Source organism: Arvicanthis niloticus, chromosome 4 (genome assembly GCF_011762505.2).
Source record: "Arvicanthis niloticus isolate mArvNil1 chromosome 4, mArvNil1.pat.X, whole genome shotgun sequence".
In the NCBI taxonomy this organism is placed as follows: domain Eukaryota; kingdom Metazoa; phylum Chordata; class Mammalia; order Rodentia; family Muridae; genus Arvicanthis; species Arvicanthis niloticus.
Window position 1 is genome coordinate 114,726,268 of NC_047661.1, and position 288,358 is coordinate 115,014,625.

At 42.2% G+C, this 288,358-nt stretch overlaps 5 protein-coding genes, 2 long non-coding RNA genes and 2 pseudogenes across 17 annotated transcripts; 4 read left to right on the forward strand and 5 right to left on the reverse strand.

Annotated features, from left to right (window-relative positions):
- Window positions 1–5,008: 5,008 nt before the first annotated feature.
- On the forward strand, window positions 5,009–26,277 carry LOC117707512 (alcohol dehydrogenase 6). Of its 2 annotated transcripts, XM_034500905.2 has the most exons (9): window positions 5,010–5,165; window positions 13,461–13,562; window positions 14,714–14,855; window positions 17,604–17,691; window positions 17,784–18,000; window positions 19,838–20,098; window positions 21,288–21,426; window positions 24,782–24,920; window positions 25,691–26,277. In XM_034500905.2, exons 1-9 carry the CDS (start codon window positions 5,148–5,150, stop codon window positions 25,713–25,715), a joined length of 1,131 nt encoding a protein of 376 aa, XP_034356796.2. In that variant the 5' UTR covers window positions 5,010–5,147; the 3' UTR covers window positions 25,716–26,277. The 2 variants fall into 2 exon arrangements, with proteins under 2 accessions (XP_076789410.1, XP_034356796.2); XM_076933295.1 differs by lacking the exon at window positions 25,691–26,277 and having other exon boundaries at window positions 5,009–5,165; window positions 23,323–24,821.
- On the reverse strand, window positions 18,117–19,121 carry LOC143442142 (uncharacterized). Its single transcript, XR_013110150.1, has 2 exons — window positions 18,690–19,121; window positions 18,117–18,284 (listed from the first exon to the last, which is right to left on the reverse strand). It is a non-coding gene; the product is annotated as an uncharacterized LOC143442142 (long non-coding RNA).
- A 21,833-nt stretch (window positions 26,278–48,110) lies between the features above and the next one.
- LOC117707173 (all-trans-retinol dehydrogenase [NAD(+)] ADH4) lies at window positions 48,111–64,777 on the forward strand. Of its 4 annotated transcripts, none has more exons than XM_034500580.2 (9): window positions 48,111–48,579; window positions 49,842–49,943; window positions 50,845–50,983; window positions 52,337–52,424; window positions 54,062–54,293; window positions 55,605–55,865; window positions 60,310–60,439; window positions 61,365–61,503; window positions 62,854–64,777. In XM_034500580.2, the coding sequence occupies exons 1-9, from the start codon at window positions 48,562–48,564 to the stop codon at window positions 62,876–62,878; spliced, it is 1,134 nt and encodes a 377-aa protein (XP_034356471.1). In that variant the 5' UTR covers window positions 48,111–48,561; the 3' UTR covers window positions 62,879–64,777. The 4 variants fall into 4 exon arrangements, 3 of the variants coding, with proteins under 3 accessions (XP_034356471.1, XP_076789411.1, XP_076789412.1); XM_076933296.1 differs by lacking the exon at window positions 48,111–48,579 and adding an exon at window positions 48,661–48,917 and having other exon boundaries at window positions 49,811–49,943; XM_076933297.1 differs by lacking the exon at window positions 48,111–48,579 and adding an exon at window positions 48,666–48,943 and having other exon boundaries at window positions 49,811–49,943.
- LOC143442143 (uncharacterized) lies at window positions 55,872–70,648 on the reverse strand. Of its 4 annotated transcripts, none has more exons than XR_013110155.1 (3): window positions 70,509–70,648; window positions 59,257–59,790; window positions 55,872–57,965 (listed from the first exon to the last, which is right to left on the reverse strand). It is a non-coding gene; the product is annotated as an uncharacterized LOC143442143 (long non-coding RNA). The 4 variants fall into 4 exon arrangements; XR_013110154.1 differs by having other exon boundaries at window positions 55,872–57,968; XR_013110153.1 differs by lacking the exon at window positions 55,872–57,965 and having other exon boundaries at window positions 59,133–59,366; window positions 59,624–59,790.
- LOC117707293 (alcohol dehydrogenase class-3) lies at window positions 70,437–82,494 on the forward strand. 2 transcript variants are annotated; one of them, XM_034500738.2, is made up of 9 exons: window positions 70,437–70,573; window positions 72,602–72,703; window positions 74,378–74,519; window positions 75,158–75,245; window positions 78,441–78,660; window positions 78,788–79,048; window positions 81,156–81,291; window positions 81,823–81,961; window positions 82,243–82,494. In XM_034500738.2, the coding sequence occupies exons 1-9, from the start codon at window positions 70,562–70,564 to the stop codon at window positions 82,265–82,267; spliced, it is 1,125 nt and encodes a 374-aa protein (XP_034356629.1). In that variant the 5' UTR covers window positions 70,437–70,561; the 3' UTR covers window positions 82,268–82,494. The 2 variants fall into 2 exon arrangements, with proteins under 2 accessions (XP_034356629.1, XP_076789415.1); XM_076933300.1 differs by lacking the exons at window positions 70,437–70,573; window positions 72,602–72,703; window positions 74,378–74,519; window positions 75,158–75,245 and adding an exon at window positions 78,170–78,328.
- Window positions 82,495–86,250: 3,756 nt separating this feature from the next.
- Metap1 (methionyl aminopeptidase 1) lies at window positions 86,251–120,660 on the reverse strand. Of its 2 annotated transcripts, XM_034500527.2 has the most exons (11): window positions 120,378–120,660; window positions 113,676–113,727; window positions 111,183–111,295; window positions 109,251–109,311; window positions 104,025–104,116; window positions 102,855–102,938; window positions 99,813–99,951; window positions 96,767–96,898; window positions 94,450–94,593; window positions 89,848–89,913; window positions 86,251–87,850 (listed from the first exon to the last, which is right to left on the reverse strand). In XM_034500527.2, the coding sequence occupies exons 1-11, from the start codon at window positions 120,489–120,491 to the stop codon at window positions 87,687–87,689; spliced, it is 1,161 nt and encodes a 386-aa protein (XP_034356418.1). In that variant the 5' UTR covers window positions 120,492–120,660; the 3' UTR covers window positions 86,251–87,686. The 2 variants fall into 2 exon arrangements, with proteins under 2 accessions (XP_034356418.1, XP_076789414.1); XM_076933299.1 differs by lacking the exons at window positions 86,251–87,850; window positions 89,848–89,913 and adding an exon at window positions 93,120–93,275 and having other exon boundaries at window positions 120,378–120,590.
- A 5,396-nt stretch (window positions 120,661–126,056) lies between these two features.
- On the reverse strand, window positions 126,057–131,261 carry LOC117707446 (acyl-CoA-binding protein-like; annotated as a pseudogene).
- Window positions 131,262–164,046: 32,785 nt separating this feature from the next.
- Eif4e (eukaryotic translation initiation factor 4E) lies at window positions 164,047–196,395 on the forward strand. 2 transcript variants are annotated; one of them, XM_076933301.1, is made up of 8 exons: window positions 164,047–164,667; window positions 164,936–164,982; window positions 185,503–185,609; window positions 187,156–187,251; window positions 189,767–189,830; window positions 190,394–190,507; window positions 193,299–193,438; window positions 195,321–196,395. In XM_076933301.1, the coding sequence occupies exons 2-8, from the start codon at window positions 164,965–164,967 to the stop codon at window positions 195,433–195,435; spliced, it is 654 nt and encodes a 217-aa protein (XP_076789416.1). In that variant the 5' UTR covers window positions 164,047–164,667; window positions 164,936–164,964; the 3' UTR covers window positions 195,436–196,395. The 2 variants fall into 2 exon arrangements, with proteins under 2 accessions (XP_076789416.1, XP_034356128.1); XM_034500237.2 differs by lacking the exon at window positions 164,047–164,667 and having other exon boundaries at window positions 164,775–164,982.
- Window positions 196,396–247,994: 51,599 nt separating this feature from the next.
- On the reverse strand, window positions 247,995–248,793 carry LOC117707483 (peptidyl-prolyl cis-trans isomerase A-like; annotated as a pseudogene).
- Between the last annotated feature and the right edge of the window lie 39,565 nt (window positions 248,794–288,358).

The following is a 288,358-nucleotide window of genomic DNA, read 5'->3' on the forward strand; positions in this document are numbered from 1 at the left end:
ATGGGGGTTTTGAGCTCCCCAGACAAGGTCAGAGAACGAGAACCACTGTTGACAAAGGGAGTCTGCCATTTTGCCCCAAGCTCAGGGCTTTCTGGTAATGTCAGACTTCAACCTCTGCAGCAGGGTTTCCTGACACTACCTCCTGTGTTGTCTCTTATTCCCTGCCCTCTGTCCTTCAGGGGCAAATAAGTCTCCTTTGTGCAAGAACTTGGTCATGGGGGCCCTAAACTGATACTTTTCCTTTCAAATATTAATCTAGTGTTTTGAAACAGGGACTGCAGACAGCTGTGCCAACAGAAGACTCAGTATCAAGATTACTACAACAATGCAAACAAATATCGAGAAGCCTATCCGCAGATTAGTAGCAGTGGAAAGAAGGAAATTAAAGGGGGTGCCCAGAGCTTGTCAGTGCTGTAGAGAGTACGGCCAAGGGAGCTGTAGAACCCTGAGGAGGGAGAAACAGGCAAGTGCTAATGCAGAAGAGAGCCATTTTCAAGTTTGAAAAAGGGAGACAGGGGTTACTTTGTAAACATTGTCTCCTAAAATAGAGATGTTTACAAGTGATTGGGATGTTCAGTCTAAAGTAGGAAGGAAGTTAGGGAGGAAGGAGAGGAAGAAGTGAATGGGGAGAGGGGAAGAGAGGAAAGAGTTGAGAAATTGGAGGGAGGTAAGGGGAGAATGAGATGGAGGGAGGGAGGAAGGGAAGGAAGAAAGGAGGAAAGGAGGGAGGGAGGGAGAAGAGAAAAGAGAAATGAAAGATTGGATAGAGAGAAAGGAAGAGAGGGAAGGGGGAGGAATGGAGGTAAGAAGGAAGGATGGAAGGAAGGAAAAGGGGAGGAAGGAAAGAAGGAAGGAAGGGCAGAAAGGAGGGTGGGAGAGAAGAAAAGAAGGAAGGATGAAGGAAGAAAGAACTCTAGCATAATGAACATGAAAACAGATGATAAAGGCTAGAAAAGCTCACTGCTACAGAGACATTTTTCCAACGATAGCTGTTTGGAATATTTGGGTTGATTTTATAAGGAGACTACTAACCATGCAGAGAACACAGCTTACAGAAAGCACTAGACTACTGATCCTCAACCTTCTTGATGCTATGCCCTTTTAATAGAGTCCCTCATCTTGTGCAGCTTCCCAATAAACCTGCACTTAATATAATCTAATCTGGTTTGAGTTGGCTCATTTTACTGGTGGAGAGATAGCTTATCAGTGGTGACCCCCAACCATAAAACTACTTCATCGCTACTTCATGACTGTTTACAGAAGTGCTGTCTGCACTGAGAAACCAGAATTGTTAAAACAGGCAGGTTTTTTCTTCTTCAAGGGAAGGAAATAATACCTGTTCATCCGGAAAGCTGGAGTGGGTGTTGTCTAAGAATCTGGTGATCTCCCTTATTCTATGGAGCTAGCCTTCGCTTGTATCCCCCAAAATCCTGAGTATTGTCTAGGCCCTAACCCTGAGCTTTGTCACTCAGTGAATAGAACCCACCTGTAGAAAGAATATCTTGTGTAGTGTATGGATGCATCACCTGTTAATTAAAAAGTCTTTGGCCTATGACTTAGGCAGGAAGTAGAAGGTGGGGCATCCAGGAGGATAAAGAATTCTGGGATAGAGGAGGCATGAGAAATCTGGCCAGGAAGATGTGACAAGAGGGACAGATGTTGCCTGAGCACACATAACCAGACACATGGCAGGATGTTGCTTAGAATAAATGAGATATTTTAAGCTATAGCTAGTCAGAGAAGAGCCTAACTATATGACCAAGGTATTTGTAATTAAATTTTGAGTCTGAGTCTTATTTCTGGGAGCATGGGGCCAGGCGGAAGAACCAGGACCTAATTTCTACACCCATCCTTATGAAAGAGGTGCCGTGTGCTTTGCATCCTCCATCAATAGAACCTATCTTTATGCTTATTACAAACCATTCTTCCCTAGGCCCTTATCCTGAGCACTGTTTATTTTTTAATAGAATTTATTCTTATAATAACGGTTGTAGGTGCTTTGCTAAAGAGATGAACTTTGTAAGAGAGTTTCGATGCAGTCAAGCCTAAAGCTTTGTAGTGATCATTGTCTGGTGGAAACTTTTTTCTAAAGCTATACTGTGTTTAAATGTGAAAGAAGAAAAAAAAAAAAAAAAAAAAAAAAAAAAAAAAAAAAAAAAAAAAAAAAAAAAAAAAAAAACTTGACCAGAGTCCAGAAATTTTTGACTCTGCACTGGCTAACGTCATGCTGACCAGACTACGTCAGCATGACTTTAAGTTAGTATAACTTAAGATCACCTGGATTAGTTCCTGGCTGGTTTACTGAACACTCGTGATGCTTGTAGGGACCACGACAGAACTTTATTTTTAACTTTAAGTAGATAAAAACAAAACCTAGTGAACTACGAATTACAGGGTGGCTACCAAGAAAGTGGAAGAGAAAGCATGCATCATTCTTTAAAAGTTGATTAGATAACTTAATTTAATACTACTGAAGTCAAGAAGATCTAGTGAGCAATACTATGAGAAAGATGGGCACAGATGGACATAGCTGAAGAAAACAAGGAAAGGCAGCAAAAACACGTTAAACTTTTAAAACACAGAATAGAGAACTTTCACATGATCAATATATGAAATACTTAAACCAGGATCATAAGGTGGTTCAATAGGTAAAGGCAATTGCCTCCACGCCTAACCACTTCTGCTAAGCCAAACATACATATTCACACAAAATAAATGTAATAAACAACTTTAAATATGTAAAGCAAAAACATTAAGAGTACTATAAGAAATGAAAGTTACATGACGATGATCTTTACAGTGTCTCATTAATTAATTTATAAGCTGTGTGACCTGACTTCAGACACCAAAGTGCTCATCCTTAGTGATAATCAGGGAAACCGAGATCATAAAGAATTACACATCCTTACAAACCACCACAGCATCAAATTCAAGTCTAGTGACTCTAAGCATGAGTTTCTGTATCCAGTCACGCAGAGGTCCAGCCTTTCTATAAACATGAGTTGCTCTGACCACCACAGTTGCACATTCTGGAACTCCCAAAGTCGCAAAAGGAGCTGTCAACCAGGATAAAGTCAGAAGATGACAGCCAGACCACAGAGAGAAACAGGCAGCTGTGGGGCAGAACTTTAAAGCAGGATACAGCATGAGGAGCTTGGAAGACATCAAACTTCTCTATATACCATCTAGGATGATGGATACAGGATTTTTTAAATAACAAATAAAATTTATTTTAGAAGAATATTACAAAATATTAACTATATATGGCTCATTTTAGAAAATGGTCTGGAAAGTATAGCTAGTGATTTTTTGTATTAATTTATTTATTTACTTTACATCCCAGTTGAAACTTCCCCTCCCTCCTCTCCTCCCAGGTCCCCCCTCTCGCCTCACTCACTCCCCCTCCCCTCCCTTTCTCTCCAGAAAGAAGCCTCCCGTGGTTGTCAACCTGCTTGCTAAGGCATATCAAGTTGCAGTAAGACTAGGCTCATCTTCTCCTGATGAGGCTAGACATGCCAGCCCAGTTAGGGAAAAAGATCCAAAGGCAGGCAACAGAGTCAGGGACAGCCCCTACTCCACTTATTAAGGGTCCCACATGAAGACCAAGCTACATATCTGTTACATATGTGTAGGGAGCCTAGGTCTGTCCTATGCATGCTCTTTGGTTGGTGGTTCAGTCTCTGCGAGAGGATACATGACTTTTTACATTGGTCTAAGGTTGTAAACTTAAAAATAGAATATAATCTTTAAAATGTTGTGAGTTCAGCCAACCATCGGACTGAGCCTGGGGACCCCAATGGAGGAGTTAGGGGAAGTACTGACGGAGCTGAAGGGGATTGCAACTCCATAGGAAGAACAACAGTATCAACTAACCAGACCCCCCCCCCCGCAGTACTCCCAGGGACTAAACCACCAATCAAAGAGTATACATGGAAGGACCATTGGCTCCCACTACATATATAGCAGAGGATGACCTTGTCTGACATCAATAGGAGGAGAGCCCCTTGGTCTTGTGAAGGCTTGATGCCCCAGTGTAAGGGGAATGCTAGGGCAGTGAGGCAGGAATGGGTGGGTGAATGAGGGAGCACCCTCATAGAAGGAGGGGGAGGGAGGATGGGATAGGGGCTTTGCAGAGGGGAAACTCGGAAGGGGGACAACATTTGAAATGTAAATAAATAAAATAACCAACTATAAAAAAAAAATCTATGTGAGTTGTTAACTATTTGGAGACATTCCTTTTCTCAAACAGTCATTATGTGACTCTGGAGGGCTCTGGCCCAGAGCACTAGTGGTCAGAGCCCACATAGCTGAGGTAGGCACTGGGCACTGGTCCTCAAGGGCCAGCAGCACTTCAGTCCTTGGAGGACTCTGTGAGACTCGGAGCCACTGGGACTGTTTGTCAGCCATGTCCAAGGGACAGTGAGAGTTGCTCCCCAGCAGTGACTAAAGGGCTCCCCGACAGTAGCAGAGTTGAAAGCAATTCTGGCAGCTTCTGAGCCAGTGGCTTTTTAGCATCCTGAACAAAAGTGTTTCAATGTTCCAACAGTCAGCATTGACTTGCCAGCATGTGCTGTCTGTGTCCGTCCTGAATGTTCCCTAAGCAAACTGGAGCAGGTGTGCAGCAGGCTGCGTGAAGAGAATTTTTATGTAGCCGCTGACTCACCTTGATTAGAAAGAAAAAAATCAGATAGGAAGGGGGATCCATGAATTATGGTGGGTTCATACAGTAGAGTGTTCAACAGTAAGAAAACAAACTACAACTAAAAGCACTGTGAAGGATTAACAAGCAGAACTAAGGGGGGGCAGGGGGGCACACATGAAGTGTACACACTCTGAGTCTATTTACACAAACCCCCTAATAAACAAAATGTAACTGTTCAATAGAAAAGCACAAATGTGTAGCAAAATGACAAATGTGCAAGGAAATTATTAAACAGAAAAAGCTAATTTTTAAAAACTCTTGATGCCAGCTGGGGTTTACAGATGAACTATGACAGTACAAATGTCAGGTCAGGCAGGGCTGTGATTGGAGAGCCAGCCAGCAGGAGTACTATTTATCCAGAGTCCCCAGCACAGGACACATCACTCTGGGTAGAGGTGAAAGGCCAGAGTCAGCAAGACACTTCAAAGCAAGCTTCCCGAGGAAAATGAGCACCCAGGGAAAGGTCAGTGAGTAACCTCTGTCAGCATTTGGCTGCTGCTTCTGCTGTGTCTTTGCACATTTGCTGAAGATGCTTCCTTCCGGGTTACAGTAGAGGCACAGCGACTGAAGTCAACTAAGGGATAGGAAGGGTCCCTAAGCTAGAACTCTGCTCTAGGGAAGAACAACTCTGATTTGCCAAAGCATGTAGGGCACTAAAGGGGATGGGGGAGAAAATGATTTCCCTGTGCTCTAACAACCGTCCATGCAGAGAATGTATTTAAGGCACGTGAATGGATAGGATGTAGATTCTGAAATGCTGTGTATATGACTCCATGTAAGGACACACCAAGGCTTTTCAATGTAAGGAGAAAGCGATAAATGTATAGGTGGGGTCTTTTCTTCCATTTCAGAATCTCTTGTAATGAATATATACACCATTTGTGATATAAAAAAATACCAATTTAAACCATAATTCAATATTGCCTAAGAATAGTGGAGAACCAAGTGTTCAAATGGTCAAAAAAATTATAGCAACAGTACAAATAGTAATTAGAACAAAGAATTAAATAGACTTTCTTTCCATTTTATTTATATTTGAAATTAAAAATGTAATTTGAGACTGAAGAAATTAATGTAGAAATTAATTATAAAACCTTGGATTTTTAGTTTCTTTGCATGTACATCTCCTCAATTCTTTTACAAAAAGAACAATTTTATTTAATTTATATTTTACTGATAAATTGACTGAATAAGTCTTCCTTCCCAAATTTTTTACCATCTGGAGACCTTAACTTAATTCAATTTGGTGGATATAGGATCAAACTTTCTTTTCTAAAAGTTCCAGAGGGACAGGAATACCTGTTGATCCAACAGACACACTTTAATTTGGGGTTAAGCTTTACCATAACATTACAGATTAATTAAAAATAACAAATGGGTACAACTGACTTTCTGGGTGTTCCATAACCACACTTGGAAACCCACATTGATGTGGTCAGAGAAATTAAAGCTGAGGATATATTCCCCCTTGTCCTACAAGATCAGCTAAGTCCCAGGGAACTGTACAACATCTTTCAAAATGTCCTGTAACTGTGGGGACAGCTCTCTTGTTTGGGAGGCTTTGTCTACACCACTGAAGGGATTCTACCCAGCATCCAGTCTGCCAAGAGGTTGGTCAACACAGAGGAAAATTGCAATGGTCAAGTAAGTAAGGCTTTTGGCTTACCCTCATGTAGGTAGACTAAAGGACTAGAAAGACTAGATGATCCAGGGGTTTCTCCCAAGCCCAAGTCATACCTGAGAAACAGGTCTTTAACTGCCCTTGGGAGGAAATAAAAGAATTCGTTCTAACCACTTACATAGTCTTAAACACCCAGCAGAAAAAAATATAATGAGAATTAAAATAATCAATGTTCTTTAATAGCTCAATGAACTATAGTCCTCAGATACTGTATATAGCCATATGAGAGTTTATTTGGATAAAATTCTCACTAATGATTCTTTGTCTGGCAAATATATACACTGCCCAGATACAGGACAAGACCTTAACTTACTTCAATGCTGTGATGTCTCTCTCCGAAGGGGAAGTGAAACAGTCTTATATTCTTAAATATTGAGGCCAAATCTTTAAAATTTGTGTTTATCAACCACAGCACACTCTCTTTAGACATGTACTTCTGACAGCTGTTGTGTGTCTTTCTGCACTCAAAACTTTTGTGTTTACTGATAAAAAGGAGACTGCCAAAGGCCATGCTGTCAAACTCAGATTTGAAAAATTGTTCAGGACACACAAATGGTGTCCTTGGACATTGTAACACAATCCTATTAAAAATACACTTCTCTTTTAGATTACTAATCAGATGCTGCTGTCTGCTTGTGATGTTAACAGCTAGTATCTGGGTCTCTCTCGGGTTTGACCCATCCTGGCCACCTCCACTGGGCATTGTACCTGGTCCATGGGCTCAGGCATCTATTGCCAAAAATGCACTGACCATGGGACAGTTACCTTAACTGATTTCTTATATGTTTCCAAGCATCTACTACCTGTGCAGGAGTCTAATGTAACAAACAGATGATTGTATAGTTACACTTCGATCTAGCAAATATGAGTTATATCAATCAAGATGTTTAAAAGAGAGAGAATGTATCCTTCTACAGGGTTCTAGTATGAAGGTTATGATACAGTGTCCAGACAGCCACACAGCTAAGTTTCACAGTGCTAAGTAGGACTTGTGTTAATCATAATGTGAAAAAAATCTTCCTCACTGACTGTCTCTTCCTCATGAGGATACAGTAAAAGAAACTCAGTGACTGACTTCTGAACATAAATTGGCTGATGAAAAGGCTTCTTGAATGACTGAGACAGACAAGTGGCTTCTCCACGCTCTACATCTTATGGCGAACAATGGTGGCAGCAAAATCACCAGTCTTATTGAAACCTAGCAACGCCTGCTGAGGATTCTTTAAATGGCCTTCTCACCTGTTCTCTTCCTCCAATAAGAACAAAGCTGCCCCAACTGTTTTTCTTTGTTCTCAGTAGAATTACAGTACTGCTAACAATCTCGCTTGTTGTATTCAATTGCATGGCATGCTCCTAAAATACCTGCTACCACCAAATGGTTGTTATGTCCTGAATCTTTGCCACCACCTTGGCATTATCTTGGCCTCTGAGATTAACCCCTCTCTGAGGCGATCTGACTGCTGCCCCTTCTGCATCAACCCTATTGTTAGCGTTAGCTCAAAACAGTTAAGAGTGGTCTGTACCTCAAATCCTTACAATACTATACATCCAACTGCAGTTTTTCCTCCCTCCTCTCCTTCCAAACCTACCCCTCCTTCTCCCTTTCCCCCCTAATCCACTCCCTCGTCCTTTCTCTTCAGAAAAGTGGAAGCTTCTCATGGTTATCAACTAGCCTTGGCATTTCAAGTTGCAGTAAGACTAGGTGCATCTTCTACTGAGGCTAAAGTAGTCAGCCCACGAGGGGAAAGAGGTCCCAAAGTCAGGACACAGTCAGAGACAGCCCATGCTCTCACTGCTGGGAGTCCCACATAAAGACCAAGCTACACAACTGTTACATACGTGCAGAGGGCATGGGTCCGTGCCATGTATGCTCCCTGATTGGTAGATAGCTAATGCTTGTAACCACTGAACTATCTCCAGCCCAGGAATTTTCTTAACATATCACAGTGAATGAAACTGAAAATGTCCATTGACATTTGCGTGGCACAGCTAAATCCACACTGAATTGGGTCTCTACACAACTATGTCACCACATCAGAAAGTAAAGTTGCAAATCAGTAATTCCAGGCCCTACTTCATGGCCCAGAAATAGAAGAGTATAATAAGACCAAGCAAGGAGAAGGGAGGAAGCAGGAAAGGGAACAGCAGAGGCTAACACACTTAAAAACAACAAGCAATTGCGAACATGAGTAGAACAATGAACAGGTTCTTGAAAAGAATACACTTTAAAAAGCTCTGGCACAGCTGGGGGCAAGGCAGACACTAAAAGGAGCAGATCCTGGATAAGGGAGGGACACTGTACAACTTCACATCTTGTGCTCTCTCCCTGAGTAAACCTACCATATAGATTCATAGGAACCTCTTACAAGCAACAGAAAAGTATACATTTACAGGGATTTCAAAGAAACTGGTTAACAATTATCTGACTTGAATCATTTTAATAATAAGCAACAAGAAAGTATACATTCACAGAGATTCCAAAGAAACTGGTTTAATAGTTATCAGACTTGAATAATTTTAATAATTATTTGACAGAAAGTTTTGATTGCAGCCCTTTTTCTCATTAATTCATTCATTTATTCAATTCACATCCCAATTGCAGCCCCCTTCCTCCTGGCACACATCTCACATGGCCCTTTCCCAATGCCCCCTTCCCTTCATTCTGAGAAGGAGGAGGTCCACCCTGGGTACCAACTCACCCTGGCACCTCAAGCCACTGCTGGACTAGGCACATCCTACTCTTCACTCCCACTGAGGCTCTTCAGTTGATGGTTCAGTTTCTGGGATCCCCCAAGGGTCCATGTTAATTAACTCTGTTAGTCTTCTTGTGGAGTCCCTACCCACTCCAGGTCCCTCAATCCTTCCTCCAACTCTTCCACAAGGCTCCCCAGCTCCATCTAATGTTTGGTTGTCAGTCCCTGCATCTTTCCTCATCAGCTGCTGGGTGGAACCTCTCAGATGACAGTTAGGTTCCTGTCTGCAAGCAAAACAGAGTATCATTAATAGGAATTGATTCTTGCCAGTGGGATCTCAAGTTGGGCCAGCCATTGGTTGGTCTTCTCTCAGTCTCTGCTCCATCTTTGTCCCTGCTCTTCTTGTAGGCAGGACACATTTCAGATCAAAGTTTTTGTGGGTTGGTTGGTGTCCTTATCCCTCTACTGGGAGTCCAGCCTAGCTACAGGAGGTGGCCACTTCAGGCTCCATATCCCTCACTGCTAGGAGTCTCAGCTAGAGTCACCCTCATAGACTCCCTGGAGCTTCCCCTACCCCAGGTCTCAGATACATCCTAGTGATAACCTCACCCTCTACACCAATTTCCATTCACTCTTCCTCCTCTCTCTCTCTCCCTGGCTCTCCCCACACCTGATTCCCCCTACCCACCTCATTTCCCTCCACATCTTCTCCACCCACCTTCGATGACTATTTTATTTCCCCTTCTGAGTGAGGTTCAAGCATCTACTTTGGGCCTTCCTTGTTATTTAGCTTGAGTCTGTGGATTGAAGCATGGGTATCCTGTACTATATGGTTAATATCTACTTATAAGTGAGCGCATACCATGAATGTCCTTCTGGGTCTGGGTTATCTCACTTGGGATGATATTTTCTAGTTCTATCCATTTGCCTGGAAATTTCATGATGTCCTTGTTTTTAGTAGCTGTGTAGTTTTCCAATGTGTAAATGAACCACATTTTTAAAAATCTATTCTTTGGTTGAAGGGCATCTGGATTTTTTTCAGTATCTAGCTACTATGAATGAAACTGCTATGAACATAGTTGAGCAAGTGTCCTTGTGGTATGATGGAGCATCTCTTGGGTATATGCCCAGGAGTGGGCCTTGAGGTAGGGCTGTTTCCAATTTTCTGAGAAACTGCAAAATTGATTTCCAAAGTGGTTGTACACGTTTGCACTCCCACCAGCAATGGAGGAGTGTTCCGCTTGCTCCACATCCTTGCCAGCATGTGATGTCCATTGAGTTTATCTTAGGCATTCTGAAGGGTGTGAAGTGGAATCTTGGAGTCATTTTGATTTGTAATTCTCTGATGACTAAGGATATCGAATATTTCTTTAAGTGCTTCTCAGCCATTAGAGATTCCTTTGTTGAAAATTATCTCTTTAGCTCTGTATTCCATTTTTAAATGGGTTATTTGGTTTGTTGGTGTCTAATTTCTTGAGTTCTTTATATTGTTGATCTTAGTGCCTGAGCTGTTGGTGTCCTGCTCAGAAAGTTGTCTCCTGTGCCAATGTGTTCAAGGCTGTTCCTCCACTATCTCTTCTATTTGACTTAGTGTAAGTGGTTTTACATTGAGGTCTTTGATCCACTTGGACTTGAGTTTTATGTAGGTTGATAAATATAAATCTATTTGCATTCTTCTATGAAATGGAAGTTTCTGGTTGTGTCATGTGATACTTACTCACATGGTGTTTTGGTGAGACAAGACCCATGGAAGGACATGTGATATTTAGAGAAGGTATAAGTAGGACTCAATAGAGTGTGGCAAAGTGCTTACATAACTAGCTGTGCAACTCTTTGTTGGCATCTTCACTGATCTTCACTTTGTTGAGAGAGGCATGAAAGAGAACTCCTGATGTTCTGGCTGGTCCTGGTCACTCTGCTGACTCATGCCAATTTGGCAGAAGCTTAGCAGTTTCTGCTGGATTGTGCCATCATTGCTAATTTGTGTTTGGTGACACTTTTAAACTGGACTGTTGGTATCCTGGCATTACTGAACTGTACTGCTAGTATCCTGACAGACAGAGATTGGAATTGTCCCAAAGAACTATTAAATAGGTCCATATCCCCCTGTCCTATTTACCAACTTTTCTCCCCTACATTTGGACTGTGAGCTAGAAGGGACAGGGTGTCCAAGTGTTTGAGAACCCTTATTAAAGTAAGTTTTGAAAAATCTAAACCTATAGGTGGCACTCATCGTGGCCTCGGCATGAGTAATTCTACTTTGAATGTGGTAGAGGAAAGGTCAGGTTATGAGGGGTTAGCAAATTGTGTACTGTGTTCTCTAAAAGTACAGATGAGAGAAAAAATGGTTTGTTTATATATTAACATATTGACTTTGTAGAACATGGAAGGTATTCAAACAGCTTATAAATACTTGTCTAAATCTTTGGGAGAAAGAGTCCCATAAATACAGTGCAAGTTTGTGAACGTCATCTACATAAAAGTAGTGACTAAATGCATAAAAATACAAGATAATTTATAATACAGCGATGATGGACTGATATCAGAACCTGTAAGGCATACTTTGCCATCAGTTTTCTCTCTAACACCATTCTCCAATGATTAGCATTTATGATCATCAGACAGTGTTCACTCTTTACTCCGTAGCTCACTGCTTCACTCCAAGATCCCTCAGACCTTGGATCACAAATAACCCCGCACTGTACTATTACCGGGTCCAGCATGGCTACACAAAAGACAGTGGGACATGGTTCCTGCCCCTGTGGCAGAGCCAGCAGGACATGGGTCTCCTGATGGTTGCTGAGGTGCTCTTGAGTGCTGATGGTTGCTGTAAACATAAGGCCTGCTTGCATAATAATATACATATTTTACTTCATGTTCTTCCATCGGGGAATGTTCTCCCTGCCAAGGTTAATGACTCTTTGATAATCAGAAGCAGCATGATTCTGGGAAATGAGAATGTGTCTGGTAATCCTCAGCAATATAGTGTCTGTGGCCTTCAGGACAGCCCTTAAGGCTGTGGGAAAGAACTCTGAAAACATGAGTTCAAGAATATATAAATTAGTGTAAGATTATGCTGTTCTTTACAGGATTCCTCAACTATGCAAAATATAAGGCTCCAATATGAATAGTATGAGGGGCTCTACGAACCTGAAAGAACAGAGGCAGCTGCACTAGTGAATCAGCTTAGTCAGAAAGATATTAAAGACAGAGACATGATTTGGTCAATAGAGGAAAAAACCTGGTATCAAGAAAAAAAGATGATGGCCTAATGATATTCCTACTTTCTGGGATCACTTAATACTTTCAAATAGTAAGCCTTGGAGTTGCTGAGATAAAGAAGAAAAATCCAAAGAGTAAAAGAATATGTTGAGGTAACTAAGAATTTTAAATATGAGCTTCAATGCTGCTCATATCTGTACAAACAAGAGCTTGCTGACCTGCAAAAAAAATTAGAAAAAGTATTATACTTAAAGCTAATTTTCTCACATAAAAATAGCCTCTATGTCTAGACTTGGCAACCACTAGTGCTTTGCCCAGCGAACTGCATAGGACTTGTGATACTTTAAAAAAAGAAAAGAAAAGAAAAGAAAAGAAAAGAAAAGAAAAGAAAAGAAAAGAAAAGAAAAGAAAAGAAAACTGCTGTCTGGTTCATTTGCCTCAAACATGCTCTGAATTTTTAAGGGTCATGGGTCAAGGTCATAAAATGCTGATTCATGGAATGATCAAAAGGAAACCTGGGGTAAATGGTTAAATTGATATGCAATTTCTAAGGAAGTAGTTTATGCAAATAAAAGTCTGGACTTTGGTCTGCATGAGAGAGCTGTCTTGAGCAGATCACAGAACTGTCAGCTTGCATCTATCACTGACTCTGAGTCATTCTTCCATCACTCCCAAACACCCTTCCTCAGGACACTCTTGCAAGATGAGGCTGGCACATGGCATAATATTACCATAACTATGAAGTAACTAGTGGTCTATTTCATTGATAGTAATAGCAAATGCATGGCTTCCAGCCAGGACTGGTAGCATGTGCCTATAATGGCAGCCTAGGGATGTGGAGGCAGGAGGATCACAAGTTCAAGGGCAGACTGGCCTACATAGCAAGACTGTTTCAGAAGAGATAGCTATCCATCCTTTTATATGTGTGGTTTCCTATAAATATAAATGACATTTGTCAGACTGACTTGAATATAGAAGCTGAAAACATAACAAAAAATTATAGTGGGGTGGAAACATATATTCTGCATATATTTAACATATATGTAGACTTTTACATTTTTTTCCTACTGAGTGTAGATGAATTAAGTACATCCTAGTGATGACTAATATAAGAGTCTTCCTGAACTTCTTCAGTATTCCTTTCTCCATCGGCTCTACCCAGGTGATCAGGTGCAAAGCAGCTGTACTCTGGAAGCCTGGAGCCCCACTTGCCATTGAGGAGATAGAAGTGGCCCCACCAAAAGCAAAGGAAGTTCGAATAAAGGTAAGACAAATTCAACATTTCTATATCAAAAAAAAAAAAAAAAAGCTGTTCGCTGTATATCCTTTCCTATTCAAAATTAAAACTACATATTCTTTTGCCTAGAAAATGTTAGGGAGGATTAACATTTTAATATATAAGTATTAATATAATATAAGTATAAAAATATACTTTTACACTGCTGAGTTGAATAAGAAAACTAGTTCAATGTTTTGTTTTGTTTTGTTTTGTTTTTAAGTTTAGTTACATGCTTGGAATTACTAGGGAGCTTGGGAAATGCTAACTGCATCTCATCTCAAATTATTGGCTAGGTGTGTCACATATCCCCAGATGATTCTAACTGGCTAGCAAGCCAGGATGCAGTTCATCTGACTTGTGGTTCAAAGTCATTAGATTATTTTCATTTCAGTGGTAGAGAGATGTATTGTTTACTGGTAGACTACAGAGAGATAGCTATTTCTAAGTTCTCTTACCTACACAATCCATACCCTCTTCTCCTGCATCTTCTGTGGTATTTATTCTCTACTGAGTGAGGAATATGGCATTTAGCAATCCCCACAGAATACACCCCAAGGTCATGACTCTTATAAACTGTTTTAGACTCAGACACCCAGCCATTATATGACAAACTACACTCTGCCCCTCTTGTCTGTGCATTTGATCCAAAATACAGAGCAGGGTAGATTATGGTAACCGGTGGAGGGGCTGAAAGTGGGTGGTGCTGGTAGCCATAATTATTCAGGCGATTATGATAGATAAAGGTAGAAAACCTGTCTTCTATAGATAACAGGACAAAGCCAGCTGGGGCCACTGAATCAGAGAAGAAGAATAAACATAGACTAGATTTGTGGGTATATTTCTAGAACCATGAGGTTTCAGTGTATGCCCAATTGTCATGTCACAAACACAACACAGTTAGGACTTGCGATGAAGTGGGACAGTTAACAAAACTTTAAGTGTCTTTGCAAAAATGAACTAAAACCTTAGCTAGAATAGAGAGTTAAGAAAGAACACTGTGTTCCTTTACACAAATAACAATACATTTGTCAACGGTGAGAGCTCAGTAGAGGTGAACGCACTGGGGACCTTCAGAAAGCAGCAGGTCTGAAGCTTTCACAACAGACCAACCTCTGTTCTCTGTGCTTCCAACACAGATTGTGGCCACAGGAATCTGTGGTACCGATGTGAAGAGGATGGACATAGAATACTTTTCTCAGTTTTGCCCCATCATTATGGGCCATGAAGGCACTGGGATAGTCGAAAGTGTAGGAGAAGAAGTAAGCACAGTAAGAACAGGTAAGAAGCAAAGCCCGGCACTGAGAAACAGCGAGGCTTGGAACCCACAGCAGAAAACCGACTTAAGGCCATCCCTTAAACGTGTTGTGATGAAACAACCAAAATGAAAGGCAGAACACTGCCCACTTCTGAGAGGAGGAGTCGTAATTGTTTCTAAATTACACCACAATCATAGAGAGGTTTATTCTTCAGATTTATATTTTGAAGTAGAATGCACCAAATCTATACCTAATAAAGGTACACGTGAAGAGGAAAATTACAGAAAATGGGTAAACCGGCATGCACTACTGAACAATTGTTTAATTAGAGCAAGGGCAATGAATTATATTGATTGGATGAGTCTCTTGGATCCCCTTGACCAACAACTTGAAGGGAGGTGTTCCTTCGCTGGCACTGGGAGTTCAGATAACCTCTGGCTCTTGAAGGAAGTGCTGTCACCTTAGGTGAGGCAATTCAATTTAAACAGGGTGTGTGTGTGTGTGTGTGTGTGTGTGTGTGTGTGTGTTTAGATATATGTGTGTGTGTATATATATATGTGTGTAAATGTGTATATAGTATGAATATAAGTGTATATATATATATATATAGATGTGTGTAGATCTGTGTATGTAATATATGTATGTAGACATATGTGTGTATATGTATTTATTATATGGTTATTGTTACGTAAGCTTATTAAATAATCTTTCATCATGGCTTTTTCAAATATTTTTAGTCTTGTTTATCGTTCCTCGCTCTCCCTCTGTATTCCCTATTTGCCCCGCCCAGTTTGGTCCTCACCTAGTTTCTTCCATTTCCTCTTCTGTAGCATCCTGTCCTATGACCTTCTCTCTGGAACAACTTCTCTCTGCCTCTCCCGTGGTACCTTTTGATTTCCTGGCTCCTGGGTTAACTTCAGGTTTTAGACTCAAATTCATGGATTCAGAGCTAGGGTCCACAGACAGAAGGGAACATCTGGTGATTATCTTTCTGGGTTCCGTTCAGTGCTGAGTATATTTTCCAGCTCCATCTGTTCATCTGTAAGTTCCACAAATTCATGTTCTTTGGAAATGATACCACTGTGAATGAATTGTGTTTGTTATACTTTAGTCAGCTGAAAACCATCTGGGCAGCTTCCATTCTGTCTCTGTTTTCAGTAAGTCCAGTGAATACGGTGGGCAAGTACCTGTGTAGTCAAATATTGAGTCCTTTGTGCTTATGCTGAAGAACAGTTTAGCTGGGTTATACAATAGATAAACATTGTCAGTTATTGCCTTAACTATTGAGTGAATGCAGCTCTGTTCAGAAAGCCCTTTCCTACGCCGCCATCTTCTACAGCTCTCCCATTGACTTCTAGCAGCGTTAGGGCTCACACTGAAATCTTTGATACATTTGGAGTTTCTCTTTCCCTCCTCTTCCTCCTCCTCCTCTTCCTCCTCCTCTTCCTCCTCTTCCTCCTCCTCCTCCTCTTCCTCCTCCTTCTTCTCCTCTTCCTCCTTCTCTTTTTCCTCCTCCTCCTCCTTCTCTTTTAAGGAGGAAGAGAAGTGCTAGACATGGGTCTTATTTCACTCCTCTATATATGGACCTCCAGTTTTCTCACCACTATATGTGAAAGCAGTTGTCTCCCCCCACCCCCAGTGTAGATTTTTGCCAACTACCAGATGGCTATAATTATATGCACTTAAGGTTGGGTCTTTTATTCTTACCCACATGACCAAGAACATGTCTGGCTTTATGTCATCATTACAGTGCTGTCATGTAAACTTAAATATAATAGGATACATAATAATACATCATTGTTCTTTTTATTCAGAAGTGTGCAGGCTATCCTGGATCTTTCATATGAATTTTAGGAACTTTTTTTTGAGGGGGGGCATCTATTTCCATGATGGATGTCATGGGAAGTTTCATAAGGATTACATTGAATCTGTACATTTCTTTTGATATGATGGTCATTTTTCTCAATGATCAATCTCCCACCCATAAACACAAGAGTTTTTCCTTTTTCTAATGCCCTCAATTTCTTTCTTCTCACTTTTGACGTTTCCATTGTAGAGGTCTTTGACTTCCTAAAACTATAATAGAGGAGCCTAAATTCTAACAAAGCTTTTAAATTACAATTTATAACAGATTTCGCTGCTTGGCAGGAACAGGCAACAAGCAGTCAACAAGCTTATCCCAAGCAGACATTCTGATCTCCCCTCCTGATTTGGACTTAGAAATACAATGAATACAAATAAAAAAGAAGAAGAAGGAGGAGGAGGAGGAAGAGGAGGAGAAGGAGAAGGAGAAGAAGAAGGAAGGAAGGAAAGAAAGAAAGAAAGAAAGAAAGAAAGAAAGAGAGAGAGAGAGAAAGAAAATAGGAATATGCTTTCTTTCCACACTGTAGGAAGTACAACACGGAGAATTAGGGCAATCAAGCCCTAATTTTGACTTACTCTGTGAGCACTGCATCCACACTACTTTAACTCTGGTCCTACAGTGGAAGTCAGTGCAAAGAGCAGTAGATGCAATTTTTTAAAGGCACATAACTAAACTGCTCGCCATGGTATTCCAAACGTGCCTTATAAAGTGGGCAGATCTGGGGCCAGCTCCTAGAGACTCAGCCACGGCTGTATGGGGACCCTGAAAATATCCACATGTGATCAAGCACAGTTAAAGGTGGAAAAAACTCTCCATTACCTCATGTTCTCGGTGCTTTGCTGTTGACATCCTAACAGACAAGACTACTCTGCTATTTCATTCTAATAAATCACTTTGCCTTTCTAGGTGATAAAGTTATCATATTATGTATACCACAGTGTGGAGAATGTAATACTTGCCTGAATTCCAAGAACAATATTTGTACAGCAGTTAGGTAAGTCTTTTTAAAAGTCTAATTCAGTTCCACTTGAAGAGATTTAAACTTTTTAATAAAAAGTACAATTTGTTTTCTTTCATCTATCAAAGACTGTCAGAGAAACATCTGGCATCTGACGGCACCAGCAGAATTACCTGCAAGGGAAAGTTAGTGCATCAATTTATTGCTACAGGCACCTTTTCTGAATACACAGTCCTAAAGGAAATTTCAGTTGCCAAGATTGATGAAGGTGCTCCCCTGGAGAAGGTGTGCATAATTGGCTGTGGGTTTGCCACTGGGTATGGCGCTGCAATCAACTCTGCCAAGGTGAGGAGCATTTACATCCATGTTAAAACAGAATTAGTGGGAAAAGAAGGTGAAACACCTCTCACAGCAGAGAGCTGCCTAATCAGACCACCTGAAGAAACATATATAAACTGACCACTAGGCACTGTTAAGTTTATTGAATTATTGGATTGCCTGCACTGGCACCCTATGCCATTCAGGAGTACAGGTATACAGACTTTAAACATAACACAATTATAACTGCATTTTTCCATACTCCAGTTCATTTCATGCAATGATCAATGGTGATGTTTTTCACTGTTCATCTGAAAAAAAAAAAAAAACCTCATCAAGCTTACATACTAATTGAATAGTATATTAATTAATAGTGAAGCTAGGGGCGGTGCTGAAGGCGTACATCAAAGACAGAATACACGCCTGGTGTGTATAAGGCCCTGGATTCAATCTATGTGTATCAATGAATAAGAGAACTAGCAGAGCATCGATTGTGCCTGCCAGGGAATCTCATTCTGATTGAATGGGCTACAGTTAAGCTCCTTCTCCTCCCACTCCTCCTCCCCCCTCCTCCTGAAACATTACTCTAACCTCCCCAGCTCAATTCTCCCAGGGGCCATTGATATTTAAGCCTCTGCGATGTCCACTGTCCTTTAGACTCAATGCTACACACAGAGATGTGTCTTATTCAGCTATATGTCACTGTGAGAAGATACCTATGACAATCACACTTTGAGGAAGGAAGGTTTATCTTATTCACTACTTTGGACATGTGGTCCATGCTGGTTTGGCTCTGTGGTGTTAGGGTGTCGAGGGGCAGTAAGTTGCGGCAGGGAATCCAGAGTGAGACAAAGCTGATCATCTCAGGTATCCAGGAACCGGAAGAAATGCATAGGATACAAAAAGAAAGGAGAGGTGAGCCCAAGAATCCCCGTAGCTCATGCGCCTGAATGTTTCCTTTCCACTGGGCTCCTTCAGAAGGTTCTGCTACTTATAATGTCAAGGGCTGAGGAGTAAGCCTTTGCCACATGTGTCTTTAGGGCATGTTCAAAATGCAAACTAAAATAGGTTAGAAGGGTTAGATTCAAATTGGTGCCAAACCACATGCTGCTGGAAGGAAGGAAGGAAGGAAGGAAGGAAGGAAGGAAGGAAGGAAGGAAGGGAGGGAGGGAGGGAGGGAAGAAAGGAAGGAAGGGAGGGAGGGAGGGAAGAAAGGAAGAAAAAATGAAAGAAAGAGTGAAATATATATATGAAATATATATTCATATATATTTCATATATATACATATAGAGAGATCTCGAGAAGGAAAGAAAGAAAGAAAGAAAGAAAGAAAGAAAGAAAGAAAGAAAGAAAGAAAGAAAGAAAAAAGAATTGACTGCATCATAAGCATTGACTCTGACGTGCTTTCGGAGTTCCCAAATACCCAGAAGAAAAGAGAAAGAGAGTTTTCAAGAAGATAAAGGTATTTGAAAGAACTCAAAACTCTCTACAACTAAAGAAATAATCTGCCCCAATAAAAGATCCAGGAAGATTTCGTTGTATTACTTCCACTCGTGCTAATTCCTTCTTGAGTCTTGAAACCCTCTCCTTGTAGGTAGGTTTTTGTTACTGTGCTAAAAAATATCACACACCTAAAAATGGCCTTAAAACTAAAGTTCTCTTGATGTGTTTTATTTAAAAATGTCCTTTCCTTCTGTCTCATGAAAAGCTACTGTCGTGGCCTCTGTAAGTTGGTAAAGACACACAGGACTGGGAACAGCGCACTGGCAGACGCTTCCTTAGTGTGAGCCTCCGCTTCACTCTCTACCACCAGGGGGGAAGTTCATGTTCCTTTTGCTTTTGAGCTTCTGTCTTTGTGCCTAGGTGACTCCAGGCTCCACCTGCGCTGTGTTTGGCCTCGGAGGTGTCGGTCTGTCTGTCATCATTGGCTGTAAAGCAGCAGGAGCAGCCAGGATCATTGCTGTGGACATCAACAAAGACAAGTTTGCCAAGGCCAGGACAGTGGGTGCCACTTTCTGCGTAGATCCACGGGACTTAGAGAAACCCATTGAGGGATTCTTCCTTGATATGCTGAATGGTGGTGCAGACTTCTGCTTTGAGGTCACTGGAAACACAGAAACAGTGGTATGTGATCTTTGGGAGTGAAAATTAACGGTAGATTACACCAGTTGATGCTTAATATTTTAATGTAACGAGCATCCTACATTTCCTTCCACATTTCTCTAATTTATTTGTGGGCCACCACATGACCAGGACCAGGACACGCCCATCCGGTCAACGCCCATCCTGTCATGCCCACCAGAGCCCTGTCCACTCACTATCCCACTTAAAAGACAACTCTCCTTTTCAGATCATTTTTTCCCCTCTGTTCCCACATGCGTCTCCTTCAATTAACCATAAAGAATTCCCACTCAGAGACCGCATGACAAGAAGTAGCCTGAGATGATTATAATTTTCAAGGCAGATAACTTAGATGAGATCAGGCTCCACTAAATTGTCCTAGAAAACAATGAGCCCCTTAATTTCATTAAAATCTTTCATGTTAGATGTGAGCTTCTGAAACAAGAAAAGTGTATCCTTATCTTGATTTAATGGGTCATTTCCAAAAAAAAAAAAAAAAAAAAAAAAATGGATTAAAACAGTAGGGATTTTTCTGCCTGCACGTGGTTCAGACAAGGAGATAAAAGTGAAAGTCGGTCACGTCAGACTCCGAGGAGAGCTTTCCTTTGGTCTTTGATGCATTTTTGTTGCATGGAAGTTACATGGGAATTAAAGAGGAGTCCTTTCCAACCTTGGTCTTTTTTTCCCAGCGTTCAAAACTTCTTACAGTTCAACTGTACATAATCCTCTCACCTGAGGAAATACACAGCAAAGCCTTTATCCCAGTCTTGTTCTGAAAAATAGCCTTGAAAATCACTAATGGGAAGATGGCAGGTGGTCATTTTGTTAGCATGTCATCTCATACAGACATCCAAATGTCCCCTTTGATATGTAGAAGAAAAGCATCAACTCAAACCAACCACCCACATTATCAGTCCTTATAGAAACAATCCTAATTTTTATTACCACAACTATAACAGTCTTCATCTTTATTCCATTTGTTGAATCCTAAAATACCAAGCACTATTCTAGGCAGAAACAATATCTTAGCTATTTTATAAAACATCTCCATAGTATCGATACTATTTCAAAAATGAAATAGAAAATCAGAAAGGAACTCATAGGCCATTAAGCAGTCAAACTGGGTAAGATTCGGATCTGACTCTGACCTAGATAGTTTATCCCTTTTCTGTCTTGCATTGCTTTACAACAGGCGACAGCCCTGGGTTCCTGCCACAAGGACCATGGGGTCTGTGTGATTATTGGATCAGTGGGATCGTGGAACAGTACAATCAACATCAGCAGCCACTTGTTCTTCTCAGGACGCACTCTGAAAGCGTCTGTTTTGGGAGGTACGTATGGAAGAAAACAGCAAATGGTGGAGATGAGGAGACAGAAGGAAGAAACAGAAAAATGGGTCAGAATTCAATGATTAATTCTAGATTACAGCACTTGTTTCAATGTTTTAAAAACCCACATTAAGAGAGTGAATATTACCTATGTCCTCTGTCTGTCTCTCCATGCATTTTTATCTCATGCAAGGAGAGGAAAAATATTTTTAGTTGACTTGTAAAACAAACAACACAATACGGTTTAGTTCAACAGTATTGAACTAAGCCCCAACCTTCTTGATGCTTTAATACAGTCCTTTCTGCTGTAGTGTCCCCAACTATAAAACTATTTTTGTTGCTACTTCCTAACTGTAATTTTGCTACTGTTATGAATCATATGTAAATATTTTTAGAGATAGAGGTTTACCAAAAGGGTCATGATCCACAGGTTGAAAACCACTGGTAGGTGCTGGGAATGTAACTCAGTGACAGGCTGGCCTTGAACTCAAGAGATCCATGGCCTCTGCCTCCCATATTTAAAAAGTAGAAAATAAATGAAATTATATAAGTACTCCTGCCTAGGCTTCTCAGCTTATCTGCAAGCAACCTGATTTTTTTTTTTTAAGTTTTTAGTGCTTGTTTATTATAATGTATGTGGGTGTCTTGTCTACATGTCACCACTTGAGTGCCTAGTGCCCACAGAGGACAGGAAGGGACATCTGCTCCTCTGAACTGGGGTCACAGTTGTGAGCTATAGTGTGAGTGCTGGCAATCTGCCTCTGGAAGAGCAGCTGGTGCTCTTGGCTGCTGAGCCATCGCTCTGCATCACAGTCTGATTCTAAAGGAGACTCTCAATGATGTGAGTCCTTGAGCAAAAACATGAAATTTAGAAACTGCTGAACACTGGTCAAGCCATTGAAGCTGTGATGGCCAAGCTATTGCTGGCCATGGACTGTCAGACATTAGGAGACTTACCCACTTCATTTATACCATGAGCAAATGGCAAGGCCTGTAAGGGAGGTAAGTCCCTCACTTCACTTGAGCATTGTGGCTCCGGTTCCTCTATTTGGATCACTGGGTGTGCACCACAGTGATCTTTCCTTCTGCTGTGTCCTTCAACGGCATGTGTCTAACTAAGCTTTGTAAAAACAGGTCATGTTATCTTAACCCTCAGAAACAAACAAGTTCTTCAACCACTTAAATATTCAGTCAATGATCACAAATGAAGCTAATTCCTCCTACAGAGAAAGAGTACAGTCCTCTGGCTTTACAATTTCCAATCAAGGGTGTTATTTATGTTGGGCAGACAGATCTCCTAACTTCCTCCAGTGTGTACAGTGAAGAACTTCGCCTACTTAAAAATCCAACTAGTGTCCTCGCTGAGAAACTACATGGCCTTACTTTGTTTTTGAGAAACATTGCTTAATTTTGTCTATGTGCCTGGGACCTTCCTTCTTTATTCATTTTATTTTGTTTTAGTGTGTGGATGTGAAGGTGGGACAATGCATGTCTCAGTGCATATGTGGAGGTCAAAGGGCAATTTCATGGACTAAGTCCCACAAAATTCTCTTCCACTCCACTCAGAGATGGAAATCTCCCTTCCTCCTTTAAAGGCTTCCAGGAATCCAGTCAGTTCTCAGGCTTTCACAAGTACTTCCGCCCACTGGGCCATCTCCCCAGCCCAATGCCTTTCTTAATGTTCTTCCATTGAAATAAGAAATAACAACAAAAGTGTTTTTTGTTTACATACATACAAAACGCTTTGTTATATCACCAGTAAAGAGAAAAGAAAAGAAAAGAAGAAAAGCTGATGAGACTCACAGGCCGGAACAGATGCCACTACTTAGAATTTGTAGTTATGTATAGAAAAGTTAACTGTTGGAAGAGTTTGGGACCGTTTTGAGACTAGGTAGGAAGGCTGGAGAACCTGACATTAATTGGAACGGAGAAAAGCAAGCATGAGGCTTGCAAAGACGGCTCAGCAGTTACAAGCATGTGTGTTTTACAAAGGACCTGAGATCCTAAATCCCACATGATCAGAAGATCCAATGTCTCTGGCCTCCTAGGGCACCTGCACACACATACATGTGAACACATGTACTTGAACACACATGCATACATACAAACACATATACACACATATACACACATATACATAATTTAAAATATTAATAAAAATGAATCTTTTCTCTTTTACGGGATAATTGGACATTGATTGCATCTTTATTTTTAATTAATTATTTTTATATGTGTGGATGTTTTGCCTACACAATTGTCTGTACCACATATACACGTTGTGCCCATGGAGGCCCGAAAAGGGTGTCAAATCCCCTGGTAACAGAGTTATAGATAGTTGTATACTGTCATGTAGGTATAAGAAATGGTACCCAGGTCCTCTAGAAGAGCATCCAGTGTTCTAACTACTGAGCTACCTCCTACACTTTGCCTATTTTTCTCTTTAAAGAAAACAGGCAGCTGCCAAAATTCTCTCTCATTGGCCAAGGTGCTTGGCACAGTGTGAAATGCATACCTTTTTTGAGACTCAGAAGAGTAAATACACCATGAGGCTGTGTTGCTTTAGCTGGCCTCATCTTTACTCTCAGAGGACACATTTGAATAATTTCTACACATTCATTCTCTGCTTCTCCAGAATGACTGCCATCGTGTTCTTCTCTTCCCATGGATCATTTGCATTGTTCATGAAGCTGCATGTCAAAACCCAGAGACAGAGCTGTATGTGCACACAAATGCACACAAATGCACACACACACGCACACACATATGCACACACATGGACGCATACACATGCACACAGAGAGGCATTTCTATGTTTTTAGAGAGTGCAGTGCTGAGGACTGAACCTAGAGCCCTGTGCACATAGCCCCATGTTCTCCCAGCTGAACTACTTCCCCAGGCCCCGTGTCTACACTTTTAATTCATTCAGATCATGTATCCCAAGAATGTGGCCTTCATTATACAGTTGAATTAGATGATCTACAGAGATTAGATCCAAGATGGGAACACCACAGATGAGATTTAGTTTCTATTAGCTTTAGATTACTTCCTCTGTGTCAGAGACATCAGTGGTCCCCCAGAGGAGCAAACCCTGTGTGTTGGCTGTGTGGTGGGAACAGTGTCTGTCCTGACTGGGGCAAATGGATAAGGCAGAAAACATCTCTAGCAGTCTAACATGGTCTTTCTTTCCTCCCATCATCCTTCCTTTTTTTTTAAATCTCTTTTTTATCATTTGAGGATTTGATGCATGCATATATTGTATTATCAAATCCACACCCCATTCCTAACATGGCCTTTCTTTGATATTGAAACCTCATGAGTAGAACCCTTCATGAGTCTGTGCTATTTTGTGTATTTTTAGGCTGGAGAACTAAAGAGGAAATCCCCAAGCTGGTTTCTGACTATATGGCAAAGAAGTTTAACCTAGATCCCCTGATCAGCCACACCCTGGCTCTCAGTGAGGTCAATGAGGCAGTTCAGCTGATGAAAAGCGGGCAATGGTAATCACTCAAGTCACTTTTGTCTGTGTGTGGATGTGGGGACAGAGGGTTGTCACTGCTACAGTCTGCACAGACAAAGATCTCCCCTTGCCCTCTGAATTCTGCTTTACTGCTGACATATAAAATACGAGATCCTGGAAGTATTAAGGTAGTAGACAGTGACCACATTATTTCTTTATACAAGATGGAACTAAAGATGCTAACCCATGAAGTTAAAATCTGAATTTAGGAACACAATTTACAGAGCTGGAGAAAAGGCTCTGCAGGTAAAAACACTTCCTGCAATGAGGAACATCCTGGGTTTAATCCCCCAATCCCCATAGAGATGGTAGGAGAGACCCGACTGCACAAAGCTGTCCTCTGACTTCCTTATGCACACCTTGGCTCACATCCATCCTCCACTCCTCCCCACAGTAAGATAAAATATGGAAAGAAAGATTGAAGCCATTTTACAAGAGGACGTTGTTGTCATTTTCATGTTTTATTTCTGAGTGGGGATCGTCTATAAGATTCCTAGTGCTGACACCTCCTCCCAGTAGAGACTGACCATAAATGCATCAGCACTTCTCACAGTTAAAGCTTCCTACTTACTCTGTTGCCCTGAGAACTGCACATTGCTTTGTTCATTTTTCTCCCAACTTGTTAATCTGCCCCCCCACCCCGCCTATTTTTACCCAATATCAAAGGAAGCAACTCTAGTTTATAGGTCTAAAACACATGGTGCGTCAGAAATTCCTCAATGTTTTCTCTTTCTTCTTCTCTGTTTGTAGTATCCGCTGTGTCCTTCTACCATAATTAGAAGATCTACATATGTCATCGTGTATCATGATTTAAAAGAATCGGCCATACGGTGCTTTTCTGTTTTCTTGCCTTACATTCACTCAGCAACAATCTCGTATCAAGCTTCCCAACTGACCACACCATCAAAATTATTCTCACGTGACCCAGTGCCATGGAGTACCAGCTTCCCTTTACAGCTATGATAAGGTTGATTTGAATCGCCCAATAGCAGATTCTGCAGATGAAGGCACACCAAGATGCTCCATTGGCACAGCTGTCTCTACCTAGGGACGCACATTTCCACACTCACTGGATCTTTCCCACGATGTATGGATCCACACATAAAGCTCTGTGTATTGTCCACAAGGTACAGAATTCCCACCAGAGAAGTTAGTGGAACTGATAAACAATTGACATAAGGTTTAGGTCACAAAACGGCAATAACAAGTTATCTGATACGGAAATCAAGGAAGCAATATCACAACTGCTATGAGATTCATCTCACAAATAAATTAATAACATAAAAACAAATTTAGTCAAAAGTGAAATATCTCTAAAATAAAACGTATAAAACATTGCAGAGTATTGTGATACACTTCTTTAATCCAAGCATCTTGGTGGCCAAAGGGAGTAGACTATATGAGTTCAGGACTAGACTGGTCACATGTTTATGAATTTAAGAATTAGAAGAATCTATACTCTTAAATGCCCATGCTATCCAAAGATATCTACAGATTCAATGAAGTCTTAACAAAACACCAGCAAAATTCCTCACAGATTAAAAATAGCTTCCAAATCTGTATGAAACCTCAAAAATGCAAATAGACAAAGTAATCCTGACCTTAAAGTACAAAACAGGAGCCATTATACTCCAAAATATACTACTGAGTCATAGTGACCAAAGAACCATGGTTTGGCAGAAAACCAGAATCACAGACCAATGGAACTGAATAGAGAGCCCAGAAAACCTGAACACAAGCAATGACAGCGAAGAAGGTGCTGAGAAGATACATCAGAGGAAGTAGGGTCCTTTCAATTATTGGTTCTAGAAAAATTAGATATGGAAAATAAGACATTTTTTCCACATGTAAAAAATAAAGCTAGACTCCCCCTTTCTCTTGAGCCAGTCACAAAATGAACTCTAAGCGCACTGAGGTCTTCAATGGAGGACTGAAACCACTAAACTACTATAAGAAAACAGGGAACAATTCTGGACATTGAAAATGGGCAAGGAATTGTCAAACAACATCCCCTATGCATAGGAAACGAAAGGAAAATTAGACAAATGATTACAGCCAACCAAAAAGCTTCTGCCCAGCCAGAGAAGCAGCCACCTTAGTGAAAAGACAGCATGCAACTGCAGTGTAGTTCTGGTGTATTGGAAAATACAAAGTGATGGAATGCTTTTAACAGTTATAAAGTGAGGACAGATAACACACTGTGTGTTTCACATACCAAAAGAAAGGATTTCAAGTCCTGTTCCCATAAAGAAATTATTTTTCAGGAATAATACAACATACTAAAGTGTAGTCACATGCTGCTCCATAATTATGTATGACTTTATGCTTTTATTCATCAGTGAAAAATAAACTGAGGACAGTGAAGAGATGGCTCAGTGGTTAGGAGCACTGGCCTCTCTTTCAGATGGCCCAGGTTCAGGTCCAAACACATAGATGGCAGCTCACAATCACCTGCAACTCCACTTCCAGGAGATCCAGTGCCCTCTTCTGGCCTCCACAGACATCGCATGTACACAGCACACAGACATACATGCAGGCAAAACATGGATACACATAAAACAAAAATAAATCTATTCTTAAAAATATAGAGTCAGGTGGTGGTGGCACATGCCTTTAATCCCAGCACTTGGGAGGCAGAGGCAGGTGGATTTCTGAGTTTGAGGCCAGCCTGGTCTACAGAGTGAGTTCCAGGACAGCCAGGGCTACACAGAGAAACCCTGTCTCAGAAAAAAATAAATAAATAAATAAAAATTATATATATATATATATATATATATATATATATATATAGTACATTAATTTTTAAATGAAATAAAGCTCCCCATCTTAGTTACTCCTGTTTGATAAGAAACCTGACAGAAGAAAGTGTTTTATCTCTGCTTAAAGTTTCAGATTAAAGAAATACAATTACTGAAAATAAAACTGGGGCTGGAGAGCTTACTCAGTAGTAAGAGTACACACTGCTCTTGCAGAGGACCTGAGTTCAGTTCCTAGTATTCACAACAGGTAGCTCTGACCACCACCTGTAACCCTAGCTCCTGGAGATCCTATGACTTCTGCAGGCAGCAGAATTCACATGTACAAAACACACACACACACATACACACACACACACCAAAAAAACTACAAACAAAATAAGTCCTTTAAGAAATAAAACTTCCCCCTTCTGGTCTGGGCCAGAGCACTGAGCAGATCCTAGGTGACAGCTCTTCCCCCAATCTCACAGAACCCAGAGGAAGCAGGCCTCCCAGGAGCTCTAACCCAGGTAGTATCTTAGGTAAGGAGACAGCAACAGCTGCCCCAAACAGAGAGTAACTGGGACCCACTAGACCAGAAAAGAAATACCACCCATCACATAATAATCAAAACACCAAGTGCACAAAACAAAGAAAAAATTTTAAATGCAGTAAAGGAAAAAGGCCAAGTAACATATAAAGACAGACCTATCAGAATTACACCAGACTTCTCACCAGATACTATAAAAGCCAGAAGATCCTGGACAGATGTCATACAGACTCTAAGAGAACACAAATGCCAGCCCAGGCTACTATACCCAGCAAAACTCTCAATTACCATAGATGGAGAAATCAAGATATTCCATGACAAAACCAAACTTACACAATATCTTTCCACAAACCCAGCATTACAAAGAATAATAGCAGGAAAGCTCCAATACAAGGAGGGAAATTATACCCTAGAAAGCGCAAGAAAGTAATCCTCCTCCAACAAATCCAAAAGAAGATAACCACACAAAGATAATTTCACCTCTAATAACAAAAATAACAGGAAGCAACAATCACGGTTCCTTAATATCTCTTAACATCAATGGACTCAATTTCTCAATTAAAAGACATAGGCTAATGGACTGGATACATAAACAGGACCCAGCATTTTGCTGCATACAGGAAACCCACTTCAGTGACAAAGACAGACTCTACCTTAGAGTAAAAGGATGGAAAACAATTTTTCAAGCAAATGGCCCTAAGAAACAAGCTGGAGTACCATTCTAAATTATCCAGCCCAAGAACACAAAAAGAGGACTCATGGCTCCACCTGTATAGGTAGTTGAGGGTGGCCTTGGCAGGCATCAGTGGAAGTGGACCGCCTTGGTACCTAAAAGTTTGGATTCCCTAGTGTTGGGGAATTTCAAGAGCAGGGAGGTGGGAATAAAAGGATTGTGGGAGCACACCCTCATAGTAATTGGAGGAGTGGGGATGGGGTAAGGGGTAAGGCATCAGTGGAAGTGGAGGGCCTTGGTGCTTGAAAGTTTGGATTCCCTAGTGTTGGGGAACTTGAGAGCAGGGAGGCGAAAATAGGAGGATGGTGGGAGCACACCCTCATAGAAACTCCCAGAATTATATGGATTAGACATGACAGAGGCAGGCCGCCAGAAGACTAGATTCCACAATTCAAACAAACAATTATCTTGATACTAAAATTTGTCTTGAGGATTGTATATTGCAGAATACACAGCCTCGGTGTATCTACTCATCAAGTGAGTTGAGCAAACCTGCTCGAACCTCTGATGTCCTGGAATTGCAGCTGGATGCAGTGAAGACACAGACGTCAGAGGCTTATCAATTTACTCTTCCCCCTCCCCCTCTTCTAATATCTCAATGCCCATAATCAGCTTGAAGAAGTTAATGAAGAGTCAGCACCCCTATTCCCTGGGCTTGGGGACTGAGGTGGTTAATATTGGGTTGTCTTTCTAGAGAAAAGTAGTGGTTTTGGTTGAACAGGGAGGATTAGCTAGGATTTATTGCATAGCCATAACCTATTCGTAGAAATATATATAATTGTTATTAAGATGAAGTTATAATTTCTTAAATGGTACAAAATTTAGTTTGATTTCAAATTTAAGGTTTTCATTGGTGTGAGCTTCTTAATGATATAAAAGTAAGATTAATATTGTTACTCTCATAGGCACTGTGCCTATATAACACATTTAGGAATACAAGACTTAGACCCAGTCCTTCTTTAACTTTTTTAACTGATTTGAGATGGTTAGCCTGTGAGTTAAGGGCCTATAGAAAATTCATGGCTCTGAGTTTATTGTTAGAGTGTTTTCTATATTTTATTTAGAATTAGAAATAGCTGAGAGGAGCTAACAGACAACAGTCCAGATTGCCTTACATGGATAGTTGGTTTTCAAAACATCAGAAGTCCACAGGAATGACGTTACAAACATTTCCTTATTAATGTTCATTTTGATTAGAGACCTGTCTGCTCCTGACAGCTTCCTGTCTTGGATTCTAAGAAAAAAAAATGAGCATCTTTGGAGTTATTCCAGTTGTGGTGAGACAGCCACTAGGCAAGAATTGCCTCTTTTCATCTATAGACAAATCATTGACCAGAAAAGGACACACTTGCAGAATAGTCAACTGATTATATCTGCCAAGACAGAGTAATCAACCCTTAATAATTCTGCATCACTAGGTCTGTCAGATGATCCTGGGCCAGAAGGCTGAAGATCAGATGCTCCAATGTTTTGTAGTATAGGGACTGTCCAGGTGTTCAGCGGTATCTAATTTATTATTATTATTATTATTATTTAATTTAGGCTAAGTTTTAGAAACTATGTTTTGTGCTTTCCATAATTTCAGTTAACTCTGTCATTCTGGATTTCTGACAGGGTTGAAGACTTATAGTCTCATAGTCAATCCTTGCTATTTACTTTGAGAGAAAAGATTTGAGAGGATGGTTTTCAGCTGACATTCATTCTAAAGCCAAGAAAAAAGCCAGGTTCAGAACTAAGTGTTTTAGTTAGGAGTGATGACAGAGGTTCTGGTTAGTCAACAAAATGATGGCCTGAGTATTAGGTCTATCTTGTACCTCACTGGTATAGTTATGCTCTAATTGTATTTTGAGAGAAAAGTTTTATTTTAACAGGAAGGGTGATATGTAGGAGGAGCTAAGGTGGGAGGAGTAAGGAGAGAAGGAGGAGAAGGAGAGGAGGAGCTAGAAGACGAGAGAGATAGAGAGAGAGAGAGAGAGAGAGAGAGAGAGAAAGAGAGAGAGAAAGAAACATGGAGGCAGATGTTCGAGTGTCTCTACCAGTCAAAGATAGTTGATGTATCTAGGTTGGGTATTGGGTTACACTTCTGATTGATATTGAGCATTACCAAACTTATAAAGCCTTTGATTAATATTTTTTAAATTGTATAAAAGCAAAAAGGAGAAGGGAGCATGGGATAGGGATTTCCTAGGGAGGGGAAATAGGGAAAGGGGATGGCATCTGAAATGTAAATAAAATATCCAATAAAAGTAAATAAATAAATAAATAAAGCTTTATTAACCTAAAAGGAAAAAGAAATGGCTTTTAAAAAAGAAATAAAACATCCCACTAATGAATTTATCGAAGACTCAAGTTAACCTGAAACAGATTAGCTCAGCCTTAACCCATTGTTCCCACAATTACTCAGTGGCTCTCCTCTCTCCTGTATTGACAAAGAAATGTCAGCCTTCTTCAATTTTCCAGGAAAGGTAGCTTTTAGCAGCTCCAACTTCTTGGAATTCAGAAAAGGGATGGGAGTTGAGGGTAGTAAATAAAGTCTTGTCATTTATTGGGAGATACACCCTAAAGAGATGGTTACAGAAGTTTCCTATTTAACACTCCTCAGAAAGGGACAGTAAATGTTCAGCCTCTTATTAGTGTGTCCCATAGATGTTTTTCTTATGAGAAATAGCTAAGAGGACAAGACTCAGTAGTAGTTTTGACATCTTACCCTCTCTTGACCCTTTGACCCTGCACAAGCCCCTCTTATTCTCCTAGACCTAGGATTGACATTGACAGCTGTCTTAGGGTGGGACTTCCTTCTTTATTCTCTACATATAAAAACTCTCTTAGCAACCCCTGACCCCAATCCACAGAACAGGATTGCCCTTTCTACTAAAAGACTTCCTTAGCTTAGGTTCTGCCAGATTCAGGACTATTGGATCAGACAGTGCTGTTGACATTGGGAGAGCAAAATAGAACATCTTGTGCCTAAACCAAATAGCTTTGTCATTCAAGACTGGTCAGGAAATGAGAACATGCCCAGTCCTGCCTACCCATTGTGCTCATCTCTGGATGTCACAGAGTTGTCATAAAAGTGATCCCCAAGCTGAGAAGCACCATACGGTGAGCTTCTGGCCTCTCCTTTGAGATACTTGTTCCCTGCACAGAGGGAGAGAGGTACTATCAAGTCTATTCACTCTGGATGAGGGAGGCATCTTCTCGATCTTCCCAAGTCTGAGCTGGGAATCTATACTTGTTGGGAGCTGACTTTAGTAGAAAGCGGCTAGATCAACTTTGCAGCCATCTGGAACCATATACCCTGATGAAAGACTTGGTTGTCAAAAGCCTATAACAGCTGAAGCACACTCTGATAAATATATTGTTTATCCCACATAGCTTGTTTTGCTGTTTAGTGACCTCAGCTGTATGGTGCACGTGGTAAAATGTTTTCACCTGTGTTCTCCTACTTGTGTATATAAATACCTCAGAATTCCCTTCAATAAGGGAGACTTGAGAAAATAGAAGAGACTGAATCACACCCTGACTTGTCTCCATTCTTCGAGTCACTTGCCCCAAGAGCCCCACTCTCTCTCTTGACCAGAGCACTTAGCCCCAAAAGTGTTGAGGAAAAGTGTTGAGGCAGAGTGTGGGCCTCAACATTAGTGTCGCCTGAACAGGGACTCCAGTAAGTGGGATACAGTGGAAGACACCCTGCGCTGGAGAACCAGTCAACTGACAGAGCCTCAACGTTTGAACTCCAGTAAGTGGGATACAGTGGAAGACACCCTGCGCTGGAGAACCAGTCGACTGACGGAGCTGGCTGAATTCGGAAGTGAAACAAAGGTGATTGCATAGTAACAAAAACGGGGCAAGAAATAAGTAAATAGAAACAGATGAAAAAGGATTTAAAGATGCAAGGAGTAAATTGCAGGCTGCTCTGAGTCAAGAGAGCCAAACAGATAGATAAAGGTTATAGTAACAAAAACGGGGCAAGAAAAAAAATAAGCAGAAACAGATGAAAAAAAGTTTTAAAGATGCAAGGAGTAAATTGCAAGCTGCTCTGAGTCAAGAGAGCCAAACAGATAAATAAAGGTTATAGTAACGAAAATGGGGCAAGAAATAAGTGAGTAAAAACAGATGAAAAAGGCTTTAAAGACGCGAGGAATAAATAGAAGACTGCTCTAGACAGAGAGCTAAGCAGAATAATAATGTTAATAGATTTAACTTTCAAAATGGGTGTGATTCTGAGTTGTATAATATTTTTCTGGATAAAAACTCAATGTAAAGTTTTTTCTGGTTACTGGCTTAAGGAAAGGCTAATTTGGAAAAGGTTTTTCTATGAGTTTTCTGATGAGGTCATTAAGGTAGTAGTTATGTCTTCCAGAATTATATGGATCAGACATGACAGAGGTAGGCCTCCAGAACACTAGATTTCAGAGAATCAAAATAATTATCTTGATACTAAAATTTGTTTTGAGATTTGTATATTGCAGAATACACAGCTTTGGAGAATAAATCTTATCACCTGCATGTTCACTGATGCCCTGGACTTCCAGCTAGATGCAGTTAAGACAGACTTCAGATGCTTTCAATTTACCCTTCCCCTCATTCCTCTTCTAAAAGTCAACACCCATGTTCAGCTTGAAGAAGTTAATGAAGAGTCGGCGCCCCAATTCCCTGGACTTGGGGACTGAGGTGGTTAATATTAGGCTGTCTTTATCTTTATAATTGTTACTAAGCTGATGCAAAATTCAAGGATTTCATTGGTATAAATTTGTGGGTACAAGGCTTAGACCTTTCACTTCTCCAACAGGGGAAGTTGTGTGTTGCCTTAAAGAGTGTTGCTTTTATATCAACGGTTTAGATATTAAGTCTCTTGTCTCTCGGGTTCATGCTGTTCAAACTGATGGCTTTGGTACGGCAGCAGATAACAAATGAAACCCATACAGGTCCGATTACAGGCTGGAAGTAGGGGGCTCTGAAACCTCTGTCATCAAGATTGACGAGGATTAACCCCTAACTTATGCACTAAGCTGGATAGCCAATGACGGGTAAGAGAGCATATTGAGACCCTTGCCCCTAAAATAAGGGAGGTCTCACCATCTTAAGTGAGGCTGGGGTCCTTTGCTCCAACCTAGGATAGGCACGGTTTCTGTAAGTTTTCCCAGCCTTCCCTTTTGAAAAAAATTTAAAAAGGGGGACCTGTTGGGAGCCGACTTTAGTAGAAAGCGGCTAGATCAACTTTGCAGCCATCTGGAACCATATACCCTGATGAAAGACTTGGTTGTCAAAAGCCTATAACAGCTGAAGCACACTCTGATAAATATATTGTTTATCCCACATAGCTTGTTTTGCTGTTTAGTGACCTCAGCTGTATGGTGCACGTGGTAAAATGTTTTCACCTGTGTTCTCCTACTTGCATATATAAATACCTCAGAATTCCCTTCAATAAGGGAGACTTGAGAAAATAGAAGAGACTGAATCACACCCTGACTTGTCTCCATTCTTCGAGTCACTTGCCCCAAGAGCCACACTCTCTCTTGACCAGAGCACTTAGCCCCAAAAGTGTTGAGGAAAAGTGTTGAGGCAGAATGTGGGCCTCAACATATACTTACCCTACCCCTGCCTTCCATTTCAAACCATCTTCTTGCCTGCTCTGCTCCTAAACCAACTGTCATAACAATGTGAACTCAGTGGAACCTCGTCATGAGTCAAGGGTTTCCCAGACAGATGTTAACAGAACCCAATTCCTCAAGGTACTCTGTATATCTCTACAAGTATCTCCCCTTTGCAGGGGTAGATGTTCACTATGTAGCCCAGGCTGGCCTCAGCCTAAAATTCTGCCAGAATCTTCCATGTACTGAGGTTACAGTATGAGCTACCCTACCTCACTCTGCATCTTTACACCTCTGTATGCATCTGCTCATGCTGAAGCTCATTGAAAACTTCTAATTTAACACCAAAGCAGCTTCCCTTTCTTCTTCCAATTAATACCTGATCAAAAATATTATTCCAGCAATGACTCTCTGTGTCAGTACATAGCTATTCACCACTGTTGGTAGATGGACGCTAACTCTCGAGGTAAGGTCATATAAACCTGTGGCCTGCCTCTAAGCCCCACCACTTCAGCCATATTTAATGATGCTGTCCCAACCACCAAGCAAACCACGCCTTTGCAATTTCTAAGCACAGTGCTTCTGTGGGTAATGACTACACAGGGTGGTTTATGGGCTCTATCATGGCTTATCTAATCCCAGAACCACATTGTCAGCAGGTATGCAACCTCCAAATAAACTGTGCCTAAATCATCCAAAGTTTGAGTCTCTTCCACTTTTTATCTGAAAGAATGGTTATATCATTAGCTATCACTCAAATCATAACAAAGTATGTGTAAAACATAGAGGCCCTCTACTGAAATATAGTGAGCAGACAAATGCCCAGCTGTGGCACTGCATTCTTCCCTGATAACTTGGAAATGAGAACCATTGGCTCCTAGTCACAAGGAATCCTTTATATTCGTGTGTTAAAAGCTACTGAAAATGTTATTTTTCATTTGATCAAAATGACATTCTTTTCTCATAGGATATACCTGGTTATAGTTTCCCCTCCCTCTACTCTTCCCAGATCCTCCCATATCTTCTCTCCTCTGGATCAACTCCCTTTCTGTCTCTCATTTGAAAAAAAAAGAAAAAAAAAAAAAAAAAACAGCCTTCAAAGTGTTAATAACAAAAAGACAAAACAAAATACAATATGATGGAGGGAAAGACTATCATATTGAAGTTGGATGTGGCAATCCAAAAGGAGGAAAAAAAAAGCAGACACAGTAGTTAGGACCCACTTGCTCTCACAGTCAGGAGTCCATTAGAAACGCTTACCGAATAGCTCTGATATATACACTGAGGAGCTCGCGCAGACCCATGTAGTCCCTTTGCTTGCTGCTTCTGTCTCTGTGAGCTCATATGCACTCTGCTTAGCTGATTCAGGGGGTCTTGTTCTCCTGGTGTCCTCCATCCCCTCTGGCTCTTACAATCTTTTTTATTATTAATCATCTTATTCTTTTACATTTCAAATGATACTCACTTCCCTGTTATCCCTCCACAAACCCACCCACCATCCCATCCCCTCTCTCCCTCCCCCCTTTGCTTCTATGAGGGTGCTCCTCCTTGTACTCACCCACTCCCACCTCACCCCTCTAGCAACTCCCTATGCTGGGGCATCAAGCCTCCTTCCCCTCCCATTGATGTCAGATAAGGCCATCCTCTGCTACATATGTGGCTGGAGCCATGGGTCTCTCCATGTGTACTCCTCGGTTGGTCGTTTAGTCCCTTGGGAGCTCGAGGGGTAGGGGTGGGGGTGGGGGTCCTGGTTGGTTGATATTGTTGTTATTCCTATGGGGTTGCAATCCCCTTCAGCTCCTTCAGTTCTTCCCATGGCTCTTCCATTGGGGCTCCCAAGCTCAGTCCAATGGTTGGCAGTGAGCATCTGCATCTGTATTGGTCAGGTGCTGATAGAACCTCTCAGGAAACAGCCCTATCAGGCTCCTGTCAGCAAGCACTTCTTAGTATCAGCAATAGTGTGGGGGTTCAGTGTCTACAGATGAGATGGATCCCTAGGTGAGGAGGTCTCTAGATGGCCTTTCCTTCTCTGCTCCATTTTTTGTCTCTGTCTTTCCTTTGGACAGGAACCACCTTTCTACCTTCTCTTCCATGGGATTCCTTGAGCTCTGAGGGGAGTGTCTCTCTGTCTCTCTGTCTCTCTCTCTGTCTCTCTGTCTGTCTCTCTGTCTCTCTCTCTCTCTCTCTCTCTCTCTCTCTCTCTCTCTCTCTCTCTCTCTCTCCATGTCTGGATGTGGGTCTCTGCGTCTGTTCTGTTCTGATCTGCTGTTGAAGAAAGCCTCTCTGATGATGACTGAAGAAGGCTCTGATCTATGAATAAAGCAGGATATCATTTGGGATTATTTTCTTGTCTGTTTCTTCTTTTTTTTTTCTTTTTTTTTTTCTATCATGTTTGGTTTTACTCTACATTTCTGAGCTATTTAGCCTCTGGTTCTCGGTTACCTGCGCAGTGTCTGGTATGAGTTCCTTCTCATGGACAGGGCCTCAGGTCAAATCAGACATTGGCTGGTTACTCTCACAGTTCTGTGCCACCAGTGCCCTAGCATATTCTGTAGGCAGCACAGACTGTAGCTCAAAGGTTTTGTGGCTAGGCTGGTGGCCACATTTCTTTTTCAGTAGGCTGAAAAATCCTTTCTCACACCAAAGACATGAGAATGTAGGGCACCATTCCACTCCATTTAGGCACCAGCTCAACCTCTCCAGTGAGCTGGGTGGGCATTGTCCTCAACAAAATTGAGACCTTAGTAACACCTTTCTGGAAATTTCTTTCCATTATGTTGAGGTTCCCCCAAGTGTGTGATGCTTTAATATTTTAATGTTTAATATTTAATGTGATGCTTCACAGTCTCAATTTTCTATTAAATGTTGTAAGTTAGTGCTAGCATTCCCCCTGGTGGTGGCATTTGTCATTAACCTGCACTATAACTTCAAAATGCATTTACTGCTCCCAACTATCCCTCTCTAACTTGCTTCTAAGGCCAGATAATCACCACCAGAATGACTTCCACGATCCTAGAGCAGTCCACTAGCTTTTCTCTGTCTTTTCTGTGAGCTCTGATAGTCAGTTAGCTAATCATAACACTAATAATTTATTAGCCTATGTCCTGTGAGACTCAGATAACCCAACATCTAAGATAGGCAAATAATTAAAATTCAGCATAAAAAGCGTTATTAGAAGCAGGCAGCAAAACAGAGGGAGAAATTCTTCCTGCCTATGAGATGAGGAAAAACTCAGAGGGAGTAGTTGAGGCTCAGTGCCTGCAGTGGATTCTGCGAAGTAGGAGCATCAGTTTGCGTGCAGGGTAGTGACCCTGTCCTGTGGTGTATTTTGGGTAGCAGCCCTAGGGAGAGAACCTGTGAGGCTGAAGTTGACCTAGAGGCCTGTCAGTGACCCGAGAAGGAACTTAGAAGCCAATTCTTTCAGAGATGAGCCTTACAATGACAGCAGTTCTGGTCAGCACATGGGACGAGGACCTCCTGAGCTAAGCTTGTATGCTGTCAGATTCATGGTTTTCAACAAAAACTTTGATAACACATTTGTGTCTAATCTGTCAAGCAGCAAGTTGCTGATGCATAGGAGTTAATTCAGGGGCGGTAATCTCCCAGCATGCTCTGTGGCACAGTACGAACCCTGATGAAGATGACGTGGATTTGAACACTAAAATGAGACTATCTTGGGAACTTCAACGCCAGATCTTCCGGAACCTTTCTAGTTTCAGGGATCCCTAAGACCCTTGTTTATTGCTGCACTGTCTTAGTCACTGTCCTACTGCTGTGAAGACACATCAGGATTAAGGCAACTTCTATAAAAGAAGTCATTTCATTGGGGGCTTGCTGATAGTTTTAGGTTAGTCCATAATCAACATGGCAGGAAACAGACAGGCATGGCGCAGAAACATCAGCTTTTATCCTAATCTACAGGCAGCAGGCAAGGAGACAGACGCTGGGCTGGCATGGGCATCTGAAATTTAAACGCCTACAACGGCCACACCTCCTCCAACAAGGCCACACCTCCTAGTCCTTCTTAAACAGTTTCCACCAACTGGTAACTAAGCATTAAATATATGAGGCTATAGAGGCCATTATCATTCAAATCACCATATGCACAACCAAGCTATATATATATATATATATATATATATATATATATATATATATATATATATATATATCAATGGATGGATGAGTGAATGAAGTATATAAATCATCACACTAAGGAAAGTAAGCCTGGAACAGAAAGACAAGTGTCAAGTTTTCTCTCATAATGCTGCTGATTTTTCTAAAAATATTTTTCAAGCAAGACAGAGCTGGAGAGATGGCTCACCTCTTTCAGAGATCCAAGTTCAGATCCCAGCACCCACAAAAGGTGGCTAACAACGCCTAGAACTCCAGCTTCAGGGGATCAGCTGCCTCTGGCTTCCGTAACTTCCTGAACTCACATGCACACACCCACAGAGGTATACATAGATAGAACTTAAAATAACAAAAGTAACTCATTTAAAGGACATGAAAAAAAGACTCTTGGGGGGGGGGAGTCATCCTCGGGAGGCAGAGGGACAAGAGATAATGGTGAGGGGAGGGAAGTATGGTTAAAGGACTTGTATACATGCATGAGAACGTCACAGTAAAAAACATTATTTTGTGCAAACAAAATATGCCAATAAAAGATACAATGTTTCTCTCCCCTTATTATGGGGTTCTAGTCTCCCCTGGACTAGAGACCATGAGGAGCCTTTCTAAGGTAAACGACTCATAGGACATGCTTACTCTCTTTGGGAAATGCACCTACACCCCTTCATGGTTTCTAGGCCACTAAATAAGGCCAAAGGTCAAAAAGTCTCTCCTTGACTAAGAAAATGATTTGCAAAAGAAAATACAGACTTGGCTTGTAGATACCTATGAGGCCTAGAAAAGCAAATGAGATTGGTGAAGAGCACACGAGGCCAGGAGAGCAGAGCGTGAGGGAGAGGCTGAGCACCCATCTGAAACTGGGAACTTAATGCCGTAAGATCTAACATCACTTGCATTCTACTAAACCAGTGCCTTATAGTCTGAGATAAAAACACTAGCTCACAAGCAATGACAGAGCTGCTTTGACAGAACCAAGGAAGAAGTCAAGGGGCTCTGAACAGCAGGCAGTCTGTAAGAGGAACTAAAGCCTAGCATATGACTAAATTCCTTGGGTGACTTCAAGGAAGACAGCTCTTTCACTGAGGCAGTAAGAAATGTGTCATGATTTAGGGGCCACAAAGACAGGGGTGAGGGCACTGGCCTCAATGAGAAACTCAGATTTGTATCTGGAATAAGCCAGATACAAGTTGGGAAACTCCCTAGGCTCCTGGGATGACAGGGAGCAATACTCCACCATCAGAAGCAAGGTGGGTCTAGTCATCTAAGTAGACCGAGTGCCTGTCTAGGAAAGTGTCTTCCAAAAGGACATGTGTTAGAGCTTTGATCCCCAGCCCATGACACTATTGGAGGGTAGGAAACATTCAAGAGCTGAGACACAGTGAAAGGTCTCAGGTCAGTAAGAGCATGGCCTTGAACTGATGGGAGGATGCCTGGCTCTTCCTTTTGTTCTTTAAGTTGTTACCATAAAAGGTTTCTTTCACTATGTACAATCATCATAGGGTCAAAAGTAATGGGCCAACCGAGTTCCAAAATGAGCCTTTCCCCCAGCCCTCCACGAACCTAGGATATCACCATGTACCACAAGCGACCCTCAAATGTCCAGTCCTTCTTTCTCACCCTCCTGAGAACTTGAATTACTCACGTGTACTACCATGTCCACTAACCTTTCCTCGTTTTAAAAAATTATTATCTATTTATTATAGTAATGGAAAATGAACTCACGAAAGCAATAAAGGGTGGAAAGTAATCAGTACTGTGGACCTCAGAGCTCTCTGGTAATGAGAAATCTCCAGTCACGAAGACAGTTATTCAGAAGGCATCTGACAGGTGCAACATGTCTAGGAGCTTCCCCAGCAGGAAATACAATTGCCAAAACCACTGACTTCCTACAGGTCTACTTTACATACCACTAATGAAATTTCTCCTTTGCAGTGGGCCTCAAATCCAAGCAGAAAGCAGCTGGCTACTTCTGCCACTATGCACTATGCATGGGCAATAGTGTAACACTCAGGGTCTACAGCTGAGTAGGACTATTTGTGACCTTTCTTCCCCCAGAGGCATGTACAGCACTTCCAACGATTAAAGTAAGCCAGCACGGAGGAACGTCAAGCCCAGTTACAGCATGATTCCTCTAAGCTCTATATCCAAAGCGTACAGTGTCTTTAACAGTAAGGAAGAGACTTTCCAAACAATAGTCACATTCTTGCTTCAGAGGCCAAACCTGGCCTCTCACTGAAAATGGTTCATTGTGAAAATGTTGCTGAGCTCGCTCGTTCAACGTTCAGGAGACAGCTTGTATAACCACATCAGGCCAGGCCCTGTTGTTAGGCAGACATCGTGTGTGTGATCTTGACAAAGCAGACATGGTCCTTACCTTCATAAAGCTTTCAGTCTCACAAGAATAACATAATAAATACATGCACGCAGAGAGTGTTCATTGTTGGGAGCCAACTCCTAGCAGAAAGCAGCTATCATCCTTGCAGCCATCTCAGGCCATATACCCTGACAAGAGACTTGTTTTCAACAGCCTACAACAGCTGAGAACACTCTGATAAACATCTTGTTTATCCCACATAGCTTGTTTTGCTGTTTAGTGCCCCCAGCTGCAAGGCACACGTGGTAAAGTGCCTTCAGCTGTGTTCCCCTGCTTGTCCACGGAGGCAAGGCACATGGTGAACTGTATATATACCCAGGGTTTTCCTTTTAATAAAGGAGACTAGAGACAATAAACGAGACTTGAGACTTGGTCACACACTCTGGCTCCATTCTTTGAGTCTCTTCCCCACCATCCCCACTCTCTCTCTTGCTAGACCCTGTTGTCTGATCCCCTCGGACTTAGTCCCAAAGCATGGGGCAATGTGGTCCTCAACAGTTAATCACAAAATGCAATAAACATTTTAAAGCCAAGAACTTGAAAGTGGACTTATTTTGTACCGAAAGACAGATTTTTAAATACTGAAGTGAATTTTAGATACCGATTAAGCAGTGTGTGCATGGAAGGCCTTGAACACAGGTTTGTCTCCACAGCCAGGCTTCTTGTGTGCTCTAGTAACTGTGCTTTGTTTCTTAACATAAGCAGGATCCAAATGTGTTCGAGCTATAACTGCTCATTTTATATTCCATTAACATTAACAATACTTACGTGATATTTAGCAATTGTGTATCTCTTTCTGTGGACTTCAAGACTCTGACCTTTTCTCCTGGAAAGACAGCTCTTGATGTTGATCCTGCTTCCAGGCAGCTCAGATAAATCTGTTCATGTTTCTTGCTGTGGACTGCAATAAGCAAATAGTTTGTGTTGTTTGTCAGTGTTTCAGAATTCTTGTGGTTCTGTTTAAATTCTGCATACTACATTCTGCCAAAAGGAATCACTGGATAAAATTGGGGGTGCCCCTGAGCATGTCAAATTTGAGAGTGAAAGTCAAAAGATTATGAAGGAAAGGCACAGGAGGCTTATCCTGGCCCTAGCCGCGGGTCAGGGTCTAGCAAGAGAGTGGGGATGGAAGGGAAGAGACTGGAAGAATGGAGAAAAGACAGAGGTCTGATCAAGTCTCTTTTATTGAAAAGAAATCCTGGGTATTTATACACTTTGCCTTGGAGGCGTGGATACCACGTGAACCTTGCAGCTGGGGGCATTAAACAGCAAAACAAGATATGTGGGAAAAACAAGATGTTTATCAGAGTGTGCTCAGCTGTTGTAGGCTGTTGAAAACAAGTCTCTAGTCAGGGGTATATGGCCTGAGATGGCTGTAAAGATGATAGCCACTTTCTGCTAGGAGTCGGCTCCCAACAGAGGCTTGTAGCACAAAGGGCTTGGATTCAGTTGGACAAATCTGAAGAGGTATTAGTTATACAATCTGAAACCTGAATGACTAAGAAAATTATACTTGCTTGATATGTCAATATTAAACTCTATATACTCATCAGAAGAAAAAAATCTTATCTTTTATTCCAGAGTTCTAAACAGAACCACTATACTAATATCACCAGGCAATTATTAACTTAAAGAGTAAGGGTGAACTGGCAATATTCCAGAGTTCATAATTCTAATCACAAGTCATAAAAGAGAGAAAAATTACAGAGTCCAAATTTTATCAAATGCCTAAAACTGCCAAAACAGTAGCTTGACAATAAATATAAACTTTGTAATCAAACAAACTTCAAATCTAGCCCCTGCTCCACTAAGCAAACATGTTACCTACACTGCTATATTTTGCACATGAAATGCTTCATACTCAGAAGACATAGCTAAGACTCACTAAACAAAAGCAATCAACAATTTTACATCAGTGAGGAAACAACAAACAACTTAAAATGGCCACCAATCTCATTATAAAATTAACTTATGAGAGAGACACGGCTTCTCTTTTCCCCTGAGACTGAGATTACAGGAACAAAGGTCCCAGCTAGAAACTCGTCTGAGTCTCTGCCAGAACGGGTACTTCAAAGTCCCCATTTTCAAAGTTTGTTTTCTGGGAATCAGACCTGGCACTGAATTGTCAATAGCTCCATTTTCAACATTCTGGATTTCAACATTCTAGAATGACTTGTAGACTTACGGAAGCCACATAGTGGCTTTATGCAACTTGTGTGGTAAACTGACCTCTCTTTTCTTCTATGTAGTTTTTGTATCATGCATGCTCTAAGAATTAATGATTACCCTTGGATTTCAAGTGTGTGTATACTATGTATGTATGACAAATGACAAATCAGTCTTTGAGTCAAAAAAAAAAAAAAAAAAAAAAAAAAGATGGGCCTCCAAACCGAGAGAAGTGTTACCTTAAAAAGCCAACATAGAAAACATAGTCCTAGAACCCCTGAACCATAAAGCTGCCATTCCACAAACTGTACAGTGATAGATACGAAGTAGGTAGAAGATAGACAGACAGACAGACAGACAGATAGATAGATAGATAGATAGATAGATAGAAAGAAGACAGACAGATAGAATTTTGTATTATACTCTTAATCTTATCCTGAAATTCTAGTAACTTATTTAGGCTGGGTCTTTGGGGAAGTCACCAGAACTGCAAACAAGGTGACATGAACTTTGACAAATGATCTTTAAAGAACAGGTAGATCCAGTGAGTGACACTTCTGAGCTTGGGTCTCAGAAGTGGCAATATTGCTACAGGGAATGACTGGGTCAGGTATAAGGGAGTCAGGTATAGATTGTGCCTTCAGAAATAGGCTAAGAGCCTGGAGGACAGCCATGGAAAAATGCTCTGAAGATCTTGCTTCTTGGTTCTTTAAAATTTTTTCCATTTCTTCACATTTTCTTGGTCCATTTAAAAATCTATTGATTTAAAAAAATAACACTGAAAAATGACAGAACCTAGGCACACCACTTAATTCATGTGTCAATAGTGTTTAAAAACAGGAAAGGCCTTGATTTTCCCAGGGTGACAGCTCTTCACAGAATTTCTCACTGGCCTGTTCCCCCATTACAGCTCACTCAGGTCTGATCTGCAGCTTCCCTGTGCTCTTCTCTGAGTCATGGTACCGCTGCTATGCCCACCCCCAAGCCAGATACCAAACATTCACCCCACGTTGTTAAGAACAATGATGCCATTGTTTTAATGCGTGTGTGGTGTGTGTGTGTGGTGGGGGAGGCCCTGTGGCTGCACATGTGTGTGAAGCTGGAGTACACAGGTCAAGCTCAAGTGAAATCTTCTAGAACACTTTTCACTTTCTTGACTTTGAAACAGGGTCTCCCATTGTAGACTAAGGTAGCTGGCCAGTGAACACCAGGGAACCTTCTGTCTCTCACTCTTCAGTGCTTGTGTCACAAGCAAATGCCACCAAGCCCAGCATGGGCCTAGATCATGGTCTCTAGGGATCAAATCCTGGTCCTCATAATTTGCAGACCCTTCAACCTACCTATAACTTTGTTCTGGGGACTTCGGTTAATACGTACTTTCAAAGAAGCCGTTAAACATGAGCATGTTTACATATCTTTAATCCTAGCACTCAGGAGGAAAAGACAGGTGGGACTCTGTGAGTTCAAGGACAGTCTGGTCTACATAGTGAGTTCCAGGACATCCAGAGCTACAAAGTTACATTAAAAACAAAAGCAAAGATAAGGATGGAAAGGTAGCATGACTGAAAGCACAGGGGAAGATGCATTAATGCCCAACACGTGATGGGGATTACTGTGATCCCATGGCACACACAACTTGGCCAGCATTTCAGAGTATTCAGTGTCTTCCAGGACTCTGAAATTCTCAAGGAAAGGCAGAACATGTAGATAAAATGCCATTTCGATCCCAATGATGTGTTATTATACCCACAGATTATCAGAGAAGTTTCTTCTTGTAGTGGATGGGATTGTATAAACAGGTACAAGTAACAGAACATGAACATGACATCGGTTAAGCTCATGTGGGTATTGGACTCCTAACAAGCAGGGCAAGGAGAAGTGGGGAAACAAGGCCTGTATGCCTGAAGGGTGTCTCAGACTTCAGTAGGCAAGACGGCTGTGGGACAGCTCCAGTCACATAAGCACAGAAGCAAGAGGGTCAGGAGGGCATGGAGAAAAGGGGAGAGCAAAACACAACCTGGAAACCTGAAGGGTAAGAGTCAATATAATTTAGTGTGAGGATAAATGTTCTTGAAAGCGAGGGTGAGTTTTACCATTGATTTCATAGGATTTAGACAGCTCCGCATACCTTTAGACCAGAAAACATTTCTAACTTTTAAAATACTACCATGGGAAAAAAAGTGAAAATGTTTTTTTTTTTTTTAAAGAAACTATTAGGAATATGAATCTACTATTTTGAAACAGGGACTGCAGATGGAGCTGTGCCAACAGGAAACTCAGTATCAAGATTACTACAACAGTGTAAACAAGAAATAGTGAGAAGCCTATCCATAGATTAGTAACAGTGGAAAGAAGGAAATTAAAGGGGGTGCCCAGAACTTGTCAGTGCTGTAGAGAGTACGACTAAGGGAGCTGTAGAACCCTGAGGAGGGAGAAACAGAGATATTCTTTTCAAGGCAAGTCAGTCTAAAGCACCAAGAAAGCTAGGAAGGAAAGAAAGGAAGGGGAGGGGAAGGGAAAGAAGAAAAGAGAGGTAGAAAACATGAAGCAGGTAAAGAGATGGGGCAAGGAAGGAAGGAGGGAGGGAGGAAAGGAAGGAAGGACTGTAGTATAAAGTACATGGGATGATAAAGGCTAGAAAAGCTCACTGCTACAGAGAAATTTTATAAAAGAATAGGTGTCTGGAAGGTTTGGCTTGTCTGAGTTTTACAAGAAGACTACTAAAAACTTTTTTAAAATGTTTCAGTAGAAAAATAAAGATGGAAACCAATGAATTATTAATGGTGGGTAGTATGAGAGTTAAAGAGGCCAGACATGGTGTAAAAATCAAACAAACCAGCACTCAAGAGGCAGAGGCAGGTAGATCTCTGTAAGTTCAAAGACAGCCTGGTCTACGCAATGAAATCTAGGACAGCCAGGGTTACACAGAGAGACCCTTTCTCAAAAACCAAAAACAAAAAGCATGTAAAAGAGATGTATGTATCATACTTTGAAAAGCTGAGTACAATAGCTTTATTCAATAGTAAACTACTGAAGTCAAGAAGAGCTAGTGAATAATACTATGAGAAGACAAAAAACTAAAAAAAAAAGCTAAAGAGAACATATTGACAAAAATGCAAAAATATGTTAAACTTCTAAAACACAGAATAGAGAACTTTCACATCATCAAAATGTAAAATATGTAAACCAGGGTCAATGAGATGGATCAATAAGTAAAGGCAATTGCCTCTGATCCCGACCACTTGAAGTCAAGTCCCAGAGCCTACATCATTAAGAAAGAAAACCAAACCCTTCAGCTTCTCCTGACACACAAACACACACACACACACGCACACATGCACACACACAAATACACATTCTCACACACACTAAATAAGGCAAACAATTTTAAACATGTAAAGCAAAAAATTAAGAGTACTATAAGAAACAGAAGTCACATAATGATGATCTTTACAGTGTCTCATTAATTAATGTATAAGCTGTGTGACCTGACTTCAGACACCAAAGTGCTCATCCTTAGTGATAATCAGGGAAACCGAGATCATAAAGAATTGCACATCCTTACAAACCACCAGAGCATCAAATTCAAGTCTGGTGACTCTAAGCATGAGTTTCTGCATCCAGTCACGCAGAGGTCCAGGCTTTTTGTAAGCTCTGACCACCACAGTTGCACATCCTGGAACTCCCAAAGTCGTAAAAGGAGCTGTCAACCAGGATAAAGTCAGAAGATGACAGCCAGATCACAGAGAGAAACAGTCAGCTGTGGGGCAGAACTTTAAAGCAGGATACAGCACAAAGAACTTGGGAGACATCCAACTTCTCTACACACCATTGAGGATGATGGATACATGATTTTTATGTAGCCGCTGACTCACCATGATTAGAAAGAGAAAAACCAGATAGAAAGGCAGATGTATGAATTATGGTGGGTTCATACAGTAGAGTGTTCAACAGTAAGAAAATAAACTACAACTAAACCATTGTGGATGACTGGAAAGACGGCTCAGCAATTAAGAGTACTGGCCACTCTTCTAGAGGACCTGGGTTTGATTCCTAGAACCTACATGACAATTCCCAGCTGTCTGTAACTGCAATTCTAGGGACTCTGGCAACCCCTTCTGGTTTCTATGGGCACCAAGCACACATGTGGTACACAGACACACATGCAGTCAAAATACCCATACACATTAAATACATACATACATACATACATACATACATACATTCATACAGGCACTGTGAACAACCAACAAACAGAACTAAGGAGGAACCAAACACAGGGAAAACCTGGAAGGGTATAAACTTTGAGTCTATTCACACAAACTTATTAATAAACAAATTAAACTATTTGATAGGAAAGCACAAATAAATAGTAAAACCACAAATGTTCAAGAAAATTATTATCAGGGTGTAAAACAGAAGTGTTGCGCTTACTGGAGCCCGATGTTGGACGCCAAACTGTTGCAGCCCGTACTGCCCGTTCCGGTCCGAGGGTCAGGGTCTAGCGAGAGAGAGAGTGGGGATAAAGGGGAAGAGACGCGAAGAATGGAGACAAGACAGAGATTCTGATCAAGTCTCGTTTATTGAAGGGAATTCTGAGCTATTTATAGGCTTTTGCCACGTGCCTTGTAGGTGCGTGGATACCACGTGCCTTGCAGGTGTTGATATGACGTAAGCCTTACAGGCGTCTATAGCGTGGACAGCACGTGCACCGCAATGCCTTGCAGGCGTGGATAGCACATGCGCCTTACAGGCATGTATGGCGTAGATAGCACGTGGACAGCACGTGAACTGCAATGCCTTGCAGGCGTGGCCACCACGTGCACCTTGCAGCTGGGGCCAGTAAACAGCAACACAAAATATGTGGGATATCAGAGTGTGCTTTAGCTGTTGTAGGCTATTGAAAACCAAATCTTTCGTCAGGGTATATGGTTCCAGATGGCTGCAAAGTTGATCTAGCCGCTTTCTGCTAAAGTCGGCTCCCAACACAGAAGAATGGGTGGGAGGAAAGTTCCAGTACAACTGAGATGACCTTTGCTTGGTAGTTACTTGTATCTCAGCCTTACACAATTAATGCACTTTGTTTATTCGATATATTGTAATAAAAGGGTTTTTTTTAAAGCCAATTAAAGAAAACATCTTGGTGGCAGCTGGGAGTGATGGGTTTGTAAATGAACTATGACAGTACAAATGTCAGGTCAGGCAGGGCTGTGACTGGAGAACCAGCCATCAGGAGTGCTATTTATCCAGAGTCCCCAGCACAGGACACAGAGCATTCTGGGCAGAGGTGAAAGGCCAGAGTCAGCAAGACACTTCCAAAGCAAGCTTCCCAAAGAAAATGGGCACCCGGGGAAAGGTAAGTGAATAACCTTTGTCAGCATTTGGCTGCTGCTTCTGCTGTGTCTTTGCACATTTGCTGAAGATGCTTCCTTCCGGGTTACACTAGAGGCACAGCGACTGAAGTCAACTAAGGGATAGGAAGGGTCCCTAAGCTAGAACTCTGCTCTAGGGAAGAACAGCTCTGATTTGCCAAAGCATGTAGGGCACTAAAGGGGGTGGGGGAGAAAATGATTTCCCTGTGCTCTAACAACCATCCATGCAGAGAATGTATTTAAGGCACGTGAATGGATGGGATGTAGATTCTGAAATGCTGTGTATACGACTCCATATAAGGACACACCAAGGTTTTTCAATGTAAGGAGAAACTGATAAATGTACAGGTGGGGTTTTTTTTCTTACATTTCAAAATCTCTTGTAACGAATATACATGACATTTGTGATATAAAAAATACCAATTTAAACCATAATTAAATACTGCCTAAGAACAATAGAGAAGCAAGTATTCAAATGATCAAAAAATGTACAATAGTTATGTAGTGGTCAGGACAAGGGGTTATTGACTTTCTTTCAATTTTACTTATGTTTGAAATTAAAAATGTAATTTTAGACTGAAAACATAATGTAAGAATTAATTATAAAATCTTAGGTGTTTATGTTTTTTTAATGCACTTTTACTCAATTATTACAAAGAGAACATTTTTTATTTAACTTACAATCTACTAATAAACTGATTGTGTGAGCCTCACTTCCCAGATTTTTTACCATCTGGAGACCTTAGTTGATCATGTTAGTAGATTTAGGACGGGACTTTCTTCTCTAACAACTCCAGAGTGATAGGAATACCTGCTGGACCAAAGACCACGCTCTAAGTAGCAAATCAAAAACACACATAACGACCTCAGCTCAGGTAATTCTGAGATGATTACAAATGCCTTTGGCCACCTACCAAAACCTTAAGCCTTATAATTATATCTCCTTTGTTATGGAGATAAATGTGTAGGAATAGTATTAGGGTGAAATTTTATATATTTGTTTCTTCAATTCAAAAATTACAATGGTTATAATGTGGACATTAATTTAAGATCTCTTCTCCTGAAAATAATGTAAGTATATATGCAACTAGTTACAAACTCCTTTTTTTCATGTAATTATGGCATGAATATTGTCCATTTTTGCAAAACAAACAAACAAACAAAACAAACTTGCTTTCTTTCTCTCTCTCTCTCCCTTCCTTCCCTCACCATCAGTCTCCACCTCTCTCCTTCCTCTCTCTTTCAGGTTATTAAATGCAAGGCAGCTGTCGCCTGGGAAACTGGCAGCCCCCTTTGCATTGAAGAAATCGAAGTGTCTCCTCCTAAGTCTCATGAAGTTCGAATCCAGGTGAGTGGGGACTTTAGCTGGGCATATAGACAGGGCCCTGAATGTTGACTTTCCACTTTGGGTGTCTATATTTAAAACTGGGTGTCTATATTTTTAGATCCAGATTTTAAAAGAGGCAATGTCATTCTTTTTTTTTTTTTACGATGGGTTTGAAATCTAACTCAACTATCTTCATCTTGATACCAACCCTAAGTATTAGCAAAGTACCTTGTTTTGCATTAAAATTAGTTAGGTTTTCTTTTTATTCTCCAAATACTAATTATGGGGGAATGTTATTAAAAAGAAGAGAGATGTAGCCCAAAGCAAAGGAGGTTGAGAACTTGGAGAGCCTTCCCAGGCTGGACACATAGACATGGGTACCAAGAGGAGGGATTAGGGATGGGTCAGTAGGGAAGAGTAGAGTGAAGCATTAACAGCAAGCCCACAGTTATCCATTTTTCTTTTGGACCAACTCATCACAGGTTTGTGTGTGAAGATGCAGGGAGAAGCCTCATGGACAAATCCGAGAATCTCACTGGGACAAGTTGAAGAGTGATTTAGTTTCTTTTAACTACAGAAGGTCTATTTCCTCTACAGTTCATACAGTCTCCACATGGTAGAACGAGCCGAGTAGAACTATGTCCTAACCACTGCCTGGTGTCTAGTCTCTTGTCTCTTTTACCTTTGATTTTTGTCTCCTAGAGATAATATCACCAACCCTGGGATTTCTTTTTAGGAACAATGAAAATTGGAAAATTAAATTGGATTCTAGGAAGAATGGCCTAGTACATTTTGTATGTTCTCTTTTCCCCTCAAAATGTAATTCTTTTACTAAATTCTAGGATTGCTATAACGAGTCAAGATAACATTGGACCTAAGAACACACTATAGGACCACAACTCAGGTCTGTCTTGCTTTGTAGGTAATAGCCACGTGCGTGTGTCCTACTGACATCAACGCCACCAATCCTAAGAAGAAAGCTCTCTTCCCAGTAGTCCTTGGCCATGAGTGTGCAGGAATTGTAGAAAGTGTTGGGCCAGGAGTGACCAACCTCAAACCAGGTATTCCACCTTCTGATTTCAATAAAATAGACAGACTTAGCCTTTTCCATGATAGCTCCTGACAACTGCCTTTGCTTTGTATGCTGTGACTGGGCTTTTTGGCTTTGCTTACATAGTTCATCTTTCCCAAAGGGGCACCAACACAATCTGTCATGGTGTAAAAAGGAAGTAGAATATTTGCAAACAGAACAGCCTAATAAATCCTAGAGATACGGCCACTGTATTTACATAAACAGAGATATCATCCTATAAAGCAAAGCTCTATGGTTAATGTACACTGAAGCTTCTGTGGTTCACAAATACTTCCTCTGTGTGAAATGGAAATTTATTTTATGGTTATGTAAAGAGTGAAGGCTTGCAGAAGGCTTAAGGGGAAAGCACCACACATGTCAGTGTTAGCTTAAGTATCATGTTGGAAGTTCATAAGATAAAACCTGATACCCTGAAGCAAGCCAGAGGCTCATTATATTTTATAACATATACAGCGTATACAGGTGTGCAGGCCTTGTCCGATCTGATGAGCCATATCAGCCATGCATCCAAACTTGGAGGTATATTAGTATTTTTCATTCCAAGTATGAGCACAAAACCAGGTTGCTCCCTCAAAACCTTGTAGCCTTGAAGGTACGACCAGTGTAAACCTTTAGTCCTGACTGCCATTTACTGGCTGTATGACTGGGGCCACTTACCATGGTCTTTGTGATTGGACTTGGATTTCTCTTTTCTAAAATGGCAGATGTGAGAAGTCCAATAATAACATTAGCTAATGGTGCTGCCACACATGAACTGCTGACCACGTGAGAATAATCATCACTTTGGTCATCAAAGAACCAAAGCCATTGCAGAAGTGGACAATGAGGAGCTAGAACAAGTAGGATTTAAAGGTGAATCTAAAAGGTACAACATGGGCCGTGAGTGTCCTAGCCTAGCATGCCCTACCTCCGCAGTCCTACAGTGATGTTCTCAGCTCCAAACAGAGTGTTTGAAAGACAGTAAAGAACAGCCACATGCAGACTTAAGTAAGCAGATTCCCAGCTAGAACCCTGTACCTATTATACCAGTTCAGGCTACCTGGCTGCCTAGCAGATTAAAGAAAAGTTCACAATCTTCTATCTTACTGAAACAAAATATTTTTGCTACTTATATATTCTTGTTGAATATAAAATGTATATACTAGGAAAAAAAATGTTTTCCACTGGTTTATCTGAGAGAATGTGTTTGAAGGCTAGGAAGCAAGCCTGAGCCTTTGCATAAAATAGGCAAGTTCTCTACCACCGATTCCTAACCTACCTGTGCTTCTAGAAACTATAACTACATCTTTGGTACTACCTAACATGTGGCCTTTCTTTGTAGGTGACAAAGTAATCCCATTCTTTGCGCCACAGTGCAAAAAGTGCAAGCTCTGTCTGAGTCCTCTCACAAACCTCTGTGGGAAACTCCGGTAAGCTCCCTTCGCTGGGAATAAGAGGATCAGTAGACATGCATGTCGGGAACACACTGGGCAAAAATAAATGGAGGGGAAAACATGAGAACAAACCTTCCACTTACTAATGCTACTTCCATGTGCCTGTAAGACACTGTTCCAAACACACGTGGCTTATAAGAGCAATTAAAACCCACAGGAGTGTCCTTCAGGGAAAAACTAGGTTGAGCCACTGCTATACAGTAACACAATGGACCACCATACAATAAAAATAGCTGGACTTAAAATATATACAGTAATGTAATCACACATGTTAAAGGAAAGGAACAAGATGCTAGAGGGCATAGTATATAGTATGGCACAAAAAGACAGTACCGGAGTTTACGGTTACATATGTATGTGACAAAGTAGAAACACATCACTGGAGTGATAAATTCCACGTTGAAATCACATCTACTTCTAGGGGAGTGAGAAAGAATATGGAAAGGCACATTAGTTCACTCCAATATAACTTCAGATCCTGAAAACAGATTTTTAACACAGACACTGGGGCTGAACAGGATGGATCTTCATCACCTCAGACTGATTTTATTGAAACCATAGAACGATGTGTTTGTCCTGCATGCTGATTGAAGCTTGTTATTTAGTAAGTTAAAACCTGGGCTGATGGGCTCAGCAGTTAAAAGCGGTCACTACTCGTCCAGAGGACTTGGATTCAGTTATCAGCACCTATGTAGGCTTGCAACACCACCTGTAACTCCAATTCCGAGAGATCCAATGCCCTCTTCTGGCCTCTGTGAGCACCTACATATGTGGTGCATATAAACTCACACACATGCATAATAAGCAAATCTTTTATAAAAAAATAAGTTAAAACTGTATTACTCATATCTATGCCTCTGTTTCTCCATCTACAAAAAGATACTACATGTCAGTTTTCAGGGTTGAATTAAAACTATATTCTTTTGCAAACCTTTAATGAAATGATAGGTTTAGACAATGGCCATGAATTCTAATAGCATAAAAAAAAAAAAAAGAAATATTCAGATACAGTGACCCTCCCCTCTCCAGGTGAAAAAAAAATGTGAAATCTGAATCAGACATTTCATTAAAACTTTCGGATTTAAGAGGCAATGCTGAAACAGAGAAGTCCATTAACCCAGATCTCAGTAGAATGATCCGCAGCACTCATGAGGAGGGAAACTATGGGACTGAGGACTCCAGTCTTGATAAATGCACTGTGCCAACTTAAAGGAATCTTTGAGAAACAGGTACAAAAATATTTCAGTACAGATGAAATAATATGATATGGAAGAAGATGGTGCCAGGTGAAACTTGACTGACCAGTACTTGACAGTCAAGGAAGCTGGAAGATAAGCATATGGAGGGTCATTGTACTGTTCAATTTTTAGTTTTATTTGATCCTTCTATCAGAAAAAAAATGAATAACACAGCCCTTTAAAGGGCTTCTGACATAAAGAAAGCACTCAACAAAGGTGCACTGGTATCGACACTAACATAACTCAGAAATACTATGTATGGATACAAAAATATCAAGTTATTTTCCCAACCTTTCCAGTAGATTCCATAAAACTTTCATGACAAATATATGACATCTGACATATCTTCTTCATTGTGTGCTTCTCTTTCTCCAGAAACTTTAAATACCCCACTATTGATCAAGAGCTCATGGAAGACAGAACCAGCAGGTTTACCTGCAAAGGAAGATCAATTTACCATTTCATGGGAGTCAGTTCATTCTCTCAGTACACTGTGGTTTCAGAAGCCAATCTTGCCAGAGTCGATGATGAGGCAAACTTGGAGAGAGTGTGTCTGATTGGATGTGGGTTCTCATCAGGCTACGGGGCTGCAATCAACACTGCCAAGGTGCACTGTTAAATGCTAGGCTATCTGCAAACACAGGTTACTCGGAGACAATCCTGTGTAAAGGAGTGAGGACTGCTTTCACACTGGCTACATTGCTTATTGTCACTATAATTACCTAGATCATTTATGACCCCCGTGATTTTTTTTCATATGTTCTGCAGATTAAACCCCAGGACGCGCACCTGCTAGGAAAGTGCTATACCATTGAGCTACATCTCCAGCTTAGCCTCTGTGACTTTATGTGCATTATTAGATGTCTCTAAATAATAATATTAATAGATATGAGCATAAGTTAGATGGTGTACCTAAAACACTGAGTTAATAAGCTACAGCTTCATATAGCTGGCCCCTGACTTATACAGAGCCCATTTAAACGTGACCTCTGAATATGAATGCTCATATGGGGACAACAGCAAATGGAGAACCCCACCTATTTCCATTTAGTTACCCTGCTCTCTCCCTGATTCTGTAGATTATTCTCCCTCAATCAATAATAATTTACCAATTTCCCATCCCTTTGTGGTTTTAAGAGAGTGTATTCTTGCAAGATGTGTTCCTGGGATCCTATTAGAATTTGAACATCTTTTAAGGCTCACCAGGTTGCAGTCAAATAGACAAGATGGGAAAAATAAAAGATCTCCTAGGCATCCCTGAAGCATTGCAAGGAAGAAGCCTCATCTCTCCCTGCTGACTTTACTCAACACATTAGATATATATCAGTCTATCAGTCTTTCCCTATCCCTGTCTGTCTGTCTGTCTGTCTGTCTGTCTATCAGTCTAGTCTACTGATCAAGTTTCAGGACAGTGGTACTATATAGAGAAACCCTGTCTTGAAGAGAGAGAGAGAGAGAGAGAGAGAGAGAGAGAGAGAGAGAGAGAAATATAGATTCAGAAATACACATACCTCTGACCCAATTTCAATGGGGAAAAACAACTCCTTTGAGAGTGTGTGGACTTTTAAATTGTTTTCTACCATCACTAAAGGGAAAAATGAAATAAGAGAATTTCTTCCCCTTAGGCTGACTCCTTTGAATTGATATGTGAACCATGAATGGCCCTTGTATAACTACAGATTTTGGTTGAAAAGCATCTGTCTTAACATTGGCAGACTGTCACCACTGGGTATATCAGAGTTTTATAACCGGCTTGCTTGCTTGCTGGCTTGCTTTTTTCCTTTCTTTCTTTCTTTCTTTCTTTCTTTCTTTCTTTCTTTCTTTCCTTACATGTCTGGGTCCTCATATCACCCTCCCTCATGAAAGAAAAAGCTAAAATCAGCAACTTTAAGTCACTCTGTACTTTTCCTGCCTGCAGGTCACTCCTGGTTCCACTTGTGCTGTCTTTGGCCTGGGGTGTGTAGGTCTTTCTGCTATAATTGGCTGTAAAATAGCAGGTGCTTCCAGAATCATAGCTATTGACATCAACAGTGAGAAGTTTCCAAAAGCCAAGGCCCTGGGAGCCACTGACTGCCTTAATCCCAGAGACCTAGACAAACCTGTCCAGGATGTCATCACAGAAATGACCGATGGAGGTGTGGATTTCTCCCTTGACTGTGCAGGAACAGCTCAGACCTTGGTATGTAGACTTCTCTCCCCATCCCCAGTCCTTGATTCTTGCTTCTAATATGTTCTTTAATCACCAAATAATAAGGGGAAGTAGGCCATGTTTATAGCAGTTGATGCCTTTTCAAAGGCAGATAGAAAAGAACTGTCAGCTGTAGGCCACCACTCACCCCCTCTCCGCCATGTTAACTTTTCATCAAAGCTCACTGATGTGGTTTCTATTGGTTTGTTTTATGTTAGTGTCATGAACTACCTGTGTTTGGGGCGCTTATTAGGAGAAGAGGCTTATTTAGCTTACATTCTGAAAGCTGAAAAACTCTACACAGCACAAGGCCAATTTGGGTGACTCTACCATCTGCATCTCATCCACCTGAACAGGCTGATGGTGGGGTAACGTGTGATTCACTAGAGAGGCCTCTCTAAAGATCCTGCCAGTTATCAGCACGCAGGAAACTTGCACATGACTCCCTCAAAGGCATAGTCAGGCCAAGTTTGGGTCACATTGCTTTCCCCATGCTCATGCTCTGCACGTTCAGGCCTCCAAGATGGCAGCCATACCGCTTCCTTCCACGTGTTCGCTCTTCTGAGATCTCTTCTTGAGCAGAAAATAATAGTTTCCGATGGTTTTTTTTTTTTTTTCATGACAGTTCGAACTATTGCTAACAGAAAACTTGAAGGGTTCCTTTATTTTTACGTAGCAAGGGAACTTCCCCACTGTATCACATCAAAAAGAAATAAAAGGCAGTGAGATGCGTTGCAGACATGTCATCTCTGTAGTCTCCACTTGTGCTGCCCACCTTTTTTCTTTGGTGAACAATACCTAGTTTGTATTTACTCAAGATGCTAATTTTGTTGTTTGTTGTTTGTTTGTTTGTTTGTTTGTGGGATGAAATGGTCTTAGTACTCTGCCTTGATTCTTTCTGTTTCATTGTGAGTAGAGGCAGCTGTGATGTTTTCCTTTTTGAGTAACACTGGCATGCAGCCTGGTTACTAAACCCCCTCTTAGAGATGGTTACATGGAGTAAAAGCTATAAAGAAAAAGACTTCCTGAAGTTTCCTTCCCTGGGTCTTACCTGACTAGGGCACTCTCCGGAAGAGAATGGAGTCCAGGAATAAAGCAACCACAGGCCACACACAACCCACCTGACAGCATCTAGCAGGTGGGAAAAGCTGGGGACAGCAGCATTCAGGGCTTCTTACCCTGTTCTGTGCCCTGTGTTCTGAGCTTCCCACCATGCACCCTGCAGTGCCCCACATCCGTTCTTTATTTCCCACAGCTCATTTTTACAGTGAAAAGCAGCTTACCTGTTATGGTGTGTGTGTGTGTGTGTGTGTGTGTGTGTGTGTGTGTGTGTGTGTGTTTATTTGGCTTACGCTTCCACATTGGAGTCCATCCTTGAAGGAAGCCAAGAGGAACTCAAACAAGATAAGAACCTGGAGGCAGGAGCTCCAGGATGCTGAGGCCATGGAGGGGTGTTGCTTACTGGATTGTTCCCTATGGCTTGCTCAGCCTTCTTATAGAACCCAAGACTATCAGCCCAAGGATGGCACCACCCACAATGGGTTGAGCCCTCCACACATCAATCAATTGTAAGAAAGTGCTCTACAAGTCTTGCCTACAGCTGATCTTATGAAGGCATTTTCTTAATTGAGGTTCCCGGCTCTCAGGTGATTTTAGCTTGTGTCAAAATAACATAAAACAGGCTGGAGAGATGGCTCAATGGTTTAGAGCACTGACTGCTCTTCCAGAGGTCCTATGTTCAATTCCCAGCATCCACATGGTGGCTCACAACCATTACAGATGGCCTCTTTCTGGTGTGTCTGAAGACAGATGCAGTGTACTCACATACATTAAATAAATAAATCTTTTTTTAAAAAATCATTTTTAAAAAAGATAACATAAAACTATCCAGCACAGACTTCTTTAAAGTTTCCATTGTTTGCTATTTTTTTTTTATTTTGTAGCATATCAGTGCCTGAGCCACACTCCCAGACACGTGCCTAAGCCAGAGTTCTGTGCCACAGTTTGGGGGGAATTTCACTGTTTCTTCTTCTTCTTCTTCTTCTTCTTCTTCTTCTTCTTCTTCTTCTTCTTCTTCTTCTTCTTCTTCTTCTTCTTCAAATAACAAAAACAGTGATATAAGTCAATTAATAGAGCATGTTAATTTTAACTTGTTAAATTTTAACACATTCTATTACTAGCTGACTTATGAGTATTTTAAATTATGAATCAGAATTACACTAGAATGCAGATGAAACAAGATAGATTTATCTGTCTTGAAAGATGAAATATTTAGTCTTCAACCAAAAACTGCTATACCTAAAACCACAAACACATGCTTGGGGATTATAATGCAACTTCTAATTATGGGTATAGATTTGATCTAAATTACCTCTAATTTTCTGAAACAGCCTAAAGAACCTAACAGAAGAGTTCAAAAGTTATATAGCATGAGCAAGTTTCTAATGTTTTGCCAATTCAAACAAAAACACTCTTTGTTTGAGACAGGGTCTCACTGTGTAGCCCCAATTTCACGTAACTCACTATGTAAACTAGATTGGCCTTGAACTCACAGAGATCTGCCTCCCTCTGCTTCTCAAGTATTGGTATTAAAATATGTACCAATACACGCAGCCAAAACTAATTCTCATAAAGAGTCATCTCTCTACTGAATAAAACCCTGCATTTGCATACAATCCCCATTTGAATCAACTTACTGTCATAAAGTTTAACTGCTGAACTAGAGGGAAGGTCAGAAATACAAATATAGCAGCAGGAAAGGCCCTTAAAACCTGGTCATGGTTGTTTGTATTTTCTCATGTGTATGTGATATGCTTACATGTATGTATGCATGTTTGCATGTTTGTGGGTGCACATGCATGCAGAGGCCTACGGTTCAAGTCCAAGAGTCTTCCTCCATCACTCTCCTTAAGAACAATAGTGTTAAAGACTTCCTGTAAGTAGCTACTTTAAAGTGAAAAGTGACGCCCACAGACTCTTCTCCTCTCCGTGGGTCTCTCTATGTGGTATGTAAAGATAAAAAATGTCCTGTGTCATACAAAGTACACAGAAAATAAGACTGAAGATGGTACCATATGCTGTTGATCCCAGCACTTGGGCAACAGAAGCAGGCAGGACTTTGTAAATTCAAGAGTGACCTGATCTAAATAGTGGGGTCCAGGACAGCCAGGGTTATATAAGGGTTAATTTCTCTTTTTTACTTTTCAAGTTTTGTAGTTTAGAGGGGGGTGTGGTTCTGTTGTCATTGCTGGGTTGGGGGGGGTGTTGTTGTTTTGGTTTAGTTTGGTTTCGTTTTAGGGGGGTTGTTTTAACAGTTTTATCTTGTTTGGTGATTTGATGGTTTTGCTTTGCTTTCATTTGGGTTTTGATTTTAGAGTCTTACATGCAGCTGTCCTGGAACTTGCCATCCTCCTGCCTCAGACTCCCAAGGGCAGAGATTATGGGATGAACCACCATCTCCAGTGTTGAGTTGATTTTGAAGCATCAGGAATTCTCAAGATAGGAAATAAACACACATTAAAATAAAAACTTCAAAGAGCACCCTAATTTCCTAGAATGTGTCCCCTTCCAGGAAGAGAACAACTTCATCTTCCTCCGTGCTCAGCGGTGTGGAGCCAACCAGGTCGATACCTGTCCTCTGCATCAGTCAAAATGTTTATGTTTGCCTTATGGTTTCTACATGGAATGGCCTTCCACACTGAAACTTACATTCTCAATTCTTAGCATTTCTCCATCAGTCCCAGACTTACAGTAGGCTAACACAGCAGTTCTCTGTCTCAGTCGACGATTTCCTTATTCTAGGCAATTATCTTGGGCTATTCTTCCACATGGTGACTCAGCAATTAAAGCTCAAATCCACGGCCTCACAATCTCAGCAAGTGCAGACATAGCAGGCAGGATGCATTCCAACTGTTGGCTAAAAAGTGTAAGGAAACAAAGTGTTATTTTCTCGTCTTTCCCAGTTTTAAAGAGCATTTCTCCATCTTTGTTCCCCTCTGAAATCTAAGTATTCAGTGTGTGCATTTCGCAGATGCTACAGAATCACTTACTGGCTCTCTCTTCATACTTTACAATATTTTCATCACAAGTCCCTGAAATTTCTCATATTTTAGTAAATGTTTGTGACAGATTGCCAAACTAGTATAGATTCTTCTTAATTCCATGGTAATGTTCCTCAGTATCCATGCTACACATTGAAGTTTCATCCAAACGATGGTGTTTGTACAGAGTAAGATGCGTCCCGTTTACTTTCAATATCTTTTCGATGTACTAAAAATGATTTTGTAAACAGAACACTAGAACCTCACAGTTCATTGAATGTTGTGATAATGTGCTGAACTTGAGCCTATTATATAGCTGGCAACATGGTACAAACAGTCCCTGGAGCACTGTATATAGTCACGCTGCAGCTCACGTCTTTTGTTTGACATTTCAGAAAGCAGCTGTGGACTGCACTGTATCAGGCTGGGGGTCCTGCACTGTGGTCGGAGCAAAGGTTGATGAAATGAATATATCCACCGTGGACATTATATTGGGGCGTTCTGTAAATGGAACATTCTTTGGTGGTCCGTTTCTTTCTCTATAGTTTTTAGTTTTCTTTGCTATAATATGAAATTATAAAATTATTAAAATAATTTCTATAAACATTGAGTATACAAAAACTAGTCCAGTATTTGAAAAGTCAATGAAGTTTATATGGAAATATGACTATAATCTACAAATTGAAATTCAGTTCAAGTAGCTGCACTTAGTAGTACAAGCCTATAATCCTAGCTCTCCAGAGGCTGAGGCAGAGAGATCCTAAGTTTGAGACAAGTCTTCATAGAGTAAATTCAAGGCTCACCTGAGCTGCATAACAAGAACCATCTCAAAAGAAAAAGAAAAAAAAATTCAAGTGGTATTTAGATGAACCAATCAACTCAGAGTAACAAAACAGAAAATTTGGTCTAATTAAGGTCATTTCTTAGATAGCATGGATAATAATCTTCAATTTTCCTTATGAAGAAAACTTTTTTTTTTGAAGATAGCTTCTCTGTGTAGCCCTGGCTGTCTTGGAACTCACTCTGTAGACCAGGCTGGCCTCAGACCTAGAGTTCTTCCTGCCTCTGTCTCCCAAATGCTAGGATTAAAGGCATGTACCACCATTATGTGGCAAAGGAAAACATTTAAATATAATAAATCTATTAAATTAAGGCTAGGGTAAAGCTTGGTGCACTTAAAGCAACTCAAATCGGACCTGATAATTTCACGTCTTCAACAGTCACACTTAGCTAGATTTAAGTAAACAAAGCAAAGACTTTAAACTAAAGGGGGACCAGCAGGAGAAGGGACAGGTGACAAGAGAGACTATTCATGGAAAGTAGACATTAGCAAAGTGCATTATGCACATGTATGAATGCCATAAAAATGTCTTTAAAGGAGAAAAATTAAACTATTTCTGTATGTCAAATGGTATGCCTTTCTTTACATGACACTATGGCCAAATTACAGGTTGGAAAAGTGTAGACTCTGTCCCAAACCTGGTTACTGACTACAAGAATAAGAAATTCGATCTGGACTTACTGGTGACCCATGCCCTACCTTTCAACAAAATCAATGACGCAATTGACCTGATGAACCAAGGAAAAAGGTAAACTGCAAACTTTATAACTCAGTGTACTAGAAATCCTTTGTGAAATTTTGTTTATGACTTTTTATTCTATGTGTTATCTGTGTGTATTTATGTACACCATGAGCAGGAAGGTGCCTGAGGAAGACATGATAGAATGTCAGACCCCCTAGAAGTAGAACCTTAGGCACTTGTGAGCCATCTGATGTGGGGGATGGGGACTAAACCTGGAGCATCAAGTGATCCTAACCAGTGAGCCATCTTTCTAACCTCAACCTTTATGGTTTTTATTTACTCTAACAACCAACCAGGTGTCTCTTGACTACATCCAAATCACTAGACGTGCTTAACAGATTAAACAATAGCCATCTGGGAAAAAAAGAAAAGCTTCCATTTTTGCAATGCACAGTGTTATATATACTATGCAGTATACAGTAGTGGCATAAGCTGATAGATGAATTCCCTCTCACAAACAATTGTTAATTCAAGCCAGTTATTCCTTGAAAGAAAGATTTCTATAGTATAATGGTAGGTTTCCCGTCCAGTGTGCCCACGTCTAGAATTGTCTTCTGCTGTTTGACAAAGAGCATTCGTGGTCAGAGCCCTGTGCAACTGCTGAGATATGAGCAGAATGGCAGGAATCGGGTACACACAAGCACTTCAACCCCCACTGTCTTGCCTTGTCCTGGGGCTCCTGTTAGATCGAGACATTTAATCAACAGTTTTAGCTTTCCTGTGCATCTCAGGATTGGGTTCTAGGTATTAATTTATATCAGTCCTCAAAATAAGGGCTTCCTAGAGGCTAGGGACTATGTAAGACTGGGATTAGTTATTTTAGTTAATTTACAGCCTTTATTAATAGAAGCAAAGAGTGAACATCAAGAATAACAGTATTTAGAAGAGAAATGGGGCAAAGAACTTAAAAGATATGACAAGGAAGAGGAAGGGAGACTAAAACAGAGGAGACTAAAGGATAGTCAATGTGGTAAGAGCTGGAAACAGAACAAATGTCACAGAAAATGAAAATTCCCACTTTCCCCCAATCTATTAACACTGTCACAGATATTATTACTGCCACGGATGGAGAAAGATGACAAAACAGAAGACATGATTCTTACCAGCATGAGCTTCTACTAAAGGGAGGAGTGGAGCGAGAAGGGGGTGGGGGGAATATAGTCAAAGAGCATTGTATACATGCCCTAAAGTATCACAATGAACTCCATTATTGCATGTAAATAGCACATGTTAATTTTTAAAAGGTGTCTCTAAAGGAAGACTAGATCAAATTCTAAAGTGAAAAGGAAAACAACCTGTGGACTTTGGATAAAGTGTTGAGATAAATAGTATTTATTGTTGTATTACTTTTATCAGTATCCGGACAATCCTGACCTTTTGAAGAAGCCATCTTGGAATGTCGTCTGATTGGATCCGAGCCTGTCTGGCTGACTCATTACTTCACATGATGAGCTAAAGAAAGCTATGAGTTTAAGCATGTATTTACACTTTGTATCAACACAGATTGACTATAAATTATATATTCCCTCTTTTCACTTGCTGCTACTTAGGGTTTGGTGGGATTTTTGTTTTGGGGGATTTTATACGTGAGTACTGTACTTACATGGTTTCTATCCCACTGCCTCCCTCTCCAGCTCCTCTCACATTCCTTCCCTTAACTCTCAAATTCATGACCTCTCTTCTTCAGCTGTTAAATACATATATGTACACAAATGTATATACAGATAAAAACTTTTGAGTCCATTTGTTATTATTCATGTTCTATATGAGTAACCGCCTAACCAATCGGGATTGGATAACCTATGGGGTGACTCCTTCCTGGAGAAGACTGGTCTTCCTCTCTTAATAGCCATTAATTGCCTGTAGGTCTTCATCTAGGGGTGTGCCTTGTGAGAGGTCCCCTGTGCACACTGGAATCTCAATGGGTGTTGCCATTGTCCAGATCTTGTATAGGAGACCATGTCATAAAGATTCCATGGATACAGTTCCCTGTAATTAATATATCGAAGACATTGTCTGGTAGCAGATTTCCTGTTTTGAGTGGAATTCTTCAAAAATGTTTTTTATATTCATCTTCTCCCTAATCAGTGCCATGATTAACTAAAGATTGAGATGCTATTTTAAAAATTGCATACAAGTAATGCAGTTTTCCATGAGTAAAATACATGAACGTCTACATCCTGACAGCTGGCTCCTTTTCCTACATGCTCTCATTCACTGATGAATGCTGCTTTTTGAAAGGGTAGATGCAACACAAACTACTTTTCTAGAGTGTCAGACCATTGTGCCAGACTAGAACTTGATTCCCTCCAAAGGAGAAAAACCCAAAAATATGGTTTGCAGGGCAATGTACTTTCTGTTGTAAAGAACTATCCTGATCTCTATTTGCTAATGCTTTAGTCCAAAGATGAAAACTTTAATGCATATATACCATTGACCTTCTTCAGGATATTAAATCTGCTATCAAAATATGTATTCCTCCACATAACAAGGCATGTGTTTTATTTCTAAAGGCTGGGTTTTGTGGGTCTAACATTAGTGCATCCATTCCAGTAGTAGTGTGCAAACACTTAAATTTAGAAGGCAATCTAATCACAGTACTACGACACATTTGTCTGAAAAGCACAAAGGGTTTTCTCATAGTCACTATGTGCCTTTGACACCTTCGTTTTCAAAATGCTACCACAGCACCCTCTGCTGTCCCTTTCAATTTTCCATTTCCTAGATGCCATTTTCACTGAGAAAAGGGAACTCAGAAAGAATAGCAATTTCTATCGACATCAAAGCTATCGTTATAAAGGGTCCCTTCCTATGTATTATATAATGTGATTCTCAAACACTTTCTGCTACAAGGCCCCTGAAGATAGGGCCATGTTCCTAACCCTGAGCACCTTACAGAGAGCAGGCCCTCCAGCCATTCAATCCCCTGTGAATTGTACAAGGCAGACTTTACTAACTAAAGTGCATGAGTCTTGTTACAGGGACACATACACTATCCTTCCAGCTGCTTTATGAGGAAGGTGCATCTACAGGCTAAACAGTTTTCATTGGTTTTGATTTTGATGATTGACTTTCAGTTTGATTTTGATTTGATTTGATTTGATTTGATTTTGAAACCCTGTCTCAAAATGTAGACCACGCTGGTCTGGAACTCACAGAGACCCACCAACCTCTGTCTCCTGAGTGCTACAATTAAAGGTCTGAGTTGCCAACCCCAGCCCATGTACCTGAACAGACTCCTATAAGCAACTGCAATAAACACATTGGTTCTCCAAATTGACACTTGGTCTCTTAATGCTTCATCCGGGATAAAGAGAAGACTCTTGATAGTAACCAGTAAAAGTCATGCAGCTATCCCTCTGTCTATTTCTGTCAATCAAAAGCAATCTACTGATTCCAATATAATTCTTCACAGACCTTAAAAGGATAATTCTCAGATTTATATGGAAACACAAAAACCAAAGATAGCTAAAACAATCCTGAACAATAAAAAAAATATCTAAAGGTATCACCATTTCTGGTTTCAATGTGCACTATAAAGCTATAGTAATAAAACCAGCACACCATAAAAACGGACACCTTGATCAATGGAATCAAACTAAAGAACCAGACATAAATTCATATATTGATGGACATCTGATATTTTTTATAAAGAAATCAGAATAGACACTGAAAAAAAGACAGCATCTTCAACAAATGGTTCTGGGCAACTGGATGGCTGCATGTAGAAGAATCCAAATTAATCCACACTGCACAAAACTCAGCTCCAAATCAAAAAGTTCAACATAAAATCAGATACACAGAACCTGATAGAAGAGAAAGTGTGGGATGGCCTTGAAATAATTAGTACAGGAAAAGAGTTTCTGAACAGAACACCATTAATGTAGGTACTAAGATCAACAATTAATATATGGGATCCTGAAATGGAAAAGCTTATGTAAAGCAAAGGACACTGTCTTTAGAACAAAGCAGCAGCCTACAGAATGGGGAATGGTTTTTACCAATTCCATATCTGATATAGAACTAATATGCAAAATACATAAAGAACTCAAGTAACTAGATATCACAAAAATAAAAAACAAATAACACAATTAAAACTGGGTACATATCTAAACAGAGAATTCTAAATAGAGAAAACTCAAATGCCTAAGAAACCCTTAAAGAAATCAACATCCTTAGTCAGTGGTTCTCATGCTGTAACCCTTTAATACAGTTCTTCATGTTGTGGTGACCCAGAACCATAAAACTATTTTCAGTGCTACTTCATAACTGTAATTTTGCTACTGTCATGAATTGTAATATAAATATTTGATATACAGAATATTTGATATGTGACTGCCAAAGGGTTCACAGCCCACAGATTGAGAACCACTGAACTTAGTCCTCAAGAAAATACAAATCAAAACTACTCCGAAATTTGATCTTTCACTCATCAAAATGGCCAAGATCAACAAAACAAATGACAGCTCATGAGGATTAGGAGTAAAAGAACACTCAACCATTACTGGTGGGAGTCTAAGTTTGTACAGCTACTTTGGAAATAAGTATGGGAGTTCCTCAGGAGACCGGAAATAGATCTACCTCAAGATCCAGCTATATAATAACTCTTAGGCAAATACCCAAAGGACCCTTCATCCTACTACAGAGATACTTGTCCAACAATGTATTCATAATAGCTAGAAACTTGAAACAACCTAGATGTCCCTCAACTGAATAGATAAAATATTCCATTGTGTGGTTTTAGCTTCTTTGTCAAAATTCAAGTGTCTGTAGGTACACGTGTTGGTTTATTTCTGGATCTTCTATTCCATTGATTGACTTGTTTTATGCCAATACCATGTGGTTTTTATTACTATTACTCTGTAGTACACTTGAAATCAGGGAGGGTGATATCTACAAAAGTTTTTTTATTCTACACGACGGTTTTAGCCATCCTGAGTTGTTTTTTTTTTTTTTTCATGTGAATTGAGATCAAGGGAATACACATTAGAAAGAAAGAAGTCAAAGTATCACTATTTGCAGATGAGATACATGGATGGGTGAATCATGTGGGAGGAAACATTGGTAAGGGAGGAAATACAGGGAGAGATATCTAAAACTAAGGACCATTTGACGGGTTGTATGGAAACCCACTAGAGTAGAAGCTTCCTAAAATATATACATATACGAAGATGATTTAAATAAAATCACCAAATAACAGAGGAAACAGATGCCCAATTGGACATCTCTCATCATCAAATGAAGTACCAGAAGTGAGCTATATCATAGTTGAGTTGTTGGCAAAGGGGTCCATGGGAACCACGAGATAACCTAAGCTTTTGGTTGACCTTCATAACACTGTTCAGGTAGCTGAGAACCTGACACCAGATAGCTCAGCACCTAGGGAAAAACTAAATACAACTTCTTTGCTGAAGAAACATAGTCACGCAGTAACTGCTAGCAACACTGTGCTACATTCAAAACTTGCTCAGCCATCATCAAAGAAGCTTCTCCCTGCAGTAGATGAGAACAAACACAGAGCCACAGCTGGGCAATGTGCAGAGAGTAAGAGACTCGAACACTTCTAAATGGATGTCTCCATCAAAACCCTCCCTCGGAGCTCAGGAAAGCCCATGGAAGAGGAGGTAGAAAGATTGTAAGAGCCAGATGAGATGGACAACATAAAAGAAACTAGGCTGTCTAAGGCCAGGACTGAAGCACATAGGAACTGACACAGACTGAGGGTCCCAGCCATGAGAAGGCAAGTGGACACAAGCTCCCACCCCTCACCCAGAAGCTATCTCTAATTGCTAACTACTCACAAATGAAAAATTAGTTCAGCCCAACAAAACTACATTGGGGACATAAAGCACTATTAAGTACAGGTGCCATCATGCCCAGCAATAGATGGCCAACAGGGTTCCCTGTCTCATGTCTTGCCAGACTCTTCTTATTTTTTTTAACTTGTGGATCCTTTGCATATATATTCTGGCTTCTGGTTATTTGTATGGGATTCCTATGTGTGTAAACATCTGGGTCTCTGTATACATGTGCTTCTCATGCTTTTTCTTTGGTTCTGTTTCTTCAACAAAAGAAAAATTAAAACCCATGGTCTGATCATTCCAGCACCCCTGCCATCTTCTGGGTCTGCTTTTGATGCTTGCCATGTTCATTCAAAGTGTGGTTTGCCTTTCTGTGTGCCTTGCAATTTTTTTTATTATTATTAAAAGACAGATATAAATTACTGTGTAGAAAGGGAAAACATTCTACAGTTTTTAATTCTTTATCTGAGTCTTTAGGTGAGCTTATAAACTTTAGTTGTTCCTGGATGTATTTTTTTTTTTTTAATACTCAACCCCTTAAAAGGTGTAGGATTCTAGAGCTGGAGAGGACTGAAGCTGACCCATCCTCCTCCTCCTCCACTGGATGAGCACAGGGAAAACCCATGCTGAGTTGTTGGGAGCCGACTTTAGTAGAAAGTGGCTAGATCAACTTTGCAGCCATCTGGAACCATATACCCTGATGAAAGACTTGATTGGCAAAAGCCTATAACAGCTGAAGCACACTCTGATAAATATATTGTTTATACCACATAGCTTGTTTTGCTGTTTAGTGACCTCAGCTGTATGGTGCACGTGGTAAAATGTTTTCACCTGTGTTCTCCTGCTTGTGTATATAAATACCTCAGAATTCCCTTCAATGAGGGAGACTTGAGAAAATAGAAGAGACTGAATCACACCCTGTCTTGTCTCCATTCTTCGAGTCTCTTGCCCCAAGATCCCCACTCTCTCTTTTGACCAGAGCACTTAGCCCCAAAAGTGTTGAGGCAAAGTGTTGAGGCAGAGTGTGGGCCTCAACACTGAGTTAAGCCCTGAAAAAAACATTTTTGAGGACAAGCCTCCTTAAGAACAGAAATGTTTACATTTCTACTCCTTCTAGAGCAGTGGTCTCAAGCTCCCTAATGCTACAACCACGTAATACGGCTCCTCATCTTGTGGTGACCCCAACCATAAAACTATCTCACTGCTACTTCATAACTATAATTTGGCTGTTAGGAATCGTAACATAAATACCTCATATGCAAGATACCTGATATGTGATCCCTATGAAAGGACCCCTAGAAGGGTCACGACCCGCAAGTTGACAAGTACCAGTCTAAAGGAAACAGTAGGAAAAATTTTCTCCCTCCTTCCTTGAAAACTCCTGACAATAAAATTCTCAAAGTATGAGAAACTTCCTTCCACTCCACGTGCCTGCATCTTCCATAGTTTACAAATGTCAGATTAAACTACAAAGAGCCTCCGGCAATATGGCAATCCGACTTCATTTCTGGCCCTAGTATTGCTTCTTGCAATGACGGGTTTCTAGTCGGATGAATTGTGATTCTCTGTATTTATTCCTGTCTCCAATTTGGGGGCAGCAGTTCTCAATGTGTGACTTCACTTCTGTAAGAATTATGGATTTCTCAACTTGTTCAACTCCTCACTGGAGTATAACTTACAATATCCATATGTGGTGGTTTGAATAAAAATGGTTTGTATATTTGAATGTTTAAGCACCAGAGACTGGAAACATTTGAAAGGATTAGGAGACCTAACCTTATTAGAGGAAGTATATCTCAGGGAATAAATAGGCTTTGAAGTTTCAAAAGCCCAGCCCAGGCCCAGAAACACTTTCCTCCCTCCTTCCCTTCCCTTCCCTCCTCAACCCCTCCCTCTTTGTGGATGTAGTTTTCAGCTATTTCTCCAATACAGTAAGCACATGGTTACCGCCATGCTCTCTGCCACAATATGGGATAACTGTCTGATACTGTAAGCAAGCCCCCACTTAAATGCCTTCTTTTTTAAGAGTTGTCTTAGCCATGGTATCTTTTCACAGCAGTAAACCAACGACTAAGAGGTGTCTTCTTGTCAAAGCAGAAATCAGAAGTCCTACTGAATTTTTGTTGTGTGTTGGTTTAAAGAGGTCCAAACAAAAATGCAAAGTTGAAATAATGAACCTACAAGGGGGAGGGGGCAATCTCGACAGAACTCGAATTTTATCCCTATTTTTGCCCTTAAGTGTTTAGAGTAACAACACTGGATTGCTAACCCATCTGACTCAAAACAAATCTGAGAGGAGGGGAGGAAATGCATTGATCAATGTATGTTTTAGAAAGACTGAGGAGAGGGGGAGTTAATTTAGAAGTGTGTTAGAGATCCCCGCATCTGGCATCAGATGTACTTTGATGAATCTCTGTACTTTTAACAGTACCGTGGAGAATGTCATCCCTTAAGGTGTGTCCCTCAGGAAATAAGCCTTGAAAAAGAGAGAAAATTCGGTGTTTTAGTAGGAACATTTCCAAACAAACAGCAATTGGGATTCCATCAGCAAATGCACACCCTCGGTCTCTACAATTGGTCTACTCTTAAAAGGCGTCCATTCTGCTCCCTCGTTCCCTTCCTGCAAGCTTCTCTCCGTGTCCTATGGCCCCTGAAATCCCAGGACCCCGTCGGAAGCTGCTGGAATCCGAGCTCGGGCCGTTTCAGATAGTGTTCCTTCAGAGCCCTTGAGGGCAGAAGAGTTAACTCATCCTGGACCCAGACGCGCAAACCACAAGGGGTTGCATTAGCTCACTAGCGCGTGCACACGCGGGAGAAGGGGGAGGGGGACAGCCGACAGGGACACGCGGGAAGCGTGGCTTGTTCTACACGTGCTTCCCGGTTACCACCCGTTATACTTCTCTCACGTCTAACTTACAAAAGACTGCACTAAGATTAGACAAGGAAATACCACAGAGATGCTTTGCAGAGACTCAGTCAAACCAGCCCGGAATAAAGAGCCTCACCGCCCCAGAATAAACACTACAGCTTCTCCCGCAACCGAGCGCCGGAGCCAAAACGCAGGCCCCGCCCTTCCGGTAGTAGGCCCGCCTCCCAATCGAGTCCCACCCTACGCACAGACACCTCCTCCCGCCCCCACGTACGCCCCGCCTGCATCAAAGCCCCGCCTCCCGCGTTCAGCCCCTCCCCTCACGCACTCCGGGCCCATACCCGAGTTCCGCTACACTTGTGAACCTTAGCCTCGATCCCGAGCTTGCGGACAAATGGCGAACCAGGTATGGAGGCGTGCGGTGGACCGGAGCAGAGGAGGGGAGCGCCCGGGTGGCCCTCTGTTGTCCGCCGGGGAAGGCGAGCGCAGCCGCAGCGAGGGCAAGGAGGCTTTGTTTAGGCCCCGTGATTGGAGAGCAGCTTTGCTTTCTGCTCTGCTCCGCCGGAGTCGGGTGGGAAGAGGCCCGCGCCCGTCACGCGGGATGGAGTAGCTTGCCCGGGTCGCACTTGCAGGATCAGAGCTGGAGTGCGGGCCGTGCTCAAAACTACCAAGCAAAGTTAGGCTCTTCCTTCGGCCTCCGCTTTCTGTGTGCAGCACCGTGTACCTGTTTCTTCAGATCACGTTATTGACTTTTCAAGTCCATCTCCAGTAAACCCAGTGAGTGACTTGCAGCCTTTTTATTCTGCCAACACATTTCGTAAGCATCAAGTGAACTGATCAAAACCCAGCATTTCTCATTAGGCTTGGTTCCATGGTTAGGAAGGTCTGTACTGCGTGTAATCGCTGTGGTCGCTCATTGCTTTAGATGCACGACATAAATTGCATATGGAATTGTAAACTTTCCGGGAACCACATAAAATTAACGGTATGTTTACCTAACCTAATATTCACAATATTATTTCCACGTTATCGGTATTTTTAAATTGAGATTTTTTAATTCTTCTAAGCTTTCAAAATTTTACATTATACCCGATTTCAGTTCACACTTGCCTTTTTCTAGAGTTCAGTAGCCACTCGTGGCAGATAGGTAATGCACAGCTATAAGGGAGGGTTATGGTATTTTTACCCCCATTTGGATACTTCTTAAGATCCTTTCCACTGTGAAGTATTGCACTAAAGTGATGAGATACAGATACAGATATGCTATCCCAAGGAAAAGATTATTAGGACACATAATAATAAGCTTGTGATTCCTTGAATTACTTGCCAAACCTAGTGACAGAACCCGAGTGGGACTCTGTTGCTCTTTGCTTGGTTTGCCCTTTGTTGTGCTAAGAATCAAACCCAGGGCCTTGTGCATTCAAGGCCTGTGCTCCACCGTTGAGCTACACCCCAGTTTGGGGCATGTATTCTATATTCAACCTTTCTTTCTTTCCTCCTCCTCTTCCCCACCTCCCACCCTCTTCAAGCTTTAAAATGTGTATGTGTGTGTTTATATGCACCATATGCATGCCAGGGCCTGTGGAAGCCAGAAGGCGGCACAGGGCCTCTGGAACTAGAATTACAAGTAGTTGTGAGAGTGTAGATGCGTAGGATTGAACCTGCAGTCCTCTGCAAGAACAGGAGGTGCTCTTAACCACTGATTTTATATATATGTATACACAATTTAAATATGTGTGTGTGTGTGTGTGTGTGTATTATTTGTTGTCGTGGTTGATGGTGGTTTGGGGTGGAAGGTTTGAGATAGTATCTCTCCATGTTGACCTATCTGTCCTGGAACTTGAAATGTAGATCTAACTGGCCTCCAGCTCACAGAGATGCACTAGCCTCTGTCTCTAAGTGCTGGGACTAAAGGTTTGCCTCACTATATCTGGCCTTTTAATGATATATTGTTCACTATATTATTTATATAAAACCTAAAAGCAGTTCTCCATTTCACTTCGAGGTTATAGGCTTTCTGTGGATATATTGTTCACTCACGTGTGTCTGGGTTTGTAGCGTGTGTTTATGCTTGCTCACGGGTGGGGATGTAAAGATCTGAGGCTGACATCAGAGGTACTCTTCATTTGCTCCACCATATATTGAATCAGGGTCCTTCACTTGAACCCGGAGCTCTCCAGTCCTGGTAGTCGATCCAGGCAGCTTGCTCTGAAGATCCCATCACTACCATCTGAGTGTGAACTTACAGACAGGCCCTACCTCTAGGTGTTGTGCTGGAGAGCTGAACTCTGGGCCTCGTGCTCGCACAACAGGAGCTTATGCACTGAACCCTCTCCATAGCCTGGTACACTGACATTAGCGCTCATCATTATCTGAGTTGCCCATGAAGTAATTACTCATTTAGGAGAATAAACTCTGTTTTCCCCCACTTCAGGTGATCAAGTGTAAGGCTGCAGTCGCCTGGGAGGCCGGAAAACCTCTCTCCATAGAGGAGATAGAAGTGGCCCCTCCAAAGGCTCATGAAGTTCGAATTAAGGTAATGTCCAGCAAAGGCATTGTGGGAAAAACCCCAAAGGGTGATGTCAAGGAGAAGGCATTGGAAGCCTTCCGGCAGCAGAATCGCAGTCCTCCCCCAACCTGCCCTCCCTCAAAGTTGGCCTCTCTACCTTTTTTTATTTGCTTATGGGCGGGCTAAGAAGCCAAACCTATGGATTAGTGGATAGCCACAATAGAACTTTCATAGTTTGGGTTTAAGGTGACTTTATATGACCCTCCCCTTTCTGCTAATCCCATAACTCAAAAAGAGTGGCATTGTATTAGAATCAAAGAACAGGCACGGTCTTCGGGAAAACTGGAAAGAGGATCTTGATTGATTAAAGCAGTAAACAAATGAAGTTCCCTCACCTTCAAAGCTTTAAATCACCCGCCCATGAGGACAAGGCCAGGGTTCTGTGGATCCATTCGTCCCCCACTCCTCACCCGCCACTATGGCTAATTTCTAGAGAGGCAGAAGGCAGCGTTCCGGAGAGACCTTTGATGCCTTGACGTTTGTAAAACTGTGTTTACCCGCTGCCCTCTGCTTGTTTATGACACAAAGTTAATGTTTTAAGTCATAACCATTGATGTGTTTCTTCCCTAACATTCTGGGAAAGTGTTTCCTTATAGGAAAAGAGTCACGGTTCTCTTACGTTGTCACGACACTGCGCACACTAGGCTGTGTCCCAAGGTTTACATGTATCCGATTGAGAAGCACAAAACCCAATGCTTTTCCAGGTCCTTTTCAGCCAAGATCTAAGAATCTGAATCCTATAATACTTTATGTGCGTACATTGATGTTCAGAAGACAGTTGTCCTAGATTCCTATGATGAGTGGTGTGGGCACGCCTACAGCTTTATCCCTGGGAAACAGCTGGCGTATGGCAAGAATGGATACATAGAGCAGAAGCAGAAAAGCAGAAATACAAACAAGGTTTTGCCTTTAGTTGCTTTTCTCCTTAACGTATATGTTTAAGTGCCTGATTGAGACTATATATGCCACATGCATATGGAGGCCTGCAGAGACCAGAGGACAGTGGGGGCCAGAGGAGTTGCAGGGAGTGGTGAGCTGCCTGATGTGGGTGCTGAGAACCATACACGGGGTCATCCACAAGAGCCGTAAGCACTCTCAGTCACTGAGCCAGCTTTCTAGCACCAGGAAAGGATTTTTAGAAGCCTAAGAGTGCAATGAAAGGCTTATCTGAATAGAACTCGTGTAGGTCAGCAAAAGGACTCAGTTCCACTAAAAGCTCTGGGTTTTGACAAAGGCCAGACAGACAGACATCTCCCAGAAACAATGTCTTTGTAGGCATCACATTCCCCAAGTTAGGAAGGCAGCAGTGAGATGACCCAGCTATTCCGATCCTCTTTAACTGAAGGCACAGCACTGGGGAAGCCACTGGCCTTACCACTACTCATTCACACACAAGAAAAAGGGAAAGATCTGTGCCACACCTCCTTGTATATCAATGCACCACCATTTTCATCACTACCAGGAAGTCCACTAAGTCTAAAGATGCCATGGGTTTTAAGCATGCTAGTTTTGGAGAAGTAAATCTATAAAAGAAACGTAGCTACAGATCTGCAGTATAGTATGAAGCAGTGTCTTGTACCCAACTTGTACCACAAGCTGCGTGTGCACACTTAGATGCTTTTTCTCTTGATGTCCTGGTAGATCATTGCTACTGCCGTCTGCCACACCGATGCCTATACCCTGAGCGGAGCTGATCCCGAGGGGTGTTTTCCAGTGATCTTGGGACATGAAGGTGCTGGAATTGTGGAAAGTGTTGGTGAAGGGGTTACTAAGCTGAAGGCAGGTAAGGAAAGCATTTAAGCCACTCTGTGATGGTTTCGCCTTGTTTCTGTAGGGACATTACAACTATACAACTGTTTAGGGGCTCACTCCTCATCCTGGAAGAACAAGTATTTGGTTTGATTTTAACTCTGATTTTGCAGGCTGCTTTTCATTTGAAACTGTTTTAAGTATATGACCCAAACCAATTTTGGCACGTTAGCACGCCTTTTTAGAGATGCATCAGTGAGTCGGTGGTTTTGAAAAACTCCATCATTCTCCATTATGTTGAGTTTTGTGTTTAGACCAAAAACTTTGAAACATACCTTTTTTTGTGCATGGCTGGTCGGCGTCTGAACCATGCTCGGTAGATAATGTTTCTAAGCCTTGAGGTTGTTTATCTTTCCAGAGTTGTGTCACGTCACTTAGAGCTGCAGTTCTCAACCTTCCTAATGCTGTGACCCTTTAAAACAGTTCTGATGTTATCACTACCCCAACCAGAAAATTGTTTCATTGCTACTTTGTGACTAATTTTTCATAATGTAAATAATTGCTGTGCAAACGGTCATTTGACCCACAAAGGGGTCACAACCCTCAGGTTGAGATCCACTGTCTTAAACCCAGCTGTTCCGTTCAGGATAATAATTCACGTTCGATCCTCAGGTGATACTGTCATCCCGCTGTATGTCCCACAGTGTGGAGAATGCAAGTTTTGTCTGAATCCTAAAACAAACCTTTGCCAGAAAATAAGGTCAGTATATTTTTATATTTTTTAATATACATAGCTTTTTAAAAAAAATCTAACATGCATATGTGTGCTAAGTGTATATGCCCATGTCTGTGATACATGCAGAGGCCACAGCAGTTCATCAATGAGGCTTACCACCCCCCCCACCTTGTCACCCCCTGTGTTGTGACAAAATTTTTCCTGGGGAGACTCAGCACATGTCTATTCATCCCAGATAGGAAGCCCACAACAGACCGAAGTGCAGATACCAACCACTACAGTCCGACGTGGTGAAGCAGTTGAGTTTTATGGGGCTACGGACAGGAGTATGGGTGGAGTGTTACTGAGAGGAGCAGAGCTACTCAAAGACAGCTGCACCAGCATGCACGCACTTCCTGGGCCAAGGTCACCTGATACGGCTTTGAGAAATTAAACCAGGCCAGTCGGAGGGTCCACAGCACAGCTGATGCTGGGGCAATTTCATTGAAAGCAACCAGGCTCTTAATGCCTTTTTCAGAAACAGAATAGAATGGCAGTGGCCGGGGTACAATGAAGTTTGCAGGCTACATTGGGTACACAAGATTAATATCTAAGACCAGTTGTCCTGTCAGGCTTCCATGCTTCCTTGACTACTGAGGGAACGTACAGAGAAACACAAAGTGGCCTGAATGCTTTACTGCCTGAGGGAGTGCATAGGTCTCTTGGGAACTGGAAGGCACATCGTGCCTCAGACTCTAACCTGAAGAACCCGTGACACATACCTCTCAAGGCAGCAAGGCCAGGCCAGCTCCATGGTTCCCTGTACTTGCAGGCAGCTCAACAAGTTAGTGTCCTTCCCAGGTGACTCTAATCTAAGCTTTCTCTGGGCAGCTCAGCTGATTTCTGCTTCTCCCAGGCAGCTGCTCTGGGCTGAGAGGCTTCTTTGCAGCTTGGCTCTCTTGTCTGAGGGGGACTCTCAGCTTTTATTGCTTACTCTGGCAGGGAGGGGCCTAATGAATCTTACCAGTTTCAGGGATTTCCTGGTGCTTTTTGAGTTGTGTACCTTCCTGCAGAATTAAATATTTCAATCTCAGAGAAAACGGTTACACAACCTCGGCAGCCCATACCTTTGTGACTGAATCTCTTACTTAAACAGAAGCTCCCTGTTTCAGCTGTGCTGGCTAGCAAGCCCCTGGGTCTGCCTGGCTCCATTCCTCCTTCCTCTCAGCACTAGGATTACAAGCTTATAGAGTCAGGCCTGGTAAGTTACATGGGTTCTGCTTTTGAACTCAGGTCTCCATGCTTGCACAGTAAGTGTTTTTAAATGCTGTGCCATCTTTCAGCCTTCTTTATTCTGAAAATAAGAGATCTATCTCATGGTGCTAGAGAGATGGCTCAGCGGGTAATAGCACTTGGGCAAGCTGCTCTCCCATAGGACCCAGGTTTGATTCCTAACATCCACGTGGTAACTCTCAACTGTCTATAACTCCAGTTCCAGGGGAGCTGACACCATCTTTCAGGACACCAGGTACATACATAGTGCATATACACACGTGCATACATGCATGCATGCATGCATGCATGCAAAACACCCATACACATTCAAAAAATAAGGTCACAGCAAGTAATTCTGTAGTGATTTATACAGCACAGTTTCGAGGAGTTACTTAAATCTGTCTTTAAAGAGGCTTCGTTGTCAGTGTAACTAAGCTCTGTCATTTCACAGATGAGAAAATCAAGCCTCGGAAATCTCAACATTTGCCTAGTATCACCAGCCATCGAGATATAAAACAAAGCTTGTTACCAGGCATGGTGCCTATTCCTGTAATCTCAACACTCAGGACATGGAGGCAGGAAGATCCCAGATTTGCAGCCAGGCCAGACTATGGAGGATCTTGTTCAAAGAGCCAAAAAAGAAGAGGGGGCAGAAGAGGGAGTTAGATTTTTCTGAATACATTCTCTTTCTGTAAAACAGTCAGCTAAATTTGCAAGGAAAGACAAGGTTTTTTTAAAGTGAAATGAAGTCCTTTTTATGAACTATTTTATTGCCCATTAAATCAGAGTAATAAAAGTTACCACATAAGGTTAGTGTGACACTTATAGGAAATAACAAACCCCCTGACACAGAAAGGGTGGTTGTCATAAGGTGTGACAGACTTCTTGAGGACCCTTTGAGGCCAGTTAGATCTTGCTTGCTGCCTTTTTTTATTGCGGTAGAACATACACCACTACAGTACTCATGGTACACAAATTGTAAATGTGCAGACAAGCGCATGTTAACATGTCTACACACCTGCTGGATAGATCTTCTCCCAGGTATAGTTAGAGATCCCTAACAGCACCCCGTGCTCCTCACATCTCTTCCAAATCAATGCCCGACTCCTGCAGAGGTCACCACTGTCTTGGTAGCATCCCTGTAGAACTTTGTAGTTGGATCAGGAGCCTTGAGCTGTCAGTGTGTGAGCAGTGTCTGAGTTCCTATGTGCAAGTCTACTTTGTGTAGCTGTGTCATATTCCACTCCAGACACCAGTGTTTGTTCACTTGCCTATTGGTGGCTGCTAAGTCATACCATGATGGGGCTGTTAAAATCAGTGCTGTGTTCTTAGATGAATGTGTTGGGTATGTGTGCTACTTTCTCTTTGTGGTTTCCTGTGATTTGATTGGCTAAGGTGTGAGATGTCCACACAGCTCTTCATTGTGAACAGAAGAGTCTATACTCCTACACAGTGTATGGAAGAACTGTCTTCTCGTTTGTATAGTTATTCGTGTATATATTTTACAGTATTCATCTGAATATAAACTTGGAAATTGTGTTTATTAGAACAGATAAACGTTCTAAGAAGATAGCTCAGATGGGAAAATTCAGATTCCCCAGAAACCACCTTAGCCCACAGCTGAAGCACCAGTGTGATCCCATCACACCCCTAGGGAAATGGGAAGAGGAGACAAAACAGACAACAGTCCAGAAGCCCAGCTCACCAGTCTGACTAACACAGTAGCACAGAGACGCTGTGTCAGACAGTGGAGAAGCAATGCAGTCTTACGGTTGGGGTCAGCACAACAGGAGGAAGTGGATGAAAGGGTCGCAGCATTAGGACGTGGAGAACCACTGCTTTTAGAAGTCTCGGTATACTTTTCTGAGGATTTGATGGTCATTATTTTTAAAACTGATTTTTTTTTCCTACAGAGTTAAGGAAATGAGTCTACCCTTCCATTTTCCTTTTCCTTTTCTTCTCTAGAGTCACTCAGGGGAAAGGATTAATGCCTGATGGGACTAGCAGATTTACCTGCAAAGGGAAGTCTATTTTTCATTTCATGGGAACTAGCACATTTTCCGAGTACACAGTTGTGGCTGACATCTCCGTTGCTAAAATTGATCCTTCGGCCCCTTTGGATAAAGTCTGCCTTCTTGGCTGTGGCATTTCAACTGGCTACGGGGCTGCTGTGAACACTGCCAAGGTAAGAGACTGGTCCTGGCTCTGGCTTCTGCCCTCATTCAGTCCAGTAAGACATTGCTAGTACACTATGGCCGGCCTGTGAGGCTGTGATTGTTAGCAGTCAGCTGACAGACTGTCTTTGATGACAGGTGGAGCCTGGTTCTACCTGTGCCATCTTTGGCCTGGGAGGAGTTGGATTGGCAGTGATCATGGGCTGTAAAGTGGCTGGTGCGTCCAGGATCATTGGTATTGACATCAATAAAGATAAATTCACAAAGGCCAAAGAATTTGGAGCCTCTGAATGTATTAGTCCCCAAGATTTCAGTAAGCCTATCCAGGAAGTCCTCATTGAGATGACAGATGGGGGCGTGGACTACTCCTTTGAGTGTATTGGCAACGTGAAGGTTATGGTGAGTATGTGCCTATATTCTTTTTGGACTTAGGATACTTTTCCGAAGTGCGGTTTCCTCGGGATTAAAGGTTTTGTTCTGAAAGAACAACTTTGATAGGAATTACTTCTAAAGAAATCAGGGGGTAGGAATAGCTCCTTGAACTTCTTGGAACTATTTGAATGGGAAATTACAGAAGAGGGGATCAGGGAAAGAGTGTTTAAAAGAAAAAATGGTTGTCTTTGAGTGCATGGTTACTGAAATGAAAAGTTTAGTGTGGAGAGCATGAACTTTGGAACTGGATATGCACACACATCCTGACATGGTCACCTGAGCAAAGGATGCAGTGTGTAGCCAACATTACTGAGTGTCCCACAGTTCCTTCTGACAGCTTCTTGCACTGGAATCTTTACTTTTAGATTTTTTATGTATGTGAATGTGTGCCTGATCCACTTTATTGCCCTCTTCTCCTCGGGAAGGAGTTTTCCTGGCAAGGAGGGTTTATGGGGAGAGAAGTTATTCTTAGGAAGTTTAGCTTAAACTTGAGGAGGCATGGCACGTGGTAGTGCATGTTTCGTGGTGTATTGGCATGTCTTCATTTAGCTCACCTCTGCCGTCCGACAGCCTGACAGTGTGGCTCGGATGCCAGGTAGTGTGACTTGCTTGTGAAGAGTGGGTGTTCACTTCTGGAAGCTGTGCATGGTGCCTATAAGAAGGTCTTCTCATCAAGTAAAAAGTAAAATCAGCACAGCCCTTCTAACCTAACAGCGTCCCCTCGCTCCAGTCCTGGTGCTTGGTCTCCTTCAGCAAACACTGTCCCCTCCAGCAGTATTTCACTGTCACCATGGACTTGTAGAATCTCCTCTTGAGCCATCTCTCTTCATTGCAGTTCAGTCTGCCTGGGACTGCTCTGCTCGCCATGACCCTAACACTCATGCCCACAGACTGGATGCCCCGTCCTATCTGATGAGGACACGTTTGCATCCCAGGGCCCGGCAGGTGAGGCCACTCTCACCAGCTCCTTTCTTACTGCCTTGGCCTTCATGTTGTCACATGCTTGCAGAGCTGTCTTCTTTTGGACCTTCTCCAAGGTTACTAAAAGCTGGTGTACATTTCTAGCTCTCCTTTCTGTCTTTCCTCTTCTTCCAGAAACCATCATCCATGCTGTGCCCCAAATCCCAGCTGCGCCATTCTTACTTGCCTGTCCCTTCCCTTGTCACATTATCCCTTCTGGTGGGATCTCAGAAGCTTTGAGAAGTCTGCTTGAACTTGCTCTCATTTAGATTCTCTACTGGCCTTTTGTAATTCTTGCTAGATAGTATTGGGTTTGACCCCATCAGTCAATGGTTTTCCTAATCATTTTCCATAGCTAGTGAGTGTGCTGAGGCCAGAGGGGTGGACAACTCAGACAGCTCCTACTACGTTTCCTTTCATGGAGAATTCTAGAAAGTTCCTTTGCAACCTTTCTGATAACTGTCATTCTTACTGGAATGAGTTATGTGTTGTGGTTTGGATTAGTGATGTTGAACAGTTTTTTATGTATCTATTTGCTGCCTGTGTCTGTTTTTGAGAAATGTGTTTTTCTATCCCTTACCCAGGCTGTTTGGCTTGTTGTTGGGTTTGTAGGAGTTTCTTGTAAAATCTGGGGACCAGCCCATCATCAGATGCCTGTGCTCTGCCCCCCCTCCCCCACAGGTCTTTTGTTTGCTGTGCCCCATCTGTTTATTTCTGCTTTCACTTCCTACATCGTTAAGATCTTACCCAAAAAACATCTCCCCATTCAATGTCTTTATTTCCCTTATGTTTATCTGTAGCTGATTTTTATACCTCAGAGAGAGAGGTAGTCTAGATTCATTCATGTGTATTGTGGATATAGGATATAAAATTAAAATAGAAAGCAAACAAAAGCTTTAGATTTGCTCAATTTCTGTTAATAGGTTAAATTTTAAAGATACTTGTTAAATGTAATTACTCAATAAAATTAAAATTACTAAAAGTTGGGATATATTACCATTTCTTTAAAAGGCTGTGTGTCGCCCCTCACACACGCAGCCCAGGGTTTCCGGGGAAGAGGGCATTCTCAGTGCAGGTCGTGAACTGTGATTGCTTCTTATCTCTGTGCATGCAGAGATCAGCCCTCGAGGCAGCCCACAAAGGCTGGGGTGTCAGTGTGGTGGTCGGTGTGGCGGCTTCAGGTGAAGAGATCTCCACTCGTCCATTCCAGCTGGTCACGGGGCGCACATGGAAAGGCACTGCCTTTGGAGGTAACTCAGTGGATACATACATTTCTCTCTGCTGTTTCCACTGGCATAACTTAAAGGCCAGTGTTGTTATTGTATTGTGAGTTACTGTTTGATGGGAGACTTGAAGAGGCTTTCAGAATCAACCAGCATTGGCTGCTGCTGCTGGGGAGACATTAAATAGTGTCCTGGACTGTTTAACCGGCACCTGCTCCTGGGGGCACCGTGCTCTCCAGCTGAATACTGCAATTTGTTTTTGAGACAATCCTTTCTGCCTCAGCCTCCAGTGTAGCTGCCTTTTCAGGCCTCATCCACCAGGCCTAGCATTTAGCAACCCTACTATAGGAAAAGAACAGTAACTCTAAAATGTTTACTTCTTCACAACTAAGATATGTCTGATTCTTTCTTCACTTCACAGCAGTTTTAGAATGTCTCCTTCCCCTTGAATTCCACTTAATTTATAACTGCCTCAGTACCACCCAGGAAGGGAACATGACGAAGCATACTGTAAAAACTTGTTGCATAAGTTTTCCATCAGAATGTGATTTCTTTTAGGATGGAAGAGTGTAGAGAGTGTTCCAAAGCTGGTGTCTGAATATATGTCCAAAAAGATAAAGGTTGACGAATTTGTGACGGGCAATCTGCCCTTCGACCAAATTAACAAAGCTTTTGATCTGATGCACTCAGGAAAAAGGTGAGTTTTCAATTGACCTGCGTGTTCCAGAATCTGTCCGTGGTCTTAAAAGTTCACCCTCCAGGGCCTGTGAGGTAGATCAGAGGGAGGTGCCTACTGCCAAGCCTCATAACCTGAGATTGATCCCTAGGTGCACATGGTAGAAGCGAACTGACCTCCACAGGCAATCCAGGGTGCACACTCATACACACTCACGGGCGTGCATTTACACACAGAGAGAATAAATAAATAAAACTTTTTTAGTTCATCTTTCAAATTTAATTATTGCTTCTGTCTCACAGCATTCGAACTGTCCTAAAGATGTAAATTCTGAAGAGAACACTGTCCATCCTGCACTCTTTCCTGTGATTGGATAGAAACAGACAGGATTTACAAGCTAACCACCTCTTAGACTTCAGAACCTACTGGAAGGAATATGCATAATCGTGGCTGTAACCATGAACAAGGCAAATGGTTTTCGTGGTTTTCTGAACTCTCCACATAATTGCTGCTTATCAGTGCAACACTTTGACGTAATAAAAATACTTTCTGCATTTGTGTCACTTGTCATCTCCTTTTAGGCTGCCCAGTACACAGATGACCAACTGTGTCTAGAAATAGCGCTAACCCACAATGAAGGCTGATTTTGAATTAATTCACATGAGTTTAGTTAGAAGCCTAAATCAGAATATTTTTTCTCAGCAGATACCTTTTAGAAATGTGTACTACCAAGTATTCAGTAAACTTCTGTTAAGTTTATTTAGACAGTTATTTTGATAGTAAATACATGGCACCATCTTGACAACCACCACGTGGCCAGGAGAGGCAGCCATGCCCGCCCCATAGGGCTTCTTTTGGTACAGTTTTGAGAATAAAACAGTGCAGTAAACTCTGAATCAACTGGACACTGACAGTTCCACGTGGGAGGTAAATATGCACAGGCGCCGTGTGAGGGGCATGCAGAGCACAGCACTGGCTTACCTCCCACTTACACATGGATCCATCTACTCCCAACAGCCCAAAATATGAGGCTACGCTGTGATCACCACGGAACAGTGCTCAGAAGCATGGCTTGTCCTTTGTTTTCTCAGCTCTCAAAAACACTGACTTAAGTTTAAACAGGGCTTGAATGAACTGCTGGTGACCTACCCAGCCCCCAATAATGCAAATTGGCTTCACAGTCATATTGTCATATAAACTGTTTCTAAGCTGTGACATCAGCGCACTAAGGTCTAATTTGTCCCCCTAGCTCCACAGTTCTAATCAGATCCCTGGTGTATGGTCATGTGTATCTCTCAAAACACCGTAGTACAGATGTGCTCACAGGTTCTTGAAAACAGCATCCTTGGCTTATTCCAGGGAGTCAGATGGAGAAGGGAAAGAACAGCAACAGGGCTAAGAACCTCATTACTCAAAAAAAAAAAAAAAAAGTTTGCAATGTTTTAAAAAGCTGGACACGGATTTCTCTCAACCCCCTTCACACAAGCTTCTTGTAGCAGGTAGCAGTTGATACCCTCAAGTGGTAACTCTAAACGAGATGGGTGTATCACACCCCTCCTCCAAGGCTCAGAGATCTTTGTGGAAGATGAAGTAGAAAGACTTAGAGCCAAGGGTGGTAGATGATTCAAGGAAACTTTTCCAGACAAAACCTAGAAGCTCTACATACAGGCTCATTTGTGACAACTTGTGTAAGACCTCCATAAGCTCAGCCCAGACAAAAACTCAGCATGAAGACAGGAATGGGAGGAGAAATCCCATCACTGGGCAGGAAGCTCTTGGCTTTTGGGAGTTGTTAACAGAAGTGAAGTCAGATTTCATGGCAGGACAGACACCTGGGGTCGATCTCAGGGCAGGCCTCCACTCTGAGGAGTTGGGCAACTTAAACTGAACTCAATGGGTTTAAAAGCAAAGTCGAATGGGTAGGGAGTGGTGGGTGGTTAATCCCAGCATTTGGGAAGCAGAGACAGGAGCATCTCTGGGGCTTTGAGCCTGGTCTAGAGACTGAATTCCAGGACAGGCGGGGCTACACAGTGAAGCCATCTCTAAAAACAAAACAACAAAATGTATGACTTAATAATGACAGTTGGGGTTGAGGGGACTGCTAAGGGAGCAGTGGATTGTCCACCAATGAAAGTAAAGGGATAAAACAGTTCTGTGCTTCTTTGTAAAATGTCAATAAACGTAAATAGAATGTTAGAGCTGGGAAAACCATCTGCAGGGCAAATGTAAAGAAATAGTGGATTCAGGCAAGGGCATCAATGAATGCTAAACTCATTGCATGAACCTGAGATCCATATTGTCTCCGAGTAGCTCCTCCCAACCTACTTGTCTAAAGAAGTTACAAGAGGGAAAAATAGGGAGGGATGGACACCAAGTGATAAAAATACTGGACTACTGTGATAACTCATATGGGAGGTAATGAATGCAACATGACATCTGTGAAGTCTTCTTACATCAAAACATTTCTCAGTGTATCCTCATGAGAATTAAGACTTATATACAACTGACACAATTTTTCATGTGTTAATTTCATAAAACACTAAGGACAGGGGAGTTATTCTAGAACATGGACAACTACTGCTACGAGGCAATCAGGGAAGGAAAATGAGTCTATATAACTCAGTCCATATATGGGTAATTACTTGGAATTAAATTGCAAAGCTCCGTGTACTAGTCACTCTCTCAACTAGTTATACCCCTGGCACAAATATCCTTAAAGAAATATAAGTTGAAGTAGCAACAGGTAAAGTACAGTGCCCGTTTACTGTGTGCAAAGACTGGGCCCAACCCCAGGACTAGGTCACAGAAAGGTATACACATAGACATGTGAACCAAGGGTGGAAAAAACCCACCAAGAATAACATTTTATTCTGTTTTAAGTGTGGTGTCCTCCACCACTCTGCCGTGCTCCTTCGAGGCAGCACCTCCCTGAGCCTGGAGCCTGTTTTCTAACTATACTGGCAGCCAGCAAGCCCCAGCCCCTCCATCACTGCCAGGATTACAGACTTGTGTGGGACATGTGGCTTTCACATGGGTGCTGGGATCACAACACTGGTGCTCAGGATTGTGCATCAAGCAAGCACTGTAGCTACTAAGCTATCTCTGTAGACCAAGTGTGTCTACTTTACAGAGGAATCTGCTCATTTTAACCAAACCGGAAGTGATTAAGAAAACACTGACAATAGGAAATCCCTAGCCTTCTTGTCTGTAATTTAGAACATGTGGGAGATGAGTAATGTACATGTTGGTGTAAGGGTTCTAAACTACTTATTGGCAGAAACTATAAAATGAAGGGCTAGGATGGTTTATTTTCATTGTCAACTTGACTGGATTTAGAGTTGCCTAGAAGACACACTTAGGGGGGTATTTGGAGTATTTCCAGAGTTTTAAATGGGTGAAGAAAGAGACCCATGCTGAATGTATATGGTACCATCCTATGAACTAACATCCTGGACTGAATATAAAGAGGAAAAGGAAGAAGCCAAGCAAGCACCAGCATCATCTTCCTACTTCCTGGGGACACAAGGTAACCAGCAAGCAGGTGGATGCTCTACCACCAGGCCATTCTTCCAAGATCCACTGTGCCCCTTTTAGACTGTAAGCCCACATACAATTTTCCTTAGGTTGCTTTTGTTGAGTGTTGTCATGGCAACAAGAAAAGCACTAATAAAAAAAGGCAGGTGTGTTTTTCTTCTTTCAAATTATAACAACAGAAGTGCAAGAGACAGGAGGAAAAAATGAGCTTACACGTTAATCTGGATATGTTGCAGCAGAGTAGAAAACTTGCCTACCATATATATCTAAGGCCGCCAGTTCAATCCCAGCCCTGACAAAAAGAAATTAAGAGTAAATTAATACATTCACTTACTGTGGTTGTACAAGAATGAAAGTAGATGTTTTGTAACCTAAATCTAATTCTTTTAATCCAGTATTTATTCAAGGTTAGACTGGAACCCACAGTTTAAAAACCAAGGATAGCAGTCTAACCATCTCTTCACAAAACTACACCAAGAGTTTGTTCCTGGAGCTTTATTTTCTAATGATATAAATTGAACAGCCAGCCCACCTCCATTACTAATTCTACTGTCAAAATATAAAATGTCCCCCTAAATATACCACACTCTTGGTCTTAAAGGCTCCCCTGATACAGCTACACTTCAAATGGTGCGGGCACTTTGCTGGACTAAACGACAGGCAATCCTGGTACACTGTACCTGAAAAGGTGCTCCAATGGCAATGAGGTTAGATTATGAAATTACCCTCAACCCATTGATTCCCTTTAAAATCCCAACAAATGCAACTAGAGGAAGTGGGATAAACATCCAAACGTTTAATCTCCCTTTACATATTATATTAACATTCATATTACAAGGCATTCCATTCACAAATATTACAGTTTGATAAAAACTTTAAACGCACACACACCCAGAAGTCTACACCAGATTCAATCATTTTACTAAATCATTAAAATAAAGTCATGAAAACATTATCATCATTCTCTTAAAGCAATAAGGTCTGAGGCACTCTGGGAAAGATGTCTTAAAGTATGTGTCAGTGGTATCGAATTATACTAAAAAGTCATGAGACACCTCGTCACCAAGGATACTCCCATGACAACTTTATCATCTGGTTGTCTCCACTGCATCCACTCGTATTTGAACCACCACCGAGGAGCAGATTCCAGGCACCACGGTCATTTCTGATGAGACTCTCAACTATACAGGTGAGGTGCATTTGCAATACAGGATAGCAGCATGCATACTGAGTGTTTACAGTACTGCAATAAGTTCCTTTCTCATTCTGCTAAGTTTACTAAATGGTAAACCCACAGCCGCCCATAACTATGCTCACACATGGGACATCTGGGAACTCTCCCCCATCATCTGCCACAGGACAACTGCCACTCTTCCGAGTGCTCTGGAGATGTACTCTTACACAAGGTTCTCAAGAAAGGGGGCTTCTTCCCTCACATCTGACCAAACAGAGGTCTGAAGTAGCAGTGCACTGGAAAACCAGCCCGCAGTTCCTGGCCGCTGCCTGCAGCACAGCTATTCTTACCATACACCAGACCTTACAGTCTGGTAACCTCTCATGTGAATCTTAGCACTCACTCACTGACACACATTCCACACTAAATGGAGTCTTCCCTGCAGACATACAAGATAAATAATCAGCATGGGGTGAGAGGAGACCAGGTCCTAACTAGGAATTACTCACTAAGGAGGCATGGGTCTGTTTATGAGAGCAGATGTCCTGTCAAAGCAGAATCCACCCAGACCGAAGGTCATATAGTGTTCAGTAATCACGTATATGGAATTTAAAATGTACGCGTATAGATTTCCATATATAGCAATATATAATAAAAAATCTGGAGCAACATGTTGCTAAAGTTTCAAGATTTTTCATCTTCAACTTTCTCTTGGAAAGCAGCTGGCCCTTGGTGGCTGCTCTGTGGCAGTGATAAAGCAATGAGAAGCAGATCTAGGTCAAAGTGCTCAAGGGGCAAAGAAGAAAACACAGTACAGAGAACTGAGGGGTGAGGCCAGGGACGGAAGGACGAAAGTAACGTCTCCTTTATTCTTCTCAGCTTTCAGACCCAAAAAGCTCTTGAGGACACACCAAATGTGAAGTCCATTCTTACCCACAGTCAAAACAAAACGAGTGATTAAAAAAAACTTCATTTCCGTACTTTCAATAAAATGCACAGTACGAGATGGTGTTCGGATGTTAGGCATCTTGAGAGAAATTAAAACTGGGACATGAAATGAGGCCGAGAGCTATCGAGTCTCCGGGTGAGAATTTCACAGCCAGTGTCCGTGACCAGCAGGGTGTGCTCAAACTGAGCGGATCGCTTCCCGTCCCTCGTCACTGCGGTCCAGCCATCTGGCCAGGTCTCATCCTGCCATCCACCTGAACAAGCAAAATAGTTGCTTAGTTTTGTCATTCCCAGTCCTAAACAGACACTAGGTAAGGACACACTCAGAGGGAAGAAGCAGCCCGATGCACTATCGAGATCCCTCTAACACTTGGTTTTAGCCAAAGTTTTTCCAACTTCATTCCATCTGTAGCACCAATGAAGTAACAAAGTCTGAATTTCCTCATGTATATCTATTTCTCAATATCAAATCAAGAGGCATTTCCAAAATAAAGGTATCCTCCCACAGAACGAAGCAGGAACCGACAACTGGCAACTTTCCAGAGTAATGGACTGAACTATCCCAGTGTACAAAGTGAACATGAGTTCCTGCACCGCTTTGGCAAGTCACTCCTGAATTGTGAATCATTGATAGGCACACAATTAGAGGCTGACAACAGATTATACTATAAAAATCCTTATAACCAGAGAAATAGTGGAAAAGAAAAATAGGGGTTTTGAGGACTAACAAAATACTATATAATTATACTATAAAAATCCTTATAACCAGAGAAATAGTGGAAAAGAAAAATAGGGGTTTTGAGGACTAACAAAATAGGAGAAGACAGCTCAGTTGGCAAAGCACTTTCCTTAAAAGCATGAGAACCTGAGTTTCATACCTAGCACCCATGTAAAAAGCTAGTAGGCTCTGGGGTGTTAGACATAGCTCTCCTGGGGCTTGCTGGAAGCCAGCTTAGCCTAATTGGCAAACCTCATGTCCCAATGAGAGACGAATTTCAAAAACAAAAGCAGAGGGCTCCTGAGGAACAAAACATAAGGCTGACCTCAGGTCACTAAGTTTTCACACCTGGAGGGCCTGGAAAGGATGTGCTGCAATAGAGGGCTCAGGACACACTGGCCAGCAGCCCCAACATGCTGCCCTGCTTAAACCCAGTGAAGAACTGGCACAAGTATTTCCCAACAACATGCCTACCATTACAGCCCATGCCATCACAGAAGATCATAAGAGACTGGCTACCAGAGATATTAGTGTGTCTGTGATGTGCTTCCTTGTGATGGAGTGTTGACTATAAGGCCAGATGGCTCACCAGTCTGGCAAATTTTGCCACATAAGCCACTGTGTGACCTAGGGAAGTTACACTCTTCCAGGATCTGTTTCCTCTCCTAACACCTTCCCCCAAAATGGAATTGACTTGTATAACCGTGTGTCTCCTCTTCACCCTCCTACATCAAGCAAGAACTTCTACAGAGGCTTGATGTAGGGTCTTATTCTCATAGCTCATCATTTGATAAGATCTTTATGAATCACCACGTACAAAGCATCATCTTGTTAGAAACCCTTAGGATGTTCAATTCTCTCCACAGTACCAATCAAGTGCAATAGGGAGAGGAAAGAAAAAGGAAAGAAATAGAACCAGGTCCTGATCTGGTAAGTAACCAGAAATGAATAAAAGTTCAACAGATGTGACAAGGTTTGGTGAGGCACCAGATAAGGGAGCTTAAGCCCGTGTCAGACAATGTAAATTAGATTGCTAGGCCACACATGGAAGAGAACCAACCTCCACACATGCTCCAGCCTCTACATCCAATGTGTGCACTTGCAAAAATTGGATAAAATTTTAAAGGAAAAAAGAAATGCTATAAATTGTGGTGGTTTGAATATGAATGGCCCCTATTGACTCTTGTGTTTGAGTGACAGGTCCTCAGGGAATGGCACTAGTAGGAGGTATGAAGTAGGTGTGGCCTTGTTGGAGGAAGTGCATCACTAGGGGTGGGCTTTAAGGTTTCAAATGCTCCAGCCAGGCCCAGTGTCTATCTCTTCCTGCTGCCTGCCGATATGGATGCGGAACTCTCGGCTCCTGCTCCAGCACTATGCCTGCCATGCTCCTTGCCATGACAATATGGACTGGAACCATGGAACTAGAAGCCAGCCCCAAACAAATGTTTTCCTTATAAGAGCTGCTGTGGCCACGGGGTATCTTCAGAGCAACAAAACCCTAAAATACAGAGGAGTAGAAACAAATATACTCACCTTCACAAATCATTGGCTCAATTGTAAACACATGACCCGATTTCATCACACCAACTGCTTTATTTTCTGAAATTAAAAGAAAATGTCTCAAAAGACACCAAAGCCAACAAGCATTGAAGCAAACAGCTCACTGTGTAGTCACATAGGACTGACATGTGCAGTAGCTCCTCCATTACTCTCCCAATTCTCCCAGTCTGTCATTCAGCACAAAGGCTACCACCAATAACCACTGCTTGCAGTCAGTTTACTCTCAGCCTATGCTTTCTACAAAAAAAGATAGGGATGCCCATAGGCTTCAGGTATAATCACCATCGTTTACATAAATGCACAATATTTTATGCTAACTCAGATTAGAAAAGGCAAGCACTGCTGGGTGAGGTAGCGCACACCTTAATCCCCAACACTAGGGGTGGGGGCATGTTGCAGGTGTTATTGGTTGTCAAACAGAATCCCACAACCAATCACCCATCCACTTATGGAAGTCTGAATGACATGAATCATAATACTGGAAACCTCTCACCTCTTTGGGAAAGGAAAGTATGTTTGTATAATGGAGCACATAATACAAAAACAAAGGTTTGTAAGCAATCTTTTATCAAAATGGAAATAAAACTGTGCAGAGTAGGCAATGTGCTTAAATGATGAGGAGACATTTCTTTCTATCTGAAAACAAATTGCCTTTCACACTGTAAATCTACTTTGGCCTTTGTCCCAGTTCACAAATAATATTTTTCAGGATACCATGAGACATGTCCAGTCCTGCTACATTTCCAAAGGCCGGAATTTAAAACTAGAAACAGACTTTTTGGAAGACCCTGACAAATATGGACCACTGGCTTAAATTTAAATTTTTAAAATATAAAAAAATGATGGCCGGGCAGTGGTGGTGCACGCCTTTAATCCCAGCATTTGGGAGGCAGAGGCAGGCAGATTTCTGAGTTCAAGGCCAGCCTGGTCTACAGAGTGAGTTCCAGGACAGCAAGGACTACACAGAGAAACCCTGTCTCAAAAAAAAAAAAAAAAAAAAAAGACTTATCAGCTACATGAACATTTGCCCAGGCTGGCCACCAGAGGGCAAACACAAGACTCTGTTCCTGCTGGAGGTTTTGCAGCAGCAGGAACAAACCATACAAAGAGTACCTAAACCTACTCCAGCTTGGTGGGCAAAGGCTACTGACTAGGTGTGAGGGAAGCTCGCCCACACCTCCACTCTAGCCCTTTCCTGGTGGACAGCCAGCGACATTGCTCCCCACTGCCTTGCGCATTCAATAGTACACTCACTGAAAACTCCAAATCCTGTTTTTAAACTCATTTGAATCCTTGGATGCATAAATCAATTAAGAACTATAAAAATTGGCTTTTACAATTTATTTTATAATTAACATATTTTGTAATTTATAAAAATTAGATTTTCTAATAATAATATGAACTTTCTCTCAAAATGGCCTGCACCTATAATTTTCAAGAGTTGGTCTATCAAAGACAAAATGTTAAGAACTCCTGTGTGGTGTTCCCACTCACATAATTTTAAATACTAGGATACATGAAGTACAGTGGACCCAAAGAAGCCAGGATTAAACCCTACTGATCACTTTAACACAGCCGCTACAGTGTTAACGCACTCTGCACCTCAAAATGCCTGCTCTAGGATATAGCTAATGTAGAAACTCCACCCTCCAGTCCTCCAGTCCGGCTTCTACAACTCCCACTGTTTGTTTAAAAAGACTCTAACCTCTACTATTCATGTCATAGAATATTAAAGTTTCAGTTTTGTTAACTCACTCAAGAAACACAGATTATCTGAGGGGTTGCCGCAGATTGCCAAGTAAATTGTAAAAACTTGAGCCAGGAAATAGTGGCACACATCTTCGAGACAGGGTTTCTCTGTGTAGCCCTGGCTGTCCTGGAACTCACTCTGTAGACCAGGCTGGCCTCAAACTCAGAAATCCGCCTGCCTCTGCCTCCCAAGTGCTGGGATTAAAGGCGTGTGCCACCACCGCCCCGCAGTGGCACACATCTTTAACCCCAGACTTGGGAGGCCAAGGCAGAAGGATCTCTGCAAGCTGAAGGCCAGCCTGGTCTAGTGAGTTCCAGGACAAGCCAGGGCTATACAGAAAGACCCTTCAGAAAGACTGAAAGCTTGTACCTTCTTCCCCTGCACAGCAGTTTCAGTGCATGGCAAATGCAGGATGCTGTCACCACCATTTCTACCATGGTGGCCTGGAAACACACCTCATGTGAGAAATAACGCTGCTTCTTCCTGCTTCAGTCTCCTTTTCAATTTTTTTCTTATAGTTTTCATTTTTATTTTATGTATATGGGTATTTTGCCTACATGTATGTCTGTGTAGCGTGTATGTGCCCAGTGTTTGCACAGGCCAGAAGAAGGGGTCAAATCCCCTGGACCTGGAGTTACAGTAATAAACTGCCATGTGGGTGCTTGGAGTCCAAGTTGGGCCCTCTGGAAGAACGGCCATTGAACCATGTCTCCAGGCCTGTTTTCTTTTGTCTATGTAAGTCAATGTGCTAATGTTAACCATCTCCACTAGTGACTCACCTGCTCCCACGGCGTTCTCTTCCCTTACTACTCATACTTAAACCAGTTTGTTGCCTCTGCACTTGGAAAGATCACCTCACTCCCTCTCTGCAGTCTCTGAGACATGGCGCTCGTGACCAGAGCAGCATTTCAGTACTGAGAATGGAACGGGCACTCAGGTTCCTTCAGGGTTTAACATACACAGTTGCTAGTTTCAAAGTTCGTGCATGATGTGGTCAACAAGTAAGTGCTGCCTGATATCCAGCAACTGTACCACAGCAACTCTCCTGCTTCACCAGGCATTTCCTCTCATTTCACTTCTTCATAGTCATGCACCTAGGACACAGCTGGCCACAGCATCACCACCCATTGAGACGAGTTATACTGAATATTCCCACTACAAGACAACCTAGACACCTTTGCCAATTCAGTCTTCCCAAACTACCAGCTTTGTGGCATTCATTTGTGCATGTGTGTCTGTGTACATTTTTCCTATTTTACTTTACGACAGCACCACCTCTATACAATGTGCTGTGATCATAATCAGTCCACTAGACTCTCAGCCCCCTCCCATGCCAGCCCTTTTCTGCTTCCCAATTAGTCCCTCTCTGCCTTTGTTTCTCCTTCCCTAGCTTCCTCAGATCCCATGTGAACAGTCACAGTTGCTGTGTGTTCAAAGTTTCAACTGTGGTGTCATATCTAGGTAAGAGCACCTCGAAAGCTTCCTCTCTGAGTACCTTTTCTTCCTCATACTGCCTGTTCCTGGCCCTCAAAGCAACCTGCAGCCAAGCTTAGCTTGGGTCTCCAGGACTCTGTCCACTGCAGTGCCTTCTCATCTCCACCACATGCTTCAGTCTCTCCCCAGGACTCGGTGACCAATGCTTCAGTCCTCACTGTAGGAAGCATTAAACACAGGAGAAAAGACTGACTCCAGAGTCAGAGAGAACCCAGGTACCAAAGGTCAGCCCTGGCATTTGCTTATTAGACTGCATAATTCTAAGCAATAACATGTCTATGTGAGCATATACTATGCATTTACAAGTAGGGCTGAAAGAGACTAAAGATGGAGCTGAGGTACTGCTTGACTAGCAGGCACAGTCTTCGGTTCAACTCAACACTGAAATAATAAACAAAGGTGAGAAATGATGGTTTAGAGATATGATGATCAGATGTGTATCATCATCACTGTCATTCCAAACATCAGGCCACGAAGGTCAGGCAGAATTCTAAGTGCTTCCCAGGTATCAATTGTTAATAATCCCTGGATGTTATCATTCCCTACTACTATGCAATGAGAAAACTCATGTTTTCATAGAAGTTCTGAGATACAGAGGAAGAATGTGTGTAACTGCATACACACATACAACACTGAAAACAGACACTCCTGAAAAAGGCTGGAACACGATGTCTTAGACTTCCTGTGTTTTTTGTCTACACCACTCTCAACTTGAAATACGTACCTTCTTCTCCTTTATTAAACCAATAAATAATACACAAACAACTCCCAGCAAAACAAAAAAAAAAAAAAAAAAAACAAAAAACAAAAAACAAAAAACAAAAAACAAAAAACAAAAAACAAAAAACAAAAAACAAAAAAAACCTGATTTCACTTAAGAAACCAGAAAACTTACAGGAAGACTGTGTACTGACTGCCAGAGTCAACTTACATTTCTCCAAAAGTACTCAACTAGATTACACTTCCTATTTATTTCCCTTGCAGTCAGATATAATTAAGCACTGAAGTCCTGCAAATAGAAGCAAATACAGGTGATTTATGCCAATCCCAAGATGGCTGACTAAAACTCTAAGCACCTACTCTCCTAACATACTAGTACCTGTTGACTAGGAGACAACCCCAGGATGACATGAGAAGATGAGCTGAAGATCACCTACTTTAGACTATCATGTGAGAAAGCCTTCAACTTGATTTGTGTTTGAACAGGTAGCATCGAGAAGGAAAGGCTACACTCACAGCTTACACATTACTTCAGTGACTACCAAGCACAAGACCCTGACTAAAGACTTTGTTCATAAATAGAAATAACCAAGTATTTGGATAGTACTCACTGGCATAGTGTGGTACATTGGGGGCTGTATGGAAAAGTTTGTGGATCCCATGTCCACAATAGCTTCGAACAACTGAGAATCCATTTGCTTGGGCGTGTTTCTGAATGATGTTTCCAAGTTCTCTGTATCGAACACCAGGCTTCACTGAAGGGAAGAGGAAAGACCTGTGAGGAAGGGCACACTTAACAGAACAGTTGGTTTCCTTGTGGCAGGATCTTGGTGAACACTATTCCTTCATGCCTCAATCTACAATGAGGGACCAGGGAAATCCAGATGGCCAGTAAATGACAAAGCTGATTCAAAATCAGGAACACACAAAAAAAGAACACCAAGGAACACCAAGTGGTCAAGAGAAGCACCTTTTGTTTTCTCTAAGAACAAATATTAAACAATTGAATGGAAAACACATTTTTTTATCCTTTTTCACTAAGGGCATATAGCCAGGGTCCTCTAGAGGAACAGAACTTACAAACACACACACACACACACACACACACACACACACACACACACACACAGAGATGGGGGCTTATTAGAACAGTTAACAGCCGTGGTCCAGCTACTCCAATTATGATTGTCCACCAACAAAAGGTCCAAGAATGACTGGATGTCTCAGCTGGTTTTCAGTATATGCTAGAATCCTAAAGAAGCAGGCTCTGACACCAGTGAAGGAATGCTTACTAGCTAGGTGAGAGCAAGCAGGCAGAGAGAACTTCCTTCTTCTATGCTCTCCACTCTCTTCTTCAGCTTACTAAGCTACCTCATCCGGAGGTTTCAGTAAAACTTCCCCTAAAGGATGCAAATCTCCCCCATATGATTAATAATATAACTCAATGTCTGAGGAACCAGCTCCAGGGATATTTTAGCCAACATTTCTGAACAAATTATTTGGTTAAAAACATTAAAAATATTGGAAAACTGAAGCTCTCACAAATAAAAACATTAAAGTTCTTATAATATCATCTATAATTCTGAAGTTCTTAAGTAATCAACAGTAACTAGACTTGGAGGGAGGGAACTTCCCCAGAAGAATACTTTTCATTTTTATCTCAACCCATGTAGCCTTTATGTGACTCAGTAAAAGCTCATTTCTTGTATCTCAAGCAGTACAGTGAAGACAGTCAGTGTTACTAGACTTCCACGCCTTTGTCAAGGAGTTCTCCTCCAGTCAGAACGGTGATGACACGTCAGCTCTCCTGGAAATAGTGTGCGATGAGAAGGATAAGAAAACAAATATAAAATGTCAAAGGCTGTGGAACTTTCTGGAAAATTGCTCCCAAATTATCCTTTTATTTAGTCTCAGCCACAAGCCTTTCCTGTTCTGCCATCCCCAAAAAACAGCAACAAGAAAGACTGGGACAAGTCACTTATACAAACAAAGCCTTCAAAGGACCCTAGAGAAATGCACTTATATGCACTACTGTAACAGCAGAAAACCACCAGAGTCAGATTAACATTATACAATCCTGATAACCAGAAACCAAGAGAATGTGGTAAGAAAACTGGCGGCAATGCTGAGTCGAGGCCAGTGGGGCAGGGCGGTGGTGGAGTGGCCTGCACACCGGCCCTGCAGAGACTCTCCACTGCACAGGAGCTCGTGCTGCAGCGATATCGAACAGGAACTGGAGAGAAGACTCAGAGAGAGACCTTGGCTGCTCTTCCAGAAGACCCAGGTTTGATTCCCAGCACCCATGTGGCAACTCATAACTGTAGCTCCAGTTCTAGAGAGTCTGACACCCTCACACATATAAAACATCAATGCACATGAAATAAAAATAAAGAAAGAAAAGAGAAAGATTGAACATTCCAATTCTAACTTAACTAAGCACATACACTACCTGTATCCAGCTTTAAAATGAGTAAAAAGAGAGGAAAAAGACCCAAAAAGCAGTAAGGATACTGCAGTAAAGAGCTATAAAAAGCAACAGGAGATGCAAGCATAAAGAAGGCTCCATCCCCATCCTCCCAAATCACCACCCTCTTTTTCCTGTGAGAGCAATGAAAGTGAAAAGAATCTGCAGCCAAGCCGGGCGGTGGTGGCGCACGCCTTTAATCCCAGCACTTGGGAGGCAGAGGCAGGCGGATTTCCGAGTTCGAGGCCAGCCTGGTCTACAGAGTGAGTTCCAGGATAGCCAGGACTACACAGAGAAACCCTGTCTCGAGAAAAAAAAAAAAAAAAAAGAATCTGTAGCCAAATCAAAGCTGAGGGCACTGGGCACTGGTGGGCGTGGTGCACTGCAGGCACTGAGCGCTGGTGGGTGTGGTGCACTGCAGCGTAGCACCAGTGGGAGCTGGCTGGAGCTGGGCTGGAGCTGACCTGCATCGATGGCTTGCATCAGGCATTCATATGTCGTCTGAACAAGTTTCCGTGCTCCTTCATCCACATCTCCAACGAAAAAGGTCTCATTTAGATCCCCATGATAACCATTTCGATAAAGGGTGATGTCCACTGGGAGAGGAAAGGCAGATATAAAGCCCATGTTCACGTACATTTTAAAATCAAGCATAACATCCTCATGCAACCAAATGAAAACAGTTACCATATGCAGTCTCAATTCACCAGTGAGTGTAGCTGCCTAAGAAAGAACCCTGGGGAGGTCCAGCTGAACTAACTGTAGAGATCAGGAATACGGCATGCAGCACAAGGCAGAGGGTAGCTGCTATGCTAGTAATGACACCCTGTGTGGCAGAAGAACAGTACCTACAAGACAGCTATTCAGAGAAATGACCCTGTAGTGACACTGCACTGATAATTTCACTAAGTTCTGAAATTAAACAGAAAACATTTCCACTTATCTTCAGCTCACTCTTCCTCTACCTGGGACACAAGAGCAGTTTACCTTGTTCTAGTTGATTTTAAAAAACCTATTTGTCTTTCATCCATCTGTAAGTATATATCCATCTTCATCCAGGTTTAAAATAAGATACCATTGTGTCACTACAATAAAGTACATATCTACCTAGAGAACACACTAAATAAGTATCCTTACATTACAAATTCCAAGCAACATGTAACACTGCAGAGCAGACGATTCATTCCTGCAACATGCTATATGCTGTATACATATAACACATAAAGAATGAAGCTTAGCCAGGTGTGGTGGTACATGCCTTTATTCCATACTGGGGAGGCAGAGTCAGGAGGAGCTCTTTGCGTTCAAGGCCAGTAAAAGCTATATAGTGAGACCCTGTTACAAATAAGAGAGAGAGAAAGAGAGGGGGGAGGGAGAGAGAGGGAAAAAAGAGAGAAAGAGAGAAAGTAAGAAAGTAAGTTAATATGAAAATCAAGGCTGAACTCAAAACTTATGAAATGTTTATAAACAAGAACCCTAAATAAGTCAATAATAACTATAACGAAGACAGTACTATAGTTAATCTATGCAATCTGTATAGTCTCTAACATTTGGATTTTTGCTTCTTTGAATCCTGAAAACACTAGATTCATTAATAGTAAAAATGCCATGTAGAGGCTCCATGGAGAACATGCTTTCTGAGAAAGAATGAGGACCTGAGTTCCTGCCCCAGCATTCATGGAAATAAAGTCAGGTGTGGAGCATATGCCTGGGACCCTAGTCCTGGGGGAGCAGAACACAGGAAGGATCCTGGGGGTGCACAGGCCAGCAACCTGTTTAAAATGGTGAGCTCCAGGTCAAGTCAGAGCACCCTCAAAAAATTTTGTGGGAGAGTGGGAGGAAAACACCCAAAGTTAATCTCTAGTATGCACATTAAGTATACACAGGTGAACACACACAAGAATACAGTCATATGCATGCAAGCTTTACATTAAAAGAGTTTTAACATATAAGTTGAATTATATACATATACACATTATACACACACAAAACTACATCTAGGGAAGCTTACCACTTATTTTTGTATTGTTTGAGAATGTCATACATGAACATAGTGTGTTTTGATTAAATTCATGCTCTATTCCTTCCTCTCTTCCATTCCCAGCTCTGCTAGTTTTAAACACAGAGTCCTCTTAGTGCTGCTGTGTATGCATGGGTGAAAGACCGTCTCCTGGAGTGTGAGTAGCATCTCACTCCTGACTCTTCCTCCCTCAGAAGCCTATGCTGCTCCTCAGCTAAGGGTGGCACTTCCCGAGCTCACCCCCCAGCCCCCTTTCTGAAATTTCGACTGACTTGGTCTTGTAAAAGTTTTATGGTCACAGGTGCTCTATGTCCCTGTCATATCCAGTCAAAGCTGTTTCACTGCAGGTGTCTATAACCTCTGACTCTTAGGAGCTTTCTGCCCACTTCTGAAATGATCCTACACCTAGGCCGGGGTGAGGTAAGGGGAAGAGGGTCTGATATAGATAGCCCATTTAAAGCTAAGCACTCCAAGCTCATGTATTTCTCTGCGTGTTGGCTACTTATGAGTCTCTGTATTAATCACCATCTACTACAAAAAGAAGCTTCCCTGATGAGCACTGAGAGCTGTACTAATCTGTGCTGTAAAAATAAGAACCTAGGGTACCATTTGTTACTGTGCACTTCACAGAATGTTAGTATCAGGTTCTCCTGTGGCCTCTGATTTGGGCAGCCATGGCTTTTTGACCCAGTAACAGTATCACGCAGGAATTTCTTAAGTCAAAGTGGTGGTTACTCCCATAGCCTTTGTGTCACTACTACACAAGAGGATGTCTCTGGCCAAGCCAGTTGTTTTACTGTAGCTCACAAGCTTCGCTGCTGGGCAGGACTGCTGATTACTTTTCTCTAGGGAAGTCCTTCACTGATACACTCAAAGGGAACAGTACTATGGCTCCTTTGACACAGCCAGTGTTTCCAAACCAGCAGGGTCCAGGAGGCCAAAGCCACTCCATTTTAAGAAGGCACTCCTGCAGGAGTTTTTTCCCTTTACTTAAGGTCTTTATAAATTACAACTAAGGGTCTCCTCAAAATCTCTCCTGAAAAACCTACCCTGATCTCTTTATAATCACTAGTAAATGTTAGTAAAAGAAAAAAGTATGTAATAAGCTCAATATTAAAAGGAGGCCAACCTACAAAGTCAGCTCCAGGACAGACAGACACTGTTTCAGATGACTGACATACAGACAGACAAGTAGGCAGGCAGGCAGGCAGACAGAAAGACAGAATAAGTAAATAAATTTAAAAGTAAATAAATACAATGAATAAGAAAGAGAGAGGAAGGAAAAAAGGGAGGGAGGGAGGAAGGAAAGGAGGGAAAGGAAAGGAAAAGGAAAGGAAAATAAGAGTTCCTTTAATTTTGAGCCATACTTGAGTTTTAAATAGGGAAAATTCAAGTCAAGACAACAGAAACCACTTAACAGATTCCTGAAATTTGGTGGGGGTCCCCCCCCCCCCCCTGCTGACAAGACAAATGTTACACTCATTTCTTACCATTAACAATATCACCTTCCTGCAAAGGCCGCCTGTCTGGAATCCCATGGCATATGACTTCATTCACTGAGGTACAGCAAGACTTTGGGAAGTTATAGTAATTCAGGGGAGAAGGATAGCAGTTTCTTGCAATGCATGCCTACAGTAAATGAAAATACAGAGAAAACAATTTGGAATGGATAAAAGGAAAAATTACGTATGCAATGAGTCAGATCATAAAATCTAAAGAATTTTGTGACAGAAGCCACTATAAAGAACTGATATATTTTACTTGAGAATATTGATAGGTATATAGGTAGATGTATGTATGTACATGTGCAAGTGAATTGTACAAGCACACATGAGTGTGAATGCACGAGCGCGCGCGCGCACACACACACACACACACACCCTATATTGCTGCCCCCAGGCTTTCTTTAGATCTTAAAGGCCAAGACACTGGGACTGTAGGCATACGATGACACCATGCCTAGGCAGCACATACTATCTTGTTCAGTGTCTAGTAGGCTGTATGCCAATTAAATACACTGCATGCAAACCAGTGTTACTGGTCTTCGTGTAAAAAGAGAATCAAATTGACATAATACAAATATATACAAATGTCATATGAAAATTCTACTGACTTAACTACTGCTTGTGAAACATATTTTCAGAAAAAATAACACATATTAACAGACACTTTCAACAACCTCCTCTTATATTAAGGCCACTACAGCCACACGAAGAGAAAATGAGTATGTATATAGTTAAGAAGTGGTAAAGCACCCTCTGCAGCACTGGCTATCTGTACACTCATTCCATGTACTTAGAAAACAGCTCTGTCTAACTCTTCCCACAGCAGCCAGCAGTGCGCTGTAGCTCTGTGTCCTGCTACATGTGGTCTTCAGTCTAGTAACTTTCTAACAGCTGTACAAAATACTAATTGTGGAATAGTCCATAATTCTACTAGCAATTCCACTACTTCTAGAAATCTTTAAGTAGTTAGTCTACTTAAAGTTCTACCTTAAGTCTACCTGAAGTTCCCTCAGGTAGAAAATACTCTCACCGCAAACAACTGCAGCCCTCCAGTTCTTCCCTGATGTGGGTGGACTTCTGCAGTTATCGTATCACAGATTCTGTCCTCTGTAAGTCACATGACCTTGGATAATTATAAAATGAAGGTGACCATAGCACCTACTTCCAGAGGATGCTGGCGACATCAAATGACTAAATGTGAAGGTACCTGACCCACACACGAAGTGCTCAAAATACCTACTCATGCTATATTATTATATACAATATATACAATACCCCAAATCAAAATCCACCTCAGGCCAGCGTAACGATTGACTCAGGAGGTAGAGGCACTTGCGAGCAGCCTGACAGTCTGAGTTCCATCCTCAGGACCCCTTGATAGGACAGAACTAACTTTCTTGAGATTTTCTGACTCACCCCTACATATAACTCCTACCCACAGAAACCAAACAATAAATAAATGTAATAAATTCCAAAAGTTACAAAAAAAAAAAAAAAAAAAAAAAAAAAACCTTCAGCAACATTTTTAATTTTTAAAATACTTTTAGAAGCTCAAGACATATGGTGAAATTCTTTCAGGAAAGTTGTCCCCATGTACAATACCATCATCATGGAGACAACATGGACATGTCAGCTTCATTCTTGCCTTACTTCATACATAATGGATGGATAGACATCTTCAGAACCCAGTGTCCATACATTTAAACTTCTTGACACTTTCTTATGAACTCAGACATGGGATGGATGCCTAGTCTACATCTTAAAGACTCTAACAAGCAATCTTTATTTTAAAACAAAAAGATCTATCTGTGTCATATATACATATTTATCTGATCTATTTATTGCCTTGTTAGTGAGGACTTTCCTTTTAAAAAGATATCTATGTTGGTTTAAATAAGCCTCATAGGCTCACAGATTTGAATGCTTAATCACCAGAGAGTTGGAACTCTGGAGGATGAGGAGGTGTGGCCTTGTTGGAGGAAGTGTGTCACTGGGGGTGGGCGGGCTCTCCCTCCCCTCCTCTAGACACCCCCTTCTGTCTATCTCTGTCTCTCTCCCTCTCTCCTACCCTTACCATGATGGTAATGGACTAAACCTCTGCAAGCATAAGCAAGGCCAGCTGGAATGCTTTCTTTGTAAGAGCTGCTGTGGTCATGCCATCTCTTCACAGCAAGAGAACACTGACTGAGACAGGATCCCTTTATCTCATGTTTATTGCCCTTGTTCTGTGTGTATGAAAGGAATACTGATTTCTAATCTATTTTCTGCAGCTTATTCTGCATTTCAGAATGTCTAGCATAGTACTACAGTTTGTTGGAAACACCAGTTAATTCTATAAAAGCTGAATTAAAAGGCTGAGGTTTCAGAATAAGGTATCCTTTTTTTTTTTTTTTTTTTTTTTTTTTTTTTGTTTTTTGTGACAGGGTTTCTCTGTGTAGCCCTGGCTGTCCTGTCCTGGAACTCACTCTGTAGACCAGGCTGGCCTCAAACTCAGAAATCCGCCTGCCTCTGCCTCCCAAGTGCTGGGATTAAAGGCATGCACCACCACTGCCCAGCCAGAATAAAGTATCTTAAGCACCCTCTCAGATCTCAGACACCATCTTGCCTAAGTCCTCTGTGGAGGGCTGGACACCTCAACTCCTGGCTGGCTATCAAAATCTGTAGACACTGCAGTCCTTTGTCCAGTGCAGTGTCTGCACAGAAGCCACACACATCCTCCCCTACACTTTAAACCATCACTGACATCACTGACTATTGCACGCTGTTCTCCCTCTTAGCTAACAGTAGCAAGGAATAAAGAATGCAAACATGTCCATACAAACTTAAAAGTTATTTTTTTCCCAAAAATTTTCAGTCGCAGTTATCAGAACATACTTACCAGTATAAAAGCTATAGAATGCTACCCATATTTAAAACAACACAAAAGTAAGCTTTTAATTAGTTTAAAAGTTATTTTGGACATTATAAGATGAAGTTTTAAAAATCTAGTAATCCGAAACTTCTGAACTAAGACAGTAAAGTCCTTACTAGGTGCACAGCGTGGTCGATTTCCTCAGTAGTCACGCCTGCTTTAATCATCCCAGCAGCAACATCCAAGACTTCTCTGGCAAGCTGAAAAGGAAAACTAAGTACATTCAGATGAAATAAAATAGAACCTATACTCTGGACTGTCTAGTCAAATGAAATCATCTGATATCATTTTGTATGTAATATTCAATGTTAGAAATATATAAATATAAACACAAATTATATAAAAGTTGAGATAAACACTAATAAGTAAACTTATAAAGATGTATATATTAAGTCAGATAAACAATCAGCTGACAAAAGTCTCCAAATAATTAGCATTAAATCACTTTTCAAATACTGCACAAAAGCCCTAAGTGAACATCTAAAGTTTTTCTTCTTTAGAAAAATCTATGCAGGTGATTCCAGCTAACTAGTCCAGCTACCCCTCCATACTCCATCCACCACATTATCTCACAAGACTCTAGTCTAACCCTGTGGGAGCCTTGGCCTCGGTCCTGTACTACAACATTTGTAAATACAGAATGACAAGTATCATAAAAATTTCACTCTTTAAAATAATGCTGCCCCAGCACTTGGACTTGGGAGGCAGAGGCAGGCAGATTTCTGAGTTCAGGGCCAGCCTGGTCTACAGAGTGAGTTCCAGGACAGCCAGGGCTATACAGAGAAACCCTGTCTCGAAAAAATAATAAATAAATAAATAAATAAAATGATGCTGCAAAAAGAAAAACAAAGAAGCTGGATGTGGTGGCGCATGACTTTGATCCCAGCACTCAGGAGGCAGAGGCAGGTAGATCTCTGAGTTCAAGGCCAGCCTGGTCTACATAGTGAGTTCCAAGATAGCCAGGGCTACAGAGAGAGTGCCATCAAAATATAAGCAAATAAAATGATGATGATGATGATGATGATGCAAGCTTAAGAACAAAGTCATCTTTCAATCTTTTCAGTTCAGTAAATGTTTATATAAACAATACAAAGTTGATAAAAGAAAATGACTACAAATGACTTGCTGTTAGTTTTATTTTAAAGTAATTATTTAAATATAAAAAGCTGTTTTCAAAGTAAGTGAGAAGGGATGGGCTGTAAGAGTTTACACATAAACAAATCACAGACTCCCTGTCTTTGCTCATCTTAACCCTGTGCTACCCATGAGGAAAAAGTAACTCTTACCCTACACACAAGTCGCATCCCCTCTATGTCTTCAGATGTGAGGAGTTTAATCTGAGAAGTACCTTTAAGAGCCTGTTCAGATTCAGACATTCCTGGAATGGAAAGGGAGTGAGTAAAAGCGCAGCACACAGAAGAGGACAACTCAGCAGCACATTGTTCCCTGAAGGGGGCAGCAGCTGGCTCTCCTACACACACTGCTGGTTCACATGGGGGCGAGCGGCAAGGTACTTTATTTTCTTAATATTTTCAACACAAGAAGGAAATAAAAAATTATAAAGAAATATTGCTAGAGATTCCTCTAGGAATCACTGACTATTTAGAGTACTCACTATGCGGCAGACAGTACACTGCTACGCTCGCTAAACGATGTGTTCAACAAGGACGCACAGCGCAGGGTACAGCGCAGGGCACAGCGCAGGGCACAGCGCAGGGTACAGCGCAGGGTACAGCGCTGTCCGCACGCATGGCCTGTTTTCACGATGCATTTACATACCAACAACTAATCAGCTACAGTGCTGCTGTAAAACCAGAACCTAAGTCAACGCCACCCAAACTACTTCCTAGGGTTTTTTGCTTTTTTTTTTTTTCTTTTAGTTTCATTTGCATAGATATTCTGCATGCATACCTTGTGGCCTTGGAGACCAGAAGAGGGCATCTGGTCCCCTGGAACTTAAGAGGAGCTTGTGAGCTATCAGGGGGGTGCTAGGAATTGAACCTGGCTCCTCTAGAAGAGCAGCAGTGCTCTCTTAGAGAACACTTAACCACTGAACCATCTCTCCAACCTAGCTTACAACTTTTAGTAGGCTACAACTAACATTTGAAAAGTGAAAAAGAAATAGAAAGTATCAGATTCTATATTATACAGCCTCGAGTAAATACTACTACAAAATAGCTGATTACTGTTCTTATGCACAAAGATCATGTCATAGAACCATTTCCCACTCAGGTTATAATAATTAAAAGTTTGGGAAATACTGCCCAGATAATCTTCATTAATGAAATCAGTCTAATTCAAGTTTTACATAGACTTAAAAGAAACAGTCAACACAGCAATTATTTCAAAATCTTGAGGGAGGGGAATATGTGTAAATCAATCCTATTTACATCCTCTAAAATAAAAAATGCCCAACCCAATCTTTCTGCAGCCTTTTTATGTGTGTGCCACATGTGTGTGCTGGAGCAGAGAGAGTGCTGGATCCCTGAGACATGAGTTACAGGGACTGGGTCAGCTCAAAGGGTTGACAGTGGTGCTAACCACTCAGCTAGCTCTCCAGCCCCCAATTCACAAAAGATACGGTTATTAATTCAAGATTAGAAAATAAATGACTATCCAGAATGATAATCCTCATAAGGGGCAGCTGCTATCTTAAAATGTAAATGTCAATCAAGAGTGAGCATCGCAGGATGATTATTATCTGGCACAAAGCTATCCTGGCAATACTAGAAAAAAAAAAAACATAAAACTTAAGGGAAAGGATAAAAGCTTTATCAATTTCAGATATTACATAGCCCAAGAAGAAAAGAAGCACCTGGTGTATGGATGAAAGTAAGCATTTATCAAGTTAGCAGTTAAGATGTCAAAATCAGTAACTTTACCAGAATACAAACAAGCTAAAAACTATTAGTAGTTTAGTGTTTAGACACTAAAGTACCCAGAAAAAATATAAAAACTAAAGAGCTTCAAAAAGGAACTCTGAAAACACCACTGTAATAAACACAAGGTTAATAAAACAGAAACCATACCCTATTCTTGAATAGAGCACTTAAATATTATCAAGATCTCGCTTCTTCCAAAATTAATCTGTATTATTAATTAATAATGCCAATATTATTTTTAGAAATCAAGACAAGCTTATTATAAACTTAATACAGTAAAATAAATATGCAATACCCAGGAAAATTCTGAAAAAAGGCAAAGATGATGGCAACAAGGCTCGCACATACAAAACCATTTCTAATAGCCACGTTTGGCTGTGGCACATGATTAGTTAAACACCAACCAAAGGCGTGTGAGAATCAAATATAATAATACAAGACACATTTATCTTACTACATACACAAACGCTGAAAGTATGTCATTATATAATGACAAGACAGTAATGCTCAGCTGAGAAGACATTTTTATCATATAGATCATTGTTAATGTATAAAGAACATTTCAGAAATCTGGGGGGAAATAAAGAAGATACAAATGTGAACATTCAAAAGGATAGAAAATACAACTTTTAATACATGAAAAGATGTTAAACCTTATAATTTAAAGATGCAAGTTACAAAAAATATATACAATGTTTCAACTTTCATGTTTATAAAGACCAGACAAAGTTGACAGCAAACAATGTGGTGCCAATGGGAGAGAAGCCAATTTTGCTGTTTGCTTTTCTCAACTGGACCACCTGCTGAAGTGTGTCACCCTCCCACAGGGCCCTGCTGGTCCTCACAGAATCATTCCAATTTTACTATATGTTCTATCAGAAGTGTGCTCATGGTTTTAATGACAGTAATAACCGGCAAAATGCGCTGAAACTTCTAGTATCTCAGAATAAGAATGTGATATCCTTTAATCCAAACCATTACTTTAGGCAATTAACCTTAAAAAAAATAAAAATACTCTTACATGTAGGCAAAGATGAAAATACAAAAATAGAAACTACAATCTTATTCACAGAAACAAAACCCTGCAAATAATCTAATCTAACCACTCATTAGTAGGGGCCTAGTAGATAATTATGATACACCCACACAATGAAATTTAAATTACAGAACCAAAGAACTTACATGAACTCGCATGGAATACATTCAAGATAATAGATTAACATTAAAAGAAAACTAAAATGTAAAAGGTATCTGTGGTGTGTTCATTCCATATATATCAGAGCTAATCTGGTGAGTTCTCACAATATCTAAGGCATGTTCTTAAAGCAGCTACCTCTAGGAAACAGGGCTTCTTTGCAATAAATAACACTCTTCTATTAAATATATATATATATATTGCATATTATACATATATATTATATGCATATATATTTTTTAAATATACTCAAAAGAGAATAATGTCCACAGTACTCTATCATTCCTACTGCCTTTTCCTTATATTTATCTCCAATGACTTTAACTAAATTTTGAGATTACATATAGAAAACTAATACGCAGCACTAAGGTCTGTCAGATGATCCTGGGCCAGAAGGCAGAAGAACAGATGCTCCAACGTTTTGAAGTAGAGAGAGTGTCCAGGTGTTCAGAGGTCTCTATAAATTGGCTAAGTTTTAGAAACTATGATTTGTGCTTCCCACAATTATAGTTAACTCAGACATTCTGGATTTCTGACGGGGTTGAAAACATATAGCTATTGACCTTAAGAGAAAAGATTTGAGTGGATGGTCGTCAGCTGACATTCATACTAAAGCCAGGTTCAGAACTAAATGTTTTATTTAGAATAGATGACAGAGGAGCTAGTCAGTCAACAAAAGGATGGACTGGGTATTAAGACTATCCTGTACCTCACTGGTACAAATTGGCATAATTATGCTCTAATTGTATTTTGAGAGAAAAGTTTCATTTTAACAGGAAGGGTGATGTGTAGGAGGAGCTAAGGTAGGAGGAGTACTGAGAGGAAGAAAAGGAGTAAGAAGAGGAGAAGAGGAAGGAGAGGAGAAGCTAGGTGATGAAAGAGAAAGAAGGGGGAGACAGGGAGGCAGATATTCATGTATCTCCAACAGTCAAAGATAGTTGTTATATCTAGGTTGGTCAGTGGGTTACACCTCTGATTGAACAATACCAAACTTATAAAGCCTATGATTAACATTATTTTAAAAAAATGTATAAATGCAAAAAGGGAAAGGGGGCATGGGATAGGGGTTTCCTAAGGGGGGTGGGGGGGAATGGGGATAGGGGATGCCATCTGAAGTGTAAATAAAATATCTAATAAAAAAAAAAGAAGAAAAAAGAAAAAAAAGAAAAACAAGTTTGCCATTCAACAACTCCCATGTTTATGCCTAATATCTGTCTGGCTCATTAACTGGATTGTAGATGCATTATACATATGAATCAATTACATATGTAATTTTTAATGCATGCATATGTAACATTATGCATATAGTAGGAAAAAGACATTAATAGGAGAAAAATAAATGTGTTAAGCACAAAAAAAAAAAGAAAGAAAGAAAACTAATACTATGGCTCTGTGAGTCTTAAGGAGCAACCCCGCTAACTGAGCTTACATGCGGGCACACTAGCTGCACACGTGACAGACATGTAAGCCCACACTCAGGAGGCTGAGACAGAAGGACTGTGTGTGTGAGGCCAGCCTGGGCTAGGGAGTAAGATCATGTCTCAAGTGAGGCCATTCTGGGCTAGGGAGTAAAGCCAGCCTGGGCTAGGGAGTAAGGCCAGCCTGGGCTAGGGAGTAAGATCATGTCTCAAGTGAGGCCATTCTGGGCTAGGGAGTAAAGCCAGCCTGGGCTAGGGAGTAAGATCATGTCAAGACCAAACATTTGTAAATGTTTTACATTTAAAAATAAACAAACAAATCATGTAAAACTGCGGGTATTCAACTATTTCTCATTTTTGACATGCAAAACACAGTTAGCCCCTAGTCCAACCTAAATACTGTACAAACCCAAAGGTCAGAGACTAAGTCCACTGACCTGGGTGGCAAATTACTCATCTTCTCTGCATGTCTCACTAATATTATCTATAAAATAGAGAAGACAACAGAACCTACCTCAGAAATGTTGAAAGTATTAAATGGAGTAACACGTGCAAAGAACTTAGCACAGTGCCTGACACATAGTTAAGCAAAAACAACAGTTCCTCACCACCGTTACACCAGCAATACTAGTCTCTCTTCTACTGCTACAGCCCAAAGATGGCAGTGCAGCATTCAGTCAGGCCTTCATAATCTACTTTTGCCTTAATTTAGATAAGAGCAAAAAGAAAATCAAAACCCTTCCCTCCCATCTGGCAGCTCATTTAACACAAAATACAGTATTTTTTTTTTTAATGTAGTCTTTAATAGCCACATAAACACTGTTTTCAGAACTGGATATATTCCTAATGAGGAAAGAAAAAAATCTTTACCTTAAATGTTCTAATGTGGCTTTAAAAAGAGAAACTATGTTTCCAGTCTATGTCCAGCACTGAAAACTGCGGACAAGAAGAGCATTCCTGGCAGTGATTAATCAAGCCCACAAACTGCAAACCATAAGTGAGCCAGGCAGGACTTACCTAAGGGATGGTCAGCATAGTCCGGCCTTTGAATATAACTGGGCACTGGTCGGGTTGGCATCTAAAAACAATAGTGATGTAAGTTCAATACCCGTTAACTAATAAGGAAAATAGAACTGGGAAGAGAACGGAGAAGTTTAAGTCAAAGCTAAAGTTAGTTCGGACTGACATGCTAGCATCGTAGCATTCGTGTGGTGCTCACTGAGAATGAGTTTATCCTTTATCCTTAGTAACACGTACATGTCTGAGAAAGAAGGAGAATGCCAGCCTGGTCTACAGAGTGAGTTCCAGGACAGCCAGGGCTACACAGAGAAACCCTGTCTCGAAAAACCAAAAAAAAAAAAAAAAAAAAAAAGAAAGAAAGAAAGAAAGAAGGAGAATGGCTAAGGCTGTCCATGCTTTAAGATTAGACACAAGGCTGGAGAGGTGGCTCAGTGTTTAAGAGTCAGATCTTCCAGAGGATCTAAGTTCAATTCCCAGCATGCTCATGAGGTGGCTTACAACTACCTATAACTTCAACTCCAGAGAGATCTAACACCTCTGGTCTCCCCTGATCCACGAACTCATGTGCTCACACTCACACAGAGAGATCTAACACCTCTGGTCTCTCCTGATCCATGAACTCATGTGCTCACACTCACACAGAGATATAAACACATGATAATTTAAGTAATAGAAGTGGTATGTCTTTAAAAAGAGAATTAAAAAGCACCAGCAGAAACCCTGTTGCTCCAAACTGGCAAGCTGGTAACAGTAATAAAGTGATGTCTCAGAGTAAACAATCCTAGAGGGAGAATTCAGAAACTTTCTTATGTATCTGGTAGTTTCCAAATTTTCTATTAAAGACATATTTGTTTTTTTTTAAGGTACCAATCAAATATGCAAAGATAGCAAATTTCAACAAGTGAAGTCTCACACAGAGGATGTGGTTGCACACGCCTTTAATCCCAGCACTTGGGAGGCAGTGGCAGGTGAGTTTGAGGCCAGCCTGGTCTATACATAGTGAGTTCTAGAACTGCCAGGGCAATGTGGAGAGACCTTGTCTCAAAACAACAAATTGCTCTTGAGTCCTATGAAGAAACCAATCTTGTTGTACTTAAGTGGAAGCTTCATCTACTGGTTAGCTTTCACAATCTGAAAAGTTCGATGCAGGGGAATGTAACCAACAGTCTTACCCAGCTACAAACCCTTCCAGCTAGAGTAATGAGCAGGCTCACCCATGTACCCAGTTCAAAAGCGGCAAGAATGCTTTGGGAGTAAAGAATCTATTTATCACTGGAGTTAAGGCTTTCCCTAACAAGTCAGAGGCTGAGGACATCTACAGCAAAACAGCATTTCCTGTACATGAGAGGCCTGTTGCACATAAGAACTGACAACAGTTGTGACTGTATGCATACAACTTGTGCAAGATCAAACCAGCCAAAATTGCAGTGTGGCTGGAGGAGGGGCAGCTGATGACTGCTAGGAATGAGTCTCTGACAGTGTGCCTATGCTCTGGCAGACGGCCTACCAACGTGCACACTGGTGCACTAAGTGGACCTGGTCGTTTTTTTATCAAGTCCATGAAGAGGGAGTTAGACATGAGTCTAATCAAAACACATTGTATTTATGCATGAAATTCTCAAACAACAACCAAAAAAAAAACCACCTTTCGATAGGAGAGGTACGTAAGCCATTGTAAGTAGGTTACAATGGGTCAGTAACATACACCATTCTTCTATTGATAAAGTTTTCGTCTTTACATTAAAAACTCTCCATTTCTTCCACGACTGCCAACTGTCCCTACTAGCTCCTGAGACTAGAACGGACATTTCTTCCTGAAGACAACCCTGTTCATGATTCACTACTGGAATAAAAATTACAAGCATTCATCTCAGAAAACTGAAAATTGCTTTAACCACAATGTTACATTCTAATTATTTACATACTCACCAGTGGATAATGTGGTCTGAGTTTACCAGTGTACCGATAACCTGCCCATGGGTCGGTGTTAATATCACCTTCTACCGTCCACGAACACACTTCTCGCTTTGCCTTTTCATCTTCTGAAAGAAAGAAATGAACAGATGTGAACGGAAGGAGAGAACAAGCTACTGAACAGCAGCTTATGGAACAAAAATCCAGCGAGCATCCAATCTAACCTCTCAGATCTCGGTGTCGGGGAAGAAACACCACCTAGACACACACTGTACAGTCTCACACAGAACAGTTTTCAATGGTAACTATATGCTCTCTACAATCAATATCAATTCATAAAAAGTTAATTTTAAGATATCAGATAGGAGTGAACTGCTGGTGGCTCGGCCCTTAAGGCGCCCGCCCGCAGAGGGCGCGGGTCTCTCTTGTGCAGCAGAGTTCGAGTCCCGCCCGCTCCCTTCCCGAGTCTTGTGGGGGGAGGGGGGGGAATTTATCAGATAGGAGCAAAACCTTCCCATCTGAAGTCAGACTTAACAGCTGAATTCTATTCTCTTACTGTTTAAGATCAGTGATCTTAAATCACCCCAAAGCAAACTCACATTAAAAAACAATTTCCAATTTAACCATTCACTGGCTTTGAAGTAAAGGTTTTCAATCAAAACAAAACTATTTATGAACCCAAGACAAAAACAGACTCCATTCACTGTCACTAGATTCAAGTACTATTGAAAATTCTTCAAAATGACAATTGATGCTTGCTTTAGGTAAAATTAGCATGAAGTGGTTTGTCTGAAACAGGAACCTTTGGGAATCTGTCTTTCTAAATCTCCATTAAAACAATCAAGACTCAGGCTTTGGCTGAGCACAGTGATACAGATCTGTAATCCAAGCAGTTAGGAGACTAAGGCAGGAGGGTCACTAAGTTCAAATCATACTTGGAGTTTGATCTCCAATACCCCACATGGTAGAATGGAGAAAACCATATCCCCCCAAAAGTCTTGACTTCCTTCTACACATGTTGCATGTAACGATAAATGCAATAAAAAATAAAAAATAAAAACCAACCTTAGTTTCTGTCTCAAAACAGATTCAAGGGTTTTTGCTTAGCCACACTCCCAGGAAGGAAGAGGGAGAAGGAAAGCATGGAAGCCAAAGCTCCCTGCCGATCAGCATGCCTGCCCTTCTACAAGCACTATTTTCACAGGAAATTTGAAAGCAGACTGCAAACAAACAACACAAAGCCATCAAGACAAACAAGAGCTGAAACACAGCAAGTCCTTTTCTAATCTCTACACAGAGCTCACTAGAAATTTACACCTGAAAATTTAAGTAAGCTTTCATTTCAGGATCCATTTCATCTGAGTCCCAAATGCTAGACAAGCACAAGATTCCTGATACTCCTGAGATGAGCTGAGGCTGGAAATCTCTGTAACCAGTTGCGAAAGCAAAGGATACTGCTGCACTGCTTTTCAAACCCACAATGCTGTAGGTCCAGGTAAGACACAGGCAGCGAGCCAAGGAGCATGAGACTTCATCCAATCTAAGGTCCAACATCCACGACGTCCGAGCCGTACACATCCATCAAGGGACAAACTAAAAGCAGTTTCTCTCTTCCTCTGTGCTTTACTGAACTTGTGCTTATAGTGCATCCCACAACAGACTAAATGTCCTCCTGGGGACAACCCAGAACTCTCACCATGAAAAATGTATTTCTTTAGTATTTTTATTTCCTCTTCCTTCAAAGTTGGTTTGGCTAACTTCAGATACCTTGGTAAAGCAATCTAACAAACTTTATTAGACCAACTAACACCCAAAAAACAGGCAGATGAGTACAAGGCACCAGAATCATTAAGATAGAAGGTTTACACCAGCTACCTCGCACTACCTGGCAAGCCTACAACCATCAGATTACAAGTCCTTGTCAATATCCAGGGAACCACGGCAGGCTGCCTCAGGTCAGCCACACTGCTGATCTACAGGATGAGACGCTGATACAGAAACACTATCCTGAATAAACATCACATCAGTGTGGCTGACAATAGCTAAGAAACAGTTAATAGTTCCATTTTGTGGGGTCACATAAGATACCCCAAAGATGAACAGTGTATGGTGACACATGCCTATAATCCAGCACTTGGGAACTGGGAACAGGGAGGTCAGGAATGTGAGACCATTATCAACTCCAGGGCAACAGATATCTGCCCAAGTAAAATCAAATAGTGCTGCATCCTCAGTCCACAACAGCAAACATTTCTAGCAAAGACAAGAGGGCACCAAAAGGTTAGGGCGCCATCGGGTACCAGCCCAGCAAAGATCTCATGTTTTCATATTAAATCCATGAAACAAGATTAAGCAGATATAATTCAGACATATTTTATTACATATTACCAGAAGATAATTAATTCCAGATGTCAGGATTATGCTTTCAGAGCACTCAAACACATACTTTCTGAACTAAAAGAAGTCCTGACACAAGGCAAAGGGCATAGGGATAGCAATGTTACTTACTTGCTTTCTTATGTAGTAACTTGTGAGTCGCCCAGCTTCCTTTAAAGCATTCCTAAAAGAGCAAACAAGAAAATCAGTTTCAGGCCTTCCTTAATCCGAAACATTTTTAAGGGCAGTTACACAGAAGAAACAGTTATTGGTCAGTCAGTGGCACAGGTCTTTAATCCCACACCTCTGGAGGCAGGGGCATGCAGGTGGATTCTACACAAGCCAGGACTACCCATTGAGAGACTACCTCAAAAATATAAAAATAAATATACAAACTTAAACACAGAGGTTCGCAACATATATATTTAGAGAAGGCTTAATAAATGACATCAACTTATAGTATCAATTCAGGAAGTAATCTAAGGCTAAGGTTATAGTTCAGTGGTAGAGCATTTGCATTGAGTATATAGTGCCTTCAATACCCAATGAGTATTCCCACCCCACCACCGCACAGTGTTTGAACACTTACTCCCTAACCAACTGGTATTACTATTTAGGAAGGTTGTAGAACCTTTAGAAAGGAGTCCTGAGGGAAGAGATCTGATGCCTGGTCCCACTTCCGGACTGCAGATACAATGTGACAAGCCCAGCTCATGCTTGGCCCACCAGCTCTCACTATATGTCACTATAATGAATAATACCCCTTCTTAAACTGTAAGTCAAAACAACCATTACTCCTCTATGCTTCTTCTGTCAGGAATCTTTAAAAAAGATAGTCTTAACTCTGGGTACATATCTGGAAACCGACTTTGTCACCTGCTCAAGTCTGTAATGGGTGTTCCCTAGTCTGAAGCCTCTTTGGTATCTATTGTTGCTAGAATAGACTCATCCTTAACATAATCTCACTCTCCCTTATCCCTCCCTTTCCATAGCCCTATGTATTTCTTCCTGACTTAAACTATGGAAATAGTTATAGAATGTTCATCTTACTATTTGTTTCATGTATAGTAAAATGGTAAGGAACCATCTGATTACTGCTGAATGCTAACCTCAAGTCCAGTGCTTTACTTACAGCATGAGTTAGTACCACTTCCAACATTTATGTCAAAAGGCGCGCGCACACACACACACACACCCCATTTCCTCTGGTTGCATATCTAGGCTCTTTAGAAAGCCTGCAATGTCAACAATCCCACATCACCAACACTTTTTTAAGACTTACTTTTGTAGGGTTGGGGAAGTGCATACACAAGCATACCCACAAAGGACATGAGACGCTCAGGAGCTAAAATTTTAAGGCATGTGTAAGCCACCCCATATGAGAGCTGGAAACTGAAGAAGTCCTCTGTGGGAGCTGAGACACTCTTAATCCTGCACCATTTATCTAGCTTCCCCAAAGTATGTCTTTTACAGCTCTACATTGGCTTATTTTCATATCAAAACATTATCCCATTTATCATTTCTTCATCTTATTTTCATTTCTGGTTGGTCAATTCCTTCTTCTGACTATCCACTTTTGTAAAATGGCACATGACATTGTGAATGAGAAACAAACATGCAATACCTGTTACATGCGAGTCAAGTGACAGAGCAGCATCACTGCCCAGGGAAAGAAGTGGAGGCTGCTGCCCAGCTCACTGACATGCACATCTAGTATAAACTGGCCATCTATCGACTAACGAGTTAGTATTCTGTCATTGCTATTTTGAAAGAACTAGCTGTAAAAGTTTATCCAAAATATAAGTTGGCATATGCCTGTAATTCCAGCATAAAAAAGCTAAGCTAGGAGTCCTTAGGGAAGACCCAGCTTCAACTGCATAATGAGAATTTATCTCAAAAAAAGGGGTGGGTAGGATGGGGGTTTGTGGAGGGGAAACCAGGAAGGGGGATAACATTTGAAATGTAAATAAATAAAACCAAAAATAATTACATTTAAAAAAAATTTTTTCCCAAATATCCTAAGCAACAATCCTTACTCTCAAATATTTTTACTTCTTTAGGTCTGCTTTCAATATATGAGGCTGCAGCCGGAGCAACTCGTCAGCCAGTAAGAGCACCTGTTGGTGTTGCAGGACCCTAGTTCAGTCCCTAGCACCCACATGGGGACTCACAACCACCCTTAACTACATTCAATTCCAGGGGATCTGATGACCACTTCTGACCTTCAAGAATACCATACATCCACACAGGACTCATACATATATACATGCAGACCCAACACATGATAAACAAATAATAAATAAGGTAATTAATAAGCCTCTTGAAATCATTTACCAAACACTAGGCTAGTTCCATGTTCTTAGTAACCCTCTTCCCAACTCTAAGGATGCTACGTACCATCCACCCATAAGGACATAGGCTCAAAGACTTTGAAACCCACATCTCACTGCAAATGCCCTCTCCTCCCACTTAACTACAGTCACTGACTTTCTAAGTTCTAATGTCCACAAGCAGTAGCATATTATGTATTTCCTTCTCAGCTAATTACCTGGCTTAGGGCAAGACAATGAACAGAAGAGAACCTGGCTAAGTAACAGCAGTCAAGAAACTCAAATTCTAGCTGGGTGGGCATGATGAAGCATGTCTTTAATCCCAACACTTGGGGGCTGAGTTCCAGCCTGGTCTACAGAGTGAGATCCAGGGATACACAGAGAAACCCTGCAAAAAAAAAAAAAAAAAAAAAAAAACAGAAGGAAGAAAAAGAAAAAGAAGAAGGAGGAGGAGGAAGAAGAGGAGGAAAAAGAAGGGAGGAGGGAGGGGAGGGGAGGGGAGGGGAGGGGAGGGGAGGGGAGGGGAGGGGAGGGGAGGGGAGGGGAGGGGAGGGGAGGGGAGGGGAGGGGAGGGGAGGGGAGGAACGGACATTTTAAGTTCAGTCACAATCAACAGACACCTTTGTCTAGCATATCATCATCCATCTTTTAAGAAGATAATGCAAGGGTAGAATCCCACTTTCCGTATCAGGCCTACTCCTTTCATCTTTCACTTAATAAATTGAGCACACAGGGACACAAGGAACTTCAGAAAATACAACAATAAATAAACCTCAGCTCCCATATCAGAAAACAAAACTATAAGGGTGAAGAAAAAAAGGTATATAAACTGCTACTAATTTAGTAAGACAAACATCACAACCTTCAGATAATGGGTCTTATTCCATTAAAGGAAGAAAATTTCTTAAAATGAAGCAACTCAAATAAAAATGGTTTTTATTAAAATTATTTATATAGTTTACTTTTCACCTATCAAAACCACGTGATAAGAACTCTTAGTGCACCACTCTTAGGCAGTGGTGGTGCACGCCTTTAATCCCAGCACTTGAGAGGCAGAGGCAAGCAGATTTCTGAGTTCCAGGCCAGCCTGGTCTACAGGGTGAGTTCCAGGACAGCCGGGGCTACACAGAAAAACCTTGTCTCGAGAAAAAAAAAAAAAAAACAACTCTTAGTGCTCCGGTTTTCAAAAGATAATGAAAACCAGAAGTTACATGCATGACGTCACACAGCAGAGGAGCCTCTGTACTCCTTTTTCAGAGTTATTCATCCAAATGTGTTGACCACTCGCTGCCTGCAAAGTACAGTAACAGGGATGGAACACTGGGCCATGAGAAGGATAACTCACCTGATCAAAGACTTAACAGAGAAGATAACTGCAGCTCATTAACATGGTATACAAGTACTACGGTGCTATAAAAAGGTGTCTTTATAGTTTGGTTTGGTTTGGTTCCAAAGACAAGCTGGCTAGTATTAGGGAACCAAAGAGTGAAAGGAAAAGGAAAGAACCTGAAAGGAACATGCCCAGTGGTGAGGAAAAGCCTTAGGCTCAGCACCATGCAAACTGTGCTTGGGAAAAGTTACAGTGACTTCATCAAGGCCTCTACTGGGGCTGACAGAACAGCTGTGACTCCAGAGGACAAGTAACATTTGGGTAAGTCAAGAATGCACACACAGCCCATGACTACAGAAAGTAATCCGCCTATGTGAGAAGAGCTGCTGGAATTACAGAGTCAGAACACCTAAAGCAGTAAGAAAGAGCCTCATCACTGAAAGAAACATGACCCAGCCGTGGGAAAAGTGACTTGGATACTAAGATCTAGTCTGGTTTGGTCTGAGTGGTTTGTCTATAAAGTAAGGAATTACAGTGGAGAAATGAACTACTACAACTGACTCAGTGACAAACTTTACAAACTAGCCATGGAAGATGATAACAGGAATGGAGAAAGATATCATAAGCTACTCTGGGTATATTTAGTTACCTAGGTAACAGTAATACTAGTAATATACATACAGACTCCAACACAGAGGACACTCATTCTACCCTACTGAATAAACCTCAGATGTTCTACTCTTTACTACAGAACGCCACCTATGCTCGATGAACAGTTCCCAAACCTTTTAAACATTTATGTATTTCTTAATTTGTAACTATGTCGTTTTCCCCTTCTTTTCTTCCTCCAACCCTTCTCAACAAACCCCCTTGTTCTTCAATCCATGGCCTCTATTACTTTCTAATTGTGTGTGTGTGTGTGTGTGTTTCTAAACATATAAATATGACTTTCTCAGTCCATAAAACAATCCTTATGTGTATGTGACTTCCGAGTTGACCTCTTGGTACTGGATAATCAATTTGGGAGCTAGTATCAGTACACATTAATCCATGCATGCTGCCCAGTTGTTTTTAAAATTTCATTTCTATATTATGTATATGGGTACTTTGCCTCCAAGTATGCCTGTGTACCACGTGCCTGGTGCCAGAGAAGATTGTGAGCAGCCATGTGGTACTGGGAACTGATATTAGGTCTCCTGGAAGAGCAGCCAGTGCTCTTAACCACTAAGCCATCTTTTCAGCCCAGCCATTTTTTGTTTGTCTGTTTGTTTTCTTTCTTTTTTTGAGATAAGAGTCTCATTATGTAGCAAGGACTGGCCTTAAAACTCTCCATGTAAACCGGCAGTGGTGGCACACGCCTTTAATCCCAGCACTTGGGAGGCAGAGGCAGGCGAATTTCTGAGTTCAAGGCCAGCCTGGTCTACAGAGTGAGTTCCAGGATAGCCAGGGCTACACAGAGAAACCCTGTGGGGGGGGGGGGAGAAACCTCACTATGTAAACCAGGTTGGCCTAGTAGAGTTCTATCAGCACTGGGATAAAAAGCATATGCCACCACATCCAGCACCTCCCACCTTTAAACACTGTATGAACTGTATACATTGATTTATTCAGATGGCACACAATTTTAATAGCAAATTTTTGTTTTAAATCCAGGTTCCACACAGAACTCAGTAAGTTAAAATGGAAAATGTTAAAGCCACGAGAGGCCCTGCACCGGGTTGAAAGCTCCAGGGCTATTTTCAGATCAAGCACCACTTCTCTCTACACCATGTGCGACACTTGGAAAGTGACAGCAGAAAGGGTGAGGTTCATAGACGCTCTAAAAGCGAGACCATTCAATAGTGAAGGTCTCCTGCAATGGTTTACTACAATTGCTAAGGCTTTTAATCATAAGTTTTATCTTATAGTTATCTTTCATCTACTTTACATTAGAAAATAGTTGTTTTGCTATTTTCATATAACTATTCCCCACCACCATCACCACCTCCCCTGAGATAGGGTTTCTCTGAGGAGCCCTGGCTGTCCTGGAACTTGCTTGTAGACCAGGCTGGCCTAGAACTCAGAGATCTGCCTGCCTGCTTCCCAAGTCCTGGGATTAAAAGCATATGTCATTACCACTAATGACACAATTATTCTTATTTAACGTTATCTAGATACCAGCCTTAAATTCTACTGGAATCCTTTAAATACAAAGGGTCTTAGATTATAGCCACAGGGTCTTCCTTAATCGTCAGCACAATCTTGTACAATACAGAAGTATCCTCATCCTGTCTGTATAGAGTAACACAGAAACTCGGGAAATTAAGTAATAATTTCACTTACTGAAGATCTCAGAGGAATTAGCATGCCAAGGCCTTTGAACTACTGATTAACTCCCCTCTCCCAGGGACCTGTCAGCTCATTATCAACTTATTTACACACTTGTCCTCAACCAATTGTAACTAAGAGCCTAATAATAACTATCTGCTGCTTGCCTTGCCATTATTCTGAGTCTCGAAACACAACGGAACTCAAACACTGTTCAATAAGCACACACCTCTCTCAGGGTCCCACTCAGTGCTGGGTTTGCTCAGTTGCACAAAAACTTCTACATCGGAGCCTTTATAGCATAACCCTTGAGGGAACTGTCCTTTCTACTCCGTAGAAACTTCAGTAACAGAAGAAGTGACTCATCTCTTTACCTTACCAGTTCTCAAAGTAATAATCTGAGATGCCAACGGAAAAGAATGAATTACACAGACCCCTCTCCACGCCTACACTCAAAGTTGCTTAAATGTCAAAGCACGGTAGTAAAACACAAAAGAAGTGAGGCTGAAAACTAGCTCTCCTCTACCGGAGACTGCGGCCACCCCGAGGCCCCGGCAGGTCGCTTCCGTCTCTGTCCAGGATTGCACAGGCACAGGAGAGAAGCCCGGGGAGCGCGGCCCTCGGCGTCCAGACCCGACCCCGGCTCAGCCGGAGGTCATGGGCTACCGGTTCCCGCGCGTCGCTACCTGCGCACACACCTGGCCACCCTCCGGGCCGCGGATGCGTGGCCCGAACCCGCCGCAGGTCAGCTTCCGCCCCCGCGAGCGCCGGCGGCCGGCTCCCGAGGCCCGGGCCGCTCCGAGGCCCGAGCGGGAGGCGACAAGGCCCAGAGGAGGAGGCCCGCAGGGGCGCGGGGTGGGCGGCTACCTGCGAGCAGAAGTACGAGCCCTGGATGCCCAGCTTGATGCAGGTGGGACACTGGAGCTTGGCCTCGCTGCTGCAGCCGTCTGTCTCACACACCCGTGTCTCCACCGCCGCCATGCTGCCTGGCTGCCGGAGGAGGGAGGAACCGCCAAAGGGAGGGGAGAGAGACCCAGCCGGGGAGGAGCTCAGATCCTAGGCCTAGGCGCCGGACCGGGAGCAGTAGGGCCCACCCCTACGCAGCGCGCCCCCGCCCCCTACGCGCACGCGCGGCTAGCGCCCCGCCCCTAAGCGCGCGCTCACCTGCTGTCCCGCCCCTCCCTCCGGTTTAGAGGACCCCCGACAGCCCCGCCCTCTCTGCGCACGCGTAGTGGCGCCCCGCCCCGCAGCCGCACGCCGCCTCTGCCTGCCCCGCCCCAAGCCTTGCAGTGGCGGCGAAGCCACGTGGGGCCCTCGGGCCCCCCGACACCCTACTTCTGTCCTCTAGGCGCCTCGGGAGTGACGTCGGGACAGGGACCGTGAAATTCTTGAGCCTTCAGTGTTTCCTTCACTCGCAGGTGGTTGGGAAGGGCGTGGGTTTCTCTGCTTGGTTCACCTGGAGCTTCTTTCTGAGTTCCGCCTCTCTCTGTCAGTGCTTGCCTCAAACCGGAGCCTCAAAAAAAAAAAAAAAAAAAAAAAAAAAAAAAACCGCTCATTCTTAAAAAATTATCAATGGGCCGAGATGGGACTCAAATCCGCGCTTCCTCTTGTCTTTCTTTCCACACCCCGCCATTGAAAACATAGTGCTAGTAACTGCCAGATAGTTCAATACCGACTTTTTTTTTTTTTAATGCTATATGATTTTATAGTTTGAGAGAATTCTACCAATCAAGAATTGAGGGAGGCTAACCGGTCAGTAGTGGCGCATGCCTTTAAACCTAGCACTTCAGAGGCAGTGGCAGACAGCTCTCTCTGAGTTGGAGGCCAGCCTGGTCTACAGAGCAAGTTTCTGGATAGCCTGGAACTATCCAGAGAAAATCCTGTCTCAAAAACCAAACCAAAAGAGAAAAGAAATGCGAGAGTTAAAGAGCTTTTAGCGTTTATCAGATACAAACCCGTAGCCTAAATCTTTCAAATACATGTAATCAGTTGACAACAACTGCCGTTTTCTGATCTTGTGTTTGCTGCTAGAGGAATGTGAAAAAATTTTTTTAATCTTTTCCACCTTAATAAACCAGAAAAGCTCGTAGTTTCTTTAATAACTTTTGTTGTTATAACCACTGTAAAGCTTCTAATAAAAATGTATACATTAAAGAAAGTGACTGAATATATGTATATGTTTGTATATGACTTATAACTGTACAAATTCCAGCTTCCTAAATTGTGGCTGGCGACCTCTAAATGTGGTATCACAAAATATTTGGCAATAGTAAACGGCTTTTAGAAGCCTAACAACCAAAAATTATTTCAGAATTATACACAATCTGCTTCGGAGATTTTGGCAACATTCAGCTTGTGTATCGGGACTTCTCTGCAGCCTGATTCTGAACCCACTGCACGTACACTCTGCATTGCAGTTGCTGTCACAGAGGCAGCGACAAGCACTGCCTGAACACTGCTGCTGAAGACCACCGTGTGTTGTGACTTGAAGTATTTTTACCACGTTTGCTCATAAGCATCGTGGTTTCTTTACAGAAGACAATGATGTCTGGCAATGATTCTCCTTCCATCATTCCTCATCATGTATCCAATCAGGGTGTTTTAGGATTGAGTTAACCTCAATAGCGACAATCCTATGATGGCTAGAACTCTGCATAGAGAATTGAATGTTTGTTTTCATGCATTGCTGTTTTGAGTTGCTGACTTGAATTTCATTTTTAAAAATTATTCAGCAGCCGGGTGGTGGTGGCACATGCCTTTAATCCCAGCACTTGGGAGGCAGAGGCAGGCGGATTCTGAGTTCGAGGCCAGCCTGGTCTACAGAGTGAGTTCCAGGATAGCCAGGACTACACAGAGAAATCCTGTCTCGGAAAAAAAAAAAAAAAGAAAGAAAGAAAAGTCCGCAGACTTTGGTTTGGATTAGACAGAATTTCCAACAATTTTGAAAATAGACCAAAATAGACTTCTGCACCGGTGTCCCGTAGCTCACAACCGCTGTGACTCTGGGTCCTGGGGATCTTACTCCCTCTTCTGCCGCCCATGGTCATCTGTACATATACATATACTCACACAGATACATACACATGCGTTAAAATGTTTAAATATTCATTTTTTAAAAATTATTCTATACCAAAAAAAAAAACTGTTTTATTACATTAGTGTGTGTATGTTGTATTGACCCACACTGTGGCAGGCATTTGGAGGTCAGAGGACAAGTTGGAGAGTCTTTTCTCTCTTTTTACCATGTGAGTCCTAATGGCGGAATACACACAGGCTGGCTTGGCATCAAGTGCCTTTACCAGCTGGGCCATCTCACTGGTCCCTAAGAATCAAAACAAATGCCTTTGGAATTTACTCTCAGTGAATGTCTGGTTTGCATACCATTGTACATCCCTCTATACTTAAGGTTGGGTAAAAAGGGTCACACCTGGGAAAGGCTCATCAAGTCCTAGTATGTATAAAATAGATTGAGAAGACTGGCAAGATGACTCAGTGGTAAAAGTGCTTGCCTCTCAAATGTGACCACCCGGGTTTAAGTCCCAGAACATATGTAAAGGTGGGAGGGGAGGAATAACTGCACGAAGTTCTCCTCTGATTCCCAGCATACATCCTGTCTTGGTCAGTGTTGTAGCTGTGAACAGACACCATGACCAAGGCAACTTTTATAAGAGAAAACACTTCACTGGGGCTGGCTTACAGTTTCAGAGGTTTAGTCCATTACCATCATGTCTGAAAGCATGGCAGCATTCAGGCAGATGTAATGCTGGGGGAACAGAGATTTCTATATCTTGGTTAGAAAGCAACCAAGAAGAAACTGTTCCACACTGGGTGAAGCTTGAGCCTAGGAGACCCCAGAGCCTGCCTACACAGTGATGTACTTCCTCCAACAAGGCCACACCTCCTAATAGTGCCACTCCCTATGGGCCAAGCATTCAAACACATGGATCTATAGTGTCCAAACCTATTCAAATCACCACACATCCCATGTGCAAATGCACTCATATACCACACTAATAAATAAATTCATAAAATACACTTTAACTGGACCACATAATGCAATGTATTTACTTGCTTTTTTACTGTATTGTGGACTTATTTTTATTGTTACTAATATACTTTTGTCTCATACTTTAGTGACTGCATGTATTCTATCGTACGAATAATTTACTAAACCAAATACACTAATAATAGAAATGTGGGCTATTTTTAATTGTTATGTACTATAAAGGTATCAGTAAACATCCTAGAGCTTTGTGTGTCTCCTCTATCACTTGCTGAATCAAAGGGCTTTTACAGTTCATCATATCTTTACATAGTTCATTATAGAATTCCCTACAAACCATTTAAAAGGAAAGACAGTAACTTTACAATGGAGAAGCACATTGTCTAAGTGAAATGTACAAGAAAGTATGAATCAATTTTGTACATTTTATTATATGAACCATGAAGTCGGCATAGCTCCATAACCGATCCTAATCAGAAGGAAATAACAAACAAACCCAAACTGGAAAGTCTACATAGTGTAACTTACCTATACTCTCAAAATTCACATATTTCAACAGACAGAAACTACTGAAGATCATCACCTGCAATGTTCAAAGCATGTTTATATATGGCTCTGGCTCAATCTGTGAGCCCCTTCTGTCATGGTTCCTTACGTTGGGGCTTGGCCCTCTTGCATTAGCTTGAGGTTGTCAGCTAAATACACTGCAATTTTATTCTTATTGTTTCTTATCATTCTGTTCCCCTGACCTGAAGTGCCTTTGTTGCCTCCTCCTCCTCCTCCTCCTCCACCACCACCACCACCACCACCACCATCATCATCATCATCATAGGCAAGGCAGCATTTACTTTTGCAAAACTGTGTTGCTTCATTCTGGCAGCAAGCGCATAGCAGATGATAGGTCTCTATCCTGACGCACAGAGGACTGTGTCTTTTCCCTGCTGGGTGGAGTCTGATCACATATGCTTTGAAAGTTGCCTAATTTTCAAAAAATCAGAGAGAAAGAGATGAAGAAAAGAAGGAGCCAGGTCAGCCACTCCAGGCCACCAAGTCTCAGTTTCCACCTTTGTGGAAACGCAATCTTACAAGGTGGTAAAGGTTCCAAAATAGCCTTCCAAAGGCTAAGTTCCTGTAGATCACTTTTGATAGAAAATATTTAGATTACTTCTATTAATCTCAGTCTTATTAGTAAAAGAATTTAGAAGATGACTCAAAAGGAAACGTGAGAATAGCCTTATTACAGTTTAGAGAAAAACAAGGCAGGAAAGCTGTAAACGTTGGCAGCCGCTAGAGGGGAAATGGAGAAGGGGGGCCCAGCCACACCATTAGCAAGTGAGGCTTCTGTGTACATGGCAAAAGGATAAAGGGCATAGGAGAAATAGTGACAAAACTTGGAGTGCCCCAAAAAGCATGCTTAGCCTTTGGTCAGTACTGGGGAGAGAGAAGCATAAAGAAATGTAACACAAAGGCTGGAGAGATGGCTCAGCAGTTTAAGAGCACCGACTGCTCTTCCAGAGGTCCTGAGTTCAATTCCCAGCAACCACATGGTGGCTGACAACCATCTGTAATGGGTTCCAATGCCCTCTTCTGGTGTGTCTGGAAACAACTACAGTGTACTTGAAAGAAAGAAAGAAAGAAAGAAAGAAAGAAAGAAAGAAAGAAAGAAAGAAAGAAAGAAAGAAAGAAAGAAAGAAAGAAGAAAGAAAGAAAGAAAAGAAAGGAAGAGAAAGAGAGAAAGACAAAAAGTTACAGTCTTCTGAGTTAGGACTCAGAAAAGCTACACTGTAATGATCTCTACAGGCAGCTGCCCCTTTTGGTCCTTTTATGACAAGGTTAATGGATAGATTTTTTTTTTTTTAATTTAGATATGAACTAACTCTGGCCCAGGCTGGCCTTGAATTATGCCAGCCCTACCCCATCCTCCCAAATGTTAGTACTTCAAATTTTGAGACACCACACCTGATTCTATTTAAGATCCAGCCCCAATACTAGTTAACCCATTAAATGTTTGCTGACCTTCTGGGTTCCAGTTAATATCTAACAATGTCTACCCTGTGCTACTTCTAAACCTAGTAGACAGGGCTGTTACTACAATTAGCAACAATTTTAGGTGACATTTACTTTAAAAAAAAAAAAAAAAAAAAAAAAGAACCAGGGGGCTGAGGAGATGATTTCAAAGCTACAAGGTTCACTAATCTTGCAGAGGACAGTTCCTGACACCCACATTAGGTGACTCAGCAGTGCCTGTAACTCTGGCTCTAGGGTTTCCAGATACAGGTGAAAGCTGGGTGCTCTTGAAGTTCTCAGTCTCATTAATAAAAGAATTTAATAATAGATTCAAATAGAAGCTCAAGGGCAATTTTATTAGAGTTTAAAAAAGAAAACCTCAGGGCAATCAAGATGTAAACTTCTGCAGCTGCCCGAAAGAGATAGGAGAGAAGGAAATGGCCGTGATATTTATGCTGGCAGTCAGACCAGCAAGGAGCCACATTGAGGGTGGGGGAGGGGTGGGGCGTTAGAGAGAGAGAAGGAAGCCCAAAATATTAGAAAATGAAGCGTCTTGGTGAAAGAATGTTTCTACAAGAGAGAGAAGAAAAAGAGAAGTTACATTTTTCTGGAAAATTCTTTTCCCCTTTGGTTGAATCTGAATTATTCAGAAAAGAATTATTATAAAGATAAACAGCTGTAGCCAGTGAACTAACAGCGGAATCATGGATAGGAAAAGTATCAAATCCGGTCTTTGTATTCTGGATTTGGTCTTTAACTCTTCCACTTTGCTCATATAGGTTTTTGTGGCACTGTGTTTGGAAGTCCCTTTCCGCTGATGCCACCCATCTTACTCGGCCTTGCCTCTGAGATTACATAACCCTGGCAAATCTGTGTTGATGTCATTCATGGTATGGTTGAAATGGCTATAAGTGAACAGCATCTCTTGGTCAGATGGTTTCATCTTGAGGCACTTCACCTTCTCTGGGGTTTTGCCAAATTCAGCCTGAGGAGTAATAGTGAGGTAACTTTAATCACAAGAACGATGATACAAGCACAGGGCAGGCAGTAAGTAACCCCAGAATAAACTTTTAAACTTTTAAAGACTGGGGGACTTTTAAAGTGATTTATGTTTTATATTGTGGTATTAATATTTTATTATGTGTGGGTGTTTTGTGTTCACAGAAGGTCAGAAGAGGGGATTGTATCCCCTAGAACCAGTTACAGATGGTTGTAAACTACCGTGTGGATGCTGGGAATTGAATCCTGGTTCTCTACAAGAGCAAGTGCTCTTAACTTCTGAGCCATCTCTCCAGCACCCCTTCATGTTAATAGTAATATTGAGACTATGGGGATGGACAAGAAAGAAACTGTCATGGATTTAAATGGGATATATTTGTGTGTCAAGTTGACAAGTGGTCAATTCTGCTGGTTGGTTTTTGTCAACTTGGTACAAACCTCTCTCTACATGCTACACCACACACACACGCACACACACACAAACTCATGAAGTCAATTTTATGTTGGTCAACTAATTCTTCTTCAGTATGGGGCCTACCTTGGAGTGTGGTTAATATACCTAGTGTCACTCCACTGAAGAAAGCTGATTTTCTATTTCCCAGCAGCTATCAATTGTCAATAGCTTCTAGATAGGCATGGGACTTTGTGCACACCTCTTCTCCATGCCAAGATTTGTCTGGTTTGAACTTGCACAGGTTCTATGCAAGATGTCAGAGAGTGAGTCAGTCTTCTTGTGTCTGAACAAGATTTTCTTGGAGTCTGCATCACCTCTGGGTCTTCACAATCTCTCTGCCTCCTCGTTTGCATAGGTCCCTGAGCCTTGAGGAGAGGAGTGTGATACAGACATGCTATTCAGGGCTGAATGCTCCAAATTATCTTGCTTTCTGCACCTTGTCCATTTGAGGGGGTCTCTAGTGGTTTGAATGAGATAAGCTCCCATAGGCTCATATATTTTCATGTTTGATTACTGTTGGAACTGTTTGGAAGGATTAGGAGATATGGCTTTGCTGGAGTAGGTGTGTCTTTGTTGGACATGTATCACTAGAGGTGGCTTTGAGGTTTCAAAAGCCTACACTAAGTCCAGTGCTTCTCTCTCTCTCTCTCTCTCTCTCTCTCTCTCTCTCTCTCTCTCTCTCTCTCTCCTGCCTGAGGATTGGGATGTAAAGCTCTCAGCTACCTCCCCAGGTCCATGCCTGCCTGCTTTCATATTGTCATGCTCCCTATCATGATAATAATGGACTAACCCTCTGAAACTATAAGCAAGCCCCAATTAAATGCTTTCCTTGGTTGCAGTTTAGTTTCCAGTGTGCCTTGGTCATGGCGTCCCTTCACAGCAGTAGAACACTGACTAAAACACTGTGTTAATTACCATCTGCTGCAAGAAGAAACTTCTCTGATGAGGGTTCATTGATACACTGATCTATTGATATAGCAATATGCCATTAAGAATGATTTTATTGCTATGTTCATTTAGCGGTATTGGTTTTAGTAGGTTTTCCCACTGGGGCTTATGACCTATCCACGGTTCTTGTCCTTATTAACAGCATTAGGTGTGAGTTCTATCTCCTGGAGCAGGCCTTAACGCCAATCAAAATGTAGTTCACTGCTCCCATAACATCTGTGCCACTATTGCCCCAGCGGGTATGCACTGTAGGCAGATTGTCACTGTGGCTTGCAGGACTCACAGCTAGGTGAGGCTGATTGCTTTTCTCCTCTGGTAGCGTGTACTCCTCTAGCACTATTGGTAGGGTGAAGCTTCAAGTTGAGCCACAGCTCAACTTCTCCACATTGGCTAACATAACTATGTCTTCAGCAATAAGGTCTTACAGCCAGGTTGTAGAAGTAGCATTGGCAATAGCCTGTGATGTTTAAGGGCTTCTATGAGATACCTTTGACCATCAACTCAAAAAGATGTAACCTATTCTTAACTAGAGGTGATGCCTTACAATGAAGAAGGAAACTACAAAAGAAAAGATATGGTTTAACTTAGGTAATATACTACTGTCTTAGTTAGAGTTTCACTGCTATGAACAAACACCATGACCAAGACAACTCTTTTAAAGGACAGCATTTAATTGGGGCTGGCTTACAGGTTCAGAGGTTCAGTCCATTATCATCAAGGTGGGAGCATGACAGCCTATGAGCTGGCATGGTACAGGAGAAGCTGTAAATCAGTGCCACTCTGGTTTTCCATCTTGAGTGCTTGAAATAAAGATGGGAAACTGTGAGTCACCAAATTAAGCAAAATTGTAGCATATTTGACATATATATGAACTTCATAACTTCAATGCAAACTTCAAACTTTTAAATGTGAAAGATACACATCATCTGTAGGGTTAGGGTAGAAGGCACTGCTAGGAGGTGGCCCTTGATTACCCATTACCCATAACTGTGGTACTTAACTGTGAGGAAACAACCTTCTACAGTCTGCCTATATTCATAGCAATCGCTCAGCAAGAAGAGAGAGGAAGCACTACACCTTTTCATACTTCCAACTTGGCTGCAAATTGCATTAAGAATCTGTCATGTGCCGGGCAGTGGTGGCACACGCCTTTAATCTCAGCACTTAGGAGGGAGAGGCAGGCAGATTTCTGAGTTCAGACCAGCCTGATCTACAGAGTGAGTTCCAGGACAGGCAGGGCTACACAGAGAGACCCTGTCTCGGGAGGGGGGGGGGGGGGAGACAAAACAAAACAAAAAGAATCTGTCCTGCTTTCCAAGAAGACAGAATAACTACACAATACTGAATGGATTTGAATATAAAAGACAAGCATCTATTGGGCGAATACATTTACCAGCTTCCCACAGACACATCTGTCTGTGCAGCCCTACACTGTGTGGTAGCGCTGAGCTTGCTGCATTCTGTTGGTCCCTGTCTTAGCAAAGTGGGTCTCCTCGGTCAGTGCTTTCTGGTTAGTATTTGCATAGCTTTGTGTCTCTCAAAAGAACACACACCACTGGAGCATATAAATTAGGAATTTTTATAGTAGGCATTCATAGGTATTGATTTATGGCAGGATTGTATTTCAGCTTTATTCTGGGCATGTCGAAAAGCATCCTAAGAGTTGAAATCCATGGGGAACTGGCAAAAAGGGCTCAAAGAAGAGGTCAAGCGTGCCACCAGGGTCAAGACGCCTTTGTGAGAACACAACGTCACCCATGTGAGCACAGCTGCCCCTGTGAGAACGCCTTGCTGACTAAGCCATTTAATCAAATGCTCTTGGTAATTCACAAGCTGGCGACAGGCAACCCTGGATCGCCAAAGCCATCCACATAGCTTTGTTTTAGCCCAAATTTATCACAATGAATAATACAACTCAAGCTTCCTTTTCTATCTTACAATAAAATCGTATTTCTCTTCAAAACACTAGCGACGTTTAGGAAGTTCTTTTTCAGTAACAGTCTTTGTAACAAGAATATCTATAATGCATCTCTAGGGATTCCCAAGTGATTCTGTGTTCCTTATTGTTGAGTCCCCATCTTCTGATGTCTCTTATAACAATGGACAGGATTGGATTCTAAGTCCTGGCATCATTTTTCACTTAAACCATTGGCATTATTTATAAACACTTGATCCTGAATTTCTATAAACTAAATAGGACAAGATAAAATGCTTCTGCGAAACTCTGAAAAGTCCAATATTAATGAAACAGCCTTCCAAGGCTGCCATCCTACCTGAGAAGAAATAAAAAACAGATGTCGCTGACCAGACGAGTGACATGGTCCTGGCAGTATGGTAGGATGAAAATATTTAAAAAGATCAAGAAGAAAGGGTTTGATGAATCTGTGAGTTATTAGCAAAGCCCTTCCTGAGAGCATTGTCAGCAACGGGCAAAGACTGGAACAGTCAGAGGACTGGGGTAGGTGGGCAGAGCTGACTTAACTGAACTCAAAAAATAACCAGCAGTGTCTACTGTGAATAGATTCCTGGAAGGCAAGCATAGACTGCTCAGAATAAAGCCATACTTAAAACATAAAACAATGCCATATTGAAACACTACTGACTTGAGTGTTTAACTGACATAAGCTTATTTCTCATACTCAGAGAGGCTAGGAATCCACAATTATGGTGTTTGTGGGTTTGGTTTCTTCAGAGGCCTTTCTTTGAACTGGTAGATAACCACCTACATAATTACAACTTCTCTATTTGTCAACAAACTGTTATATTACTCACAAAATGAGTATAACCCATGCAGGGCAGGTAGCCTGGGTCCCAAGTCTCGCTTGCTACTGTGACAGTGCCAATGTCAGTGACAGGGGCAGCAGCAACTGTTTTTTGACAGCAGACAATCCTGGGTGGCTAGCAAGTGCAGCAGGAACTGCAGAGGCACGAGCCAGGCCTTCCAGGCAAGTCTAAGGTCCATCGATGAAAGCTTCAGGAGAGAAAACTCTTCCCCAGAGTGGTACAGCTTAGTAAAACAGACACTCTCAGATGACTCTCAGTGAAATAACCTGTGTGCTTTATTCCTTGTGGATGGGAACTTGATAATTATAGAAGAGTAGGGTGGGATGGGGGGGGGTAGATGCTTCCCATTGGCTCAGTTTGAGATGCTAGTGATGTTCTATTTGCAGATGTTTTTCTAGTGACTGATTGTTATGACCCTCTCAGTGGGGTGTCATGGTTACTTGTTCCACAGTAGGTAGAGTTTGGCTGGGAGCTGGCCCCACATGCACTATACTCAATTCTGAGTTTCACGGAGTTTAGGCTCACTCAGACTTACCAGTTCTTCTACTTGGAGCATAGTCCGCTTGCCCCACAGTTTATACTAATTGCTATAACTGTCTTCAAGTCTTAATACCTTAAATTTTGTGCTGGACATGGTAACATGCACTTTTAAGCCCAGCACTTGGAAGGCAGAGACATGTGCATCTCTGAGTTAGAGGCCATCTTGGTCTACATGAGAGTTCCAGGGCTACAAAATAGTCTTCTGTCTCAAAAAATAATAGTAAAATTTTGAGAGTGTATTTCTTCCTTACTCAAAGACTAGTAAAAGTCTGCTTGGCCAGTCCTTCTGGGCAGGTCGCTAGGGTGGTCATTTCAGTAGCAGGCACTTTAAATTCCACGGAATTGCAATCTTATCCAGATGGGATACAAGGTTTCTGCGGGAGAATAGAGCATGAGTAAATCACACCCTTAACTTGCAGGTGGAGCACACCAGCCTGATCCCATGGGCTAGTACCAACATTCCTCCTATTAGATCCTAAGAGAACCTAGTGATGAGTCCGTCTGGGTCCAATTTCTTTCTTTAAAGAAAAAAAAAAAAAAAAACTGAGGCCAGCTGGGATGTAGCTCAGCAGCAGGATGCTTGCCTCCAATATGGGAGGTCCTAGATTTTGTTCTCAGTATCAGAATCAGAAAGGAAGAAAGGAAGAAAGGAAGAAAGGAAGAAAGAAAGAAAGAAAGAAAGAAAGAAAGAAAGAAAGAAAGAAAGAAGACAAAAGAAATGATACCCACCTCATGTGAAGAAAATTCAATAAAAATAATGTAAAGTGCCATGCACTTAATCTAACATATAATATGTGCTCAATAAATACTCCTTTGCCCACTGACAGCAGCAGGAATAGGTCTCAGACAGGCCTATCTAACCCACCCCACGCTCCCTGCAGGGGAGTGAAATCTGCTGGCCTCCTGTAGGGTCCTTAGTTGGGTAAATACTTCCCAGTTACAACTGGACACACGAACATAGAGCTGGAGTCTTTGGTGCTCTCCTCCCAGCATTCTCTGCCACACACAGACGCTCCAACAGAGGTTTTGAGCAGTTCACTTGCATCCGAAATGCAGAGGTTAAAAGCTAGATTGATGGGCTAAGATCCTAGGGTTGTGCTACTGGGTACCTGATCCCAGGAACATTGGTCCATGCTAATCATCTTGCCCTCCTCTGTGAAATGGAAATATTATTTCTGGTCTCAAAGTCTGAAGAGACTAAATATTAAATACTTGAAACAATTCTGGCCCACAATTACCACACTGTAAAAGCTGTTTTCTTCTTTCTCCTCCTCTTCCTCCCCTCCCCCTCCTCCTCTTCCTCCTCCTCTTCTTCCTCCTCCTCCTCCTCCTCTTCTTCTTCATTATCATCATCACACACTTGTAGCATCAACTACAAACACATCCCCTTGTGAGATGAGATCAGAAAAGCCTGAAAGCCACACCTTAGTTTTTAGGACAAGGGTATGGTTTGGGATAATAGCCCTGTCTAACAGAGGTGGCCATAGTGAAACAACCACATCACTATTCTCTCTTAGAAAGCTGAGTAGGTAACACACAAAGAAAGGCAGCAGTTCGCTGAGTAGAGCTTGGAAAGTAGAAAGGACAAAGCCAGAGAAAGGGCAACGATCAGAAGCTACAGGACAATGAAAGTCGAGAGTAGTCAGAAACTATGAATGGCCAGAGCTAAGAAAGACAATGGACAGAAGCCAGCTCGCTGCACAGCAGCAGGAACAGCAGCTATAGAGAGTAGCTGAGTTGCCAGAATGGTATGGGATGGCACTGGGGACTCACAGCAGCAAGAGAGCACAGTGGCTAGCACTGGTGATGACTGGAATGATCTACGTCAGCTCCAGTTGGGGAAGGGTCAGGCTCCCACACAGATATTTGTCTTCTTTGTTCTGGGAGAATAAGGTCCTCCTATCATGTCTATATGGGTTGTGGTTTGAGAGAGCCTGCCATGGCAGTGACTGTGATTCATTTGGAACTTGGAAATGAGTGTACTGGCTGGCTTTCCATGTCAACTTGACACAAGCTGGAGTTATCACAGAGAAAGGAGCCTCCCTTGAGGAAATGCCTTCATGAGATCCAGCTGTAAGGCATTTTCTCAATTAGTGATCAAGGGGGGAGGGCCCATTGTGGGTGGTGCCATCCCTGGGCTGGTAGTCCTGGGTTCTATAAGAAAGCAAGCTGAGCAAGCCAGGGGAAGCAAGCCAGTAAGTAACACCCCTCCATGGCCTCTGCATCAGCTCCTGCTTCCTGATCTGCTTGAGTTCCAGTCCTGACTTCCTTTGGTGATGAATAGCAATATGGAAGTGTAAGCTGAATAAACCCTTTCCTCCCCAACTTGGTCATGATGCTTCTTGGTTATAATGTTTTGCATAGAAATAAAAACCCTAAGACAGTGAGCTTGGTTCTTTTCTCTGTGTTCATAGCGTTGATGCAGAGGATGGAACCCTCGGGGCTCATATACAGACATACAAAAGATGTTTTACTTCAGTGTGCACCCTCTATCTGCCAGATACCTCATTCTTAGAATGTGACTGAGACCTCTTCAGGGTCCCTCTTGGCCCTGGACTCAGGTAATTAAATTGAGATGGATAGCAAAAAGTTACTGGTCATCTTTTCAAGTTTTTTGTTTTGTCTTGTTTTTTGTTTTTTAGGTTTTTCTAGACAAGGATTCTCTGTGTAGCCCTGGCTGTCCTGGAACTCACTCTGTAGATCAGGCTAGCCTCCAACTCAGAAATCCGCCTGCCTCTGCCTCCCAAGTGCTGGGATTAAAGGCGTGTGCCACCACCGCCCGGTTCAAGTTTTAAGACATAAATTAGTGGAAAATATTCAAGTTCTGGATTCTGAGCATAGAAATTGAATCTGATTCCAGGTACTGGTGGCGCACACCTTTAATCCCAGAACTTGGGAGATAGAGGCAGGCACATCTCTGTATGTTTAAGGCCACCCTGGTCTAAAGAGTGAGTTCTAGGACAGCCAGGACTACACAGAGAAACCCTGTCCCAAAGAACAAATAATAATAATAATAATAATAATAATAATAATAATAATAATAATAATAATAATATATAATGCAGTCTTCCACATTAAAAGGTAGATGGAGCAGCACACACTTAGGATCCCTGCACTGGGAAGGCAGAAGAAGGAGGACCCCTGGTGCTGCTGGCTAGGCAGTCTAGCCCAGTCTATGAGATCCAGGTTCATTGACAGACACTGTCTCCAAAGATAAAGTAGAGAGCAGTTAAGGAAAGCACTGATCACACTGACTTTAGTATGCACACCCATGCAAATGTGCAAGCACACACACACTCACATACACACACAGGGCAGGGGGCTCCTTTTGGAATGAAATCCATAGATTGATAAAGCCCAAAGATGTCTCTGAGACAATCCTCAGAGCCCAAATTGGTAGATTTCCCAAACTGTGGACAAGTCTTCAACAAGAACACATGCAACATTGAAAGCTGTAAACACAAAGAAAGATCATATTTCCATGACAGGAGCTCCCAGGTGGCTCCATAAGACTTCCTAGATTCCAAAGACAACCTCTGATCTCAAGATTATCTTATGTATCCATTTGCCCAGCTTCCTCTGCCTCATGGATATAAAATAAGGTCACAGAAAGTGAGAGAACTCAGTAGCCGCTGGCTCATGACATCACCTCCATGATGTGGTTCCCTTTTGCAATCTCAGTCTCTCAGGCAAACACTGAGTGGTAGCTCCCAAACACTGACTTCCTAACCCACTAGGCCCCTGCCAGTGCTGTGCATTCCTGCTCCATTGGAATTTCCACTGATTCCCAAGGAAGCCTGGGACCCCTCCATGAGCACCATAGGCACCAAGCTACTACAGATGTCTTGTCTCTTCCTGTATCTTCCACAAGTTTCCTTCACCACCATACCACTCCAAAGGTACCAAAGAAGGAGGCTTTTCTTCTGGAGATTTCTTCTTCTTCTTCTCCTTCTCCTTCTCCTTCTCCTTCTCCTTCTCCTTCTCCTTCTCCTTCTCCTTCTTCTCCTTCTCCTCCTCCTCTTCCTCCTCCTCCTCTTCTTCCTTCTCTTCCTCCTCCTCCCCTTCTTCCTTCTCCTCCTCTTCCTCCTCCTCCTCTTCCTCCTCCTCCTCCCCTTCCTTCTCCTCTTCCTCATCCTCTTCCTCCTCCTCCCCTTCTTCCTTCTCCTCCTCTTCCTCTTCTTCTTCCTCCTCCTCCTTCTCCTTTTTCTTCTTCTTCTTTTCTTTAAACTACTGTTACTTTCCTTTTTTAAAAAATATTTATTTATTTTATATACACTGTAGTTGTCTTCAGACACACCAGAAGAGGACATCTGATCCCATTACAGATGGTTGTGAACCACCATGCGGTTGCTGGAGATTGGACTCAGGACCTCTGGAAGAGCAGTCAGTGCTCTTAACCACTGAGCCATCTCTCCAGCCCTGGGAATCACTTCTGATAGGATAAATCTAAGCACTTAGTAAAAAGGTGTTTTCAGTTTATAACACAGCTTACCCCCTCCTAGGTCTCAGACATCCTCTCTGCAAATTTAAAAATAAGAATGAGTGGAATGATAGCCACCAAGTTACCTGCGGGGTCTGTTTTTCTCCTACAAAGGAGCTTTCCCAATGCAACTAATGATTCCCAGAGATCATTCATCCGAGAGGTACATGTCCTCGTATGTACTGTTACTGATGGTTGCCCTGTCCATTTGCCATACACTCCTTTTCATGTCTGAAATTCAGCTAACTTCAGATTGACATTTCCTGTTGTCCTTAGATGCCATCCGGCCTTTAGGTCTTTCTGGTTATATCTGGTAGATTAGAAGATCTTCAGGAAATTCTGCACTGAATAGATTAGTAAGAACAAAAAAAATAATGGAAATGCTGCAAAAATATACGTTTCCACCACTAAAACAAAGCCAGAATATCCAATTAGCAAGTGATAATACAGATTTAAAAAGTATCATGCAGATGATGGCTGGAGTCAAGGTTCAAAGGTTAAGAGTTCTGGCTGCTCTTTCAGAGGACCTGAGTTAAATTCCCATCATGCATGTGACAACATCACACAGACAAGTGTCTATAGCTCCAGTACCAGGATTTCAACACTTTCTTCCAGCCTCCATGTTAGATTACCTACTCAATCCAGTATGTGAAATTATTGTAGTCTTGTCAGTTTTCAGCAAATTTGCACAAATTCTGTCACAAATAATAAATTGTTACAGAGTTCCCAACCTTAAAAAGCTCCAGACCTTAGTGTGACTGATGCCAGGATGGAAGGCCCATTCAGGCCCTGGAATCCAGCACAGGCAGCAACACCTGCCCAAACAAGAACAAAGGCATAATCCATCAAAGTCCACAGTTCCTGGAAAGTCCCTGAATGTACTAATCCCGCCTTTTGTCTTCTTTAGTTCTGCTTGTAGCTAACTGTTCTCGATAACTGATGTGTCAACACAGGATGTGGGGGTTTTTTGGCTTAAAAGCTAACCCTAAAAAAGGCCCAGGACTGCATGGGGGTCCTGAACACCCAGTGAAGTTGCTGGCTGACTAATAAAGATCTTCTATGGGCTTAGCCCGTGTTCAAGTAGTCTGCTCTGGTGGACACCTCATAAGGAAATCAGTGCCATCTGAAATGTTAGAATAACTTGGAAAGCTGTCAGTAGTTAATGGAACAAAATAAAAGAAAGAAAGGAAAGGAAAGGGAAAAAGAAAGACAGACAGACAGACAGACAGACTAACCTGCCAATCATGATAACCTATGGAAACTAACTACACTAGATTTTCCTAGAATATTATATCCAAACTAAACAAAATTAAATGGGGCGGTGGGGAAGTTTGGACAAAATTAACAAAAGTACTCACTGAGGACTCAAGAACAATTCATTACAAACTAAGTGAAAGTTAACCTTAAGTATGATTAAAATAAATAGCTAACCCAACTGATTACATTGTTTTATTCTGTACTATTTAAATACTTCTTTGTAGAAAAACAAACAAACAAACAAACAAACAAAAACAGCTGGAGAACCCAGGGTTCCTCAGGCCACACTGTGTGTAGTCGGCTGGGAATGCTCTGGGTTCCTCCACCTGGAAGTTAGGCCCGGCTGCTGACTAAAGGCCTCTCCACAATTCCTCACGGCGCAGCCCCAACACACGAGAAAGTCCTTGGGTTTCCAAAACCAGTTTATTGGCATGGCAGACGGTGGATGGATCTGGATGCACACTCCCAAAACCCAGCTCGGACCTGAGTTAAATAGGGAGGGGAAGAGGGGGAAGGGGCTGGGGAGGAATGCTTAATTGACTCCACCCTCTGGCCTTCAGGTATCTCATTAGTATGTAAATCTCTCTAGGGCCTGGGGCCTGTTTATCACGCCCTCCACCTGTGTAGTGACTGAAGGGAAGGGCACAGGTTGAATGGAGATTAGACTTGTGACAGGAGCCTGGGTTCTTGGGGCATGGCCGAACCCACAACCCAAAAACCAGGATACCCTTCCATGGCCCAACACTTCTTGTCTGTAAAATGCAAAAGTAACATCATTCGCTAAGCTTACCCCTCCTAGGTCTTTCTGAACTTTGGCTGGCTGGTTCAACTCAGCTGTTATGGCTCAAACTCCTCTCCAAGCTGACTGACTCAATCTGGCTTCTCTCAGCTTCCCACTGAATTGCTCTGCTTGACCTCTAACTCTGGCCATTTGTTTTAATCTTCTGGCTTCTTCTGGCTTGTTCTGTGTTTACCTGCAACCTGTCTCTGTAAAACTCTCCCAGTAAAACTGCCTTCCCTCTCTCCTGACTCATTCTGTCAAAAACTTTCTCTGATGTCATGACATTGTTTGGGGATTAAAGGTGTGTATTGAGGGCATTTTCCAGCCAGAGGGATTAAAGGTGTGGGTATCATTCCAGCAGATCACAGACCTAGACAGTTTTTGGATATGATAACTCGCCAGAGCAGCTACATTGCTAAATTAAAATTCCTCCACAGTAAAGCACTTTTTATTTGTATGTAGGAAAAACAAAACCAGACTTAATCTCAGTTTCTTCATCAATATTCTCAATTACAAAGACCACCTCTGACTATATTAGGAAGTTATAATGGCTATATAAAATTAATAAAACCCAAGTGGCCGGGCACACATGTGAGGGATTTGTTTTTTGTTTTTTTTAATTAAATAATCTGAAGTGGGAAAACCCACTTCTAATCTAGATCTCTGCAGTGGGAAGATACACCTTTAATCCAGATTTTTTGAGGTTGGGAAATCCACCTTTAGTGTGGGGCACATCTTCTTCTGGCTGCTTATATAAAAACCATGGGAGAAGGAGGCTTTCTCCTTTTTCCTGCTTCGTCTCAGTCTCTCTCTGAAGTCTGTTCCTTCACTGGCCCACTTCTGTGTGATTCTGGTGTACTGAAAACCAGATGAGACGTCTGGCCTCATGTACTGAACTATAGAGAAATGCATATATGTTTTTAAAACAAAGTCCCAAATGTTCACTCCCCCCCCCCCCAAAAAAAAAAAAAAGACTTGGGGCCAGACACTGTGGTGAAAGCCTGCTAGCTCAGAGAGGCAGAGAAATCGCCTCACTGACCTTCCTCCTCAACCATCCTCCCAGAAGGAAGGAGCCAGTTCTCCTTCTCCACACTGTCCCAAAACCCTTCCAACCGAATGTTCCTCCTTTCTACTTCCAGCTCATCTCTCTATCCGTCCTCCTGACTGCCTCTCACTCTCTGTGTTTTCACTACTTTCACTCCCTGTCAACTGCTTGGTTGCTCTGCCTCTTGACCTATGATTGACTTTATTCCATCTTGTCTACAACAAACACAGACAGAAAAATTTCAAATGAAAGGTGTGTGCTAGGGCTGAGTCACGCCACCACTGGAGAGGGGCTTTTCCAGTATACGATCTCACAGTGTGATAAAATATCTTGCAACATTCTTAAATTAAAGTGAGAGGACTGAGTTAGCCAAAGCCAGGCTGACTTCATGACAGGCTGCAAACTGGCAGTTTGGGAGATTAGGCCTAAGTTTCTGTTTCCCAGAAAGGAGAACCTGGATCCAGGAACCTATGGTCAGCCAACCACAGCCTCGGGCAGCCAGTCCAAGAACACCTTGTCATTTGGCCTGAAGTAAGAATAGGTAGCTAGAATGAGTAAGCCACCTCTGGCAAATCTCCAGAGCCTAATCAATGGATGAATTAGACCTGGAGATAGAGCTAACCGATCAAAGTCAAATCAAGGTGAAAATATACCCTCCCAGGAATTTTCTTGTCCCCCTAGCTGACAATAAAAGCTGGGCATACAAGTCCACCAGCAGTCTCCATTCCCAAATGGGGAGATCCCTGCACACAGAAAATTCAGCTGAATAAATGTTCTTTGCTTTTGCATACTATTTGAGTCTGGGTGTCATTCTTCAGCAATTCTTGGACCCTAACAAAAAAAGTGTGCTGGGGTTGAGCCATAGCACAACTAGACACAGGTTTTTCTAGTATATTGTCTTGTGGGTTCACAGTGTAATCAAATATTATATGTGTGTGTGTGTGTGTGTGTGTGTGTGTGTGTATATTCATTCTATCAGTTCTGTTCTTCTAGAGAACCCTGACTAATACAGAGGGACCTTCACATACCAAGCCAACAATAGATTCTGCAGCAGCAAATGCCAGCTGGGCGTCCTCTCATCTGATTCAGTTCTGACACTGTATTGGGAAAGTGGCAGATTGTACAGTGAAAGAAACCAGTCCCCACGGTGTGCCCTCCCCACAACTTCCAAGGCCAATCACAGCCCTGGGTTTTGTTACTTGTGCTTCTGGCAGATCCTAAATTGGGGTTCCTTGACCATCAAATTGTTTCCTCAAGTGTCTCACAGAACTGAGGAAAACACTTAACATCTATAGGTTTATTATACAGGATAATTACAAATGGAATAGAAGAATTTCATAGGGCCCAGTGATTGCAGGAGAGCCGAAAAGCTTCTCCACGAGATCTCTGGGCACATCACCCTGGCACATCGCTCTGTGTATTAGCAGTCTGCAAAGTCTCAGTCCTGACTGATTGAAGCTCAAACAACTGTGAAGATGACCAAACACAGAGGTATGAGCTCTTATGATCTGATCCCTCCCCCAGAAGAGCTGTAGCCATTCTGTCCCATGCCTGCCAGCTACTTCATATTCTTGCTGTAACATGCCTCCCAGTCATTGACACAGAGAAGTGACTTAGCTCAAGGACATGCTGGCCACATTCCCTGTTTTGTTCTGTATGTTCTGAATGTTCTGTATGAGGTTTGCTAAGCTTAAGAAATTCCACAAAGCTTTTCATAGGACCATCAAATCAAAGGTCAATATAAACTGTCATGTCTAAAATATCTTGAGTCAGAGCTGACCACCAGGTAGTCCTTTCTGCACCTGCACATGAACTCACTGTTGGTTTTGTGGCTGACACTGAAGAATGCTACTAATATGGTAAAAAGTTATGATCATAATACCCATGCTCTGTTATTTTAATGTTCTGAAATTCCCCTGTTCATCACCCATCCACTACCCCCCTTACCTTACTCAGAACCGATCAGCTGATAAGTACCAGGTTAGCTGATACTTTGCCTAGTAAGCCAGCTGCTCCCGTCCTTGCCCTGGTGTCCAGACAAGGCGGAAGAGGGTGTCTGGTCCTATGGAACTGGAATTACAGAGGGTGATGAGCTATCATGTGGATGCTGGGAACTGAACCCAGGTCTCCTACAAGAACAGAAGAGTACTTTAACAGTAGGAATGGCCCAAGGGAGCAAATAAGTGACCAGAATGTAGACCTCACAGATTTTGATTAGTGTTTTCTTTTTTTTTTTTTAATATTAAGTAAAATTTTATTTTTCCATAATATACAAACAAAGGTTAATAATGTCTCATCTGTAACATAGTTTTCTTTTTTCTTTCTTTTTTTTACTTTATGTCTATGCATATCTTCTTTTTTTTTTTTATTTTTTTTTATTAGATATTTTATTTACACTTCAGATGGCATCCCCTATCCCCATTCTCCCCATCCCCTTAGGAAACCCCTATCCCATGCCCCCTTTTCCTTTTTGCATTTATACATTTTTTAAAAATAATGTTAATCATAGGCTTTATAAGTTTGGAATTGTTCAATCAGAGGTGTAACCCACTGACCAACCTAGATATAACAACTATCTTTGACTGGTGGAGATACTTGAACCTCTGCCTCCCTGTCTCCCCCCTCTTTCTCTCTTTCTTCACCTAGCTTCTCCTCTCTTTCTTCTTCTCCTCTTCTTACTCCTTTTCTTCCTCTCAGTACTCCTCCTACCTTAGCTCCTCCTACACATCACCCTTCCTGTTAAAATGAAACTTTTCTCTCAAAATACAATTAGAGCATAATTATGCCAATTTGTACCAGTGAGGTACAGGATAGTCCTAATACCCAGTCCATCCTTTTGTTGACTAACCAGCTCCTCTGTCATCTATTCTAACTAAAACATGTAGTTCTGAACCTGGCTTTAGGGTGAATGTCAGCTGACGACCATCCACTCAAGTCTTTTCTCTTAAGGTCAATAGCTATATGTTTTCAACCCCATCAGAAATCCAGAATGACTGAGTTAACTATAATTGTGGGAAGCGCAAATCATAGTTTCTAAAACTTAGCCTTAGTGTTTTCAAGGTAGTGTGACAAAGTGGCTAGACTCTCCTTCAGGCCCAGCTTGGCTTCTGCCCTTAGGGTATGCAGGCACCTTTGCTTGGCTGGACCTGAAGGGTCTGGCCTAATGATTGTGCCACAGGCCGGAAGGGGGAGGGGTGTGAGGCAGCTGGAGGAGTAGAGGGAGTGTTTATGGGGAGCGAGTGAAACCGCACTTCTAGACAGTATTCAGTGAAACAGCTCTTCTTTGTTCACAGTGAATAGGGCTGGGTAAACTTTAGGGAGTAGGTAGGGGTTTTCAGGGACTGTGTACATATTAGTTGTGGCTGAGGTGCCCGGAACGCTTAGTTTGCATGAAGAGGAATTCCAGGTCCTTAGGCCTGTAATTTGTCCATCAGATGGTGGAGGAGGAGGTAGAGTGCCCTAGGGCTACAGGCATGCAGACCTAGAAGAGGGAAGGAGCGATCCTTCCCCTTCCTCCTTCCGGTCTCAAGATGAGATTTTCCAGGCTTGGTCACATCTCCACTCTTACTCCAGGCCTGTCTGTGTGTGCCGTAACCCCTCCCCCAACACACTTACCCCCAAAACACCTACAGACTCGGATTATCTGTGTTCACGTCGTATCTTCGAACATGTCAGCAGTGTAGACCTACACACTGCGCTTACCTCTCTGTGCCTCAGTTTCCCCGATCTGAAAATGTGACGAATAGTGTTAACCTTATAGGGCTGTGGTGAGGATATTAGGCGGAATTTTTCATTCAAAGACTCTAGCAAATTGCCTAATAATAAAAAAAAAAGCATAAATGATTATTACCATGCTTTTTCTTTTAGTTTATTTGAGGCAGGGTCTCACTATTTTATATGAGACAGTGCCTCCAGGCTGGCCTGGAACTCAGTCAGTCTCTGCTTCCTGAGTGCTGGGATCAAAGGTGTACATCACTACACCTAGACTGATATGCTTTTACTTTTGTATGAATAATCTCAAAGTTTAAAAAAAAAGTTTAAAGGATTTTTAGACTTTCAAAATTATCTATGATTAACTTATTTTATTTAGAACTACACTTACTGGAAAGCACTCCTGTAGAGGTCAAAGGTCAACCAGGGGAGTCAGTTCTCTGCTTCCACCATGCAAGTTCTGGGGACTGAACTCAGGTTGCCAGGCTTGGCACCAAGTGCCTTTACCTGGTAAGCCATCTTGCCACCCTTGAATACAGTTTGAAAAAAAACTTTAAATGTAAAAATGTCATGCATACTGAAGAGAAAAGGTACCCACAGATGTGAGCTTAGAATGAAGAGTTCCAGGATTTGGAGGACATCCTTCTGGCAAAACATGGTACTGACAGCACAAAATTGAAAACTAAAGAAAGTCTAAACCAAATACTATGAGGAGACACATCATCTGTCTTCTTATTCCTTCTTCACACCACCACCATCATCATCATTAGTAATTACTGAGTGATTGTTTCCACTTAAATGGATCTTGAAAGCACACACTTAAGACACCTCACACCATATCCTTTGGGCCTGATTGTTACCCTAAGGGTGATACACAGATATGCACAAGCTACAACCCACCTCTCATGAAGACTTCTGTCAGTATCTTGTTCATAAACGCAGATAATTGTTCTGGCATCAAACACATCTCTACAGTCTCGGAGAGCTTTCCCACACAAATATTCTTGTAAAATGTCACCTATTATAGTTGTTCTGTGTTTTTGGCTCAGAAAACATATGTCCTTTTGTACCTTCCCTCCACCATGAGCAAGCATGAGAGACCTTGTTTACCACAACAAAGTCAAGTGACAGGATCTAGGTGGAGTTACCCACCTTGGCTGCCCAGAACACAGAAGCAGAACTGCCCCTGGGCTTGCCTTGAGACATCTCCGGCCAGCCGTGACCTGGAACGGACTATGGATTATCCCACCCATCTGAAACCAGGAGGGGTTGTGGGTTGGGTCTTCCCCTTTAAACTGAGAGCTGAACATTAAAGCTGGGGGCCTTGATCAGAGAACTTTGTCTTGGCCTCATCTCTTCTCGCCCTCCTTCCCCCTTCAATTCCCAGCCCCCCTTTCAGGTGAACCCAGTTGACTTGTGGCCGCGGGCGGCTACATCCTTTGAGGGCTGGAGAGACAGCTCACAGTTAAGAGTACTTGTTGCAGCAGAACGTGGTGGTGCACCCCTTTAATCTTATCGCTTAGGGGGAAGAGGCAGGTAGACCTCTGAGTTTGAGGCCAGTCAGGTCTACAAAGTGAGTTCCAGAACAGCCAGGAATGTTACACAGAGAAACTCTGTCTCAAAAACAAACCAACCAACAAACCAAAAGACAAAAAAGAAATCCCTTGTTCTTACAGAAGACGCTGGTTTGGTTCACAGCATCCGCATGGTGGCTCACAACCATCCGTTACTCCCTTTTCTGAATTCTAGGGGCACAGCATGCATGTAGTGGCCATACATACACGCAGGCAAAACATTCATATTCATAACTTTAAATAAATAAGTTTAAAAAGAAATTTTAAAAAGCATATCATGGAATTTCTTCTGGCCAGCTCTAATGCGAAATGGAAAGTTACAGTTTGTTTGTTTGTTTGTTTGTTTGTTTTTGTCTCCTTATATAGCCTTGACTATCTTGGAACTTACTATGTAGATCAGGCTAACCTTTAACTCATAGAGCTCTACCTGCCTTCCCCAGCCCCCAACCCCCAAAGGCTGTGATTAATTAGGCATATACCATCATGTATGGAACAAGGTAACAGTTTCCATGACCTGCTTCGGGAACAGAATTTCTAATTTTTATGACCTGCCTTGAGGAGGGAATTATGAACAAGAAACCACTGGTAAGATCATCTCTCTATAAAACATTCTAAAAATCATAATAACATTCTAAATACCTATCCCTACATCCACATATTAATGGTTTGGTTGGTTGGTTGGTTTGGTTTGGTTTTTGGGTTTGGGTTTTGGTTTTACAAGATAGGGTTTCTCAGTGTAGCTTTGGCTGTCCTGGAACTCACTCCCTAGGCCTGGCTGGCCTCAAACCTCACAGAGCTCCGACTGCCTCTGCCTCCTGAATGCTTTGATTAAAGGAGTAGATTACCACCACCTGGCTCAGAAGCTTGTTTTTATGGCAGAGGGAGCCTCCCACAGAAATCCACAACTGACCAAACTAGAGAGAACAATGTATCGTTTTAAAATTGTTTTTAGTTTTTTGAAACAAAGTCTCATTGAAAATTCAAAGGTAGATCAGACAAGGGTGTTTGGTTTCAGACCCTGTAGACAAGCAGCTGAGGTGCGTATCTTACATACCAAAGCACAGCTGGCCTCCTGGTTCTCCCAGAATTCCTCAGTGCCTACCTGGCATACCCTGTCCCTGACCTTCTTCCCCCAGAGGCTCTTTCCTGTATAATCCAGACATTTTGCACCCTTTCCACCCCCACACACGCTGAACATGCTTTCTCTTTCTCTTCTCCCTTCCCTTGGTGACTTCCAGTCCTTGGGGCCAGTAAATGCGCTCAAGAGCAGCTTCCCAATAAATCTGTGCTTAATATAATCTAATTTGGCTTGAATTGGCTTTTTTTTTTTTTTTTTTTTTTTTTTTTTTTTTTTTTTTTGGTTTTTCGAGATAGGGTTTCTCTATGTAGTCCTGGCTGTCCTGGAACTCACTCTGTAGACCAGGCTGGCCTCGAACTCAGAAATCCGCCTGCCTCTGCCTCCCGAGTGCTGGGATTAAAGGCATGTGCCACCACCACCCAGTGGAATTGGCTCATTTTACTGGTGGAGAAATAACTTATCAAAGGGGACAGAGATAAGACACTACACCTCCCCAAAAAGGTGACTCTCCCTCTCCCAAGAGCTATCAACTACCAAGTTAAAAGAACATTTTTAAAAAGATTTTAAAAAATTTATTATGTCTTATGTCTTCATGCACACCAAGGGAGGGATCAAATCCCATTACAGCTTGTTGTGAGACACCATATAGTTGCTGGGAATTGAACTCAGGACCTCTGGAAGAGCATGCTGAAATTTGTAACTGGCTTGCTTTTGGGTGGGTTTTGGACAGGTAGCCACAGCTGCTGGGAGGTGGTGTGTAACAGCCATGTTCTGTCCAGGGGACAGCATTCCACAGCACCTGTCCTCATTATCTGGCTCTCAGTTCTTCTCAGACCTCTCCCATGGTGCTCCCTGAACCATGATGAGGTGGGGGTATGATACAGATTGTCCTACTATATGCTGATATTCTCAGTGTTCCTTGAACGGGTATGAGTCTACAGTGTTTATTACCACTGCAGTAATAAGAAGCATCTCGGATCAACAGCAAGAGCAGCAGCAATGTACTACTACATACTTTTAAGATTTATTTATTTTACGTGAGTACACTGTAGTTGTCTTCAGACACACCAGAAGAGAGGGTCAGATGGTTGTAAGCCACCATGTGGTTGCTGGGAATTGAAGTCGGGACCTTTGGAAAAGCAGTCAGTGCTCTTAACCACTGAGCCATCCCTTCAGCCCCTACTACTACATTTTAGAGAGGAGCTATGTTTTAAAAACACAATATGGCTTCACTTGGATTCTTTCCAAGCACTGGGTCTCCTTTATAACACATATATCAGAAACTTTCAGTATTTCGTTTTATTTTCTCTTCTCAGTCCTGCACTCATAAATTTAGCTTTCTCCCTATTACAGCAATTCGTATCTTTTGAGGACCTGCTCGCCACTAGGTCTTCTCACAGTATCCTTACCCCAGCCTTGGACAGAAAGAGACATACGTTCCGGGTTAGGAAGGTAGAAACGGAAGCGTCAGTGACACGCTGGGCACAGAGAACTGACCTTATGCCAGTCAATGTCATCCTAATCACAGTGGATGACGACCCAGTGGGGGCTGCTCACCAAAGATCAGTGAGTTGTTGGCATTTGGATGTAGGGACTGAGCTGTACTTAGTAGAGTGTTTAATAGAATCTCTGTGTTCCAGTCAGCAGATGCCAGGCACACCCTTTCCCTGAGTTCTAACAGCTGACAGAATCTCCACCTACTGTTGATTACTCTCTAGAGTGGACAAAAATCAAACAAAGGCAAAACCCACCCCGGGTTGAAACTTACTAGTCTGGTAATACTTTTGTGTAATCTTCCTTCTATTGTGGTGAATTTAAGACTGAACAGTACTAAGTAGCCTTAAGGGGATGTCCACTAGAGGGCCACTGGGAAGGATCCCTTATTCCAAGAGAAGAGCTGAAGCAAGAGCATCCTTTTCTGACTAGTAGTTGTCTACGGATGTAACTATTTAACTGCTCTGGCCAGCGTATACAAGCTTCAGGATGAAGAGTATGGAATGGGGGAGGGGGATAGAGAAATGCAGCGTGTAAGGTGGGAGACACAGGAATGTGTATTCTTAACACACCAAACGGAGAATCTTGCCTGCACCTATAGCAATGCACTAACTGTGTGTGTGTGTGTGTGTGTGTGTGTGTGTGTGTGTGTGTGTGTTTGTATGTGTGTGTGCATCCAATATATACATGTACTCAAATATACTATTTACATCTTAGGTTGTATTGCCTTTTGCATAATTTTTATAAGAAATAACACCAAATACTGCAAGCTGTCTTCTTTAAAATCTTTATTCATTTTACATCTTTATTTATTATGTGCTTATTTAGTATGTAGAGGTCAGACCGCAGCTCATGAGAGTCAGTTCTCTTCTTGCACCATGTGGGTCCCGAGGGTCAGGTCGGGTTGTCAGGTTTTATAGGGATTGCCTTTGCACACTGAGCCATCTTGCCAGCTGAGAGCTATCTCACTTCGTATTGACTACAAATAATTCTGTTTTGTAGATGAAGAATAATTTAGGACCAGTACTTTGGAGTCTTCAATGTGCTTAAGAAAACATTTTTAAGCTGGGCAGTGGTGGCTCATGCTTTTAATTCCAGCACTTGGGGGGCCAGAGGCAGGGGATCTCCAAATTCAAGACCAGCCTAGTCTACAGAGCAAGTTCCAGTATAGCCAGGGCTACAGAGAGACACTCTGTCTTAAAAACACAAAACCAACCAAGCAAACAACAAAAACAAAAGAAGGAAAGAAAGGGAAAAAGGAAGGAAGGAAGGAAGGAAGGAAGGAGAGAAGGAAAAAGGGAAGGAAGGAAGGGAAGAAGGAAGGAAGGAAGGAGGGAGGGAAGGAAGAGAGATAAAGAAAGGAAACATTTTTAATGGGTAGAATGGTTCAGTATACATATGTCATCTTACACGTAGGTCTGTTGAATAGATTCCATAAGAAGACCTGTTAGATAAAGTGTCTGTGTGCATATAATTTTCCAAGACTGTAAAACACTGGGCAGATACTGTACCTATCAGTACACTCCCTATGGCTCTACTCTCAAGCAAACACAGTTCATACTGCAGTAGTTTCATGAAATAATGTCATTTTAGCCTTTGTATTTTTGATGGATGAGGTTCAGTCCTTCACAGTGTTTAAAACTGTAATTTCTCCCCTCCCCGGGGGTCTTATTTTCCTTTTCTCTCCATGTCTTGGTCTAGTTTTAAAAATTGCATTCATTTATCTATTTTATGTATGTGTGCATTGTGGTGCCACAGCATCCAAAAGTAGGTCATCGGGCAACTTGCCAGAGTTGGTTCTTTCTTTCTGTCAGGTGGGTCCCGGGGATCAAACTCAGGTCCTAAGGATTAGCAGCAAGCACCTTTCCCCATGGAGTCATCTCCAACCCAAGGCTGTTCTATTTACTTTTGAGTATTTCATTTCTTTGCCCATTTTTCTATGACTATGATTAATAGTCACTTATGATGTTAGAAACGTGTTGCATGCACCTACAGCAAGTTGCATTAACTGCTGTGTGTGTCTATGTGTCTGTGTATGTGTGTGTGTCTTAGGGAATTGTTTTTGTGCCATAAATTGTATGTTTTATTTAAAAAAAAAAAAACTTTGATCTGTTTATTCTGCAGGTTGTTTGTGAGTGCTACAGTGTTATGTGGTGGTCAAAGGACAATTTGAAGGAACCAATTCTCTCTCTGTTCTGGGCATCAAACTTGGTTTTGATGCATCTATGGGCAATTCTGTACAAGTCTGAGTTTTGTACCCTGCCCTCCAATATTGCTGGTGAATTCTTGTCTTGCCGCCGTCTCTTTATGTTCCATAAGATCAAGGATAGATGCTTTCTTTCTCATAATGGCCACTGCAGCATATTGCAACATCTTGGTGTACAAAACCAACTTCTAAAACCAGAATGTCTGGTTGTTCTGTCGACTGTTAGTTGTATGCCCTTGGGCTTTTTAATGTCTCTGTGTGGCTCAGTTTCCTTATCTGTAAAGTGAGCCTGTTAGGATTAAATGAGTTAATCCTTGTAGCAGGCATACAGTGGAGCTTGGTACTCAAGTAAGGCTCTGAGTCCTCGGGGCCAAGGCTCAGCCTCCGTGAGCTGTTAGCATAATTGCCTCTAGAAGAGACTGGAAGAGACAGAGCGATGACTCTCTGGTCCGTTTGACAATTCTGTAGGACTTGGCATGTAATTTAGAAATCATCTCAGACAGTCTTGCTTAGAGACTGGATTCACAACCTCTAATGCTTTTGCCTACTTTTTCTCCACTTTAGTCTATATTTGAGAAATATTTTAAAAGCTAAAAATATTATTTTTAATGTGGAAATTTATCTAAATATAAAAGTGTCTGTAAAACAACAATAAGTCATATTTACCATACCCCAGTGGTGACCTATTACGTTCTTATGTCAAGCAACAGTTTTTTGAAGAGTGTTTAGCCTCTATGAATATGTGCTCAATATGTGCACTTGCCTGATGCTGCAGGTCAGACGAGGGCATCAGATACCTGGAACTAGAATTACAGATGGTAATGAGCCTCCCTCCAGGTATGTGCTGGGAACCAAACCCAGGTCCTTTGTAAGACCAGCAAGGGATCTTAACTTCTGAGCCATCTCTTTGGTCCTTGTTTTTATTATTTTAAAATGGTGTGTGTGTGTGTGTGTGTGTGTGAGAGAGAGAGAGAGAGAGAGAGAGAGAGAGAGAGAGAGAGAGAGCATGCGTGTGCGCACTCTTGAGTTCGGGTGCCTGTGGACTACAGAGAAGGGCATCAGATCCCCTGCAGCTGCAATTTCTGTGAGCTTCCTGATGTAGGCAGTGGGAACCCAACTCTGATCCTCTAGAAGGACAGTTTGTACTCCTAACCTCGAGTCACCTCTCCAGCCCTTCCTTCATAGCCCTTGGAGGAGATTGATGAGATCCCTGGAAAGCAGGAGAAGGGAGGTCTGGAGCCAGCACTGTTTGTTCTGGAGTCCCTGCACCCCTGATGCAGCTTAGGGATGTTCTGACTCGGCTTCTTTTTATTGCAGCAGTAACAGCCTATGATAACTGCCCTATCCTCTTTATTTCTTCTCTAATTGCACTTTGGGACCTTCATCGCTTTGTTCATCTAAATTATAGCAACAGCAGCCTAATTGACCTTCCTGCGTTCAGCCCTCCCTCCACACTGCTGGAAGTGTGTTCTTATATCACAAGTCTAATTATGACAATCTTCATAGGCTTAGCGATTGCTCTCCATTGATGATAGAGTAAAATTCAAATGGCCTATTTCCTACAGAATCCAAGGTATGTTTTCTCACTAGAGTATCTTTTACTACATGCTCGATGCCACTGCTACATATTAGTTGTCACTGCTACATGCTAGATACTAGAGAGGAACATAATATTGGCTTGACATGAAATTTTGGATCAAGGACCAAGAGACAGGATGGAACCTATGAATATGAAAAAAATACATTGTGATTTTATAATTATTAAACTGTAAATCTATATTACCTGATGCTTACAGTCACCACTATAGTATCAGGGTAACAAGAACCAGATGTAACCTGAATAATTAGGGGAGATGGTAATAAGGGGATTATTTACAGACATGAGCAAAGCTTAGCAAGCAAGTGGGGAGGCTGTCTTTGCAGAAAGTGGGGGAGTCTCAGACACAGCCTCTGTGTCTGAGAGGGAGGAGAGAGGTGAATCTGTTTCTTTTCTCATTGCTGTAATAAACTACCCAGCAAAACCCACTTAGGGTTGGAATGGTTTACTTTGTGTCACCAGTTACATTGGAGGTTCTCAGCTGCAACTGTGGGTTGTGACCCCTTTGGGGGGGGGGTCACATATCAGATATTTCTATTACAAATATTTATATAATTATATATATAATTATATATAATTATGTATATATAATAATAGCAAAATGACAGTTATAAAGTAACAAGGAAAATGTTCTTATCATGGAGGGGGACGGTTAGCACAACATGAGGAACTCTAGGAAGGTTGAAAACAGCAGATTTCCATGTATACAGTCCATCAGGGTAGGGAAGGTGTGGTGGTTTGAATATGCTTGGTCCAGAGAGTGGCACTTGTTGGTCTTGTTGGAGGAAGCATGTCACTGTGGGGGTGAGCTTTGAGACCCTCCTCCTAGCCATGTGGGGGCCAGTCTTCTCCTGTTTGCCTTCTGAACAAGATGTAGAACTCTTAGCTCCTCCATTCCTGCCTAGACGCTGCTATGTGGTGGCATACACCTTTAATTCCAGCACTTGTGAGGCAGAGGCAGGCAGATCCTTTAGTTCAAAGCCAGCCTGGTCTACAGAGTGAGTTCTAGGACAGAGGACAGTGCTATAGTACCCTGGTCACTGAGCTCCAGAAGAGTAAAAGATCTTGTCTCAAAAAACAAGGCAGATGACACCCAAGAAAGGAAGAAAGTACTTATGAACACATGATCGCATGTGCCTTCCATATACTTGCACGTGTGAAAATGCAAATGTGTATACACACACACACACACACACACACACACACACACACAAAAGCAATTAAAAAGAGTAAGAACATTGGTGAGACGACCCAGTCTGTCTATACAGGCATTTGCCACCAACACTAAACTTGGTGATCTGAGCTCCATCCCTGTGACCCAAATGGACAAATGTCCTCTGATCTCCCTCTTCCTCTCCTTCTCTTCCCTCTCCCTCTCCTCCTCCCTCTCCCTCCCCCCTCCCCCTCCCCTCCCTCTCTTCCTCTCCCCCTCCCCCCTTCCCCTCTCATTTAAATATTTGTTCTTGCTCTTTGACAATTAGAAGAAAGACTTCACTGTTGGAATGACAAGAATTTTTTAGAAATAAAATGTGGTTTGGATCTTAGGTGTAAAAAAAATCAATTTAATTGTGTCTACCAAAAATTGCAGTTATTGGGGGCTGGAGAGATGGCTTAATGGTTTAGAGCACTGACTGCTCCTCCAGAGGTCCTGAGTTCAATTCCCAGCAACCACATGGTGGCTCACAACCATCTGTAATGGGATCTGATGCCCTCTTCTGGTGTGTCTGAAGACAGCAACAGTGTACTCACATATATACAATAAATAAATCTAAACATAAATCTTAAAAAAATTGCAGTTATTTTTAACTGAATTTCGGTAATTTCTACTTATTACTGGGGAGGAGGCTTTAAAAAAAATTTCCCATAAATTATTAAAAGCCTACAGACTTACCAGTACAAGAGGTGCTGCTTTAATTCCAGGATATTCGCTGCTCCGAGAGAACTGGGGAAGTGGAGCCCTTCAGTAGCACCCCAGACAGTTGTCTGCCACTGCGCCAGATCAGTCTTGCTGTCCTGAGGGAATGGGACCTTAAAGCTGTAGCATTCTGACAAATCCCCGAAGGCAAGTAAGATGTGAAGTGGTGACCGGCTTTTGGTCCTCCAAGCGCTAAATCACTCAGCCTTGCCACGCCTCTCCGGCTGTTTCTCAGCGGTGAATTCCTGTGGATTTACTGCTCTCTCCTGCCCCATCACGTCCTTTAGGCCCACCCAATCAGATAGATCTAGTAAATTGGAATTACCAGAAAGGAAGGGTCAAGGTCTTGGTTCCTTTTCACCCAGGGGTCTCCGTGCTTTCTATAACATTTGCGTGCGGGGGAGACACCAGGAGGAACAGTCTTTGCCAGACATATAATAAGGAGCAAGGGGCAATCGCTCACTTAACGGAAAGCAATCACTTTAGTGATTCTTAGGAAAAAGGAAGGAGGAAGCCACTCTGAAGTGAAATTTTGTCTCAGGTTGGAGTAGCAACCGACAAGCTACTACATACAAGCTTGTAAAATAAAGGTCATTTCCTAGTAACCAGGCAACAGTTTCTTATGCCTTCCTGTCTCTTCCCAACATGCCTTGTTCTGTAGCTCTGTAAATGCTACATCTTCACCCTCAACATTTCTGTGGCAATGACTTAAATTATTTGTTTATAGGTCTATCTCAAGAACAGGGCCACAGTAATATTTTTACAGGCTGGAGAGGCTAGTGGTTAAAGAGCCCTAGCTGCTGTTCCCAGCACCCACATGGAAGCTCACAACTGTCTGGAACTGCAGATCCAAAACCTTCACATAAACATACATGCAGGCAAAACACCAATGCACATAAAATAAACATGAATAAATCACTAAAAGAAAAGAAATATTTTTACTGTTTCCTCGTCAAAATTTTTATTAACTGGAATTCCTCTCGTATATTTTTTTCTCAGATTGCATAGAACCACTTTACCTATCGTATCCGCTTAGATGTTATTTGTGTGTTCTCTTCTTTAAAAAGTAGAATCCGGCGCCCCCCTCTCCCACACCTCAATTTCAAAGATTTAGAATGTATGACATTACATTCTGTAGATTCTGGTGTGCTGTTCATTACACAGGACATCTGTTCTGTTCTCAGGACACCATATTCCTGTTACTGCTGCTTACAAAACTTTGAAAGAAATTTGGACCTTGCTGTTTACTTGTTTTGATATACTACAAATGCATATATCCACATATTTCTAAAAATTTCAAACACCTATAAAAGCACAAAACATCAGCATCTTTCCATGGCATGCTCGTTTCTCAGACATTATTGCTGCTGATACATTGATGTGTATCTTTCCTGGGTTCTCACATTACCCCTGGAATACAGCCTTCTGTTTCACTGTGTTGTTGTCGTCTGAGATCATTCATTTTACAATGTCTTAATTGGTCATTCTGGCTAGTTACTCCTCTCTGCATGATGTTAAGCACAAAGCAGACACTACTTTGCTGACTATGTGTCACTCCTCCGATTTCCTGTAACCGGCTCCTCCCTCTTCCAACTCTCTGACTCAGAGAGAAGGCTTTCGGTTAGTGCAAATGTAGGGTCTCACTTTCAGCCAAAGTTGACTGGGACAAAAGTTTGGCCAGCCCTCACACCCATCCCTGCTACCCGGCATCACACCTGTTCCTGCTACCCGGCATTGATTGGCCCAGGCGTGAGCACCCTGAGCTATTCCTTTCTGTAGATGGCTCTAAGGATGTACTGAAATGTGAATCAGCATAAATGTGGTGGCAAGTTGTCAAGATGTAAGTGAGGTTCAGAATCCTTGGTGGTCATGGTTTCTTCCAGTTCGGAGAAAGTCAGTTTTCAGTGAGAGAAAGAAATCCAGGGAAGAAGGGAAGTTGCGTAGCAATTTGAGTTCTCTGTCTCTACTTACACTACTGTCTTTTTTTAGTTATTCCCACTTAGAGACTATGAGTAATTCATCTTCTGCTTATGCTGTGCCTCTGAAGAACAAATCTTCAGTTAAGGGAGACTAACTATCGAATTCCTCTCATCTTTGACACATTGCTTTGCTTAGTCATGGTAACAAGATATTTATATTTTTATTATTTTATGCTGTTGCAGGAATCTTTATGCATAAGCATTTTTAACACTAATGGAAGAGAGGAGATGTCACCAGTGGAGCTGTGTCAGGAGCCAGGACAGCTCCTGAAAGGCTTCCACCCTGGGTCCAGTTTGTATGCCTACATTATACTCTAAGGTTGGGGTGGGGGGGCAAGAAAGAATTTACAGAGGCTTCCTCGGCCCTCAGCAGGTTGTTAGGGGCAACCATCCATTGTTTTAACTAGTTCTCCAGGTCATTGTGTTCCAGGTAGCAAGTGAAGCCATGCTTGGCAGACAGGCAGTGCAGGCAGTGCTTTGAGTGACTCACTAAATAAACGAGTAAGTCAGTGACTAAGGGCTTTCTACCTTCTACTTCAGTGTGTGTGCTCACATCCCAGTGTGTACATGTGGGGGACAGAAGACCACTTTTGGATGTCAGTTCTCTCCTCCAATCTTGTTGAGGAATACCTTTTGTTTCTGTGACTTTGTGTATGCCAGGCTAGCTGGCCGGAAGGCTTTGGGCCATGCTCTTATCTCTGGCTCCTATCTCTCCAAAGGAATGCTGGAACTGCAGATGTGACCTACCACATCTGGCTTTCTACGGGTCCAAGGATCCAACCCAACTTGCACAACATGTGCTTTTATCTGCTCAGCCATATTGCTGGCCCAGCGACAAAAAAAAAAATGTGTGGTATGTTGTTCAGTTTCCATAACTGTTCAGAACTTCAATTTCCCATTTGACCCTCAAAAGCTGTAAACCCAGAGTGGGGCGTACTCAAGTGGATGAATAGGTGGGTTAGACCCAACCAAAAAAACAAGGCTAACACACAGTGTGCAGGGAACAGAGTCACAACCAGATCTTGTCATTTGGGTCAGGAGTATACAACATTGGCTTAAAAAATTTCTATTTTCAATGAAAAAGAGTAACACATAGTCCCTCCTTCTTGTATGATGGTTGTATTTTTTTTTTTTTTTTTTTTTGAGGCAGTGTTTCTACATGTAGCCCTGGCTGTCCTGGAACTCACTCTGTAGACCAGGCTGGCCTCGAAGTCAGAAATTTACCTGTCTCTGCCTCCCAAGTGCTGGGACTAAAGGTGTGGGCCACCACTGCCCGCTGATGGCCATATTTTTATAGCTTAAGATACATCTTTCATTAATTCTTCTTTCATTCTCTTGGTAAACTCCAAGTCAAATTATTTAATATCCAGAGTATTAATTTTGGTTTTACTCCAAAAACAAATTCTAAGAAACTATCTCAACATTATTTTTTTTTTGAGATACCCTGAAAAAAAAAATACAACCTTGCTATGTTGTATGTAAGCTGGCCTTGAATTTCTGATCCTTCTGACTCCTAAACTGGGATAGTAGGTCTACATCATCATGCCCAGGTGTCCTACTTCTGAAAATCTCTAACCATTATGTTTTTGAAACATATAGATACTTACTGTATCAGTAGGTTTTGAGCATTATCTTAGTTTTTAAAGAGATGTTATGAATACATAATAAAAGGTAGTGACTTGCAGTGTCACACATAATAAAAGGCAGTGGTGGTGCACACCTTTAGTCCCAGCACTTGGGAGGCAGAGGCAGGAAGATTTCTAAGTTCAAGGCCAGCCTGGTCTACAGAGTGAGTTCCAGGACAGCCAGGGCTACACAGAGAAACCCTCTCAAAAAAATAAAAACAAAAACAAAAGTAGTGATTCTCAACCCCTGGAATTAAGGATCTAGGCACTCGTTGTGATGGATAGTTTCATTTGTCAGCTTGACATATTCTAGAATCACCTGGGAAGAGTCTCGATGAGGGGTTTTCTATATCTGGTTGGTTTCTAGGCATGTCTGTGGGGGATTGCCTTGATTACTAAAGTCAAAAATGGGACACCCCAGCCCACTGTGGGCAGCACCATTCCACCATCTCCTAAACAGGGAATTTGGGCTGTATAAGGTAGAGAGGGGCTGAGCATGCACACCTCCTTCTCTTCCTGCTTTTGACTGTGGACATGACTCGTTGCTTCAAGTTCTTTTCTTAAATTCCGCACATGACTAGTACCGAGAATCAAGAATCATAAGGCAAGAAAACCCACTCTCCCTTCAAGGTGCTTTTGTTAGGGCATTTCATCACCACAATAGAAATGAAACATGAACACTTGTGAAGCAAACATTAACACAACTCAACAGGAGTCACTGAGCAAATTTTAGTAGTTTATCATAATTACTTTTTTTACATGTGTTACTTTTTTTCCGGATAACATCGACATTGAATTCTTTTAAAAAGGTTTTATGCCAGGCAGTGGTGGCATGGCATGCCTTTAATCCTAGCACTCGGGAGGCAGAGGCAGAGGCAGAGGCAGGTGCATCTCTGTGAGTTGGAGGCCAGCCTGGACTACAGAGCAAGTTCCAGGACAGCCAAGGCTACACAGAGAAACCCTGTCTTGAGAATCCAAAAAGAAAAAAAAAAAGAGGTTTTTATGTATATGAGTGTACGCCACATGTATGCCTTTTACCTTCAGTGGCCAGAAGAGGGCATCCATCCCCCAAATGGTTGTAAACTACCATGTTGGTACCGGGAACTGTATCTAGATCTTCCATTAGAACAGCAAATGTTCTTAAGTGCTGAACCATCTCTCCAACCCTTGGCTTCCTTTTTAAAATAATAAAACTTCCTATGAAATACAACCATCTGACATGGTATTTCTAAACAAAAATGACAGAAAACAAAAGTTGTCTTCTGTCCACCACATGTACACACTACACACTGGGATGTGAGCACACACACACGTGCACATACACACACTGAAGTAGAAGGTAGAACGCCCTTAGTCACTGACTTATTTGTTTATTAGTGAGTCACTCAGAGCACTGCCTGCACTGCCTGTCTGCTAACTAACTCGTGGGTGTCTACTGAAGAACCCGGAGTAGACAGTATAGCATATAGCAAGTCCTGGTAAAGGGTGATAACCACCCAGACAATTCCCATAGGATGGTGTTTCCTCAGGGAGTCATCCCAGTCTCGAGATATGGAGGACACACAATCCAATGGGTAGCCTTTCTTCAGCCTCTCCCACAGAAGACAATTACAAGCAGATAATCTCAGAAGACAAGTACCCTTTTAGAAAGTGATCAAAACCCCCTAACTACTGCTGTGTGGATATTTGATTTTCCTTATGAGCCTTACATTCAAATAAATGTGGGAACATAGGTTTGTCATCATGGCTGCTAAATGAGCCGGAAATGACAGGGTGAATTAGTTGGGTCCTGAGACAATATCTCCAAGGACTGGATTTCTGTTTCACACCAGGAGAACTTGTCCCTAGAACAGTTGGACACAGACAAGTACTGCCAGTCTACACTTCGTATGGATGCCAGGCAGCTGCTCCTAATGAACACATATCCAATTTGAGTTCTGTGTTGTGAAGGCAGGGTGCAGAGCAATGAAGAATTGTGTCTCCTTCACCCAGATCCCTGATTACATTTTGGGTACAGGAAATGAAAATGAAAGAAGGCCATTGTTTTGGATCAAGTCCCTCCACTGGACCTCAGTGACTGTTCCACATCACCATAATGAAACTAAGCTGCTCAACCTCTGGAGAAATCAGGACCAGAGAGATAAGAGCCCCAGTTTCCAAAAGACCAGACTGAGGTGGTACAATAGTGAGATCTTTCTACTTTAATCCTTCCACTGAAATGGACTGATGCTTGTCGATTCCTATTACCACTTCCTGTCTCACGAGGGAAATAACTCTGAATGACCAATCTGCTTCTGCTTTGTTTCTGTTTACATCGGTTCTGTCTATGAATCCAGCCTCCTTTGCTTGGCTCATGAAAGCACTCCTGATTTGTACGGCGAACTGTTATCTGACGCTAGCATTGAAAAAGGACTCAATTAAGACCCTGAAATCTCCTGTCTCGAACCCCCCCCCCCAAAAAAAGGAGAGACCCTGAAATCTAACTGTTGTATTTTGTCCCTTGACAAGTGTTTACAATCTTACTTTCTTTCCAAGGTTACTGATTTTATCCCATGCATTTTTATTCCTTCCAGGTTTCAATTGTATTAATTATGATATCTCCCTTCCTGGTGTCCCCTCCACAACCCCCATCCCATCTGCCCACCCCTTTTCCTCTATGAGGGTGCTCCTCCACCCACTCCCGCCTCACCATTCTAGCATCCCCCTATGCTGGTTGGTGGTTTAGTTTCAGGGAGCTCTTGGTGGTCCAGTTAGTTGATACTGTTCTTCCTATGGGGTTGCCATCCCCTTCAGCTCCTGCAGTCCTTCCCCTAGCTCTTCCATTGGCATGGTTGGCTGTATCTGCATCTGTATTGGTCAGGTGCTGGCAGAACGTCTCATGGAACAGCCATACCAGGCTCCTGTCAGCAAGCGATTCTTGGCATCTGATAGTTAGTAATTAGCCCCAAGGCTAAACTTTTTAAGAAAAATGACTTTTGGGTTTCCTCTAAATATTACATTATGCCCACAGATCATTAAAGAGCTAGTGTCTTTGGAGCAGAGGTAATCAACAGTTAAAGAATGTTTGGTATGATGTCAAGCTTAAAGTAAGCGCAACATAAAGCAGGGGTGGGACAGAGTAATGGGGAAGCTAGTTTACAGGGGTGAGCAAGGCTGGCATCTCTCTGATGACACAGGACAGAGGCTTGAATGAAATGAGGGAAGCAATTACGTGACTGTGTCACTCACCATCAGGATGCCTCCAACACCATCAGGATGCCTCCATCATCATCAGGATGCCTCCATCACCATCAGGATGTCCCTCTATCACCATCAGGATGCCTCCAACACCATCAGGATGCCCCTCTATCACTATCAGGATGCCTCCATCACCATCAGGATGCCTGCAGTGCTTGTTAGCTGCATCTTTTTGGTTCTCAGTCACACTTCTTATAAGGGTACTGAATTATTTATACTTCTGTGACTTAGTATATCAACCAGGTTTTAAAATCCAGGAAGTGCCCATGCCCATACTTCATGTGTCTTTAAGTAGCTTTAGCTGACTACACAGCTCCTATTACTTAGTACCTCTTGGAGGCTTTCTTGTTAGGCCTGTAAATGAACTTGTAATTCTAAGCACTTTGAAGAGAGCCAAGGAGATGACTGAGCAGGTGAAGGTACTTGCTGGGGGAGCCTGAGGACTCTGGGGTTGATTTCACGGTGTCCTCTGATCTCCACATTCACTTCCTGCCACCGGACACCTCCACCCAGCTTATCATATACAGATACATCAAAAATGAATTTTAAAAATTTCGAAGAATAATTGGCACCATCTGGAAGACCTAGTCGGAAGACAGCAACTATGATGTGCGAGTATGAATTTGGAAGTTGAGGAAAATGGTTTGATTGCGTCACTGCCTGTGTGGGCTTCAACAGGTCAACAGTAGTACTCTGCACATATGTAAGCACCAGCAGCCAACAAAGGAAAGACAATGTTTCATTCACACAGTTTTAAAAGTCAAATGAAATAATGCATATGAAAACTATTTGGCATGGTATAGGAGACCCATCCACATTAGCTGATCAACATACTACATTTTGGTAAAAGAAGAAATAAGAAATTTATGTGGCCAGGTGTGCTGGCACACAGTCTCAGTGTTTAAGAAACGGATGAAGGAGGACTAGGTAGTTCTGGGCCAGCCTGGGCTACACAGCGAATCTGGCCTGGTGGCAAAGGTCTGTAATGCCACTTACGTGGGAGAGCTGATATAAAGTAGTACAAATTTAAGGCTAACCTGGGCTACAGAATGAGTTCAGGGCCAGTCTGGACAACTTAGTGAGACCCTTCTTAGAATAAAGAGTTAAAAGAGGGCCATGGATACCTCATAGAACACTTGCTTAGCATACTGTGAGGCTGGAAAGCTGTGGAACTCAAGGAGCCAACCCAGAGTAGGAGTTGGTGATGGAGTTGTGTTCAAACCTAGAAGTCCTGTGTCAAGAGTGATAGTAGTAAGACCACTCCCTCCCTTTCCCAACACCTTTGTCACACCAGAGAAGGTCACACATAGTGGCAGCTCGGTTAAACTACCCCTCTCCATGTAAGGTCATGTCCATTAAGTACCTGGAATTCTTCCTTATGCAAATGAGGCATCCTCAGCCAGCACACTGGCCCTGACCAATGGTGTACACCTCCCCTGATAGCTCCTACCTATCCCCAAAGGTTTAAAAAGCCTTTGTCTGCCGCTCTGCTTCCCCCACCCCCAATTAAATGAGCTGTCTCACTGCAGCCTGTCTCTGGTGCCCCACTTACCGATTAACTGATTAACCTCGGATGACACCCACCTCACTCTCCCTGCCTTACTCTTCCTGTCAGGTCACCAGTCCTGATCCCGACACGATATTATGGGTGGGCAAGCAGGAACATAACACATGACAAAGAAAATTAAATGAAATGAAAAAAGTTTATACCAATGTAATATTTTACCACTCTAATGATCAGTATGTTGAATGTCGTGTTTGAAAATCTATTCAAAACACGCTACATGAAACAGTTACTCTTCTTCACTGTAACCAAATAAAACAATGCTATTTCCTTATCTAACTTATGAGAAAACCAAAGCATAAACTGACTAAAACATCTGGCTAAGACAGTAAACAGCAGATTTGTAGTACGAGAACTGACACCACCTAGACGTTCTTAGCTGTAGAAGTAATTTCTAAGACTATTTTTTATGTAGAAGATATTATCTTGAATCTTTCCTAAAGGAAAATTACCATAATAAAAGTAGAAGATAAATTATAGTACAGGCAGTCACATCTCGAGGGAGAGTGAGCAAAGAGATGTAACTAGAAGTTGGTTTAGATTATTCCTAGATACTATTCAGCTTACAATATTGAGGTCATTTATTTGGTTATACAACTTCGTATCTTGTATCTCACAGTCTGCTTAGTACTTATCAGGAGCTATGGTTGATCTAAAGCTTTGAAGCTTGCTTAAGTAAAAACAACAAAAACCCTAGAGAGCAAGCAGAAATATTGTTATGTAGACCATAGCAGGTATGATTATTTCCAACCATAGTTGAAAAGTCTAGCAAAACAATCACTTCAGTAATCTAAATCAGGGAAGTAAAATTCCAAAGATAAACTATATGATAGAAACAACCAGCATGTTCTGTCGAATTATTTGAAGTCTTAACATGAGTTAAAACTATAAAGAATGGTAACATACCAGTCTGAGGAATATATTATATGGAGAAACTCTCCTCATTATTTACTGATGCTTAGTAAAATTCAATCAGGCCATAAGGAATACTTCCAGTGACACTATGCTGGGCCCAAGTCGTCGTGTGTGACCTCGACAATCTCATCACACGGGCCAGCATTATAGCATCTTCATTCATTCCCCTGATTTTAAATTAAACTTTTGTTTTCTTTTTCTTTCCGCATTTGAGATCAGGTTTCTCTAGTGTGATTTTTAAAATAAACTTTTTTCTTTTTTTTAATTTATTTTTTCTTTTTGAGATCATGTTTCTCTGTGTAACAGCGCCTTGGTTGTCCTGGACTTGATTTGTAGACCCTGCTGGCCTCGAACTCACAGAGATCTGCTTGCTTTTGTCTCCCGAGTGCTGGGACTAAAGGGACTAAAGGCATGTGCCACCACATGCACATGCATGGATGTGGTAGTAAGGTGATGGCTGGGCACAGCTGCCTATGCCTTTATAGTTTCAGCTTCTTTGTAAGACTGGGTGGGAGGATCCTTTGAGTGTATGAGTTCAAGACCACCGTGGACAACACAGAAAGGCTCTGGCTCCACAAATAAATGAATAAGTAAGTAAAATGAAAGTGATTACATACAGACAGACATAAGACATAAAATCTAGCCTTCATAAATTTGACAAGATGAAATCTTAAGTGTTGACACTAGGCAAACACATCTGAAATGTTAAAAAATTCAATAAATTACATATAGAGATATCAACTAAAATACAAAGAATGGGGTATACTATATGTACTGTAAAAGTGTAAGTCTTTTTGTGGGGGCACAGGGGTACTGGGAATTGCATCCAGTGTCTTAAAACACTAGGCAAACATTCTACCTGAGTTACACCCCTAGCCCAAAATATGAGTCTTCACTGACAATAGAAGGGGAAAGTTGAAAAAAAAATACAAATGATTGTTATTTAAAACAAAAATTTTATATTGGTGGCTTTCAGACCCGTCAGGATATTTTCTTACCAATGAATTGGTTTTTGCTGTAATCTTACAGTTCAAAATAGGATTTTTTTTTTTTTTTTTTTTCCTGGCTGGCTTGGAACTTGCCATGTCACTGAATTTAAACTCCCAATACTCCAGCATGCTGGTTTTATGTGGTGTTGGGGGGATCTACAACAGGACTTCAGGCTGGATGAACACTTTATCCACTGAGCTACAACCTAGCACCCTAATGCTGTCTTTTCATAGAAATTAACCAGACAGCACTTTACAGACAACAGAAAATAAGGGGTCAATTGAAATTACTTTGGTTAGTCTAACAGACTAACCATAGTACATAGAAATTCATGTGTTTACTTTGTAGAACTGTGTCTACTTTAGAATCTACTCATGCTGACTAAACAGAAGCTTTCCTTTAAATCACTTCTGCCCACCTGGTAAACAAAAACAGGAGCAGGCACTGGCTTTGAGTCCTTACCCAGCCTCAATTATGTGTTAGTCAACCCAAGCATCCATTATGTACTCAATAATAGCTATGACACAACTCTGGACAACAGCAACAACATGGCAGGCGCAGAGACAGCCTGCGTACACTGCTTTTCCTGGTGGCAACATTCTTAAGCTGCGTGGAAACAGCAACCGAGATCCTCATTAGAACCTTTACTCAGCACTGTCTCAGATGGCCCCGAAGAAAATGTAGCGTGCCAGTGTAGGGACAGATTTGTTTGTTAGTTGTTACAAACATAACTTCATGAACATGAAGTTTCTGTTGAGAGCGGCTACATTCATAAAGGAGAAAAAAGTCTTGAAACTTTAAAACTGCATTGGTGTACGTAACAAAGTAAACAAAAGAAAAATTTAAAAACGTTGTTAAGGCGTGGGGATATAGCTCAGTTGGGAGAGTGCTTGCCTAACACCCAGGAAGTCCTGAGTTCCATCCCTATCTCAGCAAAAAAGCGCTCTCCCCACTCCCTACTCCAAACCGGAGCCAGTAATCCCAGTACTTTGGGGCAGAGGTGGAGGCAGGAGGATCAACAGTTCAAGGCCACCCTCCCCTACACCTTAAGTTCAAGGCCACCCTGAGCTACAGGAGACCCAGGGTCAAGGAAAAAAAAAAAATTGTTAAAACAGCAGCGGAGGCGGGGGCAGCTGGTCCTTAGGAAGGCACGCGCTTGCTTCTAGATTCCGAAGCGTTTTCAAAGCTAAGGTTACAGTCCTTACCACAGCACACCCTTGTGAGGTAAGTGTATTATCATCTTTGGTTCATAAATGAAAAAGTTGAGGCACTGAGCGATTAAGTCACTCGCCTAAGGTGTATGAGTCAACGTCAAGAGTCATAGTTGACCCGGTTTAACGACTCCTGACCTTCAGTCCAGGGCTGAGTCAGCGGAGCCCGGAGTGGCTTCCCTGGCTGGCACCTGGACGTAGGCTATTTCCGTTCACGTCCAAGCAGAATACTGGAACCGATTGGACAGAACTTCCAAACTTTTACGTCCAGCAAGATTCACCCCTGACGCCTTCATCTCAGGACTGGGAACAGGAAAAGCCGACGCGTGCACTCCCCTTCCCCAAGCGTGTGAGTGGGTACCGTGGGCAAGCCCGCCCACCCGCTTGGGCAGCGATGGCAGCAAGGGACCACCCGCGTTAGTGGACCGGGGACGGGGGAACGCAGACCGCATCAACGACTCTCCATCGCCGCCTCTTTCGGAAACCAAGAGAAAATGGTGGGAGGCGAAAAGAAAACTAAATAAAAACACAAGCAACTTGTCTTAGGACCTCAGCTAAGCAAATGAAGCCTTCTTGCGTGTGCTGAGCCTGCAGTTCTCAACCTTCTAGGAAAGATGGGAGGACTGGGCGACAGAGGGCACAGCAGGAATGCCCCGCAGTGAGTGCAACCGGAGCGCTGCCCGCTGCACCGCAGAGGCCTAAAACCTACTCTGCAAGGAAGCGCCCGCGGCGCCGGGAGCCGCGCACCCTCGCCAGCGACCACGTGATCACTTTTTTTTTTTTTTTGGAGAAAAAAAAAACTTCTTTGCCTTAAGGAAAAAAAAAAAAAAAAAAAAGAGAGAGAGAGAGAGCGAGAGAGAGAGAGAGAGAGAGAAAGAGAGAGAGACTCCACTTCCCAGAAGCCTCTGGTTCCCCAAGCAGCTGTAGTCTTGCGCAGGCGCCGCCAAGGCCAAACGGACACGTCCGTCACGTGGGCAGGACCTGGCCAATCCGGTTTGAATCTCATTTTTTTCCTCTCGCCCCCCCTTCAGGAGCGGTTGTGCGATCAGATCGATCTAAGATGGCGACTGTGGAACCGGTGAGTATTGCCTTCGGCCCCCACCCCCGAGGTCCCCGCGCTCTGGCTTCCTCCGCTCAGGGACTCCGGCAGGACGGCGTTCTCGGCGCGCACGGCGCCTCCGGACGCGTCCGGCCCCTGTCCCCCCCCGGCCTGACCTTCTGCGGGCAGCCTCGGCGCCGGGAGGCTGGCGGCGGCAGCGTGGAGCGCACACGCTGTGTGGGGGCCCGGGCACCGGGACGGTGGGGGAGGGGCGCCGCGCGGCCCCGCGGTGTGGCCGGCGGAGGGCGGCTCGGGCCGCCGGCGCGGGGATCGGCCTGGGGTCCCGGGGGGCGTGGGGCGGGCCGCTCCTAGCGGGCACCGTGGCTGGCGGGGCGGGTGGGCGGCGAGCCGGCCTGAAAGAGCCGGAGGGAGCCTGGGGCAGCGGCGCCTCGCCGTCGCCCGCGCCCCGTCGCCCGGGTCCTCGTGCCGGCCGCGCTTTCGAGCTGTGGAGGAGGGTGGGCTTGGGGGAGCCGGTGGGCGCGCGGGACCGGGCGGGCAGGCGGGCGGGGCGCGGCAAGAGGGCGAGCGCGTCCCGCGGGGAGCCGAGAAGCTGGAGGCTGTGGAGTGGGGAGCACGCCCAGGGATCGTGTCGCGCACCTCCCGGGGCCGGGGAAGGGGGCCTGCTGAGGTGGTGATCACTTTGTCCTGGCCCCTCCACGCCGGGACTGGGCTGTCATGGAGGAGGGAAGGGGGAGGAGCGAGGCCTACAGATCGCGGCCGCGGGTCGGCTGGCCGTAGACCTGAATTTCACACGCGCCGGCCGGGCTTCCATTCATTCATCCTCCCGGGCTCACCGCGCACGCCTCGGAGGACCGTGTAGATTCTTCTGCTCTTACGCGACGAGATCGGCAGGAGATATCTAACGAACACTGATTTTGGAAACAGGAACTTTCAAGATTATCTTTTCTTAAAGTGAAAGAAAAAAAAAATTAAGCATGGGGCCAGCGGCGTGAGCCACGTCTTGTGTGTGCGGTCATAGGACGGCTTTTGGAGTCCCGAGGATCGAAATTCAGGCGCTTTTTCCGAACCATCACTTAGACTCCTCAACATTTGCTTTTCCATTTGATGTTTCCTCCTCACTGCTTCTCTCTTAATTAAAGTGCTATTTTGAAATTAATTGAAGCAAGACGCACATAGAGCATCACCTTGGTAACTCCGGTAGCCCGAAGGTGGTGATTTTTTTTTTTTTGTTTGGGTTTTTTGGTTTTTTTGTCATGGTTTGGGTTTACCAGCAGCTAGCTCACTCACTGACCATCCATCCCAGGTTTTTTAACGAATGTCACACCTGTGTGATAAAGTCTCAGGTGCATAAAGGCATAGACTAGCAACCAGAAACCTTTGTGGACCACCTTTGCCAGATATTTTTAAAACTCACCCAGAGACTGAACAATTTTGATTAGTTTGCAAAACGGTCTTGGCAGAATTCAAGACAACTTTTGGTGGTGGGGGAGGTGGAGGCCTGATTTACTTGTTCTTTATTAACATGAGTTTTCCTGGCATTTTGCAAAATTGCCTCATAAGTTGTTAGTGAAATTAACTGACTTTAGCATATCAATGTAAGAACAAGGGGAAGCATTTAAATGTAACTTAAACTCTTGACAAGTTCTGCCTTCTCCTTCTGACTGAATCTTCTACCTTTCTCTGGCAGTGTTAGAGGAAAATATTACAGGTAATAATAGAGACAAAACTAGAGACTAAGCAATAAAACAGCAATGTGTTCTATGATATCTCAGTTCCATTTAAGTCTTGGGTTGTGCTAAAGCCACAATGTAGTCATTGGATTTTGTTCTGAGTCTGTAAGTTGCAGATAGTTTCAGGTGGACACCAAGTGACATTTAGGGTACAAAGTTATGTAACATGGGGTCTGTGCTTTGTTCATTGTGAGCTCTTAGGGAGCCTAACTGCCAGCGTGCAGGCCAGAGGTGAACTACTCTTCCTAGTGCTGACCCCGTTGATATGGATACTGTTTGTAAACTTAAGGACAAGAGCAACCTAGAAACCTCAGATGTGGGAAGGATGAAACTCGGATTGAAACTAGTTGGGGACAGTCTGCAGAAGGACACTGAGGTGCTCCTTCCCTTTTTACTGTCAGCACCCTTGCTTACAGGCTATCCTACAGTATTCTTTTTACTGTCAGCACCCTTGCTTACAGGCTATCCTACAGTATTCTTTTTAATACTTGTAAGATTTATTTTTGGAGCTGCCGGTGGCTGTGGCTTCTTTAATCCCAGCACTCAGGAGGCAGAGGCAGCCGCAGCAGGATCTCTTTTGAGTTTGAGCCCAGCCTGTTCTGCAGAGCTAGTTCCAGGATCTCCTCCAAACTAAAAGATTTGGTTTGGGTGCTTGATTTTAGTTAAGGGCCTGGTGCATTTACTAAGTTTATTCTACGCTAAACTACACTAGTACTTTTTAAGTTTTAAATAATTAAAAAAAACAGATGATTTATTCTACTATTGGATTACAGTTGAAACTTGTAAAATTAAAAATCTTATTTGGTCATTGCTACTTTCATTTAGCTTGTGAGCCTTTTTGTGTGTTTGTTTTCGTAATGTGCTTAATTGTAAGCACTTAGAGCAGTGGTTCTCAGCCTGTGGGGTGTGACCCTTTAACAAGAGCTGCCTAAGACCACCAAAAACCAGATGTTTGCGTTATGATTCACAACAGTAGCAGAATTAGTTAGGAAGTGGCAGTGAAGACGACTGCAGGGTGAGGGGCCATCACAACATGACGATGCAGTAAAGGGTCCCAGCAGTCGGAAGGTTGAGATCCACTGACTTTGAGAGTCATGAGCTGTTGGCTTTTCTCCCCCTACATAGCCAACCTTTTTTTTGTTGTTGTTGTTGTTTTTTTGAGACAGGGTTTCTCTGTGTAGTCCTGGCTGTCCTGGAGCTCACTCTGTGGACCAGGCTGGCCTGGAACTCAGAAATCTGCCTGCCTCTGTCTCCCAAGTGCTGGGATTAAAGGCGTGTGCCACCACTGCCCGGCCATATCCAACCTTTTATAAGCATTTGCCAGATTTTTAGTCTGGAATTTTCATAAGGTCATTTTCAATTTGATACCACATGGTTTTAAGTATTTGAGCTTAGTTACATAAGTAATGGCTTACAAGTATAAATTGAGAGGTTCAAAGGGGAACATTAAGGGAAGTGTATTGCTTCACAGAACTTGTGGACAAAGGCTACTGTCCTGTTAAGCTTGGAATTGTGGCAAGGTCAAAATTAGACTCAGTCAAGATGGCAAGACAGTGTCCTCAGCCATGTTCCCAGTGGTTATGTTTCTCTTTAGATAGCTTGCTTTTCTTCTGCTCTGTTGTTTTCTTGTTGTTAGAGAATATTTTCATTAGGCTTTCATTAGAGAATAATTTCTTATGGTTTTTATTTTTGCTTTTTTTGTGTAGCCATCGGTGGCTTGGAATTTACTATTTAGACCAGACTGGTTATCCAAAAACTTGAGGTGGGCGTTCTTCCTGCCTTCCCAGTGTTGGGATTTACAGGAGTACACCACCATACATACCCAGTCCAGTTCCTTTCTTTATGCTTAGAAACCTGCTTTTAAAATAAGACTTAAAAACACAGGAGAAGCTTGCGGTGGTGGTGTACACCTCTAATCCAAGCACTCAGAAGTGGAGGCAACAGAATTTGGCCTACGTGTCAAGATCTTGTCTCAAAGCAAAATAAAATCCAAGGGAAAAAAGGTCCAGTGAGATGGTAAATGTGCTTGTTACCAAGCCGGAGGATCTGAGTGCTGAACCCTCATGGCGCAAACTCTTGCCAAGTTGTTCTCTGACCTTCAGGTCCATACCAAGGCAAGCATACACACATAGAAAAATGAGTAAATAAGTATACATTTAAAAAGCTTTAAAAGGGGCTAGAGAGGTGGCTCATCAGTTACAAGCAACTCTAGAGGACTTGGGTTCAGTTCCCAGCACCCACATGGCAGCTCACAATTGTCTGACCCGTGTTCCAGCTTGAGTTCCAGGAGAGCCATCATGCCAGGCATGCGTGTATTGTACATATCTGTGCTTGCAGGCAAACTGCCCATACACATGGGAAAAAATGCTTTGAAAAAAAATAGGAAAAGAGCTAAATGCTATAAAGTGTAATGTGTTTATCAATGAAAAGCTGATGGTTTGGTAAGCAGACTTTGACGATTGTTTTTTCTTTACTGAGGAACCCATTTTCTTATTACTAAACCAAATTTCGTTTGGGTATTTATTTCAAATTTCACTTCACTTGATACTCTGAATCTGTATAATTGTTTGTCTTAGAGAAATTAAACCTGAATATACAGTTTACACAGTTCTCTAGAATCATGCAAGATGAGTCCGGTTGGCTAATCCATATTGAACATAGAAAGTCCTTAGAAAACACTTGAATGAAACACTTTTAATTTCTAGAACAGCAATTCTCAAACTGGGGGTTGAACACAACCTTTCATAGAGGTCCTAAGACCATTGGAAAATACAGTTATTCATAAAAAAATACATTATTCATAATAAAATACATTATTCATAACAGCAAAATTACAGTTACAAAGTAGCAACGAAATACTGTTATAGTTAGGAGTCACAACAATATGAGGAACTGTATTAACGGGCCATGGTATTAGGAAGGCTGAGGGCCGCTGTAGAAGGCTAAGGATACCAAGTTGAGCAGAAGTCAAGTTGAGCAGAAGTACCAGCAGCCCTGGACTTACAGGGCATGGGCAGTAGCTGTTCTGGCCTTTCTCCCTTTTCATGCCCGCCACACTTGAGATGGGTCTTCTTTGACATTGCGAGTTGTTCATCTTTCTCAGAGAGATGGCTGAGAAGTGGAGATGAGCTTGGCTTGCATAGTCTCATTTAAATTTCCCTGTGATGGAGAACATTGACATTTCTCAGTCCTGAAAAATAGGAATCAAATGTCCTAAAATGATCTTGATTTTTAAATGTAGTATTTACAGATGATAGTTTTCACTTGTGTGGACCTAATGTTTATACTCAATCAGGGTTCTGCAAAATAGGCGCTTCTGCATACACTGATCCGTCTGCTGGAAAATTCTTGACTCTTGTAAGTCCTTGGTTGATAGTAAGCAATGGGAAGCTGTGATCACAGCCTCAGGTACTGTTTCCTGTCCTGTCCTTACCATAAAATCACTTCTAAAGAGTCTAGTCACATCTAGAAGAAAAGATTGCTTTTCATCTCAGAAATAATCATTTTTGTCTTATAGTCAGAAGTAAGTAGTTCATGTGTTTGTGTGTCTGTGCCTCTTCTCCACCTATATTATAAATTTAAAATGCATATTCCATGGAAATTGGTGGGAAGCTGAGTCACACTGGGCTGAATTAATATCTAATCATGACAAGCCAGACTATTTCCAGGAATGTGGATTTAGTGTTTGAAGCAAGGAACTTAAAGGGGGAGGAGGGTAATTACTGTTTGTAACAACTGTTTATTTTTGTAGTGGCTTTTTAATGTAGGCAGATGTTTATTAATTGCTAACTTAGTGTGCATCCCAGCAGGTACTATATTCATTTAATTTAGTTCTATAAGATAAGTGGAAGTGTTCTTACTTCACAGATGAGGAAACCAAGGGATCAGAATGACTTGATTTTAAAGCAGCCACTTCCTGGTGTGTGTGTGTGTGTGTGTGTGTGTGTGTGTGTGTATATATCCTTGAGCGCCCCACCACCATCTGTCTCCTGGGGGTGCAGGTTAACTTCAGAAAGGGCGCTTGGTAGCAACAACTTACAGGGACTTTGCTGCAGCTCCAAACTGAAAGTTGTGTAGCCAACACCTTTTTGATTGAACATGTTGAATCAAAGCATGGAATTTTAAGAAAATACCTGAGACAGGCCTCATACAGTTGAGTAACTGCACGTAACCTGGATACCTTGTTGTATACTTGGGATACTATCCAATACAATACAGATGGCACAGGAAGGTAGGTCCTATGTTAAAATAATGGCAAGTCATGTACAGTTTCAGAATGGTTTTTACCTTTAGTGTCTTCTGTTTGAAGTCTGTTGAATTGGTTGATAACAAACCCACAAATAAGAGAGAGAGCTCCTTGTATAGTAGTCATGCTTTAGAATTTGAAAGACAGCAAATGACCGCTTCTCTTCTCCTGGCTTCTTGTTTGCCTCTTAGGATATTTTACTAGTGGAACCAATTTCAGTGAATTAAAAAAAAAAAAAGAAAGAAAACAACCCACAAACTGGAATTTACTTGCTGTAGACTAAGCAGTTTCAATGAGAGGTTCGCTAGGGTGAAACAGTTAGATTTGGGAAAGTTTCAGCCGTAGTGCATTTTAGCATTTGTTTAAGCTTGTTATTGCAACATACTTAGCAGAAATTAGCTATAATGCTCTTTCTTTGCTTTTACAGTGGAAGATTTTATTTAATGCTTTGTCAATGTCCTAGTATTGCCCATATGAATTCTTAGGGACAGTAGCATGCCACTGTAATATCTGTTCAAGTGTCACAGAAGGCAAGAATATCTGATTCCTTAATAGAAAGGTGAAAAGTACGTATTTTTCTCCTTATATTTTAGATAAGTTAAGAGGTTTGTAGGTAAGGAACTTACATTTTTGTAAATTTTATCTCACCAAGGTTATATAGATGCTGATTGAGTTAGGACTCACACCAAAGCAAACTCCCCAGCTTCATTGACGTGCTATTAAGGGAACATAAGAAGGACACCAAAATGTAGCAAACGACAATGTCTAACCTTCTGTTTTTCAGCAAAGCTTGTATATTAAGGATAAAATTGATGCTTAGGTCATCATTAAACATGAATATGTTAATATAAAATCATTCCTCTGAAAGTCTCTACCATGTAGTTTGAATGGTAGGATTATGAATTATATATACATATAAAGCATTTAATGCATATACTACATATAGACAGATATACACAAGAATGTATAGTTGTTGAACTTGTATAGTTTATGTTTTATCATTCTGGCTTGTGAACTCTGTAATGGTGTTTAGCTTTTATTTTGCTTTTTACTTTTTCTTAAATTACTAATCCATGCTCATGATCCAAAAATTCAAATAAATTCCTTTAGCATTCTGATAAGTTTGTGGTCATATTCTCTAGATTTTTTTCTCTTTGCTTTGTTATAGATATAATCCATCTCAATATTTTACAATGCATTATATAAAATGCACACAGTTACAGAAAAAAAATACCAATTATTTTAATGTATAAGTTACTGTAAAATGCCTAGGAGTATTGGGGGAAACCCAATTATACCGACGTATGTTGATTGAGTTAATGTGAAGCACTGAGTACATTGGCTGTCACAGCCCAAGTGCTGTCTTTTGTATCATTATTACTTTGATTTTTATTTTATTTATACCTTGTGCATGTGTCTGTGAATGTATGCCATATATACGTGGGTGCCTATGGAGGTCAGAAAGTGTTAGAATTTCTGTAACCGGAGTTAGGGATGGTTGTGTGCCACTGTGTGGGTGCTGGGAATCTGGTCCTCTGCAAGAGCAAGTACTAAGATATCTGTAGTAAGCACACCCACCTCACCCACATGGTTGTTGTTCTTTTGGTTTTAGTTTTTTTCCAAGATAGGGTTTCTCTTCATACCCCGGCTGCCCTACAACTCAGGTTGGTCTTGATCTCAGAGATCTACCTGCCTCTGCTTCCTAAATGATTAAAGCTGTGCACCACTACTTCCAGGCCTTATTTCTGTTATTGAGACAAGGCCTCACTATATCTCTGACTGACCAAGAACTCAAGAGATCCCCCTGCTTTTGCCTCTGAGTGCTGAGATTAAAACTGTGGAAGATTATCATTTAGTGCTGTATGAAATTGATATTGTCCCGACTTAATATTTTTCTTCTTTTTTTTAAAAAACTAAATGGGCAGTTAAAAAAAACTCAGATTTTGTACAGGGATGTAAAGTGGAATATCAAATTGAGCTGGAGTTAATCTATTCCATTCTTTACTGGTTTGGATGCTTATAAACCAGTACAGTATCTTTAATAGACGTTAGCCATGCACACTCTTCTGGCCTATTGTATTTTTGTGTAGTAGTTATTGTGAAAGTTTTATTACATTATACTTATTATATTACATATTTACTACATTGTATAGCTTTAAATTATTTTTGTATTGATCAACACTGAGGCTCTTTCCAACTGTTTATGATATCTAATATTTCTGTGATGAGTAACCTTCCCTATATATGAAGTTTTATGTAAAGTACATGTTTTAATGACAAATTGAAAAGTTAAAAATGGTGTTGGCCAAGTGCTCTATATTATAGTTGGTTGTTACCTAAAATCATTCTGCTCTCCTTTAAAAAGTGTGATGCTTAACATGGAGATGAAGGGCAAGAGAGGTAGCTCAGTGCTTCAGAGCACTTGCTGGTTTTGCAGAGGACCTGGGTTTGGTTCTAAGCATGGCAGCTCACAGCTGTTCTAGGGGATACAACACCTGGCCTCCACAGGCACCAGACACTCATGTGGCGTACACTCACCCACCTACCCACACATACACACCCAACAACACCTGGCCTCCACAGGCACCAGTGTGCATGCACGCAGGTGCACGTATGTGTAAAGCATTTATACACATAAAAATTAATGCAATTTGTGCATATGTTTACACATAAATATGTGTGTACACATACATATGTACATACGTGATTTAAGAGTAATAAACATGGAATCTAAGTAGCCACCACTAAGGAAATTAACTTTATTTTTAATCTGTTGTTATATTTTAGTCCTTTTTAAATAAAAGTTTTGTTTTGTGTATTTTATTTTTTTAATTTATGTATATACTTGTATATACGTGTGGGTGCCAGAGGAGGTCAGAAAAAGGCATCAGATTCCCTGAAGCTGGACTTAACAGGTTGTGAGCCACCTTGTGCGTGCTGGTAATTGAACCTGGATCCTCTGGAAGGGTAGCAACTGCTCTTAACTCCCGAGCCATCTCTCCAGCCTCAGATTCTTACCTTTTGTCTACTACTATCTTGACTAGTGATGATTGTTTCCCTCTTCTCTTGCTGCAGAGTTTTATTATTATTAATTACAATTTTTTTAAGATTTATTTATTTTATTTACATAAGTACACTGTAGCTGTCTTCAGACATACCAGAAGAGGGCATTGGATCCCATTACAGATGGTTGTGAGTCACCATGTGGTTGCTGGGAATTTAACTCCGGACCTCTGGAAGAGCAGTTGGTGCTCTTAAACTGCTGAGCCATCTCTCCAGCCCCAATTGCAAATCTTTATACAATGTTTTGATCATGTTTTTTTCCTTTTCTGACTCCTTGCAGATTCTCCTCACTTCCCTGCCCACACTACATCTTTCTTCTTTCAAAAACTCCCACTAAAATGAAAATCAAAACAAGACTGACCTATAAAACAAAAAAAATGCCTAAAGCACAACAAAACAAAAAAATTAATGCAAATACCACTGTATTTGTTCTGTGTTGACCACTTATTCCTGCCTTGGAGTGTGGAATACACATATATTATATATGAATATCCATTTATCCATCCTTGACATTCATTTTGAGAAAACTGATTTTCCCATTGCCAACCAGTATCAATTGTAGATAGCTTCTTGGTTAGTGGTAGGAACTGATGTCTGCTTCTCCATCTCAGTGCTGGAGGCACCCTGTCTAGCTTGGGCCTGTGAAGGCCTAGTACGTGTGAGTTCATGCGTGCATCAATCCTGTTGAAGACACTTTTGTGGAGTGTCTTCACCTCTGGCTCTTACAGTCTCTCTTCCCCTTCCACATAGATCTCTGAGCCTTTAATGAAGACATCCCATTCAGGATTCTGCAAATTGTCCAGTTGTGGGTCTCTGTTAATTCCCATCTACTGTAAGAAGAAGCTTCTGATAAGGGTTGAGTAAGGTACTGATCTCTTGATAGCATGCAGAGTACCTTCCTGTACCCTGATGCTAGTCAATAGGGGTGAGGCTTTTAGTTAGGTACCAACTGGACTTTGTGTTCAGTGACTTCCAAGTGTTGTGTTCAGCAATAGAGTAATCAGGTTGTGGAGAGCAACCAAGGATATTTGTGGCCTGTGATATTTGGGGTGGGAGTTGGTTGTCCTTGGGATGCCTTTGGCCAATGGCTCAACAAGATGTAACCCGTTCTTGTTACTCGAGGTTTTATTTGTTGAAATAACATCTATTTTAGGTGTTGTCTCCCTGTTTTATTCCTCTTCCCTTTGGGGGAAGGGTTTTCATGACAGGGTGGTTTCTCTGTGTGTCACTTTGTAGCGCAGGTTGGCCTCAACTCAGAGATCGGCCTGCTTCTGCTTTCTATGTGCTGGGATTAAAGGTATATGCTACCACTGGAGAGGTGCCTCAGTGGTTAAGAGCACTGACTGCTCTTCCAGAGGTTCGGATTCCCAACAATCACATGATGGCTCACAACCATCTGTAATGGGATCTGATGCCCTCTGCTGGTGTGTCTGAAGACAGCTACAATGTACTTACATAGCATAAATAAATAATTCTTTTTTTTTTTTTTTTAAAGGTATATGCTACCACTGCCCAGTCCCTTAGTTTTTTAATAGTAAACTCCATATTACATATCTTTCTGCTTTTATTAAGACCAATAAAATGGAATCGAGTAAGCAAGTAGTCTACCACTAAGTTCTGATTTTTATTTTAAAACAGGATATGTGATACCTCAGTCTGGCCTTGAATTCACTCTATGCCAGGCAGGCCTTCAACTTGACATTTTTCAGTTTCTGGAATTGTAGGCCTGTAAAACCAGGCCTGACTTAGTTGATTAGCTCTGGGGGTAAAAAACTAAAACCCTGAAAACCTACATGGTATATAAGGAGAAGATGCTGCTGCCAATGTTGAGTAGAAGTTTTGAAGGGGTAAAAATGAATAATTTGAATGTAATTTTGGGCCTATAGTTTGGCTTGAGCTTCTGGGTAGACTCTAATATCGGACTGGTCTGTCTTATGGGTCAGGCAGAGTCTTTAGTAATAGAGAGTAGTCAGTCTACAGAATGGACCACTCTTGCTTGTTTTTAAGGTTACACTAAAGCTAGGTTGTTTTAGTCTAAATGTACAGGCCAGCTGGACAGGAAGAAAAGGGCTCCATTGATGTGGCCAAAATAAGTGATGTAAAATTAAGATCTGGGCTGGGTAGACCACAACAGTTGTGTGTTTCAGTTTTATTTTTATATTTCACACCACTATTACCTGAACCTGTGGGGCCTTACAGATGCTAGGCTAGTGCTCTGCCATTGACCTGGTGTTTTTCTTGTGTTTTTTTTAGATAAGGTTACATTATAATGGGCATGTTGGCATTATATCACATCATTTGCCACTTTCACCTAAATTACATGCTGCTTTCTTTTATCTAGTGCACTGTGTTCCTGGTTCCCTTCCTCCTGACTATGTGAGTTGCAGTGTATTTGCATGACCCATTGTCGTCTTCCTGTTTGGTTTCTTGTCTCACTTTGTTAACTCAGCATCTCCGTTTTTAAAATTTATTTATTTGTTTATTTATTTATTTTAAAGAAAAGGTACATGAATTGGCAGGGGTGGGAGTCATTATTACCTTCAGTGGTATAGCCACTGAGATTCCCCATCTTCTAGCAAATAACCCCACCCTCCATGATCATGCAATCAATTCTAATTAAACTCAGTGTGTCACAAAACAGGCAAAAAATAGGAGGGAAGTTGGGAAGAACAGCTTACTGGGAGTGGGAGATAAGAGAGGGCAGTGGGGTGAAAATGTCAGAGTAAGTGAATAAATAAGTGTACAGAAATGGCTTTTAAGACCTTGGTAACTAAGCAGTATTATACCTGTAATTTGTTATTTCTTGAGAAAGTGGGAGCCCTTCTGTGGTCAGCTTCTGGTGTAGCTGTTCCTAAGTCTTCATTCAGTTACTGTAATGGCTCGTTTTCCCTTGCATAAGGGTTTTCATCCATTATGCTAGTGCTTCCTGAGCTTTTTATAATTTCAGTTATTTATTGTTGTCAAATAATCCTTTTTCTTTTGTAATTCTCAGCTATTTAACTATTCCACTGTTGGTAGCCAACAACATTACAACCATAGATTTTGTGGTGACTCCAGAAAGGTCTCTGGGATAACTTCGTTAATAAGAGTTGGTCTCCTGTGTGGTGTTTTTCTTTTGAGGGGTTTGGTGATCCATGGAAAACCAAAACCCCCTCTGCCTTGGTCAGTTTCACTGTAGTGCTCATAACTCTTAGACCACCAATCTTCTATTTCTATTTATTTTTAGTTTAGATACAGACCCAGCGGGCAGAGCAGACTGACATTCACCTCCGGTGTACTTTAGACACGGGACTTTGCTTGAACCTGGGTGGCATGGTAGAGGTGGCATGTGTCTGATGAGCTGAGAGATTGAGGACAGAACATAGATACACTTAGGCTGCCTCCAAGCCAACCTGGGGGAGACTGGGATCATGACAGCTCAAATCCATCACTTCTGAGGAGTCTATTAGTATTCATTCATTCATTCATTCATTCATTTTTTTCTCTTTTCTCTTTATTTTCTTCATTTAGATTTCTTATTTTTTAGGGGGAATTTTATCTATTTCTAGTCTTTTAGATATTAGTTTTAGTTTGATGGTGTTATTTTTTTCTCTTTTTGTCTTTTAAATATTTTTGTTTTTGTTTTGTATACTCTTGGCTATCCTAGGACTTGCTCTGTAGTCCAGGCTGGGCTTGAACACAGAGATCTGCCTGCCTCTGTCTTCCAAGGGCTGGGGCTAAAGGTGTGCACCAACTGCCACCTGGCTGAATGTTCTTTTTCTTATAGCTTCCTATAATTGTTTTATGTGCATGTAAAACCATCTCTTTAGGTGTGTGTGTGTGTGTGTGTGTGTGTGTGTGTGTGTGTGTTGGGGCTTCGAGAGGGAGCAAGCCTGCACACACTTCTGCCTGTTTTCTCTAAGATCATTACTTTATTTTTGAACTCAGGATAGCAGTTCCAGTAACTTGAGGTAGGAGAGGAAATTGAGGAATCTAGCTTCTTTAATCAAGTTTCCTTTAACTTACCTGTCTTTACTACAGTTCTAAAAGTACTGCCAGTTAGATCTGCATTGATCTAGTTAACTTTTGTCCATCTGCATTCTCAGGTCTGTCTGTTCTTTTCATACTAGTACATTTTGATCACTTTGTACTATAGTTTTTAAGTAAGTGTGTGTGTGTGTGTGTGTGTGTGTGTGTATGTATGTATGTATGTATGTATGTATGTATAGACATGAGTACAGCTGACTACAGGGACTAGAAGAGGGCTTTGGATTCCCTGAAGCTGGAATTACAGGTGGTTTAACCACCCTGCATGGGTGCTGGGTACCAAATTTCAGTCCTTTGGAAGGTCAAAATGCTTTTAATTGCTCACCACCTCTTCAGCTTTGTGAAGGTTGAATATAAAGAGATAATACACATGGATATAGCACATTGCCTGATAGTAACTACTTAATAATGATTAGGTAAAAGGTTTTCAGGAGGTTAAGTATGGTGACTCATGCTTGTAATTCCAGTATTCCAGAGGAAGAGGCAGGTACATCGCCATAGTGAGACCCTGTCTCAAACAAGAAACAACAACAAAAAGTGAAAACTCAGAGTTTTCATGAGATGTGAAGTTGAAGTTCTCATTTTTAAAATCAAAATGTGGTTTCTCTGGTGTTCACCTGTCCTCATTCCCCCGTTGGGATGTTGAGTTTGTACGTCTGTCTGTTGTAATAGTGTTTTCTTTCTAACGTGGCACTTGGAAGTGAAGGAAGAGGGAATGCTGGAGGATTGGAGCTAGCCTGTCAGTCATGATTTGTCCATTAGTTACTACTGGGGCATTGAACTTGGTTTTACTCAAGTTTCTTCGGGAAGGAAGTGTTGGCATCAGAGTCGTTGGAGTGTGATGATCATGCAGGTCACCAGTTTCAATTGTTTTTCCTTCATGCATCCACACTTGGTGTGTGCCTGATTGAGCTGGAAGAGTTGGTGAAGAATTGAGGGCAGACAGAAGCTATTGAGTCAAGGACTGTAGTTTAGAGCGCATGCTCCAGGCAGGTTAGGTCTCTACTCCTGTGATAAGTTACTGAGATATGAATGCTAATGATTCAGCTTCTGTAGTTTAAATTTATTTTTCCTTATGTTAAAATTGAAAGGACTAGTTAGACCACCCCAGAGCTTGGAAATCTTACTGGGTATGCCTCCTTACTCATCTGCTGCCTCTTCAAAATTCATAGCACCTGAAGCTGCTGGTGACTGATTGTAGTCAGCTGTCCATCACTTTCATGCCAGACCATTGGACTATCACTTTAAACCCGTCTTTATTTTGCAGTTAAAGAAATTGATGCTTATAGGGAGTTTTAGTCACTTAAATCCCTATTCTAAAAAAGTTTCACACTACTAATTAAAATTAAAGGAATTGTTAAATAGGGACTACAGCTGGATATGGGCCATGGACTCCTCCTATACACACTTTATAATATTTCCTCCTAGTCCATCAGAAATTGGTAGATCTGAAATTGCATGTGATGTTATCAGGAAAACTGTAGTAGTAAGGGCAGAGCTTGGAAAACAAAAGTTGTTAGTTGTAGCATTGCTTACAACCGCAGGATGATAGGTGAGCAAATACATCAGACCACAGTTTGTTTCTTTTTCTGTCTCTTCCAGTCTTCACCAATGCTTGACTTCAGTATCCATTATATTCCTTATTAATAAATAATTCGGCTCCGTATTACGTTCTAGCCATTCATTAATTTATCAAGGCAAAAAAAAAAAAATACAGAATACAGGGTCAAAAGTATTAAAGCTGCATAACAGAAAAGACAGGAGCAGGAGCCACAGTAGAATGACTTCAGCTCTGGGTTTTTGCTCTGGGAGGGATAAAGTGATTCCTTCTGGCTGGCTCCTTGGAGGTAGTAAGTAGACATGATGCAGAGAGGAGAGGAGAGCACAGCAGGATGTATTATATACTCACTACACGCTCCAGACTTACAGTAATGCCTCAAATATTTGCAGAATAGAAAGTCATGTGTCTGTCTTAGGGTATTACTGCTGTGAACAGACACCATGACCAAGGCAGGTCTTATAAAGACCACATTTAATTGGGGCTGGCTTACAGGTTCAGTGGTTTAGTCCGTTATCATCAAGCATAGGAGTGTCCAGGCAGGCATGGAGCAGGAGAAGCTGAGAGTTCTACATCTTCATCTGAAGGCTGCTAGGAGGAGACTCACTTCTAGGCAGCTAGGATGAGGGTCTTAAAACCCACACCTGTAGTGACACACCTGCTCCAACAGGGCCTCACCTAATAGTGCCACTCCCTGGGCCAAACATACAAACCATCACACCATGAAATCATACTATTAGGTTTTGTTTGTAAAGGAAGTAAATGTAAAGGAAGTCGGGCAGTGGTGGTGCACGCCTTTAATCCCAGCACTTGGGAAGCAGAGGCAGGCGGATTTCTGAGTTGGAGGCCAGCCTGGTCTACAGAGTGAGTTCCAGGACAGCCAGGGCTACACAGAGAAACCCTGTCCCCCCCCCCCCCCCCCAAAAAAAAAAAAAAAAAAAGAAAAAGAAAAAGAAATGTAAAGGAAGGGGTGGAAAGGTGGCTTGGTGATACTCTTCAAAAGTATCTGAGTTCAGTCCCAGCATCCACATTGGTACCATTTGTAACACCAGCTCCAAGAAGGATCCAATGCCTCTGGCTTTGATGGGCACTGCATTCATGTGCACATAACCCACATGTATACACATAACGACACACACACACACACACACACACACACACACACACACACACACAGTGTCAGGTTTAGTCAAGCAGATCTGTTACCATGGCACTTGGATGGTGGAGACTCATCTGACCTCTGCTACCTAGTCTTTCTGAGGCCAGCTTAGACTACAAGAGACCTTGTCTCCAAAAAAAATGGTACTGCTTTTACAAAATCACACATACTATAAAAGATGTATGCAATTGCTTTTAGTAGGTATATAATTACTGTAAAATGCAGTAAATGTTTTACATTTTAATAGCTTAACTTCCCTGTGGACCATCACAAGTATATAGACCAGCAGTAAGTGTAGTGTGCAAGTGTAGTGTGCAGATCACACTTGGAGTTACTGCTTTGAAGCTGTATTAGTGCCAGGAACGCCTTGTGCTAAACCGAGGAATTTATTACACTTCAAATGAAGATTAAGAGTTGCGTGATCTTCCCTAAAATGAAAGAGAAAGCATGAGTTCTTTGTGGAATGAAGGTAGTACACACAACTAAGGGGCTTGAAGGGCTGGTACAATACTGATCATATTTGGCCCGTATAAACTCAGCTGATCTAAAACAAGACTAGCCTTTGCATTTGAACTGATTATCTTTTTCCCTTCCCTTACTTGCCATTGGTATTTAATCTCTTTGACCTTCCAGTTAGTGGCTTCTACTGCTTACCCAATAACTGAGGTGTACTTTTTTGTTTTTTTGAGACAGGGTTTCTTTTTGTAGCTCTGGCTGTCCTGGAACTCACTCTGTAGACCAGGCTGGCCTCGAACTCAGAAATTTACCTGCCTCTGTCTTCCAAGTGCTGGGATTAAAGGCATGCGCCACCACTGCCCGGCCGAGGTGTACTATTTTAGCTTAACCTCTGAGGCCTTCATAGTCACTGCAGTATACCACCCAAACTCTAGTTTTATAAATCACCCCCACTTTCAGGGACTTTGTGTTTAATCTTCCAGATTAAACACAGGACTATCTATGGTTTTATTCTTTCTTAAGGTCTACCATTGTATAATGCACTTATGTGTTCTGTGGCCTTTCAAGGGCAGGTTGTCGGTCAGGCTAAAAATGTTAGATTAGTTTGAGAATAGCCATCTATTAAGTTAGTCTTCACTTTTGTCCAAATGATTCACTTTACTTTTTAAAAAAAAAAAAAACCACTTTTTTAAAATGATTTACTTTTTAAATTTTATGTGCATTGGTGTTTTGCCTCCATGTATGTCTATGTGAGAGTGTTGGATCCCCTGGAACTGGAGTTACAGATGGTTGTGAGCTGCTTTGTGGCTGTGGGTGCTGGGAATTAGTCTATGCCCTCTGGAAGAACAGCCAGTGCAGTGCTCTTTACCCCTGAGTCATCTCCAGCCTTGGATACATTTGTTTTTGAGACAGGTTTCACAGGGTTTCTCAGAATGGCTGAGCAGCATAGGCCGGCTTGGAACATTGAGTCTTGGTTTAGCCTTCCAAGTCTTTCAATTACAGTTGTGAGCTACCATGCCCATTTAAAGAAGTTTGTTTTTAAACATTATATAAATGTAATACAGTTCTATCATCTGCACTCTGTAGGAAACAACCTTAAAAATATGTTTGTATTTAGCTGCATGCTGTGGCATATAGTTTTAATCCTAGCATGCAGGATGCAATAATAGGCACATCATCTTCCAGTCTAGCCAGAGCTACCCTGTCTCAAAAAATAAAATTAAGGGCTGGAAAGATGATTTTTGTGGTTAGACGCAGTTCTGCCAGACGACCTTGGTTTGGTTCCCAGCACACATACAGTGCCTGTACATATGTGCAGGCAAAACACTCATATAAAATACATGTAAAAATCTTTAGATTGGATAATTTGTATCTTAGTGATAATTGTGGTTAAGTCTTTGCCTGGTAACTGTTATCTTCTGAATTGTCTTTAGACTTAAAAATCTTTTGAGTATTAGTCATTTAAATTCCTCCCCCCCCCCCCCCCCCCGGGTTTCTCTGTATAGCCTTGGCTGTCCTGGAACTCACTCGGTAGACCAGGCTGGCCTTGAACTCAGAAATCCGCCTGCCTCTGCCTCTCAAGTGCTGGGATTAAAGGCATGTGCCACCACTGCCCTGCTTAAATTCTTTACCATATAATATATGATTAATTGGTAGATTGTGAGCTTAATACATTGTATTCTCTTTGAAGAGTACAGTTTTAGTTTTGGAGGCTGTTAGTCTCTATACTCTCAAAATTTGCTTTTAGTATTTAAGACCTTACTCATAATGCCATGACTTTTATTCCTGTTCTTCTGGTTTAATCTGAAAGCTGAAAGGAACTCTGACTATAATGGAGTTGAGTTGCCCCAACAACGGTGGCTTCTGAGACTTTGTGTTCTCTGTAAACTGCCCAGAGTCACACTATGAACATGCACTCAAGAGTCACCATAGGACCAAGGCTTTTTGTGGCTCGCTTTTCTGTCACTCATTCTGTCTAGTGCATTGTTAGCAAGTTCATCTCCTCTATCCTCTCTTTAAAACCATGGACCCCACTGTTTTCTACACAGCACTGTGATTCTAAGCTAGTCAGGGAGAACATGCTGTTCAGTGATTATGCTCTGTTTGAAGATGTAAATTCGCTAATGAGAACATGGTAAGAATGATTTTGTTTATTGAGTTGACTACATGTAAATTTTAGGGCCTTGGTTATTCTATATAAATGGTTACATTTATTCAGTTACTAATTTATGGTTAAGCACCATGACTACTGGCAGTGTAGTTGTGAGCAAAATCAAACATAGTTGATGCCACATTATTTCTCTATTTTTTATGTTTGTTTATGTGTATGAGAATGGGGTGACTGTCAAGAGAACTTGTAGGAGCCTTCTACCATGTGGATACCCAGGGATTGATACAGGCTCACAGACTCGGCAGTGAACACTTTTACCTGCCAAGCTATCTGACCAGCCTCTTATTTTAAAAGTGGTGTCTGTCGTAGTTATTAGTGTTTGTTTATTGTGTGTATGCATGTGATGGTGTGTGTACCCATACATGTTTAACTGAGTCTCAAAGCTAGCTGGCCCATAAGCTTTTGAGTGGTTCTTCTGTCTCTTGTTTTTTATCTCATCATAGAAATACTGGACTCAAAGATGCTTGCCACCATGTCTGGCTTTTATGTGAGTTCCAGGGATAGAACTTTGAACATCAGGTGTGGGTTTGGAGTACCTGGCCCCTGAATAATTTTTGTGGATGCAGAGAATAAAGCTTCTGAACATATTACGGGGTGCTTTAAAAAGTATGCTTTAAATTGAGTAGTTATCATTTCTATCTTTTAGCACATACATCACTTGGCATGGGTCAGTTAGGCTGGGAGTCTAATTCAAGTGTTGTTTAAAACATACAAAACAAGGCTTTAGGTTTGATGCCTAGAGCTGAAGATTCTATAAATTAAATAAAAATATTAAAAGTAGAAGCTGACGGGGCGTGGTGGCGCACGCCTTTAATCCCAGCATTTGGGAGGCAGAGGCAGGAGGATTTCTGAGTTGGAGGCCAGCCTGGTCTACAGAGTGAGTTCCAGGACAGCCAGGGCTACACAGAGAAACCCTGTCTCGAAAAACCAAAAAAAAAAAAAAAGTGGAAGCTGAGACATGACTGAGCATTTAAGAACTCTGGCTGCTGCTCTTTCAGAGGACCTCGGTTCAATCCCCAGCTGTCATTTGGCTGAAAATAATAGCCTGTTCTGGCCTTTAGTAAGCATTGCACTCTGGGGATATACAGATACACGTGCAGGCAAAGCATTTATACATATAAGAATAAATCTTTTGCTGGGCGGTGGTGGCGCACGCCTTTAATCCCAGCACTTGGGAGGCAGAGGCAGGTGGATTTCTAAGTTCGAGGCCAGCCTGGTCTACAGAGTGAGTTCCAGAACAGCCAGGGCTACACAGAGAAACCCTGTCTCGAAAAACCAACAACAACAACAACAATAACAACAACAACAACAAGAATAAATCTTTTAAAGGCTTTTTTTTTTTTTAATCTGATAACCAAATATAGTTGGCATGTGTATAGAAGGAGGTGTTCGAACACTCTGTGTTCTAGCGTTTGCTTTAGCTTTGAATGTCTTTCTTTGGCTATTTGTTAAGATCAGATTATAGGAGGCTGAGCAAACAGGGGAAAAGTGGTAAATACTTTAACTTATTCCCAGGCTCCTTTTTCATAGTTTAGATGGCTAGTATGCTTTGCCTAAAAGAAGACTGAAAATCAAGACAGTGTCCACTTTCTTTCAAGCAGTGAGTCTGATTAATTACCAAGCACCTCTGTATTGCTGGTTTGATCACTTAAAAAATGACTTTTATTTTTTATCATTTCCATGTAGTTGTTAAACTTGTCAGAGTATAGCTTTAAACCTCTCCCTACTCTACCTCAGTAACATAGAGTACTTCTTTATTTTTGGTAGACATGGGAATAGAACACACTGCTACATGCATGTTAGACATACGCTTTACTATTGACCTATGTCATCAGCTCTTATATAATATTTTAACGTCTGTTAAGAACGTCGGATCACTGAACTTTATGCATACTCTGATGATTTTTAAAATGTGCAAATAAGAGAGTGGTGTACATTTTATAAAATCACTTAAATTTGAGAAACCTTTTTGTCATGAAGAGGTAGAGTAGCCTGATTCTCTAGAGGTTGGTCTGTAGTTTGTCTTATGAAATCAACTGTTCTTATTTGTTGGATCAAATTTGTTTATGGTATTGCTGTCATGGTTATACTTAAAAACTTAAAATCCCACTTTATATTCTTTCCCATTAGGAAACCACCCCTACCACTAATCCCCCACCTGCGGAAGAGGAAAAAACAGAGTCTAATCAGGAGGTTGCTAACCCAGAGCACTATATTAAACACCCTCTACAGAACAGGTAAGCTTCCTGCTGAGTAGTTTTTCTGACTTAGGTAATGAGGGTGTGGTAACAAGATAGGTTTACAGAGAAAAGTTAGGCATGACTGGTTTTAGATATGCTCAGTTGTCAGCCTGTAGAGGATTATTGTTAAAGGAGAAAGAACACCTCAGAAGGATAAGAAGTCATAAATATAGAGCAAAGCTGAGGGCTGTGGGAACTGGGAACATGGCTTAGTCAAGGTTTCAAATGGATGTCGTAAAATAGAACTAATAATCTATCTTACCTTTTTAGATTTGTTTGTATGTGTATGGGTAGTGTTTGGCCTGCATCTGTGATTGTGCACCGTCTGTGTACAGTGGGTAGTGTTTGGCCTGCATCTGTGATTGTGCACCGTCTGTGTACAGTGGGTAGTGTTTGGCCTGCATCTGTGATTGTGCACCGTCTGTGTACAGTGGGTAGTGTTTGGCCTGCATCTATGATTGTGCACCGTCTGTGTACAGTGGGTAGTGTTTGGCCTGCATCTGTGATTGTGCACCGTCTGTGTACAGTGGGTAGTGTTTGGCCTGCATCTGTGATTGTGCACCGTCTGTGTACAGTGGGTAGTGTTTGGCCTGCATCTATGATTGTGCACCGTCTGTGTACAGTGGCTGTGGAGACCAGAAGGGAGCATTAGGTCTTCTGGAACTAGTTCCATAGGGTTGGCTGAGCCACCATGTAGTCTCTGCAAGAGGAGCCAGAGCTTTTAGCCACTGGGTCACCTGTCCAGCCCCTCTTGCTTTTCTTAAAATCTTTACAGCTTAGTAATGTTAATTACATGTATATTGTTGTATAATGAAACCTATTTTCATCTTTAAAAAGATACGCATTTTAGAGCCTGGTGTGGCAGCACATTCCGTTAATCCTAGCACCGAGGAAGATAGTGGTCTTTAGAGTCCAGCCTGGTCTGTAAAGAGAGTTCCAGGATAGCCAGGGCTACAAAGAGAAACTTGTCTTGGAAACCCCCCATCTCCAGTGTATTTTATAAAAATACTTATTTTTGTGTATATGTATATAAACAATGTGAAGGGTTCATGTGCCATAGCACAAGTTTGATGAAGTCATAGGATAAACCAAAGCTGGCTTTTACATGGGTTCTAGTTGTCCAGACTCAAAGTTACCCTGTTCTCATTGCAAGTGCTTTTGTCTGTCCTGTGCTGGGTTTTGTTTTGTTTTGTTTTTGTACCATTTTCATCTTTTAAGCTAAAACTAGTTTATTAAATAAGTTGCCAGCACCACTCTGTCCAATCCTCAAGCACTACTTTTGACCTCTCCAAATCTGACTACCTTAGGTACTTCATGTAAGTAGAACCATGTGTATGTGTGGGGGAGATTCACGCAGCCTTGTGGTCTTAGATTTCGGCCTTGTTAAACTGTGTCAGATTTTCTCTTTAAAGTTGATTAATTTTCTATTGTATTGTTCTACATTTTATACCATTTTCCTACTGAGGGACACTTCTACTCTTTGGTAATAGTTCAGCTATGAATATGGGCAAACAACTGTTAATATGCTGGCTTTTATTTTCAGGTGGGCACTCTGGTTTTTTAAAAATGATAAAAGCAAAACATGGCAAGCAAACCTTCGATTGATTTCTAAGTTTGATACTGTTGAAGACTTTTGGGCGTAAGTAACTTAAGATACTTATACTTGTTGTATAATTTTTTTTTTTATCTTACATCATTCACAAAAGGAAAGGTGAATATCTCTTCACAAATGTTTGAGTTGGTAATTATGCTTTACATTGTTGAGTATATACAGAAGCCCCATGTTTGATCTCCAGCACCTTACATACAGCACACACACACTCATTATAGTCAGCCTTGAGGTCTGATGACTGTATTCCTCGTCTTCCCCTGAGAGTCCTCTAGTTTGGTTCTCCTCCTGTGCAGTCCCCTGCATATGTTTATGTCATAACTGAGTGCTAGAGAGCCTTATTAAATGTTCCCATTTCTGCAGACAGCTTTTAGTATAATATCCAGAATTTCCCTGCTCAATACATCAAAAGGTGAAGTTCACTAAAATTAACTTTCAGAGATATATCAAAGGAATATCAAGTCAATGATAGTGTCTATGATCCTAATTTTTTAATTTTACTGTAATTTATCAAAAAGTAATCAGTGTTTTTTAGGCTTAGTTTTTAGTTTAGGAAGAAGATAACTTGGATCATAAACTTTTTAAGACTTACAAATTGAATAAAAGCTGAAAGTTTTTTTTCAAGAAGTATGTGTTTGTTTGAAACAGGATGTAGCTGAGTTGTTGAGGATGTCCTAGCATTCTAGAACTTAGGAGCTCCCGCTGCCTTTACCTGGCAAGGCATAGCAGATAAACACTGCCCCTGCCTTAGATGTTTTGAAATTGTTTATCTTAAAACAGTATTTTTTTGTTTTCTGAGATCAAATTTAGGACCTTAAACATGATAGGCAAGTGGTGTACCATTGAGATGCATCCTAGCTCATCCAAAGTTGATTTGTTTCGATTTTAGAGAACATATAGGGAATATGAGAATGTTTGAGAATATGAGCGGCAAAAGTTGAAGAAGAGTTTAGAGTGGCCTCAAAGTTACTATTTTGTATGTTTATATTAGGCTCATACATACTGAATTTAATGACTAACATTTTTATGTAACTCTGAGTCTGTTTTGTTCACACAAAAGAATAGATTGTAGTCATTAAATTGATAGTTGTATATTTTTTAAGGGCACAATCAGTATTCAGTGAGTTTCCAATGCTTGTTCAGATGTTTGCCTGTATCAGATATTTGGTATTTATTGCATCGTTGAAAAAGGCAACATATAGGAAAAATAAATTTACTTTTTTCTAAGAACATTCTGGTTTTTGTTTTAATGAAACAAGTATATTTCAGCTCTTCTAATTAGTAGAGGTAGCCGTCTAGTTAAATTAGAGTTCTTGAAAGGATCAAGTGGTTTTTCTACTCTCAATGTGTTTACTTTTTAAACAAGTAACATTTTAAAATGTAAGACTTTAATAACTCTGAAGCCTTCTTTACGCACACACAAATAATTTTTCAATTTCTTACTAAGGAAAAAGAAAGGGTTCGAGTCCCATGTCCACTCTCATGTGCGCTTAGACTGCATTCTTGGCTTTTACCTGTTTATAGAAGCCTGGCTCCAGGGTCCGTGTAATGGAGCACCGCCCCACATGGTAGTCAGCGTACGCAAAGCATTGGGAACCAGAACTGAGAGATTGGGAAGAACCCTTCTGGGCAGATTAGGCTGCTTCTTGATTTCTCACTCCTTTCTACAAGATTTTATAGAAACAATCCTTTGTCCTTTTGCTTTAGTCTAGTGTACTCTTGAGCTTCTTAAGGTTGTGGTTTGGGAACAGTCATTCATTAGATACTTTATGCCATCTCATTCAAGGTGGGTTATACTGTGTAAGGGGATAAGAAAGATGTAGTATTTCTTAAAATTGTCTGAAACATTCCTAGACAAGGTTAAAGTGCAGGAGAACATGCCGCATGTAATGTCATTCAAGGTTTGTAGATGTGTAACTAAGGTGCTGTCTGTTGGAGGTGGGCAAATACAGTCACCAATGTATAATTCAGTTTTACTACAAGAGATCAATGAGACAGCCTTCTGCCTTTAGTAAGTGGATAGCAAGTATTTAAAAAACCACAAAAACCATTCCACGGTTTAAGTATTTGGGAAATGGCTCAGAACTGCACATCCACCTGTGATCCTGGCCTGTGCCTGAGCTCCTTATAGTCGGTTGCTGCCCGATAGGAACCATTTCGAGTTGGAGAACCACTGCTGTGTTCACACTTGGACACTTGCAGAGGTGATGATGTTGATTGGCGGAGCCATGCAGTACTGATGGTTTGCTTAAATTTTTTTAAGTGCGCATGGACGTGTTGGGTTAACAAATGTATCGAAATATTTTTGTTAGAATAGTCATTTGAGATGGTTGTTTGTATTAGTTTACATTATAAATTTCTTTGAATATAATCATTATTTAGACCTGTTTTGTCCATTTCAGAAATTAACTACATAGAGTCAAAAAAGAAAAACAAATCTACATACTTTTGTTTTCTCGTATTTTCCAAATGTGTGTGTGTCTGTGTAAGCACCCAAGCCCTGCATTACATATTATGTTTTTAATTATTATTTTCTTTTACCTAGTCTATACAACCATATCCAGTTGTCTAGTAATTTAATGCCTGGCTGTGACTACTCCCTTTTTAAGGTATGCCTAATCAATGATTGTTTATATTTATTACAGGACCAGACCACTCAGGTATTTGTAAAAACTGGCCACAAAGTCAGACAGTTGGTTTTACCAGGCTTGAGTACAGTGCTCTGTGGTATGACTTAGTTACTCATGGGAACATCCTGGGATTGACTTCGAGCCTTGCTAATTCTCTGCAGCCCTTCCTGGATATACTTGAATAGACTGACTTTGTCAGCTAATTTTAAACCCATGAGATATTTATAAACAGACCCTTTGTCAGGTGCTAGGATAAGACATTAATTAGCTCATATTACATAGTTTTTAATGTAGCTTCAAATAGGTTTCTGCTCGGGAATTTTCAGAACCTTTAGGTGACATGAAGCCTTGCAGTTTGATAGTTCAGTGAGGAGGTGGGACGCTTGTGCCTCTGGCATGTAGTTCTTGTGTATGTTTAAAGGCTGTGCCAATGGCAGGGGTACAGGGAATGAAAGAAAAGTTGTCACTGTTGCTTGCTGATTCTAATGTTGTCTCTCAAACTAAGTAACAATATTGTCTAATGCTGTGTTCTTATCCTGCAGGATGGTATTGAGCCTATGTGGGAAGATGAGAAAAACAAACGAGGAGGACGGTGGCTAATTACATTGAACAAGCAGCAGAGACGAAGTGACCTCGATCGCTTTTGGCTAGAGACAGTAAGGCTTTAACTAACAAACAGCTTTAGGGTGGATTTTCCTTTCTCTTACTTAAGGCGCCTGTTTTAAAGAAGTCCTTGTGCTCACATGGCGTCACATACACTGAAACCAGAACAAAATAGAAATTATATGGTCCTTGTGCAAGGATGCCATGTAAATTCCTGGAGCATTTTGGTTTTTAGACATAGCTGGAAAGTATGTTAAGGAAAATAAACCAGACTTAGGAAGGTGACTATGGCCTGTCTTCTCTCATATGTGGAACTTATGTTGAGAAATGTTGAATACATTTGTGCGATTGTTACATAATCTTTATTTGTAGGACATGTCCTAGGGAGTAGGAGATGGCCCAGGTGGGATAAGACAGAGGGAAGCACTGAGGAGGTCGGGAATCAGATACAGGAGAGGAGTGTGTGAGAACAAGCTAGGAGAGCATGAGTCTGGAGAAGCCACAAACCCACAGCTTTATACTAACCTAAAATACCATAGAATGTAAATACATTTACAAATAAATACAAATATTTACAAATACATTTACAAATGAAGGGAAGTTCTTAGTGTGGTTAGGTATGACCTTTCCTGTTGACTAACAGTCACCAGCCCTGGCTCTTTAAAGACAAGGTTTTACTACCTAGCCAGGCTGGTGTTGCAGCTCAGGATCCTGCTGCCTCCAACCATTTGATTGCTGGGATTACAGGCATGTGCTGTTTGGCAAATAATTTTTATCTATCCTGTGCGTATCATATACTTGCAAGTCCAGTGAATGATTTCTATCATTCTACAAGTCACGCCTTTAATCCCAGCACTTAGGGGCAGAGGCAGGCGAATCTCTGTGAATTTGAGGCCAACCTGGTCTATAGAGAGTTCCAGGACACCCAGGGATATGCAGAGAAACCCTGTATCAAAACCAAAAAAAGTGGAAACAAATGAAAAAGTGAATGACATTAACTTTTACCTCTACAATCATGTCTCTCCTCTCTTATTTCAGTAATCAAAAATAATAGGATTTTATATTTTGTGATTAGTGTAAAGTTTTTACAACCCACTTTAGCATTGCTGTAATTAAAAATTATAAAATTTGAAATTAGTGAAGCAAATAAATTATTTGTTAATATTTAAAACTAATGTGTTATGATATACTTTAGCACTTTGGTTTTATGAGCTTACAGTAACTGAAATTTTAAATCATAGGCATTTTCTGTGGTCAGATTCTAGATGATAATTTTGGGAGGGAAGTTCATAGTTAATGCTCCCCCACCCACCCACCCAAAAAAAAAAAAAAAAAAAAAAAAAAAAAAAAAAAAAGACAGGGTTTCTCTGTGTAGCCCTGGCTGTCCTGGAACTCACTCTGTAGACCAGGCTGGCCTTGAACTCTGAAATCCATTTGCCTCTGCCTCCCAAGTGCTGGGATTAAAGGCATGTGCCACCACTGCCCAGCGTTAATGTTTTTTTTTTTTTTTTTTTTTTTTAACCACTTAAACTCAGGACTGATTTACAGTTAGCACTTTTAAGTGAATAAGTACTTAAATGGATCGTAACATTTTAAAGCAAAGATTTAATCATGTTTTTTGCAGAGAGTATAAATAAATACCATTTTGGAATGCCATAGTACTACAATGGTCCTCAACTTTTCTAGTGCTGCAACCCTTTAAAACAGTTACTGTTTAGTGTTGTGGGACCTTCAACCATAAAATTATTTTTGTTGCTACTTCGTAACATAAATTTTGCTACTGTTATGAGTTGTAATATAAATATCTGTTTTCTAATAGTCGATAGGCAGCTCCTGTGAAGGATCATTCAACCCCCAAGGGGGTACATGCAACCTACAGGTTGGGTTCTGCTGCCATAGGAAAAAGGACATTGCAGCTTTGTAGGTTAAAAAAATAATGTGATGCATTTTAGTGACAGTTGCTCAGTGTATTCAATGCCACTGAACTCTACTTTGAAACTGTTAAAAAATGGCAATTAATGGGAGCATAAATATACTTCAGTTATTTCGATAATTGTCAACAAACTAAGCATCTGAATAGATGGATATGAGATTACTTTTGTGTGTGTCTAATTTGCAGAAAGAATTAAAACATTGGAATTTTTTTTTTTTTTTTAAGCCAAGGGAAACAACAATGTAAACAAGTAAAATGTAGACATTTTAAAAGTTGGTTCTGGAGAAATGGCTCAACGGTTAAGAGCACTGGCTGTTCTTAACAAAGGAGATGATAAAATGTTCAATTCTTAGTACACACATGTCTGTAATTCCAGTTCCTGGTGATCTGAGACCCTCACTCAGACATACATGCAGGCAGCATACCAATATACATAAAAATAAATACATTGGGTTTTTGTTTTGTTTCTTTGTTTTTTGTTTATCAGTTCTTAAGGTACTTAAGGTATCTGGGATTCTGCAGGTAAGGGTGCTTGCTTCCAAGTCTGACTACCTGAGTTTAATTCCCAGAACCCACATGGTGAAAGTGGAGAGCCCACTGCTGCAAGTTGTTCTCTTACTTGAGTTGGTTTGCCACAGCATTTTCTTCTGTCTCCATTCACAGCAAAACAGCAGCAAGAACAAAATTGAGTCAAATCTTACTCATTTTCGTTCTTTTTTTTGTCTCTAGATCAGAATGGCTTCAAACTTGGCAATGCTGCCTCTGCCTGACCAATTTAAGATGTCAGTTCTTGATTTAGAATCTGATTTAGTTTTATAACTATACATAGAAGAGTCCTGTGCTTTCATCTAAGTTGTTGATGATGTATATATTCAATGTAATTTGTTATTTTTTTTTTGTTTTATTTCTAGCTGCTGTGCCTTATTGGAGAATCTTTTGATGACTACAGTGATGATGTGTGTGGAGCTGTTGTTAATGTTAGAGCTAAAGGTGATAAGATAGCAATATGGACTACTGAATGTGAAAACAGAGATGCAGTCACACACATAGGGTGCGTTGTGCTCTCCTCCTGCTTCCCCGACCCTCAGTAACTAAATGTAGACGTCCTTTATGTGCAGCCTTAGACACTTGGTTTATAAACTGTTACTTTCTTTTTAAGTGTTTTCACGAACACTTACAAGTTTGGATCTTGTTAATGTTGCATGGTGTTTGTCCGTTTTTCATTTCTGTAAAATGGTCTTTGTAACAGTGGTGTGTGCACTATCTAGAGCAGGTGAATTTCCATGAAAGTAGCATGTCTTAGTGTAAGTTTTATTTTTTACAATTCACACACACACACACACACACACATCAGTTTTGCTACAAAAAAAGAAAAATTTAGTTTGATTCTAAGTGGGATTTATAAGGACTCATTGTTAGCTTGTCATTTTTCATCTTTTAGTATTCTTTATTTATTTAGTATTTAGTATTTCATCTTTTAGTATTCTTCAAAAAAAACAGAAATTAATGAATTTGTTACAGAAATTTTGGGGTCAATATTAGATATTCTGAAATCTCTAAAACATTTTAACCTCAATTTTTCTTTTTTTCCTTATAAAGATTTATTTATTTTATGTATGTGAGTACACTGTTGCTGCCTTCAGATATAGCAAAAGAAGGCATCAGATCTCATTATGATGAGATGGTTGTGGGCCACCATGTGGTTGCTGGGAATTGAACTCAGGACCTCTGGGAGAGCAGTCAGTGCTCTTAACCTGCTGAGCCATCTCTCCAGCCCTTAACCTCAGCTTTTCAAGGAAATGCTTTTTTAATGCTTCCAGTTGGCACAGTTTAACTTCTTGTTGCTCTGTGTGTGTGTGTGTGTGTGTGTGTGTGTGTGTATGAGTATGTGTCTTTGAATACGTTTTTTAATAGTAAAGAGTTTTTAAAAGAACTGTTACAATGTCATCTCATACTAATTGCCTTAAAAAAGTAAGTCTTTGGAAGAACTGATGGAGGGGTGAAGCTCTGTGAAAATGAGTCTTCCTTTATTTTAGTTTTACTGTTCATTTTTGAATGTTCACATTGTTTCTTGAGAATTAAACTTTCAGATTTCTTTCTAAGATTAAACATTAACTTCTCTGCTCTCTTCTCGGGTGTTTGTCAGCCTTATTTCACACTCACGGTCTAGCCACACAGCTTTTATTTCTTAGAGCTTTTGTTGTTTTTCTCAACCTTTAGATGTGCTTCGTTTTCTGAAAATTAAACTGTTAAAACTTGACATCCCTCTACCCATCCATCCATCCAACTGAGGCAGGATCTTTGCATACCTAGCTCTGGCTGTCTCAGAACTCACTGTTATCCAGAGATGTACCTGCCTCTACTTCACAAGTGCTAGGATTAAAGGCGTGTGCCACAGCACCCAGTCCCTTTTGGGCCTTTTAAGGAGAGATTTCTCTAATACTGCAGATGAGCTTGAGACCCTCTGAATTGTAGCTGATAGTCATATACTTAAACCCTATTTAGTACACATCACATTTTATTTTTAAGGTAGTCACAACTAATTTGAAAATTGGTGTGTGAAGTTTGTACATAAAGCAAAATAGAATTTATATGTAAATATAATTTTTATTTTATTTTTTGAGATAGGATCTTGCTATGTTAATCAAGCAATTACTGTGAGCCCATGAACTGATCCTGATTTGCTCCTTACTGACTTAGTAATAATCATACCTTTTTATTATTAGTGATAATAAAAACAAACCTGGTGGGGATTACAGGTATCTGTCATTTGATTAAAGTATGGTTGTGAAAGACTAATTTTTAATTTTGCTAGTTATACTGAAAGAAAATGATCACATTTTGATTTGCATTTTTTAATATATGATGGATTTATAAAATACTTTCCTTTTTAAAAGAAATATTAATGTTTCTTATCTTCCTGTGTCTTGTAGGAGGGTATACAAGGAAAGGTTAGGACTTCCTCCGAAGATAGTGATTGGTTATCAGTCCCACGCAGACACAGCTACAAAAAGCGGCTCCACCACTAAAAATAGGTTTGTTGTTTAAGAAGACACCTTCTGAGTATTCTCACAGGAGACTGCGTCACGCAATCGAGACTGGGAGCTGAACCAAAGCCTCATCCAAGCAGAGTGGACTGCACTGAAGTTGATTCCATCCAAGTGTTGCTAAGATATAAGAGAAGTCTCATTCGCCTTTGTCTTGTACTTCTGTGTTCATTCTCCTCTCCCACCCCCAGTTTTTGCTAGTGTGTCCACTATCCCAATCAAAGAATTACAGTATACGTCACCCCAGAAGCAGCAGATGTGTTCCTGGCCCGCTCTGTAACAGCCGGTTAGAATTACCATGACACACACATTTGCCTTTCCACAGTATTTGAAAAAGAACTTGCATTTCTATTACCTTAGCAGGAAAAGATCTGGTTTGTTCCACTCCACGCAGGAGCGGATTTTGCTGGTGTGAGAGTCTGAGTACAGCTTTCTAGCAACCTTCTGTTTCCTTTCACAGCATTGTCCTTGCTGTCCTCTTGCTGATGGCTGCTAGATTTTAATTTATTTGCTTCCCTCCTTGATAACATTAGTGATTCTGATTTCAGTTTTTCATTTGTTTTGCTTTTGTTTTTTTCCTCATGTAACATTGGTGAAGGATCCAGGAATATGACAGAAAGGTGGAATAAACATTAAATTTGTGCATTCTTTGGTAATTTTTTTGTTTTTTGTAACTTCAAAGCTTTGCTACAAATTTATGCATTTCATTCAAATCAGTGATCTATGTCTGTGTGATCCCTAAACATAATTGTGGACTATAAAAATGTAACACCATAATTACATTCCTAACTAGAATTAGTATGTCTGCTTTTGTATCTTTATGCTGTACTTGAACACTTTGTATTACTTAGGTTATTTTGCTTTGGTTACAATGGCTCAAGTAGAAAAGCGGTCCCATCCATATTAAGACAGTGTACAAAACTGTAAATAAAATGTGTACAGTGAATTGTCTTTTAGACAACTAGATTTGTCCTTTTATTTCTCCATCTCTAGAAGGAATCTGTACCTCGTATTGCAAGGCAGTCTCTTGTGTCTTCTTAGAGTGTCTTCCCATGCACAACCTCAGTTTGGAGCACTAGTTTATTATGTTTATTACAATTTTTAATAAATTGAATAGGTAGTATCACATATGTAATTAAACTGATGTGGCTATCTTTTTTAATAAAGTTAAGGCACAGTTTTTCAGTCTTAGGTTAAATAATGTACTTTGAATATGTTAAAATTCATGAGAATTGGGATTTTGGTGTATCACCATTTGATAGGAACAGTGGCTATAAATTGATTGTTGAGTTTAAGACGTTTTTACTTAAAGGCCAGAAAATTAGCATAAGGAAAGTATAGGACAACATGCGTTAGGAACATTAGTGTTACTATCTGAATAAACAAGTATTAAGAACTATTTATATTGGTCAATTGTTGCAGTATGGTTCTCTGTAAACTTGAAACCTTGATCTATTCTTTGTATCATTTAAAGCAAACAGGAAGACGTTTTGTCTGCAGTACATAATTGTATAGTTCAGGTCCTGTGAAATGAGGTGTGGCTGTTACATCAGGGGCGAGCTGAACTGTGGGCAGCAGAGTGGAAAGCGCTGGCTGAGAGAAAAATGCTCTTTAAGTGGTTGTTATTATGAATTCATCCTTTTCACACTGATAACTTTATAAAGATCCTTATAAAATAAATATGGAATTAATAGCATTGCTCTTATTATGTACTTCAAGAATGTACAACTGACTGCTCTTGCTGTCTCAAACACTCCCTGTTCAGTGCTTTGGAAATAGCAGTGTTCACAATCTCAGCATTCTGTACCTAATGTCTACTGTGTGGATCATTCAAGGATGTTCCATCTTTTGACGTGGAAACATGATGTAGTCTGTGTTGGGCTACATTCCTTAGCTGTCCTGAGAGTATGAGGTCCAGGTTGGATACCTGAAGCTGAATGATACAATGTATACTCATGAAAGTGGCTGGTGATGTGATTTTGTTATCAACAAGTGGGATTCTAGTAGTTGTATCCATTAGAGGTTAGTGTCCATATTCTTTCAGTTCTAAAGTGTAGTTCAGTTGTAAGAAGTATCAACTTTAGAAGTGAAAAAAGAATCCAAAAATACAGTTTTAAGGTTAAAAACTTTCAGTTGGATGTATTTTTGTAATAGAAATTTGAAATAATTTGTAATGGATGAATAATTATAATGGAGAAATGAAAAAACTGGACAGAACGATTTAGTATATTTACTATATAGGAGTTTAACTACAGCACTTACGTAATAAGTTAGGCAGTGTTCTAGTCATGCCACATGTACATAACATGTAGGTATTTCTCCTTTTTATAAATGAAATAGAAGCATTAAGATTTAAATACTTTTATAGCTTCTGTCAGATAACAAGGTATGAACTTGAATCTTAGAATTTGCTTCTGCGGATTTCTGAGTTCGAGGCCAGCCTGGTCTACAGAGTGAGTTATCAGGACAGCCAGGACTACACAGAGAAACCCTGTCTCGAAAAACCAAAAAAAAAAAAAAAAAAAAAAAAAAAAAAAAAAGAGAAAAAAGAATTTGCTTCCGATAATCCTTAATCGCATACTTTCTGAAGATGAAAGACCTCATAGGTTGTGGTAAATTACTTACAGTTAGATTCAGCTAGTAAGCTAGGCATGTAAACAACCAGCAAAGCTAGTCACAAGTAGCCATGGAGACTAAGGTACAGGGTTAAAGTATAAAGGTATATATTCATTGGTGCTCTAAATCACCATCTAAGATAGATGGCAAAGTGTTCAAATTGATAGGGATAGAAATTCTTGAATGCTGGAGTTGCATTTAAAAGGTTAAATTTAGCAAATGGCCTGTATGGTGGTACCTATCTATAATCACAGTGCTGAGACAGAATGACCATATGGCCAACCTGGATCACATAAACCTTTTTCAAAAAGACAAGGGCTGGGAATGTGCCTCATTGAGAGAGTTTGCCAAGCATATGCTCTGTTCTGTGTGATTGTCAGAGGAAAGAAGCTGAGGTGTACTGTAGTGTCTGCTAATGTGTGTCTCAGGCTTCTCAGGACTGCCTTCAGTAAGGGCGAGTGCATGTTCTCATTTGGCACCTGTCCTCTATACAAAGTGAAGAATACACCTCAAATTGCTAACTATATCACGAGGCCAGCCTGGTCCATAATGATAGTTCCTATAAAACTAAGGCTACACAAACCCTGCCCTAGAAACATTGAAAACAAATGAGTCCGACTGTGGGAGCATCCCTGAAAGCCAGTACGTGCAAATGCCAGTTTGTCCTTCCTCCAGGTCTAAATTACTAAACTTAAGCTCTGGTCTGGTCATGCCAGTTGTGTGTTTGGTTTTGGGTTTTTTGATGTGTATACATGTTTGATCGTATGTGGTCAGCAGAGGGCATGTAATCCCCTGCAACTGAAGTTCATAAGCACAATGTGAGCCAGCATGTTAGTGCTGGGAACCAGCTAGATCTACAAAAACAGTAACTGCTTATAACTTCAGAGCCATTACTCCAGCCCCATGGCTTCTGTTTATGTGACAAGTATGTTCCTTTGTTTTGTTTCTCATGACAGGCTTTCTCTGTATAGCCCTGGCTGTCCTGGAACTCACTAGGCTGGCCCCCAGACAACAGTCCTCTAAGTGCTGGGATTAAAGGTGTGTGTCAGCACTGCCTGGTAGAACTTGTGGAGAGGGGAGCTTGGTGTGGTGGTGCATGCCTTTAATCCCAGCACTCAGGAGATAGAAGCAGGCAGAGCTCTGTAAATTCGAGGATAGTCTGGTGTACAGAATAAGTTCCAGGACAGCCAGGGCTATACACAGGGTGTCTATTCTTGGCTGTTCTGGAACTCACCTGGCTGGCTACCTGCCTCTGCCTCCAGAGTATGGGGATTAAAAGTGTTCACCACCACCACCCAGCTTGTATTCTCAAGGCTCCCTGGCCCTGGTCCAAATGGCAATAAATATTTAAATCAATGTTTCTGCCTAGCAACCCAGTTGTTAAAAAAAAAAAATGGTGAGAACTTGCTTATTACCTGTTTTGTTTGTGGGTTTTCTTTTTCTTTTAAGCTTAGGTTTTACAGAGCCCAGAATGGCCTTGAACCTCCCTCAGCCTCGCAAACGTTGGGGTTACACCTGTCCACTAGTACACCTGCCTGCCTTGGTCTTCATGTTTGTTCCTTTTAAGACCTGGTATCATTTCATAGCCTTGACTGTTGTGGAAGTCAGATCATCTTTATTGCAGAGTGTTGGGATTAAAGGCATGCACTACCAACCTTGCCTGCTTTGGGGGCGGGGCTCTAATTGACAAATTTAGGGCTTTAGTAAGAGTAGCTCTGGCAAGTACATAATGGAGTCTTCTGGTAATGGGAGTAAAATTCGGGCTACTCTGAAATGGCAAAATGGCATTTAGAACTTGGGCAGTGATAAACCTCTCCGAGACTTACATGTAACAATGCTGGAAATTTCAGGGAACAAATTGTGCAGAAAATCCTTGGTATGTGTGTGATCCCAGCACTGAAGAGGCTGAGGCTAGAGGGTTGACATTTCCAGCACAGCCAACTCTCCGACATACTTACGTACTACACGATATGTACTATACATACTTCCTGTCTCAAAATGGAGTTTGGGTTCAGATTCTTTAAAGTCTACGTTCTACATTTCTGAGACAATACTCAGAATGCCATTTGTCTTTTTGCTGTTTAATATTCTGTATGGTTTCTTATTCCTAAAAATTAGAAAATTAGTCAACCAGTGACTTCTATGAATCTGTGCCTTTTAGAGCTTACCATGGGCACAGATCTGGTGCCTTCACCTGTGACTGTCTAAGGTCTTGCCAGGTGATTTGTCTGGCAGTCCTTGGGATCCAGGTACTGCTTTCTGAAGTGTGATAGGAGGTATGATGTTATGTCAGTAGTGTTGAGCATAGAAGTTACTGACCACGTGTGGCTATTTCTGCCACATCTCCAGTGCTTGCTATTCCTGGGTAGTGGCGGTTCTGCACACTTCAGGCGGCGTAATCCCATCATCTCCCAAAGTTCTCTCCCACAGCTGTTGCGATGACGTTTCTCAAGTGGGCTTTTGAGGTCTTGAATGACATTGAGTTACTTTCAGACAAGGATCTGAAGAGCAGTTGTTTGAGAGCAGTGAAGAGTTGCTGTTTTGAGTTTGGTACTGAGACGCACCTGAGGGTTGCCACTGGCTGCAGAGATGAAAGAGCATAAAATACTGGTTTGCAAAGTTTTTCTGACAAGTTACAATAAAAAGTACATTTTGTTTCATGACCCCATTTGTATGTGTATATACTAAAAAGGTATCACATGTGACATGTAAATGAGTTCTGAGGTTTTCTATGCCAGTCTTTCTCCCTTCTCGGTCGCCATTGATAGCCATGTGGTGTTCCATAAAAAGTGTCCATGTGGTAGTGGGTCTGTGGAAGTTCTACAGAAGTCTGTCTTAGTGTTTCTCTCGTGGTGAAGGAAGTCCATGACCATGGCAAGGCATTTCATGGGACTTTCTTATAGTTTCAGAAGTTAGTTCATTATCATGGCAGGTAACATGGCCGCATGCAGGAAGAAAGAGACACTTAGTTTCCAAGCGCCCACCTCAAAGCCAGGTGTGGCAATGTACATACATACTTGTAATCCCAGAACTGAGAGGTGGACACCCTTGTGCTGGCCAACCAGTCTAGCTGAAACAAAAAGACCCTGTATCAAAAAATAAAGACCTAAAAGGTTGTGGCAAAGAACTTTCTGGGAGCTGACCTCTGACACCTCCCTCCATCCCCAGAGGCCTGCACTTATACAAATACAAAATAGTTTTAAAAGGAATGACTTATGATGAGATTTTGAAGGTATCGTGAAGGAAGGACTTGTCTGAATCAGTGGTGTGGAAAACGGTGTTATTTATTCCTTCCATCTCTGCTTTACATTGGCATCCTACCGTAACAAAGCATTCTAGAGCTGGAGAGATGGCTTACCAGGTAAGAGAACCCAGGTTCTGTTCTGAGCATGTAGTAACTCACAACTGTCTCCAGCTCCAAGGGATCCTTTCTCTTGGCCTCTGTGTGTGCTTGGTGCATGTACATGCATACAGGCAAGCATTTATACACATCAAAACACTTATAAATGTTTTCTTGCTACATTTATTTCAGAACAGACGTTTCTGTTTTGCCTAACTGATGATAATCTTGAACTGTCACTACCAACTTTGATCCTTGCATTGTCCAGGTTTGATCAGAGTGAGAGCCTTCAAGCTGGCTGGCTTCCCTTTTGACATGTTTGAGGTCATTGTTTGAGTGGAATTTACTTTCGGAGTCCAAATGGGTTTCCTAGGCTCACCTGGGCTCATCTTGTGCCTTGCCTGCTCCAGCCCTGAGGCAGTTTCTCCATGGAGGTCTCACTCCTTGAGTATACAGAATGCTGGCCAGTGGTATGCTTAAGCTAAGTGTCACTGCACGTTTTCTCCGCAGATGGAGCTGGATTGAAGTATATATTTGTACAGGCCCATCTACACTGCTGTTCCTATAAGCCTTTATACACACATGTTGGTACCTACCCCTGTCTTCAACTCGTTAATGCAAAGTCATGTAACTTATTTCTGCCGTGTACTAGGGCCCATGACTGCATCCCTTGTCCCCTTTCTTAGTTTTTCTCTTTCTCTCTACCCCTTCCTTTCTGTAGCCATTTTCTGCTTCCATTTCTCAGATCCTGTGACCAAAGAATTCTTTCCTCTTTGTCCCTCCCCTTTTATCTTGAGATGAGTATCAATTGCTAACTTGATTAAAATAAACGTTTCAAAGGGCAGTGGTGGCCCATGCCTTTAATCCCAGCACTTGGGAGGCAGAGGCAGGTGCATTTCAGAGTTTGAGGCCAGCCTGGTCTACAGAGTGAGTGCCAGGACAGACAGGGTTACACAGAGAAACCCTGTCTCAAAAAAACAAAAAATGATTCCTTGATTATACGTTTTTACACTCTGGAGGAGTGTTCATCTGTCAGTAAGTTTTCCCTACTTTTTCATTTGATTTCTGATAGTATCTTTGTGTAATTTTCAACTTTGCTGTTTCTAGACTTGTTGGTTCTGTGTACACCATAGCAATCTTGCCTACTGTCTTGTACATGGATCTCTCTGAAGTCTGTCTGGGCTGTCTCAGCTCATTCTCTGAACATGCTGGTTCCACTTACAAGGTTTTGACTTTATGTGGGGCAAAGGTAATAAATAGTCTATGGGAACTCTTTGGAATTCTGATCTCCTGGGCTAGCTATCTGCAGTGACAGGCCTTCTCGAAATACTCGGGCCAGGCCACAGCTCATGCTCCGCCACTGTAACACAGTTCTGTGTGGGCACCCCATATTCTAATATGGTGGTCGGTTAGGTTAGGTATATTTATGAATTTTGGAGATGTAGCGTGACAATTCTACTATGCATTAAGATTCTGTACCTGTCTATGTTTTGGTCCAGATAATGCTTTCTCTAGATCTCCTTTGTTCAGTTTCCAGAGGAGAAATGGAACAGTGGATTGCAGCTTTTTCACTAGAAGACCCTTTCCTCTCTCATTGCATTATGGCTTGAGGCAGGATGGGGCTCACTTTGTACTTAGTGCACTAAATGTTCCATTGGAGGTCAGCGTTCTTTAAGAAATAAATTTTTTTGCAGCTCCGGGTGCTAAACATAGACTCACACAGTAGGAGAGCACTCTACCCTGAGTCTCAGTTGTCATTTTAAATCTCTTCTAAGGTCGTTTGTCTTTATTACTGAAGACAATTTGCCTTTGTTGTTCTGTGTAGGTGCTGGGGGGTGGGGTGAGGGGTGACTTATACTGTGCCCTTTCACACGGGTTTTGTTGTTGTTTATTTTGAGACAGAATCTCCTTTTGTAGCCCTGACTGTCCTGGAACTCACTGTAGACCAGGTTGGCCTCTCTCATAAGAGATTTCTTTGGCTGCCAACACTGGGATTGAATGACTGTGCCAACATGCATGGCTAGAGTTTTTACATGCTTTTCTAGTTCATTTTACATGCATTTCTAGTTCATTTTTTTTTCTGTATTTTGCTTAAAACTATTTGGGTTCATCATTTAAAAAATATTTTTTATATTAAAAATATTTTTTTCTGAGTAAATATTTTAAATCTTTTTTTGTTTTGTTTTGTTTTGTTTTTTCGAGACAGGGTTTCTCTGTGTAGTCCCAGCTGTCCTGGAACTCACTTTGTAGACCAGGCCGGCCTCGAACTCAGAAATCCGCCTGCCTCTGCCTCCCGAGTGCTGGGATTAAAGGCGTGCGCCACCACTGCCCAGCTATTTTAAATCTTCAAAAGCATTTTTAATTTTTTCTATTTTAGTCAATCAATTAATATTAGAGCTGTTTTGAAACTCATAGGTCAGGCTAGTCTTTTTTTTTTTTTAATGATTTATTTTATATATGTGAGTACACTCACTGTCTTCAGACACACCAGAAGAGGACATCAGATCCCATTACAGATGGTTGTGAGCCACCCTGTGGCTGCTGGAAATTGAATTCAGGACCTCTGGAAGAATAGTCAGTGCTCTTAACTGCTGAGCCATCTCTCTGTACCCCCAGGCTAGTCTTGAAGATCCACTTGCCTTTGCCTCCACAGTGCTGGTAAGTACCAAATGTATGCAGTGCCAATGGAGGTCAGAAGATGCCATAGGATCCCCTAGGAATGGAGTTACAAACAGTTGTGAGCTGTCTTGTAGATGCTGGAAATGGATCCTGGGTTCTTTGGAAGAGCAGCCAGTGCTCAAATGATTGAACCATGTCTCCAGCCTCTTCGGGCATTAATAAAGCCCCCATAAATGCAGGCAGTGATTCATCACCAGGCTAAAGGGGACATTGTTATACATACGTGTAACTTCACATAGATTCACAAGTGCCATATATCTGTGCATTGCCCCAGAAGTAGTTCCATTTTACCTTTAGCTTCACTGGTTCATTGCCTGATCATTCACTAATGTGTCTGCTCATTGCCTGCTTGTTTACTCAGTCAACAAATACATGCCACATGTATGTATGTATAAGACATATGCTAGAGTGAACAGGTGCCTGCACGGCATGGAGTTTAGGGCCTGCTAGGGGAACGGTCTGTAAATGAACACAGGAAGATAAACATTTCCTAAAAGGTGCATGCCATAAAGGCAGCCAGAACATGAGAAGCAGCTGGAACACCAGGGAACGGGATCTGTTCTCAGCTGGGGAGAGGCAAATTTCAGAATGACTGGTATCTGGGGAAAGATGAATTAAGCCCTGTGCTGCTGTTGTCAGAATTGTGACGAGGTGTTAACTGATGCTCTTAGTTCCTCAAGTCAGATGGATTGAAGAATGATTTGCTGGCTGGAGAGGCTCCAGAGGACCTTTGATGGGTTCCCTGCAGGCCACATCAGGTGGCTCACAACCTCCTCCAACTCCAGCTGCAGGACCTCTGATGTCCTTTTCTAGCCCCTGTGGGCACCCACATACGTGTGGGCACACGCACATAACTAAAGGGTAAGCCTTAGAATGGTGAGCTATTGTTAGCTAACATGTATGTGTGTGGTAATGTTTTGAACATACTTGCATAGGTGTGAATAGATTGACGCTTCTGCCCATTAGTACTTAGTTTTCTTGCATGTCTATATTCTTGACCCATTTTTTTGTGTCAGGTTTTGTGTATGCACATGTGTACTATGTGTATGTGTTCGTGTGCGTACACCTATGAGTGTGTACATGAATATATGTCCTTATGAAGGTCCAAGGTTGCTGTTGAGTCTTCCAGAATCAGTCTCCTCACTGACCTCCACAGCTTTGGACTCTTTTGGAACTGACAGAAGTGATGAGAGAATGAAGAAAGAACAGACACACAGACAGAAAAGCTGTGATCGAATGGACCGTGCACTCTGATGGAGATGCACCAGGAGAAGCCCAGAAACTCAGTGTTTATTTTATATAGGTTTTTATTGTATATAGGCAAAGGAGGGGAGCAGGTTTGGCTAATCTCAGTTTCGGGGAGGAGAGTCCTGTGGGGGAACAGTCTCAGGCTGTAAGCACCCAGGAGCCAGTTGCAGACCACATCTGTGCACACAGTGTCAGCGTGTACAGGTGGACCAGGGAAGGCCTTGTTAGGCTGTTATTTCCATGGGTCTGAGGCATTGACAGGCCAGTGCTCAGGCCAGTGTCAGGACTGAATTGGGTTCTTTTTTTTTTTTTTTTTTTTTTTTTTTTTTTTTTGGTTTCTCGAGACAGGGTTTCTCTGTGTTGTCCTGGCTGTCCTGGACTCACTCTGTAGACCAGGCTGGCCTCGAACTCAGAAATCCACCTGCCTCTGCCTCCCAAGCGCTGAGATTAAAGGCGTGCGCCACCACTGCCCAGCCTGAATTGGGTTCTTACTCAGGATTTCATGCATGCCCTACAAATCTTACCTATTGAGAAGGATCTCTCGTCGAATCTGAAGCTCACCAATTCAGCTAGTCTAGCTGGTCAGAGTCCAGGGACTGCTTGTTTCTAAACCTGCCTCCCCCCAAGTCCCCAGTGCTGGTGTTGCAGCCATAACCAGCACTCCCGGCTTTCTCATGTGAACGCTGGGATCTGAACTCAGATCCTCACACCTGGACAGCAGTCACCTCCCTGCCAATCTGTTTCCTCAGCACTGCAGATTATTTCTTCTTTGTTAATGTTTAGGAGCTAATTTATTTTATGTTTAGCATTATACTTTTACTGATCTATCACATTAACTTTAGTTAGGGAGTTTTTCACTCACAAATTGTGGATTGTGAGAAGTCAAATATATTTCCATGTCAGCAGAGGATGTAGATTGATAACCACTGTGTCTACATGTATTTCCATTTTTCTGTGTATAATGTCTCTCTTCTGTTTATGACTTTTGAATAATATACACACATTGGCTGAGGGCAGCAAAAACCACCTTATACTTGGAGAAATTTTTTTTTTCTTTTGAGACAGAGTTTCTCTGTATAGCCCTGGCTGTCCTCAAACTCACTTTGTAGACCTGGCTGGTTTCAAACTCAGAGATCCACCTGCCTCTGCCTCCCAAGTGCTGGGATTAAAGGTGTTTGCCACTAAACCCAAGTAGAAAAGTTCTTAACTTCTACACTTTCATTACTCATCTATAAAATGTGATTATAAAAAGAATACCATGGAATTGTAGGAAGCATGTGTGTGGAGTTAGCATTCTAAAGAGGATCACCAGCTGGATGGTGTAGCTGGGGAGACGATCAGATAGATACCTGGGACATGTTAGTCTGCCAGTGTCGGCTCCCAAGCCCAGATATCATACCTACCTGCTGAGTGAAAAAAAATTCAGAAATGAAAGTGTTCAGAGCCATGGCAGCTGCTGACCCTGGACACCGTCTTAGCAAAATAGAGTACTCAAGAAAGGACTCAAGCTTGACTAAACAGACTTCTCCTTCTTCCTTCCTTTTTTTTTTTTTTTTTTTTTTTTAAATCACACACCTTCCTTTTTGCTGGCGGTGATCTTTTTCTCTTTGCCTTTTTTCTGCTTGCCTCCTGCTTTTCTCTAGTAAGAGTTTGTATGATTTTATTTTTTCTGGATACCTGTCTCTGTTATTCGTCCTGGCTGACCAGGAATGCATAGAGACCGTCCTGCCTCTGCCTCTCCAGTGCTGCAAGTAGAGGTGTGTGCCATCCCACGTGGCAAAGCTTGTGTGGTTTAATCTTTGGACTATTAAGAGGTTGTGTGAAACTTCGGATGTGTATTTTCTCCAGGCGACCAAGACTCGGTTTTCAGGCATAAGTCTCTTTTTCTGATTTAACCACTGATGTTCTTCCACCTACACATCTTAAACTTCTGAGGATTTTTAAGTTTTTATTTAAACTGCCCTTAGGTTTGTTTGGGAGCAGTTTTCATCTTTTTCTCGTTCTAGATTGCCTTTGGTTTAACCTTTAAATAAAGCAGTTGGAATTTAAATGCTGACCGTCTCTGCTTCTTTCTCCCTTTTTTGAAGTTTAAAAAACAAACGCTTGCTTTGAGGTTTGCAGTCATTTCCTAAGCATGCCCTGCTGGTAATGTCTCCTCCCCATGTGCGTCGGTTTCTGGAAGTACTCTATGAATTTGTAGGTGTTCTAGTGGCTATTCTGCCAGTGTGTGTATGTGTGTGTGTGGGGGGGGGGCGGGGGTCATGGGACTGGTTTCTCTTGATCTGACCAGAAGTCCTGCTGGCCTGGTAACTCTGGTGTGACTCTGAGAGGCTCTGCTGTTTCTATCTGGGAGCCCACTGGTATCCAAGCCAGAAGACAGTTTATTCATTATTGATATGCTCAGATGTGAGTCAGGAAGTATTGATCAATCTGTCAGTTCCTTGTGGCCAGAGATGCCAAAAGGGATGATGATGATACCCAGGTGGTCATGTATTATTGTTTCTCCTAGAAAACTACAATCATTGGTGTGGAAAATTTGCTCCATAGTTAAACCGAGCTGCCCGTTCTGTGAGAGGATCCAGGTTAGCTTCTTGGCACCTACATGGCACTTCAGTTCCAGGACTACAACGCCCTCTTTTGGCCTCTATAGGCATTACAAACACGTAGTGCACAGACATACACTTGGGACAAATAGTCATACACATTAAATTAATTAAATTTAATAATTGAAAACAGGGCTGGAGCAATGGCTCAGTGGTTAAGAGCACTGACTGTTGCTCTTCCAGAGGTCCTGAGTTCAATTCCCAGCAACCACATGGTGGTTCACAACTGTTTGTAATGGGATCCGATGCCCTCTTCTGGTATGTCTGAAGACAGCTACAGTGTACTCATATAAAATAAATAAATAAATACTTCTAAAAAAAAGAAAAAACAACAACAAACAAACAAGAAAACAGCCAAGCATGGTGGCACATACCTTAACCTGGGAGGCAGAGGCAGGTGGATCTCTTGAGTTTGAGGTCTCCCTGGTCTATAGAGCAAGTTCAGGACAGCCAAGAATACACAGACAAATCCTGTCTTGAGAAACAAACAAAAAAAATCCCTCAAAAAAATAAATAAATACTACTTGGTGATTCTTGTCATTTAAAATTACCTCCATGCTAAGGACATAGTGAAGTGGTAGAGCCTTGCATGACATATACAAGGCCCTAGGCTTAAGCCCCAGCAAAATGTATGCATGCTTACACACACACACACACACACACACACACACACACACACACACACACTATATTTAACTTTAAGTTTTTCTTTTAATTAGGAAAATTTACAGTCGGGCCTACCTTTAATGTTTGTAGGGTTCAAGACAAGTTCAAATGAAGACCCATATACAATATCTTCAGTTGTAAAATTGTTTAAAAAAAACTGACAAATCTAAAACATTTTATTTTCTTACTTTAGTAAAGAAATTTGGTTTTTGTACAATGAACTATAAATGTGAGGAGACTGAATTTGGCTGTGAACATGTCTGAATTGTACCTGTGGTGTTTGGGTGAGCAAGAGACACAGGTCTTTGGTTAATGTTTGTTTCTTTGGTACATTTCTCTCAGGACCCTTATTTATTTTGATTCTGCTCTTTATTTATTCGGTCATTCCATGGTTTTTATATATTTAGAAATTTTTATATTGAGTATTAAAATTATTTTCATCAAAAAGTTGGCTTTTCAAAAAATTATTCATGTGTTTTGTTTGCATGTTTGTCTGCACACTAAAGAAGGGCATTAGATCCCATGAGTCTAGAGTCATAGCTGGCTCTGAGCCACCATGTGAGTACTGGGAATTCAGCTGGGGTCCTCCAGAAGAGCTGCCAGTACTCTTAACTACCAAGCCATCTCTCCAAGCTCTTAAAAAAGCTGTCTTTTAAATTATTTGTTAAAATTAAGATACATTGTGACTATAATGAATGATTTAGTTTTATATAAAATTTAAGTAAATGTTTAGTTTCCTGAAACTCTAGTTTCTCTAAACTCTAAGTGTCATTACATGATTCATATAAATAAAGCTATGTAATCTTAATGATCAGTGTTTATCTTGTTGCTAATATAAAGGATCAGCAGTGTACTTTATGCATTCCTTTTCTCCCCAGTTCCCTCCCTCCCTCCCTCTTCGGGTTTTATTGCTGTGAATAGACACCATGACCATGGCAACTCTTATAAAGAAAACTGAGGGCTAGCTTACAGTTGAGAGGTTTAGTCCATTATCACGGTGGGAAGCATAGTGGCATGCAGGGAGACGTGGTGCTGGAGGAGCTGAGAGTTCTACATTCGGATCCTCAAGCAAGAGGAAGAAACAACCTCTAGGCCTGGCTTGAGCTTCTGAGACCTCAAAGCCCACCCCAGTGACACACTTCCTCCAACAAGGCCACACTTGCAATAATCCATTCCATATGAGACTCTGGGGACCATTTTTCTTTCTTTCTTTCTTTTTTTTTTTTTTTTTTTTCAAATCAGCACACTTCTCCTCCAGCCCCCTTCACCTCCATTCCTTCTTTCCTTCCTTTCTGCTGGTGACCAAACTCAGGGATTTATTCATGCCAGGTAAGTCTAATATCACTGACCTATATCTTCAAACCATGTGCTGCGGGAAGTATTTAAAAACCGAGAGGCAGTTCCCACAACTACTGCCAGCACGGGCAGGCCACATGGTACCAGAGCTCCAAAATCTCTCCACCCAGCTCACTGAGTTCCCACTGGAGAGTCACTACCATGCCAGACCTGTGCTTCAAAACCCCCACGTGAGGGGCACCTGATGTGTGGGGCACATCAGGCAAACCCACACTTTGCCACCATACCTTTCTCTCTTGAACTCAGTAGAATTGCCCCGAGAAGAAAAACACCACACAAACTTAGTGTAGAAACAATGGTAACTCAGTCTCTGGGGGCAACAACTAGAAAGCTAATCTTGTAAACCTTATTAAGTCTGATTCTTCCGGTGGCAGATCCTGGTGGATTCGCCATAAACCGGGAAACACTAGTAGCTACACTTTTCTCTTACACTATCCCTGATCCAAAAGACCGCCTCTCCCTTCTGCTTCCCCCCTCCCTCCATACAACTCAGAAGTCCCACCTCCTACTCCCCCAGTGATTGGCTCCTTTAGTCATTAGGCGATGGTTCACAAGAAGTCCTGAGTTCAGGACTCATTTCTCGTTCCAGACAGCCCCGCCCAGAGCGGAATTAGCGTTAGGATACAAACAGCACCAGGCCCATCCACAACAACCAAGTTTTTTGGTTTTTGTTTTCGTTTTTTTGAGACAGTCCTAGATTGTGGTTTAAACGCCTTGAAATTCGTTATTTAGCCCAAACTAGACTCAAATTTATGCTCTCCCTGCTTTAATCTCTTGACTGCTGCGATTACAGGTATCTGACACTGTAGAGTAAAAAATTATAAAGGCCATTTTATGAAATATGTGTAGATTTTTTGCCTTAGACCTGAGCAGGAAAAGTGCAGATTCCAGAACTCGGAACTGAAAATAAGATTTCAGGCCTTCACTTTCCCTGGGGCACATTCCTGGTGGAAGAGGCCCAAGGCAGGAAGACACATTCCTGACCACAGATAAAAGATGCTGCCACCTAGGTGGGGCTATAGCAGGAAGAAGTAAAGACAGTTAATCTGAAATAGTTGATAAATGACAGGGTGGGACACAGTGACATGGTAAACCATTCAGGGTGGTTTTTCTGGAATGTTTCTCTATTCTTATGTTATGTATCCTTGGCAACCCCTCACCCCCGCCCCACTCCCCTGGTTTGTGGTTTTTCTCTTTAAAACGCTCCACGGACTGGTTGTTGGGGTCGGACCCTACTCCTGCGCGAGTATGTGGTCAGACCGCTGGCTGCCAGCTCTTTTCCCTAATAAACCTCTGCTGATTGCATCCAGGTATGGTTTCTTGTGATCTTTGGGTGGTCGTGATTTCTTGAGACTTGAGGAAGGGTCTCCCAAGTATGGGGGTCTTCAACACCATGTTCAGCCACACATTCTAAAACTATTTAGAAACAAATGAGAGTAACAGAGAGTCTTGCAACGTTCTGGTGTGAGTGCCGAGTGCCGTGCAGTTGGCAGCTCACGCTGTGTTTACCTCCTTTCCCTTTTGAGCCACAGTACCTCACATTATCACAGTACCTCCTCTGCCTCACATTACCCAGAATCTTCCTAATTCACTAACTTGTTGCTCAACCATTCCTCATGCATTTCCACAGGTCACAGGTGTAAGCCTAAGGCTCGCTAAGGGTCCCATTAAGCTGCTTAGTAGGTACTGCCTGTCACATAGTATGTCAACAGCAAGCTTATACTCTGAAATCTTGGCTGGGACAATGGAGTTGGATGGGCTTCTTCACTGTGACCTTGTATTTTTCTTCGCACCTAGCAGGCAATCTATGGGGTAGCCCTTTGTTATATGTCTGTCTTCTCCACAACTTTTTACCTACTGCTTGGGCATTCTTGTTTGAATTCTGTCATGGAGACTTGTATAAGAGACTTCAATCCAGTCATTCCCTCTATGTGTCTTAGATGACATTTTCCTACAAAGAATTTTTCTTCATTAATACTGAAAAGTTAAATGTCTTCCCTAAAGATCAACTTTAACTATTTATTATTTATTTATGCATACATTATTGGTGTTTTGTTTGCATGTATGTCTATGTATCATATGCATACCTTGATGAGGGTGATGGTGATGATTGTGTTTGTGCATGTACCTTGGAGCCCATGTTGAGATCAGAGCACAACTTTGGGGACTTAGTTCTCTCCTTCCACCATATTGGTCCCAGGAACAAACTCTGGTCATCAGGCTTGGTGGCAAATGCTTCATGTGCTAAACCATCTCACTGGCCCCTTGCTGGAATTTTGCTATACTTATAGAATGAGTTTGTCTCTGTTATTTTCTTTTGCTGTGATAAGACACCATGACCAAGGCAAATTAAAGATAGTTTATTTGGGGCTTATAGTTTCAGGGAGTTAGAGCCCATAATCATCACAGCAGGCAGGCAGGCAGGCAGGCAGGCAGGCAGGCAGGCAGGCAGGCAGGCAGGCATGGTTTTAGAGTGGTAGTTGAGAGATTACATGTTTATCTCCGAGCAGGAGGAAGAGAGGAACTGAGAAACTGAAGAGTTTCAAAGCCAGCCCCTAGTGACACACCTTCTCCAACAAGGCCACACCTAATCTTTCCCAAGCGGCTCCACCAACCAGGAACCAAGCATTGAAAAATTTGAACCTATGGGGGTTGTTCTCATTCAAACCACCATACAGTTGCAGAGTTTCCCCCTTATTTTCTATTCTCTGGAAGAATTTGGAAGGTTAGGATTATTTCTGCCTGAGTGTTTGAAACAAGTCATTTTGCTACCTCTGGGTTTGGATGCATTTTCTAGATGTGGTTGATTCATAACGATGGACTCTTACTCTATTGGAACTGGACGTTGGCTTTTACACAGTCATTAAATTGTAATTTTTCCCCTGTTGAAGTTTGTTCATTGAGTTTCCAATGTATTTGCATAATCTTCAAGCACATCTGCTCATTTCTTTTACTGTTTCAGACTATGATGTGAGATCATCCGGAATTCTTGATCTTACCGTGCTTTCATCTTGATTTGATCCAACAGATTCATCAATTTTATTAATCGTTACAAAGAACCAACACTTGCTTCATCAACACTCTTGAATGTTTGTTTCAGCCCACTTATTCTTTCATCTTTACCATGTCTTTCCTTTTAGTTCATAACTTCTGAAGGCTCACACTGAGCTGTTTTATCCTTAATCCTTTTTTTTCTAATATAAAATTCCCTTTTTTTCCTGAGGACCTTTGGGGCCATGACACTGAAGTACTGCCTACTGTGCTTAAAAGGCACTGACTAAATTCTCTTACTTTAAAATATAAAATTCAATGCAATATTAATCAAAATGGAAATTGTGCAAAGTAACAGTGATTTAATTATGTATGGAAATAAAAATTTAAGGATAGACAAGATAATCATGAAAAAGAACTTCTTAAGTGAACTTGTTTGGCTGAGCATTGAGATTTATTTTTACATGTTGGGAATTTTAAAATGGCGAGTTTTGGGTACAAAAAACAGAAAAAACAAAACAAAACAAAACCCAAAACCAGTAGAACCGAACTCAAAGCCCAGAAGTAGACCAATGTATTTATGAACACTTGATTTTTGACAAAAATAACATTGCACAACTGAAGGAGAGATGGCTTTCTCAGCAAATGGTTTGGACAAATATGATACTGTGTGCAAAAAGTTGAGCTTAAACTCATAATATTCACAAACAAAAGGCAACTCCAGTGTGATAAAGAAGAAAAAGGAAGGGCAAGCAGCAAGGCTTTGAGATGTGTCTTCATGTTTGCTGTCAGTGCAAAAGTTTTAAGAGACAAAAACACTGATATTAAAAAATAATTATTTGAAAATGTTAAAATTAAGTGTTCATTTTATAAAAGGCCACTAAGATAAGTAAAAGGTAAGCAAAAGAAAACCATTGATATATATATATATATATATCAATGGTTTTATATATATATATATATATATATATATGGATATATATATGAGATATATAGGATATATATATATATATATATATATATATATATATATATATATATATATCCAATCAAAGACATATTACCAGACCCTAAGAAGAACTCTTACAGATTGGTTGGTGGTCTTTAATCCTAGCACTCAGGAGGCAGAGGCAGGTGGATCTCTGTGAGTCAGGGCTAAACATGTCTTAGGGTTTTACTGCTGTGAACAGACACCATGACCAAGGCAATTCTTCTTCTCCTTCTCCTTCTCCTTCTCCTTCTCCTTCTCCTTCTCCTTCTCCTTCTCCTTCTCCTTCTTTCTCCTTCTCCTCCTCCTCCTCCTCCTCCTCCTCCTCCTCCTCCTCCTCCTCCTCCTCCTCCTCCTCCTTCTCCTCCTCCTCCTTCTTCTTCTCTTTATTCTCCTTCTCTTCCTCCTTCTCCTCCTCCTCCTCCTTCTTTTTAAAGATTTTTATTTATTGTATGTATATGAGTACACTGCCACTGTCTTCAGACACACCAGAAGAGGGCATCAGATCCCTTTTATAGATGGTTGTGAGCCATCATATGGTTGCTGGATATTGAACTCAGGACCCTGGAAGAGTAGTCAATGCCCTTAACCACGGAGCCATCTCTCCAGCCCCAAGGCAACACTTATAAGGACATTTAATTGGGGCTGGGTTACAGGTTCAGAGGTTCAGTCCTTTAACATCAAGGTGGGAGCATGGCAGAGTACAGGCAGATGTGGGGCTGGAGGAGCTGAGAGTTCTATCTGAAGGCAGCTAGGAGAAGACCGACTTCCAATCAGTGAGGATACGGGTATTAAAGCCCACACCCACAGTGACACACCTACTCCAACAAGGCCACATCTCCTAATAGTGTTATTCCCTGGGTCCAGCATATACAAACCATCATATTCCACTCCCTGGCCCCCCATGGGCTTGTTCAAACATATAAGTCTATGGGGGCCATACCTAGCCACAGCATAATTAAAAAGCACATGTAGTCCAACTTTCAAAGCCTCCATAGTCTGTAGCAGCCTCAACAATATTAAAAGTCTAAAGTTCAAAGTCTCTTCTGAGATCCATTCAATTACTTAACTGTAATCCCCAAAACAAGACAGGAAAACAGCTGGGCAAACTCCAAACTCTGCATCTTCATGTCTAATGCCAAAGTGGTCTTCAGATCTCCATTTCATCTTTGTTGACTGCACCGAAGTCCTTTCTCCTGAGCTGGCTCTACTCCCCGTTAGCAACATCCTCATCAGGTATCCCATGGCTCTGGCATCTTTAACATCTTGAGGTCTCCAACTCAACTTCAGCTTCATAGCTTCTTGTCCCAGTGTCTGGGATCCATACATGATCTTCTGGCCTTCTCCAAAGAGTTGGTGTTACTTCTCCAGCTCTGCCGTCTGTAGCACTCTAGGCTGTGGTTGATTCCACTCCACTGCTGCTGCTGTTCTTGGTGATCATCCCACAGTACTGGCATCTCCAATAAGCTGGGGTATTCAACTACAGCTAGGCTTCACCAATAGCTTCTCATAGACTCTCTTCATGGTGCCAAGCCTCAACTTCTTTGCATGACCCCTTCAGTCCTAGGCACCTTCACCAATGGCCTTCCCTGGGTTCTCATAGTGCCAAGCCTTGACCCTTCATATCTTCAAAACCAGTACCACCTGGGTGACTCTTACACATTACCAAGTACAGCTTCAGCACAAGTACAACCTTGGCTATCTCCGGAACACAACTTCTTTTTGCACTCAGAAAACACTTCCCAGAATATTTCACCTCAGTGATGTCTGGTTTCTTCTTAATCAGCACTAATTTCTTAGCTCCAGCTAACCAATATCAGTAGTCTCTTCTATTTCTGACTCTAAGGACAGATCCACATAGCTGGGGCTGAAATATGCTTCCCCCCCCCCATTATTCTCTTACCAGCTTTCTGTTTTCCAACTCTTTTGGACAGCTTGTCTGTCCTGGAACTTGCTCTGTAGATTGACATCTAACTCAGAGATCTACATGGCTCTGTCTCCTGAATACTAGGATTAAAGGTGTGTGCCACCACACTTAGATTTAAGCTTTTCTTTACCTAGAACTTTCTCTGTCCCAGGCTGGCTTTGAACTTAAAGATCTGCTTGGCTTTGTCTCCTGGGATTAAAAGTATGTACCACCATGCTTGGGCCTAAGCTTTTTCATGGTCACTGTACCTCAAAATCCAGATCAAAACAGCCCATGTCTTCCAGTCTCAAGATCTGGATCACAAGTGTGTCCTCCATTTCTGGATTGTTCATTCCAGACTAAAAGTCCAAACTATTTCTTGTTCAACTGCAAATACAAACAATAAGCTTAGCTGGGTGGGATCTTGTCCTGAGATCACCACTCCCTTAATCTTTTAGTTTCCTTGAACTCAGGATTCAGCTCCATTTCATTTCCTGGTGCCCCTTTATTACTTGAATCACACATTTTATATTTTTCCTTTCTAAGCTTGCTATGCTTGTTCAAAATGCTCTTTATGAGACTTAACCAGAGAACAAAGTCTCTGTTAGGATTTTTGTGACTTCCTTTGTCAATGAAATTAATATAAATCTTTTTTTTTTGTTGTTTTTTTTTTAGAGTCAGGGTTTCTCTGTGTAGCCCTGCCTGTCCTGGAACTCACTCTGTAGACCAGGCTGGCCTCGAACTCAGAAATCCACCTGCCTCTGCCTCCCAAGTGCTGGGATTAAAGGCGTGTGCCACCACCGCTCGTTAAAACTCTTTTTTTTTTTTTTTTTCCCACGAGACGTGGGAAACGGGATGGCGGGACTCGAACCCGAGCACCAAGAGACGGTGCGCCCTCTGCGGGCGGGCGCCTTAAGGGCCGAGCCACCGGCGGTTCAATATAAATCTTTTTACCTTAGCCTCAGATAAGGTAGACTCTACAGGCAAGGTCAAAAGGTAGCCATATTCTTCACTAAAATATCACAAGAACAGTGTCTCAGCCACATATTAAAATTCTTCTCCTCTGAAACCTCTAGAACCAGGCTTCCACAGTTCAAATCACCCTCAGCAACAAAGTCTTCCATATTCCTCCTAGGATGGCCCATTAAGCCCCACTTAAAGCATTCTACTGCTTTCCAAAAAAGTCCTCAAATCCACATTCTTCCGAACAAAAGCATGGTCAGGCCTATCACAAAAATACCCCAGCTCCTGGTACCAACTTCTATCTTTGTTATGGTTCTACTGTTATGAACAGACACCATGACCAAGGCAAATCTTATAAAACACAATATTTAATTGGGGCTGGCTTACAGGTTCAGAGGTTCAGTCCACTGTCATTAAGGTGAGAGCATGGCACCACACAAACAGATGTGGGGCCAGAGGAGCTGAGAGTTCTACATCTTCATCTGAAGGCTGCTAGGAGAAGACTGGTTTCCAGGCAGCTAGGATGAGGATATTAAAGCCCACATCCACAGTGACACACCTGCTCCAACAAGGCCACACTTTCTAATGCCACTCCCTGGTCCAAGCATATACAAACCATCACAACAAGACTCAAAACCAAAACCAACCAACCAACCAACCAAAAAACAAAACAAAACAAACAAACAAAACCAAAACTCTTACAAGCCAGGTGAGGTAGTACAAACCTTTAAATCCAAGCATTCTGGAGACAGAGAAAAGTGGCTCTTAGTGCAAATCAACAAAACAGAGACCTTACCAAATCAATAAGACAAAGGGCCCCACATGGTAGCACACAGCATGGTGGCATGCACCTGTTAACGCCAACACTTAAGAGGAAGAAGTAGGAGAATATGGAGACTGAGGAGTTTGAGGTCACCCTAAGCTATGTAGCAAATTTGAGGTTAGGCTGGGATTCATGCAATCCAACCTCAAAAAGTCAGAAAGGGTGGAGGGGCTGAAGAGGCATCTCAGTAGTTTGCTGTGCAAACTTGAGTATTTGGGTTAAAAATTCCTTGGAACCCATGTGAAAAGCTGGGTGTGACTGAGAGTGCCTGTCACCCCAGAGCTGTGAGGTGCAGAGACAGGAGGATCTCTGGGGCTTGCTGGCTGCCGGTATTGTTCCAGGCTCAGTGATGAGAGGGTGTGGTGGTTTGTATGTGCTTGGCCCTATTAGGAGGTGTGGCCTTGTTGGAGTAGGTGTGGCCCTATTAGGAGGTGTGGCCTTGCTGGAGTGGGCATGGCCTTGTTGGAGTAGGTGTGTCTCTGTGGGCATGGGTTTAAGATCTTCACCCTAGCTGCCTAGAAGCCAATCTTCCACTAGCTGCCTTCAGATGAAGATGTAGAACTCTCAGCTCCTCCTGTACCATGCCTGCCTGAATGCTGCCATGTTCCTGCCTTGATGATAATGGACTGAACCTCTGAACCTGTAAGCCAGCCCCAATTAAATGTTGTCCTTATAAGAGTTGCCTTGGTCATGGTGTCTGCTCACAGCAGTGAAACCCTAAGACATGGGGAATGAGGGAGCAGGACACCAGACATTCTCCTGGAAGGTCTGCATTGGCATTTAGAAAAATGTATCAACAATGAGAAGGTACTTGGTATCCCACAATCAATAGAGTGTCTTGAAAAAGTGGAAGGGGACTTCTGATAGCGGTGATGCACACCAGTAATCCTTTAGCCAGGGTGGCTGAAGCAGGGAGATCACAACTTCAAGACCAGGTTTATATATCAAGACTTTGTCCTCAATTAAATTACAACAACAAAACCAGGGTTTGGAGAGCTGGCTCAGTGACTCAGAGTTTGTATTCTTTTTCTGTTGCTGAGATAAATACCCTGACCTAGAGCAACTTACAAAAAGTTTGTTTTGGTTTATGGCTCCAGAGAGAGCCCCTAATAGTGGGAAGGCATGGCAGCGGGAGCAAAACCCGAGAGAGCACATCTTCATTCACAAAGCAGAGAGAGCAAACTGCGAGAGGGGCAAGCCCACTGACTCTGAAAGCCCGCCCCCAGTGACGAACTTCTTACAGCAGGGCTCCACCTCCTAAAGGCTCCACAACTCCCCTGACATCGCCACCTACTGAGGACCAAGTACTTGTTCACAAGCGTGAGCCTATGGGGGACATTCTTATTCAAAAGACTGCGGAATGTGTACTGCTCTCGCAAGGGATGGGAGTTTGGTTTCCAGCACACGTATCAAGTGGCTATAATCCAACCCAAGTATCAAACCTGTAATTGATATCGTTTTCAGGACTCCAAGGGTACCTGCACTCGTGTATACACACACACACACACACACACACACACACACACACACACACACACACACACACACACGGAAGAGGAAGAAGGACAGGGAGAGGGGGAGAGACAGGGACAGGAAGCAGGAGAAGGAGACAGAGAAAGAGAGGAAAGACAGAGAGAAACAGAAAGACAGAAAGAGACAGAAAGACACACACAGAGAGAGAGAGAGAGAGAGAGAGAGAGAGAGAGAGAGAGAGAGAGAGAGAAGTGAGAGAGAGACAGACAGAGACAGAGAGACAGAGAAATAGAAAGGGAGCTAATTAGGAAGAAAAAGAAGATTAATAGTTTTCTTTTAATCTTGTAATTATATTTACATACAGAGAACTTGGCAGTGTACATTTAACCCAGTTTAGTGGCGAGTTCTTTAGCCTTTGCCTATTCCAGCTTGGCGATGTGAGCCACAGACTGAGGACCCAGGACGTTGCCTCTCCGGTGGCGGCGGATCTCGTCATATCTGTCATTGTAATTGGTCCTAATAGCTTCCGCCAGCTTAGCCAGAGCACCCTTGTCTTCCGAGTTAACCTGTGTGGAGGCAACAGTGGTGCGTGGCTTCCTGTGGACCAGGCGCCCCAGCGTGGCCTTTCCCTTGATGATGCATTAGAGGACCCTCATCTTTCAACACAGGGCAGGCAGGAAAACCACCGGCTCAATGGGGTCTACGTCATGGGCAATCACTACTAGCTGAGCCTTCATGTTCTCCACCAAGGTAATGACTTGTATTGACCCCCGCTTGAAGGACAGGCAGTGTCTTAGTTGGGATGTCTCCTTTCTCAGAGCTTTCTTTTTAGCACGAGCCAGTAGCCTTTGCTGCTTTGTCTCTGGCCTGTACCTGTGGGCAAGCTTAAGCAGCTGAGTAGCTGTTTGCCTGTCCAGGGCCTGGGTGAACTGGTTAATGGCAGGAGGTACTTTGAGCCGCTTATAGAGGATGGCCCTTTGCTGCTGCAGCCTGTTGTAGTGGGGCCATTTAACAAAGCTTGTGAGATCGCTTCTGAGCTGCATGTCCTGTGCGGTGCTAAAGTTCTTGAGCCTTTCTCAAACAGAGGATTGGCCACGTTCTTGGTCTCCTGTTTCTTTTCAATGGCGGGGCCCAGGGCCACCTTCTTCTCCTTGGCCTTCTGGCATCTTGCTCTGGAGGAAAGAGAAAGAAAAGGGAATTGTGAATCAATTAATTGTTTTAAAAGATTAAAAACAAATAAAAAATAAAATGATTGGGCTGGAGAGATGGCTCAGCAGTTAAGAGCACTGGCTGCTCTTCCAGAGGTCCTGAGTTCAATTCCCAGCAACCACATGGTGGCTCACAACTATCTGTAATGGGATCTGATGCTGTCTTCTGGTGTGTATGAAGACAGCTACAGTGTACTTGTATATATAAAATAAATAAATAATTCTTTAAAAAATAAAATAAAATGATTGAGAAAGGCGCCTGATGTTGACCTTTGGTCTCTAAACAGGCACATACAACATGCATACATAATGAAAAGAAAGAAGGAAAGAGAGAAAGAAAGAAAGAAAGAGCCATTTGTTTATCTAATAAGCCAGTCCATTGATATTTTTGCTATTATTTTGAAGCCCATTGAACCATAATGGTATCTTCTGAATGTATATTACTATGTCAGGTACTCCTTTAACAGGTATTTCAGCCCAGTGTTGCCTGAGTTATTGTGTTTCCTGGCTCTATAAGACACATGGGTAAAATTGGATGTGGAGGGAGTGTTCCTAACCATTTAACTTTGTTCAATAGAATGTATTTGAAAGTAACTACCACAGATCATGATCATAAGATAAAATAGTAAGGGTTTTAGCACCACACATTTAGAAAGGATCTGAGGGAAAGGGTGAATTGAATTCCAGCCCCATAAAACAACCCACACTGCTCTTTTTTCCCATCAGCTCCCGTGGATCAAAATGGATATCACAAAATTCCTTTATCCCAGGAGCCAGTCACTGTTTCAAGGTAGGAGATGGGTGAAGGGCTGCCCTGCCCAGACAGCCACGGCCCTGGAGGGGCGTGTGGCCAACTGGCTCAGGATAAGGGTTCTTCAGGCTGGGGTTTGTAGGCTTTCTCTAAGTGTTGCTATTTATTTGACATTTTTCATTCTTTGGCCACCTTACTGGTTCCTTTACCCTTTTCCCTTCATTGATACACAATTTATGCCCTTAAATATCATATCATAAAGGGAAAACCAGAATCCAAATCACATAAAATCCTTTCAAAGAGACCAAGCCTGTGAGGGAGGAGCTGGTTTCCCTGGGAAGGAGTGAGGGAGGGAAAGGGCAGGTGACCCGGCACTTGTCCCTAGCTGTCAGTTTGAATCCAGAACATTAAGCTTCTTTCACCGTTACCTCAGCCCATCAAGGAGGTACTTCCAGTCAATTATCCTCAGAATGTTCCTTCTGTGCCACTGTGACTTGGTGACATTTTCCTTGGCTGCTTCTCATGACCTATTTATAGGACCTGTTTTAAAAATATACTTGGTTTGACACATTAGAGAAACTATTAGAAATATGGCAATCTGAGTAGAAAAGAAAGGTTATGAAAATTGATAGAAAGTAAACAAATAGGACACGGTTTATGATTTCTACAGTCACCAACAGCCTAGCCCCTTCCTCTGGCAGTGACCATGGGGCAGGAAGTATTTCTGCCTCTGCTCAGTGCTGGTTAGACTCCAAGATTCCTTCCCTACTGTTACTCGCCCCTCCCCCGTTAGCTTTCCTGGCTTGGCTTTTATTTCATTGCTCCTTCCCCATGAACACCACTGCCTTCCACGGTGGTTCTTCCCTTCCCCACTATACATGCAGGGAGGGTCCTCAGGTTTCCAGGTCCCCACAGCTCCATGCCTGGGGCTCCATGTGTCATGGAGTGTCACACTGCGTGTACTCTCTCCCACAGTTCCTCTGTGCACCGGACCCCTCTCCTCAGACGGCCGCTCTGAAGCATTGGCTCTTCGTCCTTGCACAAAATGAACATCAGTGTGAGAGGTCAAATCCGTTGAGTTCAGACTCCATTTTAGAGAACCTGACCTAAGTCTGAACTCAGGTAAACTAACAGGCTGGTACCTAGCATTAGTTTCCAGGTTGCCCCCCAACAAACCCTGAGCCTGGCTCCAGTCTCTAGGCTAATCCCCCAAAAGACCAGTGTGTCCAGGTTACACCCTCAACAAGACCAGCATCTCCAGGTTATTTCCCCCAACAAACCCATACCCTCAGGTTACAAGCCCACCCCCTGCCTAACGACCACCAGTGCAGAGGGGAGCAGAAGTTAAGTTTATTATATGACTCCCAGCACCAGCCGATTTTGTTAAAGGCCACAGTAGCTTTCTAATTATATGCTTGCACACTTATTCCCCCCCCCCCCCAAACCCCGTTGCTGCTTATTATAAAGCCTTGCCCCATAGATATTCGGGATATTCGGGACTCACCCACCACCAAAACCATCCTGTGTGAGGGTAGTTTTAGAATAAAGACCCTGCTGTGAGTTGCATCAGATTGGCTCCTGTCTGTGTTTTGGGGGATCACTAACATTTCCCTGGCACTACAAGTGCTTGATGTAGGTCTTCGTGGCTTAAACATGTCGCTCACACTCTGCTGAATTCACTGACAGTTGCTGTTCTCTACAGCTGAGGACATGAGAAACACATAGTAGACCGAGAAGTTCAATTTAACTGTCGGTTCAGACACAACAATGGTAGTGAGTGTGTAGTCATCTAATGTGGGGGTCAGTATCAGAGAAGCTCCTAAGCATTGCCTTATGTGGATAAATTGAGGAATAAAAATGCTGGGGTTTTTTGTTTTGTTTTGTTTTTCGAAACAGGGTTTCTCTGTATAGCCCTGGCTGTCCTGGAACTCACTCTGTAGACCAGGCTGCCCTCGAACTCAGAAATCCACCTGCTTCTGCCTCCCAAGTGCTGGGATTAAAGGCGTGTGCCACCACTGCCTGACATAAAAATGTTTTAAAATATGGAAAAATACCGTGGGCAAACCTTGAGGATGTTGTGCTGAGTTAGAGGAACCAGGAACAGAAGGGCTGTAGACTGGAATTTTGTTTGTATGGAAATGACTCTGAACACATGGCATGGACTTGTACTCACTATAGTGTGTGTGTGTGTGTGTGTGTGTGTGTGTGTGTGTGTGTGTGATTCTTAGAGGTGTCTGATCCTTCTGAAACTGGAGTTAATAGGTGGTGTGAGCTGCCCAATGAGGGTGCTGGGAACCAAATTCCTGTCTTCTGGAAGAGATGTGTATCTTCCTAACTACTGAGCCAAACCCCAGCTCCAGTTTTTCAAATTTAAAAAACATTTCTATTTCTAGATTCTCAATTGATTGATACATCTGGCCTTAAGAGAGGCCATTTGACTAAGCTTTGATTAGTTCAGCTTTGTCGGAGATTGAATTGTGCAGCAATATTGTGTCTTGTAAAAGTCTTTCCCAGAGCTACCCAGAGAGTTGTTATACTCTGAATTTGGACTGGAATCTTTAGTCACATACTGAGGTGTGATGTAAGGTATGAAGGAATTGTGAAATTCCTTTAGGGCTTAATGAGACAGCATGACATTGTCCAGACCTGTCAACCTAGGAGCTTTAAGTGGGCAGATACACAGTCACCAGCAGGATAAAGGGAGGGTGCTAGGGTGAAAGACATGAAATTCCTGTTCAGTTTCTGAGAAGTTCTTAGAGCCTCTTGGTCTGGAAGCATAGCCCCTCTGCCTCCTGAACCATTTCCTGTCAACTCTATTTACACTTGGCTCCATGGCAACTCCTGTATGAATAAAGCAATTGTATGTTCTTGGTGCCTAAGAAACCTGTTCAAATTTTGTTTTTATGTATTTTTATTTGTGGGTATAGCAGTGTGTGTGTTTCTGTGTGTATGTGTGTGCGCCCATGCCTGAGGTGCCTATAGAAGCCAGAGAGGGCATTAGATTCCCTGGAGCTGCCAGCCATAGATCTAGAAACCAAACTTGGACCTGCTGAAAGAACAGTATGCACTTTTAACTGCTGAGCGATCTCTCTAGCCCCAACAAATGCATTTTAAAAAAGATTTAATTTATTTTATGTTTATGAGTACACTGTCACTGTCTTCAGACACACCAGAAGAGGGCATCAGACCCTCGCGAGCCATCATGTGGTTGCTGGGAATTGAACTCAGGACCTCTGGAAGGACCAGTCAGTGTTCTTAACTGCTGAGCCATCTCTCCAGTCCCTACAAATGCATTTTTGGGAGGATTTTTAAAAATTGTTTGTTTAAATAACGGTCTTTAGGCAGAATGCTAAAGCTATGATTGTACATCTAAAAGCAACTAGTCTTTTTAGACATGTTAAACCATTATCTCCTTAGGCTGTATCGCCACTGCCATCCATCCATCAAGATTCCTACATGGATGGGGTTGTGAGTCAGCTCAGTGGGTAAAGGCGTGTTAAAAAATACTGAATTCCACTCTTTCATCCCAGTCCTGCTCCCAGAATGACGACTCTGAGACTAATTATTTATTATTAAATCCCTAGGCCATAGGCTTTGGCTTATTCTCTGAGTAAATATTTATTTTTATTTATGAGTACACTGTAGCTGTCCTCAGACATATACCAGAAGAGTGCATCGGATCCCATTACAGATGGTTGTGAGCCACCATGTGGTTACTGGGAATTGAACTCAGGACCTCTGGAAGAACAATCAGTGCTCTTAACTGCTGCACCATCTCTCTAGACCTGCTCATAACTTATTTAAGCCATTCAACTTGTCCATGTCTACCATGTGGTTTGTTACCTCTCTTCAGTCCCAGCCCCACTCTCTCTCAGCGTTTCCCTGAGTCCATCTACCTCCGTCTCTCTTTCTTTTCTCTCTGTGTCTCCTTTTATTCTTGTACCATTTCCAGAATCCTCTCTCTTCCTGCCAGTGTCCCACCTCCACAAAAGGTGTTTGTCATTAAGCCCGATTACCTGAATTTGATCCTCAGTACCCATCTCCCACATGGTACAAGGAAACAACTGACTCCTGTACATTGCCTTCTGACCTTCACCTGTGTGCACATGTGTGCACACAATGTAACCGTAAGTAAATGTAATAATTCTTTTGAAGAATTAAGCTTTGAGTGGCTGGAGAGATGAGTCAGCCTGTAAAGCACTCACCATGCAGACATCAGAACCTGGGTTTTGATCCCATGTAAGAGGCTAAGCACGGGAGCCTGCATATGTAATCTTGGCATTTGGAAGGCAGGGGTGAGCTGATCTCTAGAACTCCCTAGCCAGCCAACCTAGCTGAATCACTGAGCTCCAGATTCAGGCTTAGTAAGAGATTGTTGTGAAGCTATATGACCCGAGTTCAATCCCTTGGTCTGGGTCCACATGTTTGAAGCAGAGAACCGAGTTCAAAGGGTTATCATCTGCCTTCTGCACGCGCACACACACCGCAGCACATACAGCACACACGAGCATTCACACTTCAGTGGCAGTCTTGAATGAGAATGAGATGCTGATGAGAATGAGGTCCTGATGTTGAGGGGAGACTCTGCATTGGACACCATTCCAGGAGTCCGATGAGATTTTCATAGGAGGTTTTGTGGTGAATGGTCTATACTAATGAAAGATCATGGCAGAAGGTTTTTATTTTTAAAGCTTAACCATACACATCTACCCAAATTCAGTTTGTATATTTCTATAGAGAAAAATGGGTTTATAGAGAGAAGAATGGAAAAGGAAATATCACACTGATATTAAATTTAAAACCATGCAGTATCTATGCTAGTTTCAGATAATACCAGTTTCTTTCTGTGTATGTTCGTGTGTGTGTGTGTGTGTGTGTGTGTGTGTGTGTAGAGCAAATGCGTGTGTGGACATGGAGAACAGTGATTGACGTCTATCAATTCCTCACTTGCTGTCCTTTGTTGGTGTTTGAGGCAAGCTCTCCCTAAGTACACTAGGCTGGCCTAGAACTCATAGAAATCCTTCTGACTCTGCCCCCCAAGTACTGCGATTAAAGGTGTATGCCACCCCACCTGGATCCATCTTATTTTTTGATACAGGGTTTCCAATTGAACCTGGAGCTAGACTGGCTGGCCAGCAAGCCTCAGGGAGCCTTCTGTTTCAGCCTCTCCAGGTCTGGGAGTAAAGACATGTGCCACCACACCTGTTTTTGTTTTGTTCTGATTTTGTTTTTATGTTCATGCTGGGGATCCAAACTCAGGATCTCAGGTTTGCATAGCAAGTGCTTATCGAACCATCTTCCTAGCCTGGATTCATGTCAGCTGCTGACCACATAAGATCATTAAGAATAAAATGAGGGGTGGGGAATGCAGGTCAATTGGTAGACTGCCTGCCTGGCATACATGAAGCCCTGGGTCTGACTTTTGGTAAGAGGAGTCTGAGGAAGAAGGGATGATAAAGGAGGCCTGATAAAGCAGTAACTTCTCCAATAATGCATCGTAATTCTAAAGGCATACGGCGCCTAGCAATGAACATCAAACACACACTGCAACAGGGTGGTTGGGCAACACACCTTTAATAGCAGCACTCAGGAGGCAGAGGCAGGTGTATCTCTGTGAGTTTGAGACCAGCCTAGTCTACAGAGTGAGTTTCAAGACTCACTCTGAATAGTGAATAATTGTTTTTCATATCTTGAAAAAAAAAAAAAAACCAAACAAACCAAACCAACCAACCAACCAAAAACCACACACAAGACAAATAGATGGATACAGAAATGTCTTTCAGCTAAAGTGACACATATGATAGGACCGAAAGGAACAGGACCAATAGGCAAATCCTCTGTTACGACTGGAGAGTTCAGAACCTCCCTGTTCACAATGGCTTACACTTCCCTGCTCATAATGACTAGACTACACAAGCTTTGAGATGGTGGGCACGGAGAGCCACCTGGCTCTCATTGGTGCCTATAGAATACTGCACTCAGCAAAGCAGGACACACACATTCTAGTCTATAAAACACACCTTAACAAATTTAGGGCTATGAAAATCACATTCATAATATTCCTTAACCATGATGGAATTAAAATAGAAATCAGGACCAAAGATAGTTGGAAAAATCCCCAACTGAGAATCGCACTTCTAACTAAACTATGGAAACTCTCTACCACTAGCTAAAGCCCCAATCTTTCGAGAAAGCTTTTTAAGTCAGGGTCTCACTAGGCTGGCTTGAGTTTACTCCATAGCCCAGCGGGGAAAGATTTAGGCTTGTCATCTTCTTGCCATAGCCTCCGGTGCAGCTGGGATTACAAGTCCAACCCCAGGCTGCTTTACATTCTATTTGAATAAACACACAAAGACAAAGACTGAAAACATTAAACACAAAAAATAAAAGCCTCGACTGTCCAACCATGTTACAAAGAAAATGGGAAGAAACAAACTGGGAGAAATATTTTCAGCTAATATGGCAAGTTATTAATCAAATAAAGACCAGTTGCTCCTCTGTAGTCAGAGCTCATAGACCCCGAAGACTTACCAGACCATCTGGTAAGTGTATTTTTCTTTCTTTTTTTTTTTTAACTAGGAAGAAAAATGCAAACTTTTACCTGTTAAACTAAAAATCTAGAGTGTTTTCAATGAGAATCTAATATTAGTTCATTTTTAGCAAAAACGTATTTTATGAACACCTATTTTTAAATTTTTTTTCTGCCACGTTGATAAGGGTTTAGTAATGAAGGCACTGCCATACATCACTAAGGGTAATTTAAATTGGCACAACCTTTCTAGAAAGCAATATAGATAGTTATCAGGCACACTAATAATTTTCATAAACTTTAACCCAGGATGTCAACTTCTGAAACATAAAAAGAAAGTTTACTCATGGAGACATCCTTTGGTGTCTGAAAACATGGAGCAAAATCCATAATAGATAATGCTCACAAAGAAGTCTGTCTGGTGGAACATTAAGATGCTATCAAATAATTGATTTCCTAAGTTAATTAATGATAGGAATCACTTGGAGAGGGGATAATATGCAATGCTGTAAATATGTAGTATGAGTACACTTCTATATTAAGATTCATAGAAGAAGGGAGTGTTAATATCTGAATATAAATTTCACCACAGCTTGTGTGTCTGAACACTTGGTGCCCAGCTGGTGTGCTGTTTTGGGAGCTCGATGACAGAAATAGGTCCTTAAGGGTGGGCTGTTTGTGGTTACACCCATTTCTCTCCTGTTCTACTACCCTGCAGTTGTCTCATGATTCTACTGTGATGTGCCAAAGTTCTTGGATTTGCTTTCCCTACCATGATGCACTGAAATCCTTGAAAAAACATAAGCCCAAATCGGTCTTTGCCACACGGGGTGACTTCTGCTAGATATCTGTGGCATATGGCAAGATAGGTGTAAGGGTAGTAATGAGAAAAATAACAAATACAGAAAGCAAGGAATTATGGCAAAGTGTTCATTACTGTAAAGTAGTGCCTCCAGATACTATAGTTATGGGCCATTGGATATTTTGGGGAGGGATGTATTTTTACTTGATTTTTTTGCCATTTTCCATTTAAGAACTTCAGTGTCTTACTGCTCAGAACAATATAAATATAATAATGAAGAATAGTAACAATAACAACAACAAAAAATTTCAAACTTCTGTAATTTCAGTGTCACCCCTGTTGAGCGACTTCCACGGTTCAAAGCTGCATCCTCTGTGAGCGCCCTTCACAAGACCTTCAGTTTTTGTCAGTGTCGCCTTTGTTTTTCTATTTCTGTAGCTCACTCACTTCACAGATCACAACCCATTTCTCTGTCCTCTAGCCTAAAGAGCAGCGCCACGTCTTGTCGCCGTGACCTTTCAGGCTCCCAGAGAAGCATCTGATACCAAACAGGTGTCCAGTGCCTAGTTACAGCAGCTACCGACAGCTAGCTCGTTCTCTGTCTCCCGATTCTCTCTTGGAACACGTACCCTTTCACAGATGAGGTTTCTGACAATCAGAGAATGAAGCTTCTGTGGGGCCATGAAACTTCTGGAGTCTTCGAGGACTGACAAGCATGTTTCTGCTCTGAGTAAAGTGACCAGGAGCCAAGTTCAAGCTGTGAATATTCTCTCTGTCCCTAGGAAAAACCGCAACCTCGGAAATAGTTTGTGATGGACAATTCTGTCATCAGCCTTCACTTCTCTTTTCTATAGGGAATAGACTCATGGTCCTTAATAACCTTGGTGGCAAGACCCTCACACTGTGGCGTGTCCTATCTGGCTCCCTTAGGCTCTGTGCAGCTCTATAAGAGCTGATGGTCTGGATTTTTTTTTTTTTTCCTTCATGGATATCAAATTCCTAAGCTAGGTATGGTGACTTAGGAAGCATAAGAAGTAAATCTCTGTTAATTCAAGCTTGAGGCCGATCTGGTCTACATAGCAAATTTCAGGCCAGCTAGGGGTATGTAGTGAGACCTTGTCTAAGAAAGAAAGGAAGGAAAAGAAGGAAGAAAGAAGGAAAGGAAGGAATAGAGAAGAAAGGGAGGAAGGAAAGAAGGAAGAGAGGAAAAAAAGGAAGGAAGGAAGAAAGAAATTTCTTTATCTTAATGAGGTAGCTACAAAATGTAAAAGTATATTAGTCACTATGGCAAAATGAGCTCCAAACTTTGATGATACTCAAAGCTTCTATTGTCCTCCTAAAAAATTAAAACCCGGGGGGTGGGGGGAGATGGCTCAGAGGTTAAGAGCACTGGCTGTTCTTTTATAGGTCCTGAGTTCAATTCCCAGCAACCACATGGTAGCTCATAACCATCTGTAATGGGATCTGGTTCCCTCTTCTGGTGTGTCTGAAGACAGCTACAGTGTACTCCTATGCATAAAATAAATAAATAATTCTTTAAAAAAAATTAAAACCCAGTTGGAAACAATAATGACACAAATGTATATAGACCACCAAATGACAACATTCACAGAGATGAGGTCTGTGTTTTATATGCATGTACATCCCAGGGTCTAGAGGCTCATTTCTTCCTGCTTTAGGAGAATTATTAGATCAAGTGGTACCCCTGTGGCATCCAGCTGTGGGGAAATCAGCTTAATAAAGATGTATGAAGTCCTTCTGGGCTGTGGATGACAGGAAAGTGCAATCTTAATTTCTAGGCAGGACTCCACCTGTTCAGAAATAAGCAATGCATCGCTAACCTGTCTGAAAGTGAAGTCACCCAACAGGGTATCAGACTGTGATTTCGGCTTTTTTTTGTTGGACTTTTAAGCTTGTTGCCTATTCTAGTAGCTGTAACAAAACCAGGATCTGGGTGCCTTCTAACAACAGAAATTTATTTCTCACAGTTCTGGGGGTTGGGGGGAGCTGTCAGTACAAGATCAAGGGTCTGAGACCTTTCCTTGAGGAAGGACAAGGGAGCTGTCAGTATCTCTGGTTTAAGGTCACAAATCCCATCCAAGACAATCCTGCCCTCCTGATGTAATCACCTTCCCAAAGCTCTGGCTTGACAACATCTGCATCTTGGAGGTTAGAATTTCAACTTGTGACTGGAGAGGTGGGGCAGATACTCAGACTATAGAGCCATAACACATGTTGAATATCCACAGTCATGCTTCAGTTTGTAGGCTAAAACAGCAACATCTACTTTTTGGGAAGCTACTATCATAGTACATCTCTAATTCCAGTCCCATTAAACAGGGGCTATTTCCATCTTCCCCTTCCATTATTGTAAGCCCCTTCTCTGGTAAGAGGCACTTGGCCCTCACAATCTTTACTATATATTCACGTATCTGATCAAATGCTCGGACCATCTTCATGTACTGGCACCCAACTCTGGGCCACCACATTTCTTTGCTAGTCACCAAACAACTACTTCCCTTGGCTTTACATAATTAATCTTGTGCTGAATAATTCAGAAAGGGAATAGAGGAGTGAGCAAAATCGCTCAGAGGTTAAAGGTGTCTGCTGCCAAACCTAAGTTCGATCCCCAGGACCACCACGGTGGAAGACGGTGACTTCCACAAGTTGTTCTCTGACCTCCGCATGCGTGCACTCCCCCCACCCAGATGAATAAAATGTCCAAAAGTGCTTTCTCATAATTAAATAGAAAGAGAAGAGAAAAAATCTGTTTAGCCAAAGGACTCGATAGTAGCAAAGGCGATATTTGGGGCAGAAAGGAAATATTGTGAATCAAAACTTAAGGACTGTCACAGACACTGCATACGTCAGAGGCTCGGACCACAAAGGCTTGTTACTCTTGGTCACACTTAGCTTTTTGTGTCTCTGCTTTAGGATATTTTTTACTCCAGGACCCAGGCTGAAGGAACAAATCCTTGCCGGTATGTGTTAACTTTGTGGATGGCTGTGGTGGTGTTCGGCATGATGGTCAAGCTTCTGACTGGAAGTGACCAATGCCACTCGGAGTGTTACTGGCCAAACTTGACGCCACTGAGGTGAAGAAGTAAATGCTTCTATAGAGAGAGGAAGTGTGAACAGAAACCACATTGCCTTCTCTGAAGGAAACATACACAGACACTTGACACTGTGGTGGGAGAAAGTGCTTGTTCCCTGGTAGTCAGGTGGGGGAGGAAAACATGGCTGAGGCACAGTGCTTACACCAGGAGGGTATTTTGGGGTCTTGCAGAGAAAAAGGTTTTGGGTGAAAAAAAAAAATAGAAAAAGTTGACAATAAAGACTCCTGCTGGGGTTGGACAAAAGGACCAGTGGAAGCAGTTGGCTCTTTGTGACCAAGGAGCAGCATCATAAGCACAAAGCTTTCCTGTGGAGGCAAAAGCCCAGGCTAATAACGGGTTTGCACGGCCCTCTCCCACTCCACTCTAAAGGGCTTCGTAGAACTGTATTAGGGTCATTTCCCAGAGGTGGACTCTCAGAGTGGCATTTTTTTTTTTTTTTTTTTTTTTTTTTTAGAGTGACAATTTATTTGTAACAGAAGAAAAAGGAACCCATCGTTACTGGATTGTATGGATAAATGACTAGCTAAAATTTATATTGGATTTCCCTCTAATCTTGTGGTTAAAAACAGGTACTCCAGTCTCATTTGCAACTTCTCTTGTGAGCAACAGTGACATGTGCTCTGTTTTCATATCTCAGTGAGCCATAGTTTTTCCTGTCATATGCTGCTTTTCGCTTGTTTGTGGATTTTTTTCATTTTTAAATATTTTATTATGGTGTTTTGCCTGCTTGTATGTCTATATGTGAGGGTGTCAGATCTTAGAGTTACAGAGAGTTGTGAGCTGCCATGTGGGTGCTGGGAACTGAACCTGGGTCCTCTGGAAGAGTGTCCATGCTCTTAACTGCTGAGCCATCTCTCCAGCCCCTGTTTGTTTTAACTGACTTCTAGGAAACCCACGGGAAGATTCAATTCTTTTTTCTTTTTTTTTAAAGATTTATTTAATTTATGCATATACTCTTATGCATAAAATACACCACCATTGCTTTCTTCAGACGCACCAGAAGAGGGCACCAGACCCCATTACAGGATGGCTCGGAGCCACCATGTGGTTACTGGGAATTGAACTCGGGACCTCTGGAAGAGCAGTCGGTGCTCTTAACCACTGAGCCATCTCTCCAGCCCTGGAAGCTTCAATTTTTGCTATTTAAAAATGCATTTAGAAGCACAGAGTACCCTCATGATCACATGGCTGACTAGGAACTGTGCTGCTACCCAGCTCCAATAGAGGACTAAGCTTCAGAGGGCTAGCCAGGGAGATTCTACCATTTAAAAGTCCAGTGGTTTCTGTTGAGCGTATGCTGCCTTCTTCATACCACCATAAAATCGAAACAACCATTATAAATTAGAAACTGTAACTGAATGCTCACTTAAAAAAAATTCTTCAAGTAGCAATTGGAGATACTTTGAACAAAAAACTAATGGCTATAGCCCCAAAATGTTATTATGGAAGTTATGAATCAGAGTTTGACTTGTGGTTCCATTGCATTGGACTAATTATTCGTTATCTTGAGAAAGATGCTGCTGGGACCAAGCCTGGGTTATAAGCATTTTGATGATCCTTGGGCCCCAGCTGCAAAATGCCCAAAGCCTGACTCTTCAAATACATCACTTAGTCGCAGGCACTAATGGTGTCAATGATGGTGACAATTTGACCCCCCAAAAATATTAGTAACCATCCCTGAGTGTGTGAGCAGAATGCTGGTAGATTGATGCACTGGTTATTTCCCCTGCCACAAACAGTTCTTGTTAGCATTGCTGTCACGTCGACTCTCTAGAATTGATGACAGGAGGCTGGCAGAAGGCCACGGTCTGGAGAGATCGGAAAGAGATTTGCAAACTGTAAATTTCAATGCTTCTCTTTGTAAACACGGTGGCTCGTGGGTATTTGCAGGAGGCTGTGTCTTGATTACAGACCTAACTAAGCAAAACACACCTGGATCTGTATGTTTGTATTTCAAAAGCCAAGGCTATGGTATCTTACTGGATTCAGAGGAGTGTGTGTGTATATACACGTGTGTGTGATATGGTATACTTGTGTGTGTGTATGCATGCATGTATGTATGTGTGTACATGTGTACACATGTGTGTATGCATGAATGCATGTGTGTACATGTGTGTGCTAGTGTTGACACAGGATCTTGCGACATAATACAAACTGGCCTCAAAGTAATGTCTTTCTCCCCATAACTGAAGCAGGAATGCTGTCCCTAAACCTGTTGCCTGTGTGTGGGATCATCTTAGGGTCATCATCCCTAAGATGACCGCCTTGTCTTGCCTCAATGGGAGAGGATGCACCTAGCCCTCCAGAGACTTGATGTGCCAGGTTTGGGGGATACTCAGGGGAAGCCTCTACACTCTCAGAGAAGAAGGGGATGGGAGGAGGGACTGTGTGAGGGGAAGACCAAGAGGAGGGGGGCGGTGATCAGGACGTAAAGCGAATAAATAATGGAAGAAAACAGGGAAGAGAAATAATTTCCCATGCTGTGTGTCCTCAGTGCTGGGCTCACAGGTACTGGTCACCAACCAGCCAAGTTCGGATATTTCGAACTAAGCAGTACAGCATTTTATATTTTCCACTTGATCTTGCTAGCTATGGTCATGACATCACTTTAATGAGAACATGTATCGTACTTCCACACTCGCTCCCCTATCTCTGACTCGCTGATAACGTTGTTCCTGGTATTCGTGGTGACATTGGCTTTTGATATTATTGTCCGTGAAGGTGACTATTCTTTTAGCAGAGTTGCATGGCAGCTTTCTGTTCCTGATCCAGACTGGGTTTAAAGGCCTCATGTTAGCAAACAATGGCAAAGCTCCAAATACTGACAAAGCTGAACAGGAAAGCATCCTCGCCGTGGCATCATCGGTGGACAGGGCATCCTCGCTGTGGCACAATAGGTGGACTCTGGCCTCAGCCCCCACCTTGTGTTGCTGTGACCCGCCAGCCAGCCTACCTCGTGGGTTGTTTCTGTATTGCAGTGGGTCAGAAGCTATCGCAGGGCAGCAGCTGCAGAGACATAGCATGTGTGGCATGGTTGGGAGGAGGGATGGTCTGTGGGGTATTGTTTCTCCAGTGAATGGCCCTGTCCCCACTCGGATCTTCTTCAGCTCCGAGGCAGGACTTAGGTCACTTTAAAGTCTCCCTTATCAAGGGTGGGAAGAGAGCCAGGGATCAACAGCTGTGTTCACCAACGGGGTGCAACGGGCGCTTGATCGCAGTTTTTCCTAGAAAAAAGCTGCACGGTTCTGGGCGTTCCTCACTAATCTCAGCACAGCAGTGCAGCTGCAGCTTTGACTTGAGATTTGGGTTGCTATCCCCTCCCTCAGTCACCCTATATGTATGGGCAGCTTAAGGCCCTTCTACTAAGCTTAGTGTGTTCCAGGCCCTGTGCTCTGGGAAGCAGACACGCTTGCTATCTCCCAACCACACACTTAAGTCACAGGGCAATCAACAGAGGGGCTGGGTTCCTGTAATAGCCTCCCTGACAGCACTACCCAAACCTGTAGCCAACTGGTCAAGTGCCTTCATGACTGGTGCTTTATGACTGGGGCCAAGCTTACTGCTTCTGGAAGCTTGCAGGAGAGGGAGCTCCCTCCATCTCAGCGACTTGGTACCCTTCATAGAAGAGATTGTGAGAGAACAACTTCGTGCGTGCGTGCGTGCGTGCGTTTGTGTGTGGAAACAGGGTTTCTCTGTGTAGCCATGGCTGTCCTGGAACTCACTCCATAGACCAGACTGGCCTGGAACTCAGAGATCTACCTGCCTATTGAATGATGAGACTAAAATTGTGTACCACTTCACTAATCTGGGAATGACTTCTTAATCATTAATGGGGGCCATACGCATTCAGGTGAGTTTCTCTAGTTACCTCAACCAAATAAATGAACTCCTGACTCGGGTCTTAACTCCTGAGATTGGCTCCTACAGTGTTTGCGTTCCAGGCCACCTCATGGCAACTTCTTAATCCGTTACAGTCTCTCTACTGCCAGCTGCTGTTCTCGAGTGGGCCTTGATGGTCCTTCTCCACCTCGTGGGCGTGGGCACTGTGCTTTCTGCTTTCCTCTGGGTTGCAGAGAGCATCGTTCTCCCCTGTGGCTAATGTCCTTCCTGCCTTGCCTCTTCACAGCCACCATTACCGTCTCTGTAGCTCATTCTCTTTTGAATGTGACAGTGGCCTTGAACTGGTTGGCCTTTCTGTTTCTGCTCCTACTACCTTCGATTTTATTCGATTTTATTTATCAAACAAACCAGATCATTTCACCCACCTGCCTGGAACCTTTCAACGGCTTCCCAGGGTCCTTTTCAGACCTTCGAGGTCTGTCACGTCTTATTTACTCTCTCTTTACGTTTCCTTCCATTATCCTCCCTGTGCAGGCCTTTGCATTAGAGCCAAACCATTCCCTCTCGGGACCTTAAACTTCTGCTCCCATACTCTGGAGATGCTGCCCCTGAGTTGCTGTGGGCTTCACTCAGGTCTCTGTGCGAGCCACCTCTAGTCAGAGGTGCTTTCTGCAGCCATGGCAGCTGGCCCACCACTGGCTTACTCAGCTCCTCAGTTAGACGTGTACTGCTGCGATAGACATATGGCCTCGGGGAAGAAAGAGCTTATATAAGTTTGTGTGTCTGATCATAGTCCAAAATTGAAGGAAGCCGATGAGAAACATAAACAGGGCGGGAGCCTGGAGGCAGGAACTGAAGCAGAAACCGCAGATGAGTGCTGCTTACTGGCTTGCTTCCCATTGGCTCCTGAGTCTGCCACTCAAGACCCCCCTGCCCAGAGGTGCTCAGAACCCCCTTTCCCAGGGATAGCTTTGTTCACAATGAGCTGGGCCCTCTCAGTCAATCAGTAATCAAGTTAATTTGTGGGCTTGCCTATGGTACCCTGATAGAGGCATTTCCTTACCCAGGTTTCTCTATCCCAGAAACCAAGCCAGGATGGTTAGTATAATTACTATTCATGCCATATATCACTCGCCTGAGTAGGCGTATGTCCTTACTTACATGTGTTCTGTATCATCCAGTACATTCTCAAACTCCTCAAGGACCAGGGCTTAGTGTTGTGTTTTCCTTCATTGTGCCCTAGTCAGGTTGTAACAATAACACATCCCACGGCATCAAATTACACAGGAAAATAAAATCCATGGGGTCTATCCTGGGTGCCACATACCATATTCTCCCCTTGAGGGTCATCCAGTCACAGGATTTACCGATATTCATGTCAAGTTGCCGGCAAGAATTCATTCTAGTGCTCTTTGTGGGAAATCTGATTTAAGTTTCCCTTGGTTTTGAGACCCCAGGAGTCCTGAGTGAGAAGGTGAAGGGCTTCTCCATGGCTAAGGGAGGGAAGGAGGGAGAGAAAGAGAGAGAGAGAGACAGAGAGAGAGAGAGAGAGAGAGAGAGAGAGAGAGAGTTAGGGGTTGCAGAACTCAAGGATGGTGAAGATATCAGGTATGGCAATGGGGAATTTAAGGTCATCTTTGTAAGCAATTCAGGTCAAGCCTTCTAAGCAGCGATGGAGGAAAGGCCCGAGTCTGAATGGTTGATTTATTTCCACACGACAAACCTGTGTGTTCTGAGTTGAATAGTTTTTGCTCTACATTTTAGGAGGACTTTTGAGAAACGCTTGAGGAAGAATCCAGGAATGGGGTGAAAGGGTAGGATTTTCTTCTCTTGTGTGTCTACAGCATTTTGGGGCACTCCTTTCTACTTGGAAATGGCAGACTCTCATAGGCTGTTTTTCTGAGTAGCACTTGAGTGCACAGAGAACCTTTGAAGACTCTGTAAGAAACATTTTATGTCAGTATCTGTCTTTTATCTGTGTGGCATGGTGGGGTTTTAACCTTGTTCTCCTGCCCCCACAAGTTTCTTTCTTTTCAAAGTCACTCCTGTTAGAAAACAATTGCTTCACACTCTTTGGAAAGCAATTAAAATAGAAAATACCAAGTTGTGTAAGTCATTGCCTTCTCACCCTTAAATGGGCTCATAATCCCCTCCCCAGGAAGTGATTAAATGAGAAGTTAAATGAGAAATCAGAGCTCCAAGCTCTGCCACCGCCAGGCCTTCCAGAAGTTGCTTGCCAATTGCAGTGACTTTGAACCAACGGTGTAACTTTCAAGCTCAATCAAGAAAAGTGTCTTCCATGCCCTTGTCAAAAGACAAAGTTAGAGGAAATCTGGTTCCAGATCTGACTGGATAATAGATGCTACTCATAAATCAGGGCAGCCTGCATTCTACAAATAGAATAAAATCTCCCACCAGGCAATGGAGGGACCGTAGGATTTGTAAGAGCAGAACAAGAAAGCGAAACAGTAGAAAGGGCCCAGAGTTTAGCATCAGCTCCTCCGGGCTGCCTCTTTGAAAAAGGGTTGAAGCCAAGGGCACTCACTTACTGCTCACTCAGGTAGACTGGAATTTCTTGTTCTCAGGAAAATCTGGTATCTTTGGAGGCAATATCTATTTCTTTAAGGTTCTACTTTGATTCTACAGCATTTAACACGAGCAGCTACATTCTGGTTCAGTCCAGTCTGTCAGGGTCAAATGCAGGAGGAGTCAGCTCATAAGCAGTGGCCTTCCATGATTTCTGTTGAACAGTCACTGGATGTTGACAGATTGGAATAGTAAAGGCCAGACCCTACTATATAGTGGAAAGGCCATAGGTCTGAATGTTGGTAGGCCAATAGCCAAATGAAAAGCTGAACTTTGGTTTCTTATGTAAATATTTCCAAGTATGAGATTCTTCATATCTACACTGACAATACATGTATTTTTTTTTAGTGTTTTGGGGAAAATTAAAATAGACAATTTATGTGATATAGCCTTTCGGATAGGCTCAATAAATTACAATATTTTCTCTTTTCCACAAATCATTATTTCATAAAGATAATAATACACACTTTCCATAATGTGTGTGTGTTCTATGTGCATTTTGTATGTGCAGGTGTGTGTATGCCCTGAGAATTCAAGAGGTATCTATCTCTGTCCCTTTCCTGGTTCCCTTGAGGCAGGTCTCTCGCACTGAACCTGGGCCTCAGTGTTTTTCAGCTAGGGTGACTGGCCAGCAGGCCCCAGTGAACCTCCTGCCTCTGCCACTCAAAGTTAAAGTGCGCAAGATCATGCCTGGTTTTTCCGCATGAGTGCTGGAATCCAAACTCAGGTCTTCATGCTTATGGAAAAAGTATATGTAGTCACTGAACCCGACCCCCAACTCCACCCCATCCCCATGCCTTTAATAAGCTATCAATGCATTCTCAAGAAGAAAAAGAAAGCATGGAGCAGAGAAGAAGGCATAGAGGGTTGGAAGAGAGGTCACATTCTAACCAGAAACTCACAGATATTAATCTTTTCATTATTAAACTCTTCACACGTGGGCAACATCAATCCTTTTTTTCATCTCATTGCTTGTCAGGTTCCCACAGCCGTTTTCTCTTCTAGAGGTGACTGGGGAATGCAGGCAAGTTTTAATATCGCCACAAGCAAAACATAATTAAGGAAGTAAATCTGCTGTGCCCAGATGTGCCTTATTCATTACGGCATCAGTCGGTAAAGTGGCTTTGAGAAGTTGTTTGCAGCTTGGCATTATTTGGGGGTCATCAGGGCCTGCAGTCAGCACTCCACAGTGTTTACTGATCTGACTTGCCTTGTTTGAGTTTGTTAAGAAGATCACAAAAGCATCATCTTCTGCACTCTTCTCTGGGCTGATGTGTGTTCTTTTGCTGTTTACCCATTGCCCTGCTCAGTGAGAGCCACACAGTAGGTCTGAATGTAACTTATATTTCCACTTCAGGCTGAATGTAACTTATAACCACTTCAGGCTGCTGGTTTTTGTTGTGTTGCGGTTTTTTTTTTTTTTTTTTTTTTTTGTCTTGTTTTGTTTTTGTTTTTTAAAAACTCATGGACTCATGTAGCCCAGGCTGGCCTAGAACTTCCCCTGTAGCTGAAGATGACCTTGAACTCATGATCCTTTTACCAAGTGCTAGGATTATAGGCACATGCCACCACACCTATATGCCATCAAACCCAGGGTCTTGTGCATGCTAGTAAGCACTCTACCAGCTGAGCAATATCCCAAGGCCGTGTGCAGGGCTAAACTCTTGAGAATTAAGAACACTGAGCCCCCTAAAGGATGCTGATCTACTCTCCTATCCATCCCCACTTGCTATCCACAGAGCTATGAGCTTCAAGTATTTTCTTTAGACCACAATGTATTTTTTTTATTTCATTTCACTTAAAAATTCTTCCATTTGACTTGTTATGTCAGCATTGATACATATTAATTTGCAATAGAGTCGATTGTAAATCTGTTTTTCGAAGTTTTTAATATCTCACGAGACAAGTGGAGTGGCCAAAAAGAATTATAAATCAGTGATAGAAAATCCACACTCTGGAGATTCCAGGAAGTGGCATGTTAGTACTTCCTGGTTGGAGGGATGCTGAAGATAACATTCTCATGTTCCTCTGTAACCACGGGAAACTCAGTTCTGTTTCTTGCAAGGTCAGGCTGCTGCTTTCTCCAAGTAAATGTGACATGCTTTGGCTTGGAGTTCTCCAGGAACGAGAAGGCTGCACTAGTGCCCTTTACTTATTGAAATTGGAGGGTCTGGTCTTTTCAATTCACATTAGAGAAAGAGCACAGATTGAAATTACTGGGCTGGAGAGATGGCTCAGTGGTTAAGAGCATTGACTGCTCTTCCAGAAGTCCTGAGTTCAATTCCCAGAAACCACATGGTGGCTCACAACCATCTGTAATGGGATCCAGTGCTCTCTTCTGGTGTGTCAGAAGACAGAACAGTGTACTTATACATAAAATAAATACATCTTTAAAAAAATGAAATTACCAAGCTGCTCTCTTTGCACATGCTTGTCTGTGTGTGTGTGTGTGTGTGTGTGTCTTCCTGAACCAGTCGCCCATCTACAGTGCTTGCAGGTTCTTCTCCTAATGGCACTCACTGTTAATGTCACTCACCTCCCCATAGCTAGAGACCCTGCAGAGATGAATACTCAAACAGGCATCCTGTGTCACTGTTTTATTTAAAAGGAACTTTATTTAGATTAAATCTCCACACAATTCACCACAACCAATTGTAAAAGCTCTTTGAAATATTTTACCCAAGAGACATCACAAACAGCCTCATACTTTAATGCACAGTAGCCCCAGGAACTTCTTCTTCTCATGGCTGGAAGGTCAGAGGTCATGAGACGTTGCTGCCAGCCTTGGTACCTGGAGACAGAGTCTAAAGGTCGGATTGAGATGCACGTGGTGCAGCCTGCAGTTCCGCTGTCATCTCCCTTAGTCTCTTCCCACTGTGCATCCCTTCTGCTCTGCCTTGATGTCCTGGAAGATTAAGTGGGCGGAGGCACACAGCAGATTGTATAACCTGACAACAAGGTCACTCGACGGTCTGGTTAAGGGGACAATTTTATTGCAGATATGAGAGAGAACAGCCAGAGGTGTCTGGGGAGTCCAGAGCAGAGAGAGAGGAGCAAGAAGACTGAGCATGGCTGGCAGACTGGCTAGCTAGGGGTTACCTGCAAGAGAGGGGGGAAGAGGGGAGACTGGAGGAAGCGTAGCTGAGTACAGCAGAAGTGGTATACAGATGGATTTTAAGAAGAGTAGCTGGGGGCAGTTTGGGTTGAGGAGGACATACAAAAAGCCATGATGCTAGGCCAGCATGGACTTTTGAAGTGCTGATAGTCACCAAATACGCAGGTTAGTGGAGAGCAATATGGCCCTTTAGCTAGAGGCAAGTGAAATGGCTCACTTTGTGGATGGGATTAGGTCTCATAAGTTCCCAAGAAATGCTGGCTTTTATCTATCCACCAGGAATCCTCCTGTTGACCAGGTTGAGCTGGGCCTATTAGATGAGTTAGCTGGGGCTTCCCTCTTGGGAGTGTGTCCTTTGGACCTGACATTGATGAACTCCATCATGGGCTAAGGCAACTGGCCAAGGATGACCAAATTCCGTACTGAGGTTGTGTTTCACATGGGATGTGCTTGTCCCCAAACCTTGCAGTCATGGAGAGTTGGGATATTAATTACATGTAACCTTGCAGTTTAAGCATTGTGGTGCTTTGAATATACTTGGCTCAGGGAGTGGCACTATCAGGATGTGTGGCCTTGTTGGAGTAGGTGTGGCCTGGTTGGAGGAAGATTATCACTGTGGGAGTGGGCTTGGAGACCCTCCTAGCTGTTTGTGAGATGGTCTCTCCTAGCTGCCGTTGGGTCAAGATATAGAACTCTCAGGTTCTTCTCCAGTACCATGTCTGCTTGCACACTGCCATGCTTCCTGTCATGATGATAATGGACTGAACCTCTGAGCCTGTAAGCCAGCCCCTGTTGCGCTTGAGCTACCCGACATTTGGGGGCCAAAATGTCACAGACCGCTCTGTCAATGTTGGAACCCGCACTGCCAAAAGCCTTGGGGGCTAAATTGTTAGAGCCTGCACTGCCCCAAGCTGCTCCAGTCTGTGGGTCAGGGTTCAGCAAGAGAGAGAGTGAGGACAGACTCGAGGAATGGAGACCAGACAGAGTGTGATTCAATCTCGTTTATTCTTCAGTCTCTCTTCTCTCCAAGTCCCAAGTCTTAAGTTCTTAGTCCCTAGTTCCTAGTCCCTAGTGCCTCCAAGTTCCAAGTTTCCAGTTCCAAGTTCTCTTCCAAGTGCCTGCTACCTAATGCCTAATAACTAACTCCAAGTTGTACTGTCTAATGTCTAATTCCAAGTTCTTCCTCCAAGTGCCAAGTGCCTAATACCTAATTCTCTGTTCCAAGTTGTACTGTTCTCTTCTGTCTGCCTCTCGCCTTTTATGTCTCACTTCTAAGCCACGCCTCTAAGTCACGCCCTTAGGTCTTATCTCTAAATCTGATCTCTAAGTCACACCCTTAAGTCTTGGCTCTAAATCACACCTTTAAGTCTCACACACCCAAGGGAAGATTCTGGGTATCTAAAACAAGATGTTATCAGAGTGTGCTCAGCTGTTGTAAGCTATTGTAATCAAATCTCTTGCCAGGGTATATGGCTCTAGATGGCTGCAAGGATGATAGGCACCTTCTGTCAGCTCCCCACAAGCCCTAATTAAATGTTGTCCTTTATAAGAATTGTGTTGGTCATGGTGTCTCTTCTCATCATTGGAAACCCTAACAAAGAAAAACATCAAGAAGTAACCCAATCAATCAGGTTGTGAAGCTAGATCAAACAGTTGGGACTAGGAGACCTACCTCACAGGAAGAAGTTTGTGATGTTATGTTGGATAAAGTGGCTTGCTCAACTGTGCCCCTGAGAGCAGCATGCTGGCTGGCAGAGAACTATTTAATCCTCTTGGAGGAGATGTCTGGGGGTGTGAGAGGCTGTCGGACCGAGGTCATAGGTGAACTGATTCAGGTGGAGAGACTGTTTCTATCACCAGATGCGCTTCTTCATTCTCTATTCTGCTGATGTGGTTTCAAATTCAGCAACAGCTTCCCTGCCGTAACTAGCAATTACAAGCGGAAATTCACATTTACAGGTGCTGCTCAGGCACTTAAGTGTTCTGCAGTCAGTTGGGTAACTTCTTTGTTGCATGAGCTGAATTAGGTGGGATGCAATCAAGAAATAGCTTCAGGTTCTCTCTCTCTCTCTCTCTCTCTCTCTCTCTCTCTCTCTCTGTTTGTATGTGCATGCTCGTGCGCACACGTGAGCATAGGATGTCTTTCTTAATTGATCTCTACCTTTTACAAAAGTTATTTATTTATTTATTCTATGTGTATGAGTGTTTTGCCTGTGTGTATATGTATGTACGACATGTGTGTCTAGTGTCTACAGAGATCAGAAACAGGCATTGGATCCCCTGGAACTGGAGTTGTGGATGGTTGTAAGCCACACTCTGGGTAATGAGAGATTAACCCAAGTAGGAGGTCTGAGGGTTCCTAACCACAGAGCCATCTCTCTAGCCTCTCTTTTACTTTTATGAGACGAGATCTCTTGCCGAATTTGAACTCACTAATTGGCTTGACTGGTTGGCCAGAAGGCACTAGAGATACTGTTTCTGCTGCCCAAGCTCTGGGGTTATAGCCACATGCCTCTAGTCTCAGCTTTTTATTTAGGTGCTGGGAATTGAAATAAGGCTGTATTACCCATCACTTAAAAAACAATGTATTCTCAAACTTAACGGTTTAAAACAATAAGCATTTATTATTTTAATAATAAATTAAAATGTGGGCTAGGGACTCAGGAGCAGTTTGACTACATGGCTGTACCTCTGATTCTATCATAATGTTCCAGTCAGGATGTTGACCAACTGCAAATGGAGGGTCAGCTTTATAGCAGGCTTGGTGAGTTAGTGCTGGTTACTGGGGGAAGTTTCTATCCTTCCCCACCTGTGCCTCTCCATAGCAGTGTTTGAGAGGCTTCAGGACAAGTCAGTGGCTTCTCCCATAGGGAGAACTCAGACCCCTAAGTGGAATGAATCTGTAAGCCTTCTACAGAGACAATGCTGTGTTAACAGCGCCCCCTTTTGGGGGCTAGATCACTTTATATACATGCTGTTAGGGGCTAGAATTACTAAGGATGGTAGAGTTGGCTGGTTCTTACAGTCTGTTCTCTAGTCCTCAGTGATTCCTGTCCTCATGCAAAATATCCCATCCTTTTAGGACTTAGTCCAGAATCGCATAATCTGAGCTGGGTCCAGAGGCAGGTGAGGACCCCAAGTTTGTTCCTTCAGGGTGTCAGTCTCTCTGCACCTGAAGATCTGTGACTAAAGAGACACATCATCTGCCCCTCGCACTTCTGACACAAAATGATGGGCATGTGTACACTGTCTCCTGCGGATTTCCTCCCGTTGAATGGGAACAGGAGGCAGGTTTAAGTCCCACCAGACAAATGCTGGAAATGCCATAATCGGGACTCAGACTTGCCCTGTTCTGGGAGTAGTTGTCCATGGCTCTTAGCTGTAAGACCTGGGGTTTTTGTTTTGCCCTCTCATCCTTTTCACTCCATTAAAGGCAAGCCGTATCTTTATAGTGAAGAGCTTCCTCCTCCTCTTTCCTGTCTATTAAAGTGTGTGTGTCTGAAGGTGGGTTTTTGTTTTAATGTCTCATGGTTTCTGTTCCTTCATTCCAACCCTATAGTGTTTTTGGCAATGTGCGTTCCCCAAACTTTGTACATTACCCGCACGACTTATTCCTTTAGGCAAAAGCTGCACTAATAAATCTCCTTAAGATCAGTCTCTTTGCGGTGGGGTTTGTTGAAACACCTGAGGGACAGCACCGAGGTTCTCTGGAGTATTTGCTAACTGCTTTCTAAATGATGAAAACAGATTTTGAAGTCATCCTCAGTCTAGGTTCCTATGAGTTGATCTTTGACTGAAAACCATCCTTCATTAATATGCCTATCGCCTGGGTAGTTTCAGAATCAGATAGTCTTCCGTTCTTCCTCAGTTTACCAACCCTCTCACATACTGCTATAAGGAGCAAGAAGAGTCCAAACAGCCCATCCAGTACTCTGCCCATCTATACTCTGAGGAAATCTCAGCTACATCACCCAGTTCTGTAGGTGTATTTGTGTGTTGGTGTGTGTACATGGATGATGGAAGCCAGAGGTCTGTCTCTCTCTCTCTCTGTCTCTCTCTCTCTCTCTGTCTCTCTCTCTCTCTCTGATGGAATAAATAATTTATTTTGGCTTATAGTTCCACAGCGGAAATCCATAGAGGTGAGGAAAACATAGTAGTTTGTTGTGATATTGTTAAGACACTGGACTGGAACTCACCAAGTAGGCTAGGCTGGCTGGCCAGCAACTGTCTGTCTCTGCCTTACCACAGATATGAGGAAAACATAAGTCACCATGTCTGGCTTTTAAGAATGTGAGTTCTGGGGGCAAAACTTGGGTCTTCATGGCTACGTAGCAGAGGCATTACCAACTGATCTATCTTCCCATCCCTTCTTTTCTTTCTTCTCCTCTTCCTCCTCCTCTTCCTCATCTTCTTCTTCCCTCCCCTGCCCCCTCTTCTGTATTCGTTTTATGGGACAGTGTTGCCAAACTTTTTATTGCCACCTATTATAACAACAAACAACAACAACAGCAACAACAGCCATCTCTTTTCTTTTGGTTTTCAAAAATATTTCCCAGACTTTTCTTCTGAGTTCTTTACCTGCAGTGTCCTTGATGTTCATTGAGCTTCTGCTATCAGTTTCTTCATTGCATTGATATTTTCACTTTTCCAAGTCTTTCCTTTGCCCATTTAGATCTGTAAACACAGTGAACATCAATGCATACTTTCTATGGAGGAGTGCTAGAGCTGAGGAATCTGGTAGTTCTGTCTCTGAGATACTGGGTCACTTCGAACACATTGAGCAAGGTTGTGGACATCTGAAATCTTGCCCAAGGCAGGAGGATCTACTTCCATGGTTACAGATTGAAATTACCTGATGTCTCAGCTGGCTAGTGTCAGGAAGCCTCAGTTTCTCAGAATCGATGTCTCTGCAGGTCTGCTAGAATTTTAAAGCCATGGCATCTGTCATCTCCCATCATGAATAGTCTGGAAATGAGCAAGGTGAAAGCTGCAATGTATTTTCTGACCAGCTCTGAGTCACACTATATTATTTCTTTGGCATCTTATTGGTTACATGACTTAGCTCTCTGTATAATGGGAGAGTACTGCCCAGGGTCATGACTACCAGGAGATAATAATCATTGGAGGTCATTCTGGAGTCTAGATACAATAATGACAGGCAGATAATTATGACAGACACCTAAAAGAATGTGTTTGAACAATACTTTGAAAAAACCACTTTTTATTGACTCTTTGTGAGTTTCTTATCATGCATCATAGTCCCCTATAGAAAACATCTCATCGTGGAAGCTGTAGTGTGTCACAGTGTGTCCCACAGCGTACCCCTCTGTGCACACATTTTCATTCAGCGTACCCCTCTGTGCACACATTTTCATTTGCAAATGTTCATCGAAATGAGTCATTGGTCTGGTTTGAGGCCTCTGACTTCTGTGGTACCATCAATATTGGTCTTCACTGGGACTCCTCCCAGTTTTTTTTTTTTTTTTTTTTTTTTTTTTTTTTTTTTTTGAGACAGGGTTTCTCTGTATAGCCTTGGCTGTCCTGGAACTCACTCGGTAGACCAGGCTGGCCTCGAACTCAGAAATCTGCCTGCCTCTGCCTCCCAAGTGCTGGGATTAAAGGCGTGCGCCACCACCGCCCGGCCCCTCCCAGTTATCTTATTGGTGCACTATGTCATGGAGATCCTGCAGCTTTGGATCAGCAGGACAGGCACCCCAAGTGTTTGCAAATGATATAGATCATATTTGGGGGTGGGCCAACTCAGAGCTCTGCGTCTGGGCCTGGGTGGTAGCTGAACAGGTTACCTGTTGGCTCTGTCATATATAAAAAAGGAAATGGCCACATGTGGTGACATATGCCTTTAATCCCAGCACACAAGAGGCACAGGCAGGGGAATCTCTGTGTGTTCAAGGCCACCTGGTTTGCACAGAGAAATCCTGTCTCAAAAACAAACAAACAAACAAACAAACAAAGGGCTGGAGAGATAGCCCAGCAGATAAGAGCACTGACTGCTTTTCCAGGGGTCCTGAGTTCAATTCCCAGCAACTCCACTTGGCGACTCACAACCATCTATAATAGAATCCAATGCCCTCTTCTGGTGTGTGTCTGAAGATAATGACAGTGTACTCATATACATAAAATAAATAAATAATTCTTTAACCAAAGGGAAAAAAAGGGAATAAAAATAAAAGAATAACCTTTTATATTATTATCTAAATGCAAAAACAAAACAGAAAAGCCCCCCAAAACAAAACAAAACAAAACAAAAACCCAAAAAACATAGAATAAAAAGAAAACATGAATCCCAGAATTCCTTCTTTCTGAGCAAGAAGATTACAAATTCTTAATTTTACTTGTATTTTTTTGGCTGGTTTTGAGACTGTAACTCTTTATGTAGCTGGTTGTTCTGGAACTCACTATGTAGACCAGGCTAGCCTTGAACTCAGAGATCCACCTGCCTCTTCCCTGAGTGTTGAGATTAAAAGCGTATGCCACCATGCTTGGCTTTTAAGTCATACATTTTTAATCATTTGGCAGATGATAATTTACCTTATCTTTTGAAGTAATTATGTTAACAATTTTAAATTAGTGCTCGTGGTAGGTGGATGTGTGTGTGTGTGTGCCTATGTGAACGTGTTCACTTGAAAGAGGGAAGACTCCTTTAAAGAATTTCTGTAACGATTCCTTCAAAAGACCACTACTTAGTGATATTGAGCTACTTAACATTCGATACTAACAAGTAAAATTTTAATTTCGTCTTTTTGACTTCTTATTTAGTTTTTATTTATGATCATAAACATAACTCTGCAATCTAACTAGACTTTGAGGGGATTAGGAAAATATGGAATCCTAAGAACGTCAGTGGGAGCAAAGGTGATGGTATACAGACAGAGTCCCAGCGCTCTCCTGAGCTACAGAAGGAATGCTCTGCTGTAGGTAATGTGTCTGCACCTCGGAAGGATTAGAGCTGTTCACAGTCAATGGTCATCTTCTTGCCATTCTTGGACCCCAAACGCTCCATGGCTTCCATGATGCTCATGCCTTCTTTCACCTTCCCAAAGACAACATGCCTGCCACCTGTCTTAGTTGGTGTTTTACTGCTGTGAAAAGATACCATGACCAAGGCAAGTCTTTTAAAAAAAAAACAAAAAACACTTAATTGGGGCTGGCATACAGTTCAGAGGTTCAGTCCATTATCATCAAGGCTGGAGGGTCCAGGCAAGCATGGTGCAGGCATGGTACATCTTCATCTGAAAGCTGTTGGTAAAAGACTGGCTTCCAGGCAGCTAGGACTAGGGTCTTAAAGCCCATGCCCACAATGACACACCTACTCCAATAAGGCCACACCTCCTAATCATGCCACTCCCTGGGCTGAGTATTTACAAACCATCACACCATCCAGCTACTGAGTCTTGGCAGTGCATATGAAGAAGTGGGAACTATTTGTGTTTGGTTCAACATTTGCCATGGACAAGATTCCAGGACCTGTATGCTTCAGGATGAAGTCCTCATTCTCAAATTTCTTGCCGTAGATGGTCCTGCTACCAGTGTCATATGGCATCTGTTGTCATCACCCTGACACATGGATCCTGGAATAATTCTGCGAAAGGAGGAACCCTTCTATCCAAGTCCTTTCTCCCCAGTGCTCAGAGCATGGAAGGTTTCTGCTGTCTCTGGAACTTTGTAAACAACTCAAAGGAGACGCGGCCTAACGGCTCTCCATCTGCGGAGATGTGGAATAACGTGGTGGGGTTGGGCATGGCTGCAGCAAGCGGTAACAGTGGACGGGTGCAGCTGCAGAGCTCCGATTTCCTCTTTTATTTGAACATCTGTCTTTGTCAAATTTTCCTTAGAAATGAAACTTAAGGAAGAAACAGAAATAGAAACAATTTCTGTAGGATTGTTTCAAACGGAAAGAGTAAGCGAAGTATAGCCAAACTGCAGTTTACAGGGCAGATCTTGGGGGTAACTGGGCACACTGCTCACGCAGGCTTTCTGTCTGGGCACTCCCGAGCCAGGCGTTTGCTGATGCAGCCACAAGACAGGAGAAGCCTGTGGTTACACAGGCTTCTGCGAGCTGTTCCTTTCCATCCAATGGCTCCATCAGCAGACGCCAGCGCCAGCGGCATGTCCAGCCAGCATCCTGACCTCTCCCTCAGTGGGCCCAGTCTTCACTGGGGCCCACTCTGTGCCGTTTTAGAAAGTGCCGCCAGGCAGAAAGCTGCTGTGAGCATGGTTGGCTTCTTCTGCATTTCCTCATCTCAAGGACCCAGTCTTTTGCTAATTTATACCTTTTTTCCCCTGCTTGTCAACACTCACTCTCTCCGGCTGACCCTCCCTCTTCTGTAACTTGCTGTTTTCGCAGAAATGTGAACTCCAAGCTATGTCTCTCCTCACCAGATCCACCCAGGTGGGTTTAAAGCCTGTTAAGGCCCAAACTCACTCACAGATGAAATATCCCAAGTCATATTTTATCAGCTTGGAGTCTCCACACAGCAGAACCCGGGGCCTCCCTCTTCCCTCCAGTTGGCTCACTTTAACTAAACTGCAGGGTCCTTGTATGAATGGGAGAGTCCCCAGCTGCATTTAGCAATGTTATTTTCTCCTCTAGTTAAAAGCATGGCATAAATTACTGTAATTCTATTGCTATTTGCTATTTTGGAATTATTTGGTTCATTTTGTTAGGGTGGCCCTAAAATATCACATCACTCTGAGGAAACACACACACACACACACACACACACACACACACACACACACACCCCAGATTTGTCATTTGGTAATAAGATGCAGGCTGGAGTTTCTTTAGAGATTAGCAGGCCAGCAGATTTGTCATTTTATCTCATATAGGAATGACCTCAGGAAGCTGCAGATGCAGCTGGCTGATTCCACCAACTAAACAATCAAAATCTCTTACATCCTTTCTCTTCTCAATCCATCCATTTGCCAAACAAATGAACGCTACATTCTATCTATACTGAGCGAACATCTCCGTCAGTGGTCCTTGGTAACGGGGTAAGCTCTCCACATCATAGAATTCACAAAGGAGCTGCTAACACCCAGTCAGGGTACACATTTCACTTTGGTACAGATGACAGCAGCTCCAGCTTATAAAAGCCTGTGGCCAGGGCTATACAGAGCTTCCCTTCACCAGCAATACCTTTCTGCAGAGTGATCAAGCAAAGGTTGTAATGACTGAGAGGTTTTATGGACACCATAAAAGGTGTTAAACTGCAGTTGTGATTTCAGTAATTTATTGCTGGCTTCTGCTTCAGCTCACAGCCCAAGCTGTACACAGATAATTACAATAGAAAGTACTTAACAAAAATGCCAGGCAGAGGCATGGAGGAGGCTGGTTTTCATTAAGTCACCAAGGGCAGGGGGGAACGTTCCCAAGGTTGGAAGAGGTTAAGTCCAGGCTGACAATCACTGAAAGGGGCAGAAACTTCTAAGCATCCTCATGTCATGAAGAACGTGTATTCAGGACTACAGAGCACCTACCCAGAATCCCTTCTTTGGAGCCCCCCTGGGAGGGAGACATTATCACAAGACCAGGTCTAGGTCACAGGGGAGTAAGTGGCAGCTATGTGTGCAACTTCTGAGTCACCTTATAGATAAAGCCACTGACCCAGCATCTCTGTCTGCCAGACAAGGACCCTTTCATCCCAGCAGATGGGGGAAAAAGCAGAGTGTTAGGAGCTGGGACCCAGATGGCCATGTGGTACAGCGCTGTCCTGTCAGCTATGATCCCCGAGGTGCTGGACCGCTCTGAGAGCCAGAGAGAAACCATAGTGACAATTTTGTCCCTGTGTTATGGACCGTGACTTGCAGTCTGCCTGTACTCAAAGGCTCAGGGTGTGAACGGGCGTGGTTTGCTGGGGAAGTCCTTGGGGGCAGAGCATGTCCACGTGGTGGGAAAGGCTCTGCTCAGCCCAGGGACAGTGATGAGTGTGGTTTCTGAATCCAGGACTGAGTTTGTGTTTGGACAACAGTGGCAGCAGTCTTAAAGTGCCTGAAATGGATCTGCCTCCTTCATGTCTATATACTCATCCTAACCCCAAAGCAAACAGCTTGCGATACATAGACACCTGCCTCTAACAGCCTTGGTTTGAATAACAAACCATGGATTGTCCTATGCGGCACCCCGTTCTTTATTGAGCATGTGCGTGCGTGCGTGCGTGCGTGCGTGCGTGCGTGCCTGCCTGCCTGCCTGCCTGCCTGCCTGCCTGCGTGCTTGCGTATGTGCGTGTGTGTATTGCTGCCCATGGGTCCGCACACAACGTGCACTGCAGCTTTCTAGGGGCATTCAGAAATGTACAACCTTTTGACTAAATCAAACAACCGTTTTATTTCCAGAGGGATAATTGAATTTCCCCAACGACACTGGTGTACGACTGTCTTATTTTCTAACCTTCCCATGCTCGACTTTCCTTCCTTCCTTTTATCATTTCTAGTTATTTTGCGCTACTGATGATTGAACCTAGGGCCTCATGAATGCTACACAAACATTTGACCACTACGTGGACCCCCAGTACCTCTATACTTTACTTTTTATTTTATAGAAAGCAAATTATTTTTAAAAATTAAGGAGTCTTTAAAGACTCTATTTCAGGAGCCAGACATGACTTTAATCCCAACACTCGGGAGGCAGAGGCAGGCAGATTCCTGTATGTTCAAGTCTAGCCTGGTCTATATAATGAATTCTATGATAGCTAGAGCTACAGAGTGAGACCCTGTCTCAAAAATGAATGAATAAATGAATAAAATAACCATTTTAATAATTAAGAAAGCTATGCTTCTCGGTCCCGATGGATGTCTTCATCGAACCTTCCCTTCAGGGCTCAGGGACCTATGCAGAAGGAGGTAGAAAGATCGCAGAAGCCAGAGGTGATGGATGACCTAAGGAAACAGTGTCCTTCAGACACAACAGGACTGAGGCACATACGAACTCACAGAGACTAGGGCAGCAGGCACAAGGCCCAGGCAGGTTTGAGCCAGATAGGGTTCCAGTGCTGAGGGGGATGTTGACCCAGGTTCCCACCCCTAACCAAGAAGCTTTGCTCAGTTGGTACCTATCTGTAAAGGAAACGTAAGTTTTCTCTAATGGAGTCTCACTAGGTATATTAACCACACTTGAGCCCCATGTGAGCCCCGTGCCCAGCAGGAGACACCAACACAAAAGGATCTCAGTGGCATCGTTGTACACTTTTTGTCTCATGTTGCTTCATGTGGGTATTTTTTTTGTCTTATAGGTCTTTTGCAGGGATGTGTGTTTCTTGTTTTTTGTTGTTGTTGGTTTGTTTTTTGATTGTTTATTTTTTAAAAAGAAACAGAAATGAGGGTATGGAATTATGTCTGTAGAGAGATGAGGAGGAGCTGGGAGAAGGGAAAGCATGATCAGAATATATTTATGGAAAACATTATTTTCAATAAAAAAGGATACTCAGCTTAAGAAAAGAAGAAAGCTCTGTTCCATGTTCCAACTTCCTGACATCTGTAACTGCACAGTCCCAGACTCCTCCCCGAGAATGCCTTTGCTCAGTTATGGTGGATGTTCACTCCTGATGCTTCCACAGAGTGTAACTTCTCGCTGCAGTCATGTAGCTCCAGATGCTGTATCAATCCAGCCTTCCAGCCTCTTGTCCTTCTGCCCTGCGTTGTATCCTGGGAGTTGTGCTGCTAGCCTCAGCCATCAGATGGACTTAAGCCAAGAGAGAACTTGACAGGGAACCAGAAGGTGCAGGCAGCAGAAGAGGATTGTCTCCAGGCCCCCTTCCTATAGCTTGCTAGGTTCCGTCTGTACAGGACTGTCCCCTTCTCACAAAGCCTGCAACTTTTACCAGGTGGCTGGGCTTGGGGTACACACAGCTCTGAGTTGGATTCTGACTCCTGTCTCTTCATACCGGCTTTCCTGACAGGGCTGGCTCCATGCAGCTCACCACAGGGAGCAACAACCCTCCTGGGTTTCTCTACACTTTGCTTTAGTCACAGTTCTGTGTGTTATTTGAGTTTCCTGCCAGGAGGGTTACTGTAAGCAGATGTCTCAGCTTGTGAATCCACTGGGGACTCCCAGGAGATCAGATTCCAACCAGAGCCCCAGGCTTCATCTCCTATGTTCTGGTCTTTTCTTCAGGACAGAGAACTAGGTATATTGATGGCTCTGGAACAAAGATGTTCTACAGGCACAGGGCTCATGCCTTCTTTCCTTCTGCAGAACACTGTCACCCCAAGGAACCCTGCTCAGTTCTTTATGAATCAACTGAGTCCTTTTGCTTTTTGCCTTCGCACTTTGTCTTTAAATACGTCAGCATCTGCTCCGTATCTAAGGCCGTTCTTTCACAGCACAGATATAAACCACACCCATTTCATTGACGTAATGCTTCTTCTACTCCAGCACTCTGATTCCAGTTTGGCCGACTCAGTCTTAGTTTGGTTTTATCACCGTGAAAATACACCATGACCATGACGACTCTTATAAAGAAAAACATTTAATTGGGACTGGCTTACAGTTTCAGAGTTTTAGTCCATTATTGTCATGGCAGGTAACATGGCAGCATGCTGGCAGACATGGTGCTGGAGAAGGAGCTGAGAGTTTTACGTGTTCTTAATCCAAAGGCAGCAGCAGGAGACTGTGCTTTCCATTGGCCATAGCTTGAGCATGTAAGACCCCAAAGCCTGGCCTCCACAGTGATACACAGTCATACACCACGTCCAACAAAGCCACACCTAATAGTGACACTTCCTATGGCCAAGCATTCAAACACATGAGTCTACGGGGCCATTCTTATACAAACCACCGCATCCTCTAACAATCTTCTCCAGTTCTTTCTCCTTCAACCAAGGGACCAACCTAGGGTTTGAGAGGCATTTGTTGCCATGCTCCTTTATGATCTGAAACACTGCCACCAACTTTCATTGTTTTTTTTTTTTTTTTTTTTTTTTTTTTTTTTTTTTTTTTTTTTTATGACCCTGGCTTGTTTTAATGAAAACTTAAAAAATTATAGAGAAGTTCTAAGTCACAACAAGATTGAGAAGATTCAAAAATATGCCCTATACTCCTCCCCCAACTATGCATTTCCCATGATCAATATCCTCCACCAGAGTGACCTTGACATTGTTGAAGACACAATCACTTCACCTTACACATGTACCATTCCTTTAAAAAACACAACAGTCTTCATTTCCTGTGGGGTTTTTTTTTTTTTTTTTTTTTTTTTTTTTTTTTTTTTTTTTTTTTTTTTTTTTTTTTGTGATTGGCTGGGGTCTTTGTGATTGGCTGGGGTTATATGCTCTTTTCAATTAGGCTGCAGAGGAGATGCTTTGTCAGAGAGCGGAACTCACACTGGGAGGCACGTGGAGCCCACCTTGAATGTACATTTGATCTCTGAATATTTTCCCACCTTGAACTAAGGACCAGTCTTTGTGGAGATATGTCGGGACCGCTCAAGTCTAGTTCTTGTCATCAAAGCCTCAGGCCAGACTCAATGCCTGCTAGCATTTCCTGCTTACAAGAGGGGTGGAACCCTGTGTCTCCACTCTATCTCCCCTGGAGACACAGCTCATACTGAAAACTACTGACAGAACTGATGCACTATACCAGAGGAAGGAAGTCATCCTGGGAGGGGTAAAGATCAGGGAAGACATTCTTCATCTATGCCCCTCTTCTCTTCCTGGGAGACAGTCCCCACCCACACACAGCTTACTACAATTCTCCCTGCTAAGGGCAGGGCCAGGGCACACACTTCCTGTAAGTGCTTCTCAAATTCTCCCCTCCACCATCACTCAAACGCTTCCTCTAAGCCACAGGAAGCAAAGACATACTACTCTCCCTCCCCCCACTCCACCACTCTCCCCCCCCGCCCCCTCCCCCGCAAGCCATGTCCCAGGGATGGCAAGCCCTTGCTGATATGGAGGACTCCCTAGGAAATTTTGTTATCAGAAACTATAAAGCATGGTTACAGTGCCCCTCAGATAAGGCTTTCTCTCCTGGGTAAGGCAAAGCATTCCAGATAACAGTGCCTCCCAGAGCTCAGATCCCACACTTATCTTTGGAGGACTGTATCTGCGTAGCTTTGGTCAAAGTGTTTTCTTTTTCTTTCTTTTTCTTTCTTTTTCTTTTTTTCTATTCCTCATTCAGACAGTAGGGACACAGCTGTTCAATCCTTGGCTGGAGATAACCTTGGATTTTTATGTACATGTTGGAAATCTTAAGGGGAACGAGGTTTACAGACCCCTCCAGAGAGAAGAGTTTCCATCTCACACAGAGAAAGGCATGATGGGAGCTCTACTGGATGGGCGCCACTTGAGTGCTGAGAGAGCTGAGTTGTAGGATGTGAGGCACACCAGTTCCCCTCCTTACATACTGACAGGGTTCACAGCCAGGAGCCAGGCTGAAGCTGTTCAGGAACTTGGAAGCATACGTCTTGTGGTGGGTGGTCTGTGCCGGGCATTTCTCAGGGGCGTTGTGACCCACGGTCCTACATGCATTGTTCACAAATAATTTTCTGCATGGAAAGAGCAACCACGGGAAGGGAGAGCACCAAGGAAAGGCTCTCTGGAGAAGGGCAGGGGAAGCTCAGGAGAGCCAGGCATCAGTACTAATGTGTTCTTCCCATGGAGGACCTGTTTGCCTCAATGCCCAGAGTAGGACCAGCGGGACCTACATCTACAACTCAACTCTGAGAGCGTCTCTCTGGAGCCAGACCTGCAGGAGACAGGAGAGGACAGCCCGAAGTCAGCTGGCACTGTGCCCTGTCCAGTCTCTTCTCATAGCCTTGAAGGATGTACAGCAGGCTGCCCCCTGTCCCTCCCAACACCTCTGTACTGAGGTGCTGTTTCCTATTAATTATCTCCCTCTGTGTATATATCACTGCCCCCCACCCCCAAGAAGCAGAGTGACAGAGTAAGAAAGAACAATGGACTCCCCTAGAACTCCTGAAAATGTGCCACAAGCTCGGACCAATCAGAATGTGATTCCATGGAGGATGTTTGAGGTTCCTACCCTAGTGCTTTCCTCTAGGGCTAAGCACAGTATTTAGAGCCCTGTACCATGCGCTCATACGTTGATGGTGGTTGCATTTGGTTTGTCTAAGTAACTACCGTGTTCATTTGAATGTGGCTCTACCGGTATCTATTGTGTTTTAGTAATAACAACAGTAATAAGAGACATTCTGACAACCAAATTGTCAGCGTGGTGCTTACAATTCACTAATCCGTTACAGCTGTCATGACAGAGTACTACATGTTGGGGGCTTAAGTCATGGAAGTGTATCTTCTCACAGGCTAGAACAGGGGTTCTCAATCTATGGGTGGAAATCCCCTTGGTGGTCAAATGACCCTTTCACAGGGGTCGTCCAAGACCATCCTGCATATCAGATATTTACATTACGATTCATAACAGTAGCAAAATTACAGTTATGGAGTAGCAAGAAAATAATTTATGGTTGGGGGTCACCACTACATGAGGAACTGTATTAAAGGGTCACAGTATTAGGAAGGTTGAGAACCACTGGTCTAGAGGCCAGAAGTCCAACATTAGGGTGCTGGCAGGGTTAGTGGTTTCTGATTTCTCCCCTTCACTCTAGATGGCTCTTTTCCTGTGTCCACACAGTGCTTCTCCTTTCTATGCATCTTGCTTCTTTAATGGGTACCATTTGGCCCATTCATACATCGTAAGCCCACGCCTACCCCAGTGAACTCTTTAAACACCCTGTCTTCAAAACCTGGTCTCCTCCTGAGGTGCTGGAGGTTAGAATTTCTGTGTGTGAATGTCAAGGAGACACGGTTGCTACATAGCACTGCCTTGTGGGTGCTGGATCCTGGCAATGTGTGGTCGTCACCGGATGTTTACCGAAAGGTCTATTCCTGCCTCCATCCCACACTGTGTAGTTACTTACATTACACTCCTTCCCAGGGTTGTTCCTGCAGTAACTGCTCAGTAGCTTGCTCTGGTTTCCATCGACTGTAAAGAGTGGGCTCTTCCCCTAGGTGGAGACAAGCACTTGTCTTCTCCCTTCATGGCTAACCCAGTTGGGGCAGGCCAGGGACCCTGTTAGAGGACCTCTCTTATGAAGATGGGTTCACTTTACAACAATAATATGATTATATTTGTACTTTTCCTTCCCAGAATTCTCACTCCCTAGTGTTGTCCATACAAGCCTTGTGGACGCCCTGACTTTACGAAGCCGTGTGGCCAGGTGGCTGCCCTTGCTGTCTCTTAAGCCAAGAAACACAGCTTTTGTTCATTCTCTTCTTCATCCTGTCCCCCCCACTCCCCACCCCTCGCCTTCCAGACAGCTATGAGATTACAGCTTGCCTGCCCTGGTTGGGGGGGAGGGGAGTCCTTTTAAACTCTAATAAATTGTCCTTGAGCTTCTGTTTGTCTCTGTTCATAAATTGTTTTATGAATGATGCTGGGTAGTGGTAGTGTAAGCCTTTAATCCCAGTACTCAGAAGGCAAAGGCCGGGGGATCTTTGAGTTCAAAGCCAGCCTGGTCAACAAAGCTAGTTCCAAGATAGCCAGAGCTACTCAGAGAAACTCTCAAAAAAACCAACCAACCAACCAACCAAACAAACAAACAAAAAACCCCCAAAAACATTTTATGAATCAGACAAAGAGGCACTCTGGGCCGTTGGGTCCACTCCCAGTCCCTAAAATGATGGTGCCACCTTACAGTGTCCAAAATGACAGTGTAGGCTCAGCTCAGGCTGGACTCTGACAGGGTAAATAGAAGTATTGCTGGGGTAGATAAAAGCTTACCCTCAGCATCCCCTGGGAACCTGTGAGAGGGATCTCTGTTGTCAGGAGAAGTCATTACATCCGTATCCATACCTCTGGCAAACGGGACAGTCAGCTCCCTAGTATACGTGCCTGTGCCTGTAACACATATCTAAGCTCCGGCGCTAATTCCCAGGCTGTCTTGACTTGCACACCTCCCCCACTCTGCAGCTACATGCTCTCTTTAAAACTGGCAAGACTTTCCGCTGCCTTTTGCTACACTCTCGGCCTCTTGAGAGGCAGCCATGGCAGTGCTGGACTCACCCAAATACCTCTTACTATTTTCTGTCTACCTCAGAGGTAGTCACATGGCAGTTTCATAAAATAAGCTTTTCTTCGACCCATGGAGTGGTCTAGTTTGGTGGCCTCACTGCGCCCCTACTTATGGGCCGTACGGTCTTTAAAGCTCTCTGGATGGTCCTGCCATGTTGCTGAAGTTAAGGCCAACAGATATGCTTCCTCCATTAAGCATGTGAGCATAGATGGTGACTCAAGATGGGTGCTCAGGTTCTGTCCTACACTGTGTTGCGGAGATGACGGAGGTATTATGGGTACCAGCTCCTGAGACAGTTTGAAGACAACATTGGAGTTGGTAAATGTTTCCTTCAGTGAATGGTGAATAGTAGAATTCCAGAAAGGTCTTTCTTTGGCTAACAATGCAATCAATAGTAAATACTTGATAAAAGTCAGGTGAATGAATGAATGAATGAATGAACTAATAGTGAGGAAGTATCCTTGTCTGCCCAGGCTTTCCTTGCCAACTCCTCTGCCACTGTGTCAGCTTTGACCTTTGTGGGATTCTGGGTAAATACTAATAATCTTTCCCACCCCTCTATTCTACATATCTCAATGCCTTACCCGTACATATTGCTTTAGGCTATTCCAGGTCATTGATTAACAGGTTTCTGTAATTTGGTGATTTTTCTGCAGCCTTCCTTATGGGAGCTACATCTCTATTCTCAGTTTCTTTAGACTAAACATCTCATTTCTGTCTGTTTTGATATGTATTACAATTTCTAATATTTTTTTTCCCAAATTTTACCCAGACCAGCTGGGATTTGCTTGATTACCTTATTTCTCCTCCATTAATGGAAGCATCTAGTGCCCAAAGTTTTTGAGAAATAATAACAACCAAACCATCATTATTATGTTTCTCTTGAGACAGGGTCTCGTTTTGTAGCCCTAACTGGCCTGGACTTGCTATATAGACCAGGCTAGCCTTGAACTCACAGAGATCCCCCTGCTTCTGACTCTTGACCTCTAGAGTTAAAGTCGTGCACCACCATACCCAGCCTGACAACCAAACGTTTAATGAGCACGTATTTTTATCTTAAATTCTGTATGGGTTGTCTAATTTTATTATCAAAACAATCCTGTTCTGTGGTCCTACGTCAGTCCCCATTTTACAATGTGAAAATGTCAGGTTTCAGTTTATCCAAGATCATACACAAAACAGTTGCCAGAAGCAAGATTTAAACCCAGGCATTGGCCCATGTTCTTTCCTATCAGTAGAAAAACTTTAAAAGGTTAAAAAAGAAGTTCAGAACCACACGAAGTTACTATTTTACTAATTAAAGACAACAAAATAATAATTATTACTGATGTTGTTTGGGAGTAATGGGTTCTCAAAGTCCTTGGAATGGCTGCACTGACTTGGACATCAGTCTTTGGACTAACTATTGTCATGCAAGTTAATCCAGCTTCTGGAAATCATGATAATGTTCACTCTCTTAAGGTTTTACTGCTGTGAACACACACCATGACCAAGGCAACTCTTATAAGGACAGCATTTAATTGGGGCTGGTGTTCAGTACAGGTGCAGAGGTTCAGTCCATTTTCATCAAGGCAGGAGCATGGCAGCATCCAGGCAGGCACGGTGCAGGCAGAGCTGAGAGTTCTATATCTAAGGCAGCTAGTGGAAGACTGGCTTCCAGGCAGCTAGGATGAGGGTATTAAAGCCCTACTCTAACAAGGCCACACCCACTCCAACAGGACCACACCTTCTAATAGTGCCACTCCCTGGGCCAAGCGTTTACAAACCATCACACTCACCCTATATTGGTTGAATTATTTTAGTTTTACTTCCAGCAGGAACTACAAAGTTCATAATTTTATGAATGAAGGATGCCTCTTCATACTCCATAAAGGTTAAAATGAAATATATGGCTGAAAATGCCAAGTATGGATGAAGAGGTAGCATGCCTGGGCTCTCACAGGGTGCAGAACACGATCCAATGCACTGGTTCACCCCAAAGCATATTCATGTATAGTTCTGATAAGAATCGATTACTTTAATTTTCCAAATTATTATTTTATGAGAAAAAAAACCACACATGATCATCTTAGTGCCTAACTTTAAAGGCATTTGTTAAAATTCAATACACTGTGATAAAAATCTTTGAACTAGTAGTAATAGAAGACACCTTCTTAACCTGATAGTTTCTATTAAAATTCACCCAAAACTTATATGAGCACAAGAAATAAAAATAGTCCATTATACAGGACAAAATATCCACTATCAATGTATCTATTTAATATACAAGGGATACTTTTAGAATTTAATGTGAATTTTAAAATATTAAGTTATGGCTCAGCAGCTAAGAGCACTAGCTGTTCTTGGGTTCAGTTTTCAGCGCCAACATAATGCCTCATAACCACTGATAGACATTTATACAGTCCCATATACATAAAGTGAATAAATCCTAAAAATAAAGTAAATTTAAAGTATCAGACGAAGGCTGGGAATGTAGCTTAGTAATAAAGTGCAGGCCTAGATGTTTAAGGCCCGGGTTCAGTGTAATCTCCAGCACCAGGAAAACAAAAAACAAAAACAAACAAACAAAAAAATAACAAAAGAAAAAAGTGAAAGGCATATGGATTATCAAGAAGTAAAACCTCAATAAGATATTCTTATGATTTGTAAAACCTACTCTATGATACTCCACATAAAAAGTCCAGAATAATTTGTAGTCTATGAGAATTGCATTCCTATACACTAGCAAAAGATACATTAAAAACATAAGAAAAATTACTATTTTTAATATCAACAAAAATGCTATGATACTTAGGAATAAATCTTTTAAAAGGCATATAGGTAACAGTTACAATGCTGGTGTAAAAAACTGGAACCTACCTAGGCTTTGGAACGGGGGTGCTCATTGTCTTTGGGCCATCAAATGTCTCTATATTAGTAGCCTAGATCAATCCAGTTCTGGTCAAACCTCTGCAGGGATACCCTATTCCCTTTTGTTGAGAGGCTAACTGAAGCACGAAGACCTTAAAGGAAAAAGACCAAGAAGAACCAGGAAAAGCCAGGAAAACAAAAACAGCCAGATACTACACTTACATTGTAGCTTACGACACTCCAATAATACCAACAGGGCAGTATTGTTGCATGTGTGGAGAAAAAGCACACTGATCAGAACAGGGAACCAGCAACAGATCTGTCACTAATTAAAAAATGCCCTACAGCTACATCTTATAGGGCATTTTCTTCAATGAGATTTCCTCTTTTCAGATCACTCTAGCTTGTGTCAACTGACATAAAGCTAGACAGTGTAGCCTCCTAAAGTAGACATTGTGTAGGCTTATTAACTATAATAGCACTGGGGCTGGAGAGATGGCTCAGCAGTTAAGAGCACTGGATGCTCTTCTGGAGGTCCTGAGTATAGATGGCTCACAACCATCTATAATGGGGTCTGATGCCCTCTTCTGGCTTGCAGGTGTACAAGCAGATAGATAAAATAAACAAATCTTAGAAAAACAAAACAACAACAACAACAACACACACACACTAATAGCATCAATAGAATTAAGTTCTGATTGTGCAAAGCACCCCACCTGTATTGTCCCTCACTGTCCCCACCATACCATCTTAAAGCTGAAGCCACCAGGGTCACACTGCTTGATGTATTCAAGTCACAGAACTAGAGTACACCTCGGCTCCGAGTTTCTGCTGTGTCTTGGAGGTGACTCTTGGGAATGAAGGATAAAGGATGATGGGAGGAACTCATTAGCCATTCCAGGGTGGACACCTCCAGGGCCCCTGGTGAAGGAGAAACTGGAAGTCTGTCTTTACTGGCACTAGGCTGTACAGCTTTGCATTATGGGAGAACTGCAGGCTGTCTTGGGTGTGTTGAGAAGTGGTTTGCTTCTGTAGGGAGATGACCACAGATGTTTGGGGAGGAGACAGACAGCAGGATCAGAAGACAGAGGCATAATGAGCTCCAGGGAATGACAGGCAGGTACTTCCTCAGAGGGTATTGGGACAAGACAAGCAATGGTGTGACTCAGGGATAAAGTTCTGATGACAAACTCTTCTGCAGCTAGCCTGTGCAGTCCCAGAAGCTGGTAACCAGTATCTCAGGCCGGGTTAGAATCCTAGCCTGGGCACTGCTGACTGAGCCTTGTACCTCTCTGAGCCAAAGTTTCCTTCTTTGTAAGAGGCTATGACACTAGGTGAACTTGAAAGTGTCTGATATACTGACTTCTCAGTCAGGGTTTAGCATTTGCACACATGGGCCTGTTGATTTTAGAAGTGATTTTCAAACTTGGCTTTATGGAGACAGTTAAGGAGTTCCCAAATGTTGGGGATTGGTTCTAAATGCTTTGAATTAATCTGGCCCCCAGAATCAGGATTCTGTGTGTCCAAATGCTGAAAGTCCTTGTACCCAATTGGCTTTTGATTGAAAAATATAGAACCAATGACTAATGGATGGGCAGGTAGACTGAGGTGGAACCTTTGGATTTCTGCTGGCTAGAAACGGGAAGAGAGGAAGGGGAGATTGCCATGACAAGGAAGAAGAAAGACCAGACCTAAAGGCCCTCTGACATGTAAGAATCAGAAAAAGCGGCCCGCCCCAGGGGCCACTTCCCTATTGTGTTTGGGGTAGCAGAGATGAAATACAGATTTTAAAGATGTTAGCTCAGGAGTACTGGAGGAGAGTGTCTGCTAGTAGCAGGAAGGATTAGAACTGCCCAGCCTTTGAGCTAGTCAAGGCACTTAAAATTAACTGGTGTGTGTGTGTGTGTGTGTGTGTGTGTGTGTGTGTGTGTGTGTGTGTGTCTTTCATTTGCGAATCCAGATAGCTCAGATGAAAAAACCAGGTTCAAAAGTGTAAAAGCAAGCAGTGAAGTGGTACCACATTTTTGGCTGACTAGACAAAGTATTATCAGTTATCCTTTGAGCTGATTGGCCCTCAGTGAAATAAGAGGGAGGTATACAGGTAGTGAACCAGGGAGTTCCAGCATAATGAGATTAACGGAGTACAAGTGATTCAGCCATAACTTTTTGGCTCATTAGTAACATTTTTTTTTTTTTGTGAGTTAAAGATAACTCCTAAAAAGTGTATGAACTTAATTTGACCTTGTGAGCAGCATGGAGGTTACATACAAAATGGCTACAGTTATGTCAGGACCATATCACTCATGTTGTTTTGATCAACTATACAATTATTTTCAGTGTTATTCATAACTGTGATTTTGCTACTGCTATGAATTATAATGTAAATATCTGTGTTTTCTGAGGTCTTAGTCAACCCTTGTAAAAGGGTCATTCGACCCCTAAAGGGGTCTTGACACACAGGTTGAGAACCACTGGTATGTAGATTAGACTGGCCTCAAACTCACAAGAGATCTACCTGCCTCTGCTTCCTGAGTGCTGAGATTAAAGTCATGTACCACACAGGCCAGCTAGAAAACTCTTAAGACAAGATAAATTTAAACACTTAAAAGAATGACATTAAAATTCAGGAGTTTCACATTGAACAGATGGTATGGCCCCTCATGTTACTGGGACCTCTCTCCTATCCACATGAGGCATGTTTTGTAGGCCACCCAGCTCAATGGAGAGCTGAGAGAGACTCTGTAAACAAATACTCTGTGGAAGCCACTGGCTGACCAACAGGATTATCATCCAAGACTAGCATTCTCTTAAGTGTCTCCACGCTTCTGGTGACATAGTCGGTTTCAGGACAGCTTACAAAAAATGAAATACCACAGCATCAAATGTAATGCATTAGGGTTTTTTTGTTTGGTTGGTTTTTTTTTTGTTTTTTGTTTTTTTGTTTTTTTGTTTTTCTAGACAGGGTTTCTCTGTGTAGCCCTGGCGGTCCTGGAACTCACTCTGTAGACCAGGCTGGCCTCAAACTCAGAAATCCGACAGCCTCTGCCTCCCAAGTGCTGGGATTAAAGGCATGCGCCACCACTGCCTGGCGTAATGCATTAGTTTTAAGACACATTTTCAGTTTAGAAAATTACAGTGTGGAGAAAGATGGGTCAGGAATCAAGTACTGGCAAGCAGCTTTCTTTGTTGGAGTCCCTGCTGTGCAGTAAGAGGCAAGGGGCTGTTTTCTGGAGCATTTTCCTCTGGACCCAGTCATCAATTTGAGTCTTGGTCAGCAGCCCCCAGCCCTGAGGAAGGTTCTCATGTCCTTGTGAGTTTGAGTTTTGTTTGCAGATGGGAGGCTGCACATGAGCTATGTCACCCAATGAAGGGGAAACAAGGCTCTTGGTGACCCATTTTTATATTTTCTTTCTTTTTGTTTTCTGTTTTTTCAAGATGGGCATTCACTGTGTATCCCTGGCTGTCCTGAAACTCACTCTGTAAACCAGGTTGGCCTTTAACTCAGAGATCTGCCTGCCTCTGTCTCCTGAGTGCTGAGATTAAAGGTGTGCACCATCACGTCTGGGCTGTTTTGATCTTTTTATCTCTCTCCTTGCAAATTGACTGATCCTACATTAAGATGATGTTTTTCCCTATAATTTGCCCAAAGAATAGGTGTTCACAGTGACTCTTCTTACCAGCCAGGGATGTCTGCCATTTCTGCAGTTGGTCAATAGCCCATTCAAAGACAGGAAAATAGTAAATTATTATCTGTTAGTTTCTTCACTCCATTTACCCTTAAGGGCAGCTTCCAGACTGATTCTTTATTAGTCTGTGTGAAAAAGGTGGAAGGAGAGCACACAGCCATGCAGTTAGTGTTGAGAAGCATCCCTTTCTGTCCCTAGGCCACCTCCACTGTCTCACTGCAACAGAAGGACAATTTTCAGTGATTAAAACCACAAGGAAAATCAGCAGATATAACAAAGGCTGCCAAAGCAGGTCCCAGGCTGACCAAGCACAGGGGGCTTCTCATCCGTCCTCAGCCATCTTCTGAACTTCAAAATGCAAACCACAGAAAATTTCAAAGACAACATGAACTTCCTCTGGATCTATATTTAAATATATATACAAATCTTTCGAATGTATATGTGTACACACACACACACACACACACACAGCGTCAGGAAAGCAGAAGGGGGTGAAAGGGAACTAGGAGGAGCCAGTGGAGGGGCAAAGCAGGGTGAGAGAGGACTGAACTTGAACGATGTATCACAATTGATACATGTGCATGAACATGCAATAAAAATAAAAACCCCGTTACTAGAGGAGAACAAGAGAGGCAGACATGATGTTCGCTTGTCTGTAGGGTCAAAGGGTCCTTAAATTCCTGATCTCCTGAGTCCAAGTAGATCAAGGGCCTCAAAATAAAACCAGATACACTGAATCTAATAGAAGAGAAAGTGGGAAAGAGCCTTGAACTCAACGGCGCAGGGGGAAATTTCCTAAACAGAACTCCAATGACTCCCACTGTAAGATCAAATACTGATAAATGGGGCCTCGTGAAACTGGAAAGCTTCTGTAAGGCAAATGAAACTGTCAAGGACAAGTCAGCAACTTACAGACTGAAAAAAAGCTTCACTGACCCCACATCTGATAGAGGGCTAATATCTAAAATATATTAACAAACTCAAGAAGCTAACCACACACACAAAAAAAAAACCAACAACAACAAAAAACAAACAAACAACCCAATAAAATAGTAGGTTATAGAACTAAAAAGAGAATTTCACAACAGAGGAATCTCGAATGGCTGAGAAACACCGAAAGAAATGTTTAAAGTCCTTAGTGATAAAAGAAATGAAAATCAAAATGATCCTGAGATTCCACCTCATACCAGTCCAAATGGCTAAGATAAACCCTCAGGTAACAGCATAGGCTGGTGAGGATGTAGAGAAAAGGAACAACACTGTTGCTGGGATTGGAAACTGGTACAAGCACTCTGGAAATCAATCTGGAGTTTCCTCAGAAAATTGGAAATAGATATACTTGAAGACCAGGCAATACCACTCTTGGGAATATACCCAAAAGATGCCCCACCATGGCACAATGTTTGTTCATAGCACCGTTATTTGTGATAGCCAGAAACTGGAAGCAACCAAGATGTGCCATCACAGAAGAATGGATACAGGAAATGTGGTTCACAATGGAATACTATTCAGCTATTAAGAATAAGGATGTCCTGAGTTTTGTGTCTCATGCAAAGAAGAAAGGACAATTTGATGGCTGCATGCCTCACTGGAGATAAGGAAGACAGTGAGAGTTGCTGAGTGTGACAATTATCCAACTGAAGCTGAACAAATGCAATGAGCAATGTTCCCTGGGCATAGTTTCCAGAGATATCTATGAGGTGGCATGTGTGTGACACAGGGCACTCCTACAACACCCAGAGGAAGCTTGAATCCCAGGTAATCTGACATACCCAGGATCACAGGAAATTCAGAAATGAAGAGTGGAGCAGAGACTGAAGGAAAGGCCATCTAGAGACTGCCCCTTCTGGGGAAGCATCCTATCTGCGGAAAACCAACCCTAGACACTATGGCTGAGGTCAAGAAGTACTTACTAACAGGAGACTGGTATAGTTCTCACCTGAGAGGTTCTGCTAGAATCTGACCAATAATGATGCAGATGTACACATTGTTGAGTGTGGGGACCCCAATGGAGGAGTTAGGGGAAGGACTGAAGGAGCTGAAGGGGTTCTTCCTATAGGAAGAACCACAATATCAACCAACCAGACCCTCTTCCCAAATCTCCCAGGTACTGAACCACCAACCAAAGAGTGCACATGGGGGGGGACCCATGGTTTCAGGTGGACATGTAGCAGTGGATTGCATTATTGGGCATCACTGGGAGGGGAGCTACTTGGTCCTGTGGATCCTTGATGATCCAGAGTAGGAGAATGCTAGGGCACTGAGACAGGAGAGGGTGGGAGGATGGGGGGATGCCCTCATAGAGGCAGGGGGAGATGGAGGCGACATGGGGGAGTTGAAGGGGGAAACCAGGAAAGAGGGTAACATTTGAAATGTAAATAAATGAAATAACTAATAAAAAATGAAAGAAAAGAAATGATATCAGGAGACAAAAAAAACCCTGTTACTGTGTATACTAATTAAAATATGAATACACTTTAAAAGAGAAAAAGGTACATGGCTTTCTTAATCTCAAGAAAGCTGCAGGATCAGAAGGCAACCTATCCTGATAGATAGAAACTGGAAGAAGGAATCTCATCTCTTTAAATGAGCTATAGAAATTTCCCTAGAACTCTACTGTACTAGAGGATTCAATGTCATCTCATTTGTTAAAACTGGGTCATTTATTTTTATAAAACTACTACTTTGTGAGGACATGAGACCATTGATTAGCTTAGTCTAACAAGCTTGATCTGACTCCACTAACACACACACACACACACACACACACACACACACACACACACACACACACAAACCACAGCAGAGACTAGGACTTGACAAAATGGGTACAAGATGGTTAGCAAACAGCAATGTCTGCTTCTAGAGTCGTGAGCCAATGAGATACTGACCTAGGCTGGTAGATCATTCTTCAGTACAGGTTCCTGAGAGCAAACCAGGTGATGAGAAGGTAAGCTAGGCAAGCTAAGGTCAGGAGGGCTTGCAGAAGCTTCATCTTATGCTAAGCCAGCTTATAAAGAAGTATAATGTTATGTACAGTTTGCAGGGGGAAAATTGGACAGAGTCAACAGAAATCTGTCATACAATGGGGCAAAGTCAGCAGGAAGCTAACCAGGCAATGTGACACAGGGAATACAGGATGTCTCACGTGCATCTCACACTGTACACCGCAGCCTTGGGAATGATACCTATAGCTCTTGGTGGTGGACTACCGTTAGAAAAAGATGGAAATACTCAGCAAGCAAGCTCTGCATGGCATGACTTTTCTCGTAGAGATGTTTCTGGCAAGGGATGTAGCAAGAGTGCTTCTCTAGCAGGTACGAGATTCTGGGTTCAATTCTCAGCCCTGCTCCACCCTCGAAAATTAATAACTTGAGCTATCAGCAAGTCCCCATGCTGACATTTGTCTCTAACAACTCTTCATAGTTTACCCTCAGTATGTAAAATCATTGATTTCAGCCTAGAGATGATAGCCAAATGCTACAGCATCTCTTGTTAGCATCATATAGAATATTTCAATGACCCATTTGAAATCATAGCTATCTCCTTTAGTGGATAACCAAACATTCCCAGTTCATCTGTTCTACTTCTAAAATTATTACAAGTGCTTCTTCTCACTCTTAGAAGTGTCCTTGATCAGTCACTCAAGAATTCCCTCAATCCTTCCTGGCACCCACAGTGTTACATAAAGCAGACATCCTTCCCTATATAGCTTATGTAAATATGTTTGAATAAATTACATTTCTATATGTGGTTTTATATAGACCTCTTTTCTATGAATATATTAGTCACTGCTCACTCCCCTACCCTGTATCAGGCTGCTGTGGCCCGGATCTTAAATGCACCCCAACGCCCAGTTGTTGAATGTTGGAGGCATTGTGCTATTGGGAAGTGGTGGGAAGTTGTGTCATTGGGAACACGCCCTTGAAGGGGATGCTGTGATCCTATATCTCGTGTCTTTTATTCTTTGCTTTTCTCCCACCACAAGGTGAGCAGCTTCCTCTCACAAGCCCCTCTTCTCCACCCCACCCTTGATGTTCTGCCTTATCACAGTCCAGTAGACACCTGTGCAGAGTGGACTATAACCTCAGAAAGTGAGCAAAACTAAATCCTTCTTTTAAGCTGATTTCCCACAAGGACTTGATAAAGTAACAGAATACCGATGAATACACACACACACACACACACAACACAGTGACAGCATTAGCACATCCCATACACTTAATGATTTCCGCCATTCCCATTTAACACTAAATCAGGACCAGCAGAGCCGATGATGAGTGACAATGCTCATCGCGTTCATGAAGGAGTGTTAGGGCCCAATACTAGGTAGCAAATTCTTTTATTATTATAATATCCCCTTCCTGGTTGTCCGTATCTGTTAGCAATGGCCCAAATGTCCTACTGCCTGGACCATGTCACTTCTCACAGAAGAACCAATAACCAATGCAAAATGCTTCCTCTTTATTATCACAGGGTCCAATAGTGAGAGGAACAAGTACTACCCAGCACTTCTCCCTTATGAGCAGGCAGCATGCATGTCCATAGGGGCCTCTTAGTTATCACGCCAGGGGGTCCATCCAACAGAAAGAACATCCGCCATGCATGTGTGACAAAGTTTCTACAACACAGAATATACATACCATGGCTCCATTTGATAAAAGGGTATTTACTAATTCAGTGCTTACTTTCAAGCACTATATTTTAGTATCCAAAGAAGTGTCGTAAACTTGGCAATAGTATTGCCTAGATTTAATTTTGCAACGAAGAGTAAAACTATGGATGATGTCTTAGTAATGTTGGTGTCTGACAAAATACGTTGTTCCCTCCAAAAAGTCATTATTTAGAACTTGAGTTAAAAAAGAAAAAATCTTCATTAGAGCTGGGCTGTGGTGACACACACCTTTAATCCCAGCACTTGGGAGGCAGAGGCAGCTGGATCTTTGTAAGTTCGAGGCCAGCCTGGTCTACAGAGTGAGTTCCAGGACAGCCAGGGCTACACAGAGAAACCCTGTCTCAAAAAAACAAAAACAAAAACAAAACAAAAAAACAAAACAAAACAAAAAACTAAATAAATGAACAAACAAAACAAAAACAAAACCTTCATTACTTTTCTTTATTTGAAAATTATGAGGAAGGTCTGCTAACTTCATATAACTTCTGGGCAAAAATCTACAACCTGGTATCAAAGAATAAATAGTTGTATAGATTCTGTATTGCTTCCAGACAACTGAAATAAATACTTTCATCCTGTATGCTTCCTTTTTTGAATTTTCCTCTGGGTCACCTGTATGAAATGATCTCACATGTATATATCACCTTGAACCAGCACATGTAGATTTCTTGATCTCTATTTGCTCTGTTTTTGATCACTGCCTAGAAAATTTTCAGAACTGTCATATTTATGACATATTTTATAATTATCTTTCTTTAAGAAGGTGATTTTGGTCACATTGATTCTGGTCAATTTTATCGACTGGAGGAATAGACAAACAAGTAATGCCATTAGGTGGGAGCTACCTTGTCAGTACAGCAGAATCTCTACTGGACAAGCTTGAACAAGGATTTGGCTTTAAGATTGTAATAGCATTTCTGTGAAAGTCGCAATTACATTTTATATGCGTAAAACGTGTTTACTGAACCTATGTCTCTTGTCTGTCCCTTGGGGAGCTGCCAGGGACTAAGACGAGAGCAGGCGCAGCAAGCATGCACTCACAGTCAGTATTCTCAGGGTAGGACTCTGAGTGGTGTTTGGTCTGTTGTCAATCACCAAAAAGCCAAATGTTCCCCCTAAAATGCAAAAAAAAAAAAAAAAACCAAAACCAAAACCAAAAAAAACAAACCCAAAAAAACCCCAAAATTTATTTTTGAAGGTGTTATGCTAAAATATCACTTTAGCCCAGAGAAAATTCAGCTCTCAAATGTATTCCTATTAAAAAAAAAAAAAAAAAAAAAAAAAAAAAAAAAAAAAAAAAAAAAAAAAAAGACAATCTAAGTTTCCTTGGTAACAACAGTGGTGTTGTTCCTAGTCCTTGTTGTCTGAAATCTGTCTGTCCTGGTTGTAAACAAAGGCAGCCCTACCAAACAGACGTGTGGGCCACCGATCACAAAGGCCCCAGTAGAGCTGAGAACACCACAAAGTTGTTCTACAAAATAATGGCATTGGGTTCACAAAGACACACATAAGAATCAGTCTTAGGAAACAAATCTATTCATTTTCCTCATTCAGGTAACAACCCCTAAGAGACGGTTGCTGAGTTACCGTTTTTACCATTACTTGTTATGGCAATGTCCACTTTTCCCTCCATCTTGCTTACCTGTCTATTAGGTCTTTTGACCAGATTCTGGATAGGGCTAAAAATCTGAGACTTTGAAGAATTTTTGTTTGTTTGTTTTTTGTTTGTATTTTGAGACAGAGTCTCACTATGTAGTCTAAGCTGATCTTAATCTCACGGTCCTGTGGTTTCCATCTTCTCCGTTCCAGTATTATAGGCATAGATCACCATGTAGCTGGTAAGGCTTGGGTTTTAATCTTTTTTCACAAGTGCTGGTATCACTTGTACACAGCCTGGGTACAGATTTTAGATGCACTCTTCAAGTAATTTTGGGAAATGTATACCCAAATGTAAGATATTTGTATAATTTTTTAAAATTGTAATTACTATATCTTTGGTATGAAATGGCCTCATTTAAATCATTTAGTACAGGGTCATATTTTTAGATCTTAAGTAGCATTTTAAGATGTAGCTGAAGAGAAATGTACTGAGTTAGAAGGTTTTTGAAAGTTGTCTGGGCTATACGTATATATTCAAGTTATATTGTTAAGGACTAAGGCTCTTAGGATTATTGTGCATTCATAACATATAAAGAACTCTTGAAACAATTAATCAAAATACAACCTGCTTTAAAATGGGAAAATAATTTCAATATACATTTTTCTAAAGGAGACGTACAAATGTTCACTAAGAGCTGAGGTTTGCAGTGGTACAGGCTGCCTGTAATCCCAGTATTTGGGAGGTAGAGGCTGGAGGGCCAAAATTTAAGGTCAGCTTCAGTCACATACACTGAGGTCACTGCAGGTTACACAAGGCCCTGTGTCCTTAAACAGATAAGCAAATGCTACATGGTAAAGCACTCAAGGAAGTTTGACCCTTAGAGAAACACACATTAAAATTGCAGAAAGACACATCTCATTACCCACTAGGATTATTATAATAAACATGTAGAGGGATTGAAGACCTCATTCGTTGCTAGGGAGACTGACTGAACATGGTGCAGCTGCGGAGAGAGTAACCTGACAGCAACTTAAAAAGTTAAACATGGAATTACCGTTGGCCTGTGCGTGCATCCGAGACAAATGGAAATACAAGTCCTCGTGAAGCTTTTATGTGAAAGCTCACATTTATGTGAGCATTTGTAACAGCAACATTCTAAATGGCCAGAAAAAGTAGAAGGCCCACATCCACGGTTGATGAATGGATAAATGAGATGCCACGATCCGCCTAATGGGGTGACATGTGGCACAGAAGGGTGTGAAGCACTAACAGATGCTGCGACCTGGGTGTGCCCCACCCCCTCACGCCGCTATGGGAAGCCACACACCACTGACCCACACTGTAGGATTCTACTCACATGCAACCCTCAGAACATGCAAGGCTACAGAGCTGGAAAGTAGATTACTGTCACTCAGACGTCACTGAACAAAGAGTAAGGAGAGGGAGGGAGGAAGTACTAATGAGTCAGAGTTTATATTTGGATGAAACAAATGTTCTATAACTAGATTGTGATAGAACTTTGAGAATATACTTAAATATGAGGGAGCTATAATGTTACATGTATGAATTATACATACCAGTAATTAAGTAAGTAATGAATTAATTATACCAGTAAGGCTGTCTCGAAATGTGATAGAAAAAAATATTAGAGGAAATCTAAACATGGTCTATTTTTCTCTGGGTAATAAAGGACTCCAGTTAAATGAGTCCCCACGTTATAAATAACAAAGGAAGTTACTGATAAAAATTTGTACTCTAGCCCCACCTGCGTATCCATCCCATATACAGTGACCAAACCAGGACGCTATTGTGGATGCCGGGAAGTGCTTGCTGATAGGAGCCTGATATGAAGTTCTGCCAGAACCTCTGACAAATACAGAGGTGGAGGCTCACAGCCAACCATTGGACTGAGAGCCGGGTCACCGATGGAGGAGTTGGAGAAGGGACTGAAGGAACTGAGGAGGTTTGCAGCCCCATGGGGAGAGCAGCAGTGTCAACTGGCCAGACCCCTGGGAGCTCCTGGGGACTGGACCACCAACCAAAGAGTACACATGGAGGGACCCATGGCTCTGGCTGCATATGTGGCAGAGGATGACCTTGTTGGAGTCAGAGGGAAGAACCTGAGGGTGTTCGATGCCCCAGTGTAGGGGAATGTCAGGGCGGGAAGACAGGAATGGGTTGGTGGGTAGGAAAGCACCCTCATAGAGGCGGGGGTTGGGGGGGAGGAGGCATGGGATAAGGGATTCCCGAAGGGGAGACCTGAAAAGGGGAAGACAATTGAAATGTAAATAAAGAAAATATCCAATAAAAATAATTAAAAATTATCTCCAGGTTTGCCAATAGCCCCATCTTAAAAAGAAAAAGTACATAAGGAAGTTGAAGGGAGAAGCCAGTCTTGGTACACTTGCACAGGAGATCTGTCTCGTCATAGCCAAGTGTGAAACACTTTGTATTCTAATCTCAATGCACCACCCTTCTCAAGCCAACTGGTTGCTCTGTGGGGAGGGGTTGGGTCTGGTCAGCACTCCTGAGTGTGACTGGGCAGGTGTGCAGCAAGAAGGTACAGAGGAGTAATATTGGCACCTTGTTCCCAGGTGTTAGAGCAAGGTGACTTGCTGAGGTAAAATTTTCTCAACCAAGAAGCTCTTCTGACCTCAGGGCCTCTCTGTGGTCCAGAGGACCGTCAACACTGCCTCACCGAGCCTCCCACAGGGAGCAGCGAGCCTCTAATAGATTGCCCACAAACAGTTCTGAGTCATCGTGCCCATGTGAACACCTAGCAGAACTATGAAGGAGTTACAGTCAAGACCTTGTCAGATTTGAAGACTTTTGGCATCTGTGACACTAGTTAGTAGACGTATCATTTGGCACGGTGACTCCACTCTCAGTGATGTCCTGGACACACACCCAGAACTAGAAGTTGTACAAAGTCTAGGGCGTGTGCACCAGGATGTAAAATATCCGTATCAGTATCATCTGTGCAGCTTCATGCTACAAACCACCACAGCGCCCAATGGGTGAAGAAGACTTTTTAACCTGTTCACAGGACAGCCTGCCTTACATACAGCCATAAGACAAAGGAATGATAGCAATTTCCTTTCAAATGTCCTGATAAAAAGAACGCATCTGGCAATACATGCATGGAATTCCAAGCCTTACAAAAAGATATTTGTTATTAATAAATACACATGCTATGAAAGTAAAGATTAACCAGAAAGAGTTAATACAAAAGTTAGCCTAGCAAGCTAACCATCTTTATTAAATTTTTTTTGCATTGAAAGTTGAATTTAATGTCCAATGAAGCAAATCTACCACTGATTTTAAAAAGATATATGCACTGGAGGTTTAGAGTTCTTTTGATGCAGAATTGAGATTCTGTTGATTCAGCAGGCTTAGGGTACCATTCCTCTAATTCCAGCACGACTTACTGCTGCGTGTCCTACATTAATCACCTTACACGTCTTTATTAATTTTTTAAGGAGTTATTTAACTGTTAGCGGGCACACTGGAAACCTGGGCAATTGGTTTTGTTTTATCTTGTAGATTGAGTGTCAGAAAAATTTATTTCATTGTCATTTATATTACTTATGTTCTGCTTAAAGTGTTCTGTGACCAAATTCTTCCCCATCCCCCCCTGGTCACCCCACCTTTTTGATTTTTTGATATAGGGTCTCATTCTACAGCTTGGTCTGGTCTCAAACTTACAACACACTTTCTGCTTTCAGCCTTAAGTGTCAGACTACAGGTGTGAGAAACCACGCCCAGTGAAATATCTCCTTTTAATAAGGATGTCAATCATACTGGCAGAGAACTTTCACTCATTTTTGAAACACGCTGCTAACCTTGTAAAGACTTTGTTCCTAAATAAAGGTACGTTCTACCTCCTTACGTTACTTGGAATTAAGAATTTAGTATAACTTTTTTTTGGAGGGGGGAGTGGTATTCAAGCCATTGATGTTGTGTTTGTTTTCATTGTGTTGACCTTGAGATTTCTTTTGGAGCTTTGCAGTAGACAGCTTGAAGCTTGAATCCGTCCAGCAGTGGACAGGGGCTGAGGATTCAAGTGTTCAGGTGACAGCCATGAGGACAGAGATGGTAACTGAGTCTATGGGGTAGGAAGAAGAAGATCACAGGACATCGGTGAGAGGGACAAACCCACCAAGGAGACTCTTGAGGAGAAGCCAAAAGAGGTGCGATACGAGACATGAAGAGATTGTTGCAGGAGGAGAAAGAGTTGTGTGAGAGAACATTTAGATAACTAATGACTTAAGCAGGCTTTGGGATGTAGCAGAGGACCAGAAGGAGCGACATGGGTGGAAGCCAGATCGACCTACATGGAAGACGAAGTAGCCAGGAGCCTACAGAACACCCTTCAAAATCCTGAAAGAGAAAGAGGAAAGGAAGATGATGGCTGCGAAGTGGAGGCCATAGTGGGGTCCAGAGGAAGTTGTTACCTTGGTTACGTTTAAGATGGGAGTGGTTAGGGCATGTTAAAATGATGATTCGGAAACTTGGGGGTGGGGTGGGGGTTGAAGATAGAAAAGGACAGGTATTGATTATGGCTCTGAACAAGTGAAGAGACAGGAGCAAAGACTAGGGAGAGGGGGCCTCATTCCTTCAAAGGAGGGAAACAGGAGAGCCCATGAGGGCTACTCCTATTCAAACCACCATGGTCATTAGTGGTCTTGTTGGAGGAAAAGTGTCATGAGAAGTAGGCTTGATGCTTCAGAAGCTTAGGCCAGGTTCAGTCTCTCTCTCTCTCTCTCTCTCTCTCTCTCTCTCTCTTTCTCTCTCTCTCTCTCTCTTCCCCCCTCCCTCCCCTCTCTCCCCTCCCTCCCCCTCTCCCCCTCTCTCTTCCTGCTGCCTGTGGCATCACCTCCTCCTGCAGCACCATGTCTGACTGCGCGAGTGCCACCATGCTTCCTGTCATGATGATAAAGGACTAAACCTCTGAAACTGTAAGCCAGCCCCAAATAAATGCTTTCCTTTATAAGAGTTGCCGTGGTCGTGAGGACTTTTCACGATGATGGAACACTGACTAAGTCACTCTGGTTCAGCGTCTTAGGACTCTAAGAAGCTAAGCATCTTATCTAAAGTTACAAGTGTGATAAGTGGCTGAGCTGGCATCCAGTCTGGAGATCTTACCTACTACATAAGCAGATAGAGACCATATCAACTCATATTCAACAGGATAAGAGAGACAGGCGTCATTATCTGAGGATGCAAAGAATGAGATGCTAACACTCCATCCTAAGAGCTGAGAGCCAGGCAATTCTTTATAGATGCTGGCCAGCTACAGCAGGACGCTGGGGCCAGGCTGGCTGGATTTTATCTCAGCTCCATCTTGCATGAGTTGTTTACCTTTGGAAAAGTTATTTGCCCGTTTGAACTTGTTTTTCTCATCTGTAAGATGGGGGGGGGGGGGTGTCACTAACACTTACGTTATATAGGGCTGAGTAAATTAACATGAATATCTGCTGTTATCACCAAATTACTTCTGAGATGGGCCACTAGGAATCTATAACTTTCTGTGGCAGGGGAAGCACATAAGAAACACTATTTTTAAATGATGAATTTGGGAAAGTGGAATGTACTCAGAGAACTACTGGCTCTTCAGCTGGGCTGAAACAAACAGCTAACATTGGGCACAAAGGGCAAGCAAGTGTTCAATTGGAGTCTAACTAATTCAACCGGAGTAGATACCCAGCCAAGAAATGTCCATATGAGTTCAAAGACGCCGTGGACTTTCTAAAGGTTTAGGGGCAGTGATAGAGTGACATTAGAGATATTCTTTCTAATTTTTTATTAATTTGTATACGTATGTGTATGAGCACTTCTGTGTGAGTGTGTGCCACAATGTGTGTGTGTGTTTGTGTGTGTACCTCTAGAGGCTAGTAAAGGAAGTCAGATGCCCTGCGACTGGAGTTACAGGGGTTGTGGGCTGCCCCATGGGAGCTGGGAATGGAGCTTGGGGCCTCTGCTACGGCACTGTCCATTCTAAACCACTAAGCCATCTCTTCAGTCCCTTGGATTTTTTTTTCCTAAGTATGATCATATGTCAAGCAAATGTACTGAGCAGATGAAAAAAATTCCCAGTGTACTTGGTGGTTACATTTCTCAGGAGAAATTAATACACTCTAGTGCTTCATAAATCCATCTATCCAGCCACCTACCCAATAATGAAATGCTTATTACATTAACATGCACTTCATTCTACGTGGACCTAAGAAGACAGTGAACATACCCACACATGGAACAGATAAACAATACATGAAAATGTAACCACATATAGGATACATCAGAAGGTGAATTGTCTAGGATTAAACGATGCAGACTCTAACTAATTACCACATTGCTTCAGCCTTCTGAAAACACAGACATAAAGGGGATATGAATCATGCAATTCTTATTACCTTATAAAATTCTAATATCTTTTGGCAAAACAGGGTTTTTCCTTCCTTGAGTTCAGTGGAAAAATAACATGTACTTTCTGTTAATGTCCAGTTTTTAGGAAGTGAAAAGTTAACCTCCCGCAGTCATTTCAGGTGACTCATTGTCAACAGCACCCCTAAAACTCCGAGTCTGAAGTTTTCTTTGGATCAGTAGAAAAGGTTTTCTGAACCTACATTCTTGAGTTTATATCTGAAACATTCTCCCAAAGGCCCATGTGTGGAAAGTCTGGCTGCCAGCTTGGAGCGCCACTGGGAGTTTGGGGAGCCATTAATAGATGGGGCTTAGCAAGGGGAAGTTAGATCCTTTCTAGTGTCCTGGAAGGGGACCTCGTAGCTCATGCCCATTTCCTTCTCTTTCTTTGCCTCCCAGCCACCATGAGGACAATTTCTTCCACTTTGCACCCTGCCACGTTAATGCTTCATCATAAACCAGAAGCAGTGAGACCCAGAGGGCCTCGAACTCAGAAATCCACCTGCCTCTGCCTCCCAAGTGCTAGGATTAAAGGCGTGCGCCACCACTGCCCAGCAAGAGCCAGTGCTCTAAACCACTACACCATCTCTTCAGCCTCCACTCCACTTTTGAAAAGTAGATAGCATCAGGTATTTTGTCACAGTGATGGAAAGCTCACCAGTACAACACAACACAACACAACACAACACAACTCAACTCAACTCAACTCAATGCAGCTGACAAACCCAATACAACACAATCCAATGCAATAAATGTACATTTTGGATCTCCAGTGAACGGACTTATAAGTTGCTTCCAGCTTCCCATTACTATAAACAACACTGTACGGCATCCTAACGTGTATTTCCTTGAGCAGTATGTAAGCAATTCTCTAGAAAATACAATCAGAACTGCTGGAATATGAAGGATGAACAGCTTTATTCAATAATGTCTAATTAATTACTCTTTGAACTGATTGAACTAATTTACACTAGCACCACAGAATAGCAGAATGTTTTAACAGTTGGTGCCAGAACACATTTTAAAGAAAAAGTAATGAGGCTGGAGAGATGGCTTAGCAGTTAAGACCACTGACTGCTCTTCCAGAGGTCCTGAGCTCAATTCCCAGCAACCACATGGTGGCTCACAACCATCTGTAATGGGATTTGATACCCTATTCTGATGTGTCTGAAGACAGAGACAGTGTACTCACATTAAATAAATAAATAAATAAATAAATAAATAAATAAATAAACGTATGTTTAAAAGAAAAGAAAAAGCAATGTATGAGATGGTAGCCATTGTCTTTGCTGAAGGGCTTTGTCTTTTCAAGGATCTCTTGGCTGCAGGCATGGTCTTCCTCCTGTGAAATGGCTGAGCAAATGAAAAACAGTATTTTTACACCTGTCCATTTGTGTATGAGAGTCGTCAGTGTTCTTCTGGTAATCCAATTTTGAATCACATGAGTTTCAAATATATTCTGACTGCGACTTGTTTAGAAAAGTATTGATGGTGCTTTCACACGCTTAGAATTTTAAGGTCTATCAACCTGATACTTGGGGTAAGGGCACCAAATGAGACACATTCCCCATTTTTAAATAATTTTATTTCATTACACTTGATGATAACTAAAGTTTTAGGACACCCTTTAAGGTAACTGGCCTTTGGGAATATCAGACACATAGACAAAAATCTCTGGAGCTAAAGTGGCGGAGAGTTCAGCTCACATTCTTTGTCACCTGTAGGAAAGGAAATTGCCAGAAAATATAACAACAGGCACTGAAGAAGAATGGATTTCTTTGTGAGTTATATTAGACACTAGAGAACATTAAAAAAAAAATAGTTTCTCTTTGGAAACTAATTGGCCTTATTGAGGAGACAGAAACCCCATTTCCCAGTGAACTTCTATGTCCCTTTCCTGAACAGCAGGCTGGGTGTTCTATACTCCCCTGATGGTACTTGGCTCTGCTTGACTGACTTTGACTAACAGTCCTGAATGTACTTTTTGAAAAAACTTTTCATCTTTTCCTAGTCATGACAAGTCAGACAGACCTCTTGACGGATAAAAAGTACTCCAATAATAAAAGTACAAAGCCTTTTAAAGAGATTTATCAAAAAACAAAACAAAACAAAACAAAACAAAAAACAAACAAAAAAAAACACAAAAAAACAAAAAACAAACAGACAAAAAAAACCAAACCAAACCAAACCAAATCAAACCAAACCAAGCCAAACCAACAACAACAAAAAAACCCAGATGAGGTCTACAGAGGAACATGAAAGAATTTAATGATCACAGAGAAAGGGTATGGTGGTCCTGGATGAAAAGTCATTGTGGAAAGTATTGGTTGCACTCAGGCATGGTGGTACATGTCTGTCATTTCAGCACCGGGGAAACAGAGGCAGAAGGATGTTGAGTTTGAAATTAAAGTGGGATACGTAACAAATTCCAGATCAGCCTGGGCTACTAAGAGAGCCCTGCCTGAAAATATAAACAAGAACATAAAGAAAATATCAGTTGTCCCCACAAAATGTATGTGTGGCATAATTATCCAAGTTCCTGACACATTTTGGCAAAGTAATTCTAAAGTTCATCAGAAGAATAAACTAGACTAGCTAGAAGATTTCTCAAGTTAAGACTGATACATTGTAACTGTCCTGCACGATCCGATGTGAAACAGAAACTACAAAAGCAGGCAGCACAAAGAACCAAGGGATGATTGCCACTTTTGAACCAGTTTTAAATTTTTATCATTATTTGTGTGTGTGTGTGTGTGTGTGTGTGTGTGTGTGTGTGTGTGTGCATGCGCGTGCGCGCGCGCAGGTGAGTACAGGTGCTTGCAGGGGCCACACGAGGGCGATAGATCCCCTTAGACTTAGAATTCCAGGTAAGTCATGAGCCACCTGACGTGGGTGGTGTGAAATAAACTTAGGTCTTCTGCAGGAGTGAGCAGTTTGACCTTTTATCCACCGAGCTGTCTCTCCAACCCCTGAAGCCAATTCGAAATATTGGACAATTCAATATAAGTTATATTAAATAGATCGTCGCTTAGCCAGTCCTGGGTTAGATCATTGCTTTATACCATACGCCAGTATAGATTACAGATGACTCAAGGGGCTAATTGTCAAAAGTGAAAGCATATAATTTTCACAAGGATATAAAATTGAACTTTTACTTATCTCCTAAGAAAAATCGGAAAGTTTAATGGAAAATATTTAATTAAAATTTCTACATAGTTTCTTCACGGTTCCTAGTGTTGATCTTGCTATGAGAAAGTCTTTCCCTGACAGAGCTGACCAGCTAAAAGAGCTATGGTGTAGAAATAAGAAGGGAAGAGATTTGAATTTACTTTGTACATCTTAAGAAGATAATACAGTGCAATTATGGTCATTTTTACCCTTTTTCTACAGTGTTTTTCACATTTTGATTATTTATGGATACATGCACAGTGGTTAAAATTACTTGCTATGCAACAATGAAGACTTTAGTTCAGAGCCAAAGCTAGCCAGGTCTGGTCTCACACATGCCTGTAAACCCAGCACTGTTGGGGGAGGGAGGTGAGAACAAGAGAGTCTCTGGGGCTTGCCAGCTGAGAGCCTAGTCAATAAGAGAGACCTCCAGGATCGGGGGAGACCTGCTTCAAAGGAATTAGGTGGACTGCAATAGAGAAGGACAGCTGGTGCCCTCCTCTGGGCTCCAAGCATACATGCAGGCACACCTGCACACACATGTGCACACGAACACACACACAATACACACCAACCTCCATCACACACACACACACACACACACACACACACACACACACACACACTGCCCATACCACACACACACACATACACACACCATACACACCACATACACACACTACCCCCCACACATATCATACCTCCCAAAGATCACACACACCACACACTCACATAGCATAGACACCACTCACACACCACACATACACACACCACAGCACACACGCCACACACATATATACACACACTCACAGCCCACGTCCCCTCACAAAACACACACACACACACACCATACTCCCACACAATACACACACACACATGCACCACATCCTCACAAAACACACATACACACACCATACCCCCACACAACATACATACATACATACATATACACAAACACACAAACACACACACCATACCACCACACAACACACAATCACACTTATACACTCACATCACACACACATACACTCTTTAGTGTGGAAGAAAATATACTTTTAAAAGTAACTCAAAGGCTTTAAAGTAGGCTAAAGAAACTCTTAAAAATCATCTTTAAAAATATGACACTCATCTCAATTTGAAAACAGGTGAAGAGCCTGACTATATTAAAAAAAAAAAAAAAAAACCCAGTTCATAAAAAAATTAAAGTAGCCAGCAGGCATAATAAAAAATATTTTATTTCACTGGTAATCAGAGAAATACAAATTAAATAATTATGAGCTATCACAGTAGCCGGGGAAACTGGCAAAGATGAAAGTCAAGAGAAAGAGCGGAAGTGTGTTGTGCAGGCAGAGGTCTTTAGAGATGGTGTAATCAGGGCCGCTCGAAGTAACGGCCACTGTTAAGGAGTGTGCCAAAGGCATCAGACGTCTTCTAAACTTTGTATCATCATTTTACCACTAAGAAAATAATCGGATAAGTACACCAGGACTTTGAAAATTTGCGAGAGCCAGCACTAACAACTGTCCAAAGCTCATCAGAGAGGAGGCACTCAGTATGCGGCGACATCTGTGGAACTGGGACCATGCTTCATTTCAGACGATTATCTCCAATTTTACTTCAAGTGGGAAGGTGTCACAGGATGACGGAAAGACAAAGAACAACAGAGTCTATGCTGCCATCGGTTTAGAAGTGTGTGTAATGGGGCTTGTGTGCATTTACAAACAAAACAAACCGGAAAGACGTGTCCCTTGCTTCTTAAGGTAGCTCGTTCTGCATAGTGGACTATAGGTGATTTAAAGGTATTTTATTTCTTTATAATTTCCCTATTTTTTTTAAATTGCTATATAAGGACTCAAGAGATGGTTCAGTGGTAAAGAAATGGGATGCTTTTCCTTAAGGTCACATAGTGACTTACTAACAGTCTGTAATTCCAGCTCCAGAGGTCCAGTGTTCTTACATCCTTCTCTAGTCAATATGGGCACCAGGCACGTACCTGGTACGCAGACATACACATAGGCAAAACACTTAAATACATAAAGATTTTATATATTAACATGTATTTAGTTTATACTCAGAAAAAAAATTTAAGATGAACCCCGATCTTCTATGCACTCACCCCTTCAGGGAATTTCAGATTCCTCTCTTGTTTACTTCATGTCTACCAGACATTGCAGGTTCTGATTCGTCCCAGCCTGGGACAGAGTCCAAGCCCAGCCTAAGGGGATGGATGGACTAGTCTGGTTAAGGCTGATTCTCCCTATGGCTCAATGAACTCACATGCAGTGTAGAGATAGGAAAATAGTTTCAGAAGGTTATCAGAGGAGGCTCTGAATGTGTACCAGCCGCCTATCTTCCAGGACCCAGGCAAGCACATGCTACAGAGTCCTCATCCTGTGTGTTAGAAGACATGTCTTGTTACTCTTCACAGAGGTAGAGCATATACAAAGTCTGCCTTTACTCTGATGAAACTGAAAACCTGGTGTTGAGCTGTGGGTGGGTTTTATATGTATATAAAACGTCAAAAAATAACTGTGGAATTTATTACTGTACATTTATAGCAGTTCTAACGGTGGGTTAGTCGTTTTTATAGGAGTGGTGAAATGGGGCTGGGGAGATGGCTAAGCTCTTGATGCTCTTGCAGGGTATCTGGGTTCAGTTCTCAGCACCCACGTGGTGGCTCACAATAGCCCCAGGCTCCAGTTCTAGGGGAATCGATGCTCTCTTCTCCACGTCTCAGGCACCAGGAACGCACATGTTGTATAAGCGGACACAAGGCATTCATACACAAAATAAAAACAAAAAAAGTAATGAAGTAAAAAATATAATTAGTAAATAATTATCGATTTATTTCATACAATTTTTGTCTTCATTCCATGCTTATTTCTGTAGATAGCGATTCCTCAGCTTGTAAGGAATATTTTTTTAAACCTCATTTATGACTGGCTGTTAGTAAATACTTTTGGATTAAAATTTAAATATTTTACTTAAATAAGTTGCACATATTTTAATTTTAATACTGTATTACTAAATATCTTTTAAAAACGAGTTATTTTATATTAAAAAGTTGTTTTTTTCTTAGATACTTATAAATTATAACACATGATTGATAACTTTCAAAATCAGACTTGAATATGACTGAGTTTTAAATTTTCAAGTAAACTTAACCCAATTATGTTAAACGTTTTCACAAAAATAAAGTCGTCTGCGGCTCCAATGCTAAGTGGATTTCTGAGTACAGTAAGTAGCACAATTTCACTTAGATCTTCGCAGCCTGAGTTCTCAGTTTTTGATTTTAAGTCTCCTATAAGCTATCAAATCATTGAAGACTCCAAAGCTTTTCTTCATGGGGATAAAATCTCTCAACACTTGCATATTGTATGTAATACTGGGATGATTTTTAAAAAATTTTTTTTGTTCTGTTTTGTTTTGTTTGTTTTTTCGAGATAGGGCTTTTCTGTGTAGCCCTGGCTGTCCTGGAACTCACTCTGTAGACCAGGCTGGTCTGAACTCAGAAATCTGCCTGCCTCTGCCTCCCAAGTGCCGGGATTAAAGGCGTGCGCCACCACCGCCCGGTGGTTTTTAAATTTTTAAAAGTCGCGTGCACATAGGTGCCTGAGCTTGGGTTTGTGCATGTGAGTGCAGTGCCTACAGAGGCCAGAAGAGGGAGACAGATCCCTTGGAATCAGCGTTACAGCTGGTTGTGCGCTTCCTGGTGCGGTGCTGGAAATGTGAACTGTGAACGTTAGCCGTCTGAACAGCATACACTGTTAACTGCTAAGCTCTCTCTCCAGCCCCCACTGGAATGTTTATATTACATCTACATGTATGCACGCATTCATATACAGATGTATATAAACATGTGTGTGTATGTATGTGTATATATATATATGTATGTATAGTTACATATACATATGTGTTGCTCCCACCAGCTCTTGGAGCAATGATGGCATTAAGAGACTTGAAGTCTTTGGAAAACTCTACATGAAAAAACATGAAACTAAAACAGGCAAAAATGCATTTAATATTATTAAGGGGAAAAAAAAACAACAACCCCGAAAGAGACTTGAGTACCTGGAACCACTGGTTTAAAACAACACAATACATATTTAGGATTCCTGTGATGTGTCGGGGATTCCAACATGATCCTTGGGACCATTGTGTGTACTGGGCTAGCCTGTGAACACCTTGGCATCTGTGAGCAGTAGTCTGAAGAAAATCACGAAAATGGTCATGGCCACTACCTCTAAATGCTACTTCATTATGCAAGAATCTATTTCATTTAGACCTGTCTAATTTGATGACTCTGACAAGTTAATTTGTTTATTTCTCCTACTTAACTGCTTCCTCCACTTTGCCTGGGGCCCTGACCGGGTGTTAGTCTGGGATTGGGTGGCTCTCAGTGTTGCTCCCCAGGGGGCCTCGGCCCCAGCAGGTGACCTTTAAACTGAAGGTTCTGTTGAGACCCACCTCTCTTGTTCAGAGTTTTTAATCTTCCCTTTTCTGGTGCTTATAGGAAACATTTGCAGAGTTTCTGGGGGGGTTCAGGAGGGGACGACAATGGGCCCACAGTCCTCCCCCACTTCAGCCTTGTTCCTGGAACACAGAATCCAGATACTTGCTCTTGTTGGAGGTGGAGCCGACCTTCAGGGCTATGGGCTGTGTGAGCCTCTCTCTCTCTCTCTCTCTCTCTCTCTCTCTCTCTCTCTCTCTCTCTCTCTCTCTCTCTCTCTCTTCCTTTCCCCTCCCTCCCCCCTCCCCCCCCCCACCTCATCCCTTTCTGGGTTGCTTGGAAGTCTGAAGAAAGCTGGGACAGGCTCTGCTCTCTCTTGCTCCAACCTTTCCAGTCTGGTGCCAGGGCCCACAGCGCCTGCTGTAGGAAGAGCCTTCCCTCTTTGCATCTGTATTCTCTTCCGATATATATAGATATATATAGTCTGCCTCGGAGCTGCTGCAGGTGCCACTCTCTGATGGTCTGCTGCCACCCAGAACTTAGTCACTAGATTTTGCTTCTTTTCCCATTTTCTTTGCCTCCCCTCCCCCCCAGGTAATATGTTAAACATTTAAATCCTTGCTTATTCCTTATTCCTGAGCATATAGATCAGCAAAGCTCTCTTTCTGTTTTTTGTTTGTTTTGTTTCATTCTTTTGGGTTTTGTTGTTGTTGTTATTGCTGTTGTTTTTTTTTTGCATGTAGCCCAGGCTTACCTCAGTTTCACTGTGTAGCTGAGGCTAGCCTAGAACTCCTGGTCCTTCTCTCCACCTCAAAGTGCTGGAATTATGAGCATGTTGTCACCCTGACAAAGCTGTTTCTCTTTAATTTTTAACATTTTATTTATTTATTTATTTATACATGTATGTGGTGTACATACTATGGCCTACATGGGACCATCTGCAAATGATGTGTCTCCCCCCACCCACCCCCCATCCCCCCCCAGGTCTTGCCTGGCGGTGAGCACCTTTACTCACGGAGACGTCCAACGGCCTAAAAGTTATATGTCCTAGGGAATTCACTGTGGCTGTGTCTTCTGCTGTCTCGGCTGCTGTCGGAGTGAAATAGGATGGGTGTTTTCAGCGCTGGTCGAGGCCCACGAGGCTGGGCGGTCCGCCTTGCCTTTGAGAAAGCTTGCTCTCGCTAGGGTTAAGCCCCCCACCCTGTAGCTGCTGTCTGCAGAGCTTCGCCTGCCCGCCCGTGAAGGCTGGTTCAAAGCGCGTCTTCTGTGCAGGTCCTCCCAGGTTTTCACACCCAGGATTACTTCAAAGGCTCAGCAGCCAAGGGAGGGAAGGACGACAATAAAGAAAATGCCAGCTGCAGACGGGTTTGCTGTGGCAGCTGCCTGCTTGTTGTAGAGGTGAAGGGGAGGCTGCTCTAACCCTCTGCAGCCCACGGGGCTCACAGCTCCTTACAGAGGTTTGCTTCTGTCTGCTTTCTCCCCGGGGTGGGGGTGGCGGCTGGGGGGGCGCGCTCTTCTGCCAGTCTGAGCCACTCGTCTTCAGGCTTATGTAAATTTCCTGGGGCCTTCGCTGCTCTTACTTCCACGGATCCCTTTATCTGTTGCCAACACTGGATTCTCCTAATCTTGCTTTGAGCTAAGAGGCATCCACACTCAGATGGGGAGAGGCGTCCCTGCTCAGGAGGTGGGACCCTTCCCTGGCTATATGCTTTATTTCATAATTACTGAACACAGTAATGAGCATGAAGTCACAGCCTGTCGGGGAACCTGCTCGAGCAACACACTCAGGAGAAACAGTTCACGGGCCTCATCCTAGATCTGAAACCTTACCTTAAATGTTGTTGCTCTAAGCACGGATTGAAAAAAAAATTTTTTTCCTAGACAGGGTGTCTTTGTGTAGCGCTGGCTGCTCTGGAACTCTCTCTGAAGACCAGGCTGACCTCGAACTCGGAGAGCCACCTGCCTCTGCCTTCCGAATGCTGGGGTTAAAAGCAAAACAATTTTAAAACAAAACAAAAACAAACAAACAAACAAACAAAACAAAAACAATTTAAAGTAAAAGGAATGCTCCCTACTTCTCTGTGGGTGTGCAGATACCCACTGTCACTACTCTCAAGGGGACTTAGAGCTTGAGGATATGAAAATGCTTGCCGTCTAAGTATCCATTCAGTTCTCTCCCAAGGCTGCATCTTTTCCAGAATGTTCTCTGGGCTCGGCTTCAAGGCTTGCTGCCTTTTGCTTCCTCCACTGAGTCACTCTCACCATGAAATGTCAGAACAGCTGGCCAAACACCAAGCGCCCAAGTTAAAACAATAAAGGCTTTCTGGAGCCTGCAGCCTGCCGATGTGAGAGCTTGTTACCTAAACAAAACAATCCCACGGAAGCCCTGCCACCTGCTGGAAAACACTTCCTGCCTGTGTGTATAATTTGAGAACCAAACCTGCGATGGTGTGTTCTGAGAATCGCTCTGCCTGGGTAAGGAGCGGGGTTGTTTTAGTCTGGTATTCTTTGCAGTGAGCTAACTGGGCTAACTCTAGAAAGGACAGGACAGTGGGTGAACAACCAGTTTAGACACAGGCCATGCACACAGTTTCCAAAAGACCCAATCTCAGGCCAGTGTGCTAGTGTATGTGTGTGTGCACCTGTGTAGAGGTGTGCATGGATACGTGTGCTACGAAACCTCAAAGATACTGTGAGACGGTGAAGATTACATGACCCAACTCTTCTCCAGGGCAAGTGATGTGTACAGGTGACAGGATAAGGTATATGGGCCAAGGGAATATTACAACTACTTGGGCTGGGGCTGGGAACCTGCAAGAGGTACCCCTGAATAAAAAGACTTGGTCAGCTCACTGTGGTCTAAAGTAGAAGACAGCAGTTACCAAACCTTTGTTTTCTTTGGAGAGCTCAGAGCAGAATTGGTGGCTTAACAGAGGAGTCACTGAGTCCTGCATTCTGCATGTTCTGTATTCCCCCATCCTCCACCTTCCCCATCCCCTACCTTCTCCCATCCCTTGCCTTACCCCATCTCCTGCCTTACCCCATCCTCCACCATCCCCCACTTTCCCCATCCCCCACTTTCCCCATCCCCCACTTTCCCCATCCCCCACCTTCCCAATCTCCTGCCTTCCCCATCCTCCAGCCTCCCTGTTCTTCTCATCATCCTCTGTTCCCCATACCCCATGTTCTCCTGCCTCCCATACATCAGCAGAGCTGACATGTCCTTCAAACACAGAGCTGAATTTGAGAATATTTTTTTTTTAGTATATGTCTGAAGACACCAACCAGCTAGCTTGCCATGGGGTTCCCTCACTGGGCAAACCCTGATCCCCCCAGTTTGCCATTGTGCAGATTTGACTGGATTAGACTGTACGAAGGGCATTGCTCATGTAAAGATGGCATTTGCTGTTTTGTTTTGAAAT

What these genes read in the sequence shown, in the direction of transcription:
- Eif4e (XM_076933301.1), top strand. An exon ending in AAACACCCTCTACAGAACAG is followed by an intron (nt 185,610 to 187,155) that starts GTAAGCTTCCTG and finishes TTTTATTTTCAG; the next exon opens with GTGGGCACTCTGGTTTTTTA. An exon ending in ATCGCTTTTGGCTAGAGACA is followed by an intron (nt 190,508 to 193,298) that starts GTAAGGCTTTAA and finishes TTTTATTTCTAG; the next exon opens with CTGCTGTGCCTTATTGGAGA.
- Metap1 (XM_034500527.2), bottom strand. Translation starts at nt 120,491, where the DNA reads ATGGCGGCGGTGGAGACACGGGTGTGTGAGACAGACGGCTGCAGCAGC. An exon ending in GGATGCGACTTGTGTGTAGG is followed by an intron (nt 102,939 to 104,024) that starts GTAAGAGTTACT and finishes TTTCCTTTTCAG; the next exon opens with CTTGCCAGAGAAGTCTTGGA. An exon ending in GGAAGGTGATATTGTTAATG is followed by an intron (nt 96,899 to 99,812) that starts GTAAGAAATGAG and finishes TTCCTCTCCCAG; the next exon opens with TGGACATCACCCTTTATCGA.
- LOC117707173 (XM_076933296.1), top strand. Translation starts at nt 48,820, where the DNA reads ATGCAGAGAATGTATTTAAGGCACGTGAATGGATGGGATGTAGATTCT. An exon ending in CTGCAATCAACACTGCCAAG is followed by an intron (nt 54,294 to 55,604) that starts GTGCACTGTTAA and finishes TCCTGCCTGCAG; the next exon opens with GTCACTCCTGGTTCCACTTG. An exon ending in CAGGAACAGCTCAGACCTTG is followed by an intron (nt 55,866 to 60,309) that starts GTATGTAGACTT and finishes TTGACATTTCAG; the next exon opens with AAAGCAGCTGTGGACTGCAC.
- LOC117707293 (XM_034500738.2), top strand. An exon ending in CTCATGAAGTTCGAATTAAG is followed by an intron (nt 72,704 to 74,377) that starts GTAATGTCCAGC and finishes ATGTCCTGGTAG; the next exon opens with ATCATTGCTACTGCCGTCTG. An exon ending in GAAAGGCACTGCCTTTGGAG is followed by an intron (nt 81,292 to 81,822) that starts GTAACTCAGTGG and finishes GATTTCTTTTAG; the next exon opens with GATGGAAGAGTGTAGAGAGT.
- LOC117707512 (XM_034500905.2), top strand. An exon ending in AGTAAGCACAGTAAGAACAG is followed by an intron (nt 14,856 to 17,603) that starts GTAAGAAGCAAA and finishes TTGCCTTTCTAG; the next exon opens with GTGATAAAGTTATCATATTA. An exon ending in CTGGAAACACAGAAACAGTG is followed by an intron (nt 20,099 to 21,287) that starts GTATGTGATCTT and finishes GCTTTACAACAG; the next exon opens with GCGACAGCCCTGGGTTCCTG.